This window comes from Rhea pennata, chromosome 26, assembly GCF_028389875.1.
Source record: "Rhea pennata isolate bPtePen1 chromosome 26, bPtePen1.pri, whole genome shotgun sequence".
Taxonomy (NCBI): Eukaryota; Metazoa; Chordata; class Aves; order Rheiformes; family Rheidae; genus Rhea; species Rhea pennata.
In genome coordinates, this window is record NC_084688.1 from 6667530 (window position 1) to 6955887 (window position 288358).

At 45.5% G+C, this 288358-nt stretch overlaps 8 protein-coding genes and 2 long non-coding RNA genes across 12 annotated transcripts; 5 read left to right on the top strand and 5 right to left on the bottom strand.

Annotated features, from left to right (window-relative positions):
* Nucleotides 1-10725: 10725 nt before the first annotated feature.
* LOC134151352 (M1-specific T cell receptor alpha chain-like) lies at nucleotides 10726-167970 on the top strand. The gene is given in 8 exon segments (XM_062595819.1): nucleotides 10726-10774; nucleotides 11664-11703; nucleotides 11705-11938; nucleotides 159044-159105; nucleotides 164430-164693; nucleotides 165145-165192; nucleotides 166381-166486; nucleotides 166971-167970. Coding segments are annotated over 8 exon segments (834 nt in total). The 3' UTR covers nucleotides 167002-167970.
* Nucleotides 28173-49080, bottom strand: LOC134151363 (olfactory receptor 6F1-like). Its single transcript, XM_062595831.1, is given in 5 exon segments — nucleotides 28173-29117; nucleotides 30515-30571; nucleotides 30573-30598; nucleotides 47141-47192; nucleotides 49072-49080. Coding segments are annotated over 5 exon segments (1089 nt in total).
* LOC134151353 (uncharacterized) lies at nucleotides 99875-108525 on the top strand. The gene is made up of 5 exons (XR_009960825.1): nucleotides 99875-100147; nucleotides 104758-104882; nucleotides 106708-106770; nucleotides 107154-107270; nucleotides 107810-108525. It is a non-coding gene; the product is annotated as an uncharacterized LOC134151353 (long non-coding RNA).
* A 4250-nt stretch (nucleotides 167971-172220) lies between the features above and the next one.
* DAD1 (defender against cell death 1) lies at nucleotides 172221-174745 on the bottom strand. The gene is made up of 3 exons (XM_062595707.1): nucleotides 174450-174745; nucleotides 172953-173103; nucleotides 172221-172419 (listed from the first exon to the last, which is right to left on the bottom strand). The coding sequence occupies exons 1-2, from the start codon at nucleotides 174694-174696 to the stop codon at nucleotides 172973-172975; spliced, it is 378 nt and encodes a 125-aa protein (XP_062451691.1). The 5' UTR covers nucleotides 174697-174745; the 3' UTR covers nucleotides 172221-172419; nucleotides 172953-172972.
* A 258-nt stretch (nucleotides 174746-175003) lies between these two features.
* On the top strand, nucleotides 175004-219705 carry LOC134151265 (uncharacterized). Of its 2 annotated transcripts, none has more exons than XR_009960810.1 (5): nucleotides 175004-175276; nucleotides 183547-183703; nucleotides 192899-193009; nucleotides 217692-217736; nucleotides 219007-219705. It is a non-coding gene; the product is annotated as an uncharacterized LOC134151265 (long non-coding RNA). The 2 variants fall into 2 exon arrangements; XR_009960809.1 differs by lacking the exons at nucleotides 217692-217736; nucleotides 219007-219705 and adding exons at nucleotides 199911-199958; nucleotides 200232-200670.
* Nucleotides 184826-185762, top strand: LOC134151045 (olfactory receptor 6E1-like). The gene is given in 2 exon segments (XM_062595327.1): nucleotides 184826-185181; nucleotides 185183-185762. Coding segments are annotated over 2 exon segments (936 nt in total).
* A 16682-nt stretch (nucleotides 219706-236387) lies between the features above and the next one.
* Nucleotides 236388-237326, bottom strand: LOC134151130 (olfactory receptor 14I1-like). Its single transcript, XM_062595403.1, is given in 1 exon segment — nucleotides 236388-237326. A coding segment is annotated over 1 exon segment (939 nt).
* Nucleotides 237327-242912: 5586 nt separating this feature from the next.
* Nucleotides 242913-247158, bottom strand: LOC134151264 (olfactory receptor 10A7-like). Of its 2 annotated transcripts, XM_062595690.1 has the most exons (2): nucleotides 247148-247158; nucleotides 242913-243831 (listed from the first exon to the last, which is right to left on the bottom strand). In XM_062595690.1, the coding sequence occupies exons 1-2, from the start codon at nucleotides 247156-247158 to the stop codon at nucleotides 242913-242915; spliced, it is 930 nt and encodes a 309-aa protein (XP_062451674.1). The 2 variants fall into 2 exon arrangements, with proteins under 2 accessions (XP_062451674.1, XP_062451673.1); XM_062595689.1 differs by lacking the exon at nucleotides 247148-247158 and having other exon boundaries at nucleotides 242913-243860.
* Nucleotides 247159-263220: 16062 nt separating this feature from the next.
* LOC134151131 (olfactory receptor 6F1-like) lies at nucleotides 263221-264109 on the top strand. The gene is given in 2 exon segments (XM_062595404.1): nucleotides 263221-263598; nucleotides 263600-264109. Coding segments are annotated over 2 exon segments (828 nt in total). The 5' UTR covers nucleotides 263221-263280.
* A 6402-nt stretch (nucleotides 264110-270511) lies between these two features.
* Nucleotides 270512-278705, bottom strand: SDR39U1 (short chain dehydrogenase/reductase family 39U member 1). The gene is made up of 6 exons (XM_062595732.1): nucleotides 278681-278705; nucleotides 277484-277590; nucleotides 277055-277137; nucleotides 276277-276398; nucleotides 275543-275686; nucleotides 270512-275323 (listed from the first exon to the last, which is right to left on the bottom strand). Exons 1-6 carry the CDS (start codon nucleotides 278694-278696, stop codon nucleotides 274908-274910), a joined length of 888 nt encoding a protein of 295 aa, XP_062451716.1. The 5' UTR covers nucleotides 278697-278705; the 3' UTR covers nucleotides 270512-274907.
* Nucleotides 278706-288358: the final 9653 nt, after the last annotated feature.

The following is a 288358-nucleotide window of genomic DNA, read 5'->3' on the forward strand; positions in this document are numbered from 1 at the left end:
CCTCAGTCCCAAGTGCTGCAACCCCAGCAGTGGTGTCAGTGACAGCACTGTCATCCCTGGGGTGGAGCATTTCCCGCTGCTGGGACAGCTGATGACCTCTCTCAGACTGTGCTGCAGCAAGGGGCACAAGCGCAGCACGGTCTGTGGGGTCTGCAGATGCTCTTCACCACCTCAGCAACTTCCTCCTAAAGCAGCAGAATGAGAGAAGCTGTGCTGGGCTGGAGCCTGCCAGACACCGACATCCCAGTAGGAACAGGCAAGACACCTCTGTCCCTCGGCTGCTCTCTTCAGTTGGAGGAAGGAGCGGAAATCCCTCAGGCATGGCTGTAGGAAGCAGCCTTGGAGAAATGGGTGTAGGGGAGCCTCTTTGTCAGAGAGCCAAATTTTTCCCTGACATCTTCAGGCTGCCATCACAGTCTCCATCATTCCCACTGACTGCTCTGTGTTTCCCTTCCCGCCTAGGCAGGAAGCCTTCAAAGGACAGCGCCAGAGCATCCCTAGCTCCAGGCAGACTGGTAAGCCAAAACCTTCTGGCTTTGGTGGTCCAACTGTACCAGCAACAGCACCTCAGTAATGAGCTGTTCCTTTTCTGGGATGCATGGATGTGGGTCAGTAGGAGGCTTGGTGAACACAGGGATCAATGATAGGTTGGAACAGCACAGGCCCAGGGAGACGAGCAACAGATGGTTCCAAGGGTGCCTGTGCAGGGAAGAGCCAAGCGCTCACCCCAGGGCACAGCAGGCTGCTCTGGCCTGTTGGTGCCAAGAAGGCAGCCTGCTGTGCCCTGCTCCTGCCATAGCCTGTCACCTGCTCCTGCTACAGCCTGTCAGAGCTGGCCCAGGATAGACCCCCCAAATCCTGCCTGAAGCCAGGATGCTCCCAGGGCTGCCCAGAGCATTGCTTGGTCCTAGAAACTCTTTTATTTCTTCTGCAGTAGACATTCTTTCAAGAGCAATTCTTCCTGAATTTATTCACGAGTGTTGGCAGCTGGCATTGTATCTGCCACAGCATACAACTAAGAGTTAAATTTCTATATTACATGCGTGTAAGTGTTAGGGAGTGAGAGAATCTGAGAACTCTTGATTTCATGATGAACACCAACATTTACTGTGTTTCCAAACACACATACGCAAAAAGTGAGAATGGTTGTAGATACACAAATCTAATTACACTCACAACATTCCTGCCATATCTTTTTCCTCTGCTCCCTCCCAACCCCTTCCGCTGTTGCTATTTCCAGGGCTGCTGGGGATCCCTGTGGCTAACCTACTCACGCCGTGGGCAGCCCCCACCCCCTCTCTGCACACCCACTGCGGCGGGCAGTTCTCATTCCCGCAATTTTACAGGACACTTGGCTGGTAGCAGCAGCTTCACGGGCAGCAGCATAGCCTGCGAGGGCAGGAAGAGAAGACGAGGGGAAGGGGTGAATGAGCTGTGTCCTTCTGGGTCTCACTGTCCCCATGCAGCAGTGCATGAAACGTTACTGTTGCCAGATCTAGGGAGCTCCAGGACAGCAGGTTCTCCCTGACACCGCAGCTCATCGTGTTCTGGTTTGTGCCGGGGGCACCAGGGCTCTCCCCACCTCTCCTGCCTGTCCAGACCCTGCTCGCTGCCAACAAGGGTTAGTGTTACGGTTAGGGTCTCGCCCCAGTCTGGTAGGGCACGATTCGGCCCTGCCCGTGCCAGGCACCTGCCATGGCTGCTGGGCACCGTGCCAAGCCCAGAGGTGCTGTGTCCAGCACAGAGCCCATGCTTTTGTGTGCCGCAGCACCCCAGTCCTGCCCCTCTTGCCTGCCTCTCCCCCTTTTCCCTTCTCCATCCGTGGCCCGGGACCAGGCAAGGGCAAGGCTGAGAGCCAGGCCAGTGGTGGGGCAGGGCACAGCCTTGGAGCATAACCAGCACTGGTGACAGCGGCAGCCAAGAGGAGGTGCCGGAGCCTCAACAGATAGTCGGTGCTGGCAGGCAGCAGCGAGGTGCCAATGGCAGAGAGGAGTGATGCCGTGCGGTGCAGTGCAATGCGGTAGAGCCAAGGCGCAGGGCTGGCGGTGCCTGCCATGGTGCTCCTGGGTGTGTGGGGCTGTCTGCAGCCGGGGGATTAGGAACCCGGGGTGGTGCCCATGCTGGGTCCAGGGCCCTTTGGGCGGTCATCACCACTGCCCCTGAGGCTCTTATGCAGAACTCCTTTTGCTGGACATCCAGCCCGCCACCCAAGCCTCTCTCCCTCCTTCATATGTGCTGTCTCCACCAGATGATTCAGCCATGCCTCCCTCACTACAGCCCTTCCTGGCTGCGATCCTCCTTTCATCCTTCCATTTACCCCTTCTTCTTGGCCAGGAAAGCTGTTGTTGACCTGAATTTCTCCTCTCTTGGCAGTGGCTGCGGGCAGAGCCCAGGTGCAGCAGGAGCCGTTGGCAGAGGCCACCGAGGGCACCAGCATCAACATCACCTGCTCACAGCCTAGCATTGTTGCAGACTCTACTCAGCACCAACTGCCACAGCTGATAGCAACGAGTGTCAGAGGAGAAAAAGCGCTTTCTGCCAGGAACCCTGCTCATTGCAGCAGACCATCTCTCCAGTGCCCTGCACCTCACCCAGCCCCGCTCGTGGGACGCCGCGCTGTATTACTGTGCTGTGAGAGACACAGCGAGATGAGCTGGTGCTGCTGCTGTGTGCAAATGCTGTGGAAAGTGTTGGGGGTTGTGTGTGCCCAGGTGCCTCCGTGCACTCAGCACAGCAGCAGCACCCACAGTTGCCCGGGTAGGAGCGGAGCAATGTGTTGTGCTGGGCACACTGGATGCTGGAGGTGGGAGCAGAGGAGCCAGACCTGTCTGAGCACGAGCCACGGGTGGGCGGAGGAAATTCCCACTTGAGGGGAAGGGGTGGAGCTGTTGTTGCAGTGGTCAGGGTGCTGGAGGCAGTGGAGGGGCTGCCATGCAGCTGTGTCCCGCTCGCCCTGGGGGCATGGAGCCCTCTCCATGCCATGGCCCTCCTGGCCTAGCCCCTCCCATTTCGCCTGGCCCAAGAGTGGTGGTGTCGCAGACCAACACACTGTGCTGCCATCTCCCATGGGGAAGAGGGCACTGGGGAGCCCACTGGGCTGAGACACTGCCCAGGCAGAGCTGGCACAGGAGCAGCCTGAGTGCTGGGAGCCCCTGCTGGCCCCTGTGCCCCAGCAGAAGCCCCCCCGCAGCACGACTACGAGATGTGGCCACGGGGCGCAAATCGGCCCTGCCACTGTCTCTGTTCGGTTTGGCTCTGGGAGTGTGACTAGTCCCTGCATTGCTCTTCCTCTGTCAGGCTATCTTCCTCTCCTGGCTCCTCCGTCCCTCTCTCCACCTTCTCACAGCTCCCTTTTCCTCACATTTCACTGCCTGCCACCTCAGCCCTGGTGCTACCTCCAGCTGATCTGGACCAGGCCTATGTAGGGTGACCAGGAGCCTGGGCACAGCATCTGGACAGCCTCTGCCTATGGGAAGAGAGTCCTGGGCACCAGAAGCTTACAGGGAACTGGCTGTGCCTCTAGTAGCGCACATTTCATGGGCCTCAGAGGCAGAGAGAAGAGGTTTGGCCCTATCACCTATGTTAAATGGCCTTTGTAACGGCATGACAGGGAAGTACTGTCAGGTTTACAGGCTTGGGAGAGCAGAGAGCAGCACACCACCCCTCCTGCCTTGGCCCCAGCTGAACATTGAGACCATGAAGTTGATGTGAATGGAGGGTTGTGAATGAGAGTGGCTTTGCTGAAAACCTGCCTGTGGGTAGCCCTTGTGCTTGCCCAGGCAGTCAGGTCCAAAGACACAGGGTGGCACAAGCAGTCAGAGGCTGTGCATGCAAACGAATGAAGAGAGGAACTCTCTCTAAAAATTAGGGCTCTGATGGGATCTCTTCTCCCTTGCCAGAGGGGGTGGGGGGGCTTCCTCTTTCTGTGTGAGAAGCTCCCACTGTACATGCTGTTCACAGAGATGTTTCCCTTGAGGAGCCTTCTCTGTGTGAAGAGGAGGGAAAGAAAACCCCACTGGGGATATTGACCTAGACACCTTGGTCCAGGCATGTCTGTCTGTACCTGGTGCTACCTATGTCCAGGGCCAAGGTGGGCATGGGTAGGTGCTTTCTCCATTTCCTGCAGAGTTGAGTGTAGGTGCATGTGTCTGGCTGGGTGCTAGATGACAGGAGACACTGGGAACTCCCTTGCTGGGGAGTGGTTTGTCTGGTTGCTATTTCTAGGAGGGACAAAGAGATGGTGGTCCCCAGCAACCTCCTCCGTGTCCTTTTGACTGACCACAGCCTGCCTAAACTGTCCATTAGGCTCATCCAGTAAGCAGGGACATGCATTCACTGTCCATACAAACACAAATTAAGGAGTTAGGTTTGGCTCAGTTGGTTAGAGTGTGGTGCTAATAATGCCAAGGTCAAGGGTTCGATCTCCGTATGGGCCACTTGTTTGAGGGTTGGACTAGATGATCTCCAGAGGTCCCTTCCAACCTTTCCAATTCTATGATTCTAAGTTCACACTGCCAACTTCTCTAACTTGCTGACATTTTCCTTTCCAGGTCCATCCTGACACTCCCACTGCAGCTCTGCACTTCCCCTCCCTGGTCTCCCAAAATGTACCCCTCCCAGAAAGGCAGGGTCCCAGCTTCCTCTAGGAATCTCAGGGAGAGGTGCTGTTTCCAGGCAAGAGAGGAAGGAAAAGGTAGAATGGTAGAAATAATGGTGACATTTTGTTATGAAAAAATAAGCTTCCTGGCCTCCATAACAGGATCCGACCTTAGGTTTCCCCTGAAACAGACGTTCAAACCAAAATTAGAGTAAAACAGGATTTAATGCCACATGTGCGGAAATTACAGCTCGAGCTGGGTGCCTCCAAAAAGGGACCCCGAGCAAAGAAATTCCTGGACAATTATACCCTTACAATCTAAATTTCCCTGCCTCTCACACAAAGGTTTAAACCAATTGTAAAATTTAGGTCTGGGGTCTTCTTGTGTTTCATTGGATCTTTTCATCACCCCTAGGCTGGCCAGAGAGGAAATTTCTCTCTTATCGCTGCAGCTGCAGCTTCCCTTATTGGACAATTAGGCTTCCTTATCTTTCCAGTTTGGACCAGATTTGGAGGCTTTTTTACTTAACTAGGTGAATAGTTTACAGCTTGTGGCCTAAGGCTTCAGTAAGTCTAGCTGCTGATGCTAGTATGTTATGCTAAATGACTCACTCTAGACAGCCTAAATCCAATGTTCTTTAACAGTCCTCTTTTTTTGTTTGTGCATCCCTGCCCTCTTCTAATTGTTCCTGTTCAAGCATTGTCCAATATCCTTGTATAGAAAACAGTACCATATTTTGTAAGCAATTATGCACACCAGTAATAAATGATCAAATGATTGTTACTGGTAAGAATATCTTACTTAGGGAACCTGATCCAGTCCTCAGCTGGTGAAAAGATTACTTTTCCGTTCACGCTCTACAGTGTGCTCTTGTGTTACTTGGTAGACTAGGGTTTGAACCACCCCTTTTGGTGCGATCATGTTCTGGGCTTTGAGTGGATTTTATTTTCAGCACAATCTCAGGCTCCATTATGGATAATTTGGAATGGGCCATCCAAACAGTAAATAAGCTTATTGGTAGTCCAATCATTTTGACAAATTGACTATAGCCTCTATAGCCCAGGGTTGATGTAAGGGGCAGGAACAACACCAGTTAATATGTTCTGCTGCCCCTGCCTAGTTATACTTCCCTAACTCCAACCTTGAAAGTTATTTAGCCTCTGGCCTTGGTGACACTGGTCACACCAACGGGAGTCACAGGGACCACAATCACTACCTGTCACCCAGAGCCACCTGTGTTGGTGAAATTGTGGTGAAATCTTAATCCTTCCCACCCTTGGAGCAGTATTTGGGAGGAGGGCACTCCTGCAAGGGTGGTGAAGACACCAGCGAGGGCAATGTCCTTTGTTTATGCTCTGAGATGGTTGGCTTGGCCAAGCAGCTGGGGACTCCCGTGCCCCGGAAAGAAAACAAGTGTGGCATGTACTGGGAATGCCTTCGGTTTTCAGGATCTGAAATGGATTTATCTTCTAGGGTATCATCTGGGAAGGTGGTATTTTTTTTTTGTTGTTGTTGTTGTTGTTGTTATGGGAATGATGGATCCAATGATCCTTTCCTGAGACCTTTACAGCAAAGTAAGAGATTAATAAAACAACATATGGTCCTTCCCACTTAGGTGTCAGCTTAGACTTCCGAGAAAACTCTTTCACCTTTCCTGGCTGTGAATTATGCGCTTGTACTTCTGGGTGTACAGGTTGAAATCATTGAGCCTGTTCCTTTTTCTTTTTAAAATTTCCTTGTAATTGAAAGATATACTGTGTTAACCGTTTGTCTCCTTCTAAGAGGCTGGCTCAGGCCAGGATGCAAGTTCCCGAGATTGCTAAATGTCTTCCAAAGAGCACCTCTGCTGATGACAACCCCAAGGGTTGTCTAGGGGCATTCTGCATGTCCCACAGGACTGTATTTAAGGTAACAGAATTGCCCAAATGAATGAACTAAAATAAGCCAGTTCTAACTGATCTTACCCACTGCTACCTCAGCGGCCAACGTACACTCAATCCCAGGGAAGTAACTGCAGGAGGGCATCCCAGTCCCGAGGGGTTCCACAAGTTGGCAGACCCACTGTCACCTGCAAAGTGTCCAACACAGCCTCTGGGGCCAACCTGTTTATATCCTTCAGGGGAAGGTGGAGGTGGAGTCACTAGGCCTGATGCTGTTCTCTTTATGCAGTGGCAGTCCCCAGCTCTTGGCTGCTACGGGGTTTAGCTCTCCTCCATCACTGTTATGAGGATCGATCACGCCCACAGTCATGAGGGAGGTTTCTGAATAACCCCAACAACAGGTTTGCTGCCTTGAGCACTCTTCAGCACTGAGGAAATAACTGCCTTACTCTTGTAACAGTGGTCCCAAGGAAAGATCCTACAGCTGGGATAAGAGGGAGTTAATGTCAGACCACAACAATTAATGCTGCCTCAGCAGTGAAAGCAAGTGTTGTCTCTCAAGGTCCTGACAGGAGGAGTTAAGTCCAGACCACTGTAATTAACACTGCCCCTTATCTCAAAGTCCTGACATCCTCCCTTTTGGAGTGTGAGGCACAGGGATGCTGACTGCTTGTAACTGGCACCAGATAGCGGGGTGGGGGGTGGGGGAAGCTGGGAGCATCCCCCCACATTCTCACTCCTTGACTTCAACAGTGCCTTCCACACGGTGTAGTTGCAGTGAGAACACCTCTTACCTAAGTTGTAACAGTGTCACTTTCTAGGGTTTCAGGTATGTGGCCTGTTGTGAGGAATGTCAGCTATGGCTTTTATTCTTTCTGGATTATTTATTTGCTGTCCCTTCTTCAGAATGAATCTGCGATACTTCACCTCTGTACAACGTAGCTGGAGCTTAGATGGAGATGCTCAATGCCCTTTAGCTGCTACTGCAGTGCATAGATATATAGTATCCTTTAAACAATCATCATCATTTTTACTTGTTATCAATAAATCATCTACACATTTTGTTAACAGTGATCCACCAGGTAACTCAGTATCTTCTAAATCTTCTTGCAATATTCAAGCAAATATGGTAGGAGACCCAGTAACCCTTGTGGAAATCGCATCCACATAAACTGCCGTCCTTTCCCAGTAAAGGTAAACTAGGGCTGGCTCTTTTCATCTATTGGAATGCTAAAGAAATTAGCATTAACTGTGAGCAGTTAAGTGCTCACAGTAAAATATCCAGCCCAATGTGGTATTTGCAGAAGTACAATAGAAGGATTGGGTACCACTGGATGAGGAGTCCCACATGTTGATTGATAGTCTGCAAATCTTGTACAAGGGTATTCTGGATCTCCATCTCTATCAAATTTATTGTTTTATTTATTTTTTTATTTATTACAGAGCATGTGGAAGTATCATGTGATAAAACACATACTTTCAGAACCCCCCAGCTAAATCTTGGTCTATTTATTTTTGTATGCTTTTCTTGGCTTCTTGAGGAATTTGGATACTGTTTTACAGCTGGTGGTTTCCTTCCTTTGTTTTTAGGATCACAGATTGGGCTGAAGCTGATAATTCAACATCAATATTGGTTATACTCATAGTACTGTTGGTAATGAGTTTAACACTTCAGACACTTTCACCCTTGGATTTGGACTTCAGGTTATCACACTCATCCCCATAAGCACTGAATTCATTTCGTCAGATGATAAACACAATTCTACACCTAGGGTTTGCAAAAGAACTCTTCCCAGCAAACATGCTGGAGATACTTCAGCTAATACAAATCTCCCCCATGCACTTTGGTTCCTGTTGTTACTAGCACGAGTTTCCTCCCCCTTTCCCTTCCCCCTTCCCTTCTCCTTCACTTCCCCCTTCCCTTCCCTTCCCTTCCCTTCCCTTCCCTTCCCTCCCCTCCCCTCCCCTCCCTCCTTCCCTTCCCTTCCTCCTTCCCTTCCCCCTTCTCCTCCCTTCCCCCTTCCCCTTCCCTCTCCCTTTCCCTCTCCCCTTCCCTCTCCCCTTTCCTTCCCTCCCCTTCCCTTCCCTTCCCTCCCCTTCTCTTCCCTCTCCTTTCCTTCTTTCAAGTGATTCCATATATTAATACCCTATCTTTGTTTTTGAATCCTTTTAGGGTAAAATTGAAAAGAAATAATGTGGCTCCCATCCTCATTAAAAATCCAACTTCTTGTCCCTCTACTTTTCCTGTTATATGTCCCTTCTGATCCAACTGAATGCCTCACAAACTAAAAATCCCTAATTCTTATATCCCCCAGGAGCTGTAAGAGTCTCCCATCTGTAGTCATTGTGAGTGATTTCTTTCACACACTAACTCTTTGCGCTGGTAACTTCCTTCCCTAGTCAGGCCTCGTGGCCAAAGGGGGCATTCCCATTGCAAGTGTTTTAAATTCCCACGATAACAACACTCTCTCCCTTCGCTCTGTTCTAAACTTCTTCCCTTGTTTCCTGGTCTCAATCAGAACCCCGGGCTTGGCCTTCCTCTTCCTCAACCCCTTTCTTTCACTTACAGATTCCTTGCTAGAGCCTCTACCAGTAAATTTGTTTCCAGTTCTTTTGCTTGCTTGCTTTTTCTTGCTGAGCTTTCTGTTTTTCTTTTCACCCATCATAAGCGAATACTGCTACACTTAAAATCTTTCATAAAGTTTCCCCTTGCCAGGCTGGCATGTGCTCTTTAAAATACTTTCATATATCTTTAAAATACTTTCATATATCAGGGGCTGCTTGATCTACAAAAACATCTGGGTGCAATACTCAGCATCCTCCCTTCAGCACAGCATTTTACTTCCCCACAAAGCTAGGGGAGCCCGATCAGAGCTCCAGGGCCGGTTAGTAGCCACATGCAGCACAACAGTGGTGGGAGGGGGGCTGGCCCTTCCCATTCTCCTGACTGTAAGCAAGGAGAATTAGTCAGCATGTTAGAGACCATAGGATAGAGTCTGGTAGCTGGTGAAGTAGAAGGAGTAGGAGGAGAAGGAATAACAGGTAGATTGTCAGACATATAAAATGGAGCAGAAATTTTTGGAGCACAGTCTGAGGTACAAGTTTCTGTCCGTGACAGTACTACCTTTGGCGGTGTTCCTTTCCTCCCTCCCTCTTGGCCTGAATGCTCCTGTGCCCATGCCCAATTATCCCAAACATACCAGTAATCCATTTGAGCTGGAAACATATCTTCTAGATGATATCGCAAAAAAAGTTATTTTTTCCTGATCAAAAGGTCCTTGCAGTGGCCACCATTGTGCTGGATTACCATCTTTTGTTGCAAACGGCCAATCTTCCTGGCATAATGTAACTGCACGCTCTTTTAACAAGCCGGCTGCTCCCTCAATCTTCTTCCCATTTTCCAGTACCTCAGCTAAGGGCGTCCCCTTTAAGTTGGTTACACTTCCCCACTGCTAGCGCGCCTTATGCTGATCAGGTTGCGCAGCTTTGGAAAGCTGCAGCAAGGGAGGAACTCAAACTCACTCCTATACTTCCACCTGAGAGGGACTCTAACCTAAAGCAGGCAGTCAAGAAATTCCTCTCTCAGCTCTGCAGCTGCAGCTTCACTTGTTGGACAATTAGGCTTCCCAATCTTTCCAGTTTGGACCAGATTTGGGGGCTTCTTTTACTTAACTAGGTGACTAGTTCACAGCTTGTGGCCTAAGGCTTCAGTAAATTTAGCTACTAATGCTAAGTAAGTTATGCTAAATGACTCACTCTGGACAGCCTCAATCCAATATTCTTTAACACCTGGGAAAAAAATCCTCTCTATTCCAGAAGAAATAGCACCATCTGCAGAGAACTGGGCACCCTTGGGGAAGGTGAGGAACTGCCAGTGGGGAAAACCCTTGAAATCCTCAAAGGACCAAGCAGCAGTGTGCAGGAGAGCAGGCATTTCTAGCTGGAGAAATGAGGACTATACTGGGACATCAGGCCAGGAACAGCCACTTCTTACCATGGGGAACCCAGAGCCCCCACGTCTTCCCCTGTCGTGAAGACAGTCAGCGGGCTGTTGCCTGAGGAGCAATGTGTGTCACTGCCAGAGAAGGTCAAGCTGCAGATGGCATGTTTCAGGTGTGACAAGAACAAACACTTTCTCTTTCCTTCTTTGCTCCCCTTGCAGAGTCATTTCCAGCAGCTCAGCTCTCTTGGGGCTGGGAGGTGGTTTTCCGACTCTCTCACACACGAACAGCAGGGTTGGCCTCGGCATGTACCTCCGATACGTCATCCTCGCTGCCCTCCTGGGGAATTCGCTGGGTAAGAACAGTCTTTTACTCGTAGCAGAGTCCTTTTCTTTACCCTCAGGAAACCATCACCCCATCACCAGATCTCTGCAAAGATCTTCCATTGAAATACCAGATCACATGGGTGTTTTGCATGTGTGATCTGAAGAGGCTGTCACTGCTGGAAAAGAAAAAGATGAGACAGCAAAGAAATATCTTGTCCCCAGATTATCTAAGACTCTTTTCTCCAGTTTTTTCCCCCCAACCATCCATCCATCTGTTTGCATCTCTCTTCTGATGCATCCAGGCCCACTGTTCCATGGACGTGTCACTGCAGAAGCTCTCTGCTGTCTGCAGGGCCAAATGACTGCCTTGCAGCCCAGATATACAGGACTTTTAAAAGCTGATGCAGCTGCTGGAAAGCTCTTATTCCACAGAGATTACTAGGGTGTCCAGGTCTCTCTCCAGGTTTGGAGGTGTAGTGCAGCATGCCCTGGTGACCCATTTTTCCTCCATGTTAGCACAGCCAGGGCTTCCTTTTTCCTCATTTCCCAAGACCAGAGAGGCACACAAGATGACAACTAATGGAGAGAGGGATGGAAGGTTTTGCAGCACCTCCTGAGAGCCTCACCCCACTAGAGGTGTTCTGGTGCCAGCACAGGAGGGCCAGGCAAGACAGCCTGTCCTCTGGGCAGTGGGAGAGTGGGAAGCTGGGAGCAGGGCCACAGAAAAGCTCTAATCCAGGAGCATCTCAGCAGGACGTGATGGGTTTGTTACTTCACTGAGGCAAGAAGGCCAATCTCCTGCCCAAAACCACTCACTAACTGCCTTGCTGCAGGGCCACGGAGAGGGTGCCTTCTTCCCTGTGGGTTTGCATCCTGAAGCCTTTCCCTGCACACTCACTGACTCCTGCTTTCTTCCAGATGCCATGGGCCAGACCACTGTGACTCAAAAAGAAGGAGAGGGGCACTTTCCAGACCACCTGCACCTATCAGATCTCTGGCTTTGGAACCTTGTTCTGGTACCAGCAGAGGAGAGGCCAAGCCCCACAGCTGGTCTCCTATCAGGCAGGAGCTGGTCGCAAGGAGAGCGGCCGATTCACCTGCACACTGCTAAACACCACAAAGAAATACAGCCTCCTGCAGCTGGAGGAAGTCAAGGTCTCTGACACTGCCTTGTACCTCTGTGCTGTGCAAGACACTCTAGTACAGGAAGCTTCCTTGGCTGTGCAAAAACCTGAGGCAAGGAGGAGGGCAAGGGTGCCTCTGGACAAGGCAGAGCTCTGAGGAACAGTGCCTCAGCTCTCCCCTAGCAGCACTACTTCCCTTGTGCACCCAGGGATCTGCAGGCTAAGATCCACTTTCTGGAAGGGACTGGTGTCTGTGGCCTAACAGGGAGGAGAAGCTGCTGAAGCAGCCTCTGCCATGGAAGGGTTTTCCCTGTACACCCAGGATAGGACTATGCTTGGCATGGGCTGTGCAGGGAGTCTATGTGCTCTTCTGATCCGATCTCTTGGCACAGCACCAGGGCTCAAAGGAATCACACTGTCTCTCATCCAAGTCTTGTGGTCCCATTCCAAAATGCCTGTTCATTCTCTGTCCAGCACATTTGCCCAGATCACTGACAGAATGGACCTCCACCCAGACTGGGTGCTTTGGAAGGACCTGAGGGGTGGTGGCACAGTGCTTGAGCAGGAACTGGAGCCATGAACCGTGAAGAGTAGGAATCTCTTGATGTGGTAAGGTGCAATGGACAGGAGCCAAGGTTTCCTGGTGCATTCGCCAACCCTAGTGACAATCCACCTGCTTCTTGACCACCATGTTTGCAGGCAGAGGGAGTGGCGGGAGGGATTCCTGTTCTGGCTGACAACAGCTCTTGCAAAAAGTATTTTTTTACCCTTACAGTTCCAGAGGCTAGAGGCAGGAAGGAGGGATGATTCAAGCCCTGGGGCCCAAGCAGTTTCACAGAGGGCAGTTTGATTGCAGCCGCTGCAGAGTGGAGGGGAGAGGAGGTGGGGACGGAGCTGGGAATAGAAGGAGAGAGATCCCAAATTGGTGAACTGTCCAAGTAGTTCACCAGCTTGAAAATATTGACGGAACTTTAGTGATGCCCTCCCAAGCCAGTGCTGGGTGCCCGGCTGCATCTGCTGGGCAGACAGGAAGTTTGCACGGAGTTTGGAATGCAGCCCCACTGTTGAGGCCAGCTTCGTGCCACAGTGGTGACCTTTGCATCTCTTTCTTTTCTAGACTGTGATGCAGTCAGGGGAGGGAGGGCTTTCTAGGGAACGGGGACAGTGCTTTTTCCTCTGGTGCCAGCACAAGCCATCTGCATTAGGCAATGCTGCTGGATGCCTCTTGAGGTCTGACCTGCCCTCTCTGGCTGGACACATAAAATGGGCATTGTAGCCCCAGGCTCAGGGCATGCTGGGGCTGCCCAGGCAGCCCTAGCTGTTGGCATCATCATCTCATTCTGTGCTACAGCACAGCAAATCTCCATCACCTGGACAATACTCCAGGAGCCCAGGCCTCCCCTAGCTGCAGCTCTCCAGCCTGCTGAGCTTGAAAGCATTACTCAAGGCCACAGTTGGGTATGTCAGACTTGAGCCTCCCGCTTGCTGCCTGTCATTACAGACAGTGGGATGCTGGGCAGTGCAGAGAAGAGATCCAGGGTCAACCCGGGCAAGGCCACACCAGGGGGAGCCGAGCCCCTTGGCACCTCAGTTCCCTGGTCACTGAGGGCTCACTGAGAGATGTTGATTTAAAGGTCAAGTTGGTTGTCCGTAGGAGATGGGACTGGGATCTCTGGCATAGGGTTGTGCAAATAGAGCCTAGGCACCTGTGGACCTAGGATTTGTAGACTGTGCAGAGAGGAACATGAACTTCTTTGCCTCAACTTGCCAGGGTCCTTGCAAAGAGCAGCCAGGCCCCGGGAGGCTCCTGCCTAGTCCATAAGCCACAAGTCACCTTGGCCAAGCCTCTGCCTCTCTCTGAGCAAAACCATCTCATCTCTTCTCTCTTCCATGACAAGAAACTCTGACCCTCCACAGGGGACAGAGCTGATATCAGCTGAGATATCTGCTGAGGTGAGACCTCGTCTTGCAGGAGCAGGAAAAGGAGGAGAAGGAGAATGGGAGGGAAGGGGGACAGGCTTCATACTCACCTGATTCCCAAGGAAAAGGATGGGAGAGAAAGTGAGTGAGAGAGTGAGCAGATGGGCTGGCATTTATACTGGTCCTACACTACCCCAGGCCCAGAGACATGCTTTGCAGAGGTGATAATTTTCTGGTAAGCTTCTCTCCAGTGCAAAATATTCCAGCTAATGACACAGGTTCTGTCACTGCTTTTTTATTTTCTGTGTTGCTGCCTCTTCATTTCTTACCTTATTTCAGGCACATTCTCGCATGCAGACTTGTTCTGAATACTTGGATGAAAGGCTCAGGCACTTCTGGGGCAGAAGCACACTGATGTGCACAGAAGACTCAGCTCTTCTCTCTTCCTTTTTGGCTTCTTGTGGTCCTGTTTGATGGAAGGAGCCCTGCTGCTTTCTATAACTTACAGCATTTTCTTTCTTTCTCTCTCTCTCTCTCCCTCCCACCCCTCCCCACCCCCCCGTTTTTTTTGTTAAGTCTGCCATCAGGGCTGCTCTGTTTTTGTGCTGTTGTGATGCTCCCCAGGGAGGATAGCAGACAACAGCGATCACTGCTCTCCCAGCAGCTCTCTTTTTCTATTGCCTGCTCTACTCTTTCCTCCTTGCTTCTTCTGTGGTAAAAAACCCTTCTCCTGCTACCAGCTCTTCAGCATTAGCTCCTTCCTGTGTTTTTCCCAGCCTGCTGGAGTTTGCTTTGCATCGGCTACAGCCTCTACAAGCTGTGACTCTGCTCTGTATGGAAATGCGAGCGAGAAGGAGAATCCAGAGACCCTGTATCTCCCGGGAAACAACTCACGTTTACTGCATTTCCAAAACCAAGAGCATACGATGTAAACATGTGCATAATGTCTAACGTATTAACTTTCAAAGGTTCTTGCCATTCACCTTTGCTCTGCAATACCTCCCATTGCAACTTTCGTGGCTGCTGGGGCATCTGTGGCCAAGGGGCCCATGCCGGGGGCAGCTCCTACCCGCACTCCCGCACTGCAAGAGTCATTGTGATGGGTCCACATGGAGGCCCCGCATCTGAGCTGCAGCACCGTCTCACTCCTGCTTGCAGCTGCCTTTCTGTGCACCGCTGTTGCCGGACTTCTACGGAACACTCGCCTGGCAGCAGCAGCTCCCTCAAGCAGCCACAGCCTGTGGCACCTGGGGCAGTTGGTGTCCTTTTGGAGTGTGCGATTCTCATGCAGCAGTGAAAGAGCTGTTACTGTGGCTGGGATGCAGAAGCTCCGGGAGTGCCAGCTGCCCCCACTACTGCGGCTCATGGCGCTCTGCTTTGTGCTGGGGTCATCGGGCTCATCTGCATCATGACAGCTGGCCACTGCTGATCCCGTCTTGCCCGGCCCCTGTAATCAGCCCAGAAGGGCCACATGTGGCATGGAGCCACTGCCTCCATGTGCTGCCATGCCACCGAGCACCCCACTCCCACCCTTCTCTCCTCCCTACTGCGGCCCTGGCAAAGGTGCAGCAAGGCTGAGAGGAGGTACCAGTACTGCAGCAGAGTCGGTGCTGGCGGATGGCAGTGAGGCATAGGTGGTGGAACGGTGTGGCACTGTGTGGTGCAATGCGGCAGAGCCAGGGCGCAAGACTGGCGGTGCTAGCCATGGTGCTCCTGTGTTCACAGGGCTGGCTTCGGGTCCCACGGCCTGTGTCCGCAGCGTGAGTGCCCTCACTTTTTTCTCGGGTTTTAAGTCCATCTCTGTCTCTCTCCCTCCCTTGTCTGCCATTTCCCATTCTCCTCTTTCAGCTCTCTGGGTTCCCCCTCACCTCCTTTTCTCATCCTCCTTCTCACTTAAGTACAAGTTTCCTGTGCTGCTGTTATTCCATACATCTGTTCAATCTCCTGTGCCTTCTTCATTCGTTTTTGTCTGGAAATCATCTGTACTTCAGTCTCTAGGCACCCATCTTGTCTCTCCTGTCTACTTTTTCTACCTTCATCCGTCCATACACCTGTCAAATTTTCAATGCATCTGTTCCCACACCAAACTTCTAAGCCGTTTCCAGTCTCTCCACACACTGATGCAGAGATAATTCTCTACCACAGCCACTGACCATATGTACCCACACATCCAGATCACCTCTGTCTCCCTCCCACTTTCTCTTTGCCAGACCCTCTGCTGGGAGCCTCCTGCGGAACCAGCGGTTGGAGCTAGGCATAAAATGATTTTCAGCATTTTTGTCTTCTTTCTTGGCAGGGGCTGCAGGCAGGGCCCAGGTGCAGCAGTTGTTGTCAGCAGAGGCCCACAGTAGACAGTGAGGCCCTAAGTTTGTCAGGTGATATGGGGAGAGCATCCTCAGCTGACTCATCATGTAAAGCCCTCTCAGGCAAGGGTGCTGACTGCTGTCCTTGTGATTGCCCTGGAAAGAGTCAGGTCAGGGTGTGCTGCTGGCTCTGATGAGCTTTCTAGTGTTCCTCTGCCTGCCACTGTTCCTCTACTACTTCATGTTTGAGACTTTAATCACATATGCTAACACCTGAGCAGGGATTAAAAATGGGCAGCACTTGTGCTCACCCAGGCAGTGGGAGCACAACAACCAGGTGAGCACCAGCAGCTGGAGGCTGTGCATGTGGACACTTAAAGGGATGGAGAGGGCTTTTCAGCAAAGCAAAGTTCTGTGTTGTGATTACTTCCCCCTGCCCTGCCCTGCCCTGCCCTGCCCTGCCCGAGGGGGGCAGTGTGTCTGCCTCTGGTTGGGGGATCCTTGAGGATCTGCTTCTCTGTTTGGGGGAGAACAGAAGGAAAATCCTTCTGGGGGAAGATCGCCTAGGTCCAGGTGCCTGGGTCTGTGTCTTGTCCTACTTCTGTTCAAACAGTACCGAGGCACAAGGGGATACAAGCAAGTGCAGAGGGGCCCTTCCCCATTCCCTGTGGGAAGAGTGTAAGCCTCGGTCTCAGGTTGGACTCTGGATTTTGTCATATGTCCGTAGAAGAAATATGACCATCCAATGAGAATCAGGGACTACAGAGGATGATGTGAAACCTCAGTGAGGCTACCATCCTGCACCCCTAAAAGGCCAAGCAGTGGTGTGCAGAACAGCAGGCATTTCTAGCTGAAGAGGCAAAAACAATGGTGGAGGAGAGGAAACCACAGCAGGGGCATTTCAGGCATTGCGAGAGAAAATGTACTTCTTTCTTTGCTCTGTTAGTGGTGTCATTTCTAGCAGCTCTGCTCCCTTAAAGGTGGGAAGTCGTTTTTTTAACTCTCTCTCACACATGAACCAGGAAGTCGAGTTCAGCATGCATCTCAGTTAGCTCATCCTTGCTGCCTTCCTGTGGCAAGCACTGGGTAAGCACTAACTTTTACTTGAGGCATAATTCCTCTTTTATATGGGAATCTATTGCACAGTTGCTGACTGCAATTCTACCAGTTGCAATGGGCCATGCCTCCATTACTCTGCAAGAGGTACTAATCACAGTGGAAGAGATCAACACCTCCCAGACTACCTTTCTGTACCAGATCATTAACTTTTACACCTTATTCTGGTACTAGTGGAGGAGATATCAAGCCCTCCAGCTAGTCTCTTATCAATTGGCTGCAGGCCTCAGTAACAGCAGACAATTTACCACATTGCTGAACGTGACAGGGAAATACAGCCTCCTACAGCTGGAGGAAATTGAGGGGTCTGACTGTCTTGTACCTCTGTGCTGTGAGCAACAGCCTGGTGCAGGCAGCTTCCTTGGCTGTGCTAAAACTGGGGGAGGTGATGGGGGTGTGTCATAAGTTACTCTCTTGAAGGTTAATTCATACAGAGAGTTTGTTAAATCATGTGAACAATTTATTTAATTAAGTAAGCAGCCACAAGCAAAACAGCGCTGGGCGCCCGGGGAGTCTCAGCTCCGCCAACGGCGCGCGCCTCCCTCACACACAGTCCCCCCCCTTATAGTCTGCGTTGTAATCTCCCGGTGCGTCCCGCACATGTGTGAGTTGCTGGGGGGGTCGTCTGAAGCTCTCTGGTGGTCGTGGAGAGGAAGGCCGTGGTCTTCTTCTGTCTCTTTATTTTGCTTTGTCTCCTTGTGAGTGATCACAGGGGTTTGCTTATCTGTTGTGTTGACTCCCTTTTGGGATGCTGTTCTGTGAGAAAATTACAGGCGCCTGCTTATCTTTTCTTTATCCTTTTACCTTCAAAACCTCTGAGCAGCTTGTTGCTTACTTCAGCTCTTCATAGTCCTGCAAAATAGCTAGGGCCCTGACACTGATTCCACAAGGGGTCATATAAGCTTTTGTGCTTACCATAATTTATTTGTCTGACACCATGTCTCAACCCTGATTGTTGTAAAACCTCCTCCTCCCCCTCCATCGGCTTATTCCTCCTCCTAAACAATGAACAAATAGTTACAATTTATTACAATCCCTCCTTTTTCTTTTTGGTTACTTATTTTGTTCATTGAATTCCTGGAGCGCCCGGCGACTCAACGCTAATGCGTCTGCATCATCGTCTAATTCAAGTGATTCATACTTAGCAAGTACCAGCATTAGGTGTACAGCTTCTAGGCGGCTTTTTACAATTGCCATTATTTTATTAAAAATACATGGTCCAAAAGTTAATGTTATTATTAACAGTAGTAAAGGCCCTGCTATGGTTGAAACACATTGTTCCTGTAGTTAGGTTACACGGTGTAGTGCGGAAACTACGGGCACCTGCTGTCGTTACTTGCTGTATAATCTGTTGATCTTCATATCTAATTAAACTCCACCGAAAAGGTCGATGGGGGTGGTGTGGTTGTAGGATACCGCAGCTGACCATGATAATAACGCTAATTCCCGTGTACCGCAAAAGATAGTCAGGGCCGATTTCTCCTAATGTTATGTTTTACCTGGCCTCTTAACCTCCCCACCGTCTGCACTCCTCTGCCTCGCTTGTCAGTTCGGTTGCAGCGAACTACAAGGTATTGGTTCTTCTCGGCAGCAGTAGTGTTCTTCAGGGGAATCTGTTAGAGAGCCTTTGTCTAGGAGTGGGGCCCCTTCTCTCGTTACGGTACATGGACAGGGGAAATAATACTTATCGAGTCCGTTTAAGCGTTAATTTTAAGTCAGCGGAGCCTGGAACCGCCCTCCACTCTTCTCCCAGGATCGGTCCTTTCACATGGCTGGCATGAGTCCACCCTTTTTCTGCAGTCCGAACAGCTGTTTCTGTAGTAAGCAAAACAACGTAGGGGCCTTCCCACCGAGGTGCTAATGAAGTCTCTTTCCATGTTTTGATTAGGACTTTATCTCCGGGCTGTACTCGGTGTATGGCTATATCTAATGGGGGTCGCTGCACCACTAGGCCTCTTTTCTGTAACTCTCTACGTCAGCTCATTAACTGTGTTAGGTAGGGCTGTAATTGAGTATCTTGCAAATTGGGGTGGTCAAGAGGCATCTCTAAATCATATGGCATACCATAAAGCATTTCGAAAGGCGAAAGCCCCACGTCAGTTCGGGGCTGCGTTCGTATGTTTAATAAAGCAAGTGGTAAGCATTTTACCCAGGACGCCTTAGTTTCTAGCATAAGTTTTGTTAACTGTTTTTTAATTTCACCATTCATTCGTTCCACCTTTCCAGAGCTTTGAGGATGCCACGGAGTATGATATTCCCAGCTTACTCCTAAAGCTTTCATAGTTTCTCGGGACACCTTAGATATAAAATGGGGACCTCTATCAGAGTCAATTGTTTCTACAATTCCGTATCTGGGAATTATATTCTCAAGCAATATTTTTACCACAGTCTGAGCTGTAGCCCTTGCCGTAGGGAATGCTTCAACAAAATGTGTGAGATGGTCTACAATCACAAGCATATATTTGTACCGTCCTGTTTTTGGAAGTTCTGTAAAATCTAATTGAATTTTTGCAAAAGGTCGATGAGCCAGTTCTCGACCTCCCAACACTCTTTTTCTGACATGTTGAGCATTCACCTTTCAACAAGTTATGCAGTCATTCACAACCCTCTTTGCTATATTGTAAATTCCTACACAAATATATTTTATAGCAAATTGATCTATCAATGCTTGAGTTCCCCAGTGCGTGTTCTCATGAAACCTCCGTAGCACTCCCAAGGCTACCGACTTTGGGAGTACTTCTCGCCCATCCGGCAGTACCCACTTTCCCTTATCAGCTTCTTTTATACCCATTTGTACCATCTTGTTCTTTTCTAGCGGCGTAAAGCAAAATAGTGAGTAAACTGGTCTGTGCAAATAACAGCGTTCATATTCAGGGGCCTCGTCCCCAGCCGCTTCCTCGAGGAAATTACACTGTATTCCTCCGACACTCCTTTCCTTCCAACAATCATAACATGTTAACTTCTTTAAATCCTTTCCACAATTTGGACGGTCTTCCCTCATCTTTATAACCTGTAAACTCATCAGGGCCGCTCGTTTAGCTTCCTGATCTGCCAAATTATTTCCTCTAATTTGAGGAGTAAAACCTCGCTGATGTCCTTTCACATGGACTATAGCAATCTCTTTTGGTTCTCTAATAGCCTGCAGGACCTGAGTAATCAGTTCCTGGTGTATCAATCCCTTCCCCTGCGAGTTGGCAAGTCCCCTCTCTTCTCAGATTTTGCCGAAAGTATGTATTACCCCATAAGCATATTTAGAATCTGTGTATATCGTGCCGCTTTTGCCTTTTAACAACTTTAAAGCTCGCAGCATAGCATATAGCTCACAAGCCTGAGCAGACCAGCTTGGACTCAAAGGTCCTGATTCTACCACCTCGAGTGTCCAGGATTTGGCCACAAACTGAGTTTTAAGTAAGGCCCCTCCCACAGGAGTCCCTGGATCTAAGCCACTATACAACTGCAAGCTTTTTCGCAGCCTTTCTAACCATTCTGTCGGGGTCTCATCCCGCCTTTGCTGTTCATTAAAAGCCTTATTAATATTCTGTCCCCTTGGGACTGATTCCCTTATCCCCTGAATGATAATGGTTCTTAAGTCTTGCATATGACTGCGATGGATTGGGTCCTGGTTATTCCAATGAGGCGACTGCATTGGCCACTTAACATCTGCTGCCGGACCTTGCTGGTGTTGTTGGTCCCAGATTCGCATGCCAGCTCGCCTAATCATCCCTCTTTCCTCAAATGTGAACAGGATTCCCAGGATGGACTGTAGCTCCTCCCAAGTGTAAATATTTGGTCCTAGAAACTGGTCCACCTGCTCTGCCACTCCCAGTGGGTCTTCTAGTAGGTTTCCCATTTCCTTCTTAAAATCTCTCACGTCCCCGGAATTAATGGGGACGGCTACATATCCCGTCCCCGGTTGGGGTCCTCCCATAGCTATTTCCCGCACTGGATATAATCCTCCTTCGAGACTTAACCCCTGTGCTCTAGTCTGACTCCTAGTTACTGGTCTCTGGGGACTAGGGTTAGCCTCGCCATCCGACTCCCCCGAGGACGGAAGTTCAGTCGGCCAGGGAAGAGAAGGGGCCGTAGGTATAGGAGGGAGTATATAAGGGGGTGGCGATAATGGGATCTCTAATTCTCGCTTCTTTTTCCCCCGCCCTCCTTTTTCTTTTAATGGGTATAAAAGGGTTCTCACCTCTGGATTTATCCAGAGGTGTGCATACTCGCTCTCTTCTAAGCTGAAGGGCTCCTTTGAATTTACGTAACTATTTAGGGCCTGGCATATCCAGTCCTCAAATGAACCAAAAGGGGGCCAGAAAACACTCTCTCCTTTTATAGGTTTGTTGCCCCAGACTTCAATACAGTAATATATCATCTTAACTTTACTTTTTCCCCGCCTAGAAGGGGAATCATCCCAATATTTAATCATCAATCCTAGTGGGCTATCCGGGGGAATGGGAGGTAAGCCTCCACTACAAACTCCCCCACCCATGGGACCAGAAGGCTTACTTTTCTTCTGTCCCATCTTCCGGAGTACCTTCACACACACACACATACCCCGCTTCCCCCTTTTCGTGGCCCAGTCCCTCGCGGGATGTGGGAACCGCACTACCGAGGGGTCCACACTCACTTCGTCCTTACTGGACATCTCTCACGTGTACTCCGGGATACCCAACCCCAACCGAATGGATCACCGGCCTATACTTACTCAATCCTGAGTCTTCATTCGGTCTTCATGCACAAAGATTACTTGGGGTTGCTGGCTCCTTTTGCTTGTGGCTAATTTAGGGTTCGTCGGTGAAGGGCTTGAGTGAAAATCGCTCTCGGCAGAGGCCGCCGAACTCGGCGGGGCGCCTCCCCTTCCGAAGAGCTTTTCAGTCCATTGCCTTCATCCGAGTCACGGCACCAAATTTGTCATAAGTTACTCTCTTGAAGGTTAATTCATACAGAGAGTTTGTTAAATCATGTGAACAATTTATTTAATTAAGTAAGCAGCCACAAGCAAAACAGCGCTGGATGGCCGGGGAGTCTCAGCTCCACCAACGGCGTGCGCCTCCCTCACACACAGTCCCCCCCCTTATAGTCTGCGTTGTAATCTCCCGGTGCGTCCCGCACATGTGTGAGTTGCTGGGGGGGGTCGTCTGAAGCTCTCTGGTGGTCGTGGAGAGGAAGGCCGTGGTCTTCTTCTGTCTCTTTATTTTGGTTTGTCTCCTTGTGAGTGATCACAGGGGTTTGCTTATCTGTTGTGTTGACTCCCTTTTGGGATGCTGTTCTGTGAGAAAATTACAGGCGCCTGCTTATCTTTTCTTTATCCTTTTACCTTCAAAACCTCTGAGCAGCTTGTTGCTTACTTCAGCTCTTCATAGTCCTGCAAGATAGCTAGGGCCCTGACACTGGTTCCACAAGGGGTCATATAAGCTTTTGTGCTTACCATAATTTATTTGTCTGACACCATGTCTCAACCCTGATTGTTGTAAAACCTCCTCCTCCCCCTCCATCGGCTTATTCCTTCTTCTAAACAATGAACAAATAGTTACAATTTATTACAGGGTGGAGGTGATGTCTCTGTCCAAGGCTGAGCTCTGGGGAAGGTGCTCTCCATTCTTACTTGGTAACCTATTTGGCCTCCATATCTAAGGTTCAGCAGACCTTGACCCCTAAGAAGTAGGAATTTATTGGGGTGGGGAAATTGAAGGCCATACACCAATGTTTCCTATTATATTTGCTGAACCTTGTGACAGTGTGCATGCACTTTCCCTCTGACCTGAATGCATGATGACCACTGTGAGGGACATTGTTCTTTTGGATAAAAACAACTCTTGAAGGTGGCGTTTTTTCTTATCCTCATGGTTCTGGAAGCCAGAGCCAAGAGTGAGGAATGTTTCATCCTCATCTGAGCAGTTTCTCAGGGAGAAGTCTGACTGCAACCACGGCAGGCCTGAGGGAAGAGGAGCTGGGAGCAGAAGAGAATATATCTTAAATCTATGCACTGTCCAGGCAGTTCTGCAGCTTGAAAATATCGTACTCTGTAAATTAATATTATGATCAAAGCAAAACACAACAAAACAAAACCCTCACTGTATTTTATAAGGAGAAAAATGGTTTTCTCATGAAAGCAAGAAACCTCATACTCATTTGCCCTCTGAGAAGTTGTTAGTGTGAAATGGCAGATGGGGATCTATTCTCTTTGTGTGGATAAAATATGGCTTTGTGAAGGAATTGCTAACTTGGACTTCACAGGCTTGAGCTGTTCCTCCATGTGTATGAGTGGCTCTGGCTGAGTAGTAAAGCCTCTCATCAGTGCCCCTGGTTGGGCTGAAAAGCAGTGTCCTTTTGGCAATCCTTGTAGGTCTGTGAGGGACAATTGCTGGGAAGAGATGGGTGTTTCCAGCCTGGTGGGATTAAGAATATATCTGTACGTCAGGTCTCAGTTAGCTCAATATGGAGCTCCTGGGTGCTCAGGTTTCAGCCAGGCAAGTTGTGCACAGATGGAAAGATTTTGCTGACAGCTCAGGAGATTCATGGGGGAGAGTGCAGCAGGGTGAGGAACAGAGAAAGGCTGTGATGTTGCTGTCCTGTGCACGACAAGCTTTGGAAAATGCAGTGCTTGTGGAATCCCATCTCAGCTGGCTGGGACTTAGGAGAGACACTGTTGTGATGTTGTAGTGCTTAGAGTATCCACCTCATTTTCTCGGACCTAACTCTAAAGGGACAACAGTCTAGGTACAGACCTCTCCAAACTGTGGTTTCAGTTTTACGCTCCCAGAAGAGATGTCAGTCCTGATTGAAGCACCTCATCTAGGCTTCTAACCAACTTTAGAATTAAAAATTACATGAAGAATTTTTCTGCCTAAGGGCATGAGCAGCTACACCTAGATATTCACCTTTCTGGGTCTGTTTCACAACTCAAAGAATGATTCCCATGTCAAGAAAAAATATGTATTCACAGTAACAAATCACTCAAAGATAACAGACTGTCCAAATGTCCAAATGGACACAGCATGGGAAAACTAACAGGAGGACATATGGCGGTTAGGTTTAGCTCAGCTGGTTAGAGCGTGGTGCTAATAATGCCAATGTCATGGGTTTGATCCCCGTAGGGGCTACTCGCTTGAGAGTTGGACTCGATGATCTCCGGAGGTCCCTTCCAACCTTATTGATTCTATGATTCTATGAAAAGTCTGTGTGCAGTTACAAGGCTCTAATTTCATTGGGATCATGGAGATGTGGGGGACGGCTCACAAAACTAGAGTGCTGTATGGTGCTAGATGGATACATACAGCCTCTTTAGGAAGGACTGGGCAGGAAGGCAAGGAGAGGGATTTGCCCTTTATGTGAGAGAGCAACTGGAGTGCATGGATCTCTGCCTAGGGATGTGCTAGGGGCCTGCTGAGAGCTTTTGGATCACGAGTAGTAGGCAGATGTAGTGGGTATCTGCTATAGATGGTCTGATCACGAAGAAGAGATAAATGAGCTCTTTTTCAGAAAGTTTGAAGAAACCTCGCGTTTTCAGGCCCTCATTCTCAAGGGGGATTTTAACCAACTGAGCACCTCCTGGAGGCAGAACACAGCAGGGCACAAATAAACCAGAAAGTTTCTGCAGTGCATTATGATAATTTCCTAACACAGGTGACTGAGGAGCTGACAAGGAGAGGAAAACCTCATAGTTACAAACAAGGAAGAACTGCTAAGAAATATGAAAATTGGGAGCAGCCTTAGCTGCTACAACTATGAGATAGTGATGTTCACAATCCTGAGAGGAGGGAGGAGGGGGGAGGGGAAAAAAAGCCGGATCAGAACCTTTGACTTCAGGAGAGCATAATTCAGTCCGTTCAAGGGAATTGCTTGAAAGAATCCCATGGGATATGGCTTTGGAGAAAAGAGGGACCCAAGAGAGTTGGTTGATATTTCAACAGCATCTCCTCCTCCAAGATCAAGAATGGTCCATCCCATCATACAATCAAGCAAAGGTTGCAGGAGGTCTGCCTGAATGGACAAGGAGATGCTGACAAAACTCAGACATGAAAAGGAAGTATACAGAAGGTGGAAGCATGGACAGATGACCCAGAAGGAATATAGGGACGCTGTCAGAACATGCAGTGATGAGGTTAGGAGAGCTAAAGGCCATCTGGAGTTGAAACTGGCAAGGGACATGAAGGGCAACAAGAAAGGCTTCTACAAGTACATCAGCAACAAAAGGAAGGCTGTGGAAAATATGGGCCTGCTGCTTAACAGGGCAGGGGCCCTGGTGACAAAGGACACTGAAAAGACAGAAGTACTGAATGCCTTCTCCACCTCAGTCTTTACTGGCAAGACTGGCCTTTGGGAATCTCAACCCACCGAGACCAGTGGGGAATTCTAGAGCAATCAAGACCCCACACCTGAGGGGAATGGGGAATCAGATTAGGGATCACTTAAGCAAACTGGATATACACAAGTCCGTGGGCCATGATAGGATGCATCCACAAGTGTGGTGGGAGCTGGCTGGTGTCACTGTGAGGTTACACAATTATCTCTGAAAAGTCATAGCAAACGGAGAAGATACCTGAGAGTGGGAAGAGAGCAAATATCACCCCTATCTTCAAGAAGGGAAAGAGGGAGGATCCAGGGAACTACAGGCCAGTCGGCCTCACTTCAGTCCCTGGAAAGGTGATGGAACAACTAATTCTGGAAACCATTTCCAGGCATATGAAAGACAAGAAGATGATCAGGAGTAGTCACCATGGATTTATGAAACGGAAATCATGCTTAACCAACCTGACAGCCTTCCGTGATGAGATGACCGGCTTAGTGGATTAGGGGAGGGCAGTGGGTGTTATAACCTATTGTCTATATTGATTTTAGTACAGGATTTTGACACTGTGTCCCATAACATCCTCAAAGAGAAGCTGATGAAGTGTTGGTTAGGTGACTGGACAGTGTAGTTGATTGAAAACTGTCAGAACTGCTGGGCTCAGAGGGTTATGACTAACTGTAGGAAGTCCGGTAGGAGAACAATTATCAGTGTTGTACCCCCAGAGGTCAATACTGGGTCCAATCCTTTTCAGCTTCTTCATTAATGATCTGGATGATGGGATAGAGTGTACCTTTGGCAAATTCTTTGAGGATACAGAGCAGGGAGAAGTGCCTGATACACCAGAGGGTTGTGCTGCCATTCAGGGGGACCTCAACAGGCTCAAGAAATGGGCAGAGAGGAGCCTCATGAAGTTCCACAAAGAGAAATGCACAGTCCCACACCTGAGAAGGAATAACCCTATACATCAGTACAAGCTGGGGGCTAACTTGCTGGAAAACAGCTTTGCAGAGAAGGACATGCAGGTCTTGGCAGACCGGAAGTTGACTGTGAGCCAGCAGTGTGCCCTCGTGGCAAAAAAGGCCAATGGTATCCTGGCTGTATTAGGAAGAGTGTTGTCAGCAGGTTGAGGGAAGTGATCCTTCCCCTCTACTCAGCCCTGGTGAGGCCACTGTTGGTGTGCTGTGTCCAGTTCTGGGCTCCCCACGATAAGAGAAATATGGAACTACTGGAGTGAGTCCAGCAAGGGCTACTAAGATGGTTAAGAGATTAGAACATTTCTCATATGAGGAAAGGCTGAGAAAACCAGGACTGTTTAACCTAGAGAAGAGAAGACTAAGGGGAGATTCTATCAGTGTGTATAAATATCTGAAGGGGAGGTATAAAGAAGATGGAGGAGTCTCTTTTCGGTGGTGCACAGTGACAGGACAAGAGGCAATGGGAACAAAGTGAAACACAGGAAATTCTGACTTTATCTAGGGAAAACCTTTTTTACTGTGAAGGTGGTTGTACACTGGAACAAGTTTCCCAGAGACATGGAGTCTCCAACCTTGGAGATATTCCAAAGCCATCTGGACACAGTCCTGGGTAGTCTGCTGTAGTGGGAATTGTGGCCCTGCTTGAGCAGAGGGTTGGACTAGATGATCTCCCGAGGTCGCTTCCAACCTCAGCCATTCCGTGATTCTGAGGGTCACACGGACTCCATTTATTGTTAGTGTGCAGGAAAAGGAACTTCAGGAGCATGATTCATCTTGTTCTGAAATGAAAGCCCTAGGAAGGGCAAGTGCCCTTTGGAAGTGCTAATCTCCATCCACTGAGTGTAAAGACAGACCTACTAGCCCGATGCCATTTCAGACTTCTGTCATTTAGTGAGAGGAATCTGTTCTCTGGTAACTTTGCAAAAGTGCTTCCACAGCAAAGCCAAAAATGCATGGAATGATGGTTTGCTTAGCATTGGTGTGAAACTATAAATGTGGAAATGCCCTGACTCACCTAGCACAAATCATGGTATTTTGAGTATTTTTAATGAACATTAATAAATGCATTGAGAAATTGTGGGTGAGGAGGAAATAAGAATGTAAATTTTGTTGATAGCCTTATGTCAGGAATAACAGCAACTGCTAGAGATACCAGTCATGGTCAAATATGTCTTGCATCTAAGCATGATCCAATGAAACAGCCACAAGGAGGTGGCATAGATACATCTAGACAATAACAAATTAAAAGGGAGACTACTTGTCCACTTCCATAAAACAATGATTCAGGTATTTGAAATGCTTTAGAGGTTCACATTAATCCCTGACAAAGTTAAGCACTTAGCAAATTGAATCATGAACCACCAAAGATCCACTCCTCTGAATCTATCAGTAGGTTGTGTTTGGGTGGGATGTCTCATCCTTTTCAGTGGCTAGTCTTTGGAGCACTATGAGGCACTCTAGATTTATCCTATAATGAACAGAGGAAGGTGGGCACAGCAGAATCAAGCTATACCCCATTCTTCACCCCAGCCATCTTAATGGCTGTAAGCTGACTGAGATGAACTTGCACTGGAGCTGGTGGTTTGTTACCACCTGTGATACCCAGATGCTCTTACACTGAGGCGAAGAACGTTTGGGGACCAGAAGCCAGGGGGAATGTATCTGCTGCTCACAGGAAGGCCTTTTCATAAGCTACTTCACTTCTTCTGGAAAGCCCTCTGCAGAGCTTGTGTCACTTCCTTATTTCTGAGTGTGTAAATGAAGGAGTTCAACAAGGGAGTTACAACTGTGTTAAAAGTATTAACAAGTTTGTTTAGATCCAAGGATTTCTGGGCCAATGGCTTGACATACAAGAATATAGTGGAGCTGTACCATATTGTAACAACCATGAGATGGGCAGAGCAGGTGGAAAAGGCCTTTTTCCGGCCCTGGGCTGATTGGATTCTCAGGATGGTAGAGATGATGTACATGTAGGAGACCAGGGTAACCACACAGGAGACCACCACAACAATAATGGAGATGAGGAAGGTTGCCAGCTCCACAGGCCATGTATCTGTGCAGGAGAGGGCAAGGCAGGAGTCTATATCACAGAGAAAATGATTGATGACTTTTGGTCCACAGAATGTCAGCCTGGATGTCAAAAAGGCCAGCAGTGAGATGGCCAAAAAGCCTCCCAGCCAGGAGCCGAAGGCCAGCTGAGCAGAGAAGACATTGTTCATGAGGGAGTTGTATCTCAGAGGGTAACATATGGCTAAATAGCGGTCGTAGGCCATGGCAGCCAGGAGAAAACATTCAGTGGAGCCTAGGGAGAGAAGAAAGAACAACTGAAGGATGCAGACTCTGAAGGAGATGGTCTGGTTAGTGCCCAGCATGACTCCCATAGCTTTGGGAACAATGCCTGTTATGTACCAGATCTCCAGGAAGGAGAGATTACAGAGGAAAAAATACACTGGGGTATGAAGCTTTCTGTTTGCCCATACGAGGGCTATGATGGATGCATTGGCTGTTACTGTCAGGGAATATATCAGTGCAAATAGCACCACAAGGGACACCCGGAAACGCCATGTGCCTGGGAAACCCAAAAGGATGAATTCTTGCACAGTTGTCTTGTTTTCCATGTCCCTCCAAGTGTAGCGGTCCATCTGTCAAGATAGAAAAGATTGGGTGATAGCTGGAATGTCTAGGCTGGGCCTAGTGGTAGGTAAACATGCTATCAGTAACTAAATCACCACCCTCGGAAATACAGCTTTCCCAGCACAGGGAAAAGCTGTGACTGTGCTACACACTACATGAGGAAGAGACTGAACTGAGGTACCTTAGGGAGTGTTTTGTCTACCTTGATTTAAAGATGTCAGCTAAATCATACCTTTATTTGGACAGATGAATATGACTCTGAAAACCAAGTAACACAGTCAAGGGAACCTAGAGAATTCTTTATCTGACAAAGTGCATGGATCTTCTTTAGAACATGGTGACTCTAATGGCTTCTGAGAGCTGAAAATCCCATTCAGGGAAGTGCAAAAGGCAGATTGAGAATCTTCACCTACATGAAAGGCTGTAGCACAGATGAAGGGAATAGCATATCTGCACTGTTCAGGGCAAGCAATATGAGTTACAATTTCACCAAGTGAGACTGAGGTACGTACCAGTAAACTGTAATGAGAACATGACTCTGGAGGAAATCTTCTGACCTCGTATAAGTCAGTTGATCACAAGGGCTTCTGACTGACGTGGCAGTGGCAGAGGATAACAGACTAGAATAACAAATATTACTTAAGAACTCATGGTCTTGTAAAGTTACCTTCTTCCAAGTACTCAAGACCAGAAGCTTTCAGAATTACCTCTATGAGCTCCATTTAGGTCTGCTTCTCAACATAGCTACTCAGGGTAGGACTTATCTCCAGAATTTTGCCATCTGAAAGTCATGGGAAGAATCTATGCTGACCACACTTAAAAATTATTATTATTATAATTTTTGTGTGTAATATAATAATAATAATAACAGTAAATTATATCTGATCACCTCAGCTAAAGTCCCCTCTTTCTGAATGGATATAAAAACAGGAGGCATGGCTAACCTCAGTTCATATAGACGGCTAAAAGCACTCTAAAAGTGCCAATTTCTCCCTGAGGACTAGGGCAGGAGTTTAGTGACCGGCTCAGGTGGACAGGTCAGAGGCATCCATGTATCATTTTTTGCAGGCCAAATTCACTGAGCTGAATCCTACCCAATGTAACTGTGTTGAGAAGTCAGCTGATCTGAGGGGTCTAATCTACTTCTTCCTCCCAGTCCATGGAGGGAGAGCTGTTCCTCCAGAGAAGAACTGATCTCTTCCTCAGGTGTGTGTCAAAGACAGATGGGGTTGAATCATCATCATCTGAATGAATCATCACCCTTTCTTTCTTTTCATCCTCCTTAGGAACATATATATAAAATCTCATGTGGCTAGAGCAAAGAAATCCTCCTTAATCCATTTCTCTTTAAACATGCCAGGTATCAAAAGTCTATACCAGATGTCCTGGGCAGGCTTCACTCTACCCACTCTGCCAGTTGAAATGATCCAAACAAACTCTCTTCATGCAACCTCATCTCTCCTGCAGATGAAGCCATGATCCCCTTTGGCTGAACGAAAACACTGACAAGAGGGTGATCTGTTGGAGCTGTTCTAGACAAGCACCTCAGAAAGCAAAGCCTCTCCCCATGGAAGTCTCCAGTCTCTCCACAAGAGAAGTTAAGATGAATACCTTCCTGACTCATTTCAAGATGCCTAAAATTGCCTGCTGTTGATTCCTCCCCTTCCACCCATTAGGCAGTGGCAGCTTGCATTCCTGCTTGTCTTTCCCCCTCACAGCCACCACTGCACCTCTACAAAGGGAGCTTAGCGTGCACACACAAACACACACTGCAAATTATCTCCACTTTACCTCCATGTAGTGACAGCACACAGCAGAGACTTAAAAGACAGTCAAAATCTTCACCGTCCAAAGACTGAAAAAAGATCTTTTTCCTGCTGAGAACTCCCCCAGCATCCTTAACAAAAAAACATCTCCACACCCACCTGGTTAACACACTGAAGCTCAAACTTGCTACACAAAGGAGGCTGTTTTGAATTTTTCCTCTGTATGCCACAGGGAGTTTGATCTCTTGGGGATTTCACAGGCTAATTAAAGAACAGTAAGGCAATTCCCTAAAGTAACTGTCAAACGTGGGTTTGCTATGGTATGCGAGCCTTGGCAGAAACTCAATGTTCTCTAGTGTGACAATTTCCTGACAGGCTGATGTCTGAAATAACTGTGTCCCAAAAGACTGGAAGTGTCAAATACCTGGATGTTGGACATTAAAATCTTGAAATCTCCAGATTGGGGGATAATTAAAGACAAATATGGCCATATGAATACAGAGATGGAAAGGTGGGATTCACCTACCTTATTTCAGCTGTCAGAACATCTAAGAGCAGTTGAGGCCTAGCCTTCAGTCTTAATCTAAGTGAAGATCTAAGCTCCAAATCAGAGAAGACTTGAGCACAGACATATTAATCTACCTTGCTTTCAGGGCAGGTGTCTCTGCATGATCTATTCATCTTTGCTCTACTTTTCAACAGTGAAGAAAATCAGGCACTATCAGTCCACCTCCTCCAAAAGTTATTGTCTAATACAGGTCAGGCAAAGTCTGCTTTAAAAGCATCGAGTTTTCTTCCAGTGATGCTTATGAGAGACTAGACAGCTGACTCAGACAGAAAAAAAAAACAACCAAACAACCTCCCTCAAAAAAAAAACAGCAAAAAAACCAGCACAGTAGACATCCAGAGTTGGTTGAGAAGATTTGCACCCAAAGAGAAGTTGTCTTCACTGCCCAAGGGCACCACAGAGAGATGTTTTAAATGACAGAATCATCTTCTGCAACGCCTGTGTCATGTCTAGGGGCTTGGTTAATGTTAGAGAAAGAGTGCCTGTCATAGTGGGTGTATGGGGCAGGTACAGCTGATTAGAACCACCTGCCCAACTTGACTCCTTCACACAAAATCCCTCTGCCTACCCCCCCCCCCTTCTCTCTCTCTAGACCACTTTGGACATGGGTATGAGGTTCAGCAAGGGGGAGGTGCCTGTACAGGCCAGTACGGCAGGTGATGGGTTAACTTCCGCTCATGTGATGAAGTCAGCCATGCACATGTGACCATACAACAAGTTCACAGCACTCAGCTAGATCAGAGGACATTTTATTCACACTGCCTTTACCAACACTCTCTCCCAGATTATCCTGATAGCCAAACTATGGAGATAAATTATGGAGAAATGGAGATTAAGGTGGATGAAACATTCACTGGATGTCTGGGCTCGGAAGGTTGTGATCAGAGGTATATACTCCATCTCCTATGAAGGCATCTTGATCTACTGAATTTGTGACCTCTGAATGCCTTGTCTTTACTAACACTGGAAGGCAAAGCCTTAGACAGAAGACTGAAAATATTAAATTGCCATCTTCTGCAGCTCCTGTTATGGGGTAACAGTTCTGGTTAAGGCAATTTGTTTGAGGGAAGGCTGTTTCACGGTCTGTAGGCAGATGCAGCTGGCTAGAACGACTTGTCTAGTTTGAGCACATTAATCCACACCTCTGCCCCTTTTCTGCTGCCTCTCTCCCTAGAGTACCTTGGTAGAATTGCTGCATCAGCTGTGTTGGAAGCTTCAACCCAGACAGAGCCTTTGACACCAGATGCTGCCTTACAGGTCTCAGGCTGCAGGGAATGCTTGGAGCCTCTGCAGAAGGCCTGGACTGATGGTCTGCCCTCCTGCAAGAGCCGTGCTGTTGTTGACAATTTGTGTCATCAAGTCAAGGAGTTGTGGGACGAAGTCAGTAGACTGCGAAACATCTGAGAAAGTGAGCAGGGGATAGACAGGGCATTCGTGGAGACCATACTGCTCTGGGAGTCCCAATCCCCTGAAACAGGGGAGTTGCTCAAAGGCTCTGTGCAGGGTGAAATAGTACAGACAGCACTGTAGAAGAAGGCTGGAAAATAGTTGTTTCTTGTAGAAGAAGAAGAAGAAGAAGAAAGGCCCCTAATCCTCCTGTAGACTTGGACTTACAGTTAAAGAACCGGTTTAATATCCTCCAGGATGAGGAGGACCTGGACCTGACTTCAAGGGAAGCAACTGGGCAGTCAGACCCTGTGCCTTGCGTGACCGCTTGGAAGAGGCGATGAGTGGTTGTTGTCGGTGACTCCACGCTGCAGAGGATGGAGGTGCCTATCTGCCGCCCTAGAGAGGTTTGCTGCCTGCCAGGGGTGAGGATATGAGATGTGACTGAAAGGCTGCCAAGGCTTGTCCACTCATCAGACTACTAACCTCTGCTGCTCTTTCATGTGGGTGCTAATGATACGGAGAGTGAGCTGGAAACAATCAAGCAAGACTTCAGGGATTTGGGCATGGTGGTCAAGGGTCTGGGAGCCCAGGTGGTCTCCTCATAGGTCCTGCCAATTAGGGGGAGAGATGGGAGAAGGAGTAGAAAAATTTTCCAGTTTAACAACTGGCTGAACCGCTGGTGTTGGCAACAGGGTTTTGGTTTCTATGACCATGGGACATTGTTTGAAGATTAGCAACTGATGGGGAGAGATGGAATTCACCTCACCAAGTGGGGCACCTGTGTCTTTGCCAAGAGGTTGGCTAGCCTGGTAAAGAGGGCTTTAAACTAAGTAGGAAGGGGGAAGAGGAGAGTCATAGAGAGAGGGTAGTCAATAAACACTATTTGGGTTGGCGGGCCTCCAATGGGTGCATGCAGTTGTGGATGTGTATTTGGGACATGCCTATGGGGGACCCCCTGCACTCTTCCTGGGAAACCTGCAGGCATGAGTACCTCTTTGAAATGCCTGTGAACCAATGCACACAGCATGAGGAACAAACAGGAAGAACTAGAGATCTGCGTGCGGTTGCAGGGCACTGATCTCATTGCAGTTACAGGGAGATGGTGGGATAGCTCACATTACTGGAACACTGTCATGGATGGATATGTGCTTTTTAGGAAAGTCAGGCCAGGAAGGTGAGGTGTTGGAGTTGCTCTTTATGTGAGAGAGCAACTGGAATGCATCGAGCTCTGCCTAGGTGGAGAGGAGGAGGAGCCAGTTGAGAGCTTATGGGTGAAGATCAAAGGGCAGGCTAACACCAAGGACACTGTTGTGGGTGTCTACTACAGGCCACCAGACCAGAAAAAGAAAATTAATTAGGCCTATAGGCAGCTGGAAGTAGCCTCATGATCACAGGCCCTGGTTCTCACGGAAGACTTAAGCCACCCTGACATCTGCTGGAAGGACTACACAGCAATGCAGAAAGAGTTCAGGAGGCTCCTGCAATGCATCAATGATAACTTCTTGTCACAAATGGTGGAGGAGCCTACAAGGAAGGGTGTCCTGCTGGACTTTGTCCTAACCAACAAAGAAGAACTGGTTAGAGATGTGAAGGCTGGTGGTAGCCTTGGCTGCAGTGACTATAAGATGGTGGAGTTCAGTATCCTGCAGGAAAGAAGTAAGGCAACAAGCAGATTGCAACCTGGACTTCAGGGGACTGGCCTTTGGGCTCTTCAGAGATGTACTTGGAGGAATCCCATGGGTTAAGGCTCTATAAGGAAGGGGAGTCCAGGAGAGCTGGCAAGTATTCACACATCACTTCCTCCAAGCTCAAGAGCGATGCATCCCTATGAGTAAGAAGTCCAGCAAAGAGGGCAGGAGACCTGCATGGGCGAACAAGATGCTCTTGGCAAAATTCAGACAGAAGAAGAAAGTACACAGACTGTGGAAGAGGGGACAGGCCACTTGGCAGAATTACAGGAATGCAGTCAACATATGTAGAGATGCAGCAAGGAAGGCTAACGCCCATTTGGAATTGAGTCTGGCAAGGGATGTTAAGGACAATAGAAAGGGCTTCAAATACATCAGCAGCAAGAGGAGGACTAGGGAAAATGTGGACCCACTACTGCATGGGACGGGGGCCCTGGTAACAAGGGATACAGAGAAGGCAGAATTACTGAATGCCTTCTTTGCTTCAGTCTTCACTGCTAAGGGCAGCCCTCAAGAATTCCAGAGTCTGGAGACAAAGGAGAAAGTTTGGAGAAAGGAAGACTTTCCTTTGGTTGAGGAGGAAAGCATTAGAGACCTTCTGGGCAAGCCTGACATCCACAGATCTATGGGCCCGGATGGGATGCACCCACGGGTACCGAGGGAGCTGGCAGATGCTGTTGCCAGGCCATTTTCCATCATCTTTGAGAGGTCCTGGAGCACTGGAGAGGTGCCTGAGGACTGGAAGAAAGCCAATGTCACTGCAGTTTTCCAAAAGGGCAAGGAGGAGGACCCAGGCAATGATAGGCCAGTCGGCCTCACATCCATCCCTGGAAAGGTGATGGAACAGATCATCCTGGACGTCATCTCCAGGTATATGGAGGAAAAGGTGATCAGGAGTAGTCAGCATGGATTCACCAAGGGGAAATACTACTTACCCAATCTGATAGCCTTCTATGATGGGATGACTGACTGGGTAGATGAGAGGAGAGCAGTGGACATTGTGTACCTTGACTTCAGCAAGGCTTTTGACACTGTCTCCCATAACATCCTCCTAGATAAGCTCAGCAAGTGTGGGTTAGATTAGTGGAGTGTGAGGTGGATTGAGAACTGGTTGAATGGCAGAGCTTAGAGGGTTGTCATCTGTGGCGTGGAGTCTAGCTGGAGGCCTGAGGCTAGTGGTGTCCCCCAGGGCTCAGTACTGGGTCCCATCCTGTTAACTTTTTCATCAATGACCTGGTTGAAGGTAGAGTGCCTCCTCAGTAAGTTTGCTGATGATACCAACCTGGGAGGAGTGGCTGACACACCTGAAGGCTGTTCTGCCATTCAGAGAGGCCTGGACAGGCTGGAGAGTTGGGTGGAGAGGAACCTCCTGAGGTTCAACAAGGGCAAGTGCAGAGTCCTGCACTTAGGGAAAAATAACCCTAGGCACCAAACAAGCTGGGGGGAGACCTTCTGGAGAGCAGCTCTGCAGAGAAGGACCTGGGAGTTCTTTTGGACAACAAGTTGACCATGAGCCAGCAATATGCCCTTGTGGCCAGGAAAGCCTATGGTATCCATGGGTGCATTAGGAAAACTGTTGCCAGCAGGTCGAGGGAGGTGATCCTGCCAGTATACTCAGCCCTGGTGAGGCCTCATCCAAGTACTGTGTACTGCGAGAGCTGGGCCTCTTTAGTGTGGGGAAGAGAAGACTGAGGGGGGATCTTGTCAATGTGTATAAGTACCTCAAGCGAGGGTATCAAGGGAATGGGGATAAACTCTTTTCAGTTGTCCAATGTGACAAGACAAGAGGCAATGGGCAGAAACTGAACCACAGGAAGTTCCACTTGAATGTGAGGGGGAATTTCTTCACTGTGAGAGTGACAGAGCACTGGAACAGGTTGCCCAGAGAGGTTGTTGGAGTCTCCTTCTCTGGAGATACTCAAGGCCTGCCTGGATGCAACCCTGTCTAACATGCTCTAGGTGACTCTGTTTGAGCAGGGGAGTTGGACTACAAGATCTCCAGAGGTCCCTTCCAACCTTACTTATTCTATGATTGGATGGAATGTGGCCAATGCCATCTCAAAAATCACAAAGGCACAGCAATCCCAAACAGATCATTTCCCCTAAAATACTTCTCAAGAGAGATGACAGAGATTCACTTTGCACTGCTGGACAGATTGCCATGTTCACTGCATCACATTATGATATACCAGTAAACTATAAGAGATGGAAAAGTGGATAGGGAATCCTCAGCTGGGAGGCTGTAAGGCCTTGGACTTCACTGAGCACCACAAAGTTTAATGCAGCACAAATCTATGTGAAATGGAGATTTCGCTAGTTCTGCTCCTCATTAGATGTTTTATTAATTGTCAGTGCATATCCGGCATTTGCATTGTCAGAACAAGCCTTGCAGAGTATTCCCCTCTTCTTCACCCAGAGTCAAACAACCCAGCTTAGCCCCTCATGGTCCAGGGACCTTCCTTCCCAGACCAACAATTGTGTGGTCTCCCTCTGCTTGATCTCTGTGTTTCTGGCATGCCAGGGCTCCTGCAGATGGCCAGGGCCTACCATCCTGGCTGAGCAGAGGATGACTTCTGTTTCTGTGTTTCTTACTCCATGGAAAACATTCCAGTTCTCCTCATGGCCTTTCTGAGCCTCTCTCTAGAAGCAAGGCTGCTCCTTGAATGCAGCCTTCTCATGGTACAGGTCCCTGAGCTGCTTGTTATTTCAGCAAGATGATTTACCACCTGTCATCTCAGGTCTCACCTCCTTGTGTCCTAAACCTGTGTTAAATAACTGCAGAGTGCATCACTACAGCTTCACATAATTCCAAAGTAGGTGGGCAATGTCATGCCCAGGCCAGTGTTTTTTCTGACAAAGAAAATGATGGTAGAAATCCTTAAAACAACAGACTGTGCTAAGATTGCTCCACTAGATTGTGAGGGATTGCTCCTTCTGCCAGCAGGAACACACTTTGTGGCAGGCAAGGACCAAGTAAGCACAGGGCATTCAGTCAAGTAGGGTCCTATGCCTCTCCTGCTTTTCACCTTTGCTCAGGGATGCATTACCAGAAAGACATTTTTGATGTCCTTAGTTGCGAACAAAAACGGAAGGAGGGGAAAGAGCATATGGGTGATGAACACAGATCATGGCTTGTCACTGCTGTGATGATCGGCCCTATCACTCCCCTCTCACCCCAACCTTGCCCACACTCCCATGCTCCCTTCCCACCTATGGCTGTGGCCGCAGGGCACCGTGCTGAGCCCACAATTGCCGTACGCAGTGCGGAGCTGCCGCCTCCATGTGCCGCCACACTGCCGAGCACCCCGCTTCCACCCCTCTCATCTCTCCACCACAGCCCAGGACCGGGCATGGGTGAGGCCGACAGTGGGACCAGTGCTGGGGCAGGGCACAGCCCCAGGGTGGAGCTGGCACCTGCAGCGGCATCTGGGAGGAGGCACTGGTGCCGCAGCAGAGAGTCAGTACTGGCAGGCGGCAGCGAGGAGCAAACGGCGGAGAGGAGTGGTGCCATGTGGTGCAGTGCAATGTGGTGGAGCCAGGGTGCAGGGCTGGTGGCACTGGCCACAGTGCTCCTGGGTGCGCAGGGCTGGAGGCAGTGGAGAGGGCCCTCAGAGCTGCCCTTGCCTTTGGCCTTCAGGCTCCTTTATAGACCTCCTTTCCCCCTCTCCATCCTCTATCGCCTTTATCACTCCATCCCTTCTTTAGCTGTGCTATATTTCATCCACTGATTCATCACTCCCTCTGCCCTACATCTGTTTACATTTGCAATCTTTCCTCTTCATCCGTTCATTCATTCAATCCTTCTTTGCATGCCAAGAACCCTTGGAAACCCCCTTCTCCATGTCAGTGCCTGGGCAGCAGTTAACAACTGAACTATTTGTTTCTGTTTCCCCAGCTACATTCTGGCCTGACCTTCTGTACGGGATTTTTAGGGGGAATGGCAGCAGGAGCTGGGAAGAAAAGGTATTTTCATATTGTTTTCTTCTTTCTTGGCAGTGGTTGCGGGCAGAGCCCAGGTGCAACAGGAGCAGTTGGCAAAGGGCACCGAGTGTGCCAGCATCACCTGCTCACACCCCAACATACAGTTCTATAAGTACATCTACTGGTATCAGCAGCTCCCAGGACAAGGTCCAGTGTTCATCATGAGTGCTCTCAGAGAGCCCAAAGTGGTGCAGGACCCTCCAGGAACCCTGCTCATGACCGCAGACTGCTGGTCCAGTGCCCTGCAGCTCACATTGTTGTCCCAAAATCTGGGTTCTGTTACTCGGTGTGCAAGCAACCAATAGACACACAGGGTTGAGATACTTGTTTATTTCATTTCTGCACAGAGATGGGTGCTAGGTGGTAAATCCACAAAGCTAGCACACCTTCTCCCCCTCTCATTCTTGATTTATACACACCTTTCAGGGAGTATTTTATACAAATCTTTCTATTGGTTACAATTTCATTACCTCAGGTAATCGCTCTGCGCTTGTGCTTTCACATTCCTGTTAATAAGCATAGGAAGCGAAGAAGAGGTGGTAACATCATTATCATGTCATTTCCATCTCATTATTCATTTAGGGGTGTGAAGTTTAATATGTTAATAAGCCTTAATGAACCTAAGGTCACTTCTGGGTTATTCTGCTGTTTTTGTCTTACCTACCCCTCACATTCTTCAAAGCACTGTGGTTTCATCAAGGTTATTTAGCTGGAGCTGGTTATCCTTTGCAGTACTGTTTTTCTCCCCCCCTTGTCCTTGAGTCTTGTTAACTATTTGCAAGGTTTTTCTCACAGTACTTCTCTAACAACATGGCCCTGGCAGTGGGACACGGCGGTGTATAACTGTCCCCTGGGAGACCTGGCGGGACAGGCCGGGGCTGCAGCTGGGTATGAACCTCCTCAGGCAGGACGGGGTGAGGTTGGGACTGGGTGCGCGCCCCACTCAGCCACGCCTGGGGGCACTGTCACTCTGCCCACCGGGGCCACATCACCCTGCCCTGCCCCAGACCCCAGGGTGGCTCCCCCTGCCTCGCTCAAGCTCAGGCCCAGCTAGCCCTGGGCTGTGATCCTAGGTGGGAGAGGATGCCAAGCAGGACGAGTGGGACTGCACTGTGCATTCTGTCCAGTCTCGCTTCATAGAAGCCCTTATTCCCATTGCCAGGGCTGCAGCTCTGCATGTACACTGGTCCAGGGACCCTCCCCCATCTCCTTTCCTTTCCTTCCTCCGGTCTAGAGGAGTCTGACAGAGTCATCTCCACAGAGGAGGAACCTTTAGGTGCCAAGGTACCTACATGGAGACAGCCCATTGTTCAGGGCCCTGATGGCAACGAAGTCATCAAGTGTCCTGAGTTCTGCGCCTGCCTGTTTTTTCCTCAGTGAGCGTCAAACTGGACAGGGGCATTGCTAAGGTATAATTGCTGGGTCCAATGGGCTAATTCTCCCCATCTGATTCTGGCCCAGCTCTGTGCACACAGTGCAGGGTATAGAAGAGGCTGGCAGGGTGGGACCTCCCTTTCCAATTTTCCCTGGGATTACAGCATTTCTCATGGATTCCCTTGTAAATCCTTGGGAGTAACTGACTGACAGGGGCATTTGAGACACCGGCCTCTTCAAAACCCACTTGGCACTTCCCCTGTCCACCCAGAGATGCAGATGCAGTCTCTAGGGAATAGTTAAATATATAATTTGCTTGAGGACAGAGAGTTTCATCCCTTATGTATTCTCCATCTAGCAGCTCTGGCAAATTTTTTCCTTCTCCCCTAGATGAACTGTTTTCACTGTCTGGTATCCCCTGTCTTCTCCCATTTACCCTGTGTTCCTGCTTTCATGGGCTATTTGCAAATGAGCTGGGACATGCACAGCCTTCCTTTCTTGCATACATACCAACAGCCCCCAGTGAAAGCCAAACAACCCCTGAAATAGCCTCCATCAGCAGCAGCAGTCTAGAGCTGGAGCCACTCTCAGCTCTGCTAGGAACTGGCACTACAGATCCCAATTCTATCCAATTACCTGTAGGGGGGATCCTTCTACAGCAGGACCCCTCTGGAGTAACTGGGTACAGGCAGACACTGTCCTTGGTTCCTCCCCTCCATTTCATGGGGAAGAATGACTCCACAGAGCTTTCATCTTGCTTGTCACTGCCCTGCTGGGGGATGCATTGGAGCCATCAGTTCTCCCTTGTTTCTGTGCATGTGGGAGAAGTGCAGCTTCAAGCCAGGTTGGAGTCCCCTTGCCAGGTTCCTTTACCCCTCATCCCCCCTCGTCCACCCCCTCCCCCCGGCCTTGAAACTTTGTAACAGGGGCAACAGGGGTGGTGAAAGGGGAGAAGGCTGAGAATAATGAACAGAGGAGTGGAGGAGATCACAGGAGACAGTGTCCAAACGGGCAACTCTGGCTGCCTTCTTACTCTCCCACAATTGCTGTGCCGAATGTGCTCCTTCCCACCAGGGCTCTCCAGGTGCTCAAATCAGTCAAGCAATCAGTTTCGTTCATCTGCAACTTCATCACCTCAGCCAGAAATCCCTCCTTCTCGTGGTACAACTCAGCTGGAGCGAGGTACCCAAGTACCTCCTGGGCACTGCCTGGTCCACTGAGAGCAGTGACCACTTTGTCCAGTGGAAACTCACTACATGAGTGGATTTTGACCAAGGTGAGTGATTTACAGGGCAAATCTCACCTTGCAAAAGGAAGACACAGCCTTGGCTGACAGTGGAGTATATTACTGCAGATTTAGACACATGGTGGTGAAGGGATATTTCTCCTCCCTGCATAAACTACCCATCAGGAGGCTGGAGCAAGAGAAAGGCACTGTTGCTCTGCCTGACAGCCCTTGCCCCCAGTGCCAGGACTGCTCCTCAGCACATCTCTGCCCACCAGCTGAGATGGTGGTATCATCTCAAACACCAAGTTTTTGCCTCCTATCCCTGTCTCCTTCTCCTGCTGTCCCTGCCAGGCAGAGGGACACCAGCGGTGGCCAAGGAGTGCCAAGCCCTGCCCATATGTCCTACACAGGTTCAGGGCTGAGCTGGAGATGGGATTGTGGGTCCCTCTTCCCCAATATTGCTCCCACCCTTCCCTTGAGCCCGCCCCACCATGCACACCATTGAGATGGGCCAAGCTATCAGGATCAGGACTCCATTTCCCAACTTTAGGAATTTGAATTTTTGCACATTAAATTACCTTTTATTTTCCTCCTCCCCCATTATCTTCCTTCCCTCTTCCCCCATGTCTCTGAGGGCCTGTCTGTAAAGGAATACTGAACTGCAACTTCCAAAATGCCAGAGGAAAAATTAAGCAAGACCTGAAGCTTTTTAAAAAGGAATGTTACATCTGCAGGTTCCAGAGCCCTGAACAATCAAGGTGCACTATGATGAACTTGAGCTTTTAACAGACCTCCTACAATGAAGATCATGTACAGAGCAGAGATACCCTGCAGGTAGAGAGAAATGTCTCTTTGCAGAGCACACCTTTTGAAGAAAGGAAGACACCCATGGAAAAGTCTTCAGGAAGGCTCTGAGACTTTCTGTACTCTGCCACTGAGATGAACAGAGGCAAAAGGGAAATGGGTTTCAGTCACCTCCCTGACCAGAGGCATCACCCTTTCCTGCACACCCCAGCTCAGCCCAAGTGACCATTTAATTGGGCTGTGGAGAACAGGTTTTCCTGCATTATGCTGAAAATCTCTCCAGGGACTGGGATTTCACAGCTGGCAAAGATGATCTTCACTGTCTCTGTGCCAGTCTATGTCCTGCTAATCCATGCAGCTGGGCTGTATTCATGCTTTTCTTATTATCTCTCAAGATTTTTCAGTAGGCAGTGCAGAGATCTGTGCTGACAAGGCATTGATACCAGAGAGGAATGAAGTGAGGGTGATGGAAAGACACTCCTGATCTTCCCTCTTTCTTTGGAAATGTAGAAGGGCTTGGGGGCAGACACAGCATTAAGCGTAGTGCAACTGAGAGAAAGAAGAGAGCTGGCCTGCATACACATTTCACCTTTTAATGCAGGTCTCATTAGAGGAAACCTGGAGAAACAGTTCTCAGAGATATTGGCCACAGTTGGGCAGCAGGTGGTTCTACCCTACCAGTACATTCCTGGGGACAGCAACAGAATTCTGAGTATCTTCTGGTACTGGGGTGGGGGGAAACCTTCAGGTATATCCTGAAAGCTTTTAAAGCTGCAAGAAATGACAGGTTCTAGAATGGGCAATTCTCCACTGTGGTGTACAAGAATAAAACAGTACCTTTGGAAATGACAACTGTCTTTTTCCAGGACACTGCCGTTTATTACTGTGCTGTGACACTCCATAGTGAATTGAGCTCCATTTCTGCTTGTTCAAAATCTGTATCACCAAGCATAGCAGAGGAGAAGAGAGGCTCTTCATCCTCCACTCTTAATAGTACTTTCACCCTTGAAATGATTCTTTCCTTCTGATATCAATCCTTCCAACGTTTTCTCACATCCCAGCAACTCCCTATATTTCTCTAAGACTCCATGTATGCAGAGAGATTCAGACCAGAGATCTAGACAGACGTGTCCGTGGAGCTGTTGCAGATAAGATGAGACACTCACAGTTTTCCCCAGTTCCTCTCACAGAAACCAGTGCTTCTCAAGGAAACCCACAACACTTCTGAACTTATATGTTATCAGCTGGGAGGGTTATTCCCTGGTTGCATCATCACTCCATAGTAGGGGCTGCTCTCAGCTCTGCTGGGGACTGGAGCTACAGATACTAGTGCTGCTGGACAACAGCATCCAGCAGCCCAGATGCAATGCTGTGCCTGGCTGAGTCCCCATCCTGGCTGCACGTGCTAAGAAATACTCAAGCAAGCAATAAACAGCATTGCAGCCCATGAAACAAGACATCTCTGCACGGGGATCCCCTAGCCCTGAAATGCAGGGAACAGCAAGAAATAATGACGATGATGGGGGCTTCCAGAACTGCTCAGTGTCAGGCTGGTAACACTGAGGACTCATAGGCGAGGTCTGCGCAGTCCTGTGCCCAGGCAGGACCCAGTTCTCCCCTTTCTCCATATAGTGCTGAGGACCTGCTCCTGCTTGGTCTTGCCTAGTGTATCCAGAGTGTGCCAAGGCAGCCTCAGGCAGCTTCTCTCAGCTCTTGTCAGGGAAGGGGACCTTCCCCTCATGAGTCCCCTCTCATCTCTCTCCTTTCCTCCTATGGGGCAATCCCAGGATCAGAAGGGTGCTCTTCTATTCCCCACAGCCCTCATACTCTCCCTGAGGGGCAGGACACAGCATGAGTCCCAGAGCAGGGACTCTTAGACTCCTGGCCTGGTCATCTGTGGTGGTGCCAGCAGGTAGAGAGCCAGCTGGAGAAGGCAACGAGCATGGGGCTGGGCAGGCTGAGGCTGCCTGTGGGCACCTGTGCCCTGTCCTGGGGCATAGTTCCTGCTCCTGCATGGGTACACTCTCCCATGAAAATTGCCTTCCTCAGTGGAGATGAGGTTCCGTGGTAGGGAGTAGGAGGTTTCCAGTATTTGGGGGACTTTTCAGGACAAGGTCAAGTTCAACCCTGAGGAGGGCAGCCTTGGGATTTTCCAGGGCCAGTGGGTTTCCCAGGGCAGAGGGATGAAGGATGATGCTGGGTCTCCATGACTTCAGGAAGGAGATCCCAGAGCAGCTGGCGAACTGCCTGCCACTGCACGTGCACACTGCATTGCTGCCGGCACTCTCTGTCCACAGGAGTGCAGGTCTAGCTGCAGCTGGTGGAGGCTGGTGGAGAGCTGAAAGCACTCGGGGAATCCTTTCGCCTCTCCTGCCGTGGATATGGCTTCAGCTTCAAGGATTACTCCTTACCTTGGTACCGTCAGGCCACTGGTGCCAGACTCAAGTGGGTCGCCACCATCAACTGTGATTCTAACTACATTCGTTATTGTACGGCAGTGAAGAGTCAAGCCACTGCCTCTCATGACAATTCACAGGCCGTGGCGTCTCTGGCCCTGCACGCCCTTCACCCTGCACCAGACTCTTATCTCACAGTGATAAGAAACCCGGCTGCACCCTGACACACCTGCCACCCTGCCAGTGGCCTTGGCCCAGTGTGCGAGATGGCGGGGAGAGAGGTGCCGGGCAGGTTTGGAGCCATTGCTGCTCACCATGTGGCAGCCCAAGAGGTGCAGCAAATGGGACTTTGCTACACTTCCTGTAGCTTTTCCACTTTCCATGCCTCCCCCCTCCACATCTCCTTTGTGCTAGTTGCAGTAAATCCCTGTGGGAATAGCCCTGCTGCGTCTTCAGCTGTGATTTAGGGCTTCTTACACTTCTTGCACTCCTCCTTTCCTCCATTTCGCGTTCATGGTTTCCCTATGGGGGCATAGGGAAACAGCTCCACGAGTGGGCTGCATGTTTCCTGAGATGGTGGGGGAGGCACTTTCCAGTGCAGAATGAGAGGGGCGTTATGAGCAACTATATCATGCTCTGGTACCAACAGATCACATCTTTGCTCTTTTGCGTCCCCTCCTCCAAGCCTCCAGGGATGACTGTTGCATTGGGCAACCACCACGCTAGAGCTGGGCTTTCTACTGGATCTCACTACTTGTCCCAAGACAAGTAGATGTCTGCTCAGGCCAACCTTGCCCCTCTTGGGCTTTCTGGAGTTGGACTGGTGCTGACTCTCAGCTTTGTCTGGGAAAAGGAAGTGGGCTGAGGTGAGGTGGTTCTGGTGTTGCTACATCTCTTCCTGGCCAGGGTCCTGGGAGGGGAAGGGTATCCCGGTCCCTGGGAGGGATCAACAAAGCTCAGAGCCCTTTCTGTGCACTTACGTGCGCACACTGGCTGTGCTTTGCTCCTGCCCTGTGCACTGCTGCTGCTCGCCCACAGTATTGCAACAAGGCATTGCAGTTCTTAGTGCTGGTTGAGGGGCTTTCTGGAAAAAGCAGAGCAACGACAGAGCTGGGAGAGGAGGGGAGCCCCACGGTACAGCCCCTGAACAGATCAGCTCTGTTGACAAGAGGGGGCTTGTGGTCCTTCCCTGGTGAGCAGCAGTTCTTGATGAGTGACAGTGCAGGTGAAAGGTGGCTGGAAGGAGCCCGTGGGCTTCCTGCTGCGATCCCTGATCCTCTGGGACTATAGGTGGCAGGGGCTACACAGGGCTCAAGAGCCAGGACACCCTCACAGCCATTCTGGAAGAAAAGGGAAAGGAACCTTGGCCTTTTGGGGGCGCTATGCTCCTTCTCTGCTGATGGCTCTGGTTGGCCAGGCCCAGCTCTGAGCCTTCCCTTCTCCTCCCCAAAAGGGGCTGTGACAGCAGAGGGCAGGTCTGATGGGGGGGGAGGGCAGAGCCGTGGGCACTGCCACAGGGATGAGCTGCATCCCGGTGCAGGCAGGAGCAGAGAGGAGAGTGGCTCAGCTCTGCTCCTCTCCACCTGCCAGCGGAGCAGCTTTGTCCCCAGGCTGGCAGGGTATGATGCCAGCCAGGATGGTGCCTTGGCTCCTGGCTCTGTCCTTTGCAGAGATGCTGGCAGGTGAGAGATGGCTGGGGAGGGCAACGAGCACCGGGCTGGGTAGGCTGGGGCTGCCTGCAGGCACCTGACCCCTGTCCCAGGGCCCAACTCCTCCTGCTCCCGTGGAGAGTGCACTCTCCTATGAAGACTTCCTCACTGGGGCCTAGGTGCTGCGGCAAGGAGAGGGAGGTTTCCGGTATCTGATCCCTGAGCCGTTGGATTTTCCAGGGCTGGTAGTTTTTCCAGGGTGGAGGGACAACGCTGTCCTTCCATGTCCGTGGAAGGGGGATGCCATAAAAACTACAGTGGGCGTGGGATACTCTCAGGCCCTTGGTTCTGGCCTCGAGTGGGTCTCCTACTTCAAATGTGATTTATCCAATAGATGCTGGTGGGGGGGAGGGTAGAGCCATCACCTCCTGGAAAATTCCATGGGCAAAGGCATCTCTGGCTCTGCACCTCTGGGACTCCACCTGATAGTTCAGTGTCATTGCCATGGGACCAGGAAACCTGGCTGCACCCTAACACAAACCTCCTGCAGGGACTTCTTTCTGGGCCTGGGTATGGGAGCTGGAGGGGTGGTAACTACTGGAGGGTCCAGAGCTGTTCCCAAGAAGAGCTGGGCTTGCAAAGTGCACCGCGGGGCAACCACACAGGTGCCATGAAGAACGACCTTCTTTGGATCAATCTTTTCCTCTTCCCAAAACCCAACGGCAGTGTTCAAGTCTGACAAGGGTGTTCAGCATATTTCACATCCCCAAACAACCTCTGGCTACCTGACCTGCCTACAGCCCCTCTCTCACCTTCTCTGCCTCCCCTTCTTCCCTTGGACTTCCAAAGTGTTTGGGTTTTGGAAATAACATTTCTTGTTTCCGACACCTTGTGCCCCCTTGGAGTGAAGTGGTGAGTAAATAGCCCTCTTCTGGTTGCAGGGTCATTTCAAGGCGACACGATCAAACCGGCAATGTCTGCAGTGTCAGGGCAAGCTGGGCATACAGCAACCTTCCAATGCACTTACAGCTCCAGCTCCTCCTACATTTATGTGGCCTGGTATCGGCAGCATCCCGGCAGGCCCTTGCAATACATCCTCCAGAGCAAGGGCCAAGGGGGTTCATACAGCCACACAGCCCCTTTTGCCCATAAGAGGTTTTCAGGCCAGGCTGATGAGAGCTCCGGTACCTTGCACATTGCCACACTGGACCTGGCTGACAGTGGCATCTATTATTGTGCCCTGCAGGGAACACAGTGAGAGATGCTCCCGGGTACACTGGCAATATCAACTTCCTCTCCTCCTCCTTTCTGCATTTAAGGGTGTCGGAGCTCAGCACAGAGCAGAGGGAGCGATACGGGGTACAGACCTGAGGGGTACACGGGTTGTGGGCAGCAGCCTAGCATCCAGCTGGCTGGGCAGGGGTCACAGGGGCACAGGCAAGGGGAAAAGCAGGCAGAGCATCTCTGTGGTCAGAGCCAACCAGAGAAGTGATACAGAAAAGCCCTAGCCACGTGGGCTGGCACGTGCCAGCAGGGGACGTGCTGTTTGTCCTAGGTAAGGGGCAGGGGAGAATGAGAGGGGTGTTGCTCCAGGAGCTGAGCACGCCCCTGCACCCCATACAGTCCTGTGGGGCTCTCCCAGGGAGAGACAGGCAATTAGTGCACACTGTGGAGTGAGCCCAGACATGCCACAGAAGGTTACTTTCCTGGCATCACCCCTTGCCTCCTGACAAGACCCAAAGCCAAGGTTCAAGTCCAGTGGGGACGTTCAACATAATTCTCGGACCTATGCAAGCACTTACCATTGCACTCCCACCACCCTCCTCTCTCATTACCTTCCTCCCTCACCACCCTGCACTCCCCCATCAGAAACCCAAAATGCTTGGCCTGTTTCCATGGACCACTGGGACCGCAAGGCAGCCAAGAGAGGGTTGGATGCCAGAGAAGGGAGACATTCAAAGCTCATGAGAGGTTAAACAGGATGAATTTAATAAAGGATATACACTCCAGGCTGCTCCAGGAACTGCACAGAAGGGTCACCGATGGGAGGCTGGCAGATGCATGGGCTGGATGCACAGGTCAGACATCCAGGTGGGATTCGACTTGCTGTATTCTAAGAGCCCCTTAAATCTACTGGAACTATTTCCTTCTGTTACCTGTGCTAACCTTGAGAAACCACTGTCAAAGAAGTGGCTAGACAATGTTGGCAAAATGCAATATGCACACCTGGCCCTGATGGGAATTTGGTCAGTGTATAGTTTCACAGGCTGGGCCTGTCACCATATGCTCTGCCAGTCACTGACCCCTCACCAGATCTTCCACAGGTGTTCTCACTGCAACCACCAATTTGGATTGAGTCCTGTGATAGACAGACCAACACAGTATGTGAACAGCCCTGCTCTGGTAGCAGGCATGGTTCAGGTCAAATCAAGGCACCCTACTAATATGTCAGTGTAGGGATCAAGCAGAGAAGACAGGCAACCTGTGATGCACCTACAGGGACCCTGTTGTCCAAAGAGGGAGGCTGGAAAGCCTGCAGAGCTCAAGGAAAGCCAGGGCTCACAGTTGCTCTGCAGCAGGGCTCCAATTCTCAACCATGCTGAGCAGCACAGGCAGAAGCACTGTCAAGATTCTGGCCAAAGCCTCCCCAGACTCACAAGGTGCCTTCCCAGGCCCTTACAACTGGTCTCTGCCAGCTTAGGGCAGCTGCACAGCTGGCACAGCAACAGGAGTGCCTGACTATGCTGAAAGATTTCCTAACTGTGTTGTGCTCAGTGGCTCCAGGTGAGTCAGGGCTGCTCTTTGCTCCTGCCCCAGTGCCTGAAAAGGGAATGTGAGAGCCTGTGGCTGATCAGTGTTATCTGGGAATAGACAGTGTGCCTTGAGCCTGCTGGTGGGACCTTCCCCTTCTGCAGGGGGCTGGAACTGGAGTGGGAGGTGCCAATGGCAATGAATGCAACACCCTGTGCAGTCTCCTCCTCTTGGCACAGGGTTGGGCTCTTTCCCACAAACCTCACCTGTGTTCCTTGTCTTCCCAGGTACCTTTTCCAAGGCACACCTGGGGGCATCTGTTCCCAAGGAAGGGAAGGTCTCTGGGTCTCTGGGTCTCTAACACTCACCTGCACCATCACTGGCTCTATGGGGGGACTCCATGCACATCTCCTGCTGCACATACAGCTTCAGCTTCAAAAGCTATTATAGGCATTTGTACCTGGAGATGTCCAGGGCCAAAGTCACAGATCAGCAGCCATTCAGGTACTATGAAGAAATATGGGACCATGCTGGAGGGTCAAGCCACTGCTCTCACGACATTTCTCAGGGCAAAGTGTCTCTGGCTCTGCATGCTCTGCACGCCCAGGACTTAGCACAAGACTGGGTCTGTACCATTCCCATGAGGACAGGAAACCTGGCTCTGCCCTGACACAGAAGAAGATTTAAAAGATATTGAGTTACCTGGTGGATCGCTTTTAACAAAATGTGTAGATGATTTATTGATAACAAGTAAAAATTATGATGATTGTTTAAAGGATACTATATATTTATGCACTGCAGTAGCAGCGAAGGGGCATTGTGCATCTCCATCTAAGCTCCAGCTATGTTGTACAGAGGTGAAGTATTGCAGATTCATTCTGAAGAAGGGACAGCAAATAAATAATCCAGAAAGGATAAGAGCCATAGCTGACATTCCTCACAACAGGCCACATACCTGAAACCCTAGAAAGTGACACTGTTACAACTTAGGTAAGAGGTGTTCTCACTGCAACTACACCGTGTGGAAGGCACTGTTGAAGTCAAGGAGTGAGAATGTGGGGGGATGCTCCCAGCTTCCCTCACCCCCCACCCTGCCATCTGGTGCCAGTTACAAGCAGTCAGCATCCCTGTGCCTCACACTCCAAAAGGGAGGATGTCAGGACTTTGAGATACGGGGCAGTGTTAATTACAGTGGTCTGGACTTAACTCCTCCTGTCAGGACCTTGAGAGACAACACCTGCTTTCACTGCTGAGGCAGCATTAATTGTTGTGGTCTGACATTAACTCCCTCTTATCCCACCTGTAGGATCTCTCCTTGGGACCACTGTTACAAGAGTAAGGCAGTTATTTGTAGCCACTCACACTCCTTTCTTCAGTGCTGAAGAGTGCTCAAGGCAGCAAACCTCTTGCTGGCGTTGTTCAGACACATCCCTCATGACTGTAGGCATGATCGATCCTCATAACAGTGATGGAGGAGAGTTGAACCCCTCTGGGGACTGCCACTGCATAAAGAGAACAGCATTAGGCCTAGTGACTCCACCTCCACCTTCCCCTGAAGGATATAAACAGGTTGGCCCCAGAGGCTGTGTTGGACACTTTGCGGGTGACAGTGGGTCTGCCAACTTGTGGAACCCCTCGGGACTGGGATGCCCTCCTGCAGTTACTTCCCTGGGATTGAATGTACGTTGGCCGCTGAGGTAGCAGTGGGTAAGATCAGTTAGAACTGGCTTACCTTAGTTCATTCATTTGGGCAATTCTGTTACCTTAAATACAGTCCTGTGGGACATGCAGAATGCCCCTAGACAACCCTTGGGGTTGTCATCAGCAGAGGTGCTCTTTGGAGGACATTTAGCAATCTCAGGAACTTGCATCCTGGCCTGAACCAGCCTCTTAGAAGGAGACAAACGGTTAACACAGTATATCTTTCAATTACAAGGAAGTTTTAAAAAGAAAAAGGAACAGGCTCAATGATTTCAACCTGTACACCCAGAAGTACAAGTGCATAATTCACAGCCAGGAAAGGTGAAAGAGTTTTCTCAGAAGTCTAAGCTGACACCTAAGTGGGAAGGACCATATGTTGTTTTATTAATCTCTTACTTTGCTGTAAAGGACTCAGGAAAGGATCACAGGATCCACCATTCTGTAACAAAAAGGTTACCACCTTCCCAGAAGAACGAGACCTTTACCTGGGAAGATAAATCCATTTCAGATCCTGAAAACCGAAGGCATTCCCAGTACATGCCACACTTGTTTCCTTTCCAGGGCCACGGGAGTCCCCAGCTGCTTGGCCAAGCCAACCATCTCAGAGCATAAACAAAGGACATTGCCCTCGCTGGTGTCTTCACCACCCTTGCAGGAGTGCCCTCCTCCCGAATACTGCTCCAAGGGTGGGAAGGATTAAGATTTCACCACAATTCCACCAACACAGGTGGCTCTGGGTGACAGGTAGTGATTGTGGTCCCTGTGATCCTCGTTGGTGTGACCAGTGTCACCAAGACCAGTGGATAAATAACTTTCAAGGTTGGAGTTAGGGAAATATAACTAGGCAGGGGCAGCAGAACAAATTAACTGATGTTGTTCCTGCCCCTTACATCAACCCTGGGCTATAGAGGCTAGAATCAAATTGTCAAAATAACTACCAATAAGCTTATTTACTGTTTGGATGGCCCATTCAAAATTTTCCATAACGGAGCCTGAGATTATGCTAAAATTAAAATCCACTCAAAGTCCAGAACATAATCGCACCAAAAGGGGTGCTTCTCTTTGTGGAACAGGATGCTCATAGCCCTGCTTTGCTCCTGACTGTCCCTGGCCATCTCCATGGCTCTCACACATCCAACAGCCCCTCACTCTGCTTTCCTTTCCAAAGCAGCCCCCAAGCAGGCAAGCAGCTTTGCTCTATTGCCTTAGAGGCGTTGCTCAGGTGCCTTCTTCCCAAGGGCTACACAGGTCTAAAGAGCCCAGAGACTGTCAAGCAGCTATCCTGGGAGAAAAGTCTCCCGCTGTGGCCTTGTGGGGGCACTGTGCACCTTCTCTGCCAATGGACCTTCCCCGGCCAGGCTCTGCACAGCCTGGCTCAGCCCTGCACTGCCCCCCTTTTCCTCTCTCCGAGGGGCTGCAGCGACAAGGGGTGACTCCTTAGGGGCAGAGCCGTGGGCGTGGTTGCAGCGAGGGACTGTGATCCTGCTGCGGGACAGGAAGCAGGCTGAGCACGGCTCACCTCTGTTCCTCTCCAGCTCCTGCTGGAGTGGCTTTGGCCTCGGCTGGCCCCGATCTCCAATGCTCAGCCCAGTAGGGCATGATGCCACACAGGATGGTGCCTTGGCTAATGGCCTTGTTGTTCGCAGCGGTGCCTGCAGGTGAGAGGCAACCAGGGAGGTCAGCGAGCACAGGGATGGGTGGGCTGTGGCTGCCTGTGAGTACCTGTGCCCCGCCCTAGGACCCAGCTGTGGGTTAGAGGCCTCCTTTTAGACTTTGACCCTGCAGTGTGAGAACAGGCACAGGGGCATCTCCTCTGACTGCTACACCCACCTCTGGAGGCTACTGGCAGAAGCAGTTTGCTGAGGGGGCAGTGCAGTCCATCCTGCTAGGACAGGGTCAAGGAGAGAATCATAGGGACTGAACCCCATGGCTTCCGGAGAGGTCCCTATGTACCCTTTTCTAATGAGAAGGGCAGGAAAAGCTCCCTATCTGACAGGGGAATGGGGAAAGGGCAGTATGGTGTCTCTCCCTCCTCACAAGGCCTGGTTCTTGACCTGGGGCAGTTCCTCTGACCATCATCATCTATTGGCTTCAAGGAGTAGGATTTAGTCCTGCCACTGGACCAGTGACATTGCCGTGCTCCCACTGGGGTTGTACTCTCCCTTGCCCACTCTCAAAGTGACCATGGCTCCCTCTTACTCTCCACAGCAGTCAATGGCCAGGTGACCTTGGAGCAACAGCCTGGTGAACTGGCAGTGCAAGGAGGCAAGGAAGTCACCTTCCAGTGCAGCATGAGTGGAGACAGAATGAGCAACTACTTCATGGTCTGGTACCAGCAGAGGCCACAGGGCACTCTGACTTGGATTTATGATCAGGGTGGTTCCTATGGAGCTGGTTTTCAGGATGGGTTTGAGGGGAAAGTGGAGAGCTCCCAGAACAGATTCACACTGAGGATCCGCGCAGCAAAGCAAGAGGACACCGCGGTATATTACTGTGGTGCTAGCCTCACACCGGAGCAGCTCTTGAGCAGGGCGGAACAAGAACAGGCTGAGAGGGAGTCCAGACAGCTCCGCATTTCCTCGAGGCAGCCACAGATCAGAAGGTGGCGCCAGGCAATAGCTGGTTCCCCAGCCAGGCCTTTTGCATGCTTGCAGGGAAAAGCCAAGGAGGGAGGAGTGTTTGGAGATGTGAGTGGATTTATGACCCAGAGAGGAGGTATTCTGGGAAGTTGAGAGGTGTGTGGTGAAGTGCACATTGCCTGAGCCTCCTCTCCAGCATGGCCCAGCTTTTCCTCAGTGCTCTGATGCTGCCAAGTGAGTGAGTATCAGGGCTTTCCTGCTTCTTTGCTAGCTGTGTTCCTGTGTGCCTGACTCTCCTGGGTGTGCCTCCAGACTGGAGAACCGATTACACGTTTGCTGTCGGTGTTTCTCCTGATCACCTGTAAGGTCATGGAAATAGAAACACTAGTTCCCTTAGGCTGTTCTTGCAGTTCTGCTGTTGTGCTCTTGGAGGATTGGCTCTGCCCAGGCCCAGGGTTCAGAGCCCCACAGCCTGAGGTGTGCGGCCTGTGGTGAGTCCCTCTCAGCTGATGGCTGGTAAGAGTGCAGTCCTGTGGAGATCTGGTAGTAGGTGGCTCCGATATCTGGAGGTGCCCTCAGGAGCCCAGGCCAGGACTGCATGGGTCTCCTTCATCAGCAGAGCAGCAAAGGAGCAGCAAGACCCTGCCTCCAAGGACAGTTCCCAGCTGACTTGTCTTCTGCGCTGCTCACTCTTCTCCTCAGGGATCGTGCCTGCTTCTTCTGTGCCTTTCCCAGTGGAGCAGGACACCCACCTGGGCACTAACAAAAACAAACTCCCATGGCCCCTCATCTCTTTCTTGCATGCTATCCCCAAATCCATAAGGAGGAGCTTATGCCAGGACCTCCAGTGCTGTTTGGCAGCCTCCCTGGGAGAACTGCATGGTCAGCTGGAGCTAGTGGATGGTGCCTGGGAATTCCCTGTTGCCGTCTGCCCCCAGAGCTGAGAAGCCCTAGGGATTTCATGCACCTCTAATGCCATGTATAGAAGTCCCTTTCCAGAACTTCCACATGTGCTGGTACCTGCAGGCCCTGGTACACAGTGCCTGCACAGCATACGCTATGACCCTTTAAAGTTGCAAGCAGGGGAGCAAGAAGAGAGAGGAGGCGTGTGCCACATCATCAGCAGGTGAAGGAGAGAAGGGAAGATACTAACGCAAACAAACAATGTGCTTTGACATCCCTCATGTACAGCTGGACCCCTTTTTGACTCCCTTTCTTCTACCCTTTCATGAGCGGCTGATGTTACATGTTGAGGCATTATAGGCAAACAGAGCTTTTGGCAAAACCGTTGGGGTCTGGGAGTGTTTTGGGATGACTCCTGTGTCCTTGTAGTTTGGATTGGAGAGCAGAGCTGCAGCGTTCCTTCCCAGCCTCTCATGTTCCCATGTGCTGCCCTGTGCCCTTTGCAAGTCTCAAGCAGGGGCCTCCGGGGCTGGAGTGGATCTCCTGATCTCTCTGCCTCCCTGCCACTGCCTGCAGGGGCCCTGTTTCCAGGAACAGCCATGGCCAGCTATTGGGCCTCCCCTGCTCCCAGAAGCAAGCAGGAGTCACAGGAGATGTGCGTGTTATTCCCTGTCCTTCCCAAACTGGGCTCTTCAAGTGTGGACCTGCTGCTGCTGCAGCCTCCCAGAGTGCGCACTGTCCAGTCCTGGCGTCTTACGAGAAAGCAGCCAGTCACATACCATAAATACAGCAGACAGATCCATGCTGAACATTGCTCCTCGGTCTTCTGGGGTTTTCCTTTCCACTCACCCATATAACTTCATCTCACTCACTTTTTTTTTTTCTCAAATTCCAGCACTGAAATGTGCTGCCAAAAGACGAAACTGAGATTTCCTCAACTTTCCTGTGCTGGAGGAACATTCACAGAATCATAGAATGGACAAGGTTGGAGGGGACTTCTGGAGATCATCTAGTCCACCCCCACCACTCAAGTAGGGTCAGCTAGAGCATGTTAGACAGGGTTGTATCCAGGCCGGCTTTGAATATCTCCAGAGAAGGACACTCCACAACCTTTCTGGGCAACCCATTCCAGTGCTCCGTCACTCTCACAGTGAAGACATCCCCCCTTACATTCAGGCGGTACTTCCTGTGGTTCAGTTTTTGCCCATTACCTCTTGTCCTGTCACATGGGACAACTGAAAAGAGTTTGTCCACATCCTCTTGCACCCTCACTTTAGGTACTTAAACACTTTGATAAGATTCCCTCCTCAGCCTACTCTTCTCCAGGCTAAACAAGCCCAGCTCTCGCAGCCACTCCTCATAGGGCAGATGCTCCAGCCCTCTGATCATCCTCGTAGCCCTATGCTGGACTCTCTTCAGTAGCTCCACGTCTCTCTTGTACTGGGGAGCCCAGAACTGGACACAGCACTCGAGATGAGGCCTCACCAGGGCTGAGTATAGCGGCAGGATCACCTCCCTTGACTTGCTGGCAACACTCTTCCTAATGCACCCCAGGATACCATTGGCCTTCCTGGCCACAAGGGCACATTGCTGGCTCACAGTCAATCTGTTGTCCACCAGAACTCCCAGGTCCTTCTCTGCAGAGATGCTTTCCAGCAGGTCAGCCCTCAGCTTGTACTGGTGCATGGGGTTATTCCTCCCTAGGTGCAGGACTCCGCACTTGCCCCTGTTGAACCTCAGGAGGTTCTTCTCCACCCAACTCTCCAGCCTGTCCAGGTCTCTCTGAATGGCAGCACAGCCCTCTGGTGTGTCAGCCACTCCTCCCAGCTTGGTGTGATCACCAAACTTGCTGAGGAGCACTCCATCCCCTCATGCAGGCCACTGATGAAAAAGTTGAACAGGATGGGACCCAGTACTGAGCCCTGGGGGACACCACTAGCCGCAGGCCTCCAGCTAGACTCCACACCACTGATGACAACCCTCTGAGCTTCGCCTTTCAGACACTTCTCAATCCACCTCACTGTCCACTCATCTAACCCACACTTCCTGAGCTTATCTAGGAGGATTTTATGGGAGATAGTGTCAAAAGCCTTGCTGAAGTCAAGGTACACAACATCCACTGCTCTCCCCTCATCTGCCCAGCCAGTCATCCCATCATAGAAGGCTATCAGATTGGTTAAGCAGGATTTCCCCTTGGTGAATCCATGCTGGCTACTCCTGATCACCTTCTTTTCTTTCACATGCTTGGAGATGACATCCAGAAGGAGCTGTTCCATCACTTTTCCAGGAATGGAGATGAGGCTGACCAGCCTATAGTTGCCTGGGTCCTCCTTCTTGCTCTTTTTGAAGACCACAGTGGCAGTGGCTTTCTTCCAGTCGTCAGGCACCTCTCCTGTTCTCCAGGACCTTTCAAAGATGATGGAGAGCGGCCTGACAACAACATCCACCAGCTCCGTCAGTACTCGTGGGTGCATCCCATCAGGGTCCATGGATTTATGGGTCTCAAATTCACCTAAATGATCTCTGACACAGTCCTGCTCAACCAAAGGAAAGTCTTCCTTTCTCTAGACTTTCTCTCTCCTCTCCAGGCTCTAGTGGGCTGCACTTAGCAGGAAAGACTGAAGCAAAGAAAGTATTCAGTAATTCTGCCTTCTCTCTATCCTTTCTCACCAGAGCCCCCACCCCCTTCAGTAGCGGGCCCACATTTTCCCCAGTCGTCTTCTTTCTACCGATTTATTTGAATCCCTTCTTGTTGTCCTTGACATCCCTTGCCAGACTTAATTCCAAACGGGCCTTAGCCTTCCTTGTTGCATCCCTGCATACTCCGAGAACATTCTTATAATCCTCCCAAGTGGTCTGGCCCTTTTTCCATATTCTGTGTACTTTCTTTTTCTGTCTGAATTTCACCAGGATCTCCTTGCTCATCCATGCCGGTCTCCTGCTCCCTTTGCTGGACTTCTTACTCATAGGGATGCATCGCTCTTGAGCTTGGAGGAAGTAATGCTTGAATATTAGCTTGCTCTCCTGGACCCCTGCCCCCATCCAAGTTTGTGATCCTACTTCTTGGCTTGCTTCCTCCACGCAGGATCCTGAACTCCAGCATCTCGTGGGAGAGCCACGGGGTGCCCTAGCTCTGCAAACCAGCACTGCCACTCTCCTTCTCTGCTGAGAGACCTCACCCTGAGTCCTCCCCTTCTCCTTCCCCTAAAGGGCAGAACAGAATTGTGGGCATTGCCACAGCAGAGCGAGGGCAGAGTGGCTGCAATCCGGGTGCGGCCAGGAGTGGGGGGTGAGCGCAACTCAGCTCAGCTCAGCTCCTCTCTGTATCCCTCTAGGCCTGCTTTACCCCCAGCTGGCCCCAGCAAACGAGCTCTGACCACTCTGCCTGCCTGCATGCCCTCTCTTACCATCCCTCCCTCCTTCTTCCCTTGAGCACCCAAAGCATTAGCGTTTAGGAAACGCTGGTGTTTTTTGCTTCCACTGTCCACTTCCCAGCCTGTTCTCGTGGGGCTCTGAGTCATGGGGAGGGTCTGAGACAATTGTCCGGGACAATTCCCAAGCCAAGGTGTCTCTGACCCTGCACAACCTGAAGTTCTGGGACTCTGCCCAATATTTCTGTGCCGGGGAGCCTTCCCAGAGCCTGCAGTAGCTGGCAGAAGCATGACAAAACCTTCCTTTTCCTCCAAGGGAGAGGAGCTTTTGGATCCCGGCTCTCCTGTGTGCTTCTTCACATGCCCTCTTCCCACTGTTCTGCTGGTAACCCCCTTTGGCTCACTGCCTCTGAACTCTGCCCCTGCCACCTCGCTGAGGTGCCCCCCTGCAACCTCCACCCCTCTGTCCCCAGAAGTGCCCAGGCCAGGCTGTGTCACCTCTGACTGCAGTTGCCCCCTCACCCCAAGTCCAGTGGCTTAAGGTTGTGACCGGCACTCTGCAGGACCTGAGTACCTGAGAACCGCCTCATTTGAATCCCCACGGCACTCTGCAGGACCTGAGTACCTGAGAACCGCCTCATTTGAATCCCCATGGCACAGTCCCCATGCAGCTCTCTAGGTCATTTCTTGCCCTGATCACATCCAGTTTCTCCCGCTGCTGTGGCTAGGCCCTGGGGAGCCTGTGGGTGTGGCAGCTGGCAAGCCTGCACAGAGCCCTACAGGGTCAGAGCAGCAGTTCCTCCGACAGCTGCAGAGTGCCCTGCACCACGCTAGACATGCAGCATGGCCCGTTGTTCCACCAGCCCAGAGCAGCACAGGGAGAACCACATTCATGACCTTGCCCAAAGCCTCCCCTCACACCCCCAGCCCAGCTGGGCCCCCGCCCAGTTCCCTGTAGCTGTCCTCTGCCTGCTTGGGGCAACTTCAGAGCCAGCACGCCTGGAGGAGCACCTGGCCATACTGAAAGCTTTCCTAACTGCTCTTTGCTCCCACCCTGGTGGCTGCCTGGGAAGGGAATGTGGGAGCCTGTGATTAATCAATGTCATCTTTGAAGAGAGATGCACAGTGCCTCTTGGCAGGACCTCCCCCTTCCGCAGGGAGGTTGGAGCTGAGGTAAGGGGTGTCCCTGCCTGTGGATCAGGCATCATCTGCAATCTCCTCTTGGTGGTACAGGATTGTGCTAGTTTGCCCAACCCTCACGCATACTCCATGTCTTTCCAGGTACCCTTTCCCCAGGCACACCTGGTGGCATCAGGTCCCAAGGAAGGGAAGGTCTCCAGATCTCTAACATTCACCTGTACTATCGATCAACAGTATTTCTGTTTACAATGGCAGCAAAAGTTGGCCCTGGCTCTGTCAGGCTCCTGGCAGGCACATAGCATGATCTGTATCAGTGATAACTTCTTCCGCTGCACCCTGACCTTCCAAGGCTGCAGCATTGTCTCTGTGGACCAAGCCAAGAACAAGGTCTCCCTGCACCTGCACTCCCTGGCACCCACTGACGTTGTCACCTACTTCTGTGCCAGCTACAGTGAGCCCCCCTCAGGAGTCAGGAAGCGGTGTGGTTGTGGAGAGCAGGCTGGATTTGCTCTTGGCCTTGTATTCTATTGCAGAGGGAAGAAAAAGCTGGCTGGGGAATCACATGTTTGGGGGAAGGAAATGGTGGTATGCCTCCCTGCACAGCCCTGTGTGGTGCTTCAGGACTTGCTGGGACAAGGCAAGGGTGGGTGGAGAGAGGCTGACATCTTCCCCATCCATGGTGGGAGAGTGGGAGGGCCAGAATACTTGAGAAGTCTCTGTTCACACAAGGACTGCACACTCCCCTCCCCCTCCTTACAAGGCCAAAGCACCACCTATGCAGGCTTACCCAGGGACGAGAGCTCCCTGAAGCTGTACCTGCTGATACCCACACACACCACCAACGACTTCTGTGGCAGCTACCATGACACTGTGAGGGCAGTTCCCGATGGGGAGTGTTGAACTGCAGACTAGACCCTTTGGTTTCTGAGAAAAACCACAAAGGAACACTTTCATGGGATGCCGTTCTCCCATCTGGGCTGGAGTGAGCAAAGGCCGTGGCAGGTGGAGAAGACTAGGAGGGCTTGTCTATAGGGCTTATGGCTTGAGAAGAAGAGAAACAGTATCAGAATTTGAACGGAAATTGCACAGCAACAAGCAATCTGTCTGAGCGGTCTGCTCATCTGCAGCATTTGGAGCCCCTTGCATGCCCTGTTGACAGGATGGGGCAGGATGCAGCAGCATCCCTGAACCTGCTCTCGATCCATGTAATTATCCTCTGCACTGCACCAAGACACTGGGCATGGCCCCACCTTCCAGGCCCCTATTTCCTCCTCTGCAGATGAAGCAAGGTGTGGGACCTGGTGTTATGTGCCCAGGCATCAGCCAATGCTACCCCGTGCCTACATCGCACACACAGCTGTTCCCAGAGGACACCTGTGAAATCTGGGCCCTGCATAGGACAAGGGCTCACAGTCTCTCTCCTCGCATGTGTTGTGAATGGGGAACCACCCTGCACTGATACGTTTGTGGGGCACTGGCACAAGCAGAAACCAGGAGGGAGCCGGGAGTGAATGGCTGCAGTGTCTGGAAGTGTGCAAATGGACTGTGTCAAACTCTTCCAAAAGAGGATCAGCATCACCAGAGATGTCCCCAACAACCATTTCTCCATGCAGCTGCCTTCCCTGACACTCAGAGGATCACATAATAGGCAGTTACTGGGGATAGCAGGATTGGACCCGCAGCACTGGAAGCATGACGCATAGGGGTGGAGAAAATAGCAGGGTAGAAGGTCCGCTCCTGATGCACCTCTTGGTGCACCCCTCCACCAGCTGTGCAGTGGGGAAGGGACCAAGGCAGGACAGCCCAGCAATGTGGGGGTCTCTGCATAGCAGCACTGCAGCCCAGAGGGTCCCAAACCGCCCACGAGACACAGGAGAACACAGCAGGGGGCTGAGGCTGAGCATGGTAGAGGAGACTATGTGGGGCCAAAGGGGAAAGTATCAGAAAGGGGGAGGGGGTGGAGGGGGGTTGTTTCCATGCTGTGTCTTGGCTGTATGGCCAGGGGATGGAGAGTGAGGCCAGGGCAGGCTGCAAGTACAGAGCAGGGGAGGGTCCTGTGAGGGGACACTTTGGGCCAAAAGCCCACCCTTGGGGCTAGCCTGAGAGGGCCTAACCAAGGCCCCAAAGGGACTGCAGATGGAGCAGGGTGCTCCTTGTCTCTACTGTATTTCTGGCCATCCCCGGCCATCCCTGTGTCTCCCTCCACCCCCCCAGCCCACAGCCTCTGCCTCCCCTCTGCTTCCTGGAGCAGACATATCGTAGGCGAGTAGGTTTTTCCTCTTATGTTGGAGGCATGGGCCAAGGTCCTTTTCCTAAAGGGCCATAAGACCCTCCCAGCTGTTGGGGCAAAAAAGGGAAAGGAGCCTTGGCCTTCTGTGGTCCAAGCCCTGCCAAGCTCCTCCTCTGCCGATGAACCCGCCCCAGTGTGGCCTGGTCCTGTGCCCCCCCACTGCTAGAAATATGGTGGTTGTGCTGCATGCCCTGCATCTGACATGGCCTTGCAGGCCTTTTGTCATTGCATTAAATCAAGTGTGTGCACAGAATTGCATGAGCTGTTTGCAGGGTCCGGCTCTGCATACGTCTGGGCTTCAGAGTGAGCAGAGCTCTTGCAGCAGTAGGCAGCAGGTGTCCTTTCAGATGGCCAAGGAGAATCTCCATCTGGTCTCCTGCTGATGTTCTGGAAGGATGTGGGTCTCCTAGTTGCTCCATCAGAGCAGGCAGACAGTGGTATGTATCTTGGACGACCGGCACCTCAAATGTGAGAAGGTCCTTCCCAGTGCACGACTGATTGCCATACTCCCTCTCCATTGATTACAATGGCAGCTTGGACATGAGACAGAGCCTCCCACCAGCGCTGCTTTTTGCCCCAGCCTCTGGGGCCAAGCCCAGCAGGGAAGGATGCCACCCAGGAAGATGCTTTGGCTCCAGGCCTTGTCCCTCACGACAGTGCTGCCAGGTAAGAGCTGGCTGGGGAGGGCACCAAGCTCAGGCCTGGGCGGACTGAGGCTGTGTGCGCCTGACTGTTCCCCCATCTTGGGGCCCGGCTCTTTCTGCTTCATCACAGGGAACATTCACCCATGCAAATCACCTTCCCCCACAGGGAACTGAGTGTTGTGGCAGGGAGAGGGAGGCTTTCAGGATTTCAGAGAAATTTCAGGAGAGGACCAAGATCAGCCCCAAGGAGGGTTAATTTTCTGGGGCTGGTGGGTTTCCCCGTGTGGAGGGATGATGCTGGTTATACAAATTCTGGGCAAGTATGCCCCTGCTGCAGCAAGTGTACTAGCTCCTGCCCTGTGCCTGCATTGTCTTGCTCTTTGCACTCCCTGTCTGCAGGGGTGCCGGTACACATGCGGCTAGGCCCACACCCCTGTAGGTGGAGGGCTGTGAGTGCCCAGGGACTCTGCGCACCTCTTCTTCCATGGATCCAGCTTCAGCTGCAAGGATTACCCCCTGCTTTGGTATCATGAGGTGCATTGGCCTTCTTGTACCTGGAGATGCCCAGGGCCAAGGACACAGATCAGCCACCATTCAGGTGCTATGAAGAAATATGGGACCATGGTGAAGGGTCAAGCTGCTGCCTCTCATGAGATTTCTCAGGATGAGGTGTCTCTCACTCGGCATGCTCTGCACCCCCAGGACTTAGCACAATACATCTGCACCATTCCCATGGGGACAGGAAACCCGGCTCTGCTCTGACACAAACCTCCTGCTGGAGCCCCTGGCCAAGAGTGCGGGAGCTGGAGGGGAGGGGAGTGGTGGGGAGACCTTGTAGCTCCTGCCAGGAGGAGCTGGGCCATCACAGTACGTATCAGGGAGATCTCAGCTCTGTCACAAACAGATCCAGTATCCCCTGATGAGCCCTCCTTCCCTCCACTGTCTCCAGGGATCCTGCTCCCAGGAACACCCATGGTCAGCTCTCAGACCAGCCACTGAGCATTTGCAAAAGAATACCCCCGCCCTTAAATGCCACAGACAAAATCATTCTTAGCAGGACTCCTCAGGCTGCTGGGTTTCCTTTCAACCACCCAGCCAATCTTTGTTGGACTTGCAGATTTGTCTTTCAGATCCCTGCAAGACAACTTGCAGTTAAAAGAGGAAAATAAGATTCCCTCAACATGCTTGTGCAAAAAGTCATTTCTGGAGCTCATGGGGAGACAAGGAAAGTCCGAGTTAGGGCATTTGTCATGAAAAAAGACCCAGGAAGAATAAAACTGAGCCTCCCATTCTGAATGAGATTATTTTGGTATTTGTTTTGCAAATCTAAGAATGGAAAAAGGCAGAGCTTTTGAGAACATGTACCCGTAACATAGCTGGCGGTGCCCCACTCCTCCTCTACTGAGGACCTTCACCTTCTTGTTGCCTGACGGCCCCCATTTTCTTCCTAGGCCCAAGTGTCTAACTCCAGTGGACCCCTGCCTCCCCTTTACCCTCTAAACCTCCATTTCTTAGCCCTCCCCCAGCCTCTTCCCAGAGGCACCAGGCTAAAGTACCCAGAGGAAAAGGGAGCAGACAGGAACTGGATGCCCTGCAGAGTTGGCAACACTGCCAAAAAATGACACCAGCCAAGACCATGACACTGTTGCACAGCTTGGTCCTAGTGGGGTTCCTGGTTCACAGGGGCAAGTGTTCCAACAGAAGCTCGGTCTTCCACTCGAGCATGGTAAGTGCAGAGAAGAGAGCTTCCCCTTCTTCACAGGATTCCCCATACTTTGGTTCCCCACTGAGCCTCACAGGAGTTGTGTGGGGTGAGTTCCGCTGGTGGGCTACAGCCAAGAACCCTACCCAAGCCTGTGCCTCTGTGCAAAATCAAGCAAGGAATTTATCCTGCTTTCTGTGAGCTCCATGGAGCCCTGGTTGCTTGGGGGAGTGAGGGAGAGCAAGGGGAAGGGGCAAGGGGCAAGGGATAAGAGGTGCAGAGACTCCCAAGGTGCTCACGGCCCTCTGCAGGCTTCAGTCATCCACACGTGGGCCTGCACCCCTATGGACAGGGCAACGGGTGACGTGGAGAGGGTTCATTTCTCCAAGCTCCTCCCCATCTCAACATGGTTGACTGTGGACAGGGAGTGAGGCCAGGTTACGCTGGCAGGGAAGGGCATGGAGAGAGTCCTGGGAGGCAATGCTGCAGACTGACAACCCATCCCTGGGGCTGGCCCAAGTGCAACTTGCAACTGTGCTAGCTTCTCCCTTTACTCTCACTCTCAAGCCTCTTGCTCACATGTGCACAAGAGCCTTTTTTCCTGTGCTGCCTTTCTGGTGTCTTTGGTTTGTCTGAGCGCTTGTTTCCCAGGTCTGAGAATGTAAAGGGAGCCAGAGCTTTGGAGAACATGTGTCTCTATAACATTAGGATCTTGGGGCTGAGAAGGAGGAGGCCAGAAAACGTGAGAGTAGCTAAAGTGATTGCCTGAGCTCTCACCATGTGCTCATCGTTGGCTCCCGTGCTTGCAAGTGCCCTTTCTCAGGTGTAGACAGAGGCCTCTGAGCCCACAACAGGGAAGGTCTCAGAGTCTCTCACTCTTTCCTGCCACATCTCTGGCATACCCATTACAGGCAACATCTATGGGTGGGCCTGGAGCCAGCAGATTCCTGGCAAAGACTTGCAACACCTACTGCTGCAGGATCAGGAGGGAGTTAAAATCACCCAGGGTGTTCTGTGGTTAGCAGCAAGACGAGGCCCCTCCCAGCGTCCTTGAGGCAAGTCTGCACTGGCCTTCCCAGAAAGGGGCACAGAGGCAAGCATTTTCAGCAGCAGAATCTCTCCCAAGCCCACCCAGAACCAGGAACCTGTTGTTACCTCCTTCCTTCCTCCTCAGTCTCTCTCACGCACACACAAAACCAAAGGGAAAGAGCTGGTCACGAAGAAGCACAAAGAGCCTTGAGAGCTTTTTCACAGGGAAAGCCCAAGCTGAATCAAGGGTGGCTACCTCAAGTTCTTTCGGGAGTCCCACAGCAATGCATCTAGGAGCTGCAGAGCACACTTTTCCCCAGGACAGGATGAAAAGTCTCTCTTGTTTGTTGTTCATTCTGGCTCCATGGGTATATATACGTGCATGTGTGAGCACTGGGGGCCAGCATGGGCTTTTGTGGAAGACTCCCAACAAGGGGATCTACAGCCTTGAGTGATGCCCTATTTCTTCTCTGCTGCGGAACTTCCCCCTGTTACAGTCTGACATCCCCCATTTTCTTTCCAGCCTCATGTGTCTCACACCAGTACACTCCTGCCTCCCCTTTACCCTCTGACCATCTATTTCTCATCTCCTACCAGCGGGAATGGGCTGGAGCACCCAGGGCAAGAGGCAGCGGACAAGTGCTGGACACGCTGCAGAGCTAGCAACACTGGCAAAAAAGTGACACGAGCCAAGACCATGACACCGTGGCACATCTTGGTCCCGGTGAGTGTGTTGGCTTACAGGGGCAAGGGTCCCGACAGAAGTTTTGGGTCCCTCCCAAGCAAGGTGAGTGTAGAGAAGACACTCTCCCCTTTCTTCAGGAGATATCTCATAATGTTGTCCCTCCACTGAGTCTAATAGGACTGGGAGGAGTGTAGTTTGAGCCAAGACACCACTCAAGCCTGCACCTTCTTGCAGCACTGAACAAGGACCTGCTACCAGTTTCCATGAGCGTCATGGAATCTTGGATGCCTGGGACATCCTGGCGGGGGGACCTTGCCATAGAGAAAGGGTCTGTGGTGGGGGGTTCATTTCTCCATTCTCGTCCCCACATCAGCCTGGGGGGCTGGGGACAAGGAGTGAGGCCATGGTAAAATGGGAGTGTGGGACATGGGGAGGGTCCTGGGTGGGGACCCTGTAGCTGCCACCTGTCCCTGGGCCTGGCCTGAGGGGACTTGCCAGGACCCAGACATGGCTACATGTGGAGCAGGGCACACATAACTCTGCTTTGCCCCGACTGTCCCTGGCCATCTCCGTGGCTCCCACACATCCCACAGCCCCTTACTCTGCTTTCCTTTCTGTAGCAGCCACCAAGCAGGCAAGCAGCATTCTCCTATTGCTTGGAGGCATTGCCCAGGTGCCTTCTTCCCGCGGGCCACACAGGGCTGAAGAGCAGGACACCCTCATAGTTTTCCAGCGAGAAAAAGGAGCAGATTTTCCCCTGGACAGGTTAAAAAGTCTCTTCTCTGTGTTGTTACGTCTGTCTCAAAGTGCACGTACACACACGTTTGTACACATACGCATGTGCTTGTACACTGAGTGCCAACATGGATTGTTGCAGAGTACCCCAAACAAGAGTCTCTATGGGGTGAATGATAGAATCATAGAATCAGTAAGTGCTCTGGCTCAGAAAAATGCTGGAGTCCTCCACAGCTTTTCTGGGCTGCAGAGGAACCATAAGTGCCTCCCCTGCTGAAACAGCCCCAGCTGGCTAGCAACGCCCTGCTCCTTCTCTGTTTTGGTTCTTCCCCTAGCCATGGCCTTTAATCTGTGCTTTCTCTTCCTCCCTCTAGTCTCCAGTGCCTGTGGGCCTCTGCCTCTCCTCTATCCTCTGCATCTCAATTTCCCCTCCTGCCCTGGACCTCCTCCCTGATGGACCAGGGCAGAGTGCCTAGGGGAAGATGGGGTGACAGGAGCTCAACAACCTGTGGAGGGTGGCGGCGGGAGGGTTCTCCCTCAATGGTGGCAACAGCTGGGATCATGACATGGTGGTGGGGCTTGATCTTGGCAGGTGTGCTGGCCTACAAATGGAACAGTCCCAGTAGAATCTCTGGGTCCCTCCCAAGCAGAATGAGAACACAGAGGAGAGTCTCCCCATTCTCCTGAGGCTCTCCAACACTGTCACCCCGTGCTAAGCCCCACACAATTTGTGGGGCATGAGGTGGGGAGGAGGTCAAGCCCACACCTCTGCTCCAGCCTCACTGCAACACTGAGCATGGTGCCTCTCCTGCTTGCCACGAACCCTATCAGCCTTGGCCACTTGGAGGTGGCTGTTGTGCGGGGAAAGGCAATCGTGGAGGGTGAAGTGGTCAGAGCAAGAGGATGCCTGGACAGAGCAGAGGGCATGGCAGAGGGGTGGCTCTGCCTGAGGTATCCCAGCCAAGGGGGGCCAAGCTCAGGGGTCCTATCTAGGAACAGCAGTTCTGCAGTGCCAAGCAATGTGCAATCTGCTACTCCCCAGCCAGCTTGGAAGTGTAACATGTAGGATCCTGTAGACCCACTGTGCCAAGGATGGTCTCACTCCTCCTGCACTGGGTGCAGTTCCTGGAATGAGGCTTCTCTGGCCCTGCACCCCTGGAACTGCCTGCTACCTCTACACCCCTCACAGAACAACAGGAATCCTTCTGCACCCCAGTGCAACCCACCTGCATAGCATTTGTCCCCTCTGTTTTGGCCACAGTGGGGCAGCCACCCACAGAGAAAAGGACCAGCACTTTGTGGGTCCCTTCCCTTCTCAGCATTCCCATTAGGGTCAAAAAAGAACAGATCTCACACAGCAGGATACATAGAGCCCCCTAGCCCAAAATAAACCAAAATTAAATTAAAAAAAAATCAGAACATATAGCTAGCACATGCAAAGAAAGAGTTCTGTGAGACTGTGAAACTTCACTGAAACCTGGAAGGAAGAGTATGGGATGTGGTTGAGTGGGATTTAGTAGGAGGGAGTGATCTCCACTCTCTCTCTCAGCCCTGTTGTCAGGAGTCAGGGAGTGAGGTCAGGGCAGGAGAGGGGTGCAGGGCAAGAAGAAGGTCCTATGAGAGGACACTGTAGATTGACAGCTCGCCTCTGGGGCCAGCCCAAGCTGGGTCTGGCTGAAGCCCCAACCTAGCAGTCTCTGCTCAATGTCTCCTGGTCATCCTAGCCATTTTCCATGACTTCTCCACAGCTCATAGCCCCTCACACCGCTGTCTTTTTCAGAGCAGCCACTGAGCAGGTGGGCACCTTTTCCCTATTGCTTTGGAGGCTTAGGGTCCCTCTTTATGAGGCTGCACAGGGCTAAAGTGATGGTGAACCCTCACAGCCATCCTGGGAGAGAACGGAAAGGAGCTGTGGCTGCCTGGGAATGCCATGCTCCTCCTCTGCTGATGAACTTCCCCTGGCCTGGTCTGACCAGGTCTCACATCCCCCCTTCTCTTCTCACTAAAAGGGCAGTGACAGCAGAGGTGGCTCCGCTGGGGTCAGAGGGTGAGGGGACACAACCCCTGTGTAGACATGAGAGGGGCTGAGAGTGGCTCCACTCCTCTCTGTCTCTGGCGGATTGTGATGCCACTCAGGATGGTGCCTTGGCTCCCGGTCTTCTCCCTCACAGCAGTTCTGGCAGGTGAGAGCCAGTCAGGGAGGGCAGTGAACCCAGGGCTGGGTTGGCTGGGGCTGCCCATTGGCACCCATCCACTGTGCCAGGGCCCAGCTCCTCCTACGCAGAGTGCATTCTTCCCATGAAAATCGCTTCCCCCGCTGGGAAGGGGTCCTGTGGTAGGAGAAGAGAGTCTTTGAAGAGACGGAAAGTATTTCTGCAAAGCTCCAAAGTTAGCCCTGAGGAGGGCAGCCATGGTACAGGTGGCATCATAGCTCTCCCTGTTCCTGACTAGGTGACATCTTTGCAGCTAGTGAGTCATCTCCCACTGTGAGCATGAACTGCCCTGCTCCCTGTGCTCTCTGTCCACTGGGCTGAGGGCTCAGGTGCAGCTGGTGGAAGCCAAGGGAGGGCTGTGAGCATCTGGGGTCTCTGTACACCTCTCCTACCATCTATGTAGCTTCACCTCCAAGCACCACGATGTGCTTTCCTGTCAGCAGGCCCCTAGGATCAAGCCTCCAGTAGGCCTCTTGCATCAGCTATGATTCCTCATTCATTAAATATGTGCTAGTTGTGGAGGGTTGAGCCACTGCCTCCACGGGTCAAGGCATCTCAACACTGCATGCCTTGCATGCCCTCCAGCCCTGGGACTCTACTGGGCACTTTTCCACCATTCCCACAGGGACAGGAAACACAGCTTTACCCTTATACAGTCTTCCTGCCAGGGCCTCTGGCCTCATGTGTGGGAGCTTGGTGGGGAGATGAGTGCTGGGATGTGAGAAGGTCTTAGGGTTGTTGCCAGGGAGACCTGGGCTATCACAGCAACAGCATTTTGTGAGATTGTTGGAGCAATGCTGTGAGAAAAACCTTGCAAATAGTTAACAAGACTCAAGGACAAGGGAGAGACAAAAACAGTACTGCAAAGGATACCCAGCTCCGGCCAAATAACCTTGATGAAACCACAGCACTTTGAAGAATGTGAGAGGTAGGCAAGACAAAAACAGCAGAATAACCCAGAAGTGACCTCAGGTTCATTAAGGCTTATTAACATATTAAACTACACACCCCTAAATGAATAATGAGATGGAAATGACATGATAATGATGTTACCGCCTCTTCTTTGTTTCCTATGCTAATTAACAGGAATGTGAAAGGACAAGCGCAGAGCGATTACCTGAGGTAATGAAATTGTAACCAATAGAAAGATTTGTATAAAGTACTCCCTGAGAAGCGCTTACAAGTAAAGAATGAGAGGGGGGAAAGGTATGCTAGCTTTGTGGATTTACCACCTAGCACCCATCTCTGTGCAGAAATAAAATAAAATATCTCGACCCTGTGTGTCTATTGGTTGCTTGCACACCGGGTAACAGATCCCAGATTTTGGACAACAAGATGACCTCAGTTGTCATGGAAATGGAATTATGCTCTCCATCACTCTTTCCTACATTCTGGACCCAAGGACAGGTCTCAAATCTACTGTAACCATTTCTAGGAACATTTCCCCTTTGCACGTTTGCCCCCTAAGCCTTGTGCCTACTGCAGCAAAGCCATGCGGTTCAGGGCTTCTTCCGTTCCTTCCCCTCTATTCATGGGTGTCACTGTGCAGGTAGGCTCCAAGAGAGCAACTAGGCTGTGCCTGGGACATGGGGTGGAGGCCGGGTCAGCTCAGACAGAGGTCACGTTGGCACGGAAGAGGTGATTGTGAGGCGGAAGCAGGCAGAGCTGCTCTGCAGACAGAGCTAAGCTGAGGAGAGGCAAGGCAACGTGGGCCTGGATGTGTGGTCCAAAGTATGCGTGTGGTTGTTGCCTCTCCTAAGCAGGCAGGGCAGAGAGACCAGGTATCTGGGAATCAAGTGTGCCCCTACACCTGGCACAGGCCTGTGGGGCTGTGCTGACTCCTGGCAACTTACCCAGGACAGGGTATTTTTTTCTGGGAAGCTGTAGCTGCCTGCACTGGACCCTGCTTCTCTCAGTCCTCCCCACACTGGACAGAGCTGAGCGGTGAGTGGAGCCTTGGAAAACATGCCATCTCCTCTGGGGCCCTGTGGGGCAGGTTGGGTGGGTGGGGGTTTGGAGGCTGACTTCCAAAGCTGTTTCTCAGCCCCATGGGCAGAGGACAGGGGGTGGAACTAGGCCAGGATGCAGTTGTGAGGCATGGGGACAGTCCTATGAAGGGATGCTCTAGGCTGATAGCCCAGTGCTGGGGCTGGCCAAGCTGGGCCTGGCTGAGACCCTGAGCCATGTGCAGGCTGAGCAGGGCACTCCATGTCTTAGCTTTTCTCCGTGCCATCCACAACTGTCTCCAGGTCTCTGTCATGGCTTGCAGACCCCAGTCTGCTCTTCTTTCTGGAGAAGCACCCAAGCAGGAGAGAAGCTTTTCTCTATAGCCTCTGAGGCATTACCCAGGGTTCTTCTTTATGAGGCTGCACAGGGCTAAGGAGCCCAGACACTCGTGCCACCTTCCCGGGAAAAAAAAAGGGAAAGGAGCTGCGGCCTTCAAGGGGCACCGTGCTCCCTCTCAGCTGATTAACCTTTGCGGGCCCAGCCCTGTGTCCGCACTCCTCCTCCCACAAAGGGACCATGACAGCGTGAGGCAGGAGGGGGCTAGCATGGGGGCAGAGTCCTTAGCGTTGCCACGGTGAGGGCCGACAACCACAGTGTGTGCAGAAGAGGGCCAAGAATGGCTCAGCTCTGCTCTTCTCTGCTTCCTGCCAGAGCTGCTTTGCCCCCAGCCAGCCCAGACCCAGGCCTGGCCCAGCATGATGCAGCCCAGGATGGTGTGTGGGCTCCTGGCCTTGTCATTTGTGGTGGTGCCAGCAGGTAGAGAGCCAGCTGGAGAAGGCAACGAGCATGGGGCTGGGCAGGCTGAGGCTGCCTGTGGGCACCTGTGCCCTGTCCTGGGGCATAGTTCCTGCTCCTGCATGGGTACACTCTCCCATGAAAATTGCCTTCCTCAGTGGAGATGAGGTTCCGTGGTAGGGAGTAGGAGGTTTCCAGTATTTGGGGGACTTTTCAGGACAAGGTCAAGTTCAACCCTGAGGAGGGCAGCCTTGGGATTTTCCAGGGCCAGTGGGTTTCCCAGGGCAGAGGGATGAAGGATGATGCTGGGTCTCCATGACTTCAGGAAGGAGATCCCAGAGCAGCTGGCGAACTGCCTGCCACTACACGTGCACACTGCATTGCTGCCGGCACTCTCTGTCCACAGGAGTGCAGGTCTAGCTGCAGCTGGTGGAGGCTGGTGGAGAGCTGAAAGCACTCGGGGAATCCTTTCGCCTCTCCTGCCGTGGATATGGCTTCAGCTTCAAGGATTACTCCTTACCTTGGTACCGTCAGGCCACTGGTGCCAGGCTCAAGTGGGTCGCCACCATCAACTGTGATTCTAACTACATTCGTTATTGTACGGCAGTGAAGAGTCGAGCCACTGCCTCTCATGACAATTCACAGGCCGTGGCGTCTCTGGCCCCGCATGCCCTGCACCCACCAGACTCTTATCTCACAGTGATAAGAAACCCGGCTGCACCCTGACACACCTGCCACCCTGCCAGTGGCCTTGGCCCAAAGTGTGGGAGATGGCGGGGAGAGAGGTGCCGGGCAGGTTTGGAGCCATTGCTGCTCACCATGTGGCAGCCCAAGAGGTGCAGCAAATGGGACTTTGCTATACTTCCTGTAGCTTTTCCACTTTCCATGCCTCCCCCCTCCACATCTCCTTTGTGCTAGTTGCAGTAAATCCCTGTGGGAATAGCCCTGCTGCGTCTTCAGCTGTGATTTAGGGCTTCTTACACTTCTTGCACTCCTCCTTTCCTCCATTTCGCGTTCATGGTTTCCCTATGGGGGCATAGGGAAACAGCTCCACGAGTGGGCTGCATGTTTCCTGAGATGGTGGGGGAGGCACCTTCCAGTGCAGAGTGAGAGGGGCGTTATGAGCAACTATATCATGCTCTGGTACCAGCAGATCACATCTTTGCTCTTTTGCGTCCCCTCCTCCAAGCCTCCAGGGATGACTGTTGCATTGGGCAACCACCACGCTAGAGCTGGGCTTTCTACTGGATCTCACTACTTGTCCCAAGACAAGTAGATGTCTGCCCAGGCCAACCTTGCCCCTCTTGGGCTTTCTGGAGTTGGACTGGTGCTGACTCTCAGCTTTGTCTGGGAAAAGGAAGTGGGCTGAGGTGAGGTGGTTCTGGTGTTGCTACATCTCTTCCTGGCCAGGGTCCTGGGAGGGGAAGGGTATCCCGGTCCCTGGGAGGGATCAACAAAGCTCAGAGCCCTTTCTGTGCACTTACGTGCGCACACTAGCTGTGCTTTGCTCCTGCCCTGTGCACTGCTGCTGCTCGCCCACAGTATTGCAACAAGGCATTGCAGTTCTTAGTGCTGGTTGAGGGGCTTTCTGGAAAAAGCAGAGCAACGACAGAGCTGGGAGAGGAGGGGAGCCCCACGGTACAGCCCCTGAACAGATCAGCTCTGTTGACAAGAGGGGGCTTGTGGTCCTTCCCTGGTGAGCAGCAGTTCTTGACGAGTGACAGTGCAGGTGGAAGGTGGCTGGAAGGAGCCCGTGGGCTTCCTGCTGCTATCCCTGATCCTCTGGGACTATAGGTGGCAGGGGCTACACAGGGCTCAAGAGCCAGGACACCCTCACAGCCATTCTGGAAGAAAAGGGAAAGGAACCTTGGCCTTTTGGGGGCGCTATGCTCCTTCTCTGCTGATGGCTCTGGTTGGCCAGGCCCAGCTCTGAGCCTTCCCTTCTCCTCCCCAAAAGGGGCTGTGACAGCAGAGGGCGGGTCTGATGGGGGGAGGGCAGAGCTGTGGGCACTGCCACAGGGATGGGCTGCATCCCGGTGCAGGCAGGAGCAGAGAGGAGAGTGGCTCAGCTCTGCTCCTCTCCACCTGCCAGCGGAGCAGCTTTGTCCCCAGGCTGGCAGGGTATGTTGCCAGCCAGGATGGTGCCTTGGCTCCTGGCTCTGTCCTTTGCAGAGATGCTGGCAGGTGAGAGATGGCTGGGGAGGGCAACGAGCACCGGGCTGGGTAGGCTGGGGCTGCCTGCAGGCACCTGACCCCTGTCCCAGGGCCCAACTCCTCCTGCTCCCGTGGAGAGTGCACTCTCCTATGAAGACTTCCTCACTGGGGCCTAGGTGCTGCGGCAAGGAGAGGGAGGTTTCCGGTATCTGATCCCTGAGCCGTTGGATTTTCCAGGGCTGGTAGTTTTTCCAGGGTGGAGGGACAACGCTGTCCTTCCATGTCCGTGGAAGGGGGATGCCATAAAAACTACAGTGGGCGTGGGATACTCTCAGGCCCTTGGTTCTGGCCTCGAGTGGGTCTCCTACTTCAAATGTGATTTATCCAATAGATGCTGGTGGGGGGGAGGGTAGAGCCATCACCTCCTGGAAAATTCCATGGGCAAAGGCATCTCTGGCTCTGCACCTCTGGGACTCCACCTGATAGTTCAGTGTCATTGCCATGGGACCAGGAAACCTGGCTGCACCCTAACAGAAACCTCCTGCAGGGACTTCTTTCTGGGCCTGGGTATGGGAGCTGGAGGGGTGGTAACTACTGGAGGGTCCAGAGCTGTTCCCAAGAAGAGTTGGGCTTGCAAAGTGCACCACGGGGCAACCACACAGGTGCCATGAAGAACGACCTTCTTTGGATCAATCTTTTCCTCTTCCCAAAACCCAACGGCAGTGTTCAAGTCTGACAAGGGTGTTCAGCATATTTCACATCCCCAAACAACCTCTGGCTACCTGACCTGCCTACAGCCCCTCTCTCACCTTCTCTGCCTCCCCTTCTTCCCTTGGACTTCCAAAGTGTTTGGGTTTTGGAAATAACATTTCTTGTTTCCGACACCTTGTGCCCCCTTGGAGTGAAGTGGTGAGTAAATAGCCCTCTTCTGGTTGCAGGGTCATTTCAAGGCGACACGATCAAACCGGCAATGTCTGCAGTGTCAGGGCAAGCTGGGCATACAGCAACCTTCCAATGCACTTACAGCTCCAGCTCCTCCTACATTTATGTGGCCTGGTATCGGCAGCATCCCGGCAGGCCCTTGCAATACATCCTCCAGAGCAAGGGCCAAGGGGGTTCATACAGCCACACAGCCCCTTTTGCCCATAAGAGGTTTTCAGGCCAGGCTGATGAGAGCTCCGGTACCTTGCACATTGCCACACTGGACCTGGCTGACAGTGGCATCTATTATTGTGCCCTGCAGGGACCACAGTGAGAGATGCTCCCGGGTACACTGGCAATATCAACTTCCTCTCCTCCTCCTTTCTGCGTTTAAGGGTGTCAGAGCTCAGCACAGAGCAGAGGGAGTGACACAGGGTACAGACCTGAGGGGTACACGGGTTGTGGGCAGCAGCCTAGCATCCAGCTGGCTGGGCAGGGGTCACAGGGGCACAGGCAAGGGGAAAAGCAGGCAGAGCATCTCTGTGGTCAGAGCCAACCAGAGAAGTGATACAGAAAAGCCCTAGCCACGTGGGCTGGCACGTGCCAGCAGGGGACGTGCTGTTTGTCCTAGGTAAGGGGCAGGGGAGAATGAGAGGGGTGTTGCCCCAGGAGCTGAGCACGCCCCTGCACCCCATACAGTCCTGTGGGGCTCTCCCAGGGAGAGACAGGCAATTAGTGCACACTGTGGAGTGAGCCCAGACATGCCACAGAAGGTTACTTTCCTGGCATCACCCCTTGCCTCCTGACAAGACCCAAAGCCAAGGTTCAAGTCCAGTGGGGACGTTCAACATAATTCTCGGACCTATGCAAGCACTTACCATTGCACTCCCACCACCCTCCTCTCTCATTACCTTCCTCCCTCACCACCCTGCACTCCCCCATCAGGGACCCAAAATGCTTGGCCTTCGGGAACAGCTCTGTTTCCATGGACCACTGGGACCGCAAGGTAGCCAAGAGAGGGTTGGATGCCAGAGAAGGGAGACATTCAAAGCTCATGAGAGGTTAAACAGGATGAATTTAATAAAGGATATACACTCCAGGCTGCTCCAGGAACTGCACAGAAGGGTCACCGATGGGAGGCTGGCAGATGCATGGGCTGGATGCACAGGTCAGACATCCAGGTGGGATTCGACTTGCTGTATTCTAAGAGCCCCTTAAATCTACTGGAACTATTTCCTTCTGTTACCTGTGCTAACCTTGAGAAACCACTGTCAAAGAAGTGGCTAGACAATGTTGGCAAAATGCAATATGCACACCTGGCCCTGATGGGAATTTGGTCAGTGTATAGTTTCACAGGCTGGGCCTGTCACCATATGCTCTGCCAGTCACTGACCCCTCACCAGATCTTCCACAGGTGTTCTCACTGCAACCACCAATTTGGATTGAGTCCTGTGATAGACAGACCAACACAGTATGTGAACAGCCCTGCTCTGGTAGCAGGCATGGTTCAGGTCAAATCAAGGCACCCTACTAATATGTCAGTGTAGGGATCAAGCAGAGAAGACAGGCAGCCTGTGATGCACCTACAGGGACCCTGTTGTCCAAAGAGGGAGGCTGGAAAGCCTGCAGAGCTCAAGGAAAGCCAGGGCTCACAGTTGCTCTGCAGCAGGGCTCCAATTCTCAACCATGCTGAGCAGCACAGGCAGAAGCACTGTCAAGATTCTGGCCAAAGCCTCCCCAGACTCACAAGGTGCCTTCCCAGGCCCTTACAACTGGTCTCTGCCAGCTTAGGGCAGCTGCACAGCTGGCACAGCAACAGGAGTGCCTGACTATGCTGAAAGATTTCCTAACTGTGTTGTGCTCAGTGGCTCCAGGTGAGTCAGGGCTGCTCTTTGCTCCTGCCCCAGTGCCTGAAAAGGGAATGTGAGAGCCTGTGGCTGATCAGTGTTATCTGGGAATAGACAGTGTGCCTTGAGCCTGCTGGTGGGACCTTCCCCTTCTGCAGGGGGCTGGAACTGGAGTGGGAGGTGCCAATGGCAATGAATGCAACACCCTGTGCAGTCTCCTCCTCTTGGCACAGGGTTGGGCTCTTTCCCACAAACCTCACCTGTGTTCCTTGTCTTCCCAGGTACCTTTTCCAAGGCACACCTGGGGGCATCTGTTCCCAAGGAAGGGAAGGTCTCTGGGTCTCTAACACTCACCTGCACCATCACTGGCTCTATGGGGGGACTCCATGCACATTTCCTGCTGCACATACAGCTTCAGCTTCAAAAGCTATTATAGGCATTTGTACCTGGAGATGTCCAGGGCCAAAGTCACAGATCAGCAGCCATTCAGGTACTATGAAGAAATATGGGACCATGCTGGAGGGTCAAGCCACTGCTCTCACGATATTTCTCAGGGCAAAGTGTCTCTGGCTCTGCATGCTCTGCACGCCCAGGACTTAGCACAAGACTGGGTCTGTACCATTCCCATGAGGACAGGAAACCTGGCTCTGCCCTGACACAGAAGAAGATTTAAAAGATATTGAGTTACCTGGTGGATCGCTTTTAACAAAATGTGTAGATGATTTATTGATAACAAGTAAAAATTATGATGATTGTTTAAAGGATACTATATATTTATGCACCGCAGTAGCAGCGAAGGGGCATTGTGCATCTCCATCTAAGCTCCAGCTATGTTGTACAGAGGTGAAGTATTGCAGATTCATTCTGAAGAAGGGACAGCAAATAAATAATCCAGAAAGGATAAGAGCCATAGCTGACATTCCTCACAACAGGCCACATACCTGAAACCCTAGAAAGTGACACTGTTACAACTTAGGTAAGAGGTGTTCTCACTGCAACTACACCGTGTGGAAGGCACTGTTGAAGTCAAGGAGTGAGAATGTGGGGGGATGCTCCCAGCTTCCCCCACCCTGCCATCTGGTGCCAGTTACAAGCAGTCAGCATCCCTGTGCCTCACACTCCAAAAGGGAGGATGTCAGGACTTTGAGATAAGGGGCAGTGTTAATTACAGTGGTCTGGACTTAACTCCTCCTGTCAGGACCTTGAGAGACAACACCTGCTTTCACTGCTGAGGCAGCATTAATTGTTGTGGTCTGACATTAACTCCCTCTTATCCCAGCTGTAGGATCTTTCCTTGGGACCACTGTTACAAGAGTAAGGCAGTTATTTGTAGCCACTCAGACTCCTTTCTTCAGTGCTGAAGAGTGCTCAAGGCAGCAAACCTCTTGCTGGCGTTGTTCAGACACATCCCTCATGACTGTGGGCGTGATCGATCCTCGTAACAGTGATGGAGGAGAGTTGAACCCCGTAGCAGCCAAGAGCTGGGGACTGCCACTGCGTAAAGAGAACAGCATCAGGCCTAGTGACTCCACTACCACCTTCCCCTGAGGGATATAAACAGGTTGGCCCCAGAGGCTGTGTTGGACACTTTGCGGGTGACAGTGGGTCTGCCAACTTGTGGAACCCCTCGGGACTGGGACGCCCTCCTGCAGTTACTTCCCTGGGATTGAGTGTACTTTGGCCGCGGAGGCAGCAGTGGGTAAGATCAGTTAGAACTGACTTACCTTAGTTCATTCATTTGGGCAATTCTGTTACCTTAAATGTAGTCCTGTGGGACATGCAGAATGCCCCTAGACAACCCTTGGGGTTGTCATCAGCAGAGGTGCTCTTTGGAAGACATTTAGCAATCTCGGGAACTTGCATCCTGGCCTGAACCAGCCTCTTAGAAGGAGACAAACGGTTAACACAGTATATCTTTCAATTACAAGGAAGTTTTAAAAAGAAAAGGGAACAGGCTCAATGATTTCAACCTGTACGCCCAGAAGTACAAGCGCATAATTCACAGCCAGGAAAGATGAAAGAGTTTTCTCAGAAGTCTAAGCTGACACCTAAGTGGGAAGGACCATATGTTGTTTTATTAATCTCTTACTTTGCTGTAAAGGTCTCAGGAAAGGATCACAGGATCCACCATTCCCGTAACAAAAAGGTTACCACCTTCCCAGAAGAGCGAGACCTTTACCTGGGAAGATAAATCCATTTCAGATCCTGAAAACCGAAGGCATTCCCAGTACATGCCACACTTGTTTCCTTTCCAGGGCCACGGGAGTCCCCAGCTGCTTGGCCAAGCCAACCATCTCAGAGCATAAACAAAGGACATTGCCCTCGCTGGTGTCTTCACCACCCTTGCAGGAGTGCCCTCCTCCCGAATACTGCTCCAAGGGTGGGAAGGATTAAGATTTCACCACAATTTCACTATTGTGAATTTCAGAGATTTCACAGGTGGCTCTGGGTGACAGGTAGTGATTGTGGTCCCTGTGACTCCCGTTGGTGTGACCAGTGTCACCAAGGCCAGTGGATAAATAACTTTCAAGGTTGGAGTTAGGGAAATATAACTAGGCAGGGGCAGCAGAACAAATTAACTGGTGTTGTTCCTGCCCCTTACATCAACCCTGGGCTATAGAGGCTAGAATCAAATTGTCAAAATGATTAGACTACCAATAAGCTTATTTACTGTTTGGATGGCCCATTCAAAATTTTCCATAACGGAGCCTGAGATTATGCTAAAATTAAAATCCACTCAAAGTCCATTACATGATCGCACCAAAAGGGGTGGTTCAAACCCTAATCTACCAAGCAACACAAGAGCACACCATAGAGGGTGAATGGAAAAGTAATCTCTTCACCAGCTGGGGAGTCTCCTCGTGGCTGAGCAGCCTATCTGGTTTCCTAAGATATTCTTACCAGTAATAATCGTTTTATTATTGGCACGTTGTCTTATTACTGGTGTGCATAAGTGCTTCCAAAACATGGTACTGTGTTCTATACAAGCATATTGGACAATGCTTGAACAGGAACAATCATAAGAGGGCAGGGATGTAAACACACACAATAAAAAAAAAAAAAAAAAAGGAGGACTGTTAAGGAATATTGGATTGAGGCTGTCTGGAGTCAGTCATTTAGCATAACTTAGCATCAGCAGCTAGATTTGCTGAAGCCTTAGGTGACAAGCTGTGAACTATTCACCTAGTTAAGTAAAAGAAGGCCCTGAATCTGGTCCAAACTGCAATTGATAACGAAGCCTAATTGTCCAACAAGGGAATCTGCAGCTGCAGAGATAAGAGGAATTTCCTCATAGCCTGCCTAGAGGCGATGAAGAGATCCAATGAAACACAAGAAGACCTCAGACCTAAATTTTACAGTTGGTCTAAACCTTTGCGTGAGAGGCAGAGAAATTGAGATTATAAGGGTATAACTGCACAGGAATTTCTTTGCTCGGGGTCCCTCTTTGGAGGCACCCAGCTCGAGCTGTAATTTCTGCACATGTGCCATTAAATCTCACTTTATTCTAAATTTGGTTCTAACCTCTGTTTCAGGGGGAATCAAGGCTCAGACCCTGTTACAGAGGCCAGCAAGTCTAATTTTTCACAACAGCATGACGCTGTGGCCCATCTTGGTCCAGGTGGTCCCAACAGAAGTTCCAAGCAAGGTGAGTATAGAGAAGACAGTCTCCCCTTTCTTCAGACGATATCCCACAATGCTGTCCCTGCACAGAGTCTCACAGGAGTTGTGTGAGGTGGGTTGGGAGGTGGGAGGAGTGTAGTTTGAGCCAAGACACCACTCAAGCCTTCACCTTCTTGGAGCACTGAGCAAGAACCTGCTCCTGATTTCCATGAGCCCCATGGAGTCTTGGCCGCCTGGGGCACCCTGGGTGCATAGAGGTTCATTCCTCCACACTCCTCCACTGCTCCCGTCAGGCTAGCAGGCTGGGGACAAGGAGTGAGGCCATGGTAAAATGGGAGTGTGGGGCATGGGGAGGGTCCTGGGTGAGGACCCTGTAGGCTCCCAGCTGCCCTTAGGGCTCGCCTGAGTGGGACCTGGCCAAGCCTCCACGGTGGGTGGAACAGGATGCTCACAGCCCTGCTTTGCTCCTGACTGTCCCTGGCCATCTCGATAGCTCTCACACATCCCGCAGCCCCTCACTCTGCTTTCCTTTCCAAAGCAGCCACCAAGCAGGCAAGCAGCTTTGCTCTGTTGCCTTAGAGGCGTTGCTCAGGTGCCTTCTTCCCAAGGGCTACAGAAGTCTGAAGAACCCAGAGACTGTCAAGCAGCTGTCCTGGGAGAAAAGTCTCCTGCTGTGGCCTTGTGGGGGCGCCATACTCCTTCTCTGCCAATGGACCTTCCCCAGCCAGGCTCCGCACAGCCTGGCTCAGCCCTGCACTGCCCCCCTTCTCCTCCCTCCAAGGGGCTGCAGCAGCAAGGGGCGGCTCCTTGGGGGCAGAGCCATGGGCGTGGCTGCAGTGAGGGTCTGTGATCCTGGTGCAGGACAGGAACCAGGCTGAGCATGGCTCACCTTTGTTCCTCTCCAGCTCCTGCTGGAGTGGCTTTGGCCCTGACTGGCCCCGATCTCCAACGCTCAGCCCGGCAGGGCATGATGCCACACAGGATGGTGCCTTGGCTAATGGCCTTGTTGTTCGCAGCGGTGCCTGCAGGTGAGAGGCAACCAGGGAGGTCAGTGAGCACAGGGATGGGTGGGCTGTGGCTGCCTGTGAGCACCTGTGCCCCGCCCTGGGACCCAGCTGTGGGTTAGAGGCCTCCTTTCAGACTTTGACCCTGCAGCGTGAGAACAGGCACAGGGGCATCTCCTAAGACTGCTACACCCACCTCTGGAGGCCATTGGCAGAAGCAGTTTGCTGAGGGGGCAGTGCAGTCCATCCTGCTAGGACAGGGTCGAGGAGGGAATCATAGGGACTGAACCCCATGGCTTCCGGAGAGGTCCCTATGTACCCTTTTCCAATGAGAAAGGCAGGAAAAGCTCCCTATCTGACAGGGGAGTGGGGGAAGTGCAGTATGGTATCTCTCCCGCCTCACAAGGCCTGGTTCTTGACCTGGGGCAGTTCCTCTGACCATCATCATCTACTGGCTTCAAGGAGTAGGATTTAGTCCTGCCACTGGACCAGTGACATTGCCGTGCTCCCACTGGGGTTGTACTCTCCCTTGCCCACTCTCAAGGTGACCATGGCTCCCTCTTACTCTCCACAGCAGTCAATGGCCAGGTAACCTTGGAGCAACAGCCTGGTGAACTGGCAGTGCAAGAAGGCAAGGGAGTCACCTTCCAGTGCAGCATGAGTGGAGGCAGAATGAGCAGCTACTACATGTTGTGGTACCAGCAGAGGCCACAGGGCACTCTGACTTGGATTTACCGGGAGGGTGGTTCCTATGGAGCTGGTTTTCAGGATGGGTTTGAGGGGAAAGTGGAGAGCTCCCAGAACAGGTTCACACTGAGGATCCACACAGCAAAGAAAGAGGACACCGCGGTGTATTACTGCGGTGCTGCACTCACACTGGAGCAGCTCTTGAGCAGGGCAGAACAAGAACAGGCTGAGAGGGAGTCCAGACAGCTCCGCATTTCCTCGAGGCAGCCACAGATCAGAAGGTGGCGCCAGGCAATAACTGGTTCCCCAGCCAGGCCTTTTGCATGCTTGCAGGGAAAAGCCAAGGAGGGAGGAGTGTTTGGAGATGTGAGTGGATTTATGACCCAGAGAGGAGGTATTCTGGGAAGTTGAGAGGTGTGTGGTGAAGTGCACATTGCCTGAGCCTCCTCTCCAGCATGGCCCAGCTTTTCCTCAGTGCTCTGATGCTGCTGCCAAGTGAGTGAGTATCAGGGCTTTCCTGCTTCTTTGCTAGCTGTGTTCCTGTGTGCCTGACTCTCCTGGGTGTGCCTCCAGACTGGAGAACCGATTACACGTTTACTGTCGGTGTTTTTCCTGATCACCTGTAAGGTCATGGAAATAGAAACACTAGTTCCCTTAGGCTGTTCTTGCAGTTCTGCTGTTGTGCTCTTGGAGGATTGGCTCTGCCCAGGCCCAGGGTTCAGAGCCCCACAGCCTGAGGTGTGCGGCCTGTGGTGAGTCCCTCTCAGCTGATGGCTGGTAAGAGTGCAGTCCTGTGGAGATCTGGTAGTAGATAGCTCCGATATCTGGAGGTGCCCTCAGGAGCCCAGGCCAGGACTGCATAGGTCTCCTTCATCAGCAGGGCAGCACAGGAGCAGCAAGACCCTGCCTCCAAGGACGGTTCCCAGCTGACTCATCTTTGCCCTGCTTGCTCTTCTCCTCAGGGATTTTACCTGCTTCTTCTGTGCCTTTCCCAGTGGAGCAGGACACTCACCTGGGCACTAACAAAAACAAACTCCTATGGCCCCTCATCTTTTTCTTGCATGCTATCCCCAAATCCATAAGGAGGAGCTTATGCCAGGACCTCCAATGCTGTTTGGCAGCCTCCCTGGGAGAACTGCATGGTCAGCTGGAGCCTTCCCTCCCAGCCTCGCATGTTCCCACTTGCTGCCTTGTGCCCTTTGTAAGTCTCAGGCAGGGGCCTCTGGGGCTGCAGTGGATCTCCTGATCTCTCTGCCTCCCTGCCACCGCCTGCAGGGGCCCTGTTTCCAGGAACAGCCATGGCCAGCTATTGGGCCTCTCTGGCTCCCAGAAGCAAGCAGGAGACACATTAGATGTACGTGTTATTCCTTGTCCTTCCTAAACTGGGCTCTTCAAGTGTGGACCTGCTGCTACAGAGTGTTTGTTGTCCAGTCCCGGTGTCTTTACAGAAAGCGGCCAGTCACACAGCATAAATACAGCAGACAGAACTATGCTGAACATTGCTCCTCAGTTTTCTGGGGTCTTCTTTTCTACTCACCCATATAACCTTCACCTCACTTGCAAGTTTTTTTTTCCTCAAATTCCAGCACAAAAGATCCAAAAGATGAAACTGAGATTTCCTCAGCTTTGCTGTGCTGGAGGAACATTCCAGCTCATCAAGAGCTAAGGAAAAGTCTGAATGTCCCGGAGCCATTCCCCAAAGGACTATATGGGCCTTCCACACAGAATGAGACCCTTCGATCAACAAGCCTGAGCTGTCATTAATGCCCCCTCACTCTAGTTCTTATTACAGGCAAGGATTTGCACACAAGTGTAATTCCTTTTTCTTATGGTACCCTTCAGGGTCATCTGGAGAGTTCACTGTGCTTCCTCTGTGTGTGTCAGTCTGAGCTGGGGACAGAAACACCAGTGCCCAGGTGAGCAGAAACACATTTCAGCAGGCATGATGGGATCTATCCCCCAGTCCACAAAATACCCAGATCCAATGGGAAGTCTAGAAGAGGCGCAATGTCTGCCATGTCAGAGAAGGGAGAGAAATGAGTTGTCTCATTCCCTCTAACAATATGTTCTTGGTGCTGGACTGTTTCTTTGTATGCCACTGTTATCCAGCCTTGGCATTCTGTGGGATCACAGGGCTCCCAGGAAACACTCATGCAAATTCCCCAGGCTGCCAAAGGGTGGGGGAGTGGAATTCACAGGTGGTTCTTGAGAAGTTGCCTGGGGGGCAAAGGTGCCACAGCCTCTGAGACTTCTCTGGGCTCCCTTCCTTGTTCCTTTCATTTCAGGACAGCATTTTCTCTGGGAAGCCATACCCACCTACCTTGCACCTCCCTTGTCCTCTCAGTCCCTCCCCCCCACACACACACACTGGGCAGATCTGAGTAGTGTGTGAACACTCAGAAAACCTGACACATCCTCTGGTGCCCTATGGGGCAGGTTTTCTCTGATGCGAAGATGAGGCAGGGATTTATGTGGTATGATGAGGCAACAGCAGTTGAGCTAGGTTATGCACAACAAGGCTCTTGATTCCTTTCATGCTGACATCTGTGAGTGGATTTATTATGCAATGTGTGCAAGTTTGGTTTGCACTTGAACCAAGAGCTCTGCAATACTGTATTAAAGAAGAAGGTTTCCCCCATTCCTTTGGGCTCCTTAACCAGTTTGGCCAGATGTGGAGTGGGGTGGCATACGGAGCTAAGCATGGGAGAATCAGAAAAGGGGATATAAGTGGGGCTTGTTGACCCATATAGTTTGCCAGTCCCATGGGAAATGGCCAGGGAGTGAAGTCAAGGCAGACTGGGAGTGCTGAGCATGAGGAGAATCCTGGAAGGGGATTCTATGGGCTAACAGTGTGTGCCTGGGGTCAGCCTGAACTGGGCTTGGCCGAGGTCCCTACACAGCTGCAGGTAGAAGGGGAGGCTCCATGTCTCTGCTTTGCACCTAGCAGGTGATGCAAGGAGTTGGAGGTTTTCCCAGAGATGGGGAATACTTCAAGAAAGGGCCAAATGGATCGCTGAGTAGGACAGCTTCAGGAATATGCAGGACCTGTGGGTCTTCTAGGGTGTAGGGATGATGGCAGGCCTCCATGTCCCTCGGAAAGGGACCCTAATATGGCTGATGAGCTGTCTGCCACCGTGTGTGTCCACTGTGCTGCTTGCTGCGTGATCTGTCCACAGGACTGCAGGCTCAGATGCAGCTGGTGGAGGCAGGTGGAGGACTAAAAGCAACTGAGGTATTCATACACCTCTTCTTCTGCTTCAAGGGTTATAATATGTATTAGTACCATCAGGCACTGCCAGACTCGAGTGGATTGCTTGGATATAAGATGCTTCCATCATTTTCTATGACACAACCGTGGAGGGTCGAGCCACTGAATCCTGGGACAATCTCCAGGTCATGGCGTCTGTGGCTCCTATGCATGATCTGTGCCCCTAGGACTCAGGACCATACTTCTATGCTATTCTCATGGAGACATGAAAGTTAGCTCTGCTCGGACACAAACCTCCTGCCAGGGCTTCTGATTCAAGATGTAAGAGCTAGAGGGAAGGGGAGTGGCAGGGACTTCTCCCAAGGAGACCCAGGCCTTCACTGTGTCCCCAGGACAATCCCATCAATGCCACAAACAATACTAGCATGTGCAAATCCCCAGATCATCTTCCTTGCCCTCCATGTCACCAGGGACCCAAAACAACCATAGCCAGTTTGGGGCCTCTCAGGCTGCAAGAAACAACCAGGCAACACTGGAGATGAACTGACCTAAAAGGGATACACGCTACTCCTAATCCTCCCAAAGCTGATTTCTTGATTTGAATACATACTGTTACTATTTTTCAGTGCATGCTCCCTCTATGTGTTTAGAAAACAACATACCTTAAATGCCATGGACAAGACCATTGTAACAGCACTGCTCAGTTTGTTGACAGTTTTATTTTAACCACTCAGTCAACCTTTTTTTGACTTGCAGATTTGTCTTTCAGGTCCCAGCAGGACATCTTGCAGTCAAAAGAGGAAAACAGGATTCCCTCAACATGCCTGTGCAAAAAGTCATTTCTGGAGTTCATGAAGAGAAAAGGAAAGTCAGAGTAAGGGCATTTGTCATGAAAAATGATCCAGGAAGGACATAAATGAGTCTTCCGTTCTGAATGAATTATATGATGTTTACACTTAAGACCTACCCGGAAGGATTGAAAAGGCATCTTGCTACAGTCTTAGCTTCCACAATTTCCCCCCTTTACCCTGACTGTCACTCACATGTCTGCAAGGGTTTTTTCCTGTGTTGCCTTTCTGGTTTCTTTGAGCCCTTGTTTCTCAGGTCTGAGAATGTAAAGGGAGCCAGAGCTTTGGAAAACATATATCTCTATAACATTAGGATCTTGGAGCTGAGAAGGAGAAGGCCAGGCAAATGTAAGAGTAGCTAAAGTGATTGCCTGAACTCTCACCATGTGCTCATCATTGGCTCCTGTGCCTGCAAGTGCCCTTTCTCAGGTGCAGACAGAGGCCTCTGAGCCCACAACAGGGAAGGTCTCAGAATCCCTCACTCCTTCCTGCCACATCTCTGGCATACCCATCACTGACAGCAGCTGTGCTTGGGACAGGATCTGGCAGATTCCTGGCAAAGACCTGCAACACATAGTGCTGCAGTATCCTTTCAAAGGACTCCAACACTTCGCTTCATCATTCCAAAACCAAGTTAGGAGCTCTGCACACCCTTCCATGAATCAGCTCTCTGTAAAATTGCTCTCTCCAGCAGCTGCAGACACAGCCACCTATTTTCTGCAGCACCAGAGCACTAGAAAAGGGCACAGTGATTCAAACACAGGCAAGGTTAGGGCAGAAGTGGAAGGAGGGCATTAAAATCCATCATGATTTTTTGGTTTTTTACAGGACAGGCCTCTTCCCAGATTCTGAGACAAGTCTAGACTGGTCTTCCTGGAAAGGAGCACAAATATACCACAGCAACAGAATCTCTCACAGGCCCACCCAAAACCACTGTTACCTCCTTCCTCCTCAATTTCTGTCACACACTGAAGGTAACAGGAAAAGAGATTTTTAGGAGGAGCACAAAGAATATTGTATGACTTTGATTTTCACAGGAAAAACCCATGCTGATTCAAGTGTGGCTACCTCAACTTCATGTTCTTTAGCGAGTCCCCCAGTAATGCAGCATGAAAAGCTGTACTGCAGAGCAGATGTTCCCCAAGACATGATAAAAAGTCTGCTCTTTGTGTTGTTACTTCTGTCTCACATGTATATATCCTGGAGGCCATCATCGGTTTCTGTGGAGGATCCCAACTAAAGTTCTTCAGGGCACCCTGCACTGGAACAATTCCCCATCCCTCCATGAGTCTGGGGGGGATGCAGGGAACCTACAACACCTGCTACAGTGAGACAGCCAGGGGTACTCCATTCCTTCTCTGCTGAGGACTTTCCCTTCCCCAGCCTTGCATCTTCCTTTCCTCTTCCTATCTTCAGATCTCCAGCTCCATTGGGATCCTGCCTCCCATTTGCCCTATATATCTCCATTTCCCACCTCTGCTGTGCCATTCCTCCCCAGAGGACCAGGCTATGGAGTACCACATGGAAGTGAGATGGGGGATGAGGGTGAGGGGTGAGTAGGAGCCAGATGCTTTGTGGGGCTGATAACCCTCCCTGACAGCAGCTGAGACCATAACACTGTGCCAGGACTCTGTGTCCTGACCTACGGCTGCAAATGTCCCACCAGGAGTCCCAGGTCCCTCGCAAACAGATTGAGGGCAGAGAAGAGAGACACAGTTCTGCTGAGGACTGTGAACACTGCAATCCCCTGCTGAGCCCCACAGGAGTTGTGGGGAACAAACTGGAGGGGTCAATTCCATGACTCCATTATCCCTGCAATGCCAAGCATAGGCCTGCTTCCACCTGCCCAAAGCATGTTGGGCCCTGACTGCTTGTGGGTCTCAAGGGCCCTTACTACGGGGAAAAGCATTTGAAGAAGCAGCAGGAGAGAGCAAGCTGAGGAGGAGAAGGCTGGGCCTGGGCAGAGGGAGCAGGCTGGGAGATGGCTTTGACTGGAGGTGCCCTGGCCACCTGGGTGTAGGCTTGGGGGCTTATACCCAGTAGCAGCAGCTTCACAGCACCAACAGGCATAGGGGTACCAAGAGGCTGATCCACTGCCTCCAGGGACAATTCATGTGTTCCAGTGGGCCCCTGCACTAGATCATCAAGAGGAAGGGCTGTGGGAGTCTGAGAGCTGCATGGCTCCTTTTGCTCACAAGAGGTTTTCCTTTCTGACCCAGAAGAGCTCCAGCAACCTGGGCATTGCTGCATGGGAGCTAGCTGACAGCGTATTCTGTTACTGCAACAACTTTAACAACTGTTACTGTATTCTGTTACTGTAACAACTTACTTCTTCCCCCCTCCCATGCCTGCTTTTGTGTTCATGCATGTCACAGCCTGAGGGAGTGACTTGACTGGGACTGGGGCATGGGGCAGAGGCCTGACTGGTCCACAGATCACAGGACCACAGATTGGGAAATGCAAGTAGAGCATCTCTGTAGACAGAGCCAAACTGTGGAAAGGACCTGGACATGTCAGCTGCTATGTACATGAGGTTATTGACAATAGTAGGTAAATGGGATGGGGAGATATATAGGATGCTGGGAACTGTGAGCCCTTGCATGCCACTTGGTCTTGTGTAACTGTACTGACCCCTTGCAACCCAGCCTCCCCTCTCAGTCCTGTCCCCTTCATATCCCTCCAGAGCACAGTAGGAACAGCTTTCCATCCATGGGTCGAGTGACTACATCCAGTCCACCGCCTCCACAGTGTGAGAGTGGGCAGGAAACAGGGGTGCATCCTAAGGCTGCTACATCTGCATTCCTCAGTGCCTCTTGCTTAGGAGTGGACCCATCAGTTTGATGAAGAAGCATTTGCTGTCTATCCTGCAAGGACAAGTTGGAGGAGGATGGCATAGGGATACAAATCCATGTCCCCAGGAGAGGTCCTCATGTTTCCTTTGTGGGTGTGGGGCTGTGAAGGGGACAGAATTTAGCTCCTTCACCATCCCAGCTTGGCAAAAGGGGACAAAGAAATTCACTCCCTGGTGCAAGAACTACCGACTTCCAATGGGAAAGTCAGGAAAAGCTCCCTGTCTGATAGGGAAATGGAAAGAGAGGAATGTGTTATATTGCTCCTTGTGAAACATGATTCCTTATACTGGGGCTGTTTTCTGCCCATCTTCATCTATTTGGTTCAAAGAGGAAGATTTAATCCTTCTCACTGGACCAGTGTCATTGCAAATCTCCAGCCAAGACTGCACTCTTGGAATGACCATGGCTCCCTCTTGTTCCCCTCAGTAGTCACTGTCCAGGTGGCCTTAGAGCCACATGCTGGAGAACTAGCAATGTGAGAAGGTGATGGAGGCACTTTCCAGTGCAGCATGAGCAGCTACTACATGTTTTATTACTGGCAGGTGGTGCAGGGCTTTCTGACTTGCAGAACAGTAATTTCTACGTAGAGGGTTTCTGGGTTTGCTTAGAGGAGGGAGTGGAGGGCTCCCAGAACAGATTCACACTGAGGATCCAGGCAGCAAAGTGAGGTGGCAAGGTGGTGTATTACTGCAGTGCTAGGCTCACACTGGAGCAGCTCTAGCAGGGTGTAACCTAGCCTCTGTAAAGTACCTGGTCTAGTGCCACACCAAAGTCAGGTATCTCAGAAAGGAAGGATGCCTAATTGATATTTCTGTTACGTGATGTTGCACTGATTTCTGCGTGACACTGCACCAGGTACTGAACTGCAGGGAGGATTTTTCTAGAACATGATGAAAAATCTTTTCTCTATATTGTTAGCTCTGGTTCTATCTGATTTTATTTTTCCCCATGAGGGAGTATTGTTTATTTCTAGTTTGGGAAGTATTCATGCTGTAAATGTATTCATTGTATAAATGCTTGTACAAACTATAGTTGCACTATTTGTGTATTTGCACACATGGCCCTGAGAATCTTACCAACAGATACTTGGGAGAAGAATGATCCCCAAGGTTTGCTCCAACACCACATTTGGTCTCCATTTATAGATGTGATGGGTTGAAATAAAAGCCATTCAGCCCAGTAGCCTGACTGTCTGGCCTCTGTGTCAGGTGTCTTGCAAGGACTATAAATATAGGGCAGACACTATTTCCTTCCCTATCGCCCTCCCTGCTTCAGCTGTCTGCAGCTCAGGGACTCCTCCAAGCAGCTGCTACAGATTCCACATTAAATGACTACTTTCAGCTTTTCTTTCACAAATGAGAGTTGTGACTTTATTCTTGGAATTAGGAAATTAGGATCATAGTGTCATACAGTCACCTACACCATATCCTGGGAACCCATCACCAGAAATATTTCTGTCTTAGAACAGGGCTTGAATATGTGGGATGATGCTGCCCACACAAGAACATAATGCCCACCCCATCCTTTAAGAGAGAAGTCATCTTCCTTACAGCTGCATCCCAGAACTACCCCTCCTTGCCAGAAAGAGCCAAGGACACAGCCACTTATAACTATGTAATGAAATCAGGAGGATATACTGGGAGCTATGCTAGTTGGCTGTTCCTAAAATGAGCAATTGGGTTAAAATATAATGGAGATTATTTGGGAGCCAGGAACCGTTTCGGGAGCCAAGAAGCATTATGCTGGAAGGCTAGGATCATTTTGCTGGAAAGAGGCACGGTAGCAAGGCCTGAAAGGAGTTGGGCAGTCATGTACACACAAACCAGCTACTATTTCCTCTCCAAAACCAATCCTCATCTGCCTAGAATAGTTTTCTGGAGGAATGAGGGTCTCCATCTCTTCTCTTTTCCTCTGAAATAAAACTCAAGGAGGGGTCTTCAGTATCACCTATTGGAAGACAGACAGTCTAAGCATTATTTATAGCACCTCATTGGGGGTACTGGAGCGCCTCCTGCATTTTTTTTGAGGAGATGCATTTGGACAGAGAGAAAGTAAACAAAGAACTCAAATTATAAACTAAGCATGTGGTTTGTGTGAGGCTGTGAAGACAGGTGTGTTTCTGTGGCCAACCGAAGACTTAGCATGGGAAAAGGCTGCCTAACTGTCAGAACACAGTGACAAAGCCTCACTGACCTGGAAAGGTTTAAGTAGAAAGTGGAGGTGATGGAATGGTCTATACTACATATAGGTACTCAGGCTTGGGGCAAAAGGTCTGCATAACTTCCTCTCTTTGTCCTGCATAGAAGTTAACCAGAACTGGTATTCATATAAATATAAAAATAAACGCATATAAAGAGACAGATGGAGAGAGATGCACCATATATTTGGTAACAACAATAATGCTAATAAACAAATTTAGTAATACAGCAGGGAATAAGGCAGATTTATGAATCAGATGAAACAGTACAATTTTGTATCTTAGAGCTGGATTTGAAGATTCAAAAACTGCTTCACCATTCTAGGTAGACATTAACCAAAATAATCAAAGTCAGATAAAAGTTAAATGAAAATCCAAATTTAGTCAGCCATAACTGCATGATCCTCAAATTCTCAAACTCAACTAAAACCCTGTATCAATAAATAAAAAGTCCAAAGCACAGCCAACTCAGTAGTCAAATAACCTAGTTCATAGGATTAGAGAAACTGAGAAAAAAAAATAATGAGGGAATATAATCAGGAAGAAAACTCTTCTAAAGACCTGTATAAAACTGGCAATCATCTAAATCAAAATATAAATATTAAAAATCAAATACCTTAATGAAAAAAATAACTTTTAACACATGAAGATGAATTAATTAAGCCACCAAAGCTAAACCAAAATATTCTCTGAAAAATGAGTGAATATTGACTCATTTTTATTTGTCATGAAAAAATGATGTACCAGTATAAATACTTTGAGGTCCAGAAAGAATTAGAAAATGTAGAACAAAATTTAATTGAGTATTAGTATGATTGAGGCAGCTCATACACAGATATTCTTTAAAAAATCTCTGACTTTCTAGAAATAAAAATAAATCAGAAATCAAGTCCTTCAAGTGAGAATAGCTCTAGCCACCTGAATGGAACTATATTCATAGTGAGAGGTGAGTATTATCTCAACTACCAAGAAAACAATGCTGATAATTCTATTTTCAGTATATAGTAACCTTTCTGTGACAGTATCAGTTTATTCAAGACTTAAAGTGAAAAGAGGAAAAAGGAAATAAAATCCAACTCTTCAAAGAACATGAAAGAGGAGAAGTCACCTGGCACTGAAATAAAAACACAAATGTTTTTGTATAACTGTCTATCACCGTGTGGACTACGATCCACAGTGTTTGAAATAGATTGAACCACTGTATACAAACTAACTCTCTCACAGACTTCACTTGAAGGTGGAACAGGGTCCTGTGCATAGCCTCTTCTTCTACAGACAATTGTATCTACAAACACAAGTTTGGTTCCCAGCACATCAATGGGAAGATCTTTCTATACCAGGACAGTTTCCCTGGTGTTCAAAATCAGATCTTGAATCTTGTAAACCATGTAATTTTGGACACCTATGACTATCAGGTCACGTTGAGCAGGTGGAGATTTGACATATATTTTAGATGTTTCCATCTAAGCTTGTCACTGTGTTCTGTTCTTCCCCCCCTCCCTCCCCACAGAGCACAAAGTAAGATTTGTTAACTCCATTTGGTTAAGAACAAAGATATTTTTTTGCTCCCTATCCAATTGTGGCCAGAAGCAGAGGCATGGAGTACAAGAGCAGGGGACATACAAAGGTCGCTTCACCCTAATAGTCTTACAACTATCAGATGTGAGAACAAGGACTTTAAGTCACATGTGGTTATTTCATGCTTAAAAATGCCCGGTTGATCTCTCTCCAATTAATGTTTGTCTATACAGCTATTGCCCCCATATACCCACTTGCAGTGATAATTCCCTCTGGCAAAATGATCCATCCAAACAACCTATTGCAGGAAGAAAAAAAAAAGAAAAAAGAAAACCCACTTCCCTTTGTACCAAGCCTTCTATCTGATAGCTCTTGTACTGCGAAAGAGTGAACCATCCCTTTCTACACATCTACTTAATTTATTGATCCTCCACCCTGCCCTTCAAAGGTCACTGCCTGAGACTTACAAAGGACACATGGTAGTAAATATACAGCATATGAGAGAGGGAGGGAAGAAAACCAGGTTACTGGGAAGAAACCTCGCAGTCAGAAGGCCAAGGACGACAGAGTCATCATAAAGCATCCCTCACCTGCAATCAGTAAGTAAGTAAATAAGTAAATAAACAATAAAATAAAATAAAAGCACATATTCAGATGGAGCCAGAGCAAACAATACAGAGAAGAGACTTTCCATCATATTCTGGAAAAAAATCCTCTCTGCAGTTCAGCACCTGGTGCAGTGCCACATTGAAATAAAGTATCTGGAAGAGAAGAGTTGAGGTTGAGAGGGATCTCTGGAGAGCACCATCTTGCTCAAGTGGGGTTAACTAGAACAGGTTGTCCAGGACCTTGTCCAGATGGCTTTTGAATATCTCCAGGTAGAAGATTACACAACCTCTCTGGGAAACCTATTCCTATGTTTGATCACCCCTGCAGTAAAAGCATTGTTTTCTTACACTTGAATGGCATTTCTTGTGTTTCTAGTTGTGTCCTTTGCCACTTGTTCTGTTTCTAGATACCTCTGAGAAGAGTCTGGCTCCATCCCCCTTACTTGCCCACATCAGGTAGGTTAATAACGTGTTGATAAAATCCCCCTAAGCCTTCTCTTCAGGCTAAAAAATCCTAATCTCAGTGCCTCCTCAGATGACAGATGCCCCAGTCCCGTAATCGCACTACACCACACAAGACCATCTCCCATAGCCCTAGTCTCAGACAGAGCCCCTAGGCAATCCCTGCAGCCCAAGACCTGCAAAGCTGCACCTTCCCAGGTCTCCATCTGGGTTCAGGCCTATGGTGTTACAGGAAAAGTTGTTCTAATCTTTGCTAGAGAAACATGCCTTGTGGCCCACCACTAGCATTACTGAGGAGAGGAAAGGTGTCCTCAACAGAGCTGCTGGCCCCTTTTGAACTCACCACTGCCTCTGTTCACTGCACTCCAGGAGCTACATTCCAGGCCTGGCTCTCCCAATCACTGGCCAAAATGGTGTTTGACTTTGCTCCCTCAGCTGAAATAAAAGCTCAAAGTTCCCTTTTGTGAAAACCCTTTTGAGCTGACAGAGCTCATTACAGCTGCTGAAGCTTGCTAGAAGTTAAGGCCTGCAGTAGCCATCCTTTGCTGGCAGCAGCAGGGATTCTTAAGCTCCTTGAAAGCCTCCCAGAAGGCTTCCCACAAGCCTTTGATGATACCAGTAGACATTCCCAGGGTATTCATAAACAAAGGCTGGAAACTGCTGTACCACAGCATATCACTTCAAATCTTTGTTCCGAATTGATACCCCTCCACACACCCCATAGCTATGGTGAAATGCTCCCACTTCTCAGATCTCTCTTTTGTGCCTGCAACTTCAATGCCAGAAACAAAACAAACCTGTGCTACCTTCCCAGGATGTCAATTCGTCTTTTCCATTTTAATCTTCCTTACATTTCTGTTGTGATGTATACCGCAAAGAAGCTACTAGCTGTGTGTGTGGCTGATAGGAAGTGCAGCTGCAGAGAGAAATGGTTCCTGGGGATGTTTCTGAAGATTCTGATCCTATTTTGGAAAGATAGGGCATAGTGTCTTTGCCTACCTACAGAAACGCAACCATTCATTCCAAATTTCTCTGGGATTCTGCTTGTACCACTGCCTCATGAAACTACTATTTGAATTATTAATCTTAGACAGCTTGCATGAGGATGAGGAACTATGAAAGCTTGCACTCCCCTGGCCAAGCAGTCCTCAAGCTTCACATGGGAACAGGCACCTGGGATAGAGAAAGAGAAGAAGAAAAGGAGCAAAACTTGTAATCAGTTAAGAAAAGCCTTGAAGACCTAAGGAATAATATATTTCTATGTGTACGTTCTTAGAATCAGGATAAACACAGAGAAGAGATAGCAAATTCGTCTCTTTCTTTCTTTTTTTCTGAGCATACAACTCACAAATGCAGTCACACCCAGAAAAGTAAGCCATACATGAACACAGCTTGCAAAGAAGGAAGAATCCATCACTTTCCCAGGGATTCAGGTGAGGATGACTGGCCCATAATTCCCTGGATCCTCCTTCTTGTCCTTTTTGAAGAGAGGAATGTCATTTGCTTTCTTCCAGTTTTCAGAAAGCTCCCCAATTGCCATGAGCTTTAAAAGCTAATCAAGAGTAGCCTTTCAATGCATCAGCCAAATCTCTCAGTAATTGTGGGTGCACTCATGAGAACTCATAATCTTGTGCACATGCAGATTGTTTAAATATTCCTAACCTGATCCTGCTCTACTAAGGGTAAGTATTTCTTGCTACAGACTCTCCCACTGGTCTCAGGGATTCCTGAAGATAGGTCTTACCAGGCTGCGGTTGAGGCAAAGCAAGCGTTGGGTAGTTTGGTCTTCTCTGTGTATTTTGTCATCAGGTCTACGACCCCATTCACCAGTGGGCCAACATTTTCTCTAATCTTCCTTTGCTGCTGCTGTCATAATCCTTCAAGGCACTTCCTTATTTTTGTACAAACACTTGACCAACCTGTTGACAAAGATGTTTTTGCCCCACTTAGTCAGGTGAATCCCATCTGTTCCAAGTAATCTTCAATCCCAAGACAGGATCTCGTGTTCACAGAAACTAAAATAGTGTTGGCAACACTATCTGCACAATCAACTGTCTGGCACATTGCCAGATCTGTCCACTCCGCCTCAAACACTTTCCTCTCATCACCAGGAAGACAAAACCATCAAGGCAACCATGCCTTTGGCCCTGCCTCCAGAGCAATGTAGTCACTCTTGACACTTTCCAGGTTTCCCCTGACACTATGGCTTATGCCTACAGGGAAGAACAGCAGGGGGTAATAGTCTACAGGTGGAGAAACAGTCTTCCTCATGGTGCCAGAAGCCAGAAGCTTCAAGTGTTCACCATCTGCACTTCCCAAACTGATAGGCACAAATTTGACCTGTTCTGTCTTTGGTTGAGATGGGAGTTTGGCTCTTGAGCCTGCAGGGTCTTGGCAAAAATCCAGTCAGTCTCTTTCTCATCATCTCTGGCACTGCACAGTTAACCGACCTCCTTCCACAGCTCCTTTATTTGACGATACAGACCCTCAACAAGCATTCATTTCCTGTAGGCTACAAGACCATTTCACCCTACTCTTTAGTCTTAACAGCTGCAATCTCATCCCACTCTTATCTACCCTGGGGGCCAATTCAAGGATCATTTTCCAAGCTTTCCACTGCAGAATAACACCTCCATTTACTCTCCTCTCACTCAGAGGAAGTATAAAGTAATTGCATTTATTTTTAAGCCCTTGAATGGACATTAGGTTGCAATGGGGGATACAGAGATGCAATCTCCATGACTACAAAACCTTGAAAACCTTTTACATAAGCAGCAGTGTGAAGCGTTTCAGGCAACCCAGTTATTTCTAAGGCGTAAGAATGGGCCACTTCACTCCTTGGGGCCATTTCCAGCTGTGGGATTCCCGGGCTTCCTTATCCCATGGTCGGGTGAGAGAACTGAACTCCCAATGTCATTCTTCAATTCTAGTCTATTAGATTATCAAACTAAATGTTTTGTAACCACCCATATGGTGTCCCTGTCACTTGGAAAGATCAAGCCTTGAGCATATCACAATTGCCTTATATTCCCTCAAACATTTTTTTTCCAGAATACTAGCAAACCTTCACCCTCACACCTGCCCGCATCTCAACAGCTGTTAGAAAGTAGCATTGACTCATTTCCTTTTCACACCATCTGCATCTCTCTGTACCCCACTTTTTTTTTTTTTTAACCAATATGTTGAGTACATGGACAGGATGCACTTCACATGGAGTAAGCCAATGAGACATTTTACTTCAGAGTAAAAATCACAGAATCACAGAATCTAGAAGGTCAGAAGGGACCTCTGGAGATCATCTAGTCTGAACTCTCTGCTCCAGCAGGGTCACCTAAAGCATGTTAGACAGGGTTGCATCCAGGTACGTTTTGAATATCTCCAGAGAAGGAGAATCCACAAACTCTCTGGGCAACCTCTTCCAGTGCTCTGTCATTCTCACATGAAAGAAATTCCTCCTCACATTCAGGTAGAACTTCCTGTGGTTCAGTTTTTGCCCATTGCCTCTTGTCCTGTCTCATGCAACAGCTGAAAAGAGTTTAGCCCCATTCCCTTGACACCCTCCCTTCAGATACTTATACACATTGAGAAGATCCCCCCTCAGTCTTTTCTTCTCCAGGCTGAACAGGCACAGCTCTCAAAGCCATTCCTCATAGGGCAAATGCGCCAATCTTCTGATCATCTGGACCCTATGCTGGACTCTCTCCAGCAGCTCCATGTCTCTCTTGTACTGGGGAGCCCAGAACTGGATGCAGTACTCAAGATGAGGCCTCACCAGGGCTGAGTAGAGCAGCAGGATCACCTCCCTCGACCTGTTGGCAACACTCTTCCAAATGCACCCCAGGATACCATTGGCCTTCCTGGCCACAAGGGCACATTGCTGGCTCACAGTCAACTTGTTGTCCACCAGAACTCCCAGGTCCTCTCTGCAGAGCTGCTTTCCAGCAAGTCAGCCCCAATCTGTACTGGTGCATGGAGTTATTCCTCCCTAGGTGCAGGACTCTGCCTTTGCTGAGCCTCATGAGGTTCCTCTCTACCCAACTCTCCAGCCCGTCCAAGTCTCTCTGAATGGCAGCACAGCCCTCTGGTGTATCAGCCATTCCTCCCAGCTTGGTATCATCAGCAAACTTGCTGAGGAAGCACTTTGTCCCTTCATCCAGGTCATTGATGAAAAAGTTGAACAGGATGGGACCCAGTACTGAGCCCTGGGGGACGCCACTAGCCACAGACTCTGTGCCACTAATGACAACCCCCTGAGCACTGCCTTTCAGACAGTTCGCAATCCACCTCACTGTCCACTTGTCTAGCCCACACTTCCTGAGCTTATCTAGGAGGATGTTATGGGAGACAGTGTGGAAAGCCTTGCTGAAGTCAAGGCAAGCAACGTCCACTGCTCTCCCCTCCTCTACCCAGTCAGTCATCCCATCATAGAAGGCTATCAGATTGGTTAAGCAGGATTTCCCCTTGGAGAATCCATGCTGACTACTCCTGATCACCTTCTTTTCCTCCATATGCCTTGAGATGACATCCAGAAGGAGCTGTTCCATCACCTTTCCAGGGATGGAGGTGAGGCTGACTGGCCTATCGTTGCCTGGGTCCTCCTTCTTGCCCTTTTTGAAGACTGCAGTGACATTGGCTTTCTTCCAGTCCTCAGGCACCTCTCCAGTTCTCCATGAGTTTTCAAAGACAATGTAGAGTGGCCTGGCAACAACATCCACCAACTTCCTTAGTACCCATGGGTGCATCCCATCCGGGCCCATGGATTTGTTGATGTCAGGCTTGCCCAGAAGATCTCTAATCCTATCCTCCTCATCCAAGGAAAAGTCTTCCTTTCTCCGGACTTTCTCCCTCATGTCCAGGCTTCAGGATTCATGAGGGCTGCCCTTAGCAGTGACGACTGAAACAAAGAAGGCATTCACTAATTCTGACTTCTCTCTATCCTTTGTCACCAGGGCCCCTGCCCCATTCAGTAGTGGGCTCACGTTATCCCTAGTCCTCCTCTTGCTACTGATGTATTTGAAGAAGCCCTTCCTGTTGTCCTTAATGCCCCGTGGCAGACTCAGTTCCAACTGGGCCTTAGCCTTCCTTGCTGCATTTCTACATACTTGGACTGCATTCCTATAATTCTCCCAAGTAGTCTGTCCCCTCTTCCACATTCTGTGTACTTTCTTCTTCAGCTGGAGTTTTATCAGGAGCTCCTTGCACATCCAGGCAGGTCTCCTGCTCCTTCTTCCTCATATGGATGAGCTGCTCTTGGGTTTGGAGGAAGTGATGTTTGAATACTAGCCAGCTCTCCTGGCCCCGCTTCGTTCTAGGGCCTTAATCCCTGAGATTCCTCCAAGCAGGTCTCTGAAGGGCCCAAAGTCCACTCTCCTGAAGTCCAGGGTTGCAATCTTGCTTATTGCCTTACTTCTATCCTGCAGGATCCTGAACTCCACTATCTGACGGTCACTGCAGCCAAGGCTGCCCCCAACCTTCACATCTCCAACCAGTCCTTCTTTGTTGGTTAAGACAAGAAATCTAATTATTTTTCAAGGACTATTCTCTTTATGCCCTTTTCTATGGTAAACAAAATGTGTACAAATACCCCTGCTCATATACCAAAGCATTGGTATATCAATTAAATGATACTTCACCTATTACCTCATGACTTTGTTTATACTCTTGCATTGCAACATATCTTCAGTAGGAACTTTTTTTTTTCCCCTTCCTGCATAAGATGTTGAACAACAGGGAAAAAATCTAATCACCACATCTCTAAAACCTAGATGAGTAATGGCCAAATGAAGTCCTAGATTATTTTAGTCCGGCCCACAAAAGAGAGATGTAGTCACACATAATGTGTCTTCTTCCTTTGCAGCTCCCTTATGATTTAATATCCACTTTTATTGTCACAGTATCTCTTGTAATAAAAAACAATCTTTTTCCCTCTTTTTCATCTTACTAAAAATAGGGATAAAGATGTCCTTAGGCACTAAATAGCCACCAGATATCAACTCTAAGAGCTCAGATCCAGCACATTCCTCAGCCTCTTGAGCATTAAAACTTAATTCACGATGAAAAAGAAGATAGCTTCCTGCAGCTCAGAATTTTGGTAAGTGCTTTGAAGTAGCACTAAAAGTACTGAAAAACTATACTTTCTATCATGCTTAGTTCCATGAAACTTTTTAAGGATACTGCAAAATCTGCAATTTCACCCTCTTTTACTATTTTAGACTCTTCTTTTAAAGTCATATCCTGTTTCTTCATGTAATAAGTTGGGACAGAAACCACTCAGGAAGTCACATGATTGTCTGCATAGTCAAAAATGTTGCATAATAAAAACGTTTTTGTAACGAAGTATATTACTGTGTCTGGAACTACCAGAGTGATACAGACTCCATAAGGACCCGTACAAAAACCTGCTGAAATCAGAAAGCAAATTGTTTAAGTCTACAAGAAGGCTGAAGAAGCATGAGCACGAACTTTAAGTTTCATTTTATATCTAAGAGATTTTTCTCATTATTAGTCTACAGAAGTATATGGTTTTCCCTTTTGTTTAATCATTTTCAGTTTGTAGGTACCCTTCAATCCTATCTTCAGGATATTACAACAACGGTAATTTATATGTGTAGAACTATATTCCTATTTATGTACAATAAGCAGAGAAATCAATATGAGTACTAGCCTTGGCATTGGTCATTAGATTGTGTTTCTAGAGGTAATGTTTCATGCTAAACATGCAGTTAATGTAGAGCTACATTTTCATGTCTCCTTCAATCACTAAAACACTGCATACTCAAAATGCTGGAGTATAAACGCCAAAAAAACAAAGTAAACCAAAAAAAAACCAACCCCCCAAATATGCTATCAAAGCATCAGGTATTTGGATGCTGGTGTTTTGTTGTGACCATTTTCAGAAGTTATTTTTCACTTTTTTTGTTTTACTGCAGCTTAAGTATTTGAAGTAATGTTTGCTATCACCACATGGAGATTTTGTTGACATTCAGTGAAATGACTGAAGCAGAGCTTAGATTTGCATCTTTGCAATAGTGGCAGAGCAGTTAGAAGATCTTTTGCATCATCAGTTAGTTGAATATTTGTGCAAGTCTCTCAGCTTGGATTTTGAGTATCCCTAGGTCCTGCTAAGCACAGGACAGAATTCATTAATAAATGAGTTCTCACTGCAGTACTCCAAGGCACTGATATGAAACTGTATTCTCCTTTACTTTGAACATACTTTGGAGAAGTCATGTGGTTTCACACATGCTGTAAATGCTGAGCCATCACCAAAAGGATACAGTTTTTGTCATGGAGTATATCACTGTGCTGGGACTACCACAATGATATAAATAGCATAGGGTCCTGCACGAAAACTTGAAGAGGAAGAAAAAACAATATATCCTAAAGAGAAAAAGATAGGAACTTGAAATGCTTGAGGAGACAAATCTAGCATTCTTTTCATATTTCCATTTGTCATGGAATGATACAGCTCACAGTATTTCCAAGAGATGGAAGAAAGGGATAACTGTGAAGTTCTGTCCCTGATCAAGCCATTTGAAATCATTGAACTATTGAATTACTGTTTTTCCCCTCCCAGTTCTGGAAAAAAAAACGTGGCTCTGGACATCCTAATGGGATTGTATATATGAATAATTAGGACAAATGTCTGGATTTTCATCTTCGGTTTTACACCCACACCTTTTGAGCACAGTAAGGAAAGTGTTACTTATTTGACTACGTATTAGCAGTGTGAGAACAGAAAAGCTCATATTTGGAAATGGGACCACTCTCACAGTTGAACCAAGTAAGTACCATTATTTTTACTTCTATAAGTTAAGTTAAAATGTGGTAGTAGCAGAGGACAAAAGGATCTTGTGATTTGGTGTCAATGGAAGCACTTTCTGATGCTGGAATCTCTGGACTACACTCTCCATAGCCAGGGCTTCAAGGTGAGCCCTCAGTTTGTATCTTCCTGGAAAGGCTTCACTGGAACGACTGGGCTAGCTGTATATCTCACCATTGCTGTGCATTTCTGAAGCTTAACATTCTGTAATTTATACTCAGTCTGGCTAACACTCAGACCCAGCATCAGCACAAAATATCTTAACTTTATCAGTGTTCCAGTGAATTTTTACTGCCTCATTTTGAGCATTATGCACAGCTCAGTATGAAGCTGACATGGGAGAGAAGTTATGAGAGGAGAAAGTTAAATAACTTTGAGCTTAAATTTTCAGAGCTGCCTTATATCCAAGCCCTCTTAGAATGAATGGGAGTTAGCTATTAAGTTGCCTAAACTTTGAAAAATGCAGATATGGCAGTGGATAGGTGTTATAACAAAGCCTTAGTATTCCCCCCCCCCCAACTGGAATTTGGCCATGTAGAACAAAGACTTTTTCTTTTTTATTAATGGAAAGGAAAAATAGTGCCTTAAAGGATTTGGGGGAACATCAATCTGAATAGTTCCAGATGTTCCCAGGAAAAAAGAGGGTGGGTAGCTTTTTGTAGTGACTGTTTTAATGGCGGACAAGACCCTGAGTATTTGGAAATGGTACCCTTCTGAAGGCTGATATTTGTAAGTATTGATGGAGGGTCTTCCAAAGCTTTTCTATGGGAGTGTTAATGTTGTACTAGCAGGGGAGTTTTCTATCTTGACTTCATTGTCCTAAATATCAAGATGCAGACCTAAAAATGTGTTACAGTGCTTTCAGAGGTCTGCATGGGTTTTAGAAGTGGAAACGTCCAGTGTCGTTTTACATCCCTAAAGAATGTGACTTTTGTTGTAGAAAGATATGAGGCTCTCTTAGATACTGCCTAATATCTGCCCAAGCCTGCAGGACACCTTACATGGTAGCAAATGTCTATTTTGGGACAACTGAATCCCATCTCCAATTCCTAAAGGACAGGGGAATACAAAGTTACCACTCTGAACAAAGATTTTTTTCTTTCTGACCACCAAATCATTAGCAGTAAATATAGGACCAGAAGACATTCCCAAATTCCAATAATTCCATCATTAGTCTATATTGATATAGACTTAGCAGTTCACCTTAGCACCTTAGTACTAGGATTTTGAAAGACTCTAAAGGAGGCAAGTGGTACATTTTCACAGCATTTGGTTTCTGAACTTCCTCATGCATCTTGCAGCAAAGTTGCTCTGAAACTTTTAGATGCATTTTTTTTCCAGTTTATAAATCATTCAGGAGTTGAATTCTCATTCACACCTTAGCAACAGAGCATGGTGAATACTAGGACCTGTTAAGGGGGTTGGGGGGGGTGGAAGCAACAACCCGGCAACAAAAGGCAGTTTAAATGCTAAGTGCTGGTAGAAGAATGAGTTCGATATCTGTTCCCATGATTTCTGTTTTTCTAGCTGAAGATGGAGCTGGGAATAGAAAAGTTAGGATGAAATTGCAAAAGCTGTATAAAGACTTCAGGGCAAGATACACTACAGTAAAGGATAATAGGACTTATCTATCTAATTCATTCAGTGTTTGCTGAAGTAATTCACACTTAGAAGCCAAAATTTCCAAAATTCTTACAGCTTAACTTTTTTGTTGCTAACTTTGGATTTCTTTGGGAGATGCTCATAAGTGTTTAAAGATGCTAAGAACATACTTGCATTGTTACTAGAATCTTTCTATAAATTCCTAAACACAAAAAGATACAGAAAACATATATTAATAACATACTCTCCTCTTGAGGGCTTAAGATCAACTAAGGATTTTCCTGATTTATTCTATATAAAATGTTCATTAATAAAACTGAAGCACATAAAAGGATGGATATATATTCCATGACTGCATAAGATTATAGGAAAAGAGAAGTACAACTTTTTTGTGCTAATATAGTGTAGCTTATAGTGTCTAATATAAAAATCCTACCCACACACATAAAAAAAAAGAAAAGGCAAGATATGGTAAGAATTCATGGCTGTATTTTCAGATAATGCAAAATAACATGACTCAGTTGAAATATTATTTTTCTGATAAAGAAATAATTTATTAACAACAATCACATTGTCCAAGTTTATTCCTGCTAAGGAATTTCCTCAGTGAGTTTTACTACAGAGGCAGTTTGCTAGTATATTGTCTGTTTGGAAATACTGGAAATCAGAATACACGAAAAATCTTTAAAGTACTTCTCAAATAATAAAGTATACACAGAGCTAAAAAACTCTGTCAAATCCATGTTACAGCACCTGGAAAGGAAATGTGTGTGGGAGGAATCACAAAATAAGTCTTTTTTGCTTTAATAATCGTAACTGTGTGACACTGTTGCTCTTCTCTTTGAGAAGGGGACTCAACTGACCGTGGAGCAAAGTAGGTATTCTTTATACATTAACATTTTCTGAATTGTTACTGTTCGGTTTTTCACTTTTTTCCTTCCTCCTCCTAAAACTCAGGTAGCCACCCCCCAATGCCTTAAAAATCACAAATTAGACTTCAGGATTTCTATGCATAATCCTTTGATACCAAACCTGACATCTTCAGTTTAAAAAATATACTGAAACCCCTTCTCAGGAGTTGCCAAAGAATTTGGACTCCACAAAGACAACTCCTGGCTGTTGTCATGCCTGATGTGTTTGGGCTCAATATCTATCCACTTATTTAAGCATCTTTATAAGTTTCCTATAGTCATTTTTAAGTTACAAGACCCTGCTTGGGCAGTTTGAAGGGAACTAAAGCTCCTGTGAAGTTTGCTATTTAAGTTCCTAAGATGGTCTATTTTATCATGATTAGAAAGACATCATCAGGCCAGGGGGGTATCACAGAATCACAGAATGGTTGAGGTTGGAAGGGACCTCTGGAGATCATCTAGTCCAACCCCTCTGCTCAAGCGGGCTCACCTAGAGTACGTTAGACAGGATTGCATCTAGATGGGTTTGAATGTCTCCAGAGAAAGAGACTCTACAACCACTCTGAGCAACCTCTTCCAGTGCTCTGTCACACTCACAGTGATAGGTAAAGGGGGATAATATTACACAAAAGCATTAAAAGGAGTCTTAGGTGATGTTTTTCTACTAGTTTAATTACACTAAAAAGTCTAGAGTTTGAAATCAAGTAAGTCAAATGAAGGTGATAATGACTGGATTCCTTTTTGGCATCTGGTGTGTGTTGACAACAATGAAGTTGTGCTTGTTTTCATTAGCAGAACCAGTTCATGAAGTTATGGCAGAGTACTGTTTGCCTTGTATCTCAGTTCCTCTTAGGGAGTGTGTGCGGGGGAAACAAAGTAGAATTGGAGTCTCTTGGATAGAACTTGCAAAGATATCCTATAAAAAGTAAAACTTTAACGCTGAGGGATCTTTTGAGGAGAATAACACATATCTCATGCAGGATTCAACCCTAATGAACCTCTCCTTATAAAAAGACCCATGTAGCTATGGTAAATGTGAAAACATGTAAATTCTTCATGTTTTGTGTGGTAGCCTATGATAAGCTGAGCCCTTTTTGACATGGAGGCATACTAGATGAATCTCTTCAGCTTCATATTTTTATCAGAACTCACATTACTAACCATATCCTAACACTGGCGTGTGGAGTGACCTTATTTTCTCTACCTATGACTTGAAGGTAAAGATACTTTGTTTTTAAAAATCGTGATGATTGCTGGATGCTAAATAATTTCAAGAGACCGGCAAAGACTCAGAAAGACATTCCTTTCAAGCATAAGCAATCTTATTTCATTACTCATCTTGTATCTCTTATATCTACTTAGAAGGATACTGCTGTATGGCTGAAATTTAGGCTTTTGTTTTCAGTTATCAAGCCTTTGGCATTCCTGTATGTTTCCTGAAATTGAGAATTCAACTCCTGAATGATTTATGAACTGGTAAAAAATGCATCTAAAAGTTTCAGAGCAACTTTGCTGCAAGATGCATGAGGAAGTTCAGAAACCAAATGCTTTGAAAATGTACCACTTGCCTCCTTTAGAGTCTTTCAAAATTCGAGTACTAAGGCATGTTTTTCATGTCTTGATGTTTCTTAATATCTTAATCCTGAAGAACCACCACTGAAGACTGGTACACTAAGGTGAAAAAAACAGTCAGGAGATTTGTCTCTCAGATTTGCATCCTTAGAAGTTTCTTCTCATTTGCCAATTGCTCATTTACAAAATAAATAATTTACACATAGATAGATAATTCATATAAAGACCTATATTCTGGCAAAAGCAAATTTAGGATTTCAAGAAATTAAAACTCCTGCAACAATCCTACCCTTATATACCCTCTCTGTCTTTGATCTGCCTGTTTGGAAAGAGTGGCAAAAAATAAACACAAAAAAAGGGAACTGAGCCAATGATAGTGCCAGAAAAGGGTCACAGGTGAACTGTATCTGAAATGTATATGACTTAACTCACACACAAGCTTGCAATAGAATAAAGTAATGCCCAAACAATGTATTTTTTTCACAGAGAAACGAGAAGATTCTGTCCCAGAAGTCATTGCGATTAAATCAACAAAGTCCAAGAAAGGAAACAATAATGTGAATGCAGTATGTTTGGCCAGGAATTTCTATCCGAAGAACATCAATTTGGAGGTATCTTCTAATGAAGTTGTATATGAACAGAACAAACCCATTGTGACATCCGAGGGGACATACAGTACTATTAAGGTGGTTGAGGTGAAACCAGAGACAGAGGTGACCTGCGAGGCTAAGTTCAATGGCATCACTTTTGCAAAGAACACAACATTGCCAGGTACAATTTTGTGGTACAATTGCAACTTATTTCTGGTGGTGGTATGTTCCAATACTTATTGTTGCTCCCTCTAAGAAGCATCCCTTGGGCACCCAGCAGGAATGAGAAAGACATCTAAGTGCTTAAGCAGGAAGAGCTGAAAGATATTTAAAGGCATCTAGCACAGATGGACTTTTCATTATTTAAGTTCTTGGAGCTATTTGAAAAAAAAAAGAGAGAGAGAGATTGATGCAATCTTCACAGAACAGTTGAGATTGGAAAGGACCTTTGCAGATCACCTAGCCCAACATCCCTGCTTACGTAGGATCACATAGACCCCCTTGTCCAGAATTGTGTAAAGATGGCTTTTGAGTATCTCTACCAATGGAGAGTCCACAACCTCTCTGGGCAACCTATCCCAGTGTTCTGTCACCCTCACGGTAAACATGTTTTTCCTGGACAAACAGGAAACACAAACAGAGGAAGTTTGTGTTTGAACAAAACTTCCCGTGTTTCAGTTTGTTCCCCTTGCCTCATGTCCTATCACTGGGCATCACTGAGAAGAGTCTGGTGCCATCCTCTTTACACCCTCCCTTCAGGTATTTATACACAATGACAAGATCGCCCCTAAGCCTTCTCTTTTCCAAGCTAAACAGTACCATCTCTCTCAGCCTTTCCTCATGTGAGAAAAGCTTCAGTTCTTTCACCATTTTAGTTGCCCTTTGCTGGACTATCTCTGGTAGCTCCATCTCTCTCCTACCCTGGGGAGCCCAGGACTAGACACAGTACTTCAGGGATGGCCTCACCAGGGCTGAATAGAGAAGATCACTTCCCTCAACCCTCATCAAAAACCTGTTGTCCACCAGGACTCTCAAGTCCTTCTCTGCAGAGCTGCTTTCCATTAGTTCAGTCCCGAGTCTGTACTGATGCATGGGATTACTTGTCCCTAGCTGGAAGGCTCTGCACGTCCCTTCTTCATGAGGTTCCCCTCTACCCATCTGTCCAGACTCTGGTGTATATATCACTCCTGCTAGTTTTGGATAATCAGCAAACTTGCTGTCCCTTCATCCAGGTATTGATGAATAAGTTGAACAATATTGGACTCGGAATTGACCCCTGGGGTGCACCACTAGCTACAGGCCTCCAACTAGACTTGTGACACTAATCATAACTCTCTGAGCTCTTCCATTCAGCCAGTTCTCAGTCTGCCTCACTGTCCACTCATCTAGTCCATACCTCATCGTCAACTTGCTTGTAAAGTTGTTATGGGAGACAGTGACAAAGAACTTACTGAAGTAAAGGCAGGCAACATCCACTGCTCTTTCCTCATTTACCCAGCCAGTCATTTCACCACAACATAACAGTCTACCTGCCAGAAGATAGCTTGAAATTGCTCTTTTAAAAACAATAAAAAATGAAAGTAGTTTTATTTTTGCTTAAAACCATTTTTTCTGCAAATTTCACTCTCTCAGTATGTATTTGTTAATTGATCATCAACAAAACAACTGCAGAACTCTTTTGTTTGCTGCAATTGCATGTAAAACAATAATTTCTCCTCAGATTAATGTTAGAAATAGTGACCTGCCAGTTGAGTTTCAGACAGTATCGCTCACTTACTGAACATTTTTTTCAATCCTTTTTAAAATTTGTTTATTTTTATAATGCCCTTTCTTTTTTATACTACAGAAAAGGAGATTGAAGAACCAGTAACTGTGAATGTTTGCAACATGACAGACACCTCTACAGAAGGTTAGTTACCTAAAGGGACTGTGAAATTACATTATCATGTTGGGAACTGATATAAACGCATGGAAACATATTTTCTCAGGTGGAGAAGAATTAGAATATATATTTATTGAAAACAATGATCTTTCTCAGTGTAGCAGAACATAATAAGAGCATAGCAGCCAAGCTTTGCTTTCAGTGAACTATCAACAGGAAGCAAAATCTGATCTAGACAGATTTCTTCCTCGCTTCCCTACTGGTGCCATGCTTTTCTACTGTCTTTTCTTTTGTCACTCTTGTTTTCTCTAAAACTGTTTCCTGAGGGTCTTTTTTCTCACTTTCTACTAATATCAAGATATCTCAATCTAGATCATGATCTCTCCCCTCTTCTTTTTCTCACTAAGCAGATATCAAAACAGGGAAAGTGAACATGCTGTCCATGGCTGTGCTGGGTTTGAGAGTCCTGCTGGCAAAAAGCATCGCCTTCAATACACTCATGAGTATCAAGTTGTTTCTATTCTGAGGTAGGAAAACATGTAACGATCTGTGGAAATACTAGAAGCAGGTGCTAGAATGATCGCTTAGCTTTCTGTACCAGGAGTGACACTTGTTCCTTTCCTCCTGCTTCCATTAACTAACCTTTGTCAGTTTCTGGAGACCACCTCCCCCCCCCCCAAAAAAAAAAAAAAAAAAAAGGAAAGAAAAGAAAGAAAGAAAAAAAAACCAGCACCTCCCTGTGTCCAAAGCTCTTTTTCTTTTTCTGGCTGGTATTCGAATACATATTTAGCCCAGAGCACCTCATTTTTTTATCAGAAGCACCCAGGAAATCTCTCACTGACAATTTCAAGTGGCAGAGCACAAAGCTTGGAGAAAAATCAAGGTGAATAGGGAGTCAAAAGTGAGGGTCCTCAAAACCAAATATGCAAAGGAGTGAGAAGAAAGGAGTAGGAGAGAGATTTCTTTTAAGCCAATGTACCCAAAGAAGCAGAAGAAATGGTCCAACCCAAGCATTGTGAGTGCCTTAGATGTGGATAAGACCTTGAAACATACTTTGTTCTTCCAGGTGGCAGAGAATATTGCTATCAGCAGTCTAAGGAACAAAAGGACAAAGTGTGTACCCACAGCAGTTTCAACAGCACAAGTCAAATCTACTGACAATAAGTATTGAGAGCGTAACACTGCACCTTCCCCTTAGCCCCTGTAGATTTATTAGTCCTTTCACTTTGTCATGCAGCTTTTCAGCTAACTATCACTATCTGGAGGTTTTCTTAGTCATATTATACTGTTGAATCCTGTCTAGCTAGTTTCTCTCATTGTAGAAATAATTGTAATTGATTTTGCTATTTCTTATTCCCAGTGAAACTTTTCCTTATCCCTCAGCTAAGTAGAAATTGATATCTCTACTCCTCTAAACATTACATAGAAGCATCCAAATTGCTTTGGTAGTTTTGAAAAATCAGAATTTCACTATAGATCCATCACCCTTTTAAAAATTTTTCTACAGGTAAATTATATCACTCTCTGTAGAGATGTTTTACAGCTTAGAGAATTCAGATATCATTTAGTTTTAATATTTTTAGATAGCTTCAATAACAATAATTTTCTAGTATAGATGAGAAGATACATGTTGTGAAGATCCTTGAAGTGATTCACTTCAGCCAAATAATATTCAACCATAGTAACACTTTGATTTGCATTTCTTTACCATGTATCTCTTTTGCTAAGTGTATGACTCCTGCATTTTAAGTTTACCTGAAATAAATTTTTACTATGCCAAAATGTTCTGTGGTTTTTGCTCTGCTTTTTCTTCTGAATTTAGGATGGAGACTGCTGAAAACCAGCTGTCCTGTCTGATGATCAGTGAGATCTAGAAATGCAGCTTTGATAGCCTAGATTTCCCCTTGGCTGATTTTGTTTTTTCTAGGCTTTGAACAGGGAATGGAAGGGTCTCTGGCATATTAAAAGGCTTCAGGAGCGGCACAAATTCTAGACTCGTGGGATTTGCATGAGACTTGATCTTTCAGATACTTTTGAAGAGACCCAACCAAGATTTTATGGTTAATAGCAAAAAGGGGGATGTGTTTAAAGAGAAATCTGTCAAGAGTTGGGTTGATACGAGCAGTAGGAAGGAAAATACAGACCTCAGAAAAGGAGAGAATATACTGGATTTTTCCACTCATTGATGTTAGAAGTAACAGGAAGTAAAATAAAATGGTTTGATGGAGCAGTATGGTTTCTATAGCAACTTGGTTATTCATCTAAAAGACCCCAGCACTCATCTTTCTCTCTCAAGCAACAGGCAGGATGTTGTGGTCAATGTTGATGACTAAGTTGCACCGTGCAAGGAGAATTCCTCCTTCTTTCAAAAAAATATGTTAACCACATCCTGATGGGGAAATTTATAAGATTTTTCAGATACTGACTGATGTAATTCTGGCTTCAATACAGTCCCTACAAAGCATGTGTAGTAAGGTCTGTTTAACCAACCTTTGTCAGGCTAGTCCCTCAAACCCTACAGACACATAGATGAAGACCCTCACTTCTCACAACTACCTGTCCAGAAGACAAAGGAAGTTTGCACAGCAGTTCCAAAAGCAGCAAAATTCATTTTTAATTCATTCTACCACTATAATTTAAATCAGACATTTTGCTCACTAGATTTTTTATCCTGATTTGCCAATGACACCCTAACGTTTTTGTGTTGCATTCCACATCAAACCTTTTCCAGTCTTGCAGGCAAAACACACATCAGAAATACCATTTGTGGACATTTGTGCAAGTCCACAGTGGAGTGGAGTTTTCCTGAGTGGCCCTTGGTTGGGTCTAGAAGAAAAGGCAGACTGAAAATCCTTCAACAGAGCTTAAGCAAAGTGAAAGATCTACAGATGCGTGACTGCTGAGGGACACAGCATTGACTCACACAGAAATATATCACCCAGATTAAGACAACAGTCTTTATTTTTTCAAGGCACATCCATACAGGTGTAGGACACTAGAGGCCTTCTTCATATTGTGAAGAAATTCAGGGCCTGTGCAGTACCTCCATAATTAAGTACTTAAGACCTCCTTTTGCACCACTGGGAATCAGATTAGTGTGGGAAAACCTATACCCGTGATAGTCACCTAAACTGTCAATCACCCAAGTATCCATAATTTATGTCCCAATTAGTCAAACAAAGAAAAATATGTATTTGAGAAGATGGTTGAAACTCTCCAGGGAGAGTGCAAGGGAGGGAGTATCTATCCCTCAGCCTCTTACCATAATTTATCACCCATCCATACAGAGCAAAATTAACCCCCATTGGACTGGGCTAACCTATTGGCCAGGCCTGGGGTTCCCCTGACACTTTATTTCAGGCCATAGTATGTGAAATGAGAGCACTGTGTCACATTGGCCAACATAATATTTCTTAAACATCATGCCAAGGATGGATATTAAAGGCATTCAGAGGCAACTATCCTCATGCTGTAGCCAAGTCTATTTTTCTCTTTTTAACTGGAGAAAACTATTGCATTGGCTATGCCTGACCTTTCTCTGGAAGGAAAGTGTTAGTTAGCTTAGTGTAGCAGGAAGCAGCCCCTGCTGACTTGACTAACTGGGGCCAATAGAGTGAGAGGGAGCAAACTGCATAGATACACCCTGGGAGGAAGGGAAGTATCTGTTTCCCACAAGTGATTTTGGCACCTAAGAAGCCCTTTTTTAGATAAGGTAGGTGTAAGGGTGAGGGGTGACATCACCTGGCCCCCCTATCAGGTACAAATACACAAACACAAGGCACATTATGGTTGATACTGAGCGTTCATTACCTCTGCATCTAAGTGAGGGTTCCCCAGCAGTTTCTCAATCGAGACAATAAAGGGGTGGGAGAAACCAAGGCACCAGTGAGCATCGGTCCACGATGAGGAAGGCTGGGGGGCACTATAAGATTTTTTGTTATGTATTAGACACATGCACAATACACATATTGAGCTCATTGCTAATTTTGATTCAAAGCCCAAGTGTAATGCCACATTGGCATGGGCCCAGCTGTGTGACCCTCTTTATCGGTCTACACGCCCTGTGGATGGTCCTTTTCCCATGGAACAGCTTCCATCGCCTATCTCTTCAACATTCTGCACTTTCCCATATAGTAGTTTAATGGGGAAAGGCAATAGACCAACTAGTACAACTGTAGAAGCAGATACATGTTAAGATGCACAACCTCTTTCTATCCTTCACAAGAAGAAACACAGGAAGACTGAACCCCAGACAGTCGATATTGTTGGTTCAAGGTGGCTATTGGGAGCTGAAATCTGTAACACGAGTGAAGTTAGTTCTGAGGAAGCTGAGGGGAGATGTGGCAGACAGAACTGACAGAAGCTCAACTAATTTGACAGTTCAGACTCACAAAGAATACAGTCTGAAAGATTTTGAAGACAAATTCAAGTGTGCAGTGTCTTATTAGACCAACAGATAGATGGAGCTGAAAATATTCAGGCTTCCAAGTCTCTTAGTATGATTAAAAAGCAACATTGCTACTACTAGGTCTAGGATACTCTGTTACACCTCAACACCTTGAGGTGATCCATCAACTTCATTTTCTTACGGATGAGCATATGGGAAAACAAGAGCTGCCCAGTTTAAAGCTAGTAGCTATTCAGAGGTACAAATGAGCATTCTGGCAGCACAGAAGAGGATGCAAAAATCACTAGCAATGATTTTGATTTTACGCTTCGCCTTCTCTTGTATGAGTACTCAGTTCTTATCTGAAGGATTATTCCTCAAACTTCAGTCTGGCATGGAGTTAAGAAATTGCTCCAGGTGCTGTTTCTGTTTTTTGAACAATAACAGCCTCCGGAGCGCCATTTAAACAAAGTAAAAAATTGCTCTTCAGCCCTTCCAAACCTTTTCTTTCTCCACTCAGGTGTCAGAACCTGGAAAGAGCTGATGTGAATATCTCTTTCCATACACAACTGGATAAATCCAAATCACACTAGAGATATAGACAGAATACTAGTATCACGAGATGTAGAAGGGCTTTCAGCCTTTCTTGAAATAATGATTTAGTAGATCTTAGTACATCATTCCAGTGAAGTAAACAAACAGCATCAGAAGTCAAAGATTCAACTAAGATGGAAGAAATAGAAATGTTGTCTTTTCTTATCATGTGTTTGCCACAATCCATTGTTTTCTTGCAGATAACTATACAGAGAAAGCAAATAGTCTGTCTGTCGTGATACTGGGACTGAGAGACCTGTTGACCAAAAACTTTGCTCATGATCATCAGACATCTTATTCTCAGAGGTAAGGAGAAAGGACCAGAGACACTTACATTGATCAAGGAAAGTGTTCTTTTGCTTCTTGAATTTCACACAACAGCAGGGAGAGATTTCGCAGTCTCATGGCATTTAGGATGTCCCCAGGAATCCTAACCAGAAGCACAGAGAAGACAGCAATGAGAGAGACATTGCCTCTCTGCAAGACTGTGTCCTTTTATCATTGCAGTTTGGGTTGCAGGATAGCCTCAGATGTTGACTGACAAGGAAAATACAAAGCATTTGTATCTAGTTTAGCATCTCAAAAGAGGACTTGCTTGAAAAAGAGTTTTCTTCCCTTCCCTTATTGATCCTAGATGGTTATCCAGAACATGGTAAAAGGAATGAAGAGCCCAAAATGCACTAAAGGTCTAGAATAATGGAGTAACTAAATTCCCTGGTAGCCTTTCATGTTCAAGACTTAGACTGTGGAGTTCATTTTCATGTAGTAAGCTTGTGTCACAAGGAAAGTAAGTCTAACTCAGTGCCCATTAAAGTAAATATGAGATCCTTTACATCTAAGGGAGTCCAGAATCAGAATCAGTGCAAAAATTTTTGAGAAAGCCTGTCCCAATGCATTGAATAATTGAATTCTCTTCTTTACAGAATTTCAACAACTGAGTTAGTGGTGATTCAGAGAGGAGAGCATATAATCTATGCTAACATCTTTGCTAACATCTAAAAATTCCATCACTCAGAAGCTGTTTAAAGAGCATAGTATGTTTTAGATAGATGAGCTCATTTTAGTATTCTGTTCTCAGTATTGTCAACATGAAAGATAATTTCAGAAATGCATTTATGTTTGATGTAATTTTATGGCTGTTCTGATCTAATTTATTTTAGTTCTTTTTGCATTGTTTTATTATTTTAACTTAGTAAGATATATACAGTATGCTTGGACTTCTTTTTTATCTATTGTTAGTGCTAAACTCACATTCTGGTGCAGAGAGGCTTCAGATCTTTCTGAACACTATGAATTGTTTAATCCTTATTACTGACAATGTTTTCTGCCAGTTTAAGTATGTAGTTCTTTTTACTGCTACTTGGTTTCATAGGTGTTCCCCAGTAAATGTTTACAGCATTTTGTATGCCAAAGCTATACCTTCACCTCTCTATTGGGGATTCCCTGCTTGTCATTTTCATACCTTCTCCAAGCCACAACTGCTTCTAAGAAGCCAGTTACCTTTAGCTTCATCCTATAGGCAGGATAACTCATATCATCCTGGAATCACAAGGTGTAACATCTGCATTTCTACCAATAGAGTAGTGAGCTGTTACATTAATTAACCCAACTCGCTTTTTACTTTTCTCTTCCTGCAATCATCCAGATGAAATAGCTCCATTCATTTAACTGGTATGAAGCAGATCAATCTCTCCATCTTTGCCTGATAACAGTACTACATGTCATACATTTTTTACAGACCCTTCTTAATTCAGAGAGAGAGAAAGTGCTATAACAATCAAGAACTTTCAGAGTCAGTTATCAAATGTTCCACCTCCAAACAGCTTCTCAGCCCTGTTGCTCCCAATGAATCACAGCACGCTGTGTATTGTGTCTTCTCATTATAAAATGCCATCCACAGTTTGCACTTAAAGTATTAAAGTGCTTTCAGGCACACACTCCCCCCTAGTAAATGAAGTTTAACCTTATTTCCCATTGGTGGGTCTTACAGAGAGAGTTTACCAGCTAAGGGCTGGGTAGCTCTTCTTGGCAAGCAAGTTCAAGTTACAAGTTGATAGCTCTCTCCTGTGGCAGAAAGTGTTAAAACATCCTAAATAAATAAACATCTTTCCAAAGGTTGAACGGAAGACAATCACTTAGAACAAGAAAATTTGAATAGCAGGGATAATATTTGGTATTTTCTCTCATATTTTTATTTATATATTGGGAGAGGGGAGTTTGTGTCTCCAACACAAATATTTCTCAGTACTGCAGAAATCTAAGGCAAACTCAAAGCAAGATGCATTGAATGGCTGTAAGGTTTCCGAGTCCAGCCTGCTGCACACACAAAAGATGGTTAAGTTTCATAAACAGAAAGGCTCTAGCAGTTGTATAAGCCATTCCTATCAAGAGCCAGTAATCCCAGTCTTCTTTATTTTAGTGCCACATTCTTTCAGGATTTTGCAGAGCCAAGAAGAGTATCACAGAAAGGGAGGAGAGCAGAGTCACTATCAACACCTTTGTAGCTTAGCCTACCGAAAAAAAAATTGCTTAGAGCAGCCTTGAATGATACACAGGTTTCTGTATCTCTTGTCAAAATCCCAACACATAAGCAAGTACTTACTCCAATCATTTTCAAAGAAAGGGAACACCTTTCTAAACCCTTTTCCAACATGTAGCTCAACTCCATGAACTTACACCTATCAAAGCCTCATCATTACCCTGCAGGAAACTTTGCTTTTGTCTTTGTTCTTATGATATCTCTCTCTTTTTGAGCTAGAGCCTTTCCCCATTAGCAAGTGGCGATGATCATGTGCACAGTATTTCTGGAAAGCAGGGCTGTTTACTACTTAAGTTTACTCTTAAAAGTAAGCTTAAGTACTTAAGTTTACTCTTAAAATGGGTCCTGGTGTGATGCTGTTAATGACAGTTATTTTCTTCCCACTGTTCAAACACCCATAACAGTGTAAGAGCTATGTTTGTAATCTTATTACATGTGGTTTTGTCCTCTTACATAATGATTGCATTTGGAATTGGGAGTATACAACTTTTCTAAAGGGCTTAAGGGTTTTTCAAAGTTTTTGACAAAATTGGGAATAGTGGAGTAAACTTTTTTTTTTTTTTCCTCCTCCTTGATTTCTCTGTCTACCTTCCGGCCAAAATGTTTATTTTTCTGATAATGTTTACAAGTTGATGAACTGAAGTTACTAAGTCAAATGGGAAAAGAAAAACACAGTGAGTGCTGTCTTTATACATACCATAAGCTGAACTTATTTGCTCTTACTTTGTATTCTTCCTTTGACAGCAGGTGTATATATAAAATCCTTGAAATGTTAGGTAGAGACTTCAGAAAGTCCAGCAGTCATGTGTGAGAGAAGATGAATAATTGAAGCATCTGTTAAAGAATTTGCTTCTCAAGTACAAGATAGAATAATTGTAGAGAAAAAAAGTTATTTGTAACAAAAGAAAGAGAGAAGAATATGGCAAAGACTTTCAGAATTGCTGCTGAAATTAATTAGTGCTTCTAAAGGACTATGAAATACAAGTTATTCAAGAAACTGAGTGGTAGTCACACTGTCCTAGCTGAAGGAAAGACATTTTAGAATTAAGGGATGAGTTTGAGAAGCTATTGCCATGGAAAACCATTATGTTTAAAAGCAGGTTAAAGTCTTTCAAAGGTCAAGAAGAATGTCTGAAACAGCAAGAAATGCAATAGAAACTTTCTGGCTTCAGGAGATGAAGAGGTTAAGGAGATCATACACTGAATGCTTGAATACAAAGTACCAAGGTGTGTGGTGACCCCAGCTGAAGGAATTGTAGGGCAATTTGTTCCATCTAGAAAGGTCGTAGATGAAATGGACTCAGGAACCACATTGTTCTTGAGAGGCCCTTTGCAGCTTTGAATCCTGAGGGTTTCTACGCAGAGATTTCTCACTGTGGGAGTATGAACCTGCTTCAGTTTGGTGAAGTCCTGCCTATGGAGCTGGCTGTTTCTTGAGACAGGTAAAGTCTGTTTGCTATTTTCCAGGAATTTTACATACCACAAACCTCTCTCAAAGCTGTAATGCTTCTATAATTGCACTGGATTGGGACAGGAAGGGTTCCCTTCACTAGGTACATTGTGATCACAGTGACTGCCCTGAGGGTTGTGACTCCATCCACAAGCTGCTTTCCTAAACAAATGTATTTGAGTATAGTCAATCAAGGGAAGAAGGATGTCAAAGGACATCCTTCCTTCCTTCCTTCCTTCCTTCCTTCCTTCCTTTCTTTTTCTTTCTTTCTTTCTTTCTTTTTCTCCAGCACTGGGAACAAATTGATATCTGATAGAGAAATAAATCTAACACTTGGCAATCATTTCAGTGCTGTCTGAGGAGTGTGTGTGTGGGGGGGGCATTTTAAAAGAAAAAAAAAGACAAAAATGAAGAGATATCATTGTTGTGTTCAGTAATATCTTCGTAGATAGCTACAGACTGTATTAGATAAGAAGGTAAGACGGGAAAAATTTTAGATAGCTTAATGTGAGATGTCTCAGTGCTGCATCTTGGTGTAAGCTGGGATAAGTAGTGAAGTAGTGTGAAAGTAGTGAAATTCCACAAGATACTTGAACTAGAAATCTTGAAAAGAAAGTCTGAAATTTCTATGTGTACAAATCAAAGTTAAACTCCTTTGAGCCAAAAGCTACTGCTAGCATTTTTAAAAAAGCTCTTTGTCTCAGTGTAACTCTGTGGGTGCCTACAGAAACCCCACTTTTGGAAAGGGAACAGGGCTGTCTGTGCATCCAAGTAAACGACAGAAGTAAACAATTAGTAGAAGTGCCATGTTTCAGATAAAGAATAAATGAATGTTCATCTTGAAATTATCAGGCCTGAGAGTCCAGGTTTATTTCTTTTAGTATCAAGTACTTGGTTGAATCTGCTAGCCCAGGTTGATTTTGCTTCTGTCTTTATCACTGGAGTTTGGAGTAGATTTTTTAGAGGTCATCTCTTCAAGATGAAAATTGTCCTTGAGAAATGTCTATGTCTTTCCACTTGTTACAGAATGACACTAGGACATCTGTGCTGAATTTGAATGACCCAAATGTACAAAATATGCCCTCATTTTGTCTTAGAACAGTTAATTTCCTTGAATATACAGTCTCAATTTCTTTGCAACATGTGGAGGATAGAACATGTGGAGGTTTAAATGAAGGTTCTAACATGTTTCATAATGAGAAATGAGAGACCAGTTAGTAAGCAGGGGAAAAGGTCTTGAATCAAATCTTTCCATGGCCCGTATTTTGTGAAGTTCTGTGCCATATGCAACTTTGGAAGTGGCAGTCAAAGTTTGAATTTGGAAGGAGAATACACCTTGAGGTAAAATTATAAAAGTATAAAGAAAAAGCTCAAGACTTTAAGAACCACCTCCGTGTTTCTGATTGTTGCACACATCAGGTGTGGGCTGTAGATGAAGCTATGTCCAGAACAATTTCCCTGTAGAGTTTAAGTGATGATTTGGGTCATTGTTTTAATTTGAGTTTTGGGATGGAACCTGTATATCTAAGTACTTTGTGAACTGATATGTGAGTATGTATCTTTTAATATTCAAAAAAAACTATCTTCTAATTTACATATCACTTAGATTTAAGTAGCGCTGAAATGTCAAATTTTGTTATGACTGTATTAATGTCTTTCCATGGCACCCCTAAAATTCATTGATGAAAAATATTTCTGAGTATCTGTAGCTTCCGACAGTTATTTTTCTTAATGTTTTGGCAATCTTCTTGTTTGATATTCAGAAAACACCAGTATGCCTAGATTTTTGCCCAAAAGGAAACAATCACATCTTGTACAGGAACAGGTGAGAGCTTAGTGTTTTCCAGAAGTACCTGCCTTCCATTTATTTCCAAATGGCTTCCAAAATTAGAAAAAAGGTGGAATTCATCTCACCTTGATAGTTAGGGTGAGTGAGGCTTTTTCCACCTGTGTGACTGTATATGACACAATCCTAACACAGAAAAAAACAGCAATTTGCTACAGCATGTTTTAGATGTTGTCAGTGTCCCCATGGAGAAGCTATCGTTGGATTTTAGGTTAGAGCTGACCCTACAGTTGCCAGTTGAACTAGATACCATTAGAAATTGAGTTCATTGAAGCTTTTATTGCAAATATCATTGTGCTGAGTTCTCCCTGAAAATCACAGTTCACATTTGGGAATGGAAATAAACTGACTGCAATACCACTATTTTATTTCCTAATGAAGAAATGGCTTGCAAATATTTTTATGCTTGATAGTACAAATATAGGTAAGATGGAGTGGATAGATAAACACCTTTGACGAAATAAATTACTTTCCAATTTAAATTGGAAAGAAAAGAAAGGGAGATATACTTCTACAGATGTTTTAAGAAGAAACATGCTATTATTGCTTTTTATAGATAGAGAATTTATATCTAATACATTGAGGGAGTTCTTCTTGGTTAAGTCACAGTCACAGTCATGAATAATTTATAGATACCAACATTTAATGCTCCTAACTGGGTTTAGCTAAATTCTCCTGTAGAAGAGGAAGAGTTAAGAGACAATTGTATTTCTCTGGATGCTTTTTTCTGTAAAGCACTTTCTGGCTGTGTGAATACAAGAAACTCTGGGAAATTAACATTTGGCCAGGGAACAAGAACTGCTGTAAAGCCAAGTAAGTGAGAAGTAATTTCATAGGTAAACTTTAGCAAGTTAACTTCTATTTCCAAGGCTCAACTTTTAATATTAATCCAATTTTCCTAATTCACTTTGATATGTTATTTTTAAAGCGTTTAATTTGTTCGGAGACTCACAAAAACTTGTCTCTATTCTGGGGAGTACCTGTAAGAATGAAACACATTTCAGTATTGATTTTTCTTATCCCCACTCCTGTGGTCCTCTCGAATCTATTTTCTTAAAGGGGTCATGGGTATGAAATAACTCAGATAAATCTTTTATCTTTAATTCTTGTGAATTTCATATATTGACACAATAGTACTCTGGACATTTTGCATATTAAATGCTGTCCTCTTTTTATATCCATGTTTCATCAGAAATACTGCAGTTGAAAAAAATAGTAAAACTTGTAACTTGTTTGATTTTACCACCCCCAAATATATATTAATGTGGCTAGCAGAGTATTTTATCATGATGTTTGTGACAATGTTTCTGGCTTAAGATGTCGTTTAGCATATTTTTTAACCAAGAAAAGGAAACTTTTGAGGATACAATCACCAATACAGTAAGAATATTTTGCTTTATACGGTCTCCTAATCATTTTTCAAAGACAATATTAAATTCTACTTTTCCATGGTTACTAGGAATCTGTTAAATTCTTCCAGTAAAGGTTTATGTAAAGTGACTTACCACAGTGTAACTGGTAGTGGTTATGAAAAGTTCACTTTTGGTGGAGGAACTCACCTGTCTGTGCTTACAAGTAAGTTTTCAGGTAAAATTAGTGGTCTCAAAACAGACCTTAGTGTTTCAGCACATCTCAGATGTGGTGAAAGTTCGTCTAATGCAACTCTTGACTGTCCAAATGACAGTGCCCATAAAATACGTATCTAAATATGCCTTTGTGTGTATGTATTTTCTGAAAGGCACAACTTTTTCATTATAGTAAGGTTCTGAGTCTGCCTGGGTGCCTTTAGACTAGAAATTCTTAGGTTCAAATTTCAGACTTGATTTTTGTAGAGGAATAGTTGACAGTGTAACTGCAGCAGGAAGAAAGCAAATAGTTGGGCAGGGGACACTATTACTTGTGAAGCCAAGTAAGTATTGTCTAGTTAATGACAGTCTTTCACATTTTTACCACATTTTCTTATCATACTCTTAATGTCGTGAAGAATTCTCTGGCTTTCAGGATAAAGAAAAAGTGCTGAGGGAGAGAAACCGAAAGTTGAAAGTAAATTGTAAGTCAAAAATTCAAAGATGTTATTGGCTTTGTTCTAAAAAGTGTGAAATCAAAAGTCCAAAGTAATTTCTCTACAAGTTGGACAAAGGCCAGAAGGCCTAGATTCAGTTATATAAAATGATCATATTTAATAAGAACACTGAAATACAGTTTGAAGGGTTATTTCATTCATTCTGAACTAAAACAAAATATGCCTGGGTTTTTCCAAAACTCTTTAGGAAGTATACTCAGATGAAGCTACAGGTACATAATACATAAAATATATTGTAGGGATAGGATGTCATTTTATTCTATGGTGAGGACCTCAGATATTTCAGGAATCTTGCACTCAATTTTCCAGCCTTTACTATGCCGGGATCAGACTAAATAATTATAATAGCTTCTGATTTGTGATTAGCATGGTATTTGTGATGGATTTGGCCTTAGATTCACAGGAATGAAGTCAGAGATCTGCTGAATTCTGCAATAAGCATCTGGAGGGACTGAGAGAAATGCAACCTTCACAGCATACGTACTCTGAGCAGGGTGGGGGGCTCCTGCCACGGTTCTAATGCAGCCCTGCAATCTTTCTGGACACGGCCACTGTCTGACGAGGAGAAGCTGCGTGTTAGGCCGGTATCTGGAGAAGGGCGTAGTCGTAGACCAGGAATTAGTGATTTGATTCTGCCTTTTGTCATTTTATCTCTACTCAGCAGGGAAAGAAAGACACATGTCAGCCTCTTCAGAAGGCAAGACTGTCTCCTTTCTGCTAGCTGTAGGGTTTCTGTAAGGCTGTATGTGGCTGTGGCAATTTTCAGCGGCAGGTCTTGGCAAGCTCACCTTTGGACGTGGAACCAGACTTTCTGTGAAGCCCAGTAAGTACCTTTGCGATAACGGGGTTGTTGACTGAAATCTCGGAGAGGAACAAGAACTGGAGGCAGCCCCATTTGGGAAGAGTAAGTGGCCACTATGTGAGGCAAGAGCTCTTTAGCTCGCTCTCAAGCTGCTCTGCGGTGGAGAGGTGATTGCCTTGCCTTGTCACGGCTCCTGGGTAGCTGGGCCTCTGTGGCTGGTCAGTGTGTTCTGGAAAGAGTTATCAGCCTGCCAGAATAGCGCTAGTTTTGCTTCAATACTTGGCCCCCCCACAACGCCCCCCCCCTTTCTTTTCTTCTTCAGGAATTGCGTTTTAATGTGTTCCCATGTAGTAACCGGGAAGCCACCAATACCAGCTTTTCTGAGGTCATCATGCTGTTTGCAAACAGCACCTCTCCGCTATAGGCCGTTGTTGTAAAGCAGCAAGCTGCTGGGCAAACTATGGAGGAAGTATCACAAAACCCATCTTTGGGAAAGGCACAGAACTCTCTGTACATCCCTGTAAGTGCTGGAGATTGTTTTCTTGCCTATCCACCTCGGCACGTGGGCTAACACCCAGAAATAGGTGGGTCTGGTACCTGGTCTTTCCCCCTTGGTACCTTTCAGACCTGTTTAGACAGGGATCTCTGTGGAAAGGTCAGCAAAACGCCAACAGAAAGATGTTGTAATTTGGAGCCAGAGGCAGGTGGCAAGGGTGAAATGTTTTCTTCCCCCTGGGTCGCTTTGGAAAAAGTCGGGTTCTTGTCTGGAGCAAAAGCTGCGTGTGGTTTTGGTTAGCAGTAGTGTCACGGTGAGACTTCAGCTTCCGCTGGGAAAGTCATCTTTGGAAGAGGGACAAAATGACAGTGAAACCTGGTAGGTAGGAACCCAGCCTGAAAAAGCAAGGACTGGAAAGCACAGTTCCCCTTCCTGGGGAACAGCCATCAGGTTTCCGCCAGCTCCCTTGGAACTATCTGCATAAGGCCTGGCAGAGGATCAAAGGTGGCCCGAGTTTGTTTGTTTGCTTTTTTCACTGTGGGCAGGAGAATGCTGAGCTTGACCTTGCTCTGGGGACACAACTCATTCTAAGGCCACAAAGGTGTTGGAGGTGATGGGGAAGAAGAAAGACTTTTTGCTTCAGAAGCAAAAGTGGACTCTCCTGCAAGGGTTATTGAGAGCTAAATACCTTATTTCCCGGGGGAATTTTTCCAGAATGAGTCAGTCTGGGTTCTGGAGCAACGCTTACAATCGTTCTCCGGGCAGCTGGCTTGGGCGCTGACTGCCCTTTCCGTAGACGACAGTGAGAGAGTCCAGCTCCCAGTGTGGACCGCATGCTGGCACTGGCTTTCCCTCCATGGAGAATAAACAGCTCATCCCGTTACAGCTTTCCAGGCCTGGAGAGAAGCATCTCACCCCAAGTATTGCTTCTGTTCACCTCTGTATGTTCCCGGAAATCTCCCAGACCTCCAGGGACACTCACTGTCTTTCCGCTTCCATTGCCCAGAACCTTGTCCTGGTTAATCTTCCAAAGCTCCCAGTTGTTCCTCTGCTGGGCGCATTGTCTTGCCTTAGGCGCTGTTGCTCCTACTTGTGGCTGCACACAGGCTTCTGTCCACATTTTCAGTCTCTGAGAAAGCCAGTTGGGCTCTCTTAGGAACTGGTCTGCACAGGGAGGGAGTCTGTGTGCGTGTTGGGGGGCAGATTTGGCAGTCAGAACCAAGAAAGGTATTTTGGAGTGTGCCGGAGGGTCTGGCAAAAGAACTATGTTTCCTAGGGTTGGTCAAAGGCTGAAAGTGGAATTTTGCTAGTAATCCCTGCATCTTATCTCTGCGTGGGGAAAGGAGAAAGCTTGCAATCAGTGGTCGTCTCCGTCAAAGCTGGAAGACATCCGTAACAAGGAGAACCTCTAGGGGAAGTCCAAGCTAGCGTTCCCAAAGAATTGACTTGGGAAGCCTGTCTTGAAAGAAATGCCAAGTGAGCAAGCCCCCAGCTTTGGATGTAATAAGGCAGTGGAGGGGAGAAAGGACTGCCAGGGTTTTTGCTGTGAAGGCAAATACTGTGTGAATAGTTATGGAAACAAAGTCATCTTTGGAGGAGGAACTCGCTTAAGGATAAGACCAAGTAAGCTTTAAAGCCCTTTTCCACTCCATTGCGTAGAAAAGGGAGATACGCACACTGACCCAGGTGTTTTTTATTTTATTTTATTTTATTATGGGGGGTGGGGGGCACGCCCCTTGTTGTTTTGGGATTGTTTGCTTGTTTGTTTGTTTGTTTGTTTTTAGCAGTAGTGGCATGTGGTATGAATTTCAAGTAAGGCTTAGTAAGGTGACCGCCACTCGGTGGAAGTCTGGGGGTTCCTTGTCCTGTTCTGCGTGCTGTCCTACCAAGGCTAGTGCTATTCCTGGCTTTAACAGGCTGCTTTTGATGGGAAGGAGCTCTCCTCCTAGAGTTTCTTTATGGAGGGACTGGAATAAAAGCTGATGGTTTTTGCTGTGGTGCGAATGGCTGTGTGAACACAGGAAACTACAAACTGGCACTGGGGACGGGGACACGTCTGGTTGTGAAGCCCAGTAAGTATGCCTGCTGCCTCGGTACCGTTGTTTCTTTTGCTCAGGTATCAGAACTAGCCCGTTAAAATACTTTGAGCAATTAGCATTACCTGATCATAGCAGGCTCGGCCCTGGCTCTGAAAGGCTCCTGGATGCCCACTCTCTTTGCTGAGCGGGCTCTCCTGTGTCCCTTTCCCCCCGCTTCCCCTTCTCCTCATGAGCAACGGGATCTCTCCACTCTGCCGACAGGAGTTGGAACCTCTGAACAGCGACTTAGCCCAGCAGACAGATGTTCTGGGTGGTTGCCCAAAGTGTTCCACATGTGGAGGGCAAAACTGGGGCTCGGGTTGCCCAAGGGCAAGTGTTGCCTTTCTCACAAAGGAGGTAGCAGAGGGTGTGTTCTTGTTGAGATGAAAACCACTGTGTCAATTACAACAAGCTCACATTTGGAAAAGGGACACGACTTCATGTTTTGCCTAGTAAGTGCCGCCAGATTCTTGCAGCCTCTTTCTGCTTGGGGTAAAGCTACACACTTCCCAGCTGGCCGCTGGCTTCCCGTCTTTTCTCCTCTTTGGCTTGTGGTTCTGCAGATGCTGGCTCACATGCAGTCCCCTTTGCTTCTGGACAGGCTCTGGTTCTGGCCAGAAGCAGGAGTTCTTGTGAATGGGCTTTATGCCCTGTCAGTCCCATGGTGCTCCTGATCCCGCAGACCACCCGGTGGGCTTTCTTCACTTCAGGACACAGGGGACTCCAAGTTCAATTCAACACTGTCTAGCCAGGCTCTGGATGCTCAACCATCCCAAGTCGGGGGCAAGGCTTCTATGGAGAGAGGAGATGCTGTGCAAAGTTGGAAGCGGCGTGTGTATACCTGTCTGTGGCTCTGGAACGAGGCTCTTTGTTAGGCCATGCAAGTCCTCCAGCGTGCCTGGGATTTCTGTTTTCTGTGGGGTTTTTCTCTGGGTGTTTGAGAGCCACAGTGTGACTGGACTTTTGGTACTTTATGCGTGAGCATACCTAGCGAGTGACTTTTTGTTTTCAGGCAAAACGCCACATGGGTCCAAAGCAGCCCTTCCTTGTTGTCAGTTTGCCTGGGTAGCAAAAACTGACTGCACGCCCCCCTCCTGAATTTGGGGGGGCTGCGGTCTCCACAAAATCCAAGCAGAGGCCCGTTGTGCTTTCCTGGATTAGCCCAAGGGCACTGCTGCTCCTGAGCACCTCCTGTGCCACTAGTCCTGCTCCAGGTGCGTGGGGAGGATCTCCGAGGCCAGTGCTTCCCACGGGGGTTTTTGTTGCAGTGGGACACACTGTGTGAATGATGGTGCCTACAAGTTGACCTTTGGGAGCGGGACAAGGCTCCTTGTGATGCCCAGTAAGTGCTCTCCAAATGTGGCAGGCGTGCCTAGCGCTTTTAAAGGTGTCCTTGACCTCCAGGGAATGTGCGCTGTCAACCCGTTTTCCTCCCTTCTTGGGAGAGATCTGCCATCCTAACTGCAGCCAATGGGCTGGACTGGACTGGAGAAACTGCAGGGGGAGGCAGATGAAGTTGGGTGGGTGCCCATCAGTTCTGGCCCCCAGCACCTGCCTCATCTCACACAGCTAGGCTGTTAACCTGCTCTCCCGGCCCTGGGATTCTCAGGTTCTCCTACCCCACGCCACTTTTCTGGTGTCGCTCATGTCCTTGGCCAAGGTGGGAAAAGCTTTGGGGAAAGAGGGTGCTTCTGAAGTGGCTTGCTAGACTTTTTGTTACGGAAGGAAATGCTGTGTGATTATGGCTCCGGCTTCTACAAGCTTACCTTTGGCTCAGGGACCGGACTGTCTGTCAAACCGGGTGAGCGTTCTGCTTTCATGTGTCTCCTTTTCCTAAAGACCTTGAGTGTCCACTGGAACACTATGTAGACTTCATAGTCATATCAGGATCACCTTTCAGAGGACAAGGAGAGCATATGAGCCAAGTCACTTAGTGCAGACAAGGTAAGCCAGCAGAGAAGTTTTGAGACGATGACCCTGTGCCCAACCACCTGCCCCTCTGCCCGCCGGTCCTCCACAAATGGGTGACCGGACCTCAAACACGCTGCTTGTGTGGGCAGAAACGTGGCCAGGTGCAGCACTTTTCCTGTCAGAGAAATGTGCTAAGAACACGCAGAGAGGAGGTTTAGGGCAGGCAGACAGATCAGTGGGGAGCAATAAGAGAGGTGTGCTTTCGGACGGACGGATGGGTCAATCGCCAGCTGTCCAGTGCCTGAGCGGGGCTGTGGAAGGCCTGGGGGGGATTGTGTAACCCGGGTTCAGTTCTGGTTCTTAGGCTGCAATTTTTGTGCGGTTCGGGCAAGGCTCAGAGCATGCTTTGGTTTGGCGTGTACGACTGTGTGAACAGCAACGTGGCAAAAACCCCAGTTTGGGCCAGGGACGCAGTTCATCCCCGCATGTTTGCTTCTCCTGCGTGCCCATCTTATCCTCAACCCTTTTACTGTCCTTCCGCTTTAGGCAGTTTAAGACCAAACAGAGAAATCTGAGGAGCAGCTGGCAGAACAGGAGGTTTCTGACACTCCTTGAAACACTGTGGGTACGGCAACCGACAACTCACCCTTGGGAGAGGGACAGTGCTATCTGTCAGAGCCAGTGAGTATGGGGGCAGCGTCTCTTCCGTCTCTGCGCCAGCCTTTTTGGTTTCTGACTCCTGGCGTTTTCTTCCTTGCTAACAATTGGTGCTTTAGCCCCAGGCTAGATCGCATGGCCAGCTCGGACTGTGCTGCAGGCTGCGGCAGGTGAGGGAGGGGAGACCTTCACATCCCTCGCCCAGTTTTCCAGGCCTCAGAGACTTGCAAGGGTCGTTCTGCGGAGCAGAAGCAGCAGCTTATTGTTGAGCTCCGCAGCGCAGCGCCAAGACTGGGACTGCCCAGACGCTGCAGTTTGGGATGGCAACAAAGCTGTCAGTTCAGCTGGGTATGTGGCAGAACGTGCCCTGTTGCCCCCGTTGCAGGGAGGTTGATTCCCGTGTGCCGTCAGCGTGCATCTATCCCCGTTTCACTGGCTCCCTTAGGCGCTTTGGCCATAGCTGGGAGGTGGTTACTCTGTGGATGCGGAGAGCTTAAGATGAGCCAAATCCAGGGTTGCTGAGAGAGGATAAAACACTGCAGGTCCAATACGGCAGGTGGGAAGATGACGTCTGGGGAAGGAATATCACCGACTGTAAAACCCCACTGGGTTTAGTACTAGCATTAAGCCACCACTAGCATTTCAAAGCGAAAGAGGTTACCAGGAGCCTGCTCTGCCTTGGGGTTACCCTCCCCCCTGCCCCTTTTACCGTCTTGAGCGTTTTATGTCCAAATGCCTTTTTCACAGCTTTTACCGACCAGGTTGAAAGCTACCATCTGGACATGCCTACATCTGCTAAGGACGGGTCAGTGGAAAGCCACTTCTGAAGCCCATAGACACCCCAGCTTGTGACATTTCCTGTGGACCTGGCGCGCTTAGGCAGATCTTTCACTTGCACAGGCTTCTCAGTTGTGTGCCACTGCTGCCACGGGTGAGATTTGTTCCTCATTCTCCTTGAAAAATATGAAAAGCAAAGGGGAAAGCCCCTCTGCAAATTGCATGCAAACCGGGGAAGAGATTTTCCTTTGTTCCCGGTGGCAGCACTGTATTTGAGCCTGCTGTCAGGCAGCTGTGCAGAGCCTCGAATCTAGGCACGTCTCCTGTGAGATCATGCGTAGGGCAGACAGAGGCATTTTTGTAATGAGCTGTGTCAGAGTGTGTATGGTGTGGACAGAGTGACTTTTGGAAAGGGGACCATGCTTTCAGTCCGAGCCAGTAAGTAAGCGACTGCCCTGGGAAGTGGAATTGCTTCATTTTCCTCTTCTTCCTTCTTGTCTTGCGGGGAAGCAGCTTGGGAACTGAACTATGGAGTTCTCCAGAGGCCCCTGGGACTTGATTTAGCAGTGTGTGCCACTGCTCTGCCCTCCTGTGTGGTATGTTGCAGCACCTAAGCTGCTCAGAATGACTGATTCTCTCTCCCATCACTCACTCCCTTCACTCCCTTCCCACGAGTCTCACTCCCTTCTCTCTCAGTGGGCATGGGTGTTGCAGATAAGGACACTTCAGATACCTTTGGTAGCCTGGTTCAGTTGTAGCCAGAGTTGTTCAGCAGGCTGCAGTGAGGCTGTGGAAGAGCAGTCTCAGAGTGTGCCTGTCCAAGTTAGGTGCCTGCAGCTCTAATGTTTCAAAGACACTTCAATACCTGCTTTCTGCAGAGCACCTAATCAGCTCCCCGCGCTTAGATGAAACAGCTGTGCATCTGCAATGTTCTTTCGGATTTGGGGTTTTTTTGGGGGGGGGGGGGGCTGCGGGGTCCCCTCTCTAAAGACCACTGATGTTTTTGCTGTTTAAATGTTCAAAGCCTCACTTCCCAAAGGCCCCAAAGCACTTGGGTTCTTTGGAAACAGTGTAATTCTCCTGGGTGTTCTGGGTGCTACTCCGTCAGGGCTTGCTACAGCTTGTTCTGTCCATCCTTCTGGTGAGAAGGTCTGACCCTTCGTGTTCCAGGGAGGGCCAACATGCTGGCCCCTTTGCCAGGGCCCAGCAAGTTACTGGAGCTGGGGGGAAGTGCAGCTAGTTTTTGCTAGCTCCTAGATCACTGTGTGAGTGCTGGTGTGGGCAAGCTGACGTTTGGCCAGGGGACCCTTTTAACTGTGAGACCGGGTGAGTAGTGTGGCACAGCTGGGAAAAAGTATGACTGGCCATCAGCCTTGGCAGATCTGAACTGGGGAGAGATGCTCAAGCTTGAGGCCCACTGTTTTGCGGTCTAAGCTCACTGAGGCTGTCAGAGAATGTCACAACTGGCCGCTGTTGAACTTCTTACGCGCTTTTAAAGTGGCCACTTGGACCAGTATGCCTGAGAACTCTGAAGCGTTCTTTGAGAACTGTGGAAGTGTCTGAGGGCCCCAACTCCACCACAGCACAATGAGAGCCTATAAGGCCCCTGCGAGGAGCAGGCGCCAAGTCCTTTGGTTGGTAGGCATCCTTAGTCTCCAGTGGTTCAGTTGTTGGACAGCTTTCTCTGAGACACTTTTTCTGAGCTATAGCCTTGGCGCTGGCATAGGAAAGAGCTGAAGGCAGATGACGCAACATTCTTAGACCTGAAGGGGCAAGCAGGAGTTCTGCAGGGCTAAAATAATTTTATCAGGGGCCCAGCTGACCCAGGACAGCTGGGCATCATTCCTCCTGCTCTGTGGAGGACAGCTGCATCTGTGCTGAGGGAGGTTTTGGCAGGGTGTGTTGCACCGTGTGTGGGACGCAGGAAGAAAGGTTGTCTTTGGGACTGGAACGAGATTCTCTGTGTAACTCCCTGCTCCATTCTGCTGGGGAAAGGGGACTTAAAGGAGCCTGAAGGGCAGAACGCGCTACTGAATTCAAGGGTAGGCATGCAGGCAGCTTTACAGGTGCCTTACCATCCCATGCACACCAAGTTTCTTTTTTTCTCTCCCCCTCCAAAAGAAGCTTTTGAGGGCATTTAGGTGTGTCACCGCTTACTCTAAAGGCTGCTAGTCCACAGGAGATCTTCCAAGGCACTCCCAATGGAGCTTGGAGACACAAGTGGTAATGTCAAAAGCTTGGCAGTCACAAACCCAAGTCTTTCCAAAGCCAGGGACCTCTTACCACAACTACGCATTTCCCACAACAACGGCAAGGCTGAGATTCTACTGTCCTCCTCATTATGGCATTAGGTATTCTGCTGAGTTACGCTGAAGAGTGCTGGAAGACTGTACGTTGTATCTCAGCATGCCTTTAAATGCAGGCACCTGCTGAGATTGTTTAGAAGTCTGCCAGGAATTCTTGCAGTGAGACTCCCTTTTGCCAAAGTCAAGATTTCCTTAATCAATAGGCTCTCCGTCTCTGCAGAGCAGCCATCCCCTGTCCTTTCCGGTCTCCCTGTATTTCAGCCCTGTAACACCAGGGAAAGAGCCACTACAGTTCAGGTGGTCTATGGAGCCGCACGTGACATTCCTGCAAATTAGTCAAATGTTCTTTAGAGCCTGGAAATCTCTTCTCATGTGTTCCGGGCCCCTAAAATGCCTTTGCTGTTGTATTTACTGATGTTTAGATTTTAGAGAGCACCCCTAAACCTCTGAGGTCACTTTGTTATTTGAAATGGGCCCCTCTGCCTCTGCCTTGCTGGGAAGCTGCTCTGCCAGCTGTGTTAGTAGGCTTCCTTGTTACAGGGCGGGGGGTGAGACAGTTTGTGTAATGGCTTTTGTTGCTGTGAGTAGCAGTGGCTACAGGTACACCTTTGGAGCTGGAACAAAGCTGACAGTAAACCCTTGTGAGTAATGTAAAAGACATTTTTTTGCCCCCTTAGGGCAATGCAAAGCTATCCACAGCAGTAATGTGAGAGAGCGAATGCTAGGAAGTCTTCCTCTGAGCACACACAACCCTGTGCCTTTTCTTGGGGTATTGCAAAAGCCGAGAGCAGTGATGGGAACGCAGCAGGGAGAGGGCAGTAAGCTTGTCTTTGGAAGGGGGACAAAACTTTTTACAAAGACGCATTTACAAGAATGTGGAGGGATTTGGAGGGACTGAGAGAAATGTAACCTTCACAGCATACGTACTCTGAGCAGGGTGGGGGGCTCCTGCCACGGTTCTAATGCAGCCCTGCAATCTTTCTGGACACGGCCACTGTCTGACGAGGAGAAGCTGCGTGTTAGGCCGGTATCTGGAGAAGGGCGTAGTCGTAGACCAGGAATTAGTGATTTGATTCTGCCTTTTGTCATTTTATCTCTACTCAGCAGGGAAAGAAAGACACATGTCAGCCTCTTCAGAAGGCAAGACTGTCTCCTTTCTGCTAGCTGTAGGGTTTCTGTAAGGCTGTATGTGGCTGTGGCAATTTTCAGCGGCAGGTCTTGGCAAGCTCACCTTTGGACGTGGAACCAGACTTTCTGTGAAGCCCAGTAAGTACCTTTGCGATAACGGGGTTGTTGACTGAAATCTCGGAGAGGAACAAGAACTGGAGGCAGCCCCATTTGGGAAGAGTAAGTGGCCACTATGTGAGGCAAGAGCTCTTTAGCTCGCTCTCAAGCTGCTCTGCGGTGGAGAGGTGATTGCCTTGCCTTGTCACGGCTCCTGGGTAGCTGGGCCTCTGTGGCTGGTCAGTGTGTTCTGGAAAGAGTTATCAGCCTGCCAGAATAGCGCTAGTTTTGCTTCAATACTTGGCCCCCCCACAACGCCCCCCCCCTTCTTTTCTTCTTCAGGAACTGCGTTTTAATGTGTTCCCATGTAGTAACCGGGAAGCCACCAATACCAGCTTTTCTGAGGTCATCATGCTGTTTGCAAACAGCACCTCTCCGCTATAGGCCGTTGTTGTAAAGCAGCAAGCTGCTGGGCAAACTATGGAGGAAGTATCACAAAACCCATCTTTGGGAAAGGCACAGAACTCTCTGTACATCCCTGTAAGTGCTGGAGATTGTTTTCTTGCCTATCCACCTCGGCACGTGGGCTAACACCCAGAAATAGGTGGGTCTGGTACCTGGTCTTTCCCCCTTGGTACCTTTCAGACCTGTTTAGACAGGGATCTCTGTGGAAAGGTCAGCAAAACGCCAACAGAAAGATGTTGTAATTTGGAGCCAGAGGCAGGTGGCAAGGGTGAAATGTTTTCTTCCCCCTGGGTCGCTTTGGAAAAAGTCGGGTTCTTGTCTGGAGCAAAAGCTGCGTGTGGTTTTGGTTAGCAGTAGTGTCACGGTGAGACTTCAGCTTCCGCTGGGAAAGTCATCTTTGGAAGAGGGACAAAATGACAGTGAAACCTGGTAGGTAGGAACCCAGCCTGAAAAAGCAAGGACTGGAAAGCACAGTTCCCCTTCCTGGGGAACAGCCATCAGGTTTCCGCCAGCTCCCTTGGAACTATCTGCATAAGGCCTGGCAGAGGATCAAAGGTGGCCCGAGTTTGTTTGTTTGCTTTTTTCACTGTGGGCAGGAGAATGCTGAGCTTGACCTTGCTCTGGGGACACAACTCATTCTAAGGCCACAAAGGTGTTGGAGGTGATGGGGAAGAAGAAAGACTTTTTGCTTCAGAAGCAAAAGTGGACTCTCCTGCAAGGGTTATTGAGAGCTAAATACCTTATTTCCCGGGGGAATTTTTCCAGAATGAGTCAGTCTGGGTTCTGGAGCAACGCTTACAATCGTTCTCCGGGCAGCTGGCTTGGGCGCTGACTGCCCTTTCCGTAGACGACAGTGAGAGAGTCCAGCTCCCAGTGTGGACCGCATGCTGGCACTGGCTTTCCCTCCATGGAGAATAAACAGCTCATCCCGTTACAGCTTTCCAGGCCTGGAGAGAAGCATCTCACCCCAAGTATTGCTTCTGTTCACCTCTGTATGTTCCCGGAAATCTCCCAGACCTCCAGGGACACTCACTGTCTTTCCGCTTCCATTGCCCAGAACCTTGTCCTGGTTAATCTTCCAAAGCTCCCAGTTGTTCCTCTGCTGGGCGCATTGTCTTGCCTTAGGCGCTGTTGCTCCTACTTGTGGCTGCACACAGGCTTCTGTCCACATTTTCAGTCTCTGAGAAAGCCAGTTGGGCTCTCTTAGGAACTGGTCTGCACAGGGAGGGAGTCTGTGTGCGTGTTGGGGGGCAGATTTGGCAGTCAGAACCAAGAAAGGTATTTTGGAGTGTGCCGGAGGGTCTGGCAAAAGAACTATGTTTCCTAGGGTTGGTCAAAGGCTGAAAGTGGAATTTTGCTAGTAATCCCTGCATCTTATCTCTGCGTGGGGAAAGGAGAAAGCTTGCAATCAGTGGTCGTCTCCGTCAAAGCTGGAAGACATCCGTAACAAGGAGAACCTCTAGGGGAAGTCCAAGCTAGCGTTCCCAAAGAATTGACTTGGGAAGCCTGTCTTGAAAGAAATGCCAAGTGAGCAAGCCCCCAGCTTTGGATGTAATAAGGCAGTGGAGGGGAGAAAGGACTGCCAGGGTTTTTGCTGTGAAGGCAAATACTGTGTGAATAGTTATGGAAACAAAGTCATCTTTGGAGGAGGAACTCGCTTAAGGATAAGACCAAGTAAGCTTTAAAGCCCTTTTCCACTCCATTGCGTAGAAAAGGGAGATACGCACACTGACCCAGGTGTTTTTTATTTTATTTTATTTTATTATGGGGGGTGGGGGGCACGCCCCTTGTTGTTTTGGGATTGTTTGCTTGTTTGTTTGTTTGTTTGTTTTTAGCAGTAGTGGCATGTGGTATGAATTTCAAGTAAGGCTTAGTAAGGTGACCGCCACTCGGTGGAAGTCTGGGGGTTCCTTGTCCTGTTCTGCGTGCTGTCCTACCAAGGCTAGTGCTATTCCTGGCTTTAACAGGCTGCTTTTGATGGGAAGGAGCTCTCCTCCTAGAGTTTCTTTATGGAGGGACTGGAATAAAAGCTGATGGTTTTTGCTGTGGTGCGAATGGCTGTGTGAACACAGGAAACTACAAACTGGCACTGGGGACGGGGACACGTCTGGTTGTGAAGCCCAGTAAGTATGCCTGCTGCCTCGGTACCGTTGTTTCTTTTGCTCAGGTATCAGAACTAGCCCGTTAAAATACTTTGAGCAATTAGCATTACCTGATCATAGCAGGCTCGGCCCTGGCTCTGAAAGGCTCCTGGATGCCCACTCTCTTTGCTGAGCGGGCTCTCCTGTGTCCCTTTCCCCCCGCTTCCCCTTCTCCTCATGAGCAACGGGATCTCTCCACTCTGCCGACAGGAGTTGGAACCTCTGAACAGCGACTTAGCCCAGCAGACAGATGTTCTGGGTGGTTGCCCAAAGTGTTCCACATGTGGAGGGCAAAACTGGGGCTCGGGTTGCCCAAGGGCAAGTGTTGCCTTTCTCACAAAGGAGGTAGCAGAGGGTGTGTTCTTGTTGAGATGAAAACCACTGTGTCAATTACAACAAGCTCACATTTGGAAAAGGGACACGACTTCATGTTTTGCCTAGTAAGTGCCGCCAGATTCTTGCAGCCTCTTTCTGCTTGGGGTAAAGCTACACACTTCCCAGCTGGCCGCTGGCTTCCCGTCTTTTCTCCTCTTTGGCTTGTGGTTCTGCAGATGCTGGCTCACATGCAGTCCCCTTTGCTTCTGGACAGGCTCTGGTTCTGGCCAGAAGCAGGAGTTCTTGTGAATGGGCTTTATGCCCTGTCAGTCCCATGGTGCTCCTGATCCCGCAGACCACCCGGTGGGCTTTCTTCACTTCAGGACACAGGGGACTCCAAGTTCAATTCAACACTGTCTAGCCAGGCTCTGGATGCTCAACCATCCCAAGTCGGGGGCAAGGCTTCTGTGGAGAGAGGAGATGCTGTGCAAAGTTGGAAGCGGCGTGTGTATACCTGTCTGTGGCTCTGGAACGAGGCTCTTTGTTAGGCCATGCAAGTCCTCCAGCGTGCCTGGGATTTCTGTTTTCTGTGGGGTTTTTCTCTGGGTGTTTGAGAGCCACAGTGTGACTGGACTTTTGGTACTTTATGCGTGAGCATACCTAGCGAGTGACTTTTTGTTTTCAGGCAAAACGCCACATGGGTCCAAAGCAGCCCTTCCTTGTTGTCAGTTTGCCTGGGTAGCAAAAACTGACTGCACGCCCCCCTCCTGAATTTGGTGGGCTGCGGTCTCCACAAAATCCAAGCAGAGGCCCGTTGTGCTTTCCTGGATTAGCCCAAGGGCACTGCTGCTCCTGAGCACCTCCTGTGCCACTAGTCCTGCTCCAGGTGCGTGGGGAGGATCTTCGAGGCCAGTGCTTCCCACGGGGGTTTTTGTTGCAGTGGGACACACTGTGTGAATGATGGTGCCTACAAGTTGACCTTTGGGAGCGGGACAAGGCTCCTTGTGATGCCCAGTAAGTGCTCTCCAAATGTGGCAGGCGTGCCTAGTGCTTTTAAAGGTGTCCTTGACCTCCAGGGAATGTGCGCTGTCAACCCGTTTTCCTCCCTTCTTGGGAGAGATCTGCCATCCTAACTGCAGCCAATGGGCTGGACTGGACTGGAGAAACTGCAGGGGGAGGCAGATGAAGTTGGGTGGGTGCCCATCAGTTCTGGCCCCCAGCACCTGCCTCATCTCACACAGCTAGGCTGTTAACCTGCTCTCCCGGCCCTGGGATTCTCAGGTTCTCCTACCCCACGCCACTTTTCTGGTGTCGCTCATGTCCTTGGCCAAGGTGGGAAAAGCTTTGGGGAAAGAGGGTGCTTCTGAAGTGGCTTGCTAGACTTTTTGTTACGGAACGAAATGCTGTGTGATTATGGCTCCGGCTTCTACAAGCTTACCTTTGGCTCAGGGACCGGACTGTCTGTCAAACCGGGTGAGCGTTCTGCTTTCATGTGTCTCCTTTTCCTAAAGACCTTGAGTGTCCACTGGAACACTATGTAGACTTCATAGTCATATCAGGATCACCTTTCAGAGGACAAGGAGAGCATATGAGCCAAGTCACTTAGTGCAGACAAGGTAAGCCAGCAGAGAAGTTTTGAGAAGATGACCCTGTGCCCAACCACCTGCCCCTCTGCCTGCCGGTCCTCCACAAATGGGTGACCGGACCTCAAACACGCTGCTTGTGTGGGCAGAAACGTGGCCAGGTGCAGCACTTTTCCTGTCAGAGAAATGTGCTAAGAACACGCAGAGAGGAGGTTTAGGGCAGGCAGACAGATCAGTGGGGAGCAATAAGAGAGGTGTGCTTTCGGACGGACGGATGGGTCAATCGCCAGCTGTCCAGTGCCTGAGCGGGGCTGTGGAAGGCCTGGGGGGGGATTGTGTAACCCGGGTTCAGTTCTGGTTCTTAGGCTGCAATTTTTGTGCGGTTCGGGCAAGGCTCAGAGCATGCTTTGGTTTGGCGTGTACGACTGTGTGAACAGCAACGTGGCAAAAACCCCAGTTTGGGCCAGGGACGCAGTTCATCCCCGCATGTTTGCTTCTCCTGCGTGCCCATCTTATCCTCAACCCTTTTACTGTCCTTCCGCTTTAGGCAGTTTAAGACCAAACAGAGAAATCTGAGGAGCAGCTGGCAGAACAGGAGGTTTCTGACACTCCTTGAAACACTGTGGGTACGGCAACCGACAACTCACCCTTGGGAGAGGGACAGTGCTATCTGTCAGAGCCAGTGAGTATGGGGGCAGCGTCTCTTCCGTCTCTGCGCCAGCCTTTTTGGTTTCTGACTCCTGGCGTTTTCTTCCTTGCTAACAATTGGTGCTTTAGCCCCAGGCTAGATCGCATGGCCAGCTCGGACTGTGCTGCAGGCTGCGGCAGGTGAGGGAGGGGAGACCTTCACATCCCTCGCCCAGTTTTCCAGGCCTCAGAGACTTGCAAGGGTCGTTCTGCGGAGCAGAAGCAGCAGCTTATTGTTGAGCTCCGCAGCGCAGCGCCAAGACTGGGACTGCCCAGACGCTGCAGTTTGGGATGGCAACAAAGCTGTCAGTTCAGCTGGGTATGTGGCAGAACGTGCCCTGTTGCCCCCGTTGCAGGGAGGTTGATTCCCGTGTGCCGTCAGCGTGCATCTATCCCCGTTTCACTGGCTCCCTTAGGCGCTTTGGCCATAGCTGGGAGGTGGTTACTCTGTGGATGCGGAGAGCTTAAGATGAGCCAAATCCAGGGTTGCTGAGAGAGGATAAAACACTGCAGGTCCAATACGGCAGGTGGGAAGATGACGTCTGGGGAAGGAATATCACCGACTGTAAAACCCCACTGGGTTTAGTACTAGCATTAAGCCACCACTAGCATTTCAAAGCGAAAGAGGTTACCAGGAGCCTGCTCTGCCTTGGGGTTACCCTCCCCCCTGCCCCTTTTACCGTCTTGAGCGTTTTATGTCCAAATGCCTTTTTCACAGCTTTTACCGACCAGGTTGAAAGCTACCATCTGGACATGCCTACATCTGCTAAGGACGGGTCAGTGGAAAGCCACTTCTGAAGCCCATAGACACCCCAGCTTGTGACATTTCCTGTGGACCTGGCGCGCTTAGGCAGATCTTTCACTTGCACAGGCTTCTCAGTTGTGTGCCACTGCTGCCACGGGTGAGATTTGTTCCTCATTCTCCTTGAAAAATATGAAAAGCAAAGGGGAAAGCCCCTCTGCAAATTGCATGCAAACCGGGGAAGAGATTTTCCTTTGTTCCCGGTGGCAGCACTGTATTTGAGCCTGCTGTCAGGCAGCTGTGCAGAGCCTCGAATCTAGGCACGTCTCCTGTGAGATCATGCGTAGGGCAGACAGAGGCATTTTTGTAATGAGCTGTGTCAGAGTGTGTATGGTGTGGACAGAGTGACTTTTGGAAAGGGGACCATGCTTTCAGTCCGAGCCAGTAAGTAAGCGACTGCCCTGGGAAGTGGAATTGCTTCATTTTCCTCTTCTTCCTTCTTGTCTTGCGGGGAAGCAGCTTGGGAACTGAACTATGGAGTTCTCCAGAGGCCCCTGGGACTTGATTTAGCAGTGTGTGCCACTGCTCTGCCCTCCTGTGTGGTATGTTGCAGCACCTAAGCTGCTCAGAATGACTGATTCTCTCTCCCATCACTCACTCCCTTCACTCCCTTCCCACGAGTCTCACTCCCTTCTCTCTCAGTGGGCATGGGTGTTGCAGATAAGGACACTTCAGATACCTTTGGTAGCCTGGTTCAGTTGTAGCCAGAGTTGTTCAGCAGGCTGCAGTGAGGCTGTGGAAGAGCAGTCTCAGAATGTGCCTGTCCAAGTTAGGTGCCTACAGCTCTAATGTTTCAAAGACACTTTAATACCTGCTTTCTGCAGAGCACCTAATCAGCTCCCCGCGCTTAGATGAAACAGCTGTGCATCTGCAATGTTCTTTCGGATTTGGGGTTTTTTTGGGGGGGGGGGCTGCGGGGTCCCCTCTCTAAAGACCACTGATGTTTTTGCTGTTTAAATGTTCAAAGCCTCACTTCCCAAAGGCCCCAAAGCACTTGGGTTCTTTGGAAACAGTGTAATTCTCCTGGGTGTTCTGGGTGCTACTCCGTCAGGGCTTGCTACAGCTTGTTCTGTCCATCCTTCTGGTGAGAAGGTCTGACCCTTCGTGTTCCAGGGAGGGCCAACATGCTGGCCCCTTTGCCAGGGCCCAGCAAGTTACTGGAGCTGGGGGGAAGTGCAGCTAGTTTTTGCTAGCTCCTAGATCACTGTGTGAGTGCTGGTGTGGGCAAGCTGACGTTTGGCCAGGGGACCCTTTTAACTGTGAGACCGGGTGAGTAGTGTGGCACAGCTGGGAAAAAGTATGACTGGCCATCAGCCTTGGCAGATCTGAACTGGGGAGAGATGCTCAAGCTTGAGGCCCACTGTTTTGCGGTCTAAGCTCACTGAGGCTGTCAGAGAATGTCACAACTGGCCGCTGTTGAACTTCTTACGCGCTTTTAAAGTGGCCACTTGGACCAGTATGCCTGAGAACTCTGAAGCGTTCTTTGAGAACTGTGGAAGTGTCTGAGGGCCCCAACTCCACCACAGCACAATGAGAGCCTATAAGGCCCCTGCGAGGAGCAGGCGCCAAGTCCTTTGGTTGGTAGGCATCCTTAGTCTCCAGTGGTTCAGTTGTTGGACAGCTTTCTCTGAGACACTTTTTCTGAGCTATAGCCTTGGCGCTGGCATAGGAAAGAGCTGAAGGCAGATGACGCAACATTCTTAGACCTGAAGGGGCAAGCAGGAGTTCTGCAGGGCTAAAATAATTTTATCAGGGGCCCAGCTGACCCAGGACAGCTGGGCATCATTCCTCCTGCTCTGTGGAGGACAGCTGCATCTGTGCTGAGGGAGGTTTTGGCAGGGTGTGTTGCACCGTGTGTGGGACGCAGGAAGAAAGGTTGTCTTTGGGACTGGAACGAGATTCTCTGTGTAACTCCCTGCTCCATTCTGCTGGGGAAAGGGGACTTAAAGGAGCCTGAAGGGCAGAACGCGCTACTGAATTCAAGGGTAGGCATGCAGGCAGCTTTACAGGTGCCTTACCATCCCATGCACACCAAGTTTCTTTTTTTCTCTCCCCCTCCAAAAGAAGCTTTTGAGGGCATTTAGGTGTGTCACCGCTTACTCTAAAGGCTGCTAGTCCACAGGAGATCTTCCAAGGCACTCCCAATGGAGCTTGGAGACACAAGTGGTAATGTCAAAAGCTTGGCAGTCACAAACCCAAGTCTTTCCAAAGCCAGGGACCTCTTACCACAACTACGCATTTCCCACAACAACGGCAAGGCTGAGATTCTACTGTCCTCCTCATTATGGCATTAGGTATTCTGCTGAGTTACGCTGAAGAGTGCTGGAAGACTGTACGTTGTATCTCAGCATGCCTTTAAATGCAGGCACCTGCTGAGATTGTTTAGAAGTCTGCCAGGAATTCTTGCAGTGAGACTCCCTTTTGCCAAAGTCAAGATTTCCTTAATCAATAGGCTCTCCGTCTCTGCAGAGCAGCCATCCCCTGTCCTTTCCGGTCTCCCTGTATTTCAGCCCTGTAACACCAGGGAAAGAGCCACTACAGTTCAGGTGGTCTATGGAGCCGCACGTGACATTCCTGCAAATTAGTCAAATGTTCTTTAGAGCCTGGAAATCTCTTCTCATGTGTTCCGGGCCCCTAAAATGCCTTTGCTGTTGTATTTACTGATGTTTAGATTTTAGAGAGCACCCCTAAACCTCTGAGGTCACTTTGTTATTTGAAATGGGCCCCTCTGCCTCTGCCTTGCTGGGAAGCTGCTCTGCCAGCTGTGTTAGTAGGCTTCCTTGTTACAGGGCGGGGGGTGAGACAGTTTGTGTAATGGCTTTTGTTGCTGTGAGTAGCAGTGGCTACAGGTACACCTTTGGAGCTGGAACAAAGCTGACAGTAAACCCTTGTGAGTAATGTAAAAGACATTTTTTTGCCCCCTTAGGGCAATGCAAAGCTATCCACAGCAGTAATGTGAGAGAGCGAATGCTAGGAAGTCTTCCTCTGAGCACACACAACCCTGTGCCTTTTCTTGGGGTATTGCAAAAGCCGAGAGCAGTGATGGGAACGCAGCAGGGAGAGGGCAGTAAGCTTGTCTTTGGAAGGGGGACAAAACTTTTTACAAAGACGCATTTACAAGAATGTGGAGGGATTTGGAGGGACTGAGAGAAATGTAACCTTCACAGCATACGTACTCTGAGCAGGGTGGGGGGCTCCTGCCACGGTTCTAATGCAGCCCTGCAATCTTTCTGGACACGGCCACTGTCTGACGAGGAGAAGCTGCGTGTTAGGCCGGTATCTGGAGAAGGGCGTAGTCGTAGACCAGGAATTAGTGATTTGATTCTGCCTTTTGTCATTTTATCTCTACTCAGCAGGGAAAGAAAGACACATGTCAGCCTCTTCAGAAGGCAAGACTGTCTCCTTTCTGCTAGCTGTAGGGTTTCTGTAAGGCTGTATGTGGCTGTGGCAATTTTCAGCGGCAGGTCTTGGCAAGCTCACCTTTGGACGTGGAACCAGACTTTCTGTGAAGCCCAGTAAGTACCTTTGCGATAACGGGGTTGTTGACTGAAATCTCGGAGAGGAACAAGAACTGGAGGCAGCCCCATTTGGGAAGAGTAAGTGGCCACTATGTGAGGCAAGAGCTCTTTAGCTCGCTCTCAAGCTGCTCTGCGGTGGAGAGGTGATTGCCTTGCCTTGTCACGGCTCCTGGGTAGCTGGGCCTCTGTGGCTGGTCAGTGTGTTCTGGAAAGAGTTATCAGCCTGCCAGAATAGCGCTAGTTTTGCTTCAATACTTGGCCCCCCCACAATGCCCCCCCCCTTCTTTTCTTCTTCAGGAACTGCGTTTTAATGTGTTCCCATGTAGTAACCGGGAAGCCACCAATACCAGCTTTTCTGAGGTCATCATGCTGTTTGCAAACAGCACCTCTCCGCTATAGGCCGTTGTTGTAAAGCAGCAAGCTGCTGGGCAAACTATGGAGGAAGTATCACAAAACCCATCTTTGGGAAAGGCACAGAACTCTCTGTACATCCCTGTAAGTGCTGGAGATTGTTTTCTTGCCTATCCACCTCGGCACGTGGGCTAACACCCAGAAATAGGTGGGTCTGGTACCTGGTCTTTCCCCCTTGGTACCTTTCAGACCTGTTTAGACAGGGATCTCTGTGGAAAGGTCAGCAAAACGCCAACAGAAAGATGTTGTAATTTGGAGCCAGAGGCAGGTGGCAAGGGTGAAATGTTTTCTTCCCCCTGGGTCGCTTTGGAAAAAGTCGGGTTCTTGTCTGGAGCAAAAGCTGCGTGTGGTTTTGGTTAGCAGTAGTGTCACGGTGAGACTTCAGCTTCCGCTGGGAAAGTCATCTTTGGAAGAGGGACAAAATGACAGTGAAACCTGGTAGGTAGGAACCCAGCCTGAAAAAGCAAGGACTGGAAAGCACAGTTCCCCTTCCTGGGGAACAGCCATCAGGTTTCCGCCAGCTCCCTTGGAACTATCTGCATAAGGCCTGGCAGAGGATCAAAGGTGGCCCGAGTTTGTTTGTTTGCTTTTTTCACTGTGGGCAGGAGAATGCTGAGCTTGACCTTGCTCTGGGGACACAACTCATTCTAAGGCCACAAAGGTGTTGGAGGTGATGGGGAAGAAGAAAGACTTTTTGCTTCAGAAGCAAAAGTGGACTCTCCTGCAAGGGTTATTGAGAGCTAAATACCTTATTTCCCGGGGGAATTTTTCCAGAATGAGTCAGTCTGGGTTCTGGAGCAACGCTTACAATCGTTCTCCGGGCAGCTGGCTTGGGCGCTGACTGCCCTTTCCGTAGACGACAGTGAGAGAGTCCAGCTCCCAGTGTGGACCGCATGCTGGCACTGGCTTTCCCTCCATGGAGAATAAACAGCTCATCCCGTTACAGCTTTCCAGGCCTGGAGAGAAGCATCTCACCCCAAGTATTGCTTCTGTTCACCTCTGTATGTTCCCGGAAATCTCCCAGACCTCCAGGGACACTCACTGTCTTTCCGCTTCCATTGCCCAGAACCTTGTCCTGGTTAATCTTCCAAAGCTCCCAGTTGTTCCTCTGCTGGGCGCATTGTCTTGCCTTAGGCGCTGTTGCTCCTACTTGTGGCTGCACACAGGCTTCTGTCCACATTTTCAGTCTCTGAGAAAGCCAGTTGGGCTCTCTTAGGAACTGGTCTGCACAGGGAGGGAGTCTGTGTGCGTGTTGGGGGGCAGATTTGGCAGTCAGAACCAAGAAAGGTATTTTGGAGTGTGCCGGAGGGTCTGGCAAAAGAACTATGTTTCCTAGGGTTGGTCAAAGGCTGAAAGTGGAATTTTGCTAGTAATCCCTGCATCTTATCTCTGCGTGGGGAAAGGAGAAAGCTTGCAATCAGTGGTCGTCTCCGTCAAAGCTGGAAGACATCCGTAACAAGGAGAACCTCTAGGGGAAGTCCAAGCTAGCGTTCCCAAAGAATTGACTTGGGAAGCCTGTCTTGAAAGAAATGCCAAGTGAGCAAGCCCCCAGCTTTGGATGTAATAAGGCAGTGGAGGGGAGAAAGGACTGCCAGGGTTTTTGCTGTGAAGGCAAATACTGTGTGAATAGTTATGGAAACAAAGTCATCTTTGGAGGAGGAACTCGCTTAAGGATAAGACCAAGTAAGCTTTAAAGCCCTTTTCCACTCCATTGCGTAGAAAAGGGAGATACGCACACTGACCCAGGTGTTTTTTATTTTATTTTATTTTATTATGGGGGGTGGGGGGCACGCCCCTTGTTGTTTTGGGATTGTTTGCTTGTTTGTTTGTTTGTTTGTTTTTAGCAGTAGTGGCATGTGGTATGAATTTCAAGTAAGGCTTAGTAAGGTGACCGCCACTCGGTGGAAGTCTGGGGGTTCCTTGTCCTGTTCTGCGTGCTGTCCTACCAAGGCTAGTGCTATTCCTGGCTTTAACAGGCTGCTTTTGATGGGAAGGAGCTCTCCTCCTAGAGTTTCTTTATGGAGGGACTGGAATAAAAGCTGATGGTTTTTGCTGTGGTGCGAATGGCTGTGTGAACACAGGAAACTACAAACTGGCACTGGGGACGGGGACACGTCTGGTTGTGAAGCCCAGTAAGTATGCCTGCTGCCTCGGTACCGTTGTTTCTTTTGCTCAGGTATCAGAACTAGCCCGTTAAAATACTTTGAGCAATTAGCATTACCTGATCATAGCAGGCTCGGCCCTGGCTCTGAAAGGCTCCTGGATGCCCACTCTCTTTGCTGAGCGGGCTCTCCTGTGTCCCTTTCCCCCCGCTTCCCCTTCTCCTCATGAGCAACGGGATCTCTCCACTCTGCCGACAGGAGTTGGAACCTCTGAACAGCGACTTAGCCCAGCAGACAGATGTTCTGGGTGGTTGCCCAAAGTGTTCCACATGTGGAGGGCAAAACTGGGGCTCGGGTTGCCCAAGGGCAAGTGTTGCCTTTCTCACAAAGGAGGTAGCAGAGGGTGTGTTCTTGTTGAGATGAAAACCACTGTGTCAATTACAACAAGCTCACATTTGGAAAAGGGACACGACTTCATGTTTTGCCTAGTAAGTGCCGCCAGATTCTTGCAGCCTCTTTCTGCTTGGGGTAAAGCTACACACTTCCCAGCTGGCCGCTGGCTTCCCGTCTTTTCTCCTCTTTGGCTTGTGGTTCTGCAGATGCTGGCTCACATGCAGTCCCCTTTGCTTCTGGACAGGCTCTGGTTCTGGCCAGAAGCAGGAGTTCTTGTGAATGGGCTTTATGCCCTGTCAGTCCCATGGTGCTCCTGATCCCGCAGACCACCCGGTGGGCTTTCTTCACTTCAGGACACAGGGGACTCCAAGTTCAATTCAACACTGTCTAGCCAGGCTCTGGATGCTCAACCATCCCAAGTCGGGGGCAAGGCTTCTGTGGAGAGAGGAGATGCTGTGCAAAGTTGGAAGCGGCGTGTGTATACCTGTCTGTGGCTCTGGAACGAGGCTCTTTGTTAGGCCATGCAAGTCCTCCAGCGTGCCTGGGATTTCTGTTTTCTGTGGGGTTTTTCTCTGGGTGTTTGAGAGCCACAGTGTGACTGGACTTTTGGTACTTTATGCGTGAGCATACCTAGCGAGTGACTTTTTGTTTTCAGGCAAAACGCCACATGGGTCCAAAGCAGCCCTTCCTTGTTGTCAGTTTGCCTGGGTAGCAAAAACTGACTGCACGCCCCCCTCCTGAATTTGGTGGGCTGCGGTCTCCACAAAATCCAAGCAGAGGCCCGTTGTGCTTTCCTGGATTAGCCCAAGGGCACTGCTGCTCCTGAGCACCTCCTGTGCCACTAGTCCTGCTCCAGGTGCGTGGGGAGGATCTTCGAGGCCAGTGCTTCCCACGGGGGTTTTTGTTGCAGTGGGACACACTGTGTGAATGATGGTGCCTACAAGTTGACCTTTGGGAGCGGGACAAGGCTCCTTGTGATGCCCAGTAAGTGCTCTCCAAATGTGGCAGGCGTGCCTAGTGCTTTTAAAGGTGTCCTTGACCTCCAGGGAATGTGCGCTGTCAACCCGTTTTCCTCCCTTCTTGGGAGAGATCTGCCATCCTAACTGCAGCCAATGGGCTGGACTGGACTGGAGAAACTGCAGGGGGAGGCAGATGAAGTTGGGTGGGTGCCCATCAGTTCTGGCCCCCAGCACCTGCCTCATCTCACACAGCTAGGCTGTTAACCTGCTCTCCCGGCCCTGGGATTCTCAGGTTCTCCTACCCCACGCCACTTTTCTGGTGTCGCTCATGTCCTTGGCCAAGGTGGGAAAAGCTTTGGGGAAAGAGGGTGCTTCTGAAGTGGCTTGCTAGACTTTTTGTTACGGAACGAAATGCTGTGTGATTATGGCTCCGGCTTCTACAAGCTTACCTTTGGCTCAGGGACCGGACTGTCTGTCAAACCGGGTGAGCGTTCTGCTTTCATGTGTCTCCTTTTCCTAAAGACCTTGAGTGTCCACTGGAACACTATGTAGACTTCATAGTCATATCAGGATCACCTTTCAGAGGACAAGGAGAGCATATGAGCCAAGTCACTTAGTGCAGACAAGGTAAGCCAGCAGAGAAGTTTTGAGAAGATGACCCTGTGCCCAACCACCTGCCCCTCTGCCTGCCGGTCCTCCACAAATGGGTGACCGGACCTCAAACACGCTGCTTGTGTGGGCAGAAACGTGGCCAGGTGCAGCACTTTTCCTGTCAGAGAAATGTGCTAAGAACACGCAGAGAGGAGGTTTAGGGCAGGCAGACAGATCAGTGGGGAGCAATAAGAGAGGTGTGCTTTCGGACGGACGGATGGGTCAATCGCCAGCTGTCCAGTGCCTGAGCGGGGCTGTGGAAGGCCTGGGGGGGATTGTGTAACCCGGGTTCAGTTCTGGTTCTTAGGCTGCAATTTTTGTGCGGTTCGGGCAAGGCTCAGAGCATGCTTTGGTTTGGCGTGTACGACTGTGTGAACAGCAACGTGGCAAAAACCCCAGTTTGGGCCAGGGACGCAGTTCATCCCCGCATGTTTGCTTCTCCTGCGTGCCCATCTTATCCTCAACCCTTTTACTGTCCTTCCGCTTTAGGCAGTTTAAGACCAAACAGAGAAATCTGAGGAGCAGCTGGCAGAACAGGAGGTTTCTGACACTCCTTGAAACACTGTGGGTACGGCAACCGACAACTCACCCTTGGGAGAGGGACAGTGCTATCTGTCAGAGCCAGTGAGTATGGGGGCAGCGTCTCTTCCGTCTCTGCGCCAGCCTTTTTGGTTTCTGACTCCTGGCGTTTTCTTCCTTGCTAACAATTGGTGCTTTAGCCCCAGGCTAGATCGCATGGCCAGCTCGGACTGTGCTGCAGGCTGCGGCAGGTGAGGGAGGGGAGACCTTCACATCCCTCGCCCAGTTTTCCAGGCCTCAGAGACTTGCAAGGGTCGTTCTGCGGAGCAGAAGCAGCAGCTTATTGTTGAGCTCCGCAGCGCAGCGCCAAGACTGGGACTGCCCAGACGCTGCAGTTTGGGATGGCAACAAAGCTGTCAGTTCAGCTGGGTATGTGGCAGAACGTGCCCTGTTGCCCCCGTTGCAGGGAGGTTGATTCCCGTGTGCCGTCAGCGTGCATCTATCCCCGTTTCACTGGCTCCCTTAGGCGCTTTGGCCATAGCTGGGAGGTGGTTACTCTGTGGATGCGGAGAGCTTAAGATGAGCCAAATCCAGGGTTGCTGAGAGAGGATAAAACACTGCAGGTCCAATACGGCAGGTGGGAAGATGACGTCTGGGGAAGGAATATCACCGACTGTAAAACCCCACTGGGTTTAGTACTAGCATTAAGCCACCACTAGCATTTCAAAGCGAAAGAGGTTACCAGGAGCCTGCTCTGCCTTGGGGTTACCCTCCCCCCTGCCCCTTTTACCGTCTTGAGCGTTTTATGTCCAAATGCCTTTTTCACAGCTTTTACCGACCAGGTTGAAAGCTACCATCTGGACATGCCTACATCTGCTAAGGACGGGTCAGTGGAAAGCCACTTCTGAAGCCCATAGACACCCCAGCTTGGACATTTCCTGTGGACCTGGCGTGCTTAGGCAGATCTTTCACTTGCACAGGCTTCTCAGTTGTGTGCCACTGCTGCCACGGGTGAGATTTGTTCCTCATTCTCCTTGAAAAATATGAAAAGCAAAGGGGAAAGCCCCTCTGCAAATTGCATGCAAACCGGGGAAGAGATTTTCCTTTGTTCCCGGTGGCAGCACTGTATTTGAGCCTGCTGTCAGGCAGCTGTGCAGAGCCTCGAATCTAGGCACGTCTCCTGTGAGATCATGCGTAGGGCAGACAGAGGCATTTTTGTAATGAGCTGTGTCAGAGTGTGTATGGTGTGGACAGAGTGACTTTTGGAAAGGGGACCATGCTTTCAGTCCGAGCCAGTAAGTAAGCGACTGCCCTGGGAAGTGGAATTGCTTCATTTTCCTCTTCTTCCTTCTTGTCTTGCGGGGAAGCAGCTTGGGAACTGAACTATGGAGTTCTCCAGAGGCCCCTGGGACTTGATTTAGCAGTGTGTGCCACTGCTCTGCCCTCCTGTGTGGTATGTTGCAGCACCTAAGCTGCTCAGAATGACTGATTCTCTCTCCCATCACTCACTCCCTTCACTCCCTTCCCACGAGTCTCACTCCCTTCTCTCTCAGTGGGCATGGGTGTTGCAGATAAGGACACTTCAGATACCTTTGGTAGCCTGGTTCAGTTGTAGCCAGAGTTGTTCAGCAGGCTGCAGTGAGGCTGTGGAAGAGCAGTCTCAGAATGTGCCTGTCCAAGTTAGGTGCCTACAGCTCTAATGTTTCGAAGACACTTCAATACCTGCTTTCTGCAGAGCACCTAATCAGCTCCCCGCGCTTAGATGAAACAGCTGTGCATCTGCAATGTTCTTTCGGATTTGGGGTTTTTTTGGGGGGGGGGGGCTGCGGGGTCCCCTCTCTAAAGACCACTGATGTTTTTGCTGTTTAAATGTTCAAAGCCTCACTTCCCAAAGGCCCCAAAGCACTTGGGTTCTTTGGAAACAGTGTAATTCTCCTGGGTGTTCTGGGTGCTACTCCGTCAGGGCTTGCTACAGCTTGTTCTGTCCATCCTTCTGGTGAGAAGGTCTGACCCTTCGTGTTCCAGGGAGGGCCAACATGCTGGCCCCTTTGCCAGGGCCCAGCAAGTTACTGGAGCTGGGGGGAAGTGCAGCTAGTTTTTGCTAGCTCCTAGATCACTGTGTGAGTGCTGGTGTGGGCAAGCTGACGTTTGGCCAGGGGACCCTTTTAACTGTGAGACCGGGTGAGTAGTGTGGCACAGCTGGGAAAAAGTATGACTGGCCATCAGCCTTGGCAGATCTGAACTGGGGAGAGATGCTCAAGCTTGAGGCCCACTGTTTTGCGGTCTAAGCTCACTGAGGCTGTCAGAGAATGTCACAACTGGCCGCTGTTGAACTTCTTACGCGCTTTTAAAGTGGCCACTTGGACCAGTATGCCTGAGAACTCTGAAGCGTTCTTTGAGAACTGTGGAAGTGTCTGAGGGCCCCAACTCCACCACAGCACAATGAGAGCCTATAAGGCCCCTGCGAGGAGCAGGCGCCAAGTCCTTTGGTTGGTAGGCATCCTTAGTCTCCAGTGGTTCAGTTGTTGGACAGCTTTCTCTGAGACACTTTTTCTGAGCTATAGCCTTGGCGCTGGCATAGGAAAGAGCTGAAGGCAGATGACGCAACATTCTTAGACCTGAAGGGGCAAGCAGGAGTTCTGCAGGGCTAAAATAATTTTATCAGGGGCCCAGCTGACCCAGGACAGCTGGGCATCATTCCTCCTGCTCTGTGGAGGACAGCTGCATCTGTGCTGAGGGAGGTTTTGGCAGGGTGTGTTGCACCGTGTGTGGGACGCAGGAAGAAAGGTTGTCTTTGGGACTGGAACGAGATTCTCTGTGTAACTCCCTGCTCCATTCTGCTGGGGAAAGGGGACTTAAAGGAGCCTGAAGGGCAGAACGCGCTACTGAATTCAAGGGTAGGCATGCAGGCAGCTTTACAGGTGCCTTACCATCCCATGCACACCAAGTTTCTTTTTTTCTCTCCCCCTCCAAAAGAAGCTTTTGAGGGCATTTAGGTGTGTCACCGCTTACTCTAAAGGCTGCTAGTCCACAGGAGATCTTCCAAGGCACTCCCAATGGAGCTTGGAGACACAAGTGGTAATGTCAAAAGCTTGGCAGTCACAAACCCAAGTCTTTCCAAAGCCAGGGACCTCTTACCACAACTACGCATTTCCCACAACAACGGCAAGGCTGAGATTCTACTGTCCTCCTCATTATGGCATTAGGTATTCTGCTGAGTTACGCTGAAGAGTGCTGGAAGACTGTACGTTGTATCTCAGCATGCCTTTAAATGCAGGCACCTGCTGAGATTGTTTAGAAGTCTGCCAGGAATTCTTGCAGTGAGACTCCCTTTTGCCAAAGTCAAGATTTCCTTAATCAATAGGCTCTCCGTCTCTGCAGAGCAGCCATCCCCTGTCCTTTCCGGTCTCCCTGTATTTCAGCCCTGTAACACCAGGGAAAGAGCCACTACAGTTCAGGTGGTCTATGGAGCCGCACGTGACATTCCTGCAAATTAGTCAAATGTTCTTTAGAGCCTGGAAATCTCTTCTCATGTGTTCCGGGCCCCTAAAATGCCTTTGCTGTTGTATTTACTGATGTTTAGATTTTAGAGAGCACCCCTAAACCTCTGAGGTCACTTTGTTATTTGAAATGGGCCCCTCTGCCTCTGCCTTGCTGGGAAGCTGCTCTGCCAGCTGTGTTAGTAGGCTTCCTTGTTACAGGGCGGGGGGTGAGACAGTTTGTGTAATGGCTTTTGTTGCTGTGAGTAGCAGTGGCTACAGGTACACCTTTGGAGCTGGAACAAAGCTGACAGTAAACCCTTGTGAGTAATGTAAAAGACATTTTTTTGCCCCCTTAGGGCAATGCAAAGCTATCCACAGCAGTAATGTGAGAGAGCGAATGCTAGGAAGTCTTCCTCTGAGCACACACAACCCTGTGCCTTTTCTTGGGGTATTGCAAAAGCCGAGAGCAGTGATGGGAACGCAGCAGGGAGAGGGCAGTAAGCTTGTCTTTGGAAGGGGGACAAAACTTTTTACAAAGACGCATTTACAAGAATGTGGAGGGATTTGGAGGGACTGAGAGAAATGTAACCTTCACAGCATACGTACTCTGAGCAGGGTGGGGGGCTCCTGCCACGGTTCTAATGCAGCCCTGCAATCTTTCTGGACACGGCCACTGTCTGACGAGGAGAAGCTGCGTGTTAGGCCGGTATCTGGAGAAGGGCGTAGTCGTAGACCAGGAATTAGTGATTTGATTCTGCCTTTTGTCATTTTATCTCTACTCAGCAGGGAAAGAAAGACACATGTCAGCCTCTTCAGAAGGCAAGACTGTCTCCTTTCTGCTAGCTGTAGGGTTTCTGTAAGGCTGTATGTGGCTGTGGCAATTTTCAGCGGCAGGTCTTGGCAAGCTCACCTTTGGACGTGGAACCAGACTTTCTGTGAAGCCCAGTAAGTACCTTTGCGATAACGGGGTTGTTGACTGAAATCTCGGAGAGGAACAAGAACTGGAGGCAGCCCCATTTGGGAAGAGTAAGTGGCCACTATGTGAGGCAAGAGCTCTTTAGCTCGCTCTCAAGCTGCTCTGCGGTGGAGAGGTGATTGCCTTGCCTTGTCACGGCTCCTGGGTAGCTGGGCCTCTGTGGCTGGTCAGTGTGTTCTGGAAAGAGTTATCAGCCTGCCAGAATAGCGCTAGTTTTGCTTCAATACTTGGCCCCCCCACAACGCCCCCCCCCCTTTCTTTTCTTCTTCAGGAATTGCGTTTTAATGTGTTCCCATGTAGTAACCGGGAAGCCACCAATACCAGCTTTTCTGAGGTCATCATGCTGTTTGCAAACAGCACCTCTCCGCTATAGGCCGTTGTTGTAAAGCAGCAAGCTGCTGGGCAAACTATGGAGGAAGTATCACAAAACCCATCTTTGGGAAAGGCACAGAACTCTCTGTACATCCCTGTAAGTGCTGGAGATTGTTTTCTTGCCTATCCACCTCGGCACGTGGGCTAACACCCAGAAATAGGTGGGTCTGGTACCTGGTCTTTCCCCCTTGGTACCTTTCAGACCTGTTTAGACAGGGATCTCTGTGGAAAGGTCAGCAAAACGCCAACAGAAAGATGTTGTAATTTGGAGCCAGAGGCAGGTGGCAAGGGTGAAATGTTTTCTTCCCCCTGGGTCGCTTTGGAAAAAGTCGGGTTCTTGTCTGGAGCAAAAGCTGCGTGTGGTTTTGGTTAGCAGTAGTGTCACGGTGAGACTTCAGCTTCCGCTGGGAAAGTCATCTTTGGAAGAGGGACAAAATGACAGTGAAACCTGGTAGGTAGGAACCCAGCCTGAAAAAGCAAGGACTGGAAAGCACAGTTCCCCTTCCTGGGGAACAGCCATCAGGTTTCCGCCAGCTCCCTTGGAACTATCTGCATAAGGCCTGGCAGAGGATCAAAGGTGGCCCGAGTTTGTTTGTTTGCTTTTTTCACTGTGGGCAGGAGAATGCTGAGCTTGACCTTGCTCTGGGGACACAACTCATTCTAAGGCCACAAAGGTGTTGGAGGTGATGGGGAAGAAGAAAGACTTTTTGCTTCAGAAGCAAAAGTGGACTCTCCTGCAAGGGTTATTGAGAGCTAAATACCTTATTTCCCGGGGGAATTTTTCCAGAATGAGTCAGTCTGGGTTCTGGAGCAACGCTTACAATCGTTCTCCGGGCAGCTGGCTTGGGCGCTGACTGCCCTTTCCGTAGACGACAGTGAGAGAGTCCAGCTCCCAGTGTGGACCGCATGCTGGCACTGGCTTTCCCTCCATGGAGAATAAACAGCTCATCCCGTTACAGCTTTCCAGGCCTGGAGAGAAGCATCTCACCCCAAGTATTGCTTCTGTTCACCTCTGTATGTTCCCGGAAATCTCCCAGACCTCCAGGGACACTCACTGTCTTTCCGCTTCCATTGCCCAGAACCTTGTCCTGGTTAATCTTCCAAAGCTCCCAGTTGTTCCTCTGCTGGGCGCATTGTCTTGCCTTAGGCGCTGTTGCTCCTACTTGTGGCTGCACACAGGCTTCTGTCCACATTTTCAGTCTCTGAGAAAGCCAGTTGGGCTCTCTTAGGAACTGGTCTGCACAGGGAGGGAGTCTGTGTGCGTGTTGGGGGGCAGATTTGGCAGTCAGAACCAAGAAAGGTATTTTGGAGTGTGCCGGAGGGTCTGGCAAAAGAACTATGTTTCCTAGGGTTGGTCAAAGGCTGAAAGTGGAATTTTGCTAGTAATCCCTGCATCTTATCTCTGCGTGGGGAAAGGAGAAAGCTTGCAATCAGTGGTCGTCTCCGTCAAAGCTGGAAGACATCCGTAACAAGGAGAACCTCTAGGGGAAGTCCAAGCTAGCGTTCCCAAAGAATTGACTTGGGAAGCCTGTCTTGAAAGAAATGCCAAGTGAGCAAGCCCCCAGCTTTGGATGTAATAAGGCAGTGGAGGGGAGAAAGGACTGCCAGGGTTTTTGCTGTGAAGGCAAATACTGTGTGAATAGTTATGGAAACAAAGTCATCTTTGGAGGAGGAACTCGCTTAAGGATAAGACCAAGTAAGCTTTAAAGCCCTTTTCCACTCCATTGCGTAGAAAAGGGAGATACGCACACTGACCCAGGTGTTTTTTATTTTATTTTATTTTATTATGGGGGGTGGGGGGCACGCCCCTTGTTGTTTTGGGATTGTTTGCTTGTTTGTTTGTTTGTTTGTTTTTAGCAGTAGTGGCATGTGGTATGAATTTCAAGTAAGGCTTAGTAAGGTGACCGCCACTCGGTGGAAGTCTGGGGGTTCCTTGTCCTGTTCTGCGTGCTGTCCTACCAAGGCTAGTGCTATTCCTGGCTTTAACAGGCTGCTTTTGATGGGAAGGAGCTCTCCTCCTAGAGTTTCTTTATGGAGGGACTGGAATAAAAGCTGATGGTTTTTGCTGTGGTGCGAATGGCTGTGTGAACACAGGAAACTACAAACTGGCACTGGGGACGGGGACACGTCTGGTTGTGAAGCCCAGTAAGTATGCCTGCTGCCTCGGTACCGTTGTTTCTTTTGCTCAGGTATCAGAACTAGCCCGTTAAAATACTTTGAGCAATTAGCATTACCTGATCATAGCAGGCTCGGCCCTGGCTCTGAAAGGCTCCTGGATGCCCACTCTCTTTGCTGAGCGGGCTCTCCTGTGTCCCTTTCCCCCCGCTTCCCCTTCTCCTCATGAGCAACGGGATCTCTCCACTCTGCCGACAGGAGTTGGAACCTCTGAACAGCGACTTAGCCCAGCAGACAGATGTTCTGGGTGGTTGCCCAAAGTGTTCCACATGTGGAGGGCAAAACTGGGGCTCGGGTTGCCCAAGGGCAAGTGTTGCCTTTCTCACAAAGGAGGTAGCAGAGGGTGTGTTCTTGTTGAGATGAAAACCACTGTGTCAATTACAACAAGCTCACATTTGGAAAAGGGACACGACTTCATGTTTTGCCTAGTAAGTGCCGCCAGATTCTTGCAGCCTCTTTCTGCTTGGGGTAAAGCTACACACTTCCCAGCTGGCCGCTGGCTTCCCGTCTTTTCTCCTCTTTGGCTTGTGGTTCTGCAGATGCTGGCTCACATGCAGTCCCCTTTGCTTCTGGACAGGCTCTGGTTCTGGCCAGAAGCAGGAGTTCTTGTGAATGGGCTTTATGCCCTGTCAGTCCCATGGTGCTCCTGATCCCGCAGACCACCCGGTGGGCTTTCTTCACTTCAGGACACAGGGGACTCCAAGTTCAATTCAACACTGTCTAGCCAGGCTCTGGATGCTCAACCATCCCAAGTCGGGGGCAAGGCTTCTGTGGAGAGAGGAGATGCTGTGCAAAGTTGGAAGCGGCGTGTGTATACCTGTCTGTGGCTCTGGAACGAGGCTCTTTGTTAGGCCATGCAAGTCCTCCAGCGTGCCTGGGATTTCTGTTTTCTGTGGGGTTTTTCTCTGGGTGTTTGAGAGCCACAGTGTGACTGGACTTTTGGTACTTTATGCGTGAGCATACCTAGCGAGTGACTTTTTGTTTTCAGGCAAAACGCCACATGGGTCCAAAGCAGCCCTTCCTTGTTGTCAGTTTGCCTGGGTAGCAAAAACTGACTGCACGCCCCCCTCCTGAATTTGGTGGGCTGCGGTCTCCACAAAATCCAAGCAGAGGCCCGTTGTGCTTTCCTGGATTAGCCCAAGGGCACTGCTGCTCCTGAGCACCTCCTGTGCCACTAGTCCTGCTCCAGGTGCGTGGGGAGGATCTTCGAGGCCAGTGCTTCCCACGGGGGTTTTTGTTGCAGTGGGACACACTGTGTGAATGATGGTGCCTACAAGTTGACCTTTGGGAGCGGGACAAGGCTCCTTGTGATGCCCAGTAAGTGCTCTCCAAATGTGGCAGGCGTGCCTAGTGCTTTTAAAGGTGTCCTTGACCTCCAGGGAATGTGCGCTGTCAACCCGTTTTCCTCCCTTCTTGGGAGAGATCTGCCATCCTAACTGCAGCCAATGGGCTGGACTGGACTGGAGAAACTGCAGGGGGAGGCAGATGAAGTTGGGTGGGTGCCCATCAGTTCTGGCCCCCAGCACCTGCCTCATCTCACACAGCTAGGCTGTTAACCTGCTCTCCCGGCCCTGGGATTCTCAGGTTCTCCTACCCCACGCCACTTTTCTGGTGTCGCTCATGTCCTTGGCCAAGGTGGGAAAAGCTTTGGGGAAAGAGGGTGCTTCTGAAGTGGCTTGCTAGACTTTTTGTTACGGAACGAAATGCTGTGTGATTATGGCTCCGGCTTCTACAAGCTTACCTTTGGCTCAGGGACCGGACTGTCTGTCAAACCGGGTGAGCGTTCTGCTTTCATGTGTCTCCTTTTCCTAAAGACCTTGAGTGTCCACTGGAACACTATGTAGACTTCATAGTCATATCAGGATCACCTTTCAGAGGACAAGGAGAGCATATGAGCCAAGTCACTTAGTGCAGACAAGGTAAGCCAGCAGAGAAGTTTTGAGAAGATGACCCTGTGCCCAACCACCTGCCCCTCTGCCTGCCGGTCCTCCACAAATGGGTGACCGGACCTCAAACACGCTGCTTGTGTGGGCAGAAACGTGGCCAGGTGCAGCACTTTTCCTGTCAGAGAAATGTGCTAAGAACACGCAGAGAGGAGGTTTAGGGCAGGCAGACAGATCAGTGGGGAGCAATAAGAGAGGTGTGCTTTCGGACGGACGGATGGGTCAATCGCCAGCTGTCCAGTGCCTGAGCGGGGCTGTGGAAGGCCTGGGGGGGGATTGTGTAACCCGGGTTCAGTTCTGGTTCTTAGGCTGCAATTTTTGTGCGGTTCGGGCAAGGCTCAGAGCATGCTTTGGTTTGGCGTGTACGACTGTGTGAACAGCAACGTGGCAAAAACCCCAGTTTGGGCCAGGGACGCAGTTCATCCCCGCATGTTTGCTTCTCCTGCGTGCCCATCTTATCCTCAACCCTTTTACTGTCCTTCCGCTTTAGGCAGTTTAAGACCAAACAGAGAAATCTGAGGAGCAGCTGGCAGAACAGGAGGTTTCTGACACTCCTTGAAACACTGTGGGTACGGCAACCGACAACTCACCCTTGGGAGAGGGACAGTGCTATCTGTCAGAGCCAGTGAGTATGGGGGCAGCGTCTCTTCCGTCTCTGCGCCAGCCTTTTTGGTTTCTGACTCCTGGCGTTTTCTTCCTTGCTAACAATTGGTGCTTTAGCCCCAGGCTAGATCGCATGGCCAGCTCGGACTGTGCTGCAGGCTGCGGCAGGTGAGGGAGGGGAGACCTTCACATCCCTCGCCCAGTTTTCCAGGCCTCAGAGACTTGCAAGGGTCGTTCTGCGGAGCAGAAGCAGCAGCTTATTGTTGAGCTCCGCAGCGCAGCGCCAAGACTGGGACTGCCCAGACGCTGCAGTTTGGGATGGCAACAAAGCTGTCAGTTCAGCTGGGTATGTGGCAGAACGTGCCCTGTTGCCCCCGTTGCAGGGAGGTTGATTCCCGTGTGCCGTCAGCGTGCATCTATCCCCGTTTCACTGGCTCCCTTAGGCGCTTTGGCCATAGCTGGGAGGTGGTTACTCTGTGGATGCGGAGAGCTTAAGATGAGCCAAATCCAGGGTTGCTGAGAGAGGATAAAACACTGCAGGTCCAATACGGCAGGTGGGAAGATGACGTCTGGGGAAGGAATATCACCGACTGTAAAACCCCACTGGGTTTAGTACTAGCATTAAGCCACCACTAGCATTTCAAAGCGAAAGAGGTTACCAGGAGCCTGCTCTGCCTTGGGGTTACCCTCCCCCCTGCCCCTTTTACCGTCTTGAGCGTTTTATGTCCAAATGCCTTTTTCACAGCTTTTACCGACCAGGTTGAAAGCTACCATCTGGACATGCCTACATCTGCTAAGGACGGGTCAGTGGAAAGCCACTTCTGAAGCCCATAGATACCCCAGCTTGTGACATTTCCTGTGGACCTGGCGCGCTTAGGCAGATCTTTCACTTGCACAGGCTTCTCAGTTGTGTGCCACTGCTGCCACGGGTGAGATTTGTTCCTCATTCTCCTTGAAAAATATGAAAAGCAAAGGGGAAAGCCCCTCTGCAAATTGCATGCAAACCGGGGAAGAGATTTTCCTTTGTTCCCGGTGGCAGCACTGTATTTGAGCCTGCTGTCAGGCAGCTGTGCAGAGCCTCGAATCTAGGCACGTCTCCTGTGAGACCATGCGTAGGGCGGACAGAGGCATTTTTTTTCAGCAACAAAGCTGTCTATTCTGAGATTCTGCTGTCCTCCTCATTATGGTATTAAGTATTCTGCTGAATTACACTGCAGATTGGTGGAAGACTGTGTACATTGTATCTAAGCATGCTAGTAAAGACTCTAAACTCTGAATAAAACCCTGTGGTATTCAGGTCATGTGATTGAAATATATTGGAATAGGGACCTGAGGAACTAGGATCATTTCTAGGATTATTATATGGGATTATTTACTAAAAAACTCCCTGCTTATGATGGGGTATTTTCATAATTCGTCTGAATACTCTTTTGGTGTTCACTGACCTGGTAGAGCTCCTAGCTGTTTTAGTTGGGCTTGGTTTCCGCAGCTCTGGTTAACAGTTAGATAAATAATCATCATAGTGTACCAAATCCACCTAATGCTGTTCAGGAGCAAAGGAAACAATGAGAAACAAATCACAAAGGACAAAGGACATTGAGAAATTAAAGTGGGTTTGGTGGGAAGAGCCTCATGTTGGGAAACAAGAAATGAAGTGCAGAGATCATACTTTGGATATACCAAAGCAAGCTATTTAAAGCATTCCCTGCTAACTCATTTTAAGGAGTAGGTTCTTCCCATCTCTGATGTCTGGGGTAACTGTAGTTATATCTAGTTATTCCCATGAATTTGAATGTGGGAAAGGACATTCAGTAAATTAGAGGCTAGAGAAAATATGTGGAAATATTTACAAGTGTTAGCAGCTTCTATCATATACATGGCTAACAGAATTATCCCATGCCTCTTCCTTGTCGCTTGCTTTGCAAGACCCACCAGGTTGAATTAAAAAGGCACATTTTGCAAAGACTTGTCTCACAGTGTTAGTTCTGGTGGATGGGAAAAATTTACGTGGGGGAATGGAACCAAACTTCTCATTACCCTAGGTGAGCAATATCTTTTCTGAGTCATGATGGACAAGATACAGATAAGATTAGAATCTAGTTTTAAAAATAGCAGCAGTAGTTGTTCCACAGTGCAGTTGGGATGGTTTTACTTTTCTCCAGAAAGTGGAGGTCTTTCTATTTACCACCGTACACTAAAAAAATGGGTCTATCTTGGGGAATGGATAAGCTATTCTTGGAATACAAGAACACATATCTGAAAAATAAGAAATAAACATTGAGCAGTGAAAGTATGGTTTTGTCAAGGAAGGATATAGGAAGGGAACTGGTTTGTGGATCATCCTTGTGGTATTAATGCTACTATGGAGTGGAGAGGAGGAAGAATAACTAACGGATGTAAAAGACACAATGCACTGCGAGCTTGTGACTGGGCAGGCTCAATGGCAATAGCTGAAAGGTTTCTAGATGCTATCAGGAAAGTTGCATATGCATGAATAGATTGACAAACAGATGCTGCTAGGGTATGGAGACAGATGAAAGAATAAACATGACTAGGTGCTGGACAGCAGCTAGATTAGTGAGTGTCAGGAATGACTAAACAGTCTGAATGTAACTAAAAGGAGTGTTTAGTTCAGTGTATATATACAGAGAGAGAGGAGGTGTCCAAAAGCTTGTCTTGGTTAGATTATTCCAATAAGCATCTTGCATTTACATTTTTATAAATCTTAATTCAGCATATACTGTTACGTGCATACATTTTTGCAAAGGAATATGTCATAGTGTAATACTGGGAGTTATGGCAAAGTTGTATTTGGAGCTGGAACCAAACTTATGGTTTCTCCAGGTACATCTGAATTCTCAGAGGCAGCTCTTCTTGAAAGTATTTTTGAAGGTATTTTGCCTATCTAATCTTTCCACAATATATTAAGAAATAGGATTATAAATTTTCATCTGGTATAAGAACAAGTGACTTCCATGACTGCATATATATATTTTTCCTTACTTTTGCTAATGGTAAAAGCGGAGGTTTTGCATACATCAGAAGAATTTTATTGGAAGTCAACAGCAAGTGGGCTCCTAAATCCTTCCTAGAATAGCAAAAATCTTTGGAGAAGAGGCAAAGGGAAATGGTGAAAATCAGCATGGGATGGCTAAATGCAGAGTGATGAGAAATGCCTCATAAGATTGGACTAACAGGGCCTTTCCTAGAGTGTGGATGTTAATTCCTTAAGACAATGAGGCTCACCTTAAGAAAATGAAACTCCTGATTCTGTGTTGATGTAAATTATGAACACGTATTTGGCTTTTACTTTGGAGAGAGTGAGTAAATTGTTATAAATGGCAGGTGATTTTCTATCATATTGTGAAGCACTATATAAATAGCTCAGGATACAGGTTCATCCCTGGGAATGACACCAAGCTCGTAATCCAGTACTCAGTACTGGAGAATTATCTGTGCCTTCAACACTCACATGAAGTTTGGAGCATACTAGAATTGAAGCCTGAAACTGTTGGAGAGCAGTGTGACAAGTCTGAAAAGCTAGGAATGTAACAGATACTCAGGTATAGAGGAAAGAAATCATGTTCATTTTTGAATTTTTTTTTTTTTTTTTTTTTGGTGAACCGATGGAAAGGTGATCATGATTAAAAAATAATTTTGCCTAGACAAAAAAAGATTGAAAAAATAATGTTGTGAGTGTTGCTGCCACAAAATGGTCATACAATGTCAGTTTAAACAAATGTTTGCAATAAATTCATGAAGGATAGGTTCATGGTTCATGAAACCCTTGAGCTCAAAATCCCCAAACTACTCACTGAGAGAGACTGTAGGGAACAGCAGAGCCTGCTCTACCATGTGTGACCTGTTTCTTATATTCTTTCTCAAGTAACTTGTAACAAAGTTGGGCAATGCTTCCCTAGATGCTCTGTGCCAATTGACAGCTTGGAGGCATCTGTACATGAAACTTCATAATTCATAGCAGAAAAAAAAAAAAAAAAAAAAAAAAAAAAAACAATGACGGGCAACTCCTGTAGTTGAAAAAATGAATAAGCAAATCCAGTCGTCCCAGAAAACTAAGTTTCCAACATCTTTCTCTCCCAGCTTTGTTAATCAGATATTTTTGTGTACCTTAGAGAGCCTCTTCAAACTATGCATCATATTTTGAAGGCTGTGTACTATGTAATACTGCTTAGGATAAAACTACGTTTAGATGAGGGACCAAGCTCCTCATTTCTGTGAGTAGCTTTCATTTCCCAAACATCTGATGTGTATTTCTTTCATTCCTCCACCCCCTCTCTCCCCACCCTCTTTTCACTATTTTTGGAAATATTTTCAAAAAAAAGACCTCTTCTTTTGTCTGAAATGCTTTGGAAAAGGGAAGAAAGAAAGTTAGATCCTGAGACAACACAGAGCGATCCATACCAAAAAGTGTGCTTTCTACTTCTAGGCTAAATGGCAGACTTATTCTGGGGTCACCTTGGACTAATACAGCTGGCAAATTCAAGTGACTAGGAAAATGAAGTTGGTACTAAACCACTCACCATGAGGTGAGCTATGAAGTAACAGTAGATAACTAATTTTGGGGAGGGGGTATTTAATTTTGGGAGGAGTATTTGGCTAGCAGTGAGACCAAGTAAATGAGGAATGATGGTGAAGAACAAAATGCAGGTGACTTTCTGGAAGCAATGAGATAAATATCACAGAATCACAAAGGGACTCTGGAGATCATCTGACCCAAATCCCCTGCTCAAGCAGTGTCAGCTAGAGCAGGTTGCCTAAAACCATATCCAGTTGGGTTTCGATGGAAGGAAATATTACAGAAGTATTGTGTGAGAGATGATGATGAATGAGAATGTTTGAAAGACATAATACAGCATACTGTTTGATAAAAGGAATGTAAACAAATTTTAACAAAAGGCTAGATAGAAGAAGAGCCCTAGGTAGACAGATCTATCTAATTATGGATCTAATAGAATTTTCTTTCATGGAGTGTTTCACAGCTGAAAACTCCATCTAAAGACCTCTGAATAATGTACAGGCCTGTACCATACTGTGACTATGAAAGCAGTTACAAACTGACATTTGGATCTGGTAGAAGACTTGCAGTATTACCAGGTAAGTTTTTCCTGAATTTTGCCTAATTTGCAAATTTGTTGCAAACATACACGCTAAGAGATCTGCAGTTGTCAAAATTTTAGCAGACTGTGATTTCATTCCAACGAGGGGAATTAATTCCAAGGCAGCTGTTGAATCAGTGTTCCCTGAGGCAAGTAAAACCAGATTTTTGCTTTTGACAGTGGACATTGGACAAGTTGACTATGAGCCAGCAATGTGCCCTTGTAGCTAGGAAGGCCAATGGTATCCTGAGGTGCATAAGAAGACTGTTTCCAGCAGGTCAAGGGAGGCAATCCTGCTGCTATAGTCAGGCCTGGTGAGGCCTCGTCTTGAGTACTGTGTCCAGTTCTGGGCTCCCCAGTACAAGAGAGACATGGAGCTACTGGAGAGAATCCAGCGTAGGGCTACAAAGATGATCAGAGGGCTGGAGCATCTGCCCTATGAGGAATGGCTTTGAGAGCTGGGCCTGTTTAGCCTGGAGAAGAGAAGACTAAGGGGGGATTTTATCAATGTGTATAAGTATCTGAAGGAAGGGTGTCAAGGGGATGTGACTAAACTTTTCAATAGTCCCATGAAAAAGGACAAGAGGCAATGGGCAGAAATTGAACCACAGGAAGTTCTGCCTGAACGTGAGCAGGAATTTCTTTCGTGTGAGAGTGACAGAGCACTGAAACAGGTTTCCCAGAGAGTTTGTGGAGTCTCCTTCTCTGGAGATATTCAAAGCCCGTCTGGATGCAACCCTGTATAACTTGTTCTAGGTGACTCAGCTTGAGCAGGGGTGTTGGACTAGATGATCTCCAGAGGTCCCTTCCAACCTTATCGATTTTGCGATTCTGTTCTTCAGTCAGTTGTATTCCTGCAATAAGCTAAGACAAAACACCACTCTTGCCTCTCTCTAAAGTCACTCAGGGACTAGAAAAGCTGGATTTGGAAGGGGATTCAAACTTACAGTGATCCATGGTAAGTCTCTTTCCTTCCTTCAGTTTTATTTTAAAATGCGTTAGAAACCTTTCTGGTAAGAATCTGAATACTAGCCTAAAGTTAATTTCTCATTGAAGAGGAAGCAGAAATGCCTCTCCAAACTTTGGTTTTGATTGAAAGTAAAAGTACAGTATGACCCTACAGGGAAACTAGTGGAATATTGTCTTTTTTTTTTGAAAACTAGTAGCATTAAACCTACTTCAGCAAGGATCAGAAACTGAAAAAATGGAATGAATTTTCAAATTAATTTGTGTTTTTATCCTTTGGTAGACAGCTTTCTCACATATTTGGGATGAGGAGCTATTGGAATACACAACAATGCACAGGCATACGCAATATGGTAGATACGAAGTTATTGCAAAGGCCTCTTATGAGGTGAAAAATTGGAAGATGCAATAAATTCATGTTTGGAAGACAGACTAGATTTAAAGTCAATCTAGATGTGTAAGATCTGGAGGACAGGCTGTGAAGAGGGAAGCAGTGTCCTCTGACTTGTGTTTCCAAATAGGTCTACCTTTATGAAGAATGAACATTAACTCTGGATGAGAAGGTAGGAAGGGAGGCTGAAAGAAAATGAATCCAGGATGATCTCTGTACAGGATGCTAATGAATAAGAAACAGGAAGCCTGGGGATATTAGGAAATGAGACAACATCAACATCAACAATTTCTTAGGTTAATGACCATGATGTATCTTTGACCTTAGCCATTATGGAGGCTTGTCAGATAGTAAAAATGTGTGTGTAATAAATATGAAAAGCAAAATATTAGCCTCAGCAGGACTAACTTCATTATACAGAAACCAGTGTCTGCATTTTTGCCTTAGGCTGAGGAAAGTTGTTTTGGAGACATCTTGGAGTTCATGTTTAAGTCATAGTTTCATACTGCATCGAGAAGAAGTTTCCCAGGAGACTTAGACTGTGGTATTTGCAATGATTCAAACTGGGGTGTGTGGGATGCTACAACTAGAAGGGTAATTTTTGGTAATGGCACAAAGCTATCTGTAATGCCAAGTAAGTTGTTGAATTAAAAGTAACCGTTAAATAAACTCAGATCAGGAAAGGATATGATTTTAGTGCAAAATAGGCATCTATATCTGAGGTAATTCTACAAATGTAAGATTGAAAGTTCTTCTGATGCTTGCTGATTCTAAATGAATAATTTGTCTTTAATTCAGAAAGTTTCTTATTTCCTGAATTGAAATTATCTGTTTCTTTTTATGGAAACTAAATCTCTGGCATATAAAAATGAATACTGTTGCTGGCAACTGAAGCGCACTCTGGTTTTGTGGGGAGGAGAAAACCATGCAAAACGTATTTTGTGAAAATGACAGAAGTTAGCAGAGGAAGCTAATGAGAAGCTTCATCTCAACTTTTTCTTAGTGCGAACTCGTGTGTAAGGCCAGGATTCATACTGTTTGGTGTTAGAGAACAGTTTAGTCCACTGAACATTTCATTTCTCCTAGGATAATGGATATCTTCCTCTATTAACCTTGCTTGCATTTTGCTTCAGGGAGCAAAACTTCCCTTTCAAAGTTTGTGAGTAACATCTTGGATGGTTTTTGGTAATTTGACATCCTTGAGTGTAATTTTAGAGGCAATGACAAACTCATTTTTGGAAGGAGGATCAGTTATAACTGAACCCAGCAAGTTAAGCCATATATTCACTTGTGCAAGTACTGAATCTTGACACAGAAAACTTATTCTTTGGATGACTTGACTGGGGCGGGAGTAGGACCTAGCATCTTTTATCTGAATATCTCCAGAATTGGGGCACTGTGAGTCTAAGGTGGGAATCAAGTTCCTAAATACAGACTTCTAGTGCTGCTATAGACATTAAAGCATCCATGTAGGGCTGGCAGGTATCACATAGGACCTGCAAGGGACTTTCTGGAAACTCCATTGGAGGCCAGCCAGCAGACATCATTAGATGTCAATGTTCAGTCATTGGAATTACTCCTTCAGGGTTAAGATTAGCCTATGAGTGTGTGGCAGGGCATATCTTACCTCTGAGTTGAGGGATAACTGCAGATTGACTCTAACTTGTGGAATATCACATGGCTTCAGTTGAGGAATGGTATTGAGGATCAAGTTATATCCCACTGATGCCAGTCTGACCAAAGATTGAGAAATTTTACTTTGGACGCAAAGGAGACTGAGATAGATCAATACATAATCCAAGTTGTGTTAAGCTATTTTAAAATTTCTACTGCACCTGGTTTGGAAGAAAAAGATACACATCTTGGTCTGATGTTGAAACAGGCTTTTGTTGCTCTCTCCCTGAAATCACCCTCTAAAGCTAGCTTTTTCTGTAGACTAGTCTACCTGGAAGATGTCCTTCAGTAAGGATGAGGTTAGGCAAGTGGATGGCTCAGATCATAGATATGAATACAGCATTTCCAACATATCGCTAATTCATTAAGACAGAATAACAGGAAACATGGGTCACAGCAGTGTGGTTATAATAGCTTATATTTACAAGACCATGCTCTGCAAATTTTCAAAGCAATGTGAAAATTTGCAAAGGAACTTATCAGAAAACACCCTTTGGTATTGAAACAAAACCAATTTGTTTCAAACAAAAACCAACCCTGAGCAAGAATGAGAGATGAGTATGTTGCAAAGTAGCTGCTGCTGAAGCTGCTTGCAAAAGCAGGTCTTAATTTGTGTTCACTCAAGATAAAAGCACTGCACAGATTGAAAGGGAACAAAGCACACTAATTTGAAGAAGGGTGGACATGTTGCTAAGCATTCTCTGTAAGAGGGAAACAAAGTAGCTCTATCAGTTCATCCTTTTCTCTTTAGTATCCATAATTAACTAAAAATAACATCTTCTGGTTCATCTGTATTTTATACAGGACTCCACTATCCAACTTTTTATCTGTTCTTGTCTTCCTCTCTCTAATAAATTACCACAGAACTCCAAAACAGTAACTAGGAGTGGGAGTGGGGTGGAGTGAGGGGAAGTCAGGATATACAACATTAGACCAAATTCTGCAGAGTCAGGGAAATGGCAGCCTTATTAGGTTTTTCAAAGTCAGAGCAAAGCTGGTATAATGAACTGTAATTCAAGAGAAAGGCCAGAAAAAGGACCACTTTTTGTAGACAATGTCCTTTTGAGTTTACATAAGAAAATTACAGATATTTCTCTAAGGTATTGACAGTTGGTAATTGAATAGATGAGAAATATTTCCCTCAGTGATGGAACTAGGGACCTACACTTCAATAACATTTTGAGACAGTTTCTAAAAGCCAAGATTTTTATAAAAGTTTTCCCAGTGAGAAGAACAGAAAACTTCTTAATCTAGGAGCTCAACTACCTTTGCTGTTTCTATAACAATATTTATCAGCTTTGTGTATGAGCAGGGCCTAAACAAACATAAATCTAAGCTCTGAAACCTGCACAATAATCCTTTGTAAATTTATAGATGCGATTTGAAGCTCTGATTCAAACCTGTGACAGACAAGTGAAACTAAAAAAGGCAGGCAGGTGTTGCTCAGAGCTCAAATATACATGTTGGCTGAAGTATGTCTTTAATCGTCTTTTATCTGTTTATCATTAGAGTATTGCAATGCAGTTAACATTTTATCATTGTGCATGAACAAATCTTTGGGAAAACACCTTCCTGAAGAATCAGAAGATTCTGAGAGTTGGAGAAGAAATGCATGCCTAGGGTACATATTTACCAAATTTGTGTGAAAAGTTTAACCACAGGTAGTGTTTTGACATATGTGGAAAATCCTAGTCTAACTGACTTGCAAGCAGAATTTGAAGCCGGAAAACAGAAATCAAACCCCGGTGTCTTAGATCTGCAGCCTTTAGTAGCAAAACCTCTCTTTTACTGGGCAAAATTTAGCAGTTTCCCTCCTCCCCAACCCTGCCATGTATACTACACTCTGGTATAGATGAACTGTCAGAAAGCTTTATTTGTTTAATCTTTCTTTCTCCAAAAGAAAGCATATGTTGCTACTTTGTAAAGGCTTTCTTTGCTTTTTCCTATAGAAACACAGTTAGCTAGACTGGTAGTGAATATGGACATCTTTACGATTTCTTAGTTAATGGATATCTAGTGTTTAGATGCTCAGCTAAGTGTCATTTGAGATGCTCTAGGGATCCTGCCTGACCATCACCTATGGCTCCAGCACAGGTGGATGCTGAATGATCCTGGACAATCTCTGATGATCTGCTGAGAAAGTTTTTGTTCTCTGAAAGTGTCTTAGCACAGATGCCTATGAACTTCCCACTGAGATCATGGAGGAACCTCCATACTTCAAGTGTCTGTAAATTAACTACTGGAACTACAACTTTGAATTGTCATCTCTGTCTTCTCTTCTCCTCTTCTAGATGTTACTCCATCTCCTTCAGTCTATAGGCTGACTTCTAAAGATGATGAGGATTTGGAAATGTGCCTTATCACAGATTACTCCCCTGAAAAGCTTACATCTAATGCGATTGAAGGGAAGACAGATGCTATTGTGGAGGTGGTAACATCTGAGAACAAACAGGAAGCAAGCTACTTGTCAACCTACTGGGCCAAGAAAAATGAAATGCAGTGTGGTGCAAAACATGAGGGGTTTGGAGAGCTGGAAGGCGAGGATCCTGAAAGTGGTAATGTCATTGTGATTTATGTGTATGAGGCTCTGGCCTCTGTGCAATTAGCATGAGCAAGACTTGGAACAAGTCCCACAAACCCTGTGGGCAATGCTGAACTATGTTCCGTCATGGAGGAGGAACATTTTTCCCTGTTGCTTCTCAAAGGTTTTCTTTTACCCTCTTCTCTAAGTGGAAACAAGACTAAGGGTCAATAGATTGGAACAGTCAGAGGAGAGAGATCTCAAAATCACATTGTGGAGGATATAAAACTTAAAGTTGCTTTGTTTGATGCAACATTAGTGCTTGATTAGATCTTATCCTAAGCTTGCTCAGAAAATAGCAGAAGTTAGTGTTTATGGGAGATGGTAATGCCAGAGACTCTAACCAACTCTTCTAAGTAGAGATATCTTTATGAACTTCTAATGAAGTTTGTTACTAATATTAATTTTGTTGTTACTGTCTGCAGGTGCCAGCCCTGTCTGTGTAACAGAGATGTCTCAACACTTCAGAACAGGTAGGAACAAAGCATTTTAAGTATAAATCTTGGCCTGATTAGACTATTTTGGCTAATGTTCTCTTGCCAGCTCTGTTTCCAGAATTCCTGTTGCAGCTAAAAGCTCAGACTGTGAATTTCCAGATGGGTACCACAGGATTTAAACATCAAGCTCAGAAGTCATTTGTGGACTTTCAGATCTGAGCTGGTCATTTTATATGACCACTATAGTCAGTGGACATATATTCTAGCTAGGTCTTAGCAAATAACCATGTCCTACCCTTTACAATTCTGTAAAATGATTTACAGTACAGATTTAAGGCAGCTTCAGTGAGTGACTGCATTTCACACTTCAAAAGAGCTGTTTTTATTTTTGGGTGCACAAACACCCAATGAACCGAAAGATAAGCAAGTGGTTTCTACTGCTTGTGTTCAGAAGCAATGTTGCAATAAAAAGTGTGTATCTGAGCAAGCTCTAATTCAGCTTATTGTGGCTGTGGGCACATATTACCCAGTGCTGAAGCCTAAACAATTGCTGTTTCTGCTTCTTCAAAGCAGCTGGGCTTGCCTGTGCATCAGCCCTGTTTGCAGAGTAGCTGTACTTTTGCAAACCTGAGGCTTTGCTGAAAAGAAACCAGACAGCCAAATATTTCCAAAATACCACTTCAGAAAAAGACTCATCAGTAAATTTCACTAACACAGCCAATCACTTCAGAGAGAGATTTTCAACGCTACAAATAAAGTGTTTTTTTAGTAATAACTCTTCACTTCCCAAATGCAGATCAATGTATTTTAGGGGTGAAAATGGCTTTATAATGAAAACAAACATAACATCCAAACAGAGTTTGTGTTTTTTGAATAAAACTTACATTGCTTTCCCTCTGCCCCTCTTAAAAAAATGTATGGGCAAAGGGAGGAAGGACTCTTCCAGCAACCTGGTTTCATAGCACACTGTTTTTAGCAATAACTAGATGATTGGCATAGTTGCCTATTGGAAAATCAAATAATTATTGGATGAAAACATGGCATTTGAGACATGAACTGAAAGGAATGAGTCTCCCACTGAGACACTCCTGCTCTTTAGCTAGTCTAATAGTTAATTCTATCACACAAAGTGGAACAGCTCCGTTAAAGAGCACTATTAAATCTGCCTGGAAGTTAGAATGTCTCTATTCTCTGATTACTTCAATTCTCTTATTTCTTTTACAGATGAGAAGCTGAACCTACTGTCATTCTCACAACTGGGTCTGAAAATAATTTTAATGAAAGGAATAATTTTTAATGTACTGATGACAATGCTTATGTGGAAAAAAAAGTGAGTGTTCATGAAGGGTGGTGAAGTCTCTAATAGAAAATGTTTGGATCAATGCATTAATTATGAGTGATCCTCCTCTCTGTAATAGCTGTTTATGCAGTTTGTCCATGGACCAATATCTACCATTAGTTCAATTCCTCCACTCTTTTGCAGATCTTTACCTCCAAGCATATCTCTATTTACCCCTCTTTATCTGCATGCAAATTTAATTTTGTCTTCTTTCTAGGCATGTATCTCTCCTATTCTTACTTCCTTCCCTTGTCTGCCTTCATCCATTAGATTTAATTCCCTGATCAATCTCCAGCCAGGAAAGTTTGGTGCTCATTGGCTTTAAAAATTCACACCTAATATGTTAGTTTTGGCCCAGTGTCCCCTTCTCCTCTTTCTATTGCTTAGATATATCTAGTCTATGATTATTTAGCTGTGACCATAATTCAGATCATGGTTTAACAAAGTGCCTTTTCTTTTTTTTTTTTTTTTTTAGAAATCAAAGTAACCAGTCGGCACAGACTTGAAGCACAAAAAAAAAAAAAAAATCTGCTGAGGTAGCTCTGCCGGAGCATCATATGCCAGAAGGATTAAGCAAATTTTGTGGCAGCAGACATCACTTGCTGTTTTTTTATATCATGCCAGCCATTATATGCTAAGTTGCTTTATTTGCATTATTACAAAGCTACTCAAAAATAAGCCTACATTCTCAGAAGTCTACTCTCCTGCACACCTGAATCATTTAGCTTGGCAATTTTTCATGAAGCATAGATTGTTATTATAGATTGTCAAATATCCCTGCTACTTGAACTAAAATGACATGTACAATTTCTGCTTGGGGGAGTGTTTTTGAAAGCTGAAAGCTAAATATCTCTTGAGTGAATATTTCATATTTTGACAGCTTTCATGTATGCATATCTTAGCGTGGACATTTCCTGCCATGCTCTACCATCCCCATTTCAGTTGCAAATGAAAAACTCTGAAAAACAAAGGAAGTCTCATTCAAGGTGCTGTACCTTGTATCTTGCTGTCTTTTGCTAGATCAGAACAGGGTATCTTTTCTTCCCTAAGAAATTTGCTGCTAGATCTCCCAGAAATCCTGAACTTGGTGAAATTCTTGCTTCATTATCACGGAAGAAAATTTTTTTTAAGAAAAAAAATCTGTTCTTCCTTAACATTTGTTGCATTTACACCAGCTTAATATTTGACTTTGTGTTTACCACAAATATAAACAACTTTTTGTTGTTGTTGTTTAGGTCTAATAGCCTTAGATTTCCTAATAAATTCCTTTTTTTTTAACCATTATATAAAACGATCCTGAAATACTTACCTCTTTGTGTATATGCTCCTTAAAAATGATATATTCAAGTGAAATTTGCATGCTGCTAAGTCTTGAATTATAGTGCCAATCACTCTGATGCACTGACATTTCCTCAAACCTTTGGCAGCTGTTAAACAATTCTTATCAATAATAATAAACTTGCTTGTCTTTTGTATATTTAGTTTGAGGAACTTGTTTCACCCTTCAGATGAGTTTTAGAAGTGATCTTGGCCTTTGGGATGAAGAAGGAAAGGGGTATCAAGAGGGACAGAATATAACTTTTCCTTCAGTTTGACTTGCCCACAGGACACTGTGATGACTGGCTTGTTCCACTGTAGGGGAACGGCTACCAACTTTCTTTTGTTTGTAGGTTGGACACACCTTCTGACTGTATTCGATGGCAAGAAGGACAGCTTGGCTGGCTTGGAGGGAGGGAGAAAAGGGGAAAGCATGTCTCCTCCAGGAGTGGAACTAGTGCTATGGTGAAAGAAAGGATGAAACATGGCTCGATCACACTGAGAGGACAAGGAAGTGATCCAAGTTCTTAAAGGCAGATGTCTAGTGCTATGGGGGATGTAGCAGCCTGTAGTATCCTGCCTTTAACTGTCACCCAGTCACAAGTTTCACTGAGGAACAAGGTGCCTGGTTTGTATTACTGATAGCAAACTTACCAGCCTGTGTCTCAGGATTCAGCCTGTCATTGGGAAGACGAAAAAGGCATTTTCTCCTTTTGTGACGACCGTTTCTATCTTCTCTGAAACACCAGAGATTTCTCTGGAGGGAGAGGTGAGAAGGATTCTGAGGAAAACGTACTGTCTCAGCAAGACTTAGGGTGGTATAACCTCACTTGTACCATCACACCAGTGCCCAAAATAAGTGGCAGAGAAAAACTCACTAGACTGGTAGGGATGTTTCTCTTTCACAGGCTATTTCTCAACCTACTGGATTTGCAGTCATCGCAAGGGTCTGATTTTGGAAAGGCTCATGTTTCAAACACTTTTAATCAAAAGCCCTGGTGGAAGCCATGGGAAAGTTTCTCTGTGTGCAGCCATTGCACAGCACAAATCCCTATCACAAGATACGAGTCCACAGTGCTGAACAGCAGAACATCAAGATCTCCCTGATCTTTCATCATGCTGTTGCCACCAGACCACTTAGTAGGCAGCCTGTCACCAGCTGACAGTTACTGACCCCTCCTGCCCAGAAACAACTTCAAATTTTCTATTGCTCTCATTAGCTTAGCACAGATTACTTGGATTAGTTTAGCACAGATGCTGAGGGATTCATTCTCCTACCTTGGCAGAACACCCAGTCTCATTTTTCCCTAGCTGTAGAAAGCTCATGAGTATTTAAAATCTTAAATTCCAGTCAGCAGATGGTCTTAAAACTTCAATTTTTTTGTTATTAGGGCTGCTGCATTATGGAGAAGGAGATCTTAATGCAGCTGCCTAGACCATTTTTGAGTTACAAGGCAATATTGGTCCTACTTTCCTATACTCCCAACTAATTAACTTTGCTTTAAAAACTTCAGGGATGTGAAAGAGCAGTTTCCACACTCTTAGCTTTTGCAGCATCTTTTTAATTATTATCCATGCTAAATCTTGTGTGTTGTACTTCAAACCCACTCCTGGCTGCAAGGTCAAGGAAGAGAGCTTACTGCTTACCTCTCTTTACATGTCTCAATCTTTCCTCCTCCAGAGCAAATACCCCTAACTGTAAGATTAGTTGAGTGAGGGAATGACCGTATACATAAAGTTAAATGTATTGACTGGAATGAACATTAGCATGTGACCTCCAAGACACTGAATTTGTACTTTTAGATTGAAGATGCTTTCAGATACTGGGATTTCAGTCTCTCACCACCATCATCTGTGACCCCATTGCCCCTTTGTGCTTTCTTGTTTATTTCAAAAAAGAAAAAAAAAACACAGTGGAAAATGAGGACAGGAAAAAACAAAGTAGGACAGGAAGCAGAATGGGTCTCATGGCCCAGGTGGTGAAGGAAAAAGTATGCATAACAAGTTCCATGACGACACAACCGAGATCTGGGTCACCTTGTTCCCCTAAGTCCTATCGCAGAAACCGCTTCCTCCGGAAAGTGAAGCACAAAAATAGGGTAGAGGGCGCAGAGCTGGTATGGCACGTGGCAGGGAGGCAGAAAAGCATGTGGGGGAAGAGAGCAGACGTTAGACCACAAGCCAAAGTGGAACAGGGCTAAAACACCCTCTCTTCCTGCTCTCTTACCACAGCCTAACCTTGGGAGGGGGGACTTCTTGTGGGCAGAACAGGAAAGATCAAGCCAGGTATAATGTAGGTGGGAGAAAGAAGGGTAGAAGAGAAAATAAAAAAGAGTGTTAGGTGGCAAGGAAGAAGAATTTAGTGGCATAAAAGATTTCTGCATTTGCTGATAGGTCTCTGTACCCCATTATATAGGCAGTGAATCTATACAGAAAAATCCTACTTCTCTCTAGTCAAAAGAGAAAGGAGAAAAAAGCAGCCTGACAGTCATCTCATACTGGCAGGAAAAATGCTAGCTTTGGCCCCCTAATACCTAACTTTGGTTTGGAGATGAACTTGCATCTTTTGTAGCAGCTTTGTTGGAGAAAACACCTTACCCTGCCTCTGTTACCCTTTATTAAACATGACTTTGTCCAAGAATTTGTCCAAGAAACAACATCTTGCCCTCTTCTACAGGATGAACAGGGACCCTAACATGGTCTTTCTAAGGAGCAGAGTCTGAAGATCCCTGTAGCTTTTATGAAGCTCATTCAGGTCCTGAAATAGCTCTAGGACCTGAAATCTTAGGCTGAGATTATGGCAACTAGAGGCACTAAAAGTCAGCAAAAATCAGGAAAAAAATATTCAGAACATACTCAATTCTTTTTTCACATGCTTCTGTGCAGTTTGTACAACTAGCCACAGGGAGGCCTAGCCTCTAAGGCTCTCTCTAAAACAAAAGGATAGGGTAGACTGAGCAAGACAAACCCACAAGGAGGCACTCACAGCTTATAAACAGCAGCAGGGGGAATGGCAAAGGGGAGATCCTGTCACCAGCCTGGCTCAAAGGGCTCTTCTTACAAGGAAAAGAAAAGCTCAGCAGCTCATTTTCTATCCATGCATGCCATCCAGTCTCATTCATGCTACCCTCCAGCACCCTAACATCAGTTCAGAGCTCATACGTTCATGAACAAATGCTGCTTAATGGCCTTAGGGAACTGAGAGCTGGCACAAGTTCTCTTTTCCCAGCACAGATCACAGATCTTGAAGGACAGCATCCTTCAAGAAAAAGAAAAGCCCTGTGGCCTCAAACCTTACTCTTCACACCCTATATTAGGCAAGGGACTTAGAAGATTTATGGACTTAATGGCTGCAGCACAGCCAGCACTGCAAAAAGAAAGGTGGTAAAAAAGAGCCATAATCTAGTGCTGAGAAGCTGAAGCTATTGGACCCTATGTTTTATTTTCCGTGTTTCAGCAGATAAGGATTTCTTTGCACCATTATCTGAATACACATTTTACCTATCCAGTATTTCAAGAGCAAACCAGACAAGTGTCAAGTAGGATCAGCACCACAATTGAGCCCCATACTTAAAAGTAACCCAGGTTAACTCTGTGGCCAGTGCTGGGGAGGTTGTACCTTGGGTTACCCCAGCAGCACATAATATCCCATCCTGTGCCCATAGTCTGATTCTTACAGGGCTCTAATTTCCCTGTCAGGATGAAGATGCAACGGGCCTCAATGTGGAAGCCAGCCTTGACTTGAGAAGGCAAAGGCCAAGAGCCAGAGTCGTTGAGTTTAAGCATTTCATCATCCCTTAGGGAGGGAAGATTTTTAGGAGGGTTTAGTCTGAGGAGTGGCCTTCACAGAGCTGGAACAGCTCAAGTGCAGCACTGTCCAAGTGCCCAAGGCACTGACACACCTTGGCAGCTCTTTTCACCTCAATTTATCAGCATATGGGGCTGCAGAAAAGCTAACACCATGCTAATGTGGCTGTATGACTACCAGGTCATAGCAAGGCTGTAAGACCAGGTTGGGGCTCGACTTCAAGAGACATGGGACGGCCTAGGGGGAGGGGAAGATAGGTAACACTGGGGATGTGCTAAGCACACCCTTAGCTCTTTTCCATTCATGACAGCTAACCACAGTCTAAAACAAGCCTTCCACGGCTTTGAAACCTGGGGACATTTTGGTGAGATACTTTCCATGAGATAAAGGGGCAGGAAATATGAAGTTGAAAAGTGTGGCTGGCATTTGAGTTTCCATGGCAACTTGTTTCCTGCTTCCCCCTGAAACTGGGTCACTGAAAAAAAAAGCCTGCTGGGTAGAATGGCAGAGGTGGTGGGGATAAAAGCAGGGAGCTGAAGCTAAAGGGACCTAGAGAGTTAGGTGAACCTCTGTATCTGCCATCAACAGGCAAGACAGCAGTATTATGAAGGGCTTTATTGAAAGAAAGGATTACAGTAACTGGAATGAGGCAGAAGACCCCTCCTCCATAGGAGAGTCTGTGGGAAAAATCTTTATTCCTGCTTCCCCTTCTCCCACCAAGAAGTAGGAAAGAGTCTGCTGGGGAAGAGCATTTCCCAGTGTGAGGCTTTGGCATCTGAGCACTAGAGGAATTCAAGACCTAGAAAGAGAGAAAGATAGTGAGGAAAGTTTCTGCACCAGGGAGAAGAAATACACAACAATCTCCAATTATCTTGTGGTCCCTTGCAGCAGTAACAACAGAGTATGCTCTCCACCCTCTAGCTTCAAACTCTCTCTGTCCCAAATTTCCTTCACTCATCTGCTGAGAAACTTCAGGTTCAGACATCAGCTTTTCTATGGCCTCCAAATAGGATCCACCCTCATCGACAGAACCCTGTAATCTCAGTCTCAAGGCTCCTCTTTCAAAGAAAAGAGGGGACTTTCCCTTCTCAGAGAGAAATGTGTAGATTTCTTTCAGGTTAAACTGTCCTGTAAATGATAAAACCCCCAAAATACCCATACAAAACCAAGAAGCCCTAAATCTGAGTCCTAAATCAACCTTGAGGACAACTACTTAACTGCATTTGGCCAAGAGGGAAATGGGAGATAGGATTCCTGGATTCTCTTTCTATTTCAAAGTACTAAAGCTGTGTGAACTGAGGCTGCCTGTTCCATGGTCCTGTAGGTCAGTACCTCACGGTTTCTTCTAGAGCTCAGCCAACAAAATTGATAACGACAAGATGCAGGATGGTGTTAGCGAAGAGAAAATCAGCAAATGCCCGCTCTGGTGAAATGCCTTGGAATTCTCCTTTGTTCTGGGGGTTGATCTGGATCCGGAGGCACACTGTATGGCAGGGCAAGATAATGAGACGTTAGAGATCAGGAAAAAAAACCATGGCAGGAACCAAGTCTTGCTGGGGCAGTTCATCACAGCCTGGGTCACTGTTCCATTCCAGTACTACAAAAAAAAAAAAAAAAAAAAAAAAAAAAAGAGAGAGAGAGAGAGAGAGAGAGAGATGACTGTACCTTTGTTACGGGATGAGCAGGACATAGGCATGGGATATGTATAGAGCAGATACAGGATCAGCTCATCAGCTCTCCCAGACCACTAGAATGTAACAGCTGGTCAAGTAGATCCTGGGGGAACAGGCTTATCATGAGATGACACTGTCATGGAAACAACTGTGTGTTGAGTAGGGCAGTGCACCAACAAGATAGTTTTGTGTGTATTAAGGGACAGTAGCATCCTGAAACAGTTGTCAGAGGTTGGGGTGACCATGGGATGGTTGCTAAGGAATGACACAAACACAAGATGCTAACTAGGAGGATTCCATGATTGCTAGAGAGAAGGAACATTCTGGGGTTGCTAAGAAAACACTGGGGTGCAATAAGGGGGCAGGTTTTGTGGTATGTTTTCAGCAGCACCCAGCAGGTCCATAGCATTTGTGGAACATTCTGCTAAGGACCAGGCTGAGGCTTTTATGATTTGTTCTACAGTTGCTAGGCAATGCCTCATGTTTGCTAGGGGGCCACAGCTCAGGGATGTTCTGTAGTTGCCAGGGTCTGCACAGTTGCCAGGGGACAAGCTTTGAGATTGCTAGAATGCAGAGATCAGCAGGCAGAACTCAATGTTCTAAGGTTACCAAGGAGAATCCCAGGCTGCTACACAACCATGAGCTCTAGAGGTATCTACACCTAATTCTCTGTTTGCTAAAGGGACTTCATGGCTGCAACAGTATTGTTGTCACAAAAGGTCTGGGTTTGCTAGAATTCCACATTCACTAAAAGGATTCCCTAGCTGCCAGAAGAAGCTCTGAAAGTACCCAAAAAGGTTTTGCACAGTTGCTAAAGAGATTTCCTGGTTGCCAGAGGAGGTTTGAGGACCACTAAGGCTATTCTCAAGTAGCTAAAGGCATTTACTGCTTGTCAAGCAATATTTAGACCATTTCAGTTAGTAAGGGTATTGCATAGTTGCCAGAGAAAGTTTAGACACTGCTAAGGGTATTCTCTAGCTACCACTAAAATGAGGGTTATTTCTAGGGCAATATGGGCATTGCCAGGGATTCCACCGTTGCTACAGAAGGTTCGAGCATCGTTAAGGGGAGCCCGCAACTACTAAGTGGACTCTGGTCACCGGGAAGGGCCACACGGGGAACGGGGGCAAGAGGGCGACTGGCCTGGCATACTGACCGCCGAGGATGAAGCTGCCGACAGCAGAGATGAAGCCGCTGAGGAAGGAGTTGAAAGGGAAGGTACCGACGCCGAGGCAGTAGCCGAACTGGAGCGCCCCGGTGAGCAGTACATACAGCAGGTAGGCGTCCAGCACCTTGAGGCGGCTCGGCGTGCCGCTACTGTACTCAACCAGGAACCGCCGCACCACCGAGCCCACCGAACCCGCGGCGCCCGCGCCCGAACCGGAGCCCGCCGCGCCCGACATGCTTCCTCCCAACCAGCGAGAGCGGGTGAGGTGGACGGAAAGGACGTTTGCAAACACTTCCGGGGCACTACTATACAGCGCATGCGCACGACACGACCGGGGGGCTGGTGCGCATGCGCACATGCTACTGTGTGGCTTCTACTATTGCGCAAGCGCACTTCCCATGCCAGGAAAAGGGCGAAACTTTGTAACACCGCCTACTACTTATACGCATGCGCGAGAGTACGTGCGGGGGCGGAGAAGCAGAACTGGGGTGAGGGGGGGCGGAAGGGGAGGGGAGGTCAGTAGGCAGCTGGCGGGGGGCGTTATTCCGGCACGCGTCCCTGCGCTTTCCGGGAGCCAAGGGGAGCCAACCGGGGAGTGTTGCTACGGGCAGTAAGGAGACGTCCTCACTTCTCCGGATGCGCGCGTCCAGTAACGCAGGCGTGTCGCGATAGTGCGAGCAGCAGTGTCTCAACACAAAGTCACCAGCACAAGTATAATGCGCTCATCCAAGAGTCCCCATTCCCTCCCTCCGCTGGAATTGCACCCCTGAGACGCTGTTGTCCACTAGCAAGCACACCTGGCCTCCCAGCAGCAGGTGGGCCAAAAATCCAGCTAGAAATCCCATATGCCATGAGTAGTCATGGCCCAGCAACAAGCGTCAGCCGCCATCCTCTGGAGGGACAGGGGTGTCTTGCTCTCCCTTAGGGGCAGTTACTGCTTTAAAAGAGGCTTTGGGAACACTGATGCCTGTTTGGGGGGGGCACGTTATTCTTGTTCAGTGGAACGGGGGGAGTACCTGGGCTCAATTCTCCCCATGGAGGGGGCAGTCTGGATCTGGGCGTTTCAGGACAGCACTGACTTTGGGAGTGTTGCAATCCCAGTGCTGCTGCTGGGGATCCCATATATGACTTATGGCAGGCTTGGGGTGCCTTATGCAGACAGTGGGAACTCTAACAGGCCGAAAAGGAGCAGTATGGGGGTCTGGAGATGGAGAGGAGGAAAGGCTTTTGCCAGTCACAGCTCTGGGATGTGAAGATGATGTTTCAGGTGCCTGTGTGCTATTTGGGGGAGGCAGGATCTGGGTAGTGGCAAAGCCACAACAAATATCCTCCTGGCCTCCCACCAGCACATGCTCTTTCAAACCCAACAACTGTATCTTTTCGTATATACAGGGTTAGGCAAGGTATGTGAGCTTGGAATGGCCTGTTTAGAGAAATCATCATAGACAGGAACAGAATATCTTGCTGGCAGATGCTCTGACCTCAGGTGACCCAGCTGAGTGTGTATATGTCTCTCTGAATATGTCTGTGTGTGTGTAAGTGTATTTGGCAATTTTCTGATGGAAGGACTGTCCAGATTCCTACAGGAGAGTAGTGGAAGCCTGGCTCTTGTGGCCCACTTCTCAGAGCTGGGAAAAGATAAACCTTAGTTTTTGTTAAAAACTATTATTATTTTTTTATTATTATTATACTCCTGGGAAGGCCAAAGGAGCTGTAACAAGGTTAAAGAACAAAATGTCTCTGCTTATTTCAGTTTGAGGAGGAAAAAAAAAAAGAGAGAGAGAGAGAAAAGACTTTTCAAGAAACTCTGTACCTTACTTCTGTTTAAATCATTCCAACTTTCCTGCCATTCTCAAACCAGGAATACTTTGAGGCAAACAGCAAACAGCAGGATGGGGACAATCTCTTATCCCCTCACTTCTGACAAAAGTGATATTTCTGTCTCACTCAACCAACATCAAGGCATCAATCCTATAGTATGACCCTTTGCAGACCTGCACCTTTCCAGCTCCTATACTTTCCTCCCGTGAATGTCTTATCTAAGGACTTTTATCTAAGGATGTTTCTGTGGGATGGGGATAAAAATTCTCCAAAAAATATATTATTATGTTGTGGTGAACACAGCCCTCTGTGGGGTAAACAGAGCAAGTGGGTACACATTGCTCTCTTTCATATCAAAATATGCAAGGTGTTTCCCCTTTGAAGGCTGTGCTTGTAAGTGCTAGGGCTGAGCTGGGGTGTGTACAGGTGCCCTTTCCTCAGGTCATGTCCTCATTATTTCTTGAAGGGCTCCAAGAGAAGTGATTTGTCTCGTACCCTGGTTTTGTCTCTAAATGTCTCCTTTCCTCTACTGCCTGGGCAACTCTCAGTAGCTGGGCAATGGGGCCTCTGTGTGCTGAACTTGGATGTCCTGGTCTCCTAGGAGACCCGCCACTTCTCTGAGCTCATTGAGGAAGTGGAGATTGACAGAATGATTTTGTTAGGACGTAGTCTGGAAGGGGTTACCTGGCTTCCTTCTACAGCCTGCAGTGCCCTCGCTGGTGAGAGTTCATCAGTCCTGGAGGGGAGTGTGACCTGAGCATGCAAGTTCTCCCGGCAGTTCCCTGCCAAGTCCAGGAGGGGGCCTGTGACCTTTTTCCTTTGGCTACTTGCCCATGTGAGCATCTCTTGCTTCTCTGGGAATACTTGTTTGCCTGAGTCCCCTTTCTTGTGAGGCATAGCGGCAAGGGATGTCTGGGAATGGCCCCACAGCCATGTTCCCTGCTTCTTCATCCAGACCAGCACCTGCTGCTCTTGGGAGGCCCCCCTGCATATTCCCATATTCCCCCAGACTGAAGCATCTGGAACTCTAGGAGTTTCCTCTGTACCCTCCCAACCCCAGCCAGCTCTATGCCACTATGACTTGGGCAAAGACAATGGCTGCCATCTTGGGGCGTTCCAACGTCTTCATGTTGCTCAGGATTGCTGAGATCTGTAGTAAGTTGCCTTGCTGATGTGCGAAGAAAGACAGACTGGAGGGCATTCTGTGTCCCCACCATAGCCCTGAATAAGGATATTTTCAGGGGAGTTAACAATTACTATTCCAGAGCTAGGCTGAACAGAAATATTGGTGAGCTGCAGACTGGACATGTGAATTATAAAGTGGAGGAAAATTAGCAAGACTTCTAGGCTCAAAAGGTGATGATGATCAGTGATGCGAAGTCCAATTGATGGCTGGTTACTAGTGGAGTCCTTTAGGGACTGATACTGTTGCCAATACAATTTATTGTCTTTATTAACAATCTGAACAGTGGGACAGAGTGCACTCTCAGCAATTTTGTGGACAATGGGAAATTGAGAGGAGCAGTGACTGTACTGGCAGGCAGGGCTGCTTTTCAGATTGGCCTTGAATGTTTAAGAAATGGATCAACAGTAACACCACGAAGATAAGCAAGGTATATAGCAAAGCCCTGGTCCTGAGGTAGAATAATGTCATGCAACAGAACAGGCTGGGGCTGACTGGCTAGAAAGCAGCTTTGCAGAAAAAGGCTTGGGGCTTCTGTGAGTAAGAAGTTAAGAGGAATCACTGAATAAACCATATTCTGGGCTGCCTTATTAAAAGTGTAGCCAGCAGGTTAAGGGAAGTGATTCTTCCCCTTTGTTCAATACTTGTGAATCTCTGTCTGCAATATTGGGTCTGGTTTGGGACATCCCTGACCATGACAGTCATTTTCATACTAGAGTAAGTCTAGCAGAGGTGAGTGATGCAGAACAAAATACATGAGGTGAGACTGAGACGATTTGGTTTATTCAGTCTTAAGAAGAAAAGGCTCAAGTGTGATCTCACTGTGGCTTTCAACTACCTTATGAGAGGGTATGCAGAAGGCAGAACTAGCTTCTTTTTGGAGGTGCATAAGAGAATAAGATGAGAAGCAATGGACGCAAGCTACAACAAAGGAAATTTTAATTAGATGTTCAGAAAACATTTTCCACAATGTAGTTAAATATTGGAACAGGACCCCTGAAATGTTGTTGAATATCCTGGAAAATTTCAGAACTCAACTACACAAGTCTTGAACACCCTGTTCTAATTTGATTCTACTTTAGGTGGGAGTTGGCCCAGAGATCATAGAATCAGTAAGGTTGGAAGGGGCCTCTGGAGATCATCTAGCCCAACCCCCCTGCTCAGCAGGGAAAAAAATGGCCCATGCAGGGATTGAACCCACAGCCTTCGCATTATTAGCCCCATGCTCTAACCATCTGAGCTAAATTTAATCCCCCTCCAGAGGTCTCTTCTAAACCATATTTTTCTATAATTTATGATCACCTAATGATTCTACAAATAATGATGTAGCCAGGTAACTCTTATCTTCTATACTTTTAATTTCCTTGCAAGTCCCGTAGAGATTCTTTGTTCTTTTTTCTACAGCATCTTTTTCTCCTGGTCCTCTTACATGTCTCTGTGGTTTTTGCCTATGTTATGTGATGCTTTTCTCTAGAAGCAACATTTATCCTGCATGCTCGAGGTTTAATTTCAAATGTGCTCTGAATTCCTCATGAATGAGTTGATCAATTTAGCAGCTAGAAAAAAATAAAACAAAAAAAAATCGCCCCAAAACTGAAGCTTGCTATGCTAGCATTCAACCTCCCTGTCCTCTCTGCTAATATTAGTGTGTTTCCTTTACTGCACTTGGATGCTTTAACTCTTATCCTCTGTGTAGAGAGCATAAGGAAACACACCAGGCAACATCAGCACCACTTCTTTGTTGTGGTTTATCTCATTTTATAATTTGGCCAGGGCATTACAATCACCTCACTGTTGGTGTGTCTGGGTGTATGTCATGGGAGTATCACCACCTTTCCTTTCACGAGTTGAATAACTTAAGTAGAATGAGTCTTGGCCAACAGGACAATGCAAACATTGACCCACAGGCCTTGGTACAGGCCACCAATCAACAAGTAACAGAAGAAAAATACCTATAACTGCTGGAAAGGCATATCATGATATCTCTGTGGACTGAACTGATTGTCCACCTGGGCCAATGTCTGTCTATAAAACCTACAGTGACAGAGACAGTGGGGGAACCACTAATACACAGGCACTCTATAGAAGCTGAGGTGGAATGATTATATGTTCATGCTGAGCTGCTACTAGCCATTAATAGTGAGAGGTAAGAGCAGATGTCTTAACAGTGTAGCCTTCCCAGAGTCCACATTTCCAGTACACCTGATGAACACTGAGCATCTATGCTATGAGTACTGCACTCTCAGTGGGCCACAACATCTATAAGAGATCAAAGGACAGGAAATGACAAAATCGTGTGAAGTTTGAGTTATATATTGAATGACTAGATGGTCTGTAAATTCCCTGGCTATCTTTCTCAGAAAAGCACAGTACATAAAACTTAGTGAATGGTGAATACAGAAAAACTGCTTTCATAAGGGTGAAGATTACTAGGACATCAACTACCACTGATGGTGGTTGATTGGCTTGCATCATACTAGCTTTTATTCTAATTGTTTTGTGTGTAATGAGACACATGAAAGCTTTCTCTCTTTGCCACTAATTATGTATAATGCAAGTGAAAGTATGAGTGCATGTATGTATGAAACTATGTATTTATCAGATAGAGGCAAGGGAAAAGCATGAAGTGGAAAGGGAATATCATAACCTTGCCTTGATCAAGAGCTGAGTAGCAGAGTGTAATAAGCCATGGCAGTCAGGACAACACAAACAACTGAATGTGGTGAGCTTTGATAAAGGCCATGGACCAACAAGTGGCAGGAGAACAGTATCTGAAACTACTGACAAGGTACACCATGATATCATGGATCATTTCCCATCATTATTCAGAACTTCCTCATGGCAAAACATCTTATGGTGCTGCTATATTAGTAACTCTAGTAACATCACCAAAGTAGAGAAACACATGTTGCAAATTAACAAGCTATAGTTTGAAGCCACTCTCTTTCCTTCTGGGCTGAATGGTCAATGAAGATCACCTTTTTTTCCCCTTGGAGCCTGGCAAAGGATTTTAACCTAAATTATGAATTGTAGGAAGAGGGAAAGTATTAAGTCATAGCTGAATTTTGATCTTTGCAGAACTGAGATTTGCAGTAGTGCACATAAGTAATGCCAGTTTGCACATTGCTTGCCTCCACAACTACAAAACTGGCTGATTGAGATGGGTGAGTCCTAATTTAAGTAAGGATATGGGAAACTGCATCTCACTGACTTAGAAACTTACGTGTCTTACAAGTTCTTAAAAGGACATGTTTTCTCCACTATCTTTAGATCTCTGCTTTAAGATTCTGTGCTAGTCACTTTACTCCTAATAGTGATAATAGAAAGATGAAGACAGTGCCAAAGAGTAGTTTAATATTTCTTATTCCTTTCTATTGTTTGTGCCTCCTGGCAGTACCCACACTGAGTAGCTATGGGGTTTGACCAGTTTAGGTACTAAGTGAGATGAACTGGACTTGCTCCACTTCACAGTCTTACACGTGGAATGGAAAGAGGTGTATTGAGAACTGACTGAAAGGCAGAGCTCAGAGTGTTGTCATCAGTGGCACAGAGTCCAGTTGGAGGCCCATGGCTAGTGAAGTTCCCCAGAGCCCAGTACTGGGTCCCATCCTGTTCAACTTCTTCATCAGTGACCTGGATGAGGGGACAGAGTGCCTCCTCAGCATGTTTGCTGATGATACCAACCTGGGAGGAGTGGCTGATACACCTGAGGGCTGTGCTGCCATTCAGAGAGACCTGGACGTGCTGGAGAGTTGGGTGGAGAGAAACCTCCTGAGGTTCAACAAGGGCAAGTGCAGGGTCCTGCACCTAGGGAGGATTAACCCTAGGCACCAGTACAGGCTGGGGGCTGACCTATTGGAAAGTAGTTCCGCAGAGAAAGACCTGGGAGTGTTCGTGGACAACAAGTTGACTATGAGCCAGCAATGTGCCCTTGTAGCCAGGAAGGCCAATGGTATCCTGAGGTGCATAAGGAAGACTGTTTCCAGCAGGTCAAGGGAGGTAATCCTGCCACTATAGTCAGGCCTGGTGAGGCCTCATCTTGAGTACTATGTCCAGTTCTGGGCTCCCCAATACAAGAGAGACATGGAGCTCCTGGAGAGAGTCCAGCGTAGAGCTACAGAGATGATCATAGAATCATAGAATAGGTAAGGTTGGAAGGGAGTTCTGGAGATCATCTAGTCCAACCTCCCAATGATCAGAGGAGCAGAGCACCTGCCCTATGAGGAGGGGCTGCGAGAGCTGGACCTCTTCAACCTGGGGAAGAGAAGACTGAGGGGGGGATCTTATCAAGGTGTATAAGTATCTGAAGGGATTGTGTCAAGGGGATGTGACTAAACTCTTTTCAGTAGTGCCATGTGAAAGGACAAGAGGCAGTGGGCAGAAACTGAACCACAGGAAGTTCTGCCTGAACGTGAGGGGGAATTTCTTCACAGTGCGAGTGACAGAGCACTGGAACAGGTTTCCCAGAGAGTTTGTGGAGTCTCCTTCTCTGGAGATATTCAAAGCCCGTCTGGATGCAACACATTTTTACATGCTGTAGGTGACCCTGCTTGATGAGGAGGTTGAACTAGATGATCTCCAGAGGTCCCTTCCAACCTTACTGTTTCTGTGATTCTGTGACTATGGAATAACTGTATAGATAAGTGTAGACTGGATGCTAAATGACTGTGGAACAAGTCTTCAGAAACAAACCTGTGAGGGTCCTGGTGAATTGCATATTGAACATGTCAACAATGTGTCTTTGTGATAGTGAAGGTTCACTGCATACTGGACCACATTAGTAAGAGTGTATCCAGCAGTTCAAGAGAAATGAAAATTTCTTGCTGCTTGGCACTTATTAGGCTGCATTTGGAGAAATGTGCACAGCATGAAACCCTACAAGTAAAAAAATAGATGTCATCAACCTTGTGTTAGTCTAATAGGAAAGTCAGAGCTAGACTTCTTAGAAGCACGTAGTGAAAGAACAAGAGGTAAGAGGCATGATCTGTAGCAAGGAAATCTCCGCTGGACACAAGTAAATAACTTTTTACAGTAAAAGTGGTGAAGCACTTAGAAGTGCCCAGAGAGGTTATGAAAACTCCATTCTTGGAGATATCCAAGCTTATCTTGAACAATGTCCTGAGCAACCTGGTCCAGCTTTGAAATTAGCTTTGGTTTTAGTGGGGTTTTGGACCTGCAGAGGTCCTTCCCAATCTCATTCTTTTCCTTTGCTTTGATTATATTCTTGTTGTTCCTTAAGATTTCAGAAGTGTTTCCCCAGAAGGTCTTTGGCAGATCTCAATGCCTAATTGGTCTCTGAGCTTTGAGTCAATGAGGGAGTGATGGTAATATGCTACTACTATTATAAAAAGGAGCTGAAAAGAGAAGAGATTTATTTACCAAGTGTCAAATTAAATGGAGGATAAACATCAGACATAGACCCCTTTTAGAAGCATCTTTGACTTTTGTGGATGTATCAGTAAATATTTGGAGTATTCTATGAAGTTTAAGTGTTTTTTTTTTTTTTTTTGAAGGAGGGGAGACAAGGTAAGATCAAAGGGATAATGTTTTGGAAAACTGAATGGTTTAGTTTTCAAACTAAAGTAGAATTTTTTAGTTGTTACTCAGAGAATTTCTTGTTTTAAGGGACCTGTCTCAGCTTCCAAAGAATATCTGTCATCTGTGGTATTAGGAAAGGGCATTCTATATTTTATATTTCTGTGTTTTTATTTTGTTTTGTTTTGATGTAAAATGAGAAATAATCCTGGGATGATGCAATATGTTCCTGAGTTTTACTTGAGAAAGAACACTAAAGAGGAAAGAGTGGATGGGAATAGTGTGATAAGGAAGGTAATAGCATTATAGTTCATCTGTAGCCTTTTGTTAAACATATTGTAAGGATCCTTTCAACAAGATAGTTTTGAAGAACTATCCCCTCCACCTACCCCGTCCCATTCATTTAGAAATGAATGCCACCTTGTTGATGGCATTGTAGGGCAGAAATAAGCTTCAGGATTTCAGAGTCTAAAAACAGATTGAAAGATCAAGACATAGGGGAGATCTGAGTGCAAATATAATTGTCCAAAGTATATCTCTCTTCAGGGCAAGGAGGCCTGACGTCTAGGAGAGAAGAGAAGTAGAATGCAGCTGAAACACCGTAGACGGGACCTTGTAAACCTGAAAGAAAAGAGTATAATTGAAGGGCATTGCCGGATGCTATTTCTGCCAGAGTCTTCAGGTTGCCTTTCACTTACACAAGGTAATGGCAATTGCAGTAGTGACTATTGTAGTACAGTAGGCGCAGTGCAATGTACGACATGTCTGAGCTTGGAGTATTATGTTATAAGATGGGAGGAATTCTTGGGCCATGGGGAAAAAAGAGTTACCATCAGCATCAAAGTTGATCCAGTGGAGCTGTAGAGCTGAAGATAAACGAAAAACAAATAAACAGAATGTTTTCTGATACTTTTTCCCTTTTCCTCTCTTATACTTTATCTTACTTGGGGTAATATCTATGCATTTTTCTGTGCATTTTGCTTCCTTCTGTGGTATCTAGACATCATTCACTTTGTAGCATCACTTTTCTTCTGTTCGGGCTTTCCTCTGTGGAGTCTCTCACTCTCTTTCCCCCTCCCCTCCCTGTTCTCATCTCTCTGTTTTACTAGAGTAAATTTCTCTTCTGCAATAGTAATGTATCCATCAACTACTCCATCTAACCTTCTTCTGTGTCAGTCTACAGAATTATTGCATTCCTCTGCAGTATTGCTTTTGAATTAATTTCAAATAATAGGTCTTTGAATACTTAGTCAAAGTACTCACTGTGTGCATTTTGCCTTTTCTGAAATTGATGGAGGGTGAATGTTGTCACTCTGTTTAAAGATTTTTTCATCCTGAGGTTCTAAACAGTTTTCGCACATGCACTTTTCTGAACTAATCCAATAGAATCATTGCAAAATAGAATCTCTAAGAATCATTTTAACTGGGATGAGGATGCTGAGCTTGGGACGGTATTCATGTGAACAAGAATGTTAATATGTGATTTCTGTGGCTGTTCCGATCACTCACAAGGGTTTCTTACTGGCATACCCCTTTTATCTCAGCAGAATCAGACTGACTTTTGTTCTTATATTTTTGGTTTTATTCTTTATTTTTAAATCCTACCATAGAGAATGAAAAAATCTAAAATGATGTAGATCTGATATTTTACTTCTCCTTGTACTTATACTCTGATATTTGTTTATATGCCTACAGACATACATGTATGTATTATATACCTAGATGTGGTATATTGGATATGCCGCTTTAACCAGTTTTCCACTAGTTCTCAAAATAGGCTTTTCTTTTTTTTTTTTTTTCTTTTTCTGCTAGCCATAAAGTCTCAATGAACACCACAAGGGTAGTGGAATTTGTCCTCCTGGGGCTGATCAACAGCCGCTATTTGGAGATTTCCCTCTTTATGTTTCTTGTGATTGCTTACTTCTTGATTCTGCTTGGAAACATCACTGTCATCATCATCACTCTTGTGGACCAGTGCCTTCAGACCCCAATGTACTACTTCCTCAGGAATTTTGCCCTTTTGGAAATCGCTTTCACTTCCACGTTCATCCCAAGTACTCTCTACAGCCTTCTGACAGAGAGGAATATAATTTCTCTGTCTGGTTGTTTTCTTCAGATGCTGCTTTTCTTTTACTTAGGCACCTGCACATTTTTCCATGTGGCAACAATGTCTTTTGATCGATGTCTTTTGCCACCCTTTGCATTGCAAAGCCATTATGAACAGCAGGTTTTGCCTCCAACCGGTCCTGGCTTGCTGGGCAGTGAGTTTCCTCTTGATGTTTCCTCCCACTATTATGATTGTCCAGTTGCCGTTCTGTGGTCCCAATGTCATGAACCACTTTTATTGTGATACCTCTCTGTTGTTGCAGCTGTCCTGTACAGACACAGATTTCATCGAAGAATTGATGCTGATCATAATAATTATCATCATACCTGGTACGTTAATAATAACTACCATTTCCTATGGCTGCATTATTGTAACCATCTTGTATATCCCATCTTCCACAGGTAGGAAGAAAGCATTTTCCACTTGCTCAGCTCACCTCATGGTGGTGATGATATTTTACAGTACCTGCATTTACAGGTATATCCGCCCAGCACAGCGAGGTGGGCAGCATTCTGACAAAGTTCTTTCTTTCTTCTTTTCTGTGGTGACTCAGATGCTTAACCCATACATCTACTCACTCAGAAACAATCAGGTCAAAAAAGCCTTAAAGGGGAGCGTATTGAAGGTATTTTCTAGCTCCTTGAGGCAGTCATGAGAACTGGAGTAGCCCTTCCAATTAATTAAAATGTTGCCCAGTTGTGGCATCAACATTGTGTAACTATGCATTTAAGCCTCTGAATTCAAATGGTTTATACTGTTTTCTCCTAGCCTCCACTTTGAGGTTACTACCTCCTACACAACTGTACTTAACGAACATTTGCTCACCAAGGCTCATTCCAGCAAAGACACTACAGTGTTTTAGGTAGCATTCAGCACTGAACAGCACTAAATGCATACATCTTCATGAGCTGTTCATCTGTCTAGACATTGTCTGATTTAGGGAGGGCTGGGCAGCTCTCAACAGTAGTGACTGTCTGCTAGATCTCCACTGACCAGGAAGATAGCTAAAGTACCCCGTACACATGGCATTATGCATACCTAGGGTGCCATTTCAGTCTCAAAATGCAGGTCTTCAGTCACATTTTAGAGAAAAGAAGGTATGTGCATGGGGCTGGCAGATATGACTCTGGCTCTAGAGGAAATGTGCACTTCTGGAGTGGTAGCTATAGGCCAAATGAGATAGCCATAGGTATTAAAATGTCACCAGATGACTCTCTTGAGGTAGTGGTAGTGCTCCCAGTTTAGAGGTTGAGCGGCTCAGCTGGTAACAGAAGCATATCAGTTATTCTCTTAGAACATCTCAGAACAACTCCGTAGAGTTCAGGGAGACCAAGTGATCTCTAACGAAGAGCTGGCCACACTTTAGAGTCCTAGGAAGCAACGAAGAATCTCTTGAAGAAGTGCTAGAAACAATAGCAATGAAGGTGATAGTTCATTACTATTGCTCTCATTTTTAAAGATAAGGCAAATAAATGAATCAATCTCTTTTATTATTCCCATCAGATATCCTTATTTTGCTCTGGCTGTTTTGAAGCCACATCCTTCTCCAGCCCTATAATACAATGTCCCATTGCTTTGTCCTCTGCCTCATCTCTGATCCTTGGCTGCCACCTAAAGGCCAGAGGGATTTAAATGCCTTTTTCCTGGTTAAAGTATCCCTTGAGGACCAGGGCCTGCAAACACAGGGCCTTTTCCAGTTCCCTGAAGAAGACCTCATTTTTTGCTTCTTCCTGATCAGGTGTTCTATAGCAGACACCCACTACCATGTCATCCATACTAGTTTGCCTGCTAATCGTTACCTGTAAGCTCTTGGCTGTCTCATCACCCAGCCCTAGGTAGAACTCCATGCATTCCAGCTACAACTCCTGTCTCCCTCCTCGCCTTCCCAGTCTGTTCTTCCTAAAGAGCCTCTCCATTGCATGCTTCCAGTCATATGAACTATCTCACCACACGTCTATGATCCCACTGAGACTGTAGTCATGGAACTGCAGAGACTTCTAATTCATCCTGTTTGTTCTCTATGCAGCATGCATTACTTGATAAGCATTTCAGAGAGGCTCCCTAGCATGCTGATTTCGCATAAAGGGCACGAAAGCTTTCTCATAATGTGATCCTTTATGAACTTCCTTATTTACATGCATATGCTTGGAGTGAGATCTCTACTTTAATTGTAAATAGATTATGACCAATGTCAAAGTGTTATGTGCCTTGAGAACAGTCTACAAACATCACAAAATGCCCATTTCCTAATGTTCTGATCTGTGTAGTCAGCTGGTCCTTGAAGAGGAGGATTTTTCATCCCAGCAGTGGTGTAAAGCATATGAAAATTGAATTTGTTGCCTGTTCTTTTTGGCACTTGCAAAGGAGAGGAATGGGTATTAGTACTGTAGGTATACTGTGTACATACAGTACTATGGGTATTGTGCCTGTATGGAGAGTGGACAGGTAAAAGAAGGTTTCTTGGACTCTTATATGAATATATATTTTATTAGCAGAATCATTTATACTACTAAAGATAATTCTCTTTTAAATGAATAGGTCTAATATTATATACTATGTCATTGAGAGGTATAAAGTGTTGTGTTTGGAGCTTGCAGAATATATGAGTTATTTTTTACTCACTTTAAAGCATTCCTTTTAAAAATGGCAGTATGAGAAGGAAAGTCATGCACATAGGAATAATGCATGCAAAATTTCTTTATAGAAATTTTCGGAGATGGACCAAAGTTTATGGAGAAAGTCAGGACCCATGGAAAACTTGAGAATTCCTTATTGACCATTTGATTTAGAGTTCATTCTGAAACTCTTTATACCACTTAGGAGGTATGAGGCAGTGTCTGTCAGAGCATTCCTGACCTGCTGGTTTCTCAAAAGGTAGATGAAGGGGTTGAGCAAGGAAGTGAAAGCAGCCATCTGCGGGGAGACTACTGCTTGGGGTTGAAGGAGAACTCTTTCTTTGACACTATATGCATGAAGGTGGTACCATCCCGGAAGATGGTATGGTACCACAGTGATGTGGGAGGGATGAATGGAGAAGGCCTTTTTCTGTCCTCAGGGTGAGGGGATACAGAGAATAGCGATGATGATGTGCAGATATGAGATGATGGTAAATAGCAGAAAGCTTAGGAGCACCACAGTGAACAGTATAGACTCCATCAGCTCCTGCAGATAGGTATCTGCACATGAGAGCTTGATCAATCGCTCATTGTCGCAAAAGTGGTTGGTAACATTTTGCCTACTAACAGGGATCCAGGAGATGATGATGATGAAGGATAGGACAAAGAGGAATCCCCCAGCCAAAGAAAACAGCCATAATCAGAAGGCAATCTGGAGGCTTATGGTGATAGAGTATCCAAGTGAGATGTAGATGGCCGCCTAGTGATCGAGGATACAACAGCCAAGAGGATGAATTAAGTGGTGCCAAAGAAGAAGTAGCCTTGTGAGATGTTACTTGTGCAGCTAGGCACTGAGGCAATCTTTTCCAAAGAGATGAAATCTTTCATCATTTTGGAAAACAGGAGCTGTCATCATCAAAGAAAGAGAAGTCACAGAGGAAAAAGTACCGGGGGCTGCGGAGTTAACAGTCAGCCAACATGACTGAGATAATGGTCACATTCCCAGTAATTGATGGTAGATAGATTATGAGCAACAAAATGTAGAAGAGGACCTACAGTTCCCTGATCATAGAGAAAGAAAAAAAGGGGGGGGGGGGGAAGAAGAAGTATGAATTCAGTCACAACAGAGCTCTGGTTAAACATCAGCTTGCCAGACTTCTATGGCTTCACCTTGGCAAGAGGTTCTTACTAATGAAACAAGAAAATGATTGAATGCAAGTGTTTTCTTAATCCTGGTTGGTGTCATTAGTCAAACTCTGGTAGGGGAAACTTTAACAAAGTGTCTTTCCTTCTAAATATGGATTTCATTAGCAAGATGACTTGTACTGTCTTATTAATATAGGGTAGAAACTTGTACCTCTAATCTAAAAGATGTCATAGAGTGATTTAGATTGGAAGGAACCTTTGTATATTTCTACTCCAGATCAGGGCTAACTTCAAAATTAGGTCACATTATTTAGGGTCTTTCCCAGTCAAGTTCTAAATAACTCTAAGATTGGAAATCCCACAGTGCCCTAGTCCAGTGTTAGCAATGCTCACAGGATTTTTTTTCCTCCCATCTAGTTAGAATTTCTCTTGCTGTAATATTTTTCCTGTTGCCTCTTGTTCTTTCACTGTGCGCCTCTGAGTGAAGTGTGGCTTCATCTTCTCCATAACTCCCTGTTAACAGTGGTTACTGATACTTGGAATATGCAGAGGTAGAGGACACCACTCTGGAGTAAAGTTATTAGATATTTATTACCTTGAAATCCCCGAATCATAAGGGGAGCCTTACAGGGCAGTGACTGGACTGTCCCAGCCACTGCAGAGCACTGGCCCATGGTGAGTTTGGGGGAGCATAGGTTTAAGGTGAATTAATATAGGTTATAATGAGGAGTACTGCATATGCGTTGCAGGTAACAAAAGGAGCGGTAATCCTTTAGGTATACAGATAACAAGGGAAGCAGTAATTCTTTAGCAGTACACAAGCTCAGATTGATGCCTAGGTGGTGCAAGGCATCAAGTTGCAACCTGCCATTCCTTACGGGTTTTGTACACCAAGTGTTTTGGCAGCTGGAATATTTGATCAGTTAACATGTGCCTGTCTCCGTGACAGTCTTCCCCTGTTTATTCACTGCACACCCCCATTAAAAAGCTAAGGCTGATGCTAGCTTCCAGCAATCCCTCTTACTCTTGCCCCCACTCTCTCTTTCCTAGGCTAAACAAATACAGTTCTCACTGTCTTTCTCCTCATATACTCCATGTTCCACCACCCTAACTCTGTGATGCTTCCTTCTGATGATCCTTTCACTTCCTCCATCTTAATCCACCAAGATTCCCACATCCTTTACTAGAAGGCTGCTGCTTAGTAAGTCAGACCTCAGCTTGTATTATGACATGGGGTGATATATGCCAAGTGCCAGGTGCCTTTCACCATATAGGCCTTATCATTCTACTATGCAGTCGGAGACATCTATAAATCATTTCCTCCTTTAACTATAAGGGGAAGCTATACAGCTGGTGGCTGACACTGGTTGAAATTGAACACCTTGCCACAAAAGTCATGTAGAAGGACCAAGCAGTGCATGGTACTTTCTGGACAATGAACAAGAGGAAGAGCCTGTCCACAAAGCATTATAGTCAGATTGTAGTCAGTACGCTATAGAGGCATCCAACAGACACAGCAGTTCATGCAGAAGGCACAAAGAAGGGATCCTCATCATTATGACTAGAGAGCTCTGGAGGTGGTGGTCAGGGGTGTGGGAGCCCACATAATTTTCTCCTCAATCCTGTCAGTGAAGGGGAGAGATGGGAGGAGGAGTGGATGGATACTCTGAGTCAACAATTGGCTGTGCAGCTTGTGTTGAAAACAAGATTTTGGTTTCTATGACCATGGAACCCTGTTTGAAGATCAACATCTGCTTGGGAGAGATGGGATTCATCCTGCTAAGCAGGGCACAAGCATCTTTGCAATAGAGTGGCCAACCTGGTAAGGAGAGCTTGAAACTAGGAAAAATAAGGGAAGGGGAGAGTTATAGAGACCATACAGTCAGCAAAACAGGACTCAAGTGGGGATACCTGCAGCACCTGCATGCAGCTAAGGAAGTATCTACAAGACAACGCTATGGGGAAACCTCTTGCTCCACTTCTGGGAAATCATCACACTTAGATACCTCTCTGAATTGCCTATACACTAATGCGTGCAGCATGGGAAATTAACAGGAGGAATTGGAGATCTGTGTGCAGTTACTGTGCTATGATCTCACTGGGATTATAGAGATGGTGTGCTGACTAGTATGACTGGAATGCTGCAGGCTTTTTAGGAAGGATAGGCCAGGAAGCTGAGGAGGAGGAATAGTCACATCACGCTTTATGTGAGACAGTAGCTAGAAGATATGGAACTCTGCCTAGGAGTGGATGATGGGCTGACTGAGAGTTTATGGATAAGGATTATGGGGCAGACTAACATGGATGACACTGCTGTGGGTGTTTGCTATTGGCCAGCTGATCAGGAAGAAGTATATGAGGCCTTCTATAAACAATTGGAAGTAGCATCACATTCACAGGCCCTGGTCCTCACAGAGGACTTCAACCACCCCAATATCTGCTAGAAGGACAACACAGCAAGGCACAAGCAATCTAGCATGTTCCTGGAAAGCTGATAGAGATGCCAACAAAGAGTGGCACTCTGCTGTGTCTCCTACTTATGTACAAAGGAGGTCTGGTTGAAGATGAAAATGTTCAGGGTAACCTTGACTAGAGTGGCCATGAGGTGGTGGAGTTCAGGATCCTGAGAGGAATAAGAAAGGCAAAGAGCAGGATGACAACACCTGTTTTGAACTAGTCAGGACAAAATTTGAACTACTTTACAGGAGTTCGATGAACATTGGACTGCTAGCTCTCTGAAGATTGGTCTGCTAGCTGTTTCATTACTTTTGAATTGCATTGTTGCTCCAGTGTAAGATAGGGAATTCTTAAAACTAAGATGTTTTCTGGAGGAAATAAAAAGCAGAATGCAGAATTGCTGTTTCACCATCCCTAAGTCCTTTGTCTAGCAACATAATGCATACTAGAAAAATATGGTGTGAGAAAGCCATTGAAGATTTTCAGGATGGCTCCTTTTAAAATCTGAAGCCAGAATTCAGATGAAGAAAACCTTATGCTTCTGAGTTCCTGTTTCTTCTTCACCGTCTTCACCTTCTGCAGAGGCTGTACCTGATTAAACTTGTTAAAAAAGACAGAGGACGTAAGGGTCATATTGATTTGCTTACAAGCAGCTCTTTCTAGATGATTTTTCTCTCCTACTGTCAGTTTTGTTTGGCCTCTGTGGCCTATCCTGCTAACTGCAAATGTTTTTAATGCCTTGATTTTTGAATTTGACTTGAAAAAAAAATAAAATAAAATCAGATCTTGTGTTGCTTTTTTTTTTTTTTTTTTTTAAACTCAGGAAGATGAGGATTTTGCCCTGAAAGACAGCCTCCTTTTCTGTTTTCTCAAAATCACTGTTTAAAAAGACATATCTCCTGTTTCTAATCTGATGCCAATTATGAAAACTAGAAAAGTTTTAATTAGTGTAGAATCATCATTTCCAAATATAGCTTCCATATTTAAGAAAAGTCAGGAAAGTATGATAATTGAATGGTCTGGAGCTAATAAAGTTTCTCCAGTTATTTTTCAGAACTACCTTTCTTGCGAAAGAGGGAAACAGTAACCAAGTCCGGTAAAAAAGCCAAAAAAAAAGAAGAAATCCACTTGAAGCTGGTGCAGCAACAATTGCAGGACAAATTTTAGCCAAAACTTGAAATCATGAGCTTAGTCCTTAGCTGATGTGTCTGAAAAAACCCACTTTTGGGTCATACTGCAAATCAGTCTACCCAGTGTGTCTTACCTACACAAAGTAAACATTAAAATGCTTCTGGTGTTCTCTACAGTAACCAGTTCACATTCCCACACCACTACAGTTAACAAAACTACAAACCCAAAAGTTTCACTTCCAGGAAAAGGAGTTGTTGCAGCACCCCTTGAATTATAAAATAATGGTGGTAAAATGTTTATTCTAATAATTTGTGTTTTACTATGTTTTTGCATTTTCCCCTTAACACTTGTCAGGGGTTTTTGTTTGTTTGTTTGTTTTGTTTTGCTGGAGAGGGAATAGAGAGAATTGTTAATTGATTAACTATGTATGTCTCTGTTTCAGACTTTAGGCTGATACCTGCGATAGCATTTCATTTAACAACTAAGGAAGAGATAATGGGTGCCTGGAGGTGCTGGCCATTCCAGATGATGGAGGTGATACAAGTGTTGACAGGTGAGTGATCAGTAGGATTGTGAAAATAGAAACGTGGAGTCCTCGCATGCCAGTGAACTGCAAGGGGAAGAATTCCCTCTAGGTGGTCTGGTTTTCCACCTTACCTTCCTAGTTTTTTGGGGGGAAAATGTTGTAAGATAAATAGAGCCACCAAAACCAAATATGGTAGCTTTATGCTGATGTGTCTGAATCTGTCCATTCATATTAATCAGATCCTCTGGCTGTTTATTCCTATAAAATCTTTCCATCCATTTTACTATTTTATGAAGACCATTTACATTTCACATTCATATTCTTCAAAAAAAAAAAAAAAAAAAAAAAAAAAAAAGGAAATACAAACAAAACCTTTCTTTGCTACATTTCTCTCTCCTGTGTTAGAAACAATTCATACTCCTGTCTATCAGTCCCTGCTTGCTCCCTTCTGCATTATCTATCTATATATTCAGGACTCTCTCTAAGAAACACATATCACAATGGCATTTCATTACGCTGAGACGTGCAAAGATACTTGTTTAAAGTCAGCATTTTCATCAATGCCAAAGTTATTTAGGAAAGGCGAGGTGGTGGAGTAGCTCTTAATGTGAGAGACGAACTGGAATGCATCGAGCTCTGCCTAGGGGTGGAGGAGGAGGAGGCAGTTGAGAGCTTATGGGTAAAGATCAAAGGACAGGCTGACATGGGGGCACTGTTGTGGGTGTCTACTACAGGCCACCTGACCAGGAAGAGAAAGTTGATGAGGCTTTCTACAGACAACTGGAGGTAGCCTTATGATCACAGGCCCTGGTTCTCATGGGGGACTTCAACCACCCTGACATCTGCTGGAAGGACAACACAGCTAGGCACAAACAGTCCAGGAGGCTCCTGCAATGCATTGATGATAACTTCTTGTCACAAATGGTGGAGGAGCCTACGAGGAAGGATGTCCTGCTGGACCTTATCCTTACCAACAGAAAGGGACTGGTTAGACATGTGAAGGTTGGGGGCAGCCTTGGCTGCGGTGACCACGAGATGGTGGGGATCAGGATCCTGAAGGAAAGAATTAAGGCAACAAGCAGGACTGCAACCCTGGACTTCAGGAGACCTAATTGGTGGAATCCTATGGGTTAAGGCCCTAGAAGGAAGGGGGGTCCAGGAGAGCTGGCTAATATTCAAACATCACCTCCTCCAAGCTCAAGAGCGGTGCATCCCTGTAAGAAGTGCAGCAAGGGGGGGCAGGACACCTGCATGGGTGAGCAAGGAGCTTTTGGCCAAATTCAGACAGAAGAAGAAAATACACAGAATGTGGAAGAGGGGACAGGCTACTTGGGAGATTTATAGGAATGCTGTCAGAGTATGTAGAGATGCAGCAAGGAAGGCTAAGGCCCATTTGGAATTGAGTCTGGTAAGGGATGTTAAGGACAATAGGAAGGGCTTCTTCAAATACATCAGTAACAAGAGGAGGACTAGGGAAAATGCATGCCTGCTGCTGACTGGGGTGGGGGCCCTGGTGACAAAGGATAGAGAGAAGTCAGAATTATTGAATGCCTTCTCTGCTTCAGTCTTCACTGCTAAGGGCAGCCCTCATGAATCCTGTAGCCTGGACATGAGGGAGAAAGTCTGGAGAAGGGAAGACTTTCCTTTGGTTGAGGAGGAAAGCATTAGAGATTTTCTGGGCAGGCTGGACATCCACAAATCCATGGGCCCGGATGGGATGCACCCATGGCTACTGAGGGAGCTGGCAGATGTTGTTGTCAAGTCGCTCTCCAGTATCTTTGAAAGGTCCTGGAGAACAGGAGAGGTGCCTGAGGACTGGAAGAAAGCCAGTGTCATTCCAGTCTTCAAAAAGGGCAAGAAGGAGGACCCAGGCAACGATAGACCGGTCAGCCTCACCTCCATCCCTGGAAAGGTGATGGAACAGCTCCTTCTGGATGTCATCTCAAGGCATATGGAGGAAAAGAAGGTGATCAAGAGTAGCCAGCATGGATTCACCAAGGGGAAATCCTGCTTAACCAATCTGACAGCCTTCTGTGATGGAATGACTGGCTGGGTTGATGAGAGGAGAGCAGTGGATGTTGCTTGCCTTGACTTCAGCAAGGCTTTCCACACTGTCTCCCATAACATCCTCCTAGATAAGCTCAGGAAGTGTGGATTAGATGAGTGGACAGTGAGGTGGATTGAGAACTGGCTGAAAGGCGAAGCTCAGAGGGTTGTCATCAGTGGCATGGAGTCTATTTGGGGGCTGTAGCTAGTGGTGCACCCCAGGGCTCAGTACTGGGTCCCATCCTGTTCAACTTCTTCATCAATGACCTGGATGAGGGGACAGAGTGCCTCCTCAGCAAGTTTGCTGATGATACCAACCTGGGAGGAGTGGCTGATACATCACAAGGCTGTGCTGCCATTCAGAGAGACCTGGCCAGGCTGGAGAGCTGGGCGGAGAGAAACCTCCTGAGGTTCGACAAGGGCAAGTGCAGAGTCCTGCACCTAGGGAAAAATAACCCTAGGTACCAGTACAGACTGGGAGCTGACCTTCTGGAGAGCATCTCTGCAAGGAAGGATCTGGGAGTGCTGGTGGATGACAGGTTGACCATGAGCCAGCAATGTGCTCTTCTGGCCAAGAAGGGCAATGGTATCCTGGGGTGCATTAGGAAGAGTGTTTCCAGCAAGTCGAGGGAGGTGATCCTGCTGCTATACTCAGCCCTGGTGAGGCCTCATCTCGAGTACTGTGTCCAGTTCTGGGCTCCCCAGTACAAAAGAAACATGGAGCTCCTGGAGAGAGTCCAGCATAGGGCTGCAAAGATGATCAGAGGGCTGGAGCATCTGCCCTATGAGGAATGGCTGTGAGAGCTGGGCCTTTTTAGCCTGGGGAAGAGAAGACAGAAGGAGGGATCTTGTCAATGTGTATAAGTACCTGAAGGGAGGGTGTCAAGGGGATGGTGCTAAACTCTTTCCAGTAGTGCCATGCGAAAGGACAAGAGGCAATGGGCAGAAACGGAACCACAGGAAGTTCTGCCTGAACGTGAGGGGGAATTTCTTTCGTGTGAGAGTGATGGAGCACTGGAACAGGTTTCCCAGAGAGTTTGTGGAGTCTCCTTCTCTGGAGATATTCAAAACCTACCTGGATGCTATCCTGTCTAACGTGCTCTCAGTGACCCTGCTGAGCAAGGAGGTTGGACTAGATGATCTCCAGAGGTCCCTTCCAACCTTACTGATTCTGTGAGTCTGTGATTCTGTTGTGGAGTCTCCTTCTCTGGAGATATTCAAGGCCTGTCTGGATGCAACCCTGTCTAACATGCTCTAGGTGATTCTGCTGAGCAGGGGTGTTGGACTAGATGATCTCCAGAGGTCCCTTACAACCTTACTGATTCTATGATTCTATGAATAAAACAACAGTGGCAAGAATAAAGACGATCTGTTTGATAGTATTTGTGCCTTTGCAGACAAGGCTAATTAATGGCATAATAACACAGCAGAAAAGGTTGATAGCATTGGGACCACAAATAGGGAGGGAAACTTTATAGACAGCATGAAGCCACCCAGCTGTGAAGCCAGTGCTAGCTGGACACAAACTCAAGTGTTTATGATAGAGTGTAATGGAGCTGATTGCATATAACTATGGATCAGTCAAATGAAAGAGCTGTGAGGAGGAAAGTCTCAGGGTTAGCCAGGAATAAAAGTGAAAAGGCCTGTGTTTTCCTACTATTTAAGCTAATAAGTTTCTTTACAGTGAAGAAATTGGCCAACAGTTTGGAGACAGTGGCTGACATATCAAATTCCCAATAGTGGGAGGTTCCCAGAAAGGGAATATGATCTTGTGAAAGGTGATCTGGGATACAAGAGAATCAATGACTGTAATGTTCCTGCTCACAGTCCAGATGTAGATCACCAGAGCCTCACAAAGAAGAGAGCTTGCACCTTTTGAATTTGAGGAAAATCCATCATGATATAAATCATAAGCAATAAGTTTAGTCAGAGATTGGTTTTTCATTATTGCTTTTTTAGTCTTCACATTTCTACAAGAAAGCAAAAGAACTGTAAATATATCGTTTCTAAGACATATTTTAAGCTGACACTTCCAGTGACTCTTCACAATTGTGGCCTACTGAGTGGGAGATTTTAAAGAGCAGGAATGTATAAAAATACATAAGAAGTATAAAAATTCTAGCCATCACTTTTAAAGTGTCCCCCCCCCCCCCCCGAAACGAATTCTGATTTGCTTGGGAACTGAAGGCCAAATCACTTCCTGAACTGATTTTGTCAGTGAATACAAGCTGAGTCTTTCATTTAAAGGTGAATTGAATAGAAAGACTAAAATGATTATCGTAAATGATATTACCTGTCTTTTAGCCACAATTAGTCTATCCCTGAAGGATAAAAGTAAATCTTTGTTTTAGTTCAAACAATAATTAGTTTAGGGAAATCGTATGGCTTAAATTACACACAAGATCAGGAAGATCAACGAGAGAATCAATACACTGGATTAGGATCATCACTTTGGAAACTGTATTTAAAGGGAGGCATCATATATCAATTGCACAAATGATGCAGAACATAAATAAAAAGTAGGATTACGTAATTTCATGTGTTAAATTTAATCTTCAAGGTCAATAAAGCTACAACAAACATGAACACAAGCTCCTCAAATTGCTTATTTTAGAAGAAATAAGTTTTGCATTCATAAAACATTTCGTGCATAATAACATGAAAAACAGAGACAGTAAGTGGAAGAGAGCCTTTTAAAGTTTTTTTTTTAATATTTACTTTGACAGATAATGAAAATAAATTTTTGGAAAAGACTTGAAAGCATGATTTCAGAATAACCAAGAGAAAGAACAAGCAACTGAACATGTAAATCAATATTATCCACAGTCAGAAGGCAATAATCTTGATCCCAACTTTCTTAATCATAGTTGCTTCTGACTTCTTTTTCATAATTATTGGCATTTGCTTCCCCAAGAGGCTTCTAGAATCACTTTGATACAGGAACATCCAGAAAAGTCAACATTTTAGTCCTTATTTTTTTTAATCTCAAATATATTATTTCTGGCCACTGCTTTTTTCAAGGGTGTCTTTACCTCTTTGTTCCTTAAAGGATAAATGAAAGGATTGAGCAGTGGTTTTACAAGGGTGTTCAGAGGGCTGACCACCTCATATTTAGTGATACATGTCTTCTTGTCATAAATAGATATGACTGCTCCATAAAGCATGATAGCTACACTCAGATGAGTTATACAGGTGGAGAAAGCTTTTGTCTCCCAGAGGGAAATGGGAACTTCAGTATGGTGAAAATAATGAAGTAGTAGGACATGACATTAAAAAAGAAGGTGCTAAAAAGAACTACCGAAGCAGTGATGAAAACAATCCATTCAGTATGGTGGGTATCTGCGGAAGTCAACTTCAGTAGTGGCCCAGCATCACAGTAGAAGTAGTTACTGACATTGGGGCCACAGAATGACAGTCTAAACACTAGAATGGTTTGCATGAAGACAGTCAGAAAACCTCCAACCCAAGAGCAAAATGAAAGCTGAGCACACACTCCTCCACTGACGATGGTGGTGTAATGGAGAGGGTTGTAAATGGTTATGTATCAGTCAAAAGACATGACCATGAAGAGGAAGAACTCAGTAGCCTCGAGGAGAAAAGAGGAGGAGACTTGAGCTTTGCAGCCAAGTCTGGAGTTTGGACCAGCCAACTGGATGCCAACTTTGGACTTTTTGGCATCCAGAAGATTGACCAAGAGCTTAGGAACTGTAGCTGAGATATTTTTTTCATATCCCAAACCCTCAGTGATTTCAAGCAGCCCTTCTTTTCTCCATGCAACAGAAAAGAAATGCCCCTATTCTGACCACAGCTAGTGCACAGCAGAAAGGCAACTCTCAAAAAAACCCAAGAAATTCAAATTATAACTGAGACATAGAAGATTCCCCCAAATGAGAGGTTTTTCAAGAAAGAAATGTGAAGGAAGAAATTCCAAGGAGGAAATAAGTTTGTGGAGAGTGATGTCATTTACCACTGTGGCAATGATGATGACATTCCTAGTGATAACCAAAATGTAGATGACCAAAACTCCCATAAAAAGCAAAACATAAACCCTTTGAAAGCTGTGGAAAACACGAAGAATAAATTCAGTAACAAAAGTATCTTCCATCTTCTGCTTCCACTTTGTATATTTCTGCATGAATAAATATGCAATACAAGTAAAGGAGTGAGCAAATGTTTTTTATGTGAGTAGGAAAAGGGGAAATGTATATATGTTTTCATGCATATATCTATATCTATATATCTGAGACATTTCATTGATTGATTTTAACGTTTATTTTAAAGAACAAAGAAGATCTGAAATCGTTATAATAATTTTCCTGTTTCTTTTTTTGGTTTTGTTTTCAACATTGAAAATGCATATCTCTTTTATACTAGAAGACCATATGCATGATTAAGGGATTTATAAGTGACAACGATACATAATAGCAATGGTCTCTCTACCAGTTACATTTCTACAGGTGGGAGCCATTAGCCTGATTTATATCTTCTAAGAGATGGATGTCTAGTCAGAACTAATTTAGGCTCCTACTTTCAAGCCAAGACTGTACCTTCAAAAGGTGATTAACTTCATCTGGGCACAAGAAAGATGAACTACTACTTACCTTGGATGTTTTTTCTTCCATTGTCTATAGAGGAGAACAGAAGATGGAATAGATACCAAAACACTGAGATGTTAAACATAGATCAAACAAATCCCATCTTTTGTATGTAAAAAGCTGCTGCAAGTCTGTCTCAGTCTTAGTTTTATATAATAATTTATTCTCCTTCCAAAGGATTCTTTCATGTTAAGGAAATATACTAGGCAGAAAATAAATGTACCTACTACTTTATGAAACTTTGTATCACTTGTGTTTTGTTGTCTTAATCTTTTTCACTCCCACAGGTTGTTTTCAAGCAGTTTTAAATGAAGGAAAGAGAGCATTCAGTTAAGGTGAGAGTAGAAACCATCATCTTCCTAGCTAAATACATTTTTTAAGCCAGTTAGATTTCTGTCCCTCCCTGCTTGGGGACAAGAATACCTTAATAATATATTACTGTCAACATAATTTATCCCTATTAACCCTTATTTCTGTCACACAGTCTAATTACACTTAAATGTAAACAATCTAGATTTCTTGGACAACAGATTTTTTCTGAAATGCTTCTTTTTTTATTGTTCCTAAGAGATTTAGAGCATAATACTGACGCATCTTTGTCTCTTTAGGGTATTCTTTCAGAAGCCACCAGTGGCTCTCTGAATAATGAAGAAAGAAAATCAGGAGGAGTATGTTCACATTTGTGAACAAACCATCAGTGTTAAAATCTGTATCCCAAACAACAGATATATTTTGAGAAAGGAAAAGAAGCTAAATTTAGCAGAATTTATAGCTCGATCAATGAATAAGCCTAATTCTATGCTCTTCTCAAAGAAACTGATGACTTCAGACTAAAGGAAGATAATTTGGAAGCTGCATTGCAGCATTTTATTAAAGTTCATTACTGTGTGAAGAGTATTGGCTATGAATGAGAAATTACTTCAGTTCATCCAACAAAAAGTCTTTAAGGAGAAAAGATCGTGTAAGAGGCATAAAGGCTCTGCAGAACCCAGAAGAAGCCTAAAGGATAAATCAACGTGGAAAATCACTGAAGTGTCATTTCAGTAATAATAGCAATAAAAGTCTTGTGTGGAGTCATAAAGAGAACCTCAAATCCTCAGACAGACCTGATAAATCAGCTGCTGAAGAGTCAAACAGTTCTATCTTTCTAATCTTAGTAATTTTTCTACCTCTACAAAAAGTTAAAAAGAGACAGACTTTAAAAATCACAAAAATCAGAATTTCTTTAATCCATTCAAGGAACATTGATGTTATTTATCTTGACTTTAGTAAAGCTTTCAATATTGACTCCCCAAACTTTCCTATAAGCAATATAGGAAGTTATAGTATTAGTGTGTAGACTATTAGACTGGCAAAAAATCTGGCTGAATGGTGGGATTTATGGAATAGTAATTTATGAGTTTACTTCTATATTCTTCAAGTGGTTGAGGTTATCCTCCCTCCCATACTCAGCCATGGATAATCAGATTCATCCTACCTAACTTTATGCACCCACATTGTAGTATCTGAGCATGTCACTTCAAACTCACCTTACAGACATATCTAGTGGGAGGAAGTGGGAGAGAACGTCTACTGGATTTTTTCCAGATATTTTCCTTAGGATGAAGTGAATCCCTTCCAAAAAGATTTATTTTTCTTTATTGTTTTTTGGCCAGACAAATTGTACTAGGCACAAAAGAGTTGGCATCTTGGCTGGCATGACTGTCTCCCTGGCCTTAACTGCAGAGCTGAAAGAACTTACTAAACAGTGACATTTACAGCTTCCAGGGAAATCATAGGTCATATCTCTTGCCTGTCTTGAGATTTTTCTTGGCTACAGAATGTCCAGTAGTTTTTGTTGGCAAACACATCCACAGATGTGAACTCTCGTAAGTCATCTTCTAGTAACCAACAAACAACTGACTTGTCTCCTTTGCTTGCTTCTGTGAACAGGAGGCAATTTAAAATAGTTTTGTAATTATTCATCAGATTGTAATTAGCCATCACAGTAATAATTAGCAAGAAGTTCTTGGTCCTTTATCAGTAAGTGCTATTTCATTGCACCCAAGATTAGGCAGTAGGTTCAGTTCCTCAAAGGAAACCTTATTTTTTCCCCTGTTGTAAACTGTTGTAATCCTGAAATTTTTCATCATTTCATTATTAGGCTACATGATATTAGAGCAAAACAATAAATTTGCAGAGTAGAGTGAAATTGAAGTGATGATGAGAACAAGAATTTACTTTTAACTCATAGCACACATACTAAAGATGGGTTGCATCCACCAAGTGCTCTGGAAAGCAATGACATGCAGAAATCTTTTCAACTGATTTCCTATATATGCATTAGCCTAAAAGAATATGTAAACGTAATTCAGAAACTCTAGATTAAACCCATGCAAACTTTGTGAAGCTGGAGTGGATTTTACCTCCCTTGTCTTTAGGTATCTACACTGTAAACTGCATCTATACAGATAAAAGCATCAGTTCCAGAAATCTGTGGCCAGCCACTGAGTGGCTTGTGTCTCCAGTCTCTAAGCTTCTCTGCAATAGTCTGGCAAGTCTGGCCCTTTGCTTGAATACAGATGTCTGGAGCCAATTGAGAGGGCCATGGAGGGCTACATGGAGCTGGCAGATATGTCACAGGACTTATAGTAGACTTGCACAGTAGACAGCAATTGGAGGCCAGGCAGGAGACTCCAAGTGTCTAAAATACCACTGGAGTCTACATAATTCCATGTACCCACTCCACATTGCTCAGTAGCAGTCTAAGTCTCCCTTAGATCTTAAGAGAAATAGCTGAGAAATAGTTTGGTTTTTCTGCCTCCCTTCTCCCCATTCCCACTCCCTTTCTTCCTTCTGCCCTATCCATTCTTTCATTTTTTCCTTCCTTTCCTTTTTAAAATGACTGAAATAAAAGGAATACTGTATGGCAGTCAATGAGATTGATGGTTTATAATATGAAACCAAGCAGAGTCTTTCCATATCATAGAATAGAGTATAAATGCATATAGAAACATTTCTAGTATGGTGCTGGAAGAGTGCTGTAGATGAGAGGTGACAGGAAGGTCAGGTAAGGAATCTCTGTATGACTTCACCTGGCTTCTCTCCTAGCCTGCGCCATCTCTGCCGAGGATCAGGGAAATTGTGTAATGCATAAAATTTCATTTAACTATGATTAAAGTGTTTTAGTATGTAATTTAATCTCCACACTCTCATTTGGTTTTGTGACATGATGTCTTATAATTTTTCTGCATTTTGAAATAGCTGAATAGACAAAGGTTTCTCATACTGAGATGTTGAAATTTTCTCATGTATTGTGCTGGCTTATCCTGAGCCCCTTGAAGAGTGTAGCTAAATTTCAGGGACCTAACAGACAGTCATTTCCATTAGGAAAAAAGCAAGGAGTCCTTTGCAAGACAAGACTGTTTTTGTAGTATAATAAACTCACATCACAATTACTTTTTTTTTTTTTTTATAGTAAAGGCAGTATTGGGACTATAAATTCAACAAAAGAGAAAGTCTTGAAGTCTCAGGAACAAACTAACAAATTTTTCATATGAGATCATTCTAAGATGCCTTCAATGGGAAGCCTTTATTTTCAATAATTATTGAAAATTTTTGAAAGAATGACAGATCAGCTTCTGCAAAATTCCCATTTCTTTTCAGTGAGTGCAAAGATGACTAGCTCAGAAGGCTAATGTTCACAAAGCTGACTCCCAGATCCTCAAACTCAGGACTTGGGTTATAGACACATTCTGCCTCCAACAGGAAACATGAAAGTTATTTCTTAAAACATATCATCTAGCCTAATCAAAGGGTCATTGCACAGAGGCACAAAAGTTTTAGAGTGTTCCCAGCCTAGCTTTCCTGCACTCTGGCTGAACAATATAACTATATGGCTATTACCTGGAAGAAAAAACACATTTCCATATATATACCCCACAAGTATTCTCAGAAAGTTGTCTAGATACCAACAGGGCAAATATTTAAGGAGAGAGAAGGAAGATATTCCATATTTAATGGAAGGTGTCTAAGTTTAAAGCCTGAACTCTCTAGACCATTGGTCAGGCGAGTAAGATAAGACAGCTGATTGCTTTTCTGCCCTTATGAGGTATGTCATTCTCTTCATTCACTCCATAAGGAGACCCAAACCTACATTTCAGTGGTAAGGACTGTCGCTGTGAGCCAAGATCCCAAGGCTCATTCCAGCAAAGACACTACAGTGTTTTAGGTAGCATTCAGCACTGAACAGCACTAAATGCACACACCTTCACGAGCTGTTCATCTGTCTAGACATTGTCTGATTTAGAATCAGAGTTGAGCAGAGCTGAGCAGAGCTGGGCAGCTCTCAACAGTAGTGACTGTCTGCTAGATCTCCACTGACCAGGAAGATAGCTAAAGTACCCCGTACACATGGCATTATGCATACCTAGGGTGCCATTTCAGTCTCAAAATACAGGTCTTCAGTCACATTTTAGAGAAAAGAAGGTATGTGCATGGGGCTGGCAGATATGACTCTGGCTCTAGAGGAAATGTGCACTTCTGGAGTGGTAGCTATAGGCCAAATGAGATAGCCATAGGTATTAAAATGTCACCAGATGACTCTCTTGAGGTAGTGGTAGTGCTCCCAGTTTAGAGGTTGAGCGGCTCAGCTGGTAACAGAAGCATATCAGTTATTCTCTTAGAACATCTCAGAACAACTCCGTAGAGTTCAGGGAGACCAAGTGATCTCTAACGAAGAGCTGGCCACACTTTAGAGTCCTAGGAAGCAACGAAGAATCTCTTGAAGAAGTGCTAGAAACAATAGCAATGAAGGTGATAGTTCATTACTATTGCTCTCATTTTTAAAGATAAGGCAAATAAGTGAATCAATCTCTTTTATTATTCCCATCAGATATCCTTATTTTGCTCAGTCTGGCTGTTTTGAAGCCACATCCTTCTCCAGCCCTATAATACAATGTCCCATTGCTTTGTCCTCTGCCTCATCTCTGATCCTTGGCTGCCACCTAAAGGCCAGAGGGATTCAAGTGCCTTTTTCCTGGTACTACATGTGTTCTCTGCTTTTTCCTCTTGCTTTTCTTTCTTTTCCATTGCAGTTAAAGGGCCAGGTTTTCACTTATGTAAATAAAGTTCTTTGAGACGGTGATTTAGTAGTAGCCTTTCGTCCATGGTCAGAAATGATTCTGCTCAGAAGTTACTGCTGCAGTAGTAATTACACATTCCCAGACACTGACCCTCAAAGGTCCATACTCTTAAACTGTTAGTGTGCTTTTGCGCATGGTTTTAGGCCAGGAAAACTGCCAGGCCCAATTCAGGATTTAGCATGTGCCAGAATCCACTCTCAATAGGCAACTTGAGTGGGTATCTTGGTTTTGAGAACAAGCAGAATTTTGTAGAATGGATGGCACCAGACTGTATCAGTCAGCCTCTGGACCAGCAAATAGGCTGTGGGACACTGAATTTATTGAAAAAAAACAAACAAGCAACAAACAAAAATACTGTAGAGATTTAATGTGTTTTAGCATCTGAAGTTGAAATAATCTCACCCAAGTTTAGGGAAGCAATGCATATTCCTAAGCATAGGAGTCTAGCATCTTTCAAGTTTGTCTTTCCCAGCTGGCCTCCAGCTGTTGGTTTGGAAAGTGTCTGGAGGCCTTATACTGTACCTGTAAGCCCTGTACACATGCTTGAGACATCTTTGGGTGTCTAAATTGATACTAGTCCCTTATGTTTGGGCATCTGAATGGTTCCCTGAGTGTTTTACCTGAGCTCACTGCTTGTAATGAAAAGAAATATGCACCTTAAGTGTGCTAGTCATCTTTCCAGGCAGCTCGTCCAGGCAGAGCTATCTACATTCTAATATGTAGTGTGTAGCTGATATTGTTACTGTTCAGGAAACCTGACAGTTCTTTATGGAGAGCATCCCCCAAGTGCAAGACTAGTCAATTCTGATACTCAGGAAAACAAGGAGACCTATTAGGAGACTGGCAAGGAGTTCATGACAGAGCTCCAGTGTGAAAATTAACATACAGATGGTGGAAGCAGGAACAGGCTAAAAAAAAAAAAAAAAAAAAAAAGGCATGAAAGGATGGTAACAGGAAAGCCAAAGCTCCACTCAAGTTGAGATTTGCAAAGGCTGTTATGAGCACCAAGAAGACCTTCCACAACATTAGTGGTAAAAGGATAAACACAGAAAATGTGAGACCGCTGCTAAGTGGAGTGGGTAGGACACTGGGCACAGAGAAGACTGAGGTACTCAGTGCCTTGTTTGTCTTTATGAACAAGGTCACCCAGTCCTCTGTGAAAAAGTTCAAGGAGAACAAGAGCTATTAGCAGCGAACAATGATCAAATCATGGATTGCTTGAGAGAACCTGGCCCATAAAAGTCCATGGGACCCAACAGGCTGCATCTAAGGGTGCTGGTAGAACTGATTGGCATACTTGCAATGCTACTCTCATTTATCTTTGAAAGATTGTAGGAATCTGGGGGATTCTTGATGATTAGAGAAAGGCAAATACTGCACTCAAAAAAAAAAAAAAAAAAAAAAAAAAGAAACTCAGAAGTCAACCTGGGGAACACAGGACAGACAGTGTCTCTCTTTGGTCACTGGGCTCTCCTATAGGTAGAGATGAAACCCACCCCTCCTTCCAGCAGCCTAGTATGGAAGATCTTATTTCCTGAGAGTCACAGTCTATGTCTTGTGGTCTGGGACAGCAAGGAGGCCTTCATCTGATGCCCATTTTCCTAGGAACACTAGTTGTAGCATCCCTGCTGAAGTCATACAAGTAGGATGTGATTCATGGCTGCCAAGCCAAAGTATTCACACTCTTAGCAGATGGACTGCTTTAAAGAGTTTTACTGCATTCATGTTACACAGTCTTTTGTCTTGATATGGCCCAGAGAACCCAAAGATATTCCCCTCCCTAAGTTAAAAACACCTGAAAACATGTGAGGATTGTATTACAGTCCATTAGAGTGAAACCTTTGTACAATAATGACAAGAGTCTGTGCTACAACCATTATAATATGTGAACATGTATATCTGAATTTGCAAGACTTGCTGGGGTAGCTTGAGGGAGCCAAATGATGCTGTCTTGTCCCGGTTGCATATGTCTGCGTATGGCTGGAGCAAGCAATCCCAAGAATCCTACCATAACACAGAATTGGTGGATTTATTGAAGTCCAGGAGCAAATGATCTTTGACTCACTGTGGACAATCAGAATTTAGTATCCAGGAATGAAGTAAAAATTATTTTATCTCACCATGTGGTTGCACCCACTGTATCTAGAGGAATTCTGCAATGCAACAAGTAAAGGTCAGCTTCAGTGCGTCTGAATAATACCAGTCCCATGATTCTAAAAGTGTAGTAGAGAACACAGTGCCCAACACTAGCAGAGTGGTAATGGATTGTTTCAAAGATGTGGAATGAGTTATTTTCTGGACATGGCACTCTATCACCAATACTATAGCTGGAGCTATCATAACTATTTTAGAAATATATCATTTTCATAATACTACAGATGGAAAAGACAGATGTTATGTATGTCAATTCTCCTGATCTAGTTGTGACTACTACAAGAGTCAAAACAGAATGAACAGTGTTTAGCACCTGGAATTCAAAGAGTGAAGATCATTTCACCTGTCATAAAGACACATCTTTGTGTTGTCTAATGCAGGCTTACAAAGTTCACTTCAGATTCCCAAATATTTCTGGTGCCATTTGAGGTGCCATAAGGTACCAACCTTCTCGTTAGATTGGTAAATATGATATAAGACCTATGAGAAGCCCACACTCTTCTGGATAGACGATTGGACACCAGGTGGGGTACTCTAGGGCATCTCAAACTATGTCCAAGCCTGTATTCTGGTTTTGTCATGGGAATTAACTCCAAAAGAGTGAATAAACTGATTCAGTGATGGTGATCATGTGTGAATGTGCTCAGTGAGTGGCAGGGAGCAGAACTTTGAAAGCAGAGAGAGTGCCAAGGGGTGATTTATTGGATCTGGGTTTTTTTCTCTCTCCTTTGTAACAAGAAGATAATGAGCATCAGTTGTTCATTGTTGGAATATGTTGTTATATCAGTCTTGAGGTAGAGTATTGGGGTTTCCTACTCACACTAGCAAGTGAGAACAGGGAGAGGCATCAGCAGAGCTTTGGCAAGAAGTACTGGGATACATAGACATCAGTAAAAACTGTTAATCCCATTCTGACTCCACTGAGCAGAGCTGAAGGTATTAAAAGGCTAGTGTAACAGTGGACCGGGGTTCAAATGCAGCATTTCAGTCTATATGTGTTCTAATTCAGGAATGACCTGAATCAGAGTAGATAGGAGGGACCTGTGAACTAGAATGGAGCCTGTCAGGAGTGCTGTGGCTGATGAGCATGTCAGGAAGTGTGTTTCAGTTACAGTGTTTCACCTGATCATTGAGGCCTAGAGAGCAGGTAGGTGTCTCTACCAATTTCATGACAGCCCGGATTTGGAAAAGAAGATCCACATGTGGAGATGACTAAAAGGATCACCTTTCCCAGCACCTAAGGATTAATGTTTGACTTCTGTTTTTTGACAGAACATACTGAGAGGAAGCTTGCTACAGGAGAACTTTCTGTTCTCTGTCTATTATCAAAGCCTGTGAATTTCTGCACTAATGAGTCCCCATGGGAACATGCTGTTTGACTTAGTGTCCAGTCTTGCATCTCACTCTGGGATCTATTAAAACTCCAAGTGTATTTTCTTTCTGCTTCTACCAGTCATTTCTTCAGGCACCTTGCCATAGTTTGATGCAGTTGCAAAGTAACAGGGATGCAGCAACAGATTACTCAGGAGACTCATTAAAGTGCTGGCAGCCATAATGAGCTCTGTGTCTGGTGTTCTGCCTCTCCCTATAGAATTAAGCATTGTGTAGTGAACTAGAGAGCTCTCAGGTACTTTTCAATGAACATGTGAAATGTAATTTGCATTTGTCATTTATTTTAATTGCATACTACAGGAAGAAAGGAAATAAAGGTATTTTGAGAGGGAATTAGTTTGGCTTATCTCCTGGTGGGAATCAAAGAGAAGAAGGGCAACTTGCTGGTCAAGCAGTAAGTGGACAGAAGTGCACCCCACAGAAATGTCCCTGTTTGCAAAGTCTTTGCCTACTCTAGTTACCACTGATTTCATATTTTGTACTAATTATGCACAGAAACACGAGGAATATTTATCATAATTACAAAAACAAAAAACAAAAAAAACTCAGAACCTGTTTTACTGAAAGGAGAATAAATATTAATTATAAAATTTTTAAAAAACGTAATGTCATGTCTTTAACTTTGGTCCCAGGAAAGTCCAATTTTCTCAGAAAACAAACCTTGAAAACAGCTGGATCAAAGGAGAGATGAATAGATGGTAGGATTTTTCAGGGGTAAGTAGACTGAAAAATGCCTACACAACAGAATGAACAGAATTAGATTAAGAGAAACTGAATGCTTGTATAGAAGGAAAATATCCAGCTAGACCATTGACTTGAGAGATAATTTAGCAAATGGAAAAGGGAAGTGACTATCAACTTGATGGACTAGTTCAGGAATTAAACAGTTAATAAGATACAGCTATGTATAGGAGCATTTACTTGGGATGGATATTTTCCTCCAAAATTAACAACATTTTTCAACATTTCCAGAATAGGAGCATGAGAAATTATAACAGAAAGTTTCAGACATGAACAATGGGTTCAGCTGACAAAAAAAAAAAAAAAAAAAAAAAAAAAAAGTGGAATGAGTTTTTTTTTGGGGGGGGGGGGGGAATGTCAAACCAACAGTTAGAACTATTCATTTAAAACTCATATCTCATTTGCAGCCAAAAGGAAGCTCAGAACCATTACCACCAAAACAAAGCAAAAACACGACCATAAAAATAGCAAAAGAAAAATGGAAAGGGGTAAATACCAAAATTTCCTAAAGTTAGAAGTACGTAAATTAAAAAAAAAAAAAAATGAAGGAGAGAGAAAGTCATATTTTCTTTTAAAGCTTCTGTCTTGATTTTATTATTAAAGAGTTCATAGGACTTTGTTTTGGGGATCTGTACCCATTTCAGTCATGAACTACAGTAGCTCTCTTTACCTGGGGTTGCATGCACTCACCTTTCTAAGAAGGATGCAAAAGAATCCAGTCATGCTATTCTCAGTAGACTCACTTTTGAGAGACTCTATGTAGCCAGCTTGAACTTGAGGATTTATTTTGGGTGAACTTAGGGGATTTGGTTGAAATTCACCAAAAACCTTTCTTAGAGTGTTTTAGCCATGCAAGAGCCTTTTGTTATTTCAATATAGTCATATGAAGTCACGGGCTCTATTCTTCTCTTCCTGATGAAATGTAAATCAGGACTGAGTCCATTCCATGTGGTGGAAGGTCTGGGATTTATCTACAAGCAAACATGGGTGAAGTTCTGCAGGAATATCAAGTCCCTCAGCAAAGGCAAATGCAAAGTCCTGCCCAGGGAACAAAATAACCCCACTCCAAAGCACAGGCTGGAGGCCTGCTGAACCAGATGTTGAACATGTGTGCTTTTGAGATGATGAAGGCTAACCACAGATGGGACAATGTATATATAAATTGTTTGTCTTATGCTGAAGTGTCTCATCATTGGTGGAGGGAAAACCGGGGAAATAGTCTTTTACATTTTTCTGTGTTCAATTTCTCATTTAGTTTTGGACCCAGTGGAAAATGTTACCTTGTCTCCTAGGGTCTATAGTGATGTCTTTGCCAGGTGCAATGTTCAGATTGTATTTGGTGACCTACAGCACTTTTCGAAGTTCAGAAGGAATGGAATTCATCTGATTAAAACTTTAAGGGCAGAATTTAGCTCAAGATTAAAAAAATACATTAAGGCATCTATAATACATTTCCATGTAAGTTGAATGTCTGTATAGTCAGTGGAGATCCAGTTAACATAGCCATCAGAGTTTCAGGCATGATCTGTCTGTTTGGCAGGTAGGTTTCTACTTCAGAGCGAGCTGTCTAGGCTGTACGTGAGTTTGCAGTTTCCTACAGAGGTCTGGCACCCTTTGAGATGTCTTAGGTTATCTGATACATCCCAGTGAGTCTGGGGCAGTGGGATGAGCAGTGGGACAGCAGAGAGCAGAGATAAGACTTTAGTTGTTCTGAAGCAGCATCTAGAGGCCAAACAGGATATCACAAGGCAACTCCAATGACACCTTTTTTTTTTCTCTCTCTCGCTCTCTCTCTAGCTCTCTCTTTTTGTTTTTGTTTTTTTTTTTAGAAGTTTGGGCACTTAACTCATTTTCCAGTATCTGCTGTTCCATTACTGTCAATGGAGAACTTGACATCACAGGGGACAGTGTGAGTCAGCTCTGCAGCCAGCATGGTCATGGTGTTCAGGTGAATCTGAAGATGCTTAATTGTAGGCATCTGAATGAAAATGTAAGTTAGTTATTTAAATCTTCATTATTATCCCTGAGGTCCAGTCAAAACAATTGCAGGAAAGTAGTGTAGCCACCAAGAAAAATTTGTGACTAATTCTAGCTTGCAAGTATTTTAGACACCTCATTTAGCGCATTTGACAGTGTTAAAGACTTGGTTCCTTTCATATAGGTGACATTTTGAAAAGCTCTGGAGTAAACTGAGCAATCTCCCATTAAGCTCCAAATGGGCAAGGATCTTCCATGATTCGTGTGTTGTATCTGTCAGTTCCCTGTTGATCTGTTGATGTCTTGATACTCTAGGAAGTCAAGTGAATCTTTCTATAAGTATTAAAGTCAGTAGAATAATTCAGTGGCATTTTAGATGCTTTATGATGTTCTGTCTGGTTTCCAGCTTCTGCTCTAGTATGTTGCGGAGTCCCATAAGTGCATGTCAAATGTGCCAGCACTTTGTGGATGTCCTGGATACACAGTGATGTCTAAAATATCATTAGACATCCATGTTTAAGAAGCTGAGTTCCATCCCAAGGAATGGAATATCCAAGAGTAAGTTACTGACTAAAAGTGAGATTTTTCTCACTTAAGCTGAAATCTAAATCTCTGTCTTTTTTGGTTAAGGGATAGTTGTAGGCAATCCAAGAAACCATTTCTTCTGATTTAATTAAGGTGTCCACCTTAGCATGGCATGGATGATGTCCTGCAAACGCCTTTTTATCTTCATTGCTCATAAACAATATCTAGATGGTTTGCTCACACAGTGCGCTTCAAATGAAAGACACATGAAGATGAATGAGAAGGCTTTTATTTTCTGGTTCCCTCTGTCAATGGAGATTGTTCATTGAATTGCTCATCAAATCCTGGGGCTGACTGTCAGGATCATTTCATCAGAGAACCGATTCTCCTCTGGAAGTACCACATATTAGCACTAGAGTAACTAGTTTAGATTTGACATCTTATCTTTAGGCAAGCAGAGTTGTGTAAAATAAATGTAATTAAGAATATGACATCAAAAGCCAGGAGTCATGCTTGGAGACTTGATGACCATAACACAAACTTTGACAGCTCACTGAAATGAAGGAGGGATGAATAAGGAGCTTGCCAGTCCAGATGCACATAAGAGTTCTCCCAAAATTTACATGTTCTACTGAACAATTTTGTGGGGTATGAGGCCACAATTTTTTTTAAACATTCTTTGAATAACAAGATGTCCTGCAGCTTGTTAGATACAGAAAGTACCATTTCATTACCTAACAGAAGTTTCAGAAATATCCATCAGATTTTTGACAGCCCTTCTCAGGGTCTCTTTGAGTTCTCTGTTCGTCAGTCTGTAGGTGAGGGGATTGATCAGTGAAGTCAAGATAGAGTAAAATACGAAGAAAACTTTTTGTAACTCTTTTGAATGTGATTAGATGGAACCATGTATGTGGTGAGCCATGTCTCATAGAATACTATTACCAGAACAAGGTGGGAAGAGCAAGTAGAGAAGGCCTTCTGCCTTCTTGTGACAGAATGAATGCTCAGGATGGTTCTGATGATGCAGATGTAGGATGACAGTGTTAAAATGAATGGAATCAGTTGTGCAATGTTAAGAGTGTATGAGTGTCACTACAAGAGAATTTCACAGTCACAGCTAAATCACAGAAGAAATGGTCAATTTGATTGGACTTGCAAAGCATTTGCTTGCAAACTAAAATAATTAAAATGATGCTGCCCAAAAAGCCTACTGACCAGAAATAGGCAGCAAGGTGCATGCACACTTGGCTATTCATCAGGGTGATATATCAGTGTCTCACATATTGCTAAACACCAATCACAAGACATCAAGACATCACAGCTAAAAGGCAGCATTTCGTGGCTGTCAGGACATCAAAGAAATAATAGTTTGAAACAGCTCCCAGTATAAATGCTTCTTTTCCCAGAAGAAGTATTCTTCTGGGAAGGATGGTGATGTTGTAGCAGATTTCCAAGTAAGACAAGTTGCCCAGGAAAAAGTACATATGGATGTGGAGGTACTGATCAGCCACCACCAGCACATTAACATATTTCCAATGACATTTGCAAAGTAAATAATCAGGAACTGCAGGAAGAGAAGATTCTGAAGCTCAGGGTTTTTTTGCAAATCCCAGGAGGATAAACTCAGAGATTGAGAACTGATTTCTCCAGTCTGATGTCAGTTGCACCTGGGAGAAAAATATCATGAATAAATGTCCTTTCAATTCAAAATAGGATAAAAATCAACCTTTAATGCTATGTAGTGAGGGTATAAATGAACATTAAATATGAACATTTTAGTCTAATAACTCTATGATTTCCCTACTCTGAACTTTAATCACTTCCGTATTACAGTGTTGGAGTTATCTCATCTGAATTTTGATGTCAAACATGAAGATGTCTCTACTGTCATCCACCCATCATGTTTTCTTTATGGCCAGTAGACAGCTGTTCAAGGGTCCTTGGAACAAATTCATTTGAACAAATCCATATGTCTTTTGTGGGATGGGATGTTTACTCTGGTGCTGTTTTTGGCTCTTCTTGTTAAATCTGTGTCAATTATGAAAGGAACTGAAAATTCCTGCTGGAAAAGAGATAAAAGCATCCGGATGTGTTGGCATACCTGTATAAGCAGGGAGTGGGTCAGTCTACCATAGGTCAAGTTTCCCCTAGATCTGGGCAGACGTCTTGGAACCACCAAGTATCAGATTATAATAATTGGTGATTGCTTCTCGTTCATGGAAGTCCTGAATGATCTGGGTTCTCAGAAGGATGTGTATGCTCCTCTTTGAGAAAGCCAACACATTCTTTCTCTCCTTTCTCCCACTTATTTTTTGTCTCATTTGTCTTTTCTTTATCTCATATAAATAATGGAAAATTTTACATCAAAGATTTTTATAATGTACATAACTATCCATTTTTTGTTAACACCATTCCTTGTCGTCGTAAATGGAAGAGAGTGCACAAACAAAAGAGTTTTGGCTCAGACTATTCCATGGGTCATAATGTCACCTTATCTTTAATTACCAAGTGACAAGGACAGAAGGTTAATTAGCAGATCTCTCCAGAAGTCAGGTGTTGCTTTATCTTTTCTATCATTTGTCTTCAAATTGTGCTCTTTTCCCTCACTTTCATAGGCAGGGAAATCACTTAATGGCTGGCTGTGCAAAGTGTTGCTCCAGCTAGCAGGAGACTGGGGACAATGTAGACCTGCTGCTGAATGGTGTGAGGGCCCTGGTGATGAAGGATACAGAGAAAGCAGAGGTACTGAATGGCTGCTTTGTTTCATTCCTTACTGCTAAGGGCAGCCCTCTGGAATCCCAGAGCCTGGAGGCAAGGGAGAAAGTCTGGAGAAAGGAGGACTGGGTTAGAGATCTTTTTAGGCAGCTCGTCCTGGATTTCATCTCTAAGCATGTAGGGGAAAAGAAGATGATCAGAAGCACTCAGCATGGATTCACCATGCTGCATTTTTTATGAGAAAATCATACTTAACCAATCTGATAGCCTTCTATGATGAAATGACTGGCTGGGTAGTTGAGGGAAGAGCAGTGGACATTGTGTACCTTGACTTCAGCAAGGCTTTTGACACTGTCTCCCATAACATCCTCCTAGGTGAGCTCAGGAAATGCAGGCTAGATGAGCAAACAGTGAGGTGGATTGAGAACTGGCTGAATGGCAGAGCTCAGAAGGTTGTCATCAGCGATGCAGAATTTAATTGGAGGCCAGTAGCTAGCAGTGTCCCCCAGAGCTCAGTACTGGGGCCAGTCTTGTTCAGCTTACTCATCAATGACCTGGATGACGGGACAGAGTTCCTCCTCAGCAAGTGTGCTGACGATACCAAGCTGTGAGGAGTGGCTGATACACCTGAGGGCTGTGCTGCCATTTAGAGATCCGACCAGGCTGGAAAGTTGGGCAGAGGGGAACTTCATGAGGTTCAACAAGGGCAAGTGCAGAGTCCCGCACCTAGGGAGAAATAATCCTAGGCATCAGTACAGTCTGGGGGCTGATCTGCTGGAAAGGAATACTGCAGAGAAGGATCTGGGAGTGCTGCTGGACAACAAGTTGACTATGAGCCAGCAATGTGCCCTTGTGGCCAAGAAGACCAATGATATCCTGAGTTGCATCAGGAAGGGCATTGCCAATAGGTCGAAGGAGGTGATCCTGGCCCTCTACTCAGCCCTGGTGATTATACCTGGAGTACTGTGTCCAGTTCTGGGCTCCCCAGTACAAGAGAGACATGGAGCTACTGCAGAGAGTCCAGCATAGGGCTATAAAGATGATCAGAGGGCTGGAGCATCTGCCCTGTGAGGAATGGCTGAGAGAGCTGGACCTGTTTAGGTTGGAGAAAAGAAGACTGAGGGGGGATCTTGTCAATGTGTATAAGTACCTGAAGGGAGGGTGTCAAGGGGATGGAGCTAAACTCTTTTCAGTTGTCCCATGCAAAAGGATAAGAGGCGATGGGCAAAAATTGAATCACAGGAAGTTCCACCTGATTGTGAGGAACTTTTTTCCTGTGAGAATGATAGAGCACTGGAACAGATTGCCCAGGGAGGTTGTGGAGTCTCCTTCTCTGGCGATACTCAAAATCTGCCTGTACACAACCCTGTCTACCATGCTGTAGGTGTTGACATGCGTGAGTGTTGGACTAGATGATCTCCAGAAGTCCCTTCCAACCTCAGCCGTTCTGTGAATGTTTGCATTGATGTGGCACAGGGAGGGAGGAAAGCATTCCAGGACAGAAGGAGATGAGTGTGTCCCTGGGTACTTGAACAAGTAAACATTACCCTGACATGACACTGAACAGCAAAGGGAATGACCAAGGCCCAGAGATGCGAAATGATTGTCCCCGTATTTGTTCTTCCTGAAAGTACTGTAGATGAAAAAGAGTACAACCATCTGCCTCACAATCTGCCCTTCTACTGCTACTGTGCAGCTCCCTGCCCTTGACCCTTCCCCTCACAATGCGGAGGATCACTAGCTACTTTAACCCTCCCTGTGCTCACCCTCCCTCCCCTGGGGACTGAGGATGCAGCACACAGAAGTGTGGCCTGGACACTATGTTATGTTTGTGTGTGTGCGTGCACTACTTCTGTGTATGGAGTGTCTGGATATGGTGTCAATGGTGTGATAGAGTTGTGTTGTACTGCAGACAGTGTGTTGTTATATACAGCCATGACTGTATGTTATGGAAAAGTATATGTATGCTGTGTTATCAGTTTAGGATGGTATGTGTATATACTCACATGGTCATGTATGTGTATCATAGCATGTATGTACCCTGCCAGGTTTATATATGGATGTGCTGTGGGGTGTATGTATGGACATTTCATACCAATAATTATGGGATAGAACATAGGGTCTTTAACAAATCTTCCCGTCATTGTTCCTGCAGTGATATCCATCACAGTCTATGAACAAGCACCAATCATCTTTATTTTACATAGTCCAGATTTTAGCAGGTAAAAGATTCCCCTACCACCACCTTTCCCAACAGCTGTATTGCTGCAAAGAGGACAACACAGACACCAGCAGTGAGAGCTCTGGCACTGACATTCCTTCACTCATCCCTAGAAGTGATGGTTCTTGGGTTTTGCCAGTCTTCAGATCCAGTCAGTCTGTACTCTTTAGTAAGAAGGTGTAGGATCCTCCTTTTGGACTCTGTTGAAGCACTCATATCTCATGCATCTAGCAACTTCTAACATCTTTCACTTCGGTCCCAGAGCTGTATCTTCTCCCCAGCGCTAAGGAATTAAACAAACAAACAACAACAAAAAAAAATCCCTTCAGTTAAAATTACAGGTATAAAGGCAGAGAAATACTGGTTCCCAATACAAGGTACCCAGTGTAACTAATCACTCTGCAATTTAGTCAATTTAGTCAGACAGAGGCTGAGACCTTGGACTGAAAAATGTCAAAGGGCCGGGCAAGGGTTTTTTCATGTTATTGTGCTCTAAAAGGAAGGGTACATTCTCTGACCTGAGAAGGAAGAAAAGAACAAAGTTGCATATTGAAATCTTCATCTGAGTGCCCAGCAATCACTCCCCAGATAAAAAGTATGTCTGATTGAAGATCAGACTCAAAAGTCTGCTGCTGTCCATCCTGTGAGTGGTGTTAGTGAAAGACCCCTTTTCCCAAAGGAGCTGCTGGCAGTGAGAGGATGGTCATTGCAGGGGAAGGAGAAATATATCCATATTTAGTGGTACCTACCAGAGGAACTTATTTTCATTCTTCCTCTGCTGATTTAGTTCGACTCTCTTTTGCCACTCTTCCCTCCGGGCTTTGTATGTTTCCAAGACCTGGAGCCTCTGCCTAGATCGTATGGAAAGCTGGCTACAGAAACACAGAGGAAACTTACTTGTCACACACTGGTTGTGAGCTTACCCTTTCCTTCCCCCAGCTACTACACACACATGGTGCCATTTCTATCCCCGCTTTAGCTCAAGAGAATTTTAGCCATTCTCTCTGGGCTTCAGATTGGCACTTGGAAGGAGTTATTCCCAAATCATGAAAAATCAGAGGATGCAATATCCAAACTCACGGCTGAGAGGTTTGGAATCTTGACCACACAGGTTGGTCAGAGTCACTGAACATTCCAGGACTAGCTGGATCTGGCACACACTTACTCTTTTTGTAGACTCTCCAGCTTTTCTGCCTCTTTATTCTTCTTTTCTATTACAGGTGGGAAGTGAGGAGTCACCCCATCTTTATGAACTGAGGGAAACAGTAAGTTTGACTGAACTTTTGATTGGGTTGCAGCAGTCCACTTTACCTGCATTGACATTAAAGGAAGACTTGGTGCTGGTTCTCACCTCAATTAGAAGCTCTGAACATTTAACAGTAGACAAACCTATGACCACATGACCTGTGCAGTTCTCCAGCCCATCTGATTTGATCTGGTTTCAGAAACTTCCAGTTTCAGTTAACAACTACCCCAGAGAGGCAGAATGTGGTTATAGATGGAGAATCACACCCCTCAAGTTGATGCCATAGCCTGAACAGAGGTTCACTTCTGACATCAGTCATCATATCATAGACAAGGGGAGGTGGTTTGCAGTGAAGAGTAGATGCTACTGTTCACTGCCTTCAGAAATGTTTGGCAGGTTAGACTGAATGGTGCTAATGACCCTTTCTAGGCTCGACTTTTCCCCTGAGCTTCAGTGGTCACTGCTTCCACTTGCTATTTCTTCAAAAGCTGACAGCCTATAGAAGTCTTTATTGGGCAGGAGACCCTGTTTCTGATTTTCTGGAATACAGTTCCAGCATTTTGACAAAGAAGTTACAATCCTGGGAATAATATATTTATTTATTTTAAAGATCTTGTCAGTTCTCTGTTCTGTTCAAATTTCCCCCTTTTTTCCATATCACCAATAGCAAGATTAATGCCGTAATCTTTCCCTGGCTTCAGTTGTTCTGTCTGAGATCTTGGCTGTTATAGAAGGAATAAAAAATATATAACGAATTTTGCACTGAGGTATGAACAGAACTGTCACTAAACAGCAGGGAGGCATCTTATTGCAAAGCCTATCTCAAGATATTTAATACAAAATTCATTGTCCAACTAGGTGAACATAAAGGCTTTATTCCTTGGCTAAAAAAGCTATCAGAAATACTTTGTTGTTGTTGGTATATCACTGTCCTTGAGAACAAGTCCTTTAAAAATATTATACTGTTAAAAAATGCAGTATTGATTGTAATAACATCTTAGTAAATGAGAAGACTGCCTGGAGCTCTGCCCCTACAGGAAGCCTGCATACAACTGTCTCAAGCCATTTGGCTACAAGTGTTCAAACAGAAGTAAAAGCACCTTAGGATGAAGCTTCCTAAGTTCCGAAGTTCAAGGGAGGGATATGTGTGTGTTCACACACACACATATCTGTATGTGTGTATACAGATACACACACATATAAATATATGTGTAAGTATATATATAAGCATATATATGATATAATATATATGTCTCTGTGTGTGTGTGTGTGTGTGTATTTATTGACAGATTCTCCCTCGGAGCAGTGAGCAAGCATGTTTGAAAGACAACAATCACACACTTCGCTTTTTTGAGGCAACAGTGCTATTGAGAGTTGAATATCTTCAAATTTCATCTCCCTTGGATGACAGATATGCTAAGTCTTTCAATGCTCTAAAATGCTTCCAGTACCTGCAGCCTCGGAAGCTCCTCTGTTTCAATCGCAGTTTTGTATGCTGCCCAGTTTACACTTTTTTTCCTTTGCCTCTCTTCAGCAGACAATGAGTGGAGATATCTTTGGTTCTTCTGAACAGATGGGAAGCCTGTTCCCTGGAGGGCAACAGAAATGCAATAGCATGCAGTATTACTCTCATCTGTTTGGGGAGGTTGATTCTGGATGGAGGGAGACCTGTTTTTCAGTTCTCATCCTCTTTTCTGAACCTTTTTGTCAGCAGGGCTAACTGAAAGGCCTGTAGTGCCTACAAGAACTATTATAACTAATAATCTGCTAGTATCTAGATTTTACTAATACTAAACTACTATTTATCTTGTAATAAAATTACTAATAATCAATTATCTAAGAAAAAATTCCTCTTTACTATCCCATAAAAGCATAACAGCTAACATTTCTAGCACAAGCAATACTTAGAAAAAATATTTGTAGAAATTTCACAAGAAGGTAGAAATGGAAACTACTACGTTGTGAAAATATAGTCACTTCCATCTTTTAAACTAACAACTAAAATTAATAGTTCAATATTAAAATAAACACACCAGGAGAGATCTTAAGATTGCTATCCATATGACTATTCTTTTTCTGTAGTTAAATATGATGCAATAATGACATCGGTCCCTATCATGTACCTGTCTTGCTCCCTCATGGTCATTGTAAACTGAAAAAGCAGTTTTACTTCTGGCTTGAGAAACTGGTTTCTGCTTGATTCCATCTGGGGATCTGCCCAGACATCGTGGCAGCTCGCTGAAAGTAAATACCAGGTTGAGTTTGTATGAGCACAGAAGGAGCTTGATCTCCATCCTGTGCTCACAAGCTCTAAACCTTGTTCTGAAGCATAAAGTGGTTGAGAAGAATAGTTGGGTCTATTCTATTTTTTTTCAAATACAGGGAGATGAGAAAGATTTGGATGGGAGAGGAGAACTGGAAGAGCAAGAGGGAGAGGGAGAGGGGAAGGATGAAGGGAGGGGGAAGGAAAGAGGGGGAAGGGAAGGGGAGAGAGAATGAGGGAGAGAGAGGAGGAGAGAGGGAGAAGTCTGAACTATAACATTTAGGTGTGCCATAACATTCCCAAAGTAAAGCTCAGTATCATTTACATTGCAGAAAAAAAACAGGTAAAGAAAGGTAAATATCTTTGGTCATTCAGCACAAGAAGGGTGTGCAAGGGAAATATCTCACTCACAGGTACCAGAATACAAAGTCAGCATTTCTCCCATAGTCTCACCTGGCAGAATGTTCTGATGTGAGATTCCTGTCATGCTTATTTTCTGAGATTGTTTCTTCCAGCTCACTATCTTGGCAAGACTTTACAGATGTTTCTGCAGATTCTTCTCCACCTGGTAGCTTATGCTGAAATCTGGGAAGAAGAAAACACCACTTTGAAGAAAGAGCACCATACTCTTTTGCAATTTGCATTGATCATCTGGTCAGAGAGCTATTTTAAAGCTTCTGGGCAGGTCATTACTTTCCAGGACAGAATATATTAGATCATTGAGGACTGTGGTTAGGAAACTGAATGATACAGTGAAGAAATGCAGTGCCTGGAAGATCAGAAGAGCCCCAGTCCATGTGTGCCAGCAATTCACTCTCCTTTTTTTCAGAAAGGTCATTCTAACACAAATCCTACTTGCTGCTATTTGAGCAGCATATATCTCTCATCTGTTACTCACAGTGCTCATGGAGAACAGACTAACCTCTTTTGCTCCAATTTGCAAAGTGTATTTTAAGTTTTGGTCTTGCCCTTCAGCTCACTTGCAGACACTCTCCAATTTATGTCAGGGCATCTGTAGAGAGTTAAAACTATTTCCTAAGTTATTAAGCAATCAGAACCTCAAGAGGGCATGGGTATTGGTAGAAGTCCACTAGATATGGACTTATTTTGAGAAAAAAATATCTCCTGCTTGTTTGCTGTGACATGAAAAATCAAAAATGTAGGACTTGTATAGATCTGATTTTTGAGACACCTTCTAAGAGATATTTTCCATGCAAGTACAACACATTGGAATGATTAGAAATTTTATTCCTCTGTTTATTGATTTATTACAATCTTAACCAAAAGAAAAAAAGTGAACAACTGAAACTTTATGAAAAATGTTACCTGAATTCCTCTCCATGAGTAACTTAGGCTGAAAAATATAAAGCACAGACATTATTCTGTTTTTCAGAATATTTTTTTCTTTAATATACCAAATATTCACATCCCCAAACCAGTAAGAGCAAGCAGAGAGTTAACTGGGAAGTGTTTATTTGAAATGACTGTTCTCGAGGAATAGAAAAGCCATGGCAAGATAGTGCTACTAAGTGAGAGCTGAGAAATAGCTAGCTTTGTTGGTTAAGAGCTACAATAGCAAAGATACTAACCTGGGAAACATGATGATACCATCAGGATGCATCTCAAAGACTTCAGTTTCTGGGCTGAGAATGGCATAATCCTTCCCCTTTGGAGCCTGAAGAAGGGCATAGATTCATGAGAGGGTTCAAAAAGGCAGCAAACCTTTCTACTGCACAAAGAAGGAGCTGCCTTTCAGAAGCCCCCTAATTAGATGTACTTTTATTAACATTAAAATGTCATCTTAATCAGAAGAAGGTGCACAACAAAGAATTGATAATGGGTAATAACACTAACAGGCTTTTGTCAAGAACAAGAATCAACAGACTCAATTAGGAGACTATTTTTCACTGGTGGAAATCAGTGGAGGCAAGCACAAGGGAAGGTGTTAGATTACCCTTAGTTTCTGGCTGTTGGACTTCGTTTCCTGGCTTCTTTTGATGAATCTTAAACAGAAATCAGATGTTTCTGATGTGTGTGGAAGGCAGGGGAGTCTAATAGGAAGTACCATGTTCTTGTCTTGCTTTAAGTATTTAGGGAGGGTACTGATTTGGAGATACCTTTTACATAATACAGTATAACTTCTAATTTTTTCTATTTTGCTAATCAGACTGAACGCTGGACAAGAACTCTACAAAGAGCTGGCATTCTTGTAACAGCAAGAATACACTTGTAACAGCTCTAATGGCTGGACAAGTTGTGACAAGCCAATAGAAAACAGTTTCTTAGTCCTGTGGTAGGATTTGGAAAAGCAAACAAACAAACAAAACAACAACAAAAGAAACCCATTTGGTAGTACGAGGAAAATGAAAAACTTACAGCTAGAAGAGTTTTGACAAGTTTTCCAGCCTTATCCATAGCACGGAGAAAGTCAAGGTAAAATCTCATTTTCACAACTTTTTGTCGTATGGAAAGAATACCAACACCATTGAAGACAAAATCAACATCTTTTCTGTTTGCTAGGGCCCATGAAAATGACATAGCAGTCTCATCTATACAGCCTTGCACAACATCTCGAGGAAGGTTAGTGCTCCAGGCTATCTCTGAAAAGTTCAGAGGAACGATTTGTGTATTATCTAGAAAAAGGCAAAAGATGAATTAAATTACTTAGATAGTAGTTTATCAAACTCAAACAAATCCAAACTCTGGACTCTTGCTTGAATCTGGATGCCATCTCTGCATTTGCTGTGCTCACTTCACTTGGTGTTGCAGGGCTGAGCTCTGACTGGTGAGGTCTTTGCCCTGCCAATCATATTGTCTTCCTCAGCTCCCCATCCCTTAGGGAATAGTCAGTCCATCAATGCAGCTGAGATCTTTTCTCTCAAAAACAAGCCTCTTATGCCATGTCCCTTTCCCAATCACTTTGCAGTGAGTCCCTTCTGAGCCCAGAGCTCTGTAAGACATGAGGGCATATCTTGCTGGGAAGGGAGCCTGCTGTCAGGGTCTCAGGGCACTAATATGCCTAAATGGCCCTGACCAGCCTCACCTATGCCTTCCAACCACACCCCCTGCTCATGGGCCCAGGAGTGCATTTAAGTTCACCTCCGGGCTTTCAATCCCTGCCAGAACCATATCACAGCAGTACTGCTCTCTAGCTGTACCTGTGCCCAGCAATGGACCCTATTGATCCAGATCTTGACCTGTAAACTGCCTTCCTGGCTTGACTTTGGACTGATCTCATCACTATAAAACTGCCCAGTTGTCACTGGACTATGTCTAACCCTAGTTACCCTCACTACACCTGGCCTGCAGATTAATTCCCAGTCTGATCTTGGACTTGCCTCATCATGATGAACTTATGATCTGGACTTTTGGTTAAACCTGGATACCATCTCTAGATGTGCCCACTCACCTTGCTAAGTTACTGTAGGACTGGGCCCTGGCTGGAGAGGCTCGCACACTGCTGGCTGCATTATCACGTTCAGCTCTCCATCCCTTAGGGAGCAGACAGCCTTTGCTGCTCCCTGAAACAAATGTCTCAGTGCTTGGCTTGTAGTGCCAAGTCCTGTCCCCAGGGAATGCCAGACTGATTTTCATATTACAGAGAAGATGGAGTCATTGGAAAGAAAAGAATCTTTCAGAGCACCAGCTCAGCTCTTGGTGCCTCATCAGTTTTGTACTAAGCTGTAATAATGGCAATATTGATCAAAAATCTTAGGGAACATAACCAGTTGGAAAGACTTTCACTGCCATCTCTGTTTCCAGTCTGTTTACAGCTGACTTTTAACTAGGAGGAGGCTTTATAAGGCAGCACAAAGTCTGGTATTTGCCTTTACGATGTCAGGCATAATGTAAATATGGAACATTAATTCTATTTATGATTTATGAGACCAAACAAGTTCAAGAAGTTTCCCTCAAACAGCAGTCACCATCCCCCTGAATAAGTGGAAATGATGCAGAGTAGTATTTTAAAAGATGTCGAAGAGAGTCTAACTTTTTACTTTATCACTACAAAATATTCCTTCAGGAGTTTTTTCTATACACTGCCACTTAGTGATATATTTGAATAAGTTCTCAGAAACTTTTGAAGACGTGCTATAGTTCCACCAATCACTTCTAAACAGAAAACAGCATACAATCCAAAGATGTCACAAAGGAAAGACAAGGTTCTAAGCTGTCGTCTTACCAGGAATGTCTTCAGGGCGCTCACGAAGAACATATTTGAGACTGTAATTCTTTATGAAAAGCTTATGAAACCGAAACTCAGGTTTCTCAACAATAATTTCCTTATTATTTCTAGTACATATATGTTTCTTAGCGATGTAAAAAATCCCAAACCTATATATTCTGACGCCCTGAAAACAGAAGAGGGAAAAACAAGAACGATAGCAAGCATTTTTAGATGAGAAGGTTTGACCAATATCTTGACAAGAACGATAGCAAGCATTTTTAGATGAGAAGGTTTGACCAATATCTTGCCAGAGCATGATGATGATACTTTGTGACCTGCCTGCTGCCAGTGCACACAATGGGGCACTGTGGAAGCTTTCAAGAAGACCTTCATATTCCACAGATTTCCTTCTCCCTCCTTTATCACTCTCTGAGAAATTTTGGTGAAATAAAAACTGAACAGACATCACCAGCTAGATAAGATCCAAGGGATTTTCAACAATTGGATATAACCTTAAGAATGTACCATGCTGTGAAATGGTCTTTCCATTGTTACACTGGGGACTGGAGAAGCCCAGAAAGCATCTAATATTTTTTTTCTACTAGAGCTGGGAATTATTTTTTATCTCAGGTGACAGAAGCCAGTCTCTGCTACCTTCATCAGCTGCTATGTCCCTTTGTGGTGTTTCTTTCTTTCTTTCTTTCTTTCAAACAAGGGGAAGATGAATTGCAATCAATGGCATGGGGGGGGCATGGAGATGTTAACTGTATGCAAACTATCAGGGTAGAATGGGAGGAATAGGAAGCCCCACCTTTTTCAGTAACAGCTGCTGTTGAATGTAGTCAGACGCCTTATCCCAAATGTCAACAACCTCTGGAAAACAAGTAAAAGACATGTCATGCTCCAGCTTATCAAGCTTACAATCATTCAGCACATTCTTAACTAAGGGGACAGCAGATTAAGACTACGTTCCCTAATAAATAATACTGTAAATGACCAAGACTTTGATGGACTTCAGATTATCATTCCTCTTCTGAGTCTAGGACAAATCTGGAGCTGAAATAAAGATATTAGAAGTGTGTTGAGTAAGAGGATCCTCTCATCTGACATCCAAATTAGACTATTGTGTCCAAGTTTAAAACATATTCTACCAGTCTGGAGGCATGAAATAGAGAGAACAAACCAGGAGTAGCTTCGTTCCTGGACAAGAGGATCTATGCTAATCTATGCTAAGAGGACAACACAATCTATGCTAATGTTAAGTCAATTGGAGGCATTCACATTTCAAGCAATATGTCTAGAACTCAGCAGGAGTTGCAGGACACTGCCTTTTTGAAACAGGATTCCTTTCCTTTCAGTTGCAAATCTCCAAGTGTGAGCCACTCCTTAGGAGAAAATGGCAGTGGATGGTTTTCTATGACAGCACTTCAGGAGCCTGTGATGCTCATGATATCACAGATCTCTCCTGTTTGTGGGCTAATTTGATCTGTGCACAGGTAGATTTAAAACTTCCACCTGAGCAACTCTAGCACTTTCACCCCACAAGGAGCTCAAGGTGGCTAGTCCCCACTTCAAGGCAGGTATTAACCCCTGGTTCCAGGGACTTCTACCTGATGGTACAACAGGAATGCAGGAACAGAGTCAGGAACAGAAGGAGTCCTGTCTGCCAAATTCGCACTGAAGCTAGTAAGAAATGGTCAGCCAATCTCTCTTTGCAGCCACCAGTTCTGTCCAGGTCCCCAGGATTTCCACATCTATTTTTTGACTTAATATTCTCTATGGCAATACTCAGAAAAGCACTCCTGATGGTCTTACCATCCCTTCCCAAGCACATCAGTGATGTAGGTACGGTAGGGAGAGGGTTTGTGATTATTTTCTGCTTTCCTCTTTCAAAACGCTTTCCCTCCATTCTTCTTCTCCTGCTTCTCTTTACTTCACCCTACAGCCTTTCCGCACTCTTCCACTGCCTTCCTTCACCTTCTTCTCACTGCAAAGCAGCTCCTGAAGAGAAAAACAGTCATAAGAGCAGTCACAAGCACAGCAGTCACAGCAGTGACGGGGCTCAGCCAGGACTCAAAGGGAAATGTGAGGAGAGATTAGTGGGACCACAAGAAGGGAGCTGTCATTGTGATGCTGGATGTCCCGTTGTGACCTCAGACCATGTCACAGAAGAACTTCCCCTGCCCTGAGAGCCAGCTAGGTTTTGCCCCACAATAGAAAGGCGAGCTCTACTAGTTTATTCTCAGGCTTTGCTGTCCCTCTCCTGGTGTTCACCTACAGTGTTCCTCCTTCTCCCTCTTTCCCAATGCCCGCTCCCCAAGGAGAACTATGAGACGGTTTCTCCAGGCTAAGGTTTATTCTGTTTACTCTGAGTGTTCTGACCCCATTGCTTACTTCAAATGTCCGAGTGAATGTGGGCTACAGCGGCAAAGAGTGAGGGTACTGTCTCTTTCCTGGAAGAATGGAAGGAAATGAACAAATGAATAAACAAGAAAGTAGAGACATTCAGCCTGTGGAAAGGGAGGGCTGATACTGGTTAATGCTTCATTAGGTCATGGGCATGGGTATAACATACCCTGAGGAAGGATGAGAGGCATTCTCACTCGTCCTGAGAAAATATTTCTACCATTCACCACAGTTAATAACAAAGAATTTAAAGCAATTCAAACAATGCCAAGCCTATGAAAATCTAAAACAGGATGCTGGAGGAGTCACTTCTATCCCTCTGCACTAAAATATCTTTGCACTGGAGAACCTGGGGAGCAGAGGGAGTTGAGAGGGGGCATGTTTTGATTTTTGATTTATTTTTTTCTCTTTTTTAGGATGAAATACAGCAAAGTTCAGGCACAGGCTGAGACTATTAATAGGGCCTGAACACTAAATCTTTTTGCAAGTGACTCATTTTGAGGAAGTACAACATGAAACAAAGCTGTAGCCAATAACTTCCCTGTCACTGTCACGTTGCATGAGTTCTATAGGATAGGGCTTTAGAACATCTGCTCTTTATTTATTCTCCTAGAAATCAAATCAGTGTTGAAGTCGGACACATTCTTTCTCCTCATGGCAAGGAAATGTTGAGAAAGTTAACTGCCAATAACTGTCAAGAAAGCTATAACCTGAGCTATAGAGCTTCTTAATGGATTTTTTTTTCCTTTTAATTGACTAGCACTTTTTTGGAAGTTTTCTTAGTCACAAGTTCCATAATTTACCACAGGTAGTGAAGGCCACAGAATAACTCCAGACGCAGAGATAAAAGTATCAAATTTCTTAATCTCTTTGGTGATTGCAGTGGGAGTTGTCATGTCCAAAGTGCCTTCAATTTACCATAGCCATGATGTCAAGGAGACAAGCAATTGCTGTTCAATCATATTTGAAGAGTAGAACAAATATGAGGTCCAAATCTTCATACCTGAGATACTTCAGGAGCTAAGCTCTTCTTAAAATCCTAGAAAACTGTGTGCTTTAGTATCTTTTTAGACCTTCTCAAATGGACATGACAACACTACCAGAGAATCTCTGTGGAACAGTGTTTGAAAATCTGTTTCCTGAATCTCAAGTGACTTTCTTCATTTTCCTACCTACCTCTTCAGCCACTCCCACTCACAGACTAAGACAAAGACTATTTTGGGTTGGAACCTCTTACAAGATCATTTTAGCTTTAGGAAGAGTTGATTGTTGTCTAATCTACTTTCTCCAATATAATGTCATCCACTAGATTTCAGATTATGGCTTTCGCTGTTTAAGTACAGATAGCATTTTTCTATCTCACAGCTAAAGGAAAACAAGGATTTTCTGTAATGTCCTGCACTACTGAATTATTATAAAGGGAAAAGGGTGAAGCCCTACAGTGCACAAGAAAGGTGAGCAGAGCAGGGTTGGTGACATTTACAGATTCCACTGGTGGTCCAGTGATCATCAAACAAACACAAGGTGACCAGGCAGTTATAGAGACAATCAAGGAAGCCCAGAAACAAGTCAAGACAGCAGGGAACAGGGCTGGGCACAGGTCAACAGATGGGTCCAGGCTGGAACTTACAGATCCAATGTTCCAGCAAGAGGTCCCAGATGATACAGCTCATGATAATTAGAGTACCAGAGTGCCCTCAGAGCCCTGCTTAGTATCTCTTCCAAAAGGAACATATAGGCAGAGAGATTTAATCTTTCTTGTTCTGTCTGTAAAGTTAATATTTTTTCCAGGGCTCTCTTGCTCAAGGAGTGTAAGGGACGAAGTGTCCATATATAATGTAAATCAAATTAATCTTTCTCTCTTACTTCCTTTCTCTCAGACCCATTTCTCTCTGCACACAAAAGGAAAGAAGGCTTTGGAAATCTGACTTCTTTTGTTGAAATGTCATTTTATAGATTTGGAGACATCTACTGATGCACAGCTCTAGCTACTAAGGATGTTAGCTCACTGTGAGTCTAAATGCATGTTTGCTTTCACTTTTCATCTATTAGTAAAGAAGAACAGTGGAAAAAAGAGTAAATGAAGCACCTTCTGAGGAAATGAAGCTTATTATATGTAAGCAAAATACAAATATAAAAACACACAATATGCAAAAATTAATCAATTTAACAAAGTGATTAAAATACAGCTTAAATTGAGAAACATAATCCAAAGTATTGGGAAAAATTCAGTTGTCTAAAAAAGACCATCAGTTATCATTTTACATGTTGTTGGACCTTTGTTAGCCTCTATTGCTTCTTTAAAATGGTATAAAACCCCTGTAATCTTGGGTCATACCTGTCAACCTCATACAGATTCAAACAGATATCATGGGCATCCAAACACTTCTCAAATAGCATTAGATGCCTATGTTTGGACACCTGCATCCTGATCCCACGGTCATTAACCTGTTACAATAGATTTTTACAGTATAGGCATCTACAACTCAATTCAATTGCCTAAATAAAGGTTTCAGTGACATTGGGATTTCTTAGGATATCCAAAATAGCTGCAAAGGCTGATGCATATGAAACAAGACTTATGACACATGCCCTAGAAGCTACCAACACTCTAGTCTGTCTTAAATAGCACTAGATGCTGATAAATAATTCCCTTACTCAGGATAGTTTTTTCACTTTGTGCAGGAGTCAAATAGGGGAAATAATGTTTGTTTATTGTTGATAATGTTGATTATTATGTTAATATGTTGAATGATATTCATCTTATTCTGACATGTTCTAGAAACGTCCATTTCTCACCTTTGCTATTAGAAGTAAAGCTGTTTCCTGCTGGAGACCAGAGGAGACAACCTAGGCACAGCCCTGATATATAGTTACGCCACAGTAGAAACTAAAAGACAAACTTTAATTTCATCCTTCTATCATACTTACAAATAAACTTCCTTAGCTCTTGCCATGATTATAACGAAAGCCTACCCACCAGTGAATTGTGCCCTTAGTCCATACATTCAGTGATATATAAAGAATAGCTCAGCTGGCCAAGTGAGGATCTGCTTCCGAGTGAGCTGGTTTATTCTCCAGACTCCGCTGACTGTATCAACCCTGCACTGACAATAAGTGCATTTTGCAGACACTCACAGACTTTATTGGGATCTTTACAAAGGATAATGCTCACAGAGGAATCAAAATCTCCCAGACAGCATGCTTGGTCATTGTCCAGATGGTGGTGGGGTTCTCTGCTGCTGCTGTACATGAATTAAGGTAGTTGTACAATGGAACAGACCACACAAGTGGAGAATGTTCTTTGCCTACTTTCAGCCACGGGCAGCTTCAAGATGGTGTAGATGATGCAGATGTAGGAGATGATGACTAGAATAAATGGGAGCATCATGACGAGCAGAGCAGCTATGAAGTCTGGAAGTTCAAATATGTAGGTATCTGAGCACACCAATTTCAGCACAGGTGAGATGTCACAGAAGAAATGATTAATTTGGTTTGACTTGCAGAAAGGCATGCTGAATATCCAAACAGTGAGCCCACTGCTACAGGGAGTCCAGATAACTAAGCTGTTGCTGACATTTGCCTGTAAGTCTTTTTGTTCATGGTGATAACATAGTGTAATCAATGGCAAATTGCTACATATCATTCATACACCATGACTACCGAAAGGAAATATTCAGATGTGATAAAAAGTATGACCAAATTAAATTGCAATGCACAATCTATGAAAGAAGAGGTTTTACTTCCTGCCAACAAATTTATCAGCGTCCTTGGGATGATATCTAAGCCGTAGCGGATCAGGGACAAATTCTTGAGAAAATAGTACATGGGGGTATGAAGGGCAGGGCCAAGAGTTACAATGAGGGCAATGAGGAAATATCCTATCATAGGGGCCATGAACACTAAGAGAACTACCACAAAAGATAAGAGCTGGAGTTGTTATATGTGCACACATGCATACACACAGAAACACACAGAATCTCTTCTCTCTCTTCTCTCACATGCATACAAGCAATATATTCTCTCAGAGTTACAGAAACACAAGCAAACCCTCTCACTTTTCCCCCTTTATGTTCATATGTACAAGAATGACCAAAGGTGTGAAGAAGAAGCTATAGAAGTATTATAAGTTTGTAATCACATGTCATATCAAATACACAATTTAAGAACTATAACACTTCAACATATTATCATTTATGCCTCAGTATGACCCATATCCTTGTTCTATTCTGCTGTGCTCTGAGTAGTCTCAGTGAGATAAATTTATCCTTTTTGATCGTAAGATTCACCTACTAACCTCTATGCAGTATTGTTCTCTGATAAAAATACACCAGCTCGGGACTTGTAGGTTAACATGTGCTCTATGTATTTGGAAGAGAGAGATAATATCGTTGGCAATCTGACAGGTTTGGTGAAGTACCTTTCTGTAATACAGAGGCCTTGACCCAGATGAAGTTCCAGAAGAAAGGTGCAGCTCTGCAGGTCTCAGGCTGCAGGGAGTATTTAGGGCCTTTTGCTGAGGCTGGGGCAGTAGAAGATGGTCTTCTAGACTGCAGGAGATCAAGACTTCACCGTATTAGAGATAACTAGATTGACTGAACGTTCTCTAAGACCTTGCAGCTTCCAGAGCCCAAACTGCAATTGTACCTAAGGAGGATTGGCTAGAATCTGTATGTGTTAGGTTGGGAAATGGAGACTTCCATGACGGTAAAGGCTGGAAGCCTTCTGCGATTTCTGGCACCAGGAGAAAAGTTCCTGCTCCACCTTAAGATTTGTGACTGCAGAATAGATTGAGTGTCCTCGTAATAGATGAGGGGCTGGGAACTCTGTCAAATGAAATAGCCATGCCACTTGAGTCTGAACCACACACAACAGCATTAGAAGGAAGTGGTGAGTGATAGTACTGGCAACCTCCCTGATGCGGGGAATGAAGGCCAACACCTGCCAACCTGATCTGCTGTGTAGGGATATTTGTTTCTTCCAGGTTCTCAGATTTGGGACATCGTGAAAATACTCCTGTGGCTTGTCCAGTCCTCAGACTCTTACCCCTGTTGCCCTTCCATAAGGGCATCAGATATACTTCTGAGGAGACCTGGAAAGTATCAAGTATGACTACATGGCTCTTGGTACAATGGTCAAAGAAATGTGCTCACAGGTAGTTTTCTCCTTCATCCTGACACTGAGGTGAAAGGTTTTGAGGAGTGGAAGGATACTGAGGTTCAACAATTGGCTGTGCAGCTGGTATCAGCAACAGGGTTTTTTTATGCCATAGGGCCCTCTTTGAGGATCAAATACTGCTTGGAAGAGAGGAGGTCCATCTGACTAAGCAGAGAAAAAGCAACTTTGCCAACAGATGTGCCAGCCTGGTGAGGAGAGCTTTAAAATAAGATGACAGGAAAGGGAGATGATGACCAATAATCAAGAGAGAAAGTGGTGGGTTGGGTTGACAAAAAGAGTTTGCAGTGTGATATAAACAGAAGGGACCACTTAATCAACAAAACAAGACTGAAAGGGGATAGCTTCAAGTATATCCACATAAATAAGCAAGTGCCTACAAGGGCAGCATTACAGCAAAATTCTTACACTTTTTTCTGAGGAATCAGTATGGCTGGGTGGCTCTCTGAAGTGCTAGTGCATTAACACATGCCTCATGGGGAACAAACAGGAAGAATTTTGATATACCAGATGGTTCAACTGACATTCAGAGGGACCTCAACAGGCTGGAGAAATGGGTAAAGAGGAACCTTGTGAAGTTCAAGAAAGGGAAGTATGCAGTCCTGCACCTAGGGAGGAATAATTCCATGCACCATTCTAGGCTGAGATTTGGCCAGCTGGAAAGCAGTTCTGCAAAGAGGACTTGGAGGTCTTGGTGGACAAGTTGACCATGAGCTAGCAATGTGTTGTTGGGACAAAGAAGGCCAATGGTATCCTGGACTACACCAGGAAGAGTGTTGCCAGCGTGTTGATGAGTACTGTGTCCAGTTCTGGGCTCCACAATACAAGACAGAAATCAAGCTACTGGAGCAAGTCCAGTGAAGGACTACTAAAATGATTAAGGGACTGGAGGAGCTCTCATATGAGGATAGGATAAGAGAGATGGATTTTTTTTTAGCCTGGAGAAGTGAAAGTTGAGGGGGAATCTTATCAGTGTTTAAAAATATCTGAAGGGATGGTATAAAGAGGATGGGGCCAAACTCCTTTCAGTGGTGCCCACTGATAGGCCAAGAGGCCAAGAGTGTTGGACTAGATAATCTCCAAAGGTCCCTTCCAATCTCCCAATGAGCATAACTAACAAATGCAGCCAACACACAACCTGTACAGCAGTTCATCCAGAAGGGTGCAATGAAGGGGTCCCTGTCTCCATTCAGAGCAGCATATACATTCTCAGTTATGACTGTGACACACCACAGGCCACATTCTCCAGTAGCTGCTGGAGTCACTCTCCCTGCCATGTTGGAGGCTTCGATCTAGATAGACTTTCTGACAGAGAATGTAGCTTGGCAAGTAACTGGGGCTTCTGTGTGAGGTTGGGGCTGACCATCACCTTTCCTGCAGAAAGTATGCTATTGCTGAAGATCTGTAACACCAGGTAAAGGAGTTATGAGAGGAAGTCAGTAAGCTGTGCAGCATCAGAGACAAGGAGCAAAAGATAGATGGGATATTTTCAGAGACCCTACAGCTTCAAGATCCCAACCTCCAGATGCAGCAGAGACACAGGTAGAGTCTTTGCCTTGCCAGACAGTAAGTAATAACTCAAAGGAAGGTGAAGGCTGAAAGCTGGTGACTTCTCGTACCAAGAGAGAAGGTTGGAGCTCATCCTGAAGGCTTGCAGCTACTGAGCAGATTCACTGCCCTCAAAGCTGAGGAGGAGCTGGGTGTGCTTTAGAGTCAAGTATCTGGGCTGACAGACTCTGAGCCACATAAGAGCACCCTGAGGAAGTGATGAATGAGAGCAGTGGGTGACTCCCTCCTATGGGGGACAGAGGCACCCCCCCTGCCAACTTGATCTTTCATCTAGAGAGGTTTGCTGCTTGCTGCAAGCTTGGATCCAGGCTCTTGTGAAGAGACTGCTAAAGTTTGTCTCTCCATCTGACTATTATCCCTTGCTGCTCTTACATATGGGCACAAATGATACTACCAAGAGCGACTTGCGAAATATCAAACATGACTATAGAACTCTGAGGGAGATGATCAGAGGTAGGAGAGTCCAGATGGTTTTCTTCTCTACCCTACTAGTGAGGGGCAAGATGTGAGGAGTAGTGGAAGGATAGTGCAAGTCAACAATTTGCTGCACAGCTGGTGTCAGTGACAGGGTTTTGATTTCTGTGACCGTGGAACCCTCTTTGAAGATCAACATCTGCTTGGGAGAGATGGGAGTCACTTCACTAAGCAGCAAAAAAGCACCTTTGCCAACAGTCTGGCCAACCTAGTAAGGAGGACTTTAAACTAGGAAAGTCAGAGGAAGGAAAGAGTTATAGGGAACATCAAATGGAGCTAAAGTGGGGGCACATAAAGCATCTGCATGCAATCAAGGAAGGACCTAAAAGACAATAGTATGGCAAAATCTCTTGCACCCCTTCTGGGAAATCAGCACACTTGGAGGCCTCTCTGAAATGCCTGCACACAAATGCATGAAACCTAGGGAATAAACAGGAGGAATTAGAGATTTATGTGCAGTTGCAGCACAATGATATCATTGGGATCATGGAGACATGGGCTGCCTGGCATGACTAGAATCCTGTAATAAGTGGATACATATTCTTTAGGAAGGACAGATCAGGAAGGCAAGCAGGGGAAGTCACTCTTTTTGTGAGAGAGCAGCTGGAATGTATGGAGTTCTGCCTAGGGGCTGATGATGGGTTCACTGAGAGCTTATGGGTAAGGATTACATGGCTGACTAACGTGAGTGACACTGTAGGTGTTTACTATAGGCCACCTGATCAGGAAGAAGTGGAAGATGAGGTCTTCTTCAGACAGCTGAAGCAGCCTCACTTTCACAGGTCATGGTCCTCTTGGGGGACTTTAAACACCCCAGTGCCAGTATATTAATGAATGCATCATGGGGAACAAACAAGATTAATTTTGAATCTTGTGCCTCCATTCAGATGGACTTAACATGCAGTAAAAATGGGCAGAGAGGAACCTCATGAAGTTTAGTAAAGAAAAGTGCAAAATCCTGCTCCTGGGGAGGAATAACCCCATGCATCACTATGGGCTGGGGGCAGAAGGGCAGGAAAGAAGCTCTGCAGAGAAGGACCTAGAAGTCTTGGTAAACAACAAGTTGAACATGAGCGAGCAATGTGTCCCTGTGGCAAGGACGGACAGTGGAAGCCTCGGCTGCGTTAGGTAGAACATATTGCTAGCAGGTCAAGGGAGGTGATCGTTCTGCTTTACTCAGCCCTGGTGAGGCCACACCTAGAGAATGGTGTCCAGTTCTGGGCTCCACAATGCGAAGCAGAAATCAAGCTACTGAAGCAAGTCCAGTAAAAGGCCACTAAGACGATGAAGGGACTACAGTAGTTCTCATAAGAGGAAAGGCTGAGAGAACTGGGACTGTTCAGCTTGGAGAAAAAAAGGCTGATGGGATGATCTTATCAATGTGTTTAAATATTTGGAGGGAGGATGTAAAAAGAATGAAGTCAGACTTTTTTCAGTGGTGCCTAGTGATAGAATGAGTAACGGGCACATTCTGAAATATATGAGGTAATAGGTACAATCTGAAATATAGAAATTTCCATCTGAACATAAGAAAAGAAACAATACTGTGACAGCAACAGAGCACTGGAACAGCTTGTCTAGAGTAAGTATGGAATTTCCATCCTTGGAGATATTTGAAAGACCTTTGCAAAGGATCCCAAGCAAAATACTTTAGATGACCTTGTTTGAGCAGGGTTAAGCAGGGTGCTGGACTGGATGATCTCCAAAGTAACTCTTCCAACCTCAACCATTTCATGATTCTGTGATCAAGCTGCTTAAAATTAGGCCACATTGGTTCCTCTATGTGTGATTTTGGGTGACAGGATGGGAGGAGAGGTAAGGAAGTGATAACTTACAGAAAAGAACAATGTACAAACATACAAGTAGTTTGGAGGAGTCGTATAGATCAGATCTACTAAATATTCCTTTATTTAGAATTAATGTGATAATAAAAGGATGTACATCTTGTAGTCTAGGTACAATAGTACTTGATGTAATAAAGAATCGATAAACTTGCCAATGGTGACTCAGTCCAAGGGGCACCACCAACACACATCTCCAGATTTTTCATCATGATTGCAAATAAATGCCCAGACCTCCTGGGAGGTCACACACACAGAAAAATACACGTGCTTCTTGCCTCATACCAGCTTAATGAGGAAATATATTCCATAGGCATGTATGATCTTTGTCTTCCCAAAATAACTCGTGTTATTATTTCTAGACAAACATTTATAAATATTTTTGAAGTAAAATTTATTATTGCTAATTGTTCTTTGAGGGTGTATCTAGTTCAATTATAATATATTAAGTGAAGAATTAAGTGCTTGACAAATGCTAAAAAGCACAAGAAGTGTAAGACAGTGGCATAGTCATGCAAACAGGCAGGCAACCGTATATAAATTCTTTGGGAGTATCACCCTGGATTTTTTCCACTACTGTTATATCATTCGATATAGGATGTCTCTACATTATATACTATATTGCCAAGTCAAAACTATATATACAAACAAATAATTAAGCAACTTTCCTGAGAGAAACGTTGATATTTTCATTTGATATCAATTTTATAAATTGTCTGTTGTCAGAAAATGAAGTACTCATTACTGAGAACACAGAGGAAGTCTAAGAGTCAATTATTTATTTCTATATAATAATCTCTGGTCAGTTAATTTTCTCATGGCAGCTTTGATTTCATTGTTCCTTATGGTATAAATGACTGGATTTATCACTGGTGGCATCACAGAATAGAGAACAGATACTGTGAGATCTAGAGCTGATGGGGAACTGGAGACAGGTTTAAGATAAGCAAAAGAATGAGTGCTTACATATAAAGAGACCACTACCAGATGAGGGATGCAAGTAGAAAAAGCTTTATGCTGTTTCTCTTTGGCAGGAATTCTTGAGATCACAGTGAAAATCTGAATGTAGGACATGCTTATAAAAGTAAAACAGATTAAGACTAAACTGAAACTAAATGTAAGAATGCCAGCTTCACTAAAGGATGAATCAGAGCAGGAGAGCTTGAGAAGCTGAGGGACTTCACAGAAGAATTGGTTAATGATGTTGGACTTGCAGAAGGATAAATGGAAGATGTTCCCAGTGTGGAGAGCAGAGTAAGGAACACAACTGAGCCATGCACTGGCTGCCATTTGAATGCAAGCAGTCCCTTTCATGACTGTCCTGTATTAAAGAGGTTTGCAGATTGCAACGTAACAGTCATATGCCATAACAGTGAGTAAAGCCAGATCAGCAGCACCAAAGACATGGAAGAGGAAGACCTGGGCAACACAACCAGAATAGGAAATAGATGTGGTATTCAACAGAAAATTGGCCATGGATTTGGGGAGAATGACGGAGATGGCTGAAAGATCTAAGATGGACAAATTTACCAAAAAGAAGTACATGGGACTGTGAAGGTGATTTGTGACAACTATGACCACGATGACAAGTAAGTTTCCCACCAGGGCAGCCACATAAATTACCAGAAATACTATGAAGTGGAATATCTGCAGTTCTCGTGTGTCAGAGAATCCATGAAGAAGAAACTCTTTCACAGTACTTTGGTTGGACATTTTCTTTTCAGTATATTAGTGAAACCTGTGAAAGGAAAGTCAAGGATTTTGACTGAGAAAATATGATAATTGGACCGCCTGGTTGTTCCATAGTCTCTCCTCAGTCTGAATTTCTGAGTTACACTAAAAATATTTTTCTCACGGAAGACAAAACGTGTGAATACTGCATGATGGACCAAGCTATAAATCAGAAACAAATCCCACAATAATCATAGTTCCATACATCAAAAACTAAATAAAAGGAAACACATGAGACCCTATAATCTCCACTATGAAAACCCAGTTCAAAATATATTTTTCACCAGAAATATGACAGGATAGAATCCTGACTCCCTACACATCTGCAATGATTCAACTATACGCTTTCAGAGTATGAGTCTGAAGTCCAGCTGGAGCTGTTAATATTACTTTTACAGTGAGACTTACCAGCCTTAGAGAGTAGGTTTCTATTGCCTAAATGGAGTGCTGATTAAGAAATTCTGGATTCTCTACCTGGACTCTTCAAAAAGTAGCAGATAGCCTACAACCTTACGCAGATATATCAGCAAACCTGATATATCCATTTCCAATGATACTAGGCATACATATTTAAGGATCCCACTATAAGATATTTTTAGTCTTAAATAATCTCCTTCAGGTAGTGGAAGAAAGAATAAGAGTGTATTCCCTTGTAAATATCCTGCCTTAGGATGGGCTGAAAAACCATCTCACATTGCCCACTCTCTCTTTTGATAATAAATGGAGATCACAACGATTAGTCTGGATCTATGTGGGTAATTTTAGATGTCAGAAGTAGTTAAATTCATACATAGTCCTAATAAGTCTCTATTGCTCCTCCTCAGTCAGTGATTCACCCAGTTCCAGAAAATGATTCATCCGTGCTATGGGGTACATTCAGTTTCAGGGAGAGAAATAACTTATGTTCTTTCATTATTTTTTTCCAAAATGTTGAAAATGTCTGCAAAATAACTTCTTAAATTATGATTGCAGTATGATTATATATAGAGGAAAATTATCAGATTTTGCTGAATTCAGACAATATTTATTTATATATTTTACATTAACAATATATTACTACCTTGAATCAAAATAACAAACCTACCACATTCCTCCCTTTGGATGTCTTTCCAAGATGTTAAGCTTTTATTCCTCTAACACTGAGATTCTTTGTGAAGTACTCAGAAATGAATCATTTGAAACACTACAAATTTTGCTGTGTTGACTGGATATGAAAGATGAAGTCACCACAATATTTTCATACTTTAATGTCAGAATGAGCTTAAAGAAGTAGATACAAACCAATTTACCTTAGCAAGAGCTGTGAACATCTGCCTTACAACTTCACTGTAAGGATATGATCAATGCAATGAGAAAAGAATGTATTAATATCTCTCTAGACTTGTGGGAGTAGCCTTCTGGAGGCCTGCATTGAAGATCAGGAGTACAGATGCAAAGCTAATCCATGGCACATTATTCAACTGTAAAGTCAAAATAGACAATTTCAATACAGTATTTAATCTTCCGCATTAATGTGCTCCAGCCTGTATTAAGCCACCTGAGTTGTCTTTGCTGGCCAGCTGATCATTCAGGAGAGGCAGAATCAGCCTCCCTGGCTTCTTAGAATGGATCTGCAATATTTCTGAGTTGCTATCTGCCAGTAGACACCAACTCTGTCAGCGCTGATGATTGACAACTTGACCCAATGACCTGATCAGCCTTCCTGTCATTTTTTTATCCTTTAAGATTTTATACCTTTACATGCTGATATTTTCCTTCTTGAGCTAGTAGTGATCCTATCTCAGCAATCCCACCTCTATAATTTTTACCCTTCCTCTCTCTCTACAGCCTTTATCACAGCTTTTTCTCAGTAGTCTGTCAATGTTATGCATCTGGCCCATATCTGATGCTTAGAGTTCAAGTCCCTTAGGGGAGGTGGGAAGTTTACAGTCCTTCTGAGTGTTACCTGGTTCAGACTCAATATTTTGTTGTTGATGGCTCTGGCTGCAGGGGTTTTGAGAGCAAGAGTTGCAGACAGATGGACAGCTACTATTACAAGCTATTTATGCATAGTTATTAATTAATTCTGTCAGCTTAGGAATGGTGTTTCTCTCACCGAGATGTAACTCTCAAAATTGCAAAGTATTTGTGTCTTATGCTATTCGTATTAGGTTACCTTTAGAATCAGCAAAGTTTTAAATACTCTTCTGAAGCAGCAGCTGGAGGTTGGGAAAATTATTCCAGGATACCTTAAATAGTATTTGATATGTGTGTTTAAGTAACTAAATGCCACTCCAGTCCATACTGTTAGAGTAGCTTAGGGTATAATTCAGCTGTTCAGTCAATAGTAGTATATTATTCTAGGTTAACTGAAACACTTTCTGGATTGTACAGCATACATCTTCATTGACAATAAAGTTAGATTTTCAGCTTACATGCAAGTACTTACTCTTATGCAGCTAAACTTCAGTGTCTTAAGCTAAAAACAGGTTCTATTCTAAATGTCTAAAGATATGAAAGGGACAAGAATGACCTTCCTTTGGAAAGATTGAAAAGGCATCAGCAAGTAGAGCACCAGTAGAAATATTCTGCAAAGGCCAGTAATCAGTTCTAATGAGCTGTCTTAGTTCTCCCTGATTAGAGAGAGTTGGAGCCTTTGATCCAGGTGGCTTTTGATTAGGGTGGGTCAAGCACTCTGTGAGGCAGTGCTAGGGAGAGGTCTATATAAGAGCCAGGCCTAGAGCACAGCTCCTGGACTGCAGTGAATAGATGCAGCAGTTTGAACAGAGGCAGTGAACTGATGCAGGAGTTTGCACAGCAGTTTGTGCAGGAAGGTGCAAGAAGGCATTTTTGTTTCTAATCTTAGTAGTGCCCACTTCCACAAATATGGTCATGACACGCCACAAAGCACACTTGCCTATAGCTGTTGGAGTTACTGCATTAGCTGGGTCAGAAGACCCTCTGACAGCACATGCAGGTCTCAGGCTGCAGGGAGTGCTTGGGGCCTCTCCAGAAGGCGTGGGCTGGATAGTGAGCTCTCCTGTGGGAGGTCTGCTGGTGCTGATGAGTTGTATTGTCAGGTAAAGGAGTTGCAAGATGAAGTCAGCAAAGTTGAAAGCATCCATGAAAATGAGCAGAAGATAAACAGGGCATTCTTGGAGAACATATTGCTCCAAGAGTCCCAATCCTCTGCAGCAGAGAAGTTGCTGGAGGGCTCTGGACTGAGTGAAACAGTACATCATAACACTGTAGAAGAAGGCTGGAAACTGATTGCTTCTCGTGGCAGAAGAAAGGCCCCTACTCCTCCAGAAGACTTGGACTTGCAGTTGAAGAATTTCAACCTGGAGGGTTTAGTGCCCTCCGGGATGAGGAGGACCTAGACCTGACTTCAAGGGAAAGCAACTTGGCCATCAGACCCTGTGCCTTGCATGAACACATAGGACAGGGGGGATCTTAAAAGACATGAATTTTGTCCCATTTAGCTCATCATTCATTGCAGAGGGATGAATCACCAGAGTGGGCAGCCAGGCAGCTCAATCTCAAAAAATGTCTTTCCCCAGCTACCTATTACAACATCCTTCTGTGAGCTACTGTAAATTTGACATCATAGCAAAAGGGCCTGACATGCACTGTCCCTGTATCCCACTACATTTGTGGCAGAACTCCAAGAAGACTGATGCATGTTCTTAAATTCTTGAAAAAGCTGTTGTTAAAATGTTAAATGGATGAACCTGACCAGTTGTTTTTTTAAAACCACCTGTTTCTAGATCCTACTACAACCTTTCCCGCACCCCCAGAGAATCAGCCCCCTATGCTCCAAGGATCCAAGGTCCACTTCAGATATGGACCAACTCTGTAACATCGATTCAGACTGATGAAAAAGATCTATGAAAAAGCCAGTAGAGAGAGAAGAAATATAAACTTACAGACAAAGATGGGATTTTTGAGCCAGAATCTTTACTAGCTGACACATTCAGGAATGAAATCACCAGCATGGAAATGTGTAAGACACTAAAGGAAAAGAAACAAGAAGGTTGGTCAGGTTAGCTGACAGAACTGATAGTAAACTGTAACTCTGCAAACTGAGAATCATTTCCAGGGCACACAGGTATACTATTGCAGCTGCCTACTTCACCAGCAAAGTGTCTTTAAGTGTCTTAGAAAGCACACTAATGCTTAGCCTTACAGCTTGTTACAGGCCAGTTATCTTTTCTGTGTGTAAAACAACACATATTTGTTTATATTATTAAACAGTACACATTCTGCTTGCATACTCTATGCACCTGGCTAAATTACCCACAAGAAATACCATCACAAAATCCACCAATTAAAACTAGCCAGATATTAATAGAGTAATCTGACAAGATATAACAGTTCAAAACTGTGGTCCACCTGGGAGTAACTTTTGAGGTCCTCTTCCACTTGGTGGAGTTTGTGGAGTTGCCATCAAGGACTGACAATCCATAATGCCTCCACAGATACATAGGAGCTCTGACACCTCAGCATCTCCATCCAGTCTTGTGAAAGCAGTGCTTTTTTTATATATCCTCAGCAAATACCAGGTGCTTAAGAAGATCTGGACTGCTAAAGCAGGTATTTCATAGACCTGCACTCATGCTTGTTTTTACTATCTGTCTTTAAAGAAAGAGGGCTAAACTCAATGGAGATGAATCCCAAGAGAGAGGTTTTCTTGCTTATTATGATTATTATTCTTTTTAGGCAAATTTAAATTCACTAAATGATAAACTCTGCTCCCACTCACCATTCACTTTTGGAAGCCTAAATGACAGGTCTGGGTCTCTGGAGCCTACTCAAAGAGAAGGAAGCTGCCTGTGTGCTGTACTGTACTTAGAAATCTAGTCCAGGTGCTCTGAATTGACAAGTGAGGTGGCATATATGTCATAATATTGTACTTTCACATAGTCACTTACAGACTCAGAACATTCTTTGCTCTTGCAGGAGACAGCAGATCAGTTTCCTTTTCTCTCTGAGAAAGCTTGAGCTCTTTCCCTTCCTCCTCCCACAGGAATATGCCAAGATTTCTGTACTCTCTTATCTGAGGGTACCTGCATAAGGCCCTATTCGTGGCATAATGAAATAGCAGCTGAGAGAGGCAGAATACAAATGACTCTACGTCCCAGGTGACAACGTACTCACGTACAAGACATATTGCAGTCTATTACAGTGACAATACTTATTTTTTCTGGAACAAAGATTAAAACCTAGGTGTTCTTCTTCTCTTCCCTATTGTCCAAGTCAAATAATGAGATGAGATGCTCATCCTTTAAAAGATATGTGTTGGGCTCTATCTCTATGAATTAATGAATATTTCTTTAATCTGTACAGGAAATAAAGTCACATAACTGCAAAAAATGAAAGTGTCCAAATCTGATGCAAGGCCCTGTATCATGAATACTGAATTAGAAAAATTCATATACACTCCGACTGGACAGGGGAAACAAACTCTTCAGGAAGACTTTGAGATAGGTTTCTTTTGAAAGTGTTTCAAATCATCTAGGTATTTAAAAGAAATATAAGACAATCCAAATCTACTGAGGAAAAGAAAAATTCCTTTAAATCAGAGTATGTTTATATCTTCTTCAGCTCAGCTATGTTTTTGATTAGGATACCTTTCACTTCCTTATTTCTCAAGCTGTAAATCATGGGGTTTAACATGGGAATTATGGTTGTGTATATGACAGCCAGAATTTTCTTAGTGTCTTGAAAAAACATGGATCTGGGCCGTAAGTAAATCAAAGTCCCACTCCCATAATACAGTGTTACCACAATAAGGTGTGAAGAACAAGTGGAGAAGGTCTTTTGTCTGCCTTCTGCAGAGGAAATCTTCAGAATGTTAGAGATTATGCAGATATAGGATGAAAGGATAAAACAAAATGGTATGAGGATGACAAGGACCGTTGCTGTAACTGTCTGCATTTCATATGAAGAGGTGTCAGCGCAGGAAAGCATAATTAGTGGGGGAATATCACAGAAGAAATAGTGAATATTGAGCCCACAAAATGGCAGTGTGAACACCCAAGCTGTCTGCACCACAGACACCACATTACCACTCAAACAAGACAGCAAGACCAGAGAAAAACAAGCTCTTCTGTTCATAACAACTGCATATCTAAGTGGGTTGCATATGGCCATGTAACGGTCGTAGGCCATAGCTGCCAAAAGGTAGCATTCAGTGGCTGGTAAGAAAATCACAAAGTAGAGCTGTGTGGCACATCCCATGTAAGAAATGCTCCCCTCCTTTGACAGAAAGCTTATCAGCATCTTGGGAACAACGACTGATGCTGTAGTAATATCCAGGAAGGACAGGACCCGGAGGAAGAAGTACATGGGCATACGAAGAGTGGGGTGCACTGTGACAATGAAGATGAGAAGGTTCCCAGTGATAGTGATGGTGTAAATCAAACAGAATGTGAAGAACAGCAAGTTCTGCAGTTCTGGGTGGCTAGACAATCCAGAGAGGACAAATTCAGTCAGCATACTGTGGTTTCTCAGTTCTGATCCCTCTGCCGGCTTCATCTGGGAAGAATCAAATAGACAGACTTTTAGAGGCATATCACACCACCAAGATCATAGAATCATAGAATCATGGAATTGGTAAGGTTGGAAGGGACCTGTGGAGATCATCTAGTCCAACCTCCCAGCTCAGCAGGGTCACCTACAACATGGTAGACAGGGTTGCATCCAGGCGGGCCTTGAAGATCTCCAGAGAAGGAGACTCCATGATCTCTCTGGGCAACCTGTTCCAGTGCTCCATCACTCTCACGGTGAAGAAATTCCCCCTCACGTTCAGGCAGAACTTCCTGTGATTCAATTTCTGCCCATTGCCTCTTGTCCTTTCGCATCAGACAACTGAAAAGAGTTTGTCCTCGTCCCCTTGACACCCTCCCTTCAGGTACTTACACACATTGACAAGATCCCCCCTCAGTCTTCTCTTCCCCAGGCTGAAGAGGCCCAGCTCTTACAGCCTTTCCTGAGAGAGCAGGTGCTCCAGCCCTCTGATCATCTTCGTAGCCCTATGCTGGACTCTCTCCAGTAGCTCCATGTCTCTCTTGTACTGGGGATCCCAGAACTGGACACAGTACTCAGGATGAGGCCACACCAGGGCTGAGTAGAGGGGCAGGATCACCTCCCTTGACCTGCTGGCAACACTCTTCCAAATGCACACCAGGATACCGTTGCCCTTCCTGGCCACAAGGGCACATTGCTGGCTCATGGTCAACCTGTCATCCACCAGCACTCCCAGATCCTTCTCTGCAGAGATGCTCTCCAGAAGGTCAGCCCCCAGATTTTACTGGTACCTAGGGCTATTTTTCCCTTGGTGCAGGACCCTGCACTTGCCCTTGTTGAACCTCAGGAGGTTCCTCTCTGCCCAACTCTCCAGCCTGGTCAGGTCTCTCTGAATGGCAGCACAGCCCTCAGGTGTATCAGCCACTCCTCCCAGCTTGGTATCGTCAGCAAATTTGCTGAGGAGGCACTCTGTCCCCTCATCTAGGTCATTGATGAAGAAGTTGAGCAGGATGGGACCCAGTACTGAACCCTGGGGTGCGCCACTAGCCACAGGCCTCCAACTAGACTGCACGCCACTGATGATGACCTTCTGAGCTTTGCCTTTCAGCCAGTTCTCAATCCACTAGCCAGTTCTCAATCAACCAAAGATCAGGGCACTTCAGTTAGTTACTGCAGCTAGGAGTTTCCTGGAAATCCCTGGAAAGCCTTTGGAAAGAGTGCAACTCTAGAGCTGACTTAACTAAACAAAGGAAAAAGACATTAATTATAAATGCTGAAAATGTGTACCATTACCGATCTCTAAGTTTCATAACTTAGGGTAGGTGGTTTCATAACTTGTAAAGCATGCAAGTACTAGGAGCTGGCCTTTAGTAGCTGGCTCCCATAGCAGGGTAGGGTTAATTTCTGAGAACTTTTGTTCACCTAGAACATCAGATCTTTAGTCTCAGCTGATTCCACAGGCTTCTTCTGCACTGCAGTGAGACATCCAGCTACTTCAAGGAGCAGTGACATCACTCCTCTTAGAAACATCGGCTTATGCTTTGATGAGAATTTTTTCTCTCTATTAACTGGACAATAGTCTGGCAGCATTCTCCAAGACAAATTAGCTTAGGAGAACATAACCCTTAAGCAAAAGTCAGGGAAGCTCAGGCTATGGGAGGCTTTGGCGTATATTAGCAGCCTGTCCCAACAACCAGTGGGACAGAAATACTTCAAAGAGTCCAACTCCAGGAAAAGCAAACCTAGATGGAGCAACTAGAAATTAGGAGAGGAGGGCAGATCAGCTCCTGTCATTGGAAGAAAGCCCAGTTGACAGCTGAAATACCCGCAAACCAAAGACAAAACAAAACAAGAAAACATATTCTGTCTATAGTCTGGCAAAGGAGAAGGAATAATTAAAGGGAAAGATAGCCATGGAGAAAACTAAGAAAGTGTAACAGTAAAGGTCAGCAATGTCTGCTTTGTTGGTCATTTCAGCTCAGTACCCTGATTAGTACCTCTGTGTGTGCTGTAGGTGGGATATTCATTGCCAGCCACAGCAACTTTGTATTCTCTTACTGAACAGAATGGGAAACTGATGCTCGGAAAGAGAAATTAGTCTGCCATAAGGAGAAAATGGTTATTAATTCTGAGTTCTCAGGCTCATCCTCTCTTACCCAAGTGGCAAAAAGCTGCTTTACTATATCAGTAAATTTCTAGACATGGAATATACTTTTGTACAAAAAATACTGGGTTTGGGGGTGAGGGGAAGTATCTTTTCCACTTTGGACATATGGATGTGGTCAACAGACCACAACACATAGAGAAGGACACATCATCAAAAAGAGCAATGCCGATGAAGCTTTCATAAACCATTTATTCTTTCTACAGATTTAATCCAGCTTCTCTGCTTTGTGTAACCTAACTCATATGAGGTATCTCTTTCATCAGTGGGTTTTCTATCATGAACATGGGAGTGAAGGCTGTGGAGGTTCCAGCCACAGACGACTTAGGTTACAAGTGCGATAAAGAAACTCCTAGTATTTTTAGCCATTTAAAAATATGATGTATTCAAAGGAGAATCTTTGTGGATTTGACTGCTTCCACTGACATAAAACCCATAGCAGTCATTGTTAAACTGACAGGCTACTATTTCATTACCTAATGCAGAACATCTAATGCGGAGCACCTATCACCATCTTTATTCTTTATTCTTTTTTTTTTTTTTTTTTTTTTTTTTTTTTTTTGTGGATATGAGAAGGTACAGGTTTGCAGACTAGCTTTTTCTTGGATTTGCTTTATGTATTATTTCTGCATTTGTAATCACAATAATCATTTTGAAGTATCTTACCTTTAGCAGTTTTGTCATCCAGTGCCTCTGAAGAGAATTATGCAAATTTCACTAGAAGCATTTTTTTTTTTTTTTTTTTTTTGTTTTCTTGCATTAGGGGCAATGTTGGGCTGATGATTCCTGTGGACAGCTTACATTGCAGGTTTTAATTTATATTGTAAATATAGATACTCTACTGCCACAGCTTGAGTAGCCTGTGGCATTAGAACATGAATTCTCTTCTGTGAAACGTCAGTCACTGCTCCTCCTAAGTATCATAAATGAAATTCACCTTCCTCTCAAAATGTCTTAATGTCAGTTGCTGAAGACTGACCTCATAGAGAAGAAAAGGCATTTGTTAATTTAACTTCAATGTAATTGAATTGGATGCAACTGAAAAGGTGGACTCTTCTATATGTCTGTTTTGGTCAAGAAGAAAAAGACAGAGCTGTCTCTGAGATATGACTCGTTCTAGGTTTAAGTATACTCTTTTGACATTACTAACTCCCTTGTGAGTTGGATTCATTTCAGCTAGTTTTGTAAATGTGAAAGTTAATTGCTTAGAACTTTAGACTTCCCCTATTGGCAATAGAAGGACATAAGGGGATCACCTAGTCCAACCTTTCTGCACAAGAAGAGTCAGCTAAAGCAATTTGCTCAAGACTTTGTCTCATTTGGTTTTGAATATCTGCAAGGAATGGAATTTCCATCCTTGCAGACAACCTTTTTCAGTGCTTGACCGCTCACACTGTAAACATAGTTTATTCTTATATTTAAATCGAATTTCTTGTATTTTTGTTTGTGCCCATTGTTTCCTGTCCATTTACCACTAAGAAGAATCTGGCTCCTTCTTCTTTAAACCCTCCCATCAAGCATTTAGACATATTGCTAAAATTCCCCCAAGCCTTCTCTAGGCTAAACAATGCCAGGGCTCCCACCTTTCCTCATATGAGAGAGGCTCTAGTCTCTAGTCTCTTCAAGACTGGACTTGCTCCAGTATGTCCATGATTCTACTAGAGAGCCCAGAACTGGACACAAACTCCAGATGTGGTCTCACCAGCACCAAGGAGAGAGCAAAAATCACCTCCCTCAACCTGCCAGCTACACTCTTCCTAATGGAACCCTGGATATATTGTCCTTGTTTGCTACAAAGGCACATTGCTGACTCTTGTCCAACTTGGTGATCCCTAGACTCTTTTTCTGAAAAACTGCTTTCCAATTGGTCAGCCCTCAGTCTGTACTCATGAATGGGGTTATTCTTGCCTATGTACAGGACTTTGCAAGGCCCCTTGTTGAAATTCATGAAGTTTCTCTCTGCTCATTTTTTTTCCAGCCAGAAGAGCTGCAATGCAATCAAGGCAATGCAAGAATGCAACCATCTGATGTATCAGCTACTCCTCCCAGTTTTGTGCCGTCTGATAATTTGCTGAGGATGCATTCAGCCTCATCTGTCAGGTCATTAATGAAGATGCTGAACACGTTTTAATCCAGTATTGACCCCTGGGGTACACCACTAGTGACTGGCTTCCAGCTTGACTTTTTGCTGTTGATCACAACCCTATGGGCTCAGTAATTCAACTAGGTTTCAATCCACATCACTGACTACTTATCTAGCCTGTATATCATCAGCCTGTCTATGAGGGTTTTATGAGAGACAGCTTCAAAAGCCTTACTAAAGTTGAAATAAAGAACATTTTCATTCAGCAAGCCAGTCATTTCATCATAGAAGGCTATCAGGTCTACTGATAGATCACTAATGATCATATTCTTTTCCTTCATGTGCCTGAAAATGGTATCCAGGATTAGTTGCTCCATCACCTTTCCAAGGATTGACATGAGGCTGACTACTCTGTAGTTTCTGGGTCCTCCTTCTTGCCCTTTTTGAAGATTGGAGTGGCATTATTTTCTTCCATTCCTCAGAAGTCTTTCGCAATCACCATGACTTGTGGGAGAGACATGTGAAAGAGCAAATGGAATGCATCGAGCTCTGCCTAGGGGTGGAGGATGAGCCAGTCCAGAGCTTACGGGTAAAGATCAAAGGGCAGGATAACATGGGGGACACTGTCGTGAGTATTGACTACAGGCCACCTGACCAGGAAGAGAAAGTTGATGAGGCTTTCTACAGACGGCTGGAAGTTGCTTCACGATCACAGGCCTTGATTCTCATGCGGGACTTCAGCCACCCGGACATCTGCTGGAGGGACTACACACCAAGGCACAAACAGTCCAGGAGGCTCCTGCAATGCATTGACAGTAACTTCTTGTCACAAATGGTGGAGGAGCCTATGAGGAAGGGTATCCTGCTGGACCTTGTCCTAACCAACATAGAAGAACTGGTTGGAGATGTGAAGGTTGAGGACAGGCTTGGCTGCAGTGACCATGAGATGGTGGAGTTCAGGATCCTGCATGGAGGAAGCAAGGCAATAAGCAGGATTGCAACCCCAGACTTTGGGCTCTTCAGAGACCTGCTTGAAGGAACCCCTAGGTTAAGGCCCTCGAAGGAAGGGGGGTCCAGGAGAGCTGGCTAGTATTCAAGCATCACCTCCTCCAAGCTCAAGAGCGGTGCAACCCTATGAGTAAGAAGTGCAGCAAAGGGGGCAGCAGACGTGCATGAGTGAGCAAGGAGCTTTTGGCCAAATTCAGACAAAAGAAGAAAATACACAGAATGTGGAAAAGGAGACAGGCTACTTGGGAGATTTATAGGAATGCTGTCAGAGTATGTAGAGATGCAGTGAGGAAGCCTAAGGCCCATTTGGAATTGAGTCTGGTAACGGATGTCAAGGACAACAGGAAGGGCTTCTTCAAATACATCAGTAACAAGAGGAGGACTAGGGAAAATGTGGCCCCACTACTGAATGGGGCAGGGGCCCTGGTGACAAAGGATACAGACAAGGTAGAATTACTGAAGTAGTATTCAGTACTAGCAGAATTACTGAATGCCTTCTCTGCTTCAGTCTTCACTACTAATGGCAGCCTTCAAGAATCCCAGAGCCTGGAGACAAAGGAGAAAGTCTAGAGAAAGGAATATTTTCCCTTGATTGTGGAGGATAGGATTAGAGATCTTCTAGGCAAGCCTGACATCCACAAATCCACGGGCCCGGATGGGATGCACCCACGAGTACTAAGGGAGCTGGTGGATGTTGTTGCCAGACCGCCCTCCATCATCTTTGAAAGGTCACGGAGAACAAGAGAGGTGCCTGAGGACTGGAAGAAAACCAATGTCAGTGCAGTCTTCAAAAAGGGCAAGAAGGAGGACCCAGGCAACGATAGGCCAGTCAGCCTCACCTCCGTCCCTGGAAAGGTGCTCATTAACTGTGTTAGGTAGGGCTGTAATTGAGTATCTTGAAAATTGGGGTGGTCAAGAAGCATCTCTAAATCATATGGCATACCATAAAGCATTTCGAAAGGCGAAAGCCCCACGTCAGTTCGGGGCTGCGTTCGTATGTTTAATAAAGCAAGTGGTAAGCATTTTACCCAGGACGCCTTAGTTTCTAGCATAAGTTTTGTTAACTGTTTTTTAATTTCACCATTCATTCGTTCCACCTTTCCAGAGCTTTGAGGATGCCACGGAGTATGATATTCCCAGCTTACTCCTAAAGCTTTCATAGTTTCTCGGGACACCTTAGATATAAAATGGGGACCTTTATCAGAGTCAATTGTTTCTACAATTCCGTATCTGGGAATTATATTCTCAAGCAATATTTTTACCACAGTCTGAGCTGTAGCCCTTGCCGTAGGGAATGCTTCAACAAAATGTGTGAGATGGTCTACAATCACAAGCATATATTTGTACCGTCCTGTTTTTGGAAGTTCTGTAAAATCTAATTGAATTTTTGCAAAAGGTCGATGAGCCAGTTCTCGACCTCCCAACACTCTTTTTCTGACATGTTGAGCATTCACCTTTCGACAAGTTATGCAGTCATTCACAACCCTCTTTGCTATATTGTAAATTCCTACACACATATATTTTATAGCAAATTGATCTATCAATGCTTGAGTTCCCCAGTGCGTGTTCTCATGAAACCTCCGTAGCACTCCCAAGGCTACCGACTTTGGGAGTACTTCTCGCCCATCCGGCAGTACCCACTTTCCCTTATCAGCTTCTTTTATACCCATTTGTACCATCTTGTTCTTTTCTAGCGGCGTAAAGCAAAATAGTGAGTAAATTGGTCTGTGCAAATAACAGCGTTCATATTCAGGGGCCTCGTCCCCAGCCGCTTCCTCGAGGAAATTACACTGTATTCCTCCGACACTCCTTTCCTTCCAACAATCATAACATGTTAACTTCTTTAAATCCTTTCCACAATTTGGACAGTCTTCCCTCATCTTTATAACCTGTAAACTCATCAGGGCCGCTCGTTTAGCTTCCTGATCTGCCAAATTATTTCCTCTAATTTGAGGAGTAAAACCTCGCTGATGTCCTTTTACATGGACTATAGCAATCTCTTTTGGTTCTCTAATAGCCAGCAGGACCTGAGTAATCAGTTCCTGGTGTATCAATCCCTTCCCCTGCGAGTTGGCAAGTCCCCTCTCTTCCCAGATTTTACCGAAAGTATGTATTACCCCATAAGCATATTTAGAATCTGTGTATATCGTGCCGCTTTTGCCTTTTAACAACTTTAAAGCTCGCAGCATAGCATATAGCTCACAAGCCTGAGCAGACCAGCTTGGACTCAAAGGTCCTGATTCTACCACCTCGAGTGTCTTCCCATTCACCAATGCATACCCTGATCTCCTTTTTCCTTTAACTATTCTTGAAGAGCCATCTATAAATATTTGCTCGCCCTCAGGTAACTCCACCTCTTCCAAGTCAGGTCGCAATTTTGTTTGTGCTTCTATATTTTGGAGGCAATTATGCTCTAAGGGTTCGCTTGGTTCTCCATAGAGGAACTGAGCAGGATTTTGTAAGGAAGTCATTTCTAAGGTTAACTTTGGAGAGGAGATTAATATTCCTTCATACTTTAATAATCTAGCATCCGTGATCCATTTTTCAGCTTTTTGTTGTAGTACCCCTCGTATATTATGAGGGGATATTACCTTAATTTCTCCTCCAAATGTAATCTTCTGCACTTCTTCTACTAACAAGGCGGCTGCCACCACTACCTGCAGACAGCTAGGCCAGCCCCAGCTAACCGGGTCCAGTAATTTGGATAAATAGGCAACTGGCTTTTTACTTCCTGCCCATTCTTGGGCAAGTACTCCATAGGCAGTACCCTCAGTGCTGTTTACGAATAGAAAAAATGACTTTCTTAAATCTTGAAAGCTTAATACTGGGGGATGCATTAGCTCCTCTTTTAGTTTTTCTAAATGCTCTTCATCTTCTTCTGTCCATTTAAGTAATCGATCCTTATTTAATTTATTGTAGAGGAATTTGACCTTTCCGCTATAATCCTCTATCCACTGCCGACAATACCCAGTTAATCCTAACAGTTGCCGTACTCGCCTCTTTGTCGTTGGGGCCTTCAGAGCCAGGATACCACTAATTCTCTCCGGATCCAGTCTCTTAGTCCCCCCACTTAATCGATGGCCCAGATATCTTACCTCCTTCTCTATAAACTGCAACTTTGATTTTGAAACTTTCAACCCTTGCAGGCTAAGAAAATTTAACAACTGGACGCTAGCCTGCCTTACCACTTCTTCATCCTTTCCTGCTATCAACAGATCATCCACATACTGTACTAACGTCACTCCTGGCACTTTATTATAGTCCTGCAGAATCTGTTCCAGGGCCTGTCCGAATAAATTTGGGGATTCAGTAAATCCTTGAGGGAGGACAGTCCATCTTAGTTGCTGTTTTCTATGGGTATCCAGGTCCTCCCACTCAAAGGCAAAATAATCCCTGCTGCTCTCATTCAAAGGACATGCCCAAAACGCATCCTTTAAATCTATCACACTGTACCATTGATCATCCGGGTGTAACTGATTTAACAGAGTATGTGGATTTGCTACTACTGGGAGCCTAGTCACAGTTCTCTTATTGATTTCCCTCAAATCATGCACCAATCTATATTTGCCATCCTTTTTCCTTACTGGTAATATTGGGGTATTAAAAGGGGACATACAAGGTTCCAATAGCCCCTGTTGTAGTAACCTCCGAATCTCAGGTTTTAATCCCTCCTGCCCTCTTCGGACAGGGGATATTGCTTAATTCTCGTTGGTACACCCAGGTTAGTTATAGTTACCTTAAAAGGTTTAATATTCAATTTGCCCACACTATTTGGAGTGTACCAAACTTCCGGGTTTATGCTTTGTTCATCCTCTATTCGGAGAGGACACAATTTAATTTGTAGTTATTATCTATCACTTCTAAACTTATGCCTAATTCTATTATCAAATCTCTACCTAACAGGTTATACTCAGCTTCGGGTACCAAAAGTAAAGGTCCCACACCTATCTTGGAACCTGATTCGATTAATACTTCTTTTATAACGGGAACCCCAAATGGTTCTCCTTTTGCCCCAATTACTTGTACCCTTTCTGCCGAGGCCTTACACCCTAAAGGTAAGGTTTGGACCGTAGATCTTTCAGCCTCTGTGTCTATGAGGAATTCCATTTCCTCACGCTGGGGACCCACTATTAATTTTATCAAAGGCTCATTTTTTTCTCGGGTCCCCAGCAAATAGAGCCCCTGACACCCCTACTCATCCTTGAACATCTGCTCATCCTCTTTTCTCTGTCGACATTCTCTCTTAATATGACCTTTTCTATTACAATAAAAACAGATCACATTTCTTTGTCCCTGACCATTTCTCCCTTCTTTTCTCTCAAGCTTCCCACACACCATCCTAGGCCTTCCTCTTTGACCTTCCCGTACTGCTGCCACCATCATTCGTACTTGTTTCTTCTCTTTTTCGTCCTCTCTCCTAACATACACCTTCTGTGCCTCTCTCAGGAGTTCATCTAAACCCTTATCTTGCCAGTCCTCTATTTTCTCTATCTTTTTCCTAATGACCGTCCAGGATTTGGCCACAAACTGAGTTTTAAGTAAGGCCCCTCCCACAGGAGTCCCTGGATCTAAGCCACTATACAACTGCAAGCTTTTTCACAGCCTTTCTAACCATTCTGTCGGGGTCTCATCCCGCCTTTGCTGTTCATTAAAAACCTTATTAATATTCTGTCCCCTTGGGACTGATTCCCTTATCCCCTGAATGATAATGGTTCTTAAGTCTTGCATATGACTGCGATGGATTGGGTCCTGGTTATTCCAATTAGGAGACTGCATCAGCCACTTAACATCTGCTGCCGGACCTTGCTGGTGTTGTTGGTCCCAGATTCGCATGCCAGCTCACCTAATCATCCCTCTTTCCTCAAATGTGAACAGGATTCCCAGGATGGACTGTAGCTCCTCCCAAGTGTAAATATTTGGTCCTAGAAACTGGTCCACCTGCTCTGCCACTCCCAGTGGGTCTTCTAGTAGGTTTCCCATTTCCTTCTTAAAATCTCTCACGTCCCCGGAATTAATGGGGACGGCTACATATCCTGTCCCCGGTTAGGGTCCTCCCATAGCTGTTTCCCGCAGTGGATATAATCCTCCTTCGAGACTTAACCCCTGTGCTCTAGTCTGACTCCTAGTTACTGGTCTCTGGGGACTAGGGTTAGCCTCGCCATCCGACTCCCCCGAGGACGGAAGTTCAGTCGGCCCGGGAAGAGAAGGGGCCGTAGGTATAGGAGGGAGTATATAAGGGGGTGGCGATAATGGGATCTCTAATTCTCGCTTCTTTTTCCCTCGCCCTCCTTTTTCTTTTAATGGGTATAAAAGGGTTCTCACCTCTGGATTTATCCAGAGGTGTGCATACTCGCTCTCTTCTAAGCTGAAGGGCTCCTTTGAATTTACGTAACTATTTAGGGCCTGGCATATCCAGTCCTCAAATGAACCAAAAGGGGGCCAGAAAACACTTTCTCCTTTTATAGGTTTGTTGCCCCAGACTTCAATACAATAATATATCATCTTAACTTTACTTTTTCCCCGCCTAGAAGGGGAATCATCCCAATATTTAATCATCAATCCTAGTGGGCTATCCGGGGGAATGGGAGGTAAGCCTCCACTACAAACTCCCCCACCCATGGGACCAGAAGGCTTACTTTTCTTCTGTCCCATCTTCCGGAGTACCTTCACACACACACACACACACCGCTTCCCCCTTTTCGTGGCCCAGTCCCTCGCGGGATATGGGAACCGCACTACCGAGGGGTCCGCACTCGCTTCGTCCTTACTGGACGTCTCTCACGTGTACTCCAGGATACCCAACCCCAACTGAATGGATCACCGGCCTATACTTACTCAATCCTGAGTCTTCATTCGGTCTTCGTGCACAAAGATTACTTGGGGTTGCCGGCTCCTTTTTGCTTGTGGCTAATTTAGGGTTCGTCGGTGAAGGGCTTGAGTGAAAATCGCTCTCGGCAGAGGCCGCCAAACTCGGCGGGGCGCCTCCCCTTCCGAAGAGCTTTTCAGTCCATTGCCTTCATCCGAGTCATGGCACCAAATTTGTCATAAGTTACTCTCTTGAAGGTTAATTCATACAGAGAGTTTGTTAAATCATGTGAACAATTTATTTAATTAAGTAAGCAGCCACAAGCAAAACAGCGCTGGGCGGCCGGGGAGTCTCAGCTCCGCCAACGGCGCGTGCCTCCCTCATACACAGTCCCCCCCTTATAGTCTGCGTTGTAATCTCCCGGTGCATCCCGCACATGTGTGAGTTGCTGGGGGGGTCGTCTGAAGCTCTCTGGTGGTCGTGGAGAGGAAGGCCGTGGTCTTCTTCTGTCTCTTTATTTTGGTTTGTCTCCTTGTGAGTGATCACAGGGGTTTGCTTATCTGTTGTGTTGACTCCCTTTTGGGATGCCGTTCTGTGAGAAAATTACAGGCGCCTGCTTATCTTTTCTTTATCCTTTTACCTTCAAAACCTCTGAGCAGCTTGTTGCTTACTTCAGCTCTTCATAGTCCTGCAAGATAGCTAGGGCCCCGACACTGGTTCCACAAGGGGTCATATAAGCTTTTGTGCTTACCATAATTTATTTGTCTGACACCATGTCTCAACCCTGATTGTTGTAAAACCTCCTCCTCCCCCTCCATCGGCTTATTCCTCCTTCTAAACAATGAACAAATAGTTACAATTTATTACAACAGGCACAAATTGAAATATAAGAAATTCCACTTACACATAAGATTTTTTTTTTACTGTGAGGGTGGTCAAATACTGAAACAGGTTACCCAGTGAGGTTGTGGAGTCTCCATTCTTGCAGATATTACAAACAGGGGTGTTAATTGCTGTTTAAGTCATGTAAAGTATCTGAGGTGTCTGCATGTGAGACACTCATGCAAGAACTTGTGCAATCATGTTTTCCTGAACTATAGTTGGAGATAAGGCTGGATAAGCGACTGCTCTACTAGATTATTTTGGGCCAATTGAATCCCATTCTTAAACTAAACAGAAATTTCATACAAGCAGAAGTTTATTCTTCTTCTGGAGTATATGGAAAAAAGTAAAACTGAAGGAAAATGACTTACTTGGAGAGAAAAATGAGGACAATGGCAAAGAACTGGAATTTGGAGGGAAAAAAAAAGCTATCTACTGCAATATTGGAATCAGTTCCAATTAACAAGAGCAGGTCAACAATCAAAGTCAAGAACAGCTCTATCAGAATGGATTCACCTTTTGTAATGTCATTTATATAAACTCAGCATACCTACTTTAACTGCAAGCTCAATAGAGAGAAAAAGGCACTTTTGAAGGTAGTTCATACCGTATCTTTAGACATTTAACTTAGAGTGAGATATATCCAGAATTTATATCTGACATTTCTGAAAATTCCAGTCTCTTTCTAGTGACAACTAAAACAACTTTTCTAGGCTTAAACAATGAAGTTTGGACTCACTAGCATCCCACAATATGAAGTCTGATCTGCGTGGGATTGGACAGTTACTTCTTATTTAGAAAGATGTTAAAAGATTATCCGTGTTACCAATGCAACTATGAAAATATCAATTGACCCCTTGTCTTATACTGTCTGATTCTTAAAGCATCTTTTATGATTCTCAGTATGTTACACTGTAGTGAGGTTTAACACTTCAGCATGAAAGTAATATGAACTATTTTCTCATATGCAGTTTGAATTTTACAGTAAGTCAGTGACAGGAAGAAAGAAAACGCAGGCCAATATACCCACACATGAAAATTATGACCAACTTATCTCTACTCAAGTGTATCAACTGCTACTCAAGGGAATTCTAATCAAAAATGATTATAAATCTTGTATTCCAAAACTACATATAAAGTCTGTGAATATATCTCTAGAGGAACGTGGATAATGATCCCATTCATTGCCTTGTCCTGATGAAGTTAGTCAGTACAGAGAATCTCTTCAACATTTTTTTTCCTAGAGTATGGACCTTTCTTGGATGGGGAAGAAAAATTCCTTGAAAAAAATATTATTTTCCTTCTGAAAAAGTCACAATTCAAATATTTGGATAGTGTTTAATGCTAAAACTTAGCATGCAGTATGAGATTCATCTCATAAAAAAGTTTGTTAAAGGGAAGTGCATAGGCCTGCATCTAGGGAGGAATAACCTCACGCACCAGGACATGCTGGGGGCTGACCTGCTGAAAAACAGTTTTGCAGTAAAGGATCTGGGGGTCTGGGTTGACCATGAGCCAACAATGCACTCTCACTGCAAAGAAAGTCAGTGGAATCCTGGCCTCATTAGGAAGAATGTTGTCATCAGATCACAGGAGACAACCTTCCTCTCTGTTGAGGCCACACCTGAGTGCTGGGACCAGGTCCGGGATGGGCAGAACAAGACAAATGCAGAGCTACTGGAGCAAATCCAGCAAAGGGCTACTAAGGGACTGAGTACACTCTCAGCAAGTTTGCTTACAATACAAAACTGAGAAGAGTAACAGACACAACGGAAAATTGTGCTGCCATTCTGAGAGATCTTGAGCAACTGGAGTGAGTCCAGTGAAGGGCTACTAAGGTGATGAAGGTACTAGAGCATCTCTCGTATGAGGAAAGGCTGAGAGAGCTATGACTGTTCAACCTGCAGAAGAGAAGCCTGAGGAGGGATCTTATCAATGTATACAAAGGTATGAATGGAGGGTATAGAGAGGGCAGGGCCAGACTCTTCTTAGTGATGTCCAAGACATGGAAAGAGGCAAAAGGCACAAAAGGAAACAGAGGGAGTTCTGTCTGAACATGACAAAAAACTTGTTTACTGTGAGGGTGACTGAGCACTGGAATAGGTTGCCCAGAGAGGCTGTGGAGTCTCCATCTTTGGAGAAGCCACCTGGACATGGTCCTGAGCATGGTCCTGGGCAATCTGCTTTAGGTGACCCTGATTGAGCAGAGGATTGGACTAGATGATCTCCAAAGATCCTTCCAACCACAATCTTTCTGTGATTCTGTGCATTGTTAGCTGCAGAATTCAGCTGAAGTGTTTAGGTATTCATAACATAGCTCTCTATGTATGATCAAAATATACAAGTCTCCACTATAATTAGTGCAGAACTTCTCCATGAAATTAATGGAATCTATGGAGTGATTCACTTCACCCTAGACCACTATTTCTGGGAAGCTGAATCATTCTGTAGATTCCATTGACACTACTTAACACAGATGTCTATCAACTATGATGAAAATTCTGACAGTTGTCGCACACACATCATCATTGTAGCCCTTTAGAGAGCATAAATAAGAAGCACGAAGATATCTCATACAAGATATCCTGGCTGTTTTTGTATTTTTATTTTATAGTAAATGATAAAAATAGGGAAAGACAGTGTATGATTCATTTCATCCTGAAATAAGCACCTCAGAAAAGTCGGATGACTTCCATGTTTTAAGGACCTAAGTTAGAATTGGTGCAGCCCACCTGAAAAGTGAATAGAGCTTGTTTCTGTGCATGCTGTCTGAGTAGAGTACAGAACAGACCACTGTGAAATATTTCACACTTCTGGGCCACAGTTTTTCCATTTATATAGTGACGATAAATGAGATATTTAAGTCTTACTGAAACTATTGGCCAACCAAAAAAGTGTTCTGAATTAAAGATGATCTAAGCACAACAAATACAATGAATAGATGAAAGCCTAAGTAAAGGAATGTATTTTCATAATTTCATTAATAATTCTTAAGAAACTAGTCATAATTACTATTATTTATTTATTAAATTAACAAAATATTTTCAATACTCTTCTTGTAAATGAAGCTATAGTTCAAACTATTTCTTAGTTTCTCATGGTGATTCATACCCTAGGTGAAGAAAGAGAAGAATGAAATATTTGCTTCATACTTAAGGATTTCTTGGTTTTGAAACAGGTCAGGTAAGAATCCACTTCAGTTTCAAACATCTAATTCAGAGCCTATCTGCGTGTAGGTTTCTATAGTCCCATTGTAGTCAACAGAGCTCTAGTAACATAGTCAGTGAATTTTAGGACCGTGTTCAGTTTACCCACTTTTAGTTTATTGAATAGAGTTCTACCCTTCATTTGGTATGTTTCAGTACCCCAATATGGCATTTAAAATGCATAATGTACCTGGTCTTCATCTGCTGCTCTAGAAAGACATGGTCTCGTGTAGTTTGTGTGTTGCATTTATCAGACTTACGTATCTGGTTCCCATAGTCCATAGTCTCAAAGGGTACTAAATACCTGTCTTAGGTGTCTCAGTGCCGTGCATTTATATTTAGGTCACATGTAGATGTCTATATGAAGATGTCTAATTTTAGTTGTTAGTTCAGCAAACTGAATTCTACATTTAGATGTCTTAAATTAGTTAAAGTTGATGGTTCTGTTTTGGTTAGTAGAAAGAGAATTTGCAATCAGCTCTCTGAAATCTCATGCAATCATGACATAGGTTTTGAAGGAAGGATTCAACTGATTACATCTAAGTTCAGGATTCATTCTGAGATTAAGAATTGTATACTTATGAATTTACAGTATATATGGATAAATATGATTGAATACTCATCCTCAGCTAATATACACCATACTAATGTAATTTTCTCAGTCAACTGTTTAAAATAGGCCAGTTAAAATGCGCCCTAGAAATGTCTATGTGTATTATTGATACTAAAAGTATTCTTGATGACTAACTCAGCTCTAGACATTTGCACTGTAGTATCCATACATAGATGAGATGATTAGTATTTGTGTAGATCCCATTTTTTGCCGTAGCACCATGATAATTGGAAACAGAGGACTGCCAATATCATGTTAACACTTAAAGGATGAAATTTCAATGCCAGTGACATGGAATCTAAAGGAATTAACAGAGTTATATTTGTATTTCCTCAAGAATAAATTATTCTATGATTCTATGACTTTAGGATTCATGTAGAGAAGTGTAACACTAGTTACTTCAACTGAATTATTGCTGTCAAAATTCTATGTAAATGTAATTGTGGCCATTCCAGTCAATTGGTTGCTGGATATGACAGCAAGACTGTGTCATACTGATATGTTTAATGCAGCAAATGGACAGATTTACTGGAAATCAAATCAAGTCCTGTAAGTCTGTATTTCAAAATGTGGTTCTGAGTATTAAGTTGTGTGGGGCCCCCATTTATATTAGGATTGTGTCCATCCTCAGAGTCTGGCAGTATCCATGGCATGCAAAGTAGTCTTCTAATAAATAGTCCCATAAACATTTGTAATATAATCATTTCTCCTTGATATTTAAAGTCTCTTTACAATCTTATATATATATATATATATATATATATACACATACATACACACACACATTTATATTTATTTATATTTACATACACACACACACACACACACACACACACACACATACATATATAAGCATTGCTAGGAAAAATTCACTAGATTTATATTTGACCTTTATCTTAGCATGAAGCAAAAGGTGCTTTAGCTGTGTATGTTTCTTCTCAGTGCTTATAAAGGAAATACGAGTTACGAACTCAGAAATTAATATCTAGTTTGTAGATATATAAATTCTGAGAAAAACTCCCACCCGCCTATGTAAAACAAAACTACTAGAGGAAGCTAATACTTCTTTTTACACAGTTTGGGGGCTAGGAGAGAAAGTATATGAACTGTCAATGAATACTTGTTCACATTTTGAGTAAAGAAGAATTTGTAATTATAAGGATGTTGAGTCATGGCAATAGATTTTTATAGAAATACCATCACGGGGGGATTTTTTGCAGGTACAAGTGTATGTTTCAGTAACATGAGTCTGAACTCCAAGCATACAAATAAAACAGCATATGTCCGAAATTCTTCCCATAACTCCTTTTCTTTTTCCTTTTTCTTGATTTCTTCTCTCCCCCCCCCCCTTTTTTTTCATTTTGGCTTGCATGTACATAAGCACCTCCACGAGCATCTACATATTCCATTTCAAATATGAGCTTGCATGGGTTACGTAGTTCCCATGTACAGGAACAATTTAGCAAATGGTTTCCTCCAAGTATTACGCTAAACATAAAATATAAACGTACACTTGCCCAAGAAGGGCTTTAGCACTATCCTAGAATGTTTTGAAGTCATGTCATCAGCATGATATTATAAAATTAGCAGTCTTACAGGCGGCAATGCAAAAGTATCATTATGTGATGCAATTCAAACAAAAACAAACAAACAAAACCAGATATTTTTGTTTGTATTTTGCTTTTTTTTATTTCTTGATTACAGGAGTACCATACTGTGAGTCAGTCCAACAGAAGACCTCAGAGGATGATAAGATATTCAACAGAGTTTAAGATAAACAGGCATCAAACTCCTTTAGACCCCAGAAAATTCCAGGTCCAGCTGGTATCTATCCAGCTAGATACATTAGGCTAGTTTCAGCCAAGCTGAAATGCATTTGCATCAATTTTCTTGAACAAGTGCTCAGAATTTAGGTCAGAGTTCAGGTACATCTCATTTAACTTTTGCTGTCTAGAAGTCAGATATCTGATTTTAAGTATTTTTCTTCTTTTAGATAACGAAATAGTTCTCCAGGTTGTTCTGGAGAATGATCAATCTAACCAAAGTAGATTTCTAGAGAGATCAGGCGAATCATGCTCTCAAAGTTCCTGTTTTCTCCAAAAATTATAGAGAGCCAAGTGTAAATATCTCTGATACAGGCACACAACTTTGAGATGGCTAAAGATAAGTGAGACTAATCCAACCCTGCCCATTTGGGGAATATAACCCTGCTAAATTCAGTTCAGCTGCATAAATTTATACCAGATACCAAACTGATACTTTTCTTTATTGAGCTCTGCTGAAAATCAGAATTTACAGAAGTCTGAAAATAATGAAAAGTAGTTGGTGAAGCTTTATCTGGATATTCACCAACTCCCTGCTTATAGGAAGTAAAAGCAAAAAATGTACAGAACTAAATTTACTTTCATGCTTCAAAGTTGAATAGAAATAGTTCCTTGCTTAATTGAACTGTAATTTCTTGTTTCCACAATCATTCAGAGACAAAAGGAACTCTGGGGACTCTAATTCCATAAGGGGGAGCCAGTCAAGAAAAGACTTGTGTCTTGGAGCTATGCTTGTTTCATGTTTTTTCCCTCCAAGGTAAGTTGCAGAAAAATGGGTTTCAGAAATGCTATGCTTGCTCACAGAGAGGTATTTGTGATTTCAGAGGAAAAATGTTCTTACACTGATCACTGTAATCTCTCTTTATGATATGGCTTTTACTACTATGAAATTCAAGCCAAAGTTTGAAAACAGATATCTGATTTGTCTCTGTTTTGTCTCTCTGTCACTATATATGCATTCATCTTTCTCTTTATCCATCCACATGAATGTAAAGCCTTGAAATCATAGTTGACCTTGCTTTAAACAGCAGATTGGACTAGCTGACCTCCTGAATTCCTTCCTATCTGAATTATCCTGATTCTATATGTACTGACTCTTTATCTTTCTATCTATCCCTGCATATTGGTGCAAGTTTTGGGGAGCTTTATATCCATTTCTATTCTTGGGCATCATTCCATTTATTTCTGAGCTTATCTGCTTGTTCTGTTTAACTAACTCTGCACTAATTCCTGGATATCCTACAATGACTTCCTTTCTTCTTCATTTCTCTATATACAATTAATTATCATATGGTTCTTCCCACTCATTTCAGTACATTGATCTTTCTGTCATTATTCCTTGTCTGGCTGAAGACGCTGAGTGGGATTCATCTGTCCAGTTGTAGACATAATCAAAATACATCTGAATTAGTAATCTATATTCCTGTATATTCTATATGTGGAAAGAAATAAGCACTTTTATGGTATATTTCCTCCTTAAGATGGATATATATACAAAAAAGCAGATGAATCATCATCTAGAGTGCTTATTTCTCTCTGTTGACAAGAGAATATAGTAGGGTCAGGCGAGACAGAAAGAAGAGTTTGACATGTTTGCACACTTTGAAGGAATATATTTTCAGTATATTTTTCTGACAATCTGGGTTTTTTATTCTGATAGCTAAGACAAAAAAAAGTATCAGTGCATTGAACAAAGCTCTGTTTCTTTGTTTTCTTTTATGAATTAGATGAATCTTACTTCTGATGTTCAAAGAGGAAATCAGAGTGGCACCTATGTTTTCATCCTCCTGGGTTTTCCTGGCAATCGGTATCTGAAAGTATCTTTGTTCATTCTTTTCCTCATCATGTACATCTTGGCAATCATGGGAAACTTCTCCATCATGGTCTTAGTGAGATATCATCCACGACTTCATACCCCTATGTACTTTTGCCTCTGCAACCTCTCCTTCCTAGAGATCTGGTACACCACATCTTGTGTCCCCAAAGCCCTAGCAGTCCTTCTGGGCAGAAATCCAACCATTTCCTTTGCCAATTGCCTTCTACAGATGTACTCTGTTTTCTCCTTGGGCTGCACAGAGTATTTTCTCCTGGCTGTCATGGCCTATGACCGTTGTCTGGCAATCTGCTTCCCCCTACATTATAATTCCATCATGAATAGCACCTTTTTTAACTAAGCTCACCTTTGGATCGTGGTTATGTGGTTTCCTGTCCATTGCCATACCTACATATATGATAAGTAGATTGTCCTTCTGTGGATCTAACATTATTAATCACTTTTTTTGTGACATAGCCTCATGGATAGTTCTTTCTTGCACAGATACAAATGGAGTTGAGTTGGTGGCCTTCATAATCTCATTCATTGTCATCCTTGGCTCATGTACAATAACCCTGGTCTCCTACATTTACATCATCTGTGCCATACTGAGAATACCATCAACTACGGGTCAACAAAGGGCCTTTTCCACCTGTTCTTCCCATCTCACTGTTGTGATTATTTGGTATGGTTCCACCATTTTTCTCCACGTCAGACCCTCCATAAAGGACTCACTGGATATGACTAAAACTGTCCATGTGCTTAACACTATTGTCACACCTTTCCTGAATCCTTTCATTTATACCTTGAGAAACAAAGAGGTGAAAAAAGCTTTGAAAAGATCAGTGCTTCTTGACTGATGGACTTGAAGTGTGACAGTTTGAGTTGTCACTCAAGAGAAAATATTAAGTTTCTGGGATTTTTCATTGCTCTAAATACTAAAAGCTTATCTTGGAGACAAATGAGGCTGAACACATATTACAGAAAAGGATATAGGCAAACTTGGGTCAGGGGAATCATGGATTTCCTCTCCAGTCATGACAATTTTTAGAAAGTCATTTCAGTTTCTTGAACCTCCAATTCAAGTCCTGCATTTGTAAAATATTGACATCACACAGACCACTTTTGTCTGATTCTCTGAGAATTAAGTGGACAAATAGATAGATCGGCCCTTGGAATTATTATTCATTCCACCCAACTTTACAAATCTAAGTGAGGAATTTTATTACCTATGATGTTTCCTTTAATAATCATAAATGAAAGTCAGGCACCTCCAAAGACCCATTCACAACTTGAGTACTCATTCACCTTGGAGGTGACTAGTTCTGTGTATTGACTATGGAAAGGATCCAAGGTAACCAGGGTTCTAACTTTGATGTGACTAAAAAGACAGCAGTCAGGTCTCCCTTTATGCTTGAGCAGGGAGGTTGGACTAGATGATCTCCAGAGGTCCTTTCCTACCTTACCCATTCTGTGATTCTGTGATTCCTATGCACTTTCATTCAAGGGATGGAAATTGGTTCTACAAGTCCTCATCTGTCTTTTCCTGTGTTTATTTAGGTTTTTATAATTATTATTATTATGCCTGTTCTGATATCTGCAATGACAACCTCTTACCTGGGGAAAAAAAAAAAAAAAAAAAAAAAAAAAGGACTGTTTTTGAAGGAAATCTGAAAAAAAAACAAAGAAACCTGGTTCTATGCCCATTTAAATTATCTCTTATTAGTGACATAGTTACTAAAATCCACTTGTTAAAGTTGTGATTTTTAAAGCTAAAGATTTCTCTCTCATTATATGCTTACTCAGCAGCACACTTAGTATAAATGAAATGTTCAAATATCCATGCAGTGCCTACTGTTCTATGCAGAATTATATAGAAATCATTTTGAATACCAGTGATTCTACAACCTTTCAATGAACTAGCGCTGAGTCACCAAGACCAGGAAAGATCTTCAAAACTGCTCAATGAATTAAGGATAAGAGTAGAATGACAGATACTTTTTCTCATTTCTGCTAAAAAGTACATTATATCAGGCCTTGACCAACACAGATGCTTCTTGAGCTGCAATCCAAGACCTTCAGCCTAGGCTTTACTCACCTTTCAGACCTAAGCAAGTGCACTCCTTCTATCTCCATCTTGAATGTACATCACAGCAAGAAGCTGCATACCAGTGTCACTGGCCTCTACCTGAATACAAAGCAACATCTTTGACCTTAATTTACTATTAAGTTTTGTTCCTTGCTCTCAGAAAACACAGACATGCACACACACATGTAAGTGCTATAGAAATGCCTTTTTCCTTTTGTAGAGGCTATTACACATGCACAGAAACATATACCAACACACGTCAGCCTAATGTGAGCATCTAAAACCAGACATGCACATTATGCTTTACATATACTTGTTTCTTGCTGAAAAAGAAGAGTGATGTGGAGAAGACATATTCATCTCACTTGGCTTTCTGTGCCTACCATGTCAGCATCTACTTATGAGCTAACTGTCTGAGCTTCCGCTGTGGTTAGTGGAGATGTAGTGTGGGACTGTGTTGAGTATGCTAGGCTTCCAGTACCAGCACATGAGGGTACCTAAGGAACTTACACAGGCTTGCATTTATGACCCATACCCTTTTGAAGAAATAGATAAGAGTCAGATGAGATACCCAGCACCTGAAATGACAGGAGACACTGATATTTACCCAACTGATTATACTGGAAGCTAGATATTAATCTGACCAAATGCAGATGTGTATTTAATTGAGTCAAATCTTTCTTACCTACTAGACTATTTCAGCGGAACTTCTGGAGCTGGGTATTTTCTGACCTGATCTATCACCTCTGGTACAGCATTACCCCTTGCTGTTTGATTTTTACAGTTCAGTATACTGTAATTGCAGATGAATGAAGAGAAAAACGTTGGTATCACTGGGTGCTTGGGGTACTAAGAATCATGGTAAATTATCTGCACCTTAAAGTAGAAAACCTGTCTACTATCCCTGGTAAGCGCTAGAGAATTTTTTAAAACATTGGGGAAGGAGGAAGATAAGGAATAATATTCATAATATTCCTGAAAACCTTAATTTTCTTTAACAAGATGTTAATAAAGGACAAAAAATAAGAAAAGACATTATAACATTTCACCTTCATCCACATAACACTTGAAAAATCTCCAAGGATGGAGACTACAACTTTTCCAGTGTTTGATTGCCCTCATCATGACAGTTTCTCCTCAAACCTAGTTGGAATATTTCGTTTCACCTGTCATCTCTTGTTCTCCTGCCATGCACCATTGTGAAAAACGATTGCATTGTCTTAATAACCTTCTATGACTGCAAGACAGGAAAGAAAGGGTTGAATGATAGTATAAAGAGACATTGAAGGTTCATGAGGTGTTAAATAAGTAGATTTAATCAAGGAATTACACTCCAAACTGCAGAGGGAGCCCTGGGAAACATGCAAACGGATCAGTGATGGGAGACTTCTGGATGCATGGCTCAGGTGCCCAGGTAAAGCTCACTTTGTGTATCCTAAGGGCCCTTTTTGTCTACTAGAATTATTTCCTTACCTCATTAGTGTTATTTCCTTATCTTGAGTATGCTAAGCTTCAGTAGTTGGCTGTGAAGCAGCCAGATTTTCCTGATAAAATGGAATATGCATGTCCAACCCTGACAGATTTCAATCAGTATGTAAAGAGCACATCCTAAAGCTGCTGTAACATATTCTGCCAGTTATCTGATTCCTTGCCAGATCCATAGGTGTCATCTCCACACTCAAACCACTCACTGAAAGGCAAGTGGTGTTAATGCCCTGGTTTGCAGACAAAGTTGAGAAATGCCTTTCAGGAAGTAACAACTAACAGCTGAAGTATACAACTAACTACACAGTAAATTATAACATATATGCACACAAAACTGATAAACCCAAATGATAACAAACAATATAACGCATTTTCCCCACAGTCCTAAATTAAACAACCATGATGATAATCACCATCTGGGGCTTTTCTATGCTGATTCTTTGGATCTTACATTTTGTAGTACTTGAAGTAGAATCATAGAATCAGTAAGGTTGGAAGGGACTTCTGGAGATCATCTAGTCCAACACCCCTGCTCAAGAAGGGTCACTTAGAGCAAGGCCCATGCAGGTGGGCCTTGAAGATCTCCAGAGAAGGATACTCCACCACCTCTCTAGGCAACCTCTTCCAGCGCTCCGTCGCTCTCACAGTGAAGAAATTCCTCCTCATGTTCACACAGAACTTCCTGTGCTTCAATTTCTGCCCATTGCCTCTTGTCCTGTCACATCAGACAACTGAAAAGAATTTAGCCCCATTCCCTTGACATCCGCCCTTCAGGTACTTATACACATTGATAAGAACGTCCCTCAGTCTTCTCTTCTTAAGGCTAAATAGGCCCAGCTCTTGCAGTCGTTCCTCATAGGGTAGATGCTCCAGTTCTCTGATAATTTTTGTACCCCTATGCTGGACTCTCTCCAGTAGTACTCAAGATGAGGCCTCACCAGGGCTGAGTAGAGTGACAGAATCACCTCCCTCGACCTGCTGAGAACAGTCTTCCTAATGCACCCAAGGAAACCATTGGCCTTCTTGGCCACAAGAGCACACTGCTGCCTCATAGTCAACTTGCTGTTCACCAGCACCCCCAGGTCCTTCTCTACAGAGCTGCTTTCCAGGTCAGCCCTCAGCCTGTACTCATGCATAGTGTTATTCCTTCCTAGGCGCAGGACTCTGTACTTGCCTTTGTTGAACTTCATTAGGTTTCTCTCTGCCCAACTCTCCAGCATGTCCAGGTTTCTCTGAATGGCAGCACAGCCCTCAGGTGTATCAGCCATTCCTCCCAGCTTGGTATCATCAGCAAACTTGCTGAGGAGGCACTCTGTCCCTTCATCCAGGTCACTGACTTTTCCTTTATACTTCCTGCCTGTCATGGTCTGAGTGCCTTAATAAGCCTTTTAATAACCCTTATGCCCTGACTAGTCTCACTTGGGTCCCTCACCTATACCTCCTACCCATGGGTCCAGAATCTCTATGTAAGCTCAAACCTGGGCCTTCTGTCCCTGTGTGATCTTTGTCAGAGGAGTAACCACCTCCAGCTTGACTTTAGCTTTGACTGGATATGTACCCTACAGACCTGGTCTCTGACTTGAGGATGGACTTCTTGGACCTGTCTCATTCTATGGACTTGCCTGGTGATCACTGGGCTGTGTCTGACCCTCTTTACAGATGTGACCTTGAACTGTAGATTGACTAGATTGACTTCTAGGCTTGACCTTGGACCTGCCTCATCACCATGAACTTGCCTGATGATCTGGATTCTTGATTAATCCTAACTACCCTCCCTCAGTCTGTCTTACTTGGACACTGTGGTGCTAAATGGCGCTCTGCCATCTGTATTATTGTACTTGGCTCCCTGCCCCAAGGCTGGACCTTACTGCTCCCTGTGACTCTCATTAATGAGGAAAGGAAGAACATTTGTATAAGAGATACGGAACAACTGATGTGCCACTGTGCTAGCTGCAGCAGTACTGATGGAACCTGCATTAACTTTATGCAAAACAGCCCATTCTGGATTTATTTTTACAAAAGCCTGATTATCTGCTTTTTTGTACACATGTATATTTATTTGGTTTTTTTGACTGTTAATTATATTCCATAATTTAATATTTACATCTTCACAATAAGCACAGAAAAGCTCACAAAAGTCTCTCACTCCATGTACTTCCCTGACATTCTTAACTCCATAAAAATTTTCATCAAGTGAAAGCAGGAAACAGGTCTTGAGACATTTAAAGCTGTCATCTGGTTTAAAAAATTCTCAGCTTCTCCCCCCCTCCAAGAAGCTGGCATGACATAGTAACACAAAGTAGATGCTTGAACAATGGCATCTCTGTGTTTTCTTCTTGTGCATAGACCACCCTACTTTGTCATGCAGTTCCTTTGCATTGCATAACACAGTTCATTTGTCAAATTCCCTAGTGCTGTAAGCACTGTGAGACTGTTGCCCCTATTATTTAGGTCAGTCAAATAGTACCTTTTTTTGTCTATGAATTTAGAGCTGGGGATAGCCTGCAGGGATTTGTATACCCTGTCTCCAGCCACTTTTATAGTGTCAGCAGGAGGAAAAGTTGATCAAAACACAGCACATTTCTGCTTTGTAGGAGATACCTCACCCATTCTAAAAATTTTTCTGTGTTCATATTGCTTACATTAACAGTGGGAGAATTGAAAGAGTTGTGCATGTTGACATTTTCAAGACAGAGCTAAGGAAAATCACCAAATGACCAGCACCCTCAAATTTATTTCAAGTCTTGTCTAAATTAGCAAATATGTACTCTTCTTCTACAAGTCTCCTAACTCCAAAGCTCTAGATCTGCTGTTCCCTCTGCCAACATTTCCACGGCAGACACAAGTTGTGTTATCTCCCTTCTATGTTTTCTGCCACTTTGGTGGGCAGGAGTGAAACCAGACTTTCAAACTTTCCATCAGGGCTATGAAGTGCTAGCAGTGGCCTTTCCTGGGAAAGCTTCACATTGTGGACTAATGGGGGCACAGTCTCCTGCACTGTAGGACAATGAAGTTTTCCAAAAGTTCCTTCCAGAGGATCACCTTCTGTCACAGAAGGAGTAATGTTCACGGCCCCATTAGTTAATTAATGGCAGTTGGCATTTGAGGAACCCTGTGGTAAGCATAACTCCTTGCCAACAATATACTTATAGTACTACAAAATTTGTTTAGTAAAATTATCATCACTACCAGCACTTCTTTGAAATACTAGGAAACAGACAAATGAATCCGGTGGCATGTGTCCCTGCTGTGGTATTTTATGCTTCCCTTTGTAATCAGAAAATTAATCTGTTGCATTGCTAGAGAATACATCTTGTTTAATTTAACTTATAACATTGACTTTTAAAAACCTGTCTTCATTAGAGTCTAAAATTTTGTTAACTTATTAGAAGGAATTTTAAACTCTTGTAAATAATTCTGTATAAATCTGCATTGGAATTAATATACCACATAAAATTAATATACCATCTAAATGATATACCTTTTAGGTCTGAACTAGTTACTCTAAAACTTCATTATAGTTAGTGAAGAGAAATAGGCATTCCCCAGTTTCATCTGACCCTTCGATACACTGCCAAGACAAATTAAAAGAAACATTTTGAGGCAGGAGAAGATGATAAAGTTGTTGAGTTTCTTTGTTTTGTATGATAGAGACAAAGAGAGAATGATTCTACTTGCTAAGCATAGGTTTCTTTTTAGACTTCTGAGTGAAAATTTATTTTTTCTTATATCTACAAGGAATTTTCCCAAATTAGCTTACATCCATTTTCTCTTAACCTGTCACAATGCATCCTTGTGAAGCAAGCACCTCCAACTTCTCCATAACTACCTTTTAGGTGTTGGCAGACTATGATTAGATCCCCTGGAGCCTTTTGTTCTCCAGGTTGAACAAAACGAATTGCATCAATCTTTCTTCATGTATCAGGTTCTCCAGGTCTCTAATTATCTTTCCCTTAATGAACCCGTTCTAGTTTTTCAGTATCTCTCACTGATGGGGTCAAAACTGGGTACTTGACTTCCTCACTCCACTCAGGAAACTGAACTCCACTGTCTCATGGTTGCTACTGCCACATCTGCCATCAATTACCACATCCTTGACCAGTTTCTTCTTTGTTCATGAGTAGCAGATCCAGAAGACAGCCACTCCCCATTTATCAGTCTTCCACATGCATTAGGAAGGTGTCCCTAACACCATCTAAAAACCTTCTAAATTGCCTGAATCCCGCTATGTTGTCCTTACAGCAGATGTCAGAGAGGTTAAGGTCTTTCCTAAGTAACAGGATCGGTGATCTAGAGACTTCCTCAAATTGCTTCAAGAATGCTTTGTTCACTCCTTTAACCTGATTAAGCAGGTTCTAGCACTCTCCTACATCACTCTTTCTGGATTCTCCTGATTCTAAACCACAGGCTCCCAGCTAGCCTGTTGCTCATTCCATAGAAGACCTCTATATACTGAGTTGCTTCTTTATATAAAGGGCTACCCTCTCCACTTCTTCTCTGCCCTGCTTTCCTAAAGAGCCTATCTACACCCATCACAACACTCAGGTTCTATGAATTCTCTCACCATGCTTCAGGTACTCCAGCAAGGTCACAGCTGTACATCTGCACACAGGTTTCCTCATTTGTTTTCCAGACTGTGTGCATTTGTGTAGAGGTGGCACTTTTCACCTTGTTTCATCCTTCCTGAAGTCTCTCTTATTCCATTCTCTCCACCCCACATATTTATCAACACTGAATCTGTTCACTCTTTTAGCTGCAAGCTGTCATCATTGTCCCCTGATGTACCTGCTTTACAGTTCTCCACACTGGGTTGCAGGTCTGTTTGCAAAGATGCTTTTACCCTACTCTGTCACACAGATCCCATTTTTCCTCGTAAGTCCTCACTCCCCAAAGAGGCAACGGGCACAAATTGAAATACAGGAAATTCTGTTTAAATACAAGAATACCGTTTTATTCTAAGAATGGTAAAGTATCAGATCAGGTTTCCCAGAGAGGTTATGGAGTTTCCATCCTTGGAGACACTAAAAAGCCAATTGGACATGGCCTTGAACAAACTGCTGCAGCTGACCCTGCTTGAGCAGGGTTTTAGACTAGATGATCTCTGAAGGTCCTTTCCAACCTCAACTATTCTATGATTGTCTAATTCTTAGCTCTCAAAACAAAATTTGTCTATGAAGCTGGCTTTTTTAAGCATTAGGCTATATGACAACTATATAACAGATTATAATTATATAATTATATGTATAACTATAATAATAATAGTTTCTGAAGCGGAAGACAGACATGTCCTCATGTCTACCTACCACGCTTTCCCCCAGCATCTGCTACTATCCCCCTTATTCCTTACCTCTGAGAAATCTGGAGTGTTTTTCTATGCAGATAAGGAGCTATAGGTCTGCAATATTTCAGCATAGATATATTGTGAGCCTTTGATAACTATTTACGAAGTGTTCGACTTGGCACTTTTGGTGTCATCTTTTCCAACCACATTTGTATGCAGTGCTACTACAGGAGCAGAAAGTCTATCGCTGAGCCCCAGAAGCAGTATGAACGTAAGATCTATATCACTTGATATCACAGGTGTTAGGACTAGATATTCTGCATTAAGTCTGAAAGGTAGTAGAGGCAGAAGGGCTGTATCACTGTTTGTCTAGTGTCCATAGGTACTGGACAACACTTGTCCATACCACAGAGCATTACAGGTCTAAGTGTAGAGGAGCTCTATTACTAGGTCTCACATGAGGTGAAAGCCAATGAGCTATACCAAAAGATATCAGAGGTGCTAGGACCAGAACTGCATTGTTGGACCTCAGAAGGATTATGATCAAAGCTACTATAGTGGTAGGTCTCCAAAACTGTAGGGTGGAAGCAGCATACTACTAGATTCCAGAGCTGTTGGGGCTGAGAAGTATGTAATGCTGGATGTGAAAAGGGGTAATAAGCAGTATCCCCACAGGCATTAAGAGTAAGGGACTGCATGGTTAAGCCTCTGAGCTGGCACACGCAGAGGGCCTGACAACTGGATATAAAAGGATGTAGGAATAGAAAGACTGTGATGTTGAGCATCAGATACTGCAGGAACACAAGGGCTGTATTGCTGAGTTTCAGTGTATAAGAGCAGCAGCACAGGAACTCAGAACATGGAACAGTTCAATCTAATCATTCTCACCTGCTGCTTGTACCTTCTTGTCCTCCTCCCTGGTTGAAGGAGCTCAGCTAGCTGTGTGGAGAAAGGGGCAGGTAAAGCTGAGTAATACCACAGACGTGATTCAGCTTCTGCCTCTCCTCGCAGCCAGTAGGATTTCTTTGGCAACCCTTGCATCTCTCCACCACATTTCCCTCATTTGTCTTAACCACAGGACCATCTAAAGAGCACTGAACAGGACAAACTTCTACAGCACAGCTGCAGCCTTGCAGTGACCATTGCTAACTGCAGGTCAGACTAAACATAGGACAAAATGACACTTTCACCTGGATAAGTTCAGGACTTGCTGCAGCTATTATCCCTTTCTGCTGCCTCAGAGGTACCTCTTGATTTCTGGTTTCCATTCCTTGGCTTTTTTGAGGACCAAGGTGAGGAAGCAGGGGAGGAAGAGGAAGGGAAGGAGGAAGAGAAAAAGGCCCTAAATAGTACAAGGATTAGAGTCAAAGTTAACAGACTGACTGCCTAACAGCTGCCTAACAGCTGAGTGAATGCCCGGGAATTGCAATACAGGCTTCCACATTTACTACTCCTGTAAGTTACAGCGTCTTTTGGGGTTGTGAGCATAAGAAAGCACTTCTTGAGCACAGAAATGGCTCAAACTCACAGATTTTAATAGCAATTGTTTATAAAATATATTTTCATGTCTAGGTAGTACTCCCTCACGGGAGTGGAGAATACCACAGGCCTGCAGAAAAGGGTGGGCCAGGGGTCAGCCCTTACTACAGCAAGGTGCACTGGTGCATCCCGCCAGTCAGCTGGGGTGTGCATGCTTGAGGCACCACACTGCACAATTGTGTGGGAATACAGTAACAAGGAGTGAGATGACACTCCTTAGTGATAAGGAGTGATAAACTCTCAACTCTGGTAGTACTATGCATAAATATGGTGATAAGTAAAACAAAGAATCATAAGGGAACATTGGAACCAGACTAGATTAAAAGACAATTTGACTTGTAATTGGTTTAAACTACTGCCACTGGGGAAGGACTATTGGGGAACTATAAAAGATTAACACCATCTTGCACTGTGTTGATCTTGCTCCAAGCAGCAGTCCTGATCACAGGACCTCCTACACGGTGAGAGGGGGATGCCTGCACTTTGATTCCTCTGTGACTCACAGGGCATTGAAATCTGTAAGACAGCAACGTAGTTGCAAACCCAAAGTGTGCATAGAATGACATTTAGTGCCTAGCTATAGCAAATTAGGCTGAAACTGCAATCTAAGAGTAAGTAATAAATACTTATTACTTGTGGTCATGCTACACTTTCAGCCCTTGCTCTTGACAATCCCTCTTAAATTAGCGAATACTCAAAAGAATCATTGCCTATAAGACCACATCCGCTCATGACAGATTTCTCCCCTCCGCAATCCCATTCCTTAAAAGATTGAGACAAGTAAACAGGACAGCATAACTGGATCTCTTGTGACTATACAGTGCAAGACATGAGGAAGGCGCAGGGATGGGGGTGGAACAAGAAAAGGGACTTTCAACAAGATGGATAAGAGTTACAAATCTCAGTCACTCCCCTTGTTACAACTCTTCTTCCTCAGCTCCCCAATGCTTTGCCAGTAGCTGACATGCATACTGTAAAAAAAGGAAGATGTCAAATTTAGCAATTACAGCCCTTAGAAGGGTTTATGCCCTTCTCCAAAAGTTGATGATGCGGGGACTGAAGTTCACAGTAGAAAGAGTGACTCCTAAATTGAGGATTTCAGAGGGGAAAAAAAAAAAGAAAAGAAAAACCATAAAGAAACCAATCCTAATACAGAGGAGACAGGACAACCAAGAAGAGGCTGTGCTACACTACTTTCACTTAGGGAAAGGGATGTGGGCTGAGAAGCTCACAAAAACAGGTTTCCAATCCATCCCAGGCATCCTCAAGCCACGATGTCCTTTAGAGCTGCAGAGAGATCAGGGAAGACAAAATGGTAGCCGCTCTCCAGGGTACGTTTTGGCACTACCTTCTGGCCCTCCAACAGCATGATGGCCCGCTCAGCCCCAAATACAGCCCGCACGGCCCAAGCAGGTACTGGCAGCAGGGCTGGGCGTCCCAGGGCTGCACCAAGCTCCTTGGCAAAGGTGCCATTGGATGTGGCAGGGGAGGACGGGGAGACACCGTTGAAGACACCTTGCAGGCACTCACTCTCTAGGGCATGACACACAATTCCAGATAGGTCCCGAATGTGAATCCATGGGAATGGTTGGAGTCCAGAGCCCAAGGGGCCTCCAAGCCCCAGCCGGAAAGGCCAGAGCATGCGAGAGATGGCACCACCATTTCGGCCCAGGACTACCCCTGTAGGAAAAACAGAGTCAGACAGGAGCCACTTACACAAAGGATAAGAGCCCCCCTCACCTCCAGACCTACAACCATAAGACAGCCCTCAGGGGACTGGACTAGGACAGTACCTCAGCAACAAAAGGCACATGCCCTGATGTACTTCTCCCACTCCTTCCCTCTCTTGCCCAAGACTGAACTAGAGCCACCCTGAGTAGGGATGATGCCCCATCTCACCAGATCTCACCACAACACCACGAGCTGGGCTCCCGGGGATGAGAGCTGCAGCCTCCCAGGTGCTCACTAGGCGCGAGAAGAAGTCAAAATCCCCTCCAGGACTGTCTTCTGTGTACTCAGCTGTGGGGCTGGGACGGTAATAACCTGTGGGGGTAACAAGAGAAAGGGGTCACAGTTGGATCATGATACCAAGTTTCTCTTCCCTGACTGCAGGAGAAGTCCAGAGCTCCACCACTGCATCAGGGGCAGGGATATCCTCATATGAACAGAGCAGAATGTCTCCAACGGAGACGCTGACAAGTTTTATGCTGATAGTTTTTCCTTTTTTATTATTATTATTACAAATATGCTCTGCTGACTCAGCAGGGTCTGCTAGTATTCAGGTTGAACTGGCAGCCCCAAGAACTAAATGCATCTGCAAGCAAGGCACAGAGCAGTTCACACGAAAAGAAGCTTGCTCTAAACTCGTGTGTCACAGATTCTCAGCTGCTCCAAAGACTACAGGAAGCAGGAATGCAAAGCTGGAGATAAACATGGGGAGATGCCACTGAGGCCTCGATTAGATCAACTGGTCCTACAGGATGCCTAGAGGCTTACATAGGGAAACAGAGAAAAGATGTCAAAATCAAAAGAAGGCAAAAAAACTACGCACAGTGTTTCAAGGCAATACATATGTTCCCCAGAAGTCTTCCCAAGTTGGTTCAAGACACACCACGTCCAAGCCCAAGCAATACCTACGCCGGTGATAAGGATCCAAGCACAGGGTGGCTGATCAGCACCAGCAATGGCTTTGGCCAAGGTCTTGGTGGTCTCAACTCGGCTGCTGATGATTTCTCTGCAGAAAGCATCATCCCACCTGGGGAACAGAGAGCCCCTCGTCATACTCCCTACTAGGACATACCACAAGAAAACAGCCCCAAGGCCAAATGGCCCCAACAGATATCTCCTAAGCACAGGGGAGGTCATGTGAATTCTGCTCCCAACACCCCAGAGTAAGGGGAGTATGTAGGATCCTACTGCCCTAGCACATGTGGACACTGCAGTAAGTGGCTCCCTATTTCCTCCAAAGAGCTGTGGATTTTGGATTCCATTGGCACAAACATACCAGCAAAGCTGGACACCAAAGCAGTGTGATAAGAATTTTACTCAAGTTTACTCAAGAAGGCATCTCCAAAAACATCCTCAGCAGTACAAGACAGGCTTCCACAACCCATTTTGGTTCTGATTTTGCATTATTACTGAAATGGAGGCATCCAGCACCATTTAGATAACAGAAGCTACTTTTTCTGGCCTCCAACCGTCAATCCAGAAGGACGGCTGTCTTCCAAAAGTTGCTGAGACCTATCAGTCCTATAGAAGTTTTTTGGATACTTGAGGACTTGGATGTTGACTGAGAACTAAATTCCATTTTGGATGCCCTATCTGCTCTCTGGATTCCCTCCACACTCCCTTACAACACTGGGCTGTCTTGCCTTTGATTTGTCCTCATAGCGCTATGGGAGATCAAGTTACCTGCGGAAAGGGTTGAGGACATTCTCACCAGCCAAGTTCACCACGGCATCACATGGGGGCAGTCCAGAGCGGGACAACTCTTCCTAGGTAGGGATAACAGAGACATCACACCCCTAGTCTCCCCTCTCCTCAACAACCCCTCTCAACAACCAAGCAGTGTGGGCTCATAAAGAAGCCCAGTCAAGTCCTTTCTGACCTTGTGGGGACACAGCCCAGAGCACAAGCATGGATGGAGAATATTTTACTCTTTGGATCTGCAGCATTACGCATTCCCATCGCTCTGACACATGACACTCAGAAGCCCAATACTACATTCAGGGAAGACAGGTTCCCAACTGCAGACACCCTGTATTTGCAGCAGGCCAGGGAAACTAGCTTATTCCTTAGCCCTGACACGTTGCCCCTTCTATGATCACTCCCATTGCATACCCAGCTGATACGATCCTTGCCTGCTTGTCGAGAGACGTGAGTCACCTCATGCCCACGGATGTGCAGTAACTGAGTCAGAGCTCTCCCCACAAATCCAGTTCCTCCACCTAGGGAAAAGACAGGGCATTTGAAATTTGCAGCTCTGTAAGTGGAGTCCCAAAGCCTGCACTTTCAAGCCAGCATATTGCACCTAGGAGCCCCCATTACCAACAGCCAGTTTCCCTGGCTGCAGTATCCCAGGGCAAGAGGATCTTTGTTCCCAGTGCCCAGCTCTCCTGTTCAGCATTCTGGACCCCAGCCCTGAGGACCCCATTACTAATGCCCAGACTCTATGCATGGTATCCTCAGGGGACCCTGATTTCAGGACAAGAGGCAATGGGCAAAAATCGAAACAAAGGAAATTCCATTTGAATATGAGGAAAAACTTCTTTACTGTGAGAATGACAGAGCACTGGAACAGGTTGTCCAAAGAGGTTGTGGAGTCTCCTTCTCTGGAGATATTCAAAGCCTGCCTGGATGCAACTCCATCTAACATGCTCTAGGTGACCCTGCTTGAACAGGGGTGTTGGACTAGATGATCTCCAGAAGTCCCTTCCAACCTCAATCATTCTGTGATTCCCAGGCACCATATGCAGCATCCAGAATCCAGACCCAAGGCCCCCCATCGCCTGCACAAAGCACCCCCCACGCTCACACACTTGGAATAAAAGTGCACAGCCTCTGCAGGCCAGCCCTTATGGGCACTACCATGTGCACAGCCCCACAGCTCCCTGGGGTGTCCCATTGCAGGAACCAGCTCCACACACACACTGGCCCATGCTCACAGCCCCCATTCCCAGTGCATAGCCCTCGATGTGGGGCTACCCACCTCCATCAGTCAAACGACTTCCAGTGCCCACCCACCCCCCTCATTCCTAACACTTAACTCCCTACACAGGCCACCTTGCATCCCAGACCCATCACCCTGTTCCTACCCAAGTCCCCGCACCGTGCACAGCCCCCCCCAGCCCCCGCACTCCCAGGACCAATGCCACACACCACAACACCCTGCAGAGCACCCTGGCGCCCCCCCCCCCCCACGCAGCACCAAGCACTGACCCCCTCGTAGGCAGCACCGAGACCCAATCCCCCGCGCACAGCGCCGAGCACGGCAGAAACACCCGCCAAATCACGCCTTCCCTACAACCCCGGACTCACCCACCAACACCCGCATAGCTGAAGCCAGTACGCATGCTCCAGGCAGAAGCGCTGGCGCATGCGCCAAATGAAACGTCACCACCACCCTTCCCCAAGGGGAGGGGGCCTTAAAGGGCCAGCACGTCGCCGTCCGTGCAGCGTTAGGGGTCGCTGCTCTTTTGGCCGTGCGAAGCGGCGGGACGCGCACCGCTCCGCGAGGCACGGGCTGTTGCCGGCGCTCCCGGTTAGCTCGGAGCGCCGCTGGCGGCGCGGCGGAGCGGAGCGGAGCGGAGCGGAGGAAAACGGCGGGTGCGCTCCTTGTCACTGCAGCTGTGCGGCGGCTGCGCTTAGCGAGACCGCTGCCGAAGAGGAAACCTCATGGGAAAACTACGATTTGGGTGTAAAAAAGGTTGACTCTGCCAAAAACGGTCTTGGGGGGGCGGCATTTTATATTTTATTTTATATTTTATTTTATATTTTTTTATTTTTTCTGGCATGAAAAATGCCGGAAGAGGAAATAGTTCTTAGCAAGTCTAAAAATGAAACGTACCCCTCCCTTCTTTCTCCTGAAAAGGAGCTCAAAACAAATTAAAATGAAATTGAAAAGCTGCTGAGAGATACAGAGTTAACACATATTGGAAGAATACTCCCCCCCCCCAAAAAAAAGTGCAACCTCCTTTTAATTAACTGAATGAAATACAAATTATTATACCTGTTAGACAGGAAAGAAAGCAATTTGGGGGAAGTAAGTTTAAATAGTTGAAATAGCCCAAGTAAATGCCAGTGAAGTGTTTCTGATTTTTCTAATCAAGAATTCAGAATTTTCTAATCAAGAATCCAAAAACATGCTGGAATGGTTCTTACTGAATTTAAGCCATGTTAACGGCTCCCCTCTACTTATGCACTTTCTCACCTGTCTCTCTGTATAGTCATAGAAAATATCTAGGTTCTTTCAAGAATGTGATTCTACCACCTGATTTTTGATGTCTCTTCCAGATGTGATGAAATGCACATTGAAAGACACACATCTTCCACCTACAGGCATCACAGAGTGTAAAACTAGTTCAGAGAAAGTTGTCTGTTTTGTCAGCTTCTGCATCCCATGTCTTCTGCAGAGAAAGGCAGAGGAGCAAATCAAGTTTCAGACTGTGTGTCTACATGTCAGAGGCTGGTCTGAAGCGGGGACAAATGCTGGCGAATTTTTTACTCCCCTTACTGCCTACTTATGTAGAGCTCAACTCAATTATTGATCTTTGTCTATAGATATGCCTGTAGCCATTGTGCAGTCTATCTGTCCATTTGCCTTGCCTTCCCTTGTCTTCTTCGTGAATCTGTGCATGCTTTTATTCATTCTGCCTCCATGCACACTAGCTATATTGTGTGTTCTTATACCCCTGCTATCGAGTATACAAGTATTTGCCAAGTCCAGTGGTTAAATGGGAAGGATCTGAGCTTCTATGAGAAGAACTAGTTCAAAATTTGAGAGATGGGATTATTTGCCCAGGAAGAGGCATTCTCTTGGTTCACAGAATGAAAGGTGGGGATAAACAGGCAGTTTGCATATGGCATGCATTGGCAAACGGGTGAGTGAGTTGGAGCCATGTGCCATATGCCTTTTGGTCTGCTGTCCTCCTCTGTCTGCTAGATCATGGTAGTGATGTTAGATGGGAGTGCTGAAAAACTCCATGCATTCCCCCTAAAAGTGCAAATGACTGCATCTAGGCACATCTTAACATGTCTTTCACTGCAAATTGTAAAAAACAGATAGTTATAAGAGACCTTTGGGTATGTCTCAATCCAATCATTTTTTTCTTGCCTTCCTCTGTCTCAAGGTGTTTCAATTTAGCACTTCCTAAGAAGATAAAATCTGACATGCCCTTTGTCACTTCCCACTCTAAATTCCACCTTATCCATATAAAAAGATACGAAGGGAAGGAGACATAGCAGCAGTCCCACAAGCTGATCTGCCCATAGCACAGTCCTAGTACTAGGATATAGAGAAGTCCAGAATTCTGCCCAAAAATGATGTTCAGATCAGTGAGACCTTGACTGCATCTGCCTGTCTAACTCATTAGATGATTCTGGTATATGCTAGGAAAACAAGCCAAGCACAAATTACACAGGAGGCTTACCCCAAGCTCTGGTCTTCATCTGTCGTGCTCTAATGGTCTAATTATACCTGGGGAAAAAAAGAAGCACAGATTAACTTTTCACAACTTTGCCTCCATGTAACAGATTTTGAGAGAAAGACCAGAAGGTGATAGTAATGCAGCTAATTTGCTTTGGATGTGAAGAAAATCTAAGGGATTGGCCTGAGGTGATGTGACCAATGAAGCCATTTAGAGCTTATATTGGCTATTTAATTTACTGCTTTAGAAAGCAGTAAATAGTTAAAACAATAACCCTGGGGAGGAACATATCAGTCAACACCCAAAACTGTGTAGAAGGCTGTGCTCAAGGTGAAACTGCTACATTTAAAGACTGGATTACTAGTCAAATTGGAAACATCAAAAAGCTGCAGTGAGTGTCCTATCCCCCAGACAGGATGGCCTGGACCAAAGGTCTTTGTTGTTTGCAGAGAGTATATCTGTGTGTATGATCAAACAGAAATCACTATCGATCTGCTACACCCATTCTGCTTGGTAAATAAACCAATAAATTTATGACACTGAGTAGTGCGATTCTGTACTTGTGGTTACCCCATCCACTGTTGCCCTGTGAAAGCTACATGGCAGAGCCTGGCTGTGAAGACCTCACAGACAGACCACTGGGGCTAGAAATCAGCCCATTTCGAAACCCTGATAATCTAGGCATGACTTTGAATTTAAACAAGGGAAGAGAGATCAGGATTAATTCCTGACTGCTTGTTGTCAAGGAGCTTCTGAATTTAGTATAAAAGCAAAAGCCAGTTTTTCGGTATCCATTAGTAAATAGTTCCATGTGGAGTTGGTCTTGTCTGCAGAGACCCAGGCTGGATTTATTCAAACTGAAGTTACACTTCAAGCACTGATGGGGAGAGTGGCTGCTACAGTGCTGTAGGTGAAGAAACATGGTCTTGCTATTGCTACTAGCAAGCCATGGGATTTGTGTTAGCACTGTAGGCCTTGAGACTTCTCAGACTTTTTCTGAACTTGCCTTGTTCTGCTTAGAGAATGACTAGGTGGCTGTTACTTAGCTTGTATTTAGTGTTGGCTTTGCTTTGTGCAATTAAATGATGCAATGCATATTGTTATAATAATACTAATACATTTCTATAACTTTCAGATAATAATAACTAGTTATTATTCTGTGTACAGTGAATTGACCTGGGATAAAAGTGAAGTGGAGAAGTGTATAGATGTGAGATGACAGCAGAACTCTTGGAAGTGCAAATACAGGATGATATTAGGGGCTACAGGACTATGAATATGAATTACCATTTGTCAGTTACTGACCATTAAAGAAATGCAACCTTGTGAGTTACGTAAAACTAGTTTTAGAGACAACAAAGAGGACAAAGAACAAATATCCAGCATATATAAAACACATCATGTGGAGTTACTTACAGTGAAGAAAGAGCAAATACTTGATGTTAGCAAACTTAAAACAGCTTGAGGAGGTAAAAAAAACACAGCATTAAAATCACACTTTTCCTGGAAAAGAACTCGGGACACTGAAGACTCCCCTTGATGAGGTCTCTGTGCTGGAACTGAAAAGAAACTTCTGACTGGTTCCAGCAAAAATCTCTGCAAATTCCAAAATGTTGTGAGGGAACATGTGGGACCAGGGCAGGAGATTTCAAGAAAGGGATTCATCTCACTTGGTTCTGTGAACAGAATAAATTCACTTTCCATTCAATGTCCCTCTGCAGTTGCAATCTCATGTTTCTATCCCCTTTGGATTCATTGATAGAAGCTGAAGGGTTCTGCAGGTTACAAATGCAGCCCTCTCCACATTCACACTGAGCTGCTTTGCTCTCTTCCATCCCTCAGTCCTGTGTTCACTTTTGCTCTGGGTGTGGAATACTCTTTGACTTTATGAACCCTGAGAAGGCAGGTGATGGGCCTGGTATGGGTTTTCCATAACTGATAAGATAGGCACATTGAACTTGCTCTCCTTATTTTTTATGCTAATCTCTATCAAGCAATCCACTAGCACATATGCTGAAGCTTTTTTCCAGCATCTCATATCCTTTCCAGGTTTCTGAAACCATTAATGTCTGGTCCCACTGCTGCTTCCTTGTTGCAGGTGTTTTTAATGCTGCTGACAGAGTTGTGTTATTCTGCCCCTTCTTTTTACCTGACCACCTCACAGAAGGCTACTGTGAGTTATAATCGCAAAAGTAACAGTTTGTACTGGCTCCAAGTCACTCCTTTCCCTGAGGTTTTCCATTTCTTATTATCATTCATTCTCCCCCAGACCACTCCTGCCTTATTCAAGTCTCTTAACACATCTTATGCTGTTCCCATGTCTACAGACCCTATAAATACACTCCTGGGGTCAAGCTATCTACAATAGCTGCTTTAAATGCAACCTTGTTATAATTTGGGACTTGTCCTCCTATGTTATTTAGAATACCACAAACAGAAGCTAATAACTTTTTGCACAACAAATACATTTATAACCTTTCATCGTGCTTGTTTTCCTCTTTTGGAATGATTTCTGCTTTTCTTCAGTGTTTCCAAGATGATATTTCCCAGCCACATCCTCAGAGGTGTACAAACAGTGGCTTTGGTATCACAAGCGTGGTTGATTTAGTAGGATAAGGACCCTTTAGATCACATTTGTACATCTGTGTTCAAATGTTGGGCTTCAAGGTCTAAGGTAGCTGTGTGGGCTTCTTAAATAATGTAGAGGTGTAGGAATCTTCACAGGATAGTTTAATCCTTCTTAGGTTGGATATCTGAGACGTGGAATGAATCATGCTCTCATGATTCAGCTTGATTCAGCTCAATTAACTTAAGATGTCTACAGTATGAGCATATCCATCTGAACTAGTCATCCTGGGCTCCTTTTTCTCTCCATAGAGATAGTCACTTCTAGGATGAGTTTCAACTGACCTATTTTAGACATCTAGACCAGAAGGAAGTGAATTGTCTTTAAAAGATTCTCAGATCAAAGTTCAGTTGCCCATGGACAGGTACCTGGTGCTATTTGATATACTGTTTCAGAGGGGCACAAGTCTTCCAAGATTCTGTTTCACATTTGCAAGCCCTACACACCAGGTCTTGGGTAGACCAGTACATCTGAAATGGCCCTAAACAGTCAAGTGGGTGTATGTGAATCAACCCCTCTATATATCTTGACTACAGAGGAACCTTAGAAGTCTAGATGAAAGAGAGGCTAAAAGATCCAGGACCCTACATGTTGGCTGTCATGACAGGAAATTGAAAATACCCTGCAAGTCCAGTACCATATTTGTCACCTCCATGACATTAGGAAATCCCCTCTGGGTATTCACACATAGATGATGGAAAGCACTCCAGACCCCTTTCGCCTGCTCCCCTCCACTGCAAAAGTAAGTCAGGATACATACAGGTGGATCAACAACGGGTTAATTGTCCTGCTCTAAGCTGCAGTGATCAAGTACAGGGCTGCCTGGCAAAGGTCCCTAAACAGTCTCAACGACATTATTTCCTTACCTTTGTATTCTCCCTTTTCCGCCTTCTTCCCTTCATAAGTTCTTCTCTTTACAGCCCTCATCCCTTTCCAAATAAACAGCTTGGCCCTGTTCACTCATTCTTCATTGGCATCCATTTTGTTCACTTTAAACCCTTAGTTGATATTTATGATACAGTTGCCCTGTAATCCCTATCTTGGTCGGCAATTCCATTAAGGTAATAATAGATAATCAGATAATTCCTCCTAAAAAGAAAATTCCTCCAGTTTTATATAAAATTCCTCACTTCTGCCGTTTCTCATGTTGTGATCTTTTTCTTGCAAACACAGGATAGAGTTGGCCATCTGCATACTTAATGAACACATATGAACATCTTGAACACGATAGAGCCTCACGAACAGCACTAGGCACTGATTTAGGCAATATAATCCTGCCCTTGCTGAACAGAATCTTATGTATGATGCCCATGAGCTCAACATGACTAGCAGAGATAGACGTATTTTTAGATCTTACACCAAATTGAAAAAAATTTATCTCCCATTAAGAGATCATCTCCCCCTTTTCATTAAACAGTAGGTGAAATAATGCAGAGGCACTATTCCTCTTCCCGTCTCACTGCCTAGCAATTTTTCTTGAGATTCTTCCATCCAGAAAAGGTAAGAGAATCATTAGATCAATGATTATATGGAGAGATATACAGAAAAAGACATTCCTTTGTCTTTACAGGGCTCAGCAGATTGTCTTATGTGTTAGGGGAAATATATATGTAGTTTATCCCTGTGCTATAATGTATAGTACCTGGACACACAGAATTTCTTGCTTGTTTGGAATTTATTCATTGTGAAGTCCAGTAATTCATGCAGAATCAGGCTATGCTGTGCAGTCATTCTACCTGGTAAGCCAGAATATATTGACTGTAAGTATTTACATAAGAAAAAATTCAAATAACTTGTTTACAGGAATTTGCTCACAGGAGTTTTACACAGTGTTATATTTAAGCTAACTGTTTATGCTCAATGGTTAGGCTGTGAATTAAACGAAGAAGAAGGTAGTAGAGAAGAAGTGTATGAGGAATGAGTGATTAAGTGGGTATTTCCTTCAACAAAAATGATGAAATCAATTTCAACAATAAAAAAGGTGTAGCCATTTGTCTTATATAGCGTAATCTATACTAGTGGTAAAGTATTTTAAGAGGAATTCTGAATGCTTGATCATAAGGGTTCCCATTTTCTGATTCCTCATGATATTTCTGAGAACTTTGTCAATGAATCTTTGCTAAGTAAGATGTCTTCCCTAATGGCTGGTCACCATTAGTGATCTTTATGTCACTCTTAATAGAATTCTCACATACAGGGCATGTTGAGAGTAAAGGGTCTTACCTAATTATAGACATCTACAGTGTATGCATCTAAATCTGGACAGTCAAATAAACTCATATAGCCAGTGCAGGCTATTCACCTGGTAAAATATGGAAATCTATTTTAAAATGGGATTAACTGTTCTCTAAAAGTGACTCTTTCTCTCTGCTGACTACTTAGGGAATGTAAGGCCATTGCCTCAGGTGTGGAGTCTATATCATGCCATTCTAGAAGGGCACAGTCCTACCATTAGTCCTATGTTATATATTCCAGCTATGTTTAATTTTCTTGGATATTCTAAGACATGAAAAATGGTGTAGACAATCTCTTCTGTAGTGTATTTCAGGTCAGATAAATCTGTCTACTTTTCCCAGATTACTATGTAATAACCTGTCTCCTGCTAATCTGTATTGAGGAACTAAATTGAGGATTAGGTTCACCTCTTTTAAAAGTATTCTTCTACAAAACTGGCCTTTGAACTGGTGAACAGATTCCTTCTACAGTCGGTGGAGATAAATGCATCAAAGCTATTTTACAAAGCTGTTCAGATGGGAAGGCATTCTGGAGGTGCCTGTTATTTACTGTCTTGCATATATGGAACCTAGAGGATTCTTTCCACCCAGATACTTAATTCTGGGACAGCTGAAGGTAGATGAGGTCAATGCCATTTGAAGAACCGAAGAATCAGTTTAATCCTTGTATGTTTGCCCTGAAGTTTAATCACCATCCTGTTGGATGGTCTTTAACAAGAACTTTCCTGTTTTTTCCTTCCTCAGGTCACTTTTTCTTCTGCCTCTCTCTATCTGACTGAACAGTGGCTTTCTTATCATTTTCAACTCATCGATATACTGTAATCAAAACTCTTACAAGTTTCTTCTTAAATGAATTGCGTATTCAGATCCTTAAATAATTAGTTGTCAGGTATGTTTTACTCCCTAAAGTGTCAAAGGTTTCATTATTTATTTTTATTATCAAAGAAAAAAAATCAAAACAGAAAATACGATTCATCTCAATTAAAATATCTGCAATGTAGGTGTAAGCATCCAAGGTTCTTCTGCACTCAACTCTCAAGCCTGCTAAGATCCCTCAGAATGGCAGCACAGCCCTCTAGGTTATCAACCACTCCTCACAGTTTTCACAGACTCATAGAATCAGTAAGGTTGGAAGGAACCTCTGGAGATCATCTAGGTGTATAATTAGCAAATTTGCTGAGAGTATACTCAGTCACATCATCAAGTCACTGGTAAGTAAATTGAATAACAAGTAGGACAGTCCCTATTCATAAATTAATTACATTTGTTTCAAGTACAGTACCCTAAAATTACAGAGTCCCAAACTGCTGGCTGGATTCAGTAACACCATACTTTAGTCCAATCCTTTTATTACTGGTTTGTTTGCAATGGAAACAATTCTGAAAACACTCCTGGAATTTTCAAGGGAGCCTAAGAGATTGAGGTAACTATATCCTACTGATTAAAAAAAGAATTTGCAGGTCTAAGACCTGTCTGGGCCTTGGCTATCTTGCAGGATTATAAAGAACTGAAGTAAGCAACAAGCCATTCAAAAGTCACCAAGGAGGAATTCCTTGAGGGCAAGAGGACTAAGAAGATAAGATAAGCAGACCCCTGTAGTCACTCACAAGATATGCATCTAGAAAGGGAGTCAACCCAGCAGATAAGCAGATACCTGTAATCACTCACAGAAAGTGCACCCAGAAGGGGAGTCAACACAACAGCCAATTAGAAACTGAGTAGATGCGCGTGGACAATATTAGACAACCAATAGAAATGCTTTGCGAGGCGCGTAGATGCATGAGCTTGTTGGAAAAGATATATAACTTAGATAGACAAAGGAATAAAGTTGAATTGAACTTGCATCACATTGATGTGTGTGTGTTCCTTCCCGGGCTTGCCAAGAATGGGCTGCGGCAAAGACCCATGATGCAAATCAGCAACAACACTTTATTAAATGTTTTGGGGTATCAGCCACTCCTCCCAGTTTGATATCATCAGCAAACTTGCTAAGGAGGCACTCTGTCCCTTCATCTAGGTCACTGATGGGTAACATGAAGTCTAGGGAGACCGCATCCACTGCTCTCCCCTCATCTACACGGGTAGTCATTCCATCTCGAAGGCGATCAGCATGAATAAGCATGATTTCCCCTTGGTGAATCCATGCTGACTACTCCTGATCGCCTTCTTATCCTTCATATGCTTGGAGATGGCAGCCAGGATGAGCTGTTTCATCACCTTCTCAGGGATGGAGGAGAGGCTGACTGGCCTGTAGTTCCCTGGGTCTTCCTTCTTACCCTTTTTGAAGACTGGAGTGACATTGGCTTTCTTCCAGTCCTCAGTCACCTCTCCTGTTCTCTATGACCTTTCCAAGATGAGTGAGAGTGGCCTAGGAATGACGTCCACCAGCTCTTTCATTACTCATGTTGTCTGTGTATCCCACGAGGGCCCATGGACTTAGGTATTTCCAGTTTACTTAAGTAATCCCTAGCCTAATCCTCTTCCTCCACCAAGGGAAAATCTTCCTTTCTCCAGATTTTCTCCCTGATCTCTAGGACCTGGGATTCCAAAGGGCTGGTCTTAGCAGTAAGAACAGAAGCAAAGAAGGGATTCAGTAACTCCACCTTCTCTGTATCCTTTGCCACCAGGGCATCCACCCCATTCAGCAGTGGGCCCACATTTTCCCTAGTCTTGCTTTTACTACTGAGACATTTGAAGAAGCCCTTTTTGG

Excerpts from the sequence above, each read along its gene's own strand:
- SDR39U1 (XM_062595732.1), bottom strand. Across the intron at positions 277,138-277,483 it reads GCAAGGATCGTATCAGCTGG|GAAGAGTTGTCCCGCTCTGG; the intron begins GTATGCAATGGG and ends ATCCCTACCTAG. Across the intron at positions 276,399-277,054 it reads GTCCTCAACCCTTTCCGCAG|GTGGGATGATGCTTTCTGCA; the intron begins GTAACTTGATCT and ends TCTGTTCCCCAG.
- LOC134151264 (XM_062595689.1), bottom strand. The coding sequence starts at position 243,860 with ATGAAGCCGGCAGAGGGATCAGAACTGAGAAACCACAGTATGCTGACT.
- DAD1 (XM_062595707.1), bottom strand. The coding sequence starts at position 174,696 with ATGTCGGGCGCGGCGGGCTCCGGTTCGGGCGCGGGCGCCGCGGGTTCG. Across the intron at positions 173,104-174,449 it reads CGGCAGCTTCATCCTCGGCG|TGTGCCTCCGGATCCAGATC; the intron begins GTCAGTATGCCA and ends CCTGCCATACAG.